Source organism: Mus caroli, unplaced genomic scaffold (genome assembly GCF_978045245.1).
Source record: "Mus caroli unplaced genomic scaffold, Mus_caroli_1 scaffold_5, whole genome shotgun sequence".
Lineage (NCBI taxonomy): Eukaryota > Metazoa > Chordata > Mammalia > Rodentia > Muridae > Mus > Mus caroli.
The window spans coordinates 141839691-142085779 of NW_028227260.1; the positions used below are offsets into that span (position 1 = coordinate 141839691).

General features: G+C 37.9%; 1 protein-coding gene, 1 non-coding gene and 1 pseudogene across 2 annotated transcripts; 1 reads left to right on the top strand and 2 right to left on the bottom strand.

The window, feature by feature from the left end:
- Positions 1 to 29124: 29124 nt before the first annotated feature.
- Positions 29125 to 29228, bottom strand: LOC115030120 (U6 spliceosomal RNA). Its single transcript, XR_003835748.1, has one exon. It is a non-coding gene; the product is annotated as a U6 spliceosomal RNA (small nuclear RNA).
- Positions 29229 to 35214: 5986 nt separating this feature from the next.
- On the top strand, positions 35215 to 224963 carry Efhc2 (EF-hand domain containing 2). The gene is made up of 15 exons (XM_085837785.1): positions 35215 to 35354; positions 72381 to 72569; positions 109977 to 110127; positions 125041 to 125264; positions 129900 to 130151; positions 132428 to 132541; positions 133259 to 133397; positions 140593 to 140758; positions 148545 to 148687; positions 151424 to 151620; positions 155205 to 155335; positions 191937 to 192134; positions 193460 to 193552; positions 206464 to 206569; positions 224677 to 224963. The coding sequence occupies exons 1-15, from the start codon at positions 35313 to 35315 to the stop codon at positions 224782 to 224784; spliced, it is 2253 nt and encodes a 750-aa protein (XP_085693911.1). The 5' UTR covers positions 35215 to 35312; the 3' UTR covers positions 224785 to 224963.
- Positions 99023 to 101461, bottom strand: LOC147004840 (3'-5' RNA nuclease TATDN2 pseudogene; annotated as a pseudogene).
- Positions 224964 to 246089: the final 21126 nt, after the last annotated feature.

The following is a 246089-nucleotide window of genomic DNA, read 5'->3' on the forward strand; positions in this document are numbered from 1 at the left end:
TTAGGTTTTGAAAGATGATCTGTAACTAAGGATTCATTTATTTTAGTGACCCTGGAAAATTCATATTTCCAACTTAGGTCATGTTGTCCATACTCTCTTTAATTTCTATTTCTAGAATGTTACCAAGTGTACCATTTCATGCTTTTTAATGTATCTCTTTAATTTTTTTTAGCATTTTCACATCTTTGTCTCTTTCTGCTGCATACTAGAAAATTCCCCATGACATGTATTTCAAGTCACCAAGTTTTCCTTTAAATGTATCTGACTCTTTAAATCTTCATTTGCTATTTCTGGAAGCCATTCAGTTATTCATTCATCAATCATTTCCCATTTTCCTTGGTGGTAGTATATTGTCTTTTATTCAAATTCTCATTATTTTCTACTTAAACAGTGTTGTTAACACTTATCTGCAGTCTTTATTTCTGTGTCAATCACAGATTTGCTTGTTTTCTCATATCTGTTGTACTTTTGCCTAGAAAAATGAAATAAAAGATATCTTTATTTAAAAGAGGAATGCATGAAAATACTAAGTACAGTGAAAGGTAATTTGGTAACAGGGAGGCATTGAAGAGATGAGTTTGTCGGCCTGTGCCCTACAATTTCTCTAATGGAGCCTGCCAGGAGGTACAATCTCTTTGTAATTATATATCCTAAACCATGTTATTTCTGTTTTGTTTTTGTCTTTGAGATTATGCCAGAGCTAGCAGAGCACAGGAAATGGAGAACTTACATATGTTAATTTTCTGTATAAATATTCTTTAAATACTTTCTGCAGGGGAGAGCTATGCTGCTACGGACTGATCCCAGGGCTTTGACCATGCTGTGCTATACCACTATATATCCAACTCAATTTACTTAGCTTTATTTTAAGATATTTTATAAAGGTGTGTGTGTGTGTGTGTGTGTGTGTGTGTGTGTGTATTCCTGGGTTAGGTGCATGTAAGTGTGGGTGCTTCCAGAGGCCAGAAGAGGGTAGTTATTGTGTCCATTGGTCCTATAGTTATATGGGGTTGTGAGTCACCCAGCATGGGTCCTCTGCAAGTGCAACAGATGCTCTTAACCACTGAGACATCTTTCCAGCTCCCCGTCTCTTTAGTTTTAACATGTTTGCAATATTTAAAAATAAATTGGCATTTATTGTCTATTGTGTGCCTGCTTCAGTGCTAGGTCATTTACATGTAATTTCCATGTAATCTTCATGACTACTTTTTAGATTAAAATCCTTAAATTGCGGGTTACAAGATGGATCGGCAAGGAAAGGCACTTTCTGACCTATATTCAATCCCCAGGACCTAAATGGTAGAAGCTAAGAATGAACTACCACAAGCTGTCCTCTGATGTCTACACGTGTCTACACAGAAAATAAACAAGTAAATGTAACCTTTTGTTTGAACCTTAGAACACATAGCACTGCTTTCCAAAGATCACTGATACTAAGCAACAGAGCTGGTATTTGAAAACTAGGCCTTTTTCTAAACTTTGTTATGTTTTATTTTGGTTTGTTTTGTTTGTCAACTCAAAACATATTCAGTTGTCTAGAAGTTTCTGGAACCCTGTCCTTTGGAGTTTATGGAGGCTTCACTACTTAGGCATGAGTGGTACTGGGGACTGAGCCCTGGGTCCCTAGTGGAACTAGATCAATGCTATACCACTGAGTTATATCTCCAGCTTCATTTATTTAAACAAATTCAAATGACTAGTTTTATTATGGGTGATTGGTGATCAACTCAAACCTTAGCTCTGCTATCCAAATCAGAGGCTACAGGGTGAGGCTGAAAGTCCCAATCCTCTGATCGTGCCATGATCTTTCTGGTTACCAGTGCCCATGCTGAAGCTACTTAGGAACTGGCAGCCAGGAAACAACATGAGCCTGCAAAAGATATTGCCTGAGAGATGGCCAGGAGTTTAGGAGTTTTATGCCTGGAAATATATTATAATGGCACACTTTTAAGTCCCCTTGAATATTAATATGAAGGACATGGAACTGGCTGTTAAAAAGCAAAGAAAACAAAAGGCCCCATAGTTCCTAGTATATGGCTTCTCAGTACATTTATGCACATTTTATTTAGTATTACCACATAGCCATTAACATTTACCACTGAACATTCACAATCATTGTTTAACATTATTGTAGCAATAATAATTCTGTGTACTATTTTTATATTATATGGTGTAGAGACACACATGCAAGATAAACCTCATACACATGAAATATAAATAAATAAATCTTAGTGAAGTTCAAGGTCATCCTTGACTACATAGCAAGTTTAAGGCCACCTTGGGCTAAATAACTATCTTGGAAAGCAGAAGAACACTCATACAGCAAACAGTGAGTACTCATATTTGTAACAACCTAGTTTAGAAATAGGCCATTATCATTACCACTGAATTTCTATTGCCTTTCTTCCAACTATGTCCTTTATAATTTATTTCTAATTAACATGTCTTTCTTTTCTTAGTAATTTATATACCTAAACAACATATTGCTTCTTTTGCATGTTTTTGAAATTTATTATAAATGTGTCTTCTGCAACTTGCCTTTTGATTCTCTGCTTTAGAATTGTCACAGGAATGACACTGAGAATTGATATCTTAATGATTTTTTCATGTTCCATTATTTAGGTGTTACTTAATACATTTTGATACAGTTTATTATTTTCCTCCTAAGTATCCTGCCCATCTTTTTGCTAGATTTAGTCTGAGATATAAATTATTTCGATGTTATTCTAAATGGGTTTTTGAAAAATTAGTTTTTTAGCAGTTTATTGTTACTAGACAGAAATGCAATTGATTTTCCCCCCTCTGATTAAACAAAACCATTTCTCTAAAAGGTCAAGAAAAAAAAGAAAATAAAACACTGGTTTTCAGATATGTACAAATTGCAGTGATCTTGTTTAGGAAAGAGGAATTCAGATTTCAGAACAGTGGTGTTGGGAAAGGTAGAAGTGAGATCAAGGAGACACACAGAGCGTGTGTTAATAATGTGTGTAGTATTTTATCTCATTTTGAAGCAAATCTGATAACATTAACATAGCAAGTGTATGAGTGATTGTGTTATTATTCTTTGTGGGTTTGGGAAACAGGCAATAATTTTGAAAGTAAAATATACAGTATTTACTGTGTGCTCGAGATAAATCACTTTTACAGTGAATGTCCTCAGAATCCATTATTGCTAAATTGGATGCTGTAAAGCAGTGGCTGCTTGCCAGATCCAAACTTCAGAAAGAATTATTTCTTGTGCTCTAAAGTTTTAAAAATGGATCAGCGAATGCCAATGATTTTGCTTTCGAATCTAGATTGTTAATTCTTGTAATAGATTAGAAAGTCTGGGCTTGGACGGTTGCTCAGAGGTAGAATGATTGTTTAACTTAAGTGACCTCCTAGGTTTGGTTGTCAACACTGCAATTAAAAACAAAAAGAAAATCTAACAGTGGCAGACTTCTGTGGGTAGATTTCTAGGTGATAATAGTTCATTAGATAGACATATGCAATAGTCACCTGCTTGCTTTTCCACCATTTATTGTAATAACAACTTTCAAAGATTTTCAAAGATAGAGGAAAATAAGCCCGTAGATACCAATCAAGGAAACTCAGCAATTATAGATTCATGATCAGGGTCTTTCTTATATTTGTAAGATTTTTATGAAATTATTTTTACCTATCCATTTACTTATTACACGCTAGAGAAGGGCCCCAGGACCATGCTGATGCTAAGCATCTATTGCAGCCCTAAGCTAGAGCCACTATAGACATTTATTTTTGTGAAGCTGGTGCTAGAACTCAAGGCTTCATGTATGCTAGAAAGTGCTCTAACATTAAGTTCCATCCCAGCCCCAAGGTTTATTTTGTACTTGGCAAACAATTGTTGTATATATTTGTAGACCACATGTTGCTTTGAAATGTGTCAACATTATAGAATGGCTAGATGGAGTGGATAAACATATTCATTACTTCACATACTACTTTTTGTGGTGAGAACACTTAATATTTATCCTGTCTCCAGTTGTCAAGAATACATTGTTAATAATAATAGTCATTATATTGTATAACAGAGCTTTGAACCTTGTTCTTCCAAATTAATATTTTATATGTTGATCAAAACATCTTTTCCTTTCCTTCTCAGCCCTGAGGATGACGAATCTGTTTTTTTGCTACTAATCATTCAACTATTTTAGATGTTCCATGTAAGTGAGAACATGTGTATTATTCTGTGCTGCTCTATTACACTGAGTATCCTCTGGACAGGGTTTCATTGTTTCAAACACTGAATAATATTCGATTACGTGTATATGTTTTTCTTCTCTACTCTGCCCTCCCCCCAACAGATGTCCCAGCAATATGACTCCTGTGTTTATCTCAAAACAACAACAACAACAACAACAACAACAACAAAGCTGAAATTAGTGTGTTGAAAAGACAACTGTATTCCAATGTTCACTGAAAAATTGTTTACACTGGATAAGACTCAGAATAAAGATAAATATCTGTTGATGATAAATGAGTTTTAAAATGTGATATATTGTCTAGGTTGGTAAATGCCATTAATCCCAGCATATGGGAGGCAGAGGCAGACAGATCTCTATGAGGTCAAGGTTAACCTGGTCTACATACTGAATTCTAGGACAGCCAAGGGTACATAGTAAAACCCTGTCTCAAAATGCCAAACATCAACAAATGTGACATATTGGCTCAGCCCTGGACATGGGACCCAGGGCCTTGCACATATGGTACATTGGTTTTAGTTTTCCATAATGGCTGTAGGAATTTATACTTTCATAATAGTATACCCAATTCCTTTTTCTCAATATGCTTAATAGCACTTGTTATCATTTTCTCAATTATGTTCTTCTTAATAGACTTTATGACACATCCAACTGTTATGCCATTAAGGTGATTAGTAATGTTGAGAACGTTTTCATGTTTCTTGGAAATATATATATATATGTGTGTGTGTGTGTGTGTGTGTATACATATACATATATTTTAACATATATATATATATTAAGAACTGTCTATTCAAGACTTTTATCATTGTTTCAGTTAGTATTTTTAAATTTATTTTATGCATGGGGGTGTTTTGGCTGAATAGATGTCTATGCACTACATGCATGCACGGTGCCTGCAAAGGCCAGAAGAAAGCATTAGATTCCCTGGGAGTAGAGTTATAGATGGCTATAAGCTGGCATGTGGATGCTGGGAATCAATCCTTTCTCTAGAAGAGCAGTCAATGATCTTGACCACTGAGCCATCTCATCAGCTCTGGATTGTTTTTCTGCTGATGAGGTGAGTTCCTTTTCCTTATATATTTTAGACATTAAATCTTTTATCAAATATATAATTTGCAAGTATTTTCTCCTCTTTCTTTTTTCAATTTTTTATTAGATATGTTTTTCATTTACACTTCAAATGCTATCCCGAAAATCCCCTATACCCTCCCCCAACACTGCTCCCCTAACCACCCACTCCCACTTGTTGGCCCTGGCATTCCCCTGTACTGGGGCATTTAAAGTTTGTAAGAACAAGGGGCCCTCTCTTCCCAATGATGGCCGACTAGGCCATCTTCTGCTACATATGCAGGTAGAGACATGAGCTCTGGGGGCTACTGGTTAGTTCATATTGTTGTTCTACCTATAGGGTTGCAGACCCCTTCAGCTCTTTGTGTACTTTCTCTAGCTCCTCCATTGGGGGCCCTGTGTTCCATTCTATAGATGACTGTGAGCATCCACTTCTGTATTTGCCAGGCACTGGCATAGCCTCACAAGAGACAGCTATATCAGGGTCCTTTCAGCAAAATCTTGCTGGCATATGCAATAGTGTCTGTGTTTGGTGGCTGATTATAGAATAGACCCCCAGGTGTGGTAGTCTCTCGATGGTCCATCCTTTCATCTTAGCTCCAAACTTTGTCTCTGTAACTCCTTCTAAGGAGGAATGAAGTATCCACACTTTGGTCTTCCTTCTTCTTGATTTCCTTGTGTTTTGCAAATTGTATCTTGGGTATTCTAAGTTTCTGGGATAATATACGCTTATCAGTGAGTGTATATCAATGACTTCTTTTGTGATTGGGTTACCTCACTTAGGATGATATCCTCCAGATCCATCCATTTGCCCAAGAATTTCATAAATCCACTGTTTTTAATAGCTGAGTAGTATTCCATTGTGTAAATGTACCACATTTTCTGTATCCATTCCTCTGTTGAAAGACATCTGGGTTCTTTCCAGCTTCTGGCTATTATAAATAAGGCTACTATGAACATAGTGGAGCATATGTCCTTATTACCAGTTGGAACATCTTCTGGGTATATGCCCAGGAGAGAAATTGCTGGATATTCCAGCAGTACTATGTCCAAATTTCTGAGGAACCACCAGACTGATTTCCAGAGTGGTTGTACAAGCTTGCAATCCCACCAGTAATGAAGGAATATTCCTCTTTCTCCACATCCTCGCCACTCTCTTCTTTCATATGTTGCCTTTTTCTTATTGGTTGTTTTGTCTGTAAAAGACTCATTGTCACTTTTGCTGTGTTTAGTGTTTCTACTTTCTGGGACTTCTGGATTAGTTTTGAAGCAAATCCTAAGCCCCATATCACGTCATCCACAATATTTTAGACTTTATTTCTAAATCACATGTGCTTTTTTGGAAGCTTAATCATGAGGTTGGAGAGATAGCACAATAGTTAAGAGTGTGTACTGCTCTTGCAGAAGATGCAAATTCAGTTCCCAGCATCCATGTTGGGAGGTTCACAATCACCTGTGAGTCCTGCTCCAGAGGATCCAGTACCTTCTTCTGGTTTCTGCGGGAACTTGCACGTGTATACACATACCCACACCTACATACACATTATATATAAAAGCTGAGAACACATTATCTTTGTCACACTTAAAGATTTTAACAATAATTACTAAAATAATTAAATACTGTCCTTTCGGCATTCAAATTACCCAAGATTTATCATTTTTATTTTATAGATTTTTTTAAATAGAAATACAAATATGGCAGACATATAATAATAACAGGATATGGGAGGTTGAGGCAATCTTATGATAGCAGTGGATTACAAAATGAGAACTTGTCTCACCAAAAATATAAAAAAATATAAAAAAATATAAAATAAAAAAAATTAAAATTAAATAAGACCTTTACATCAGACATGGATTATATATTCCTTAAACTTTTGTGGTCAACTAATTAGGGTTAAATGCACAACAAAAGTTTCTGTGATAATCAACCTATTAATCATCTATACTGTTTTATTTCATAGCAGTTAGTAGCCAATATGTGGTGTTGAGTACTTGCAATGAGACAGATACAATTGAAAATCTGGAATTTATTTTTAAGACAAGTTCTCAGGATATATAGAGCTTTGGTTGGTCTGGAATTCAACATAGATTAGCCTGACCTCTTGGAGATCTGCTTGACTCTGCCACCCAAGTGCTGGGATTAAAGGTGTGCTCCACCTTGCCCAGAAGTAAAAAATAGAATTTTAAATTGTTTCATTTTAATTACTTAAAAATGTTTTCTCATATGTTTGTTAAAGGATTTGTTTTTTGTTTTTTGTCAGTCTGATGCAGGCTAAGAGTCATCTGAAAAAAGGGAATCACAAGTGAGAAAATATCACCTTCAGGTTGGAGAGTAGGCAAACATGTGTAGCTTTTTTTTTTTTTTTTTTTGATTGCTGATTGATGTGAAAGGGTCTAGCCAATTGTGGGTAGTGCCATCTCTGAGCAGTTGGGACTGAGTGATATAAAAAAGCAAGATGAAAAATACATGGGAAGAAAGACAGTAAGCAGTGTTCCTACATGGCTTCAGCATCACATCCTGCCTCAAGTTCCTTCCCCAACTTCCCTTCATGATGGAATATCAGCTGTAAAGTGAAATAAACCATTTATCCCCAAGTTGATTTTGATCATAGTATTTATCACACCAACAGAAATCAAAGACAGTCTACATTTAGTAAGACAGTTCTCATACTGTGAAGTTCAACTTTTAAAGTAAATAGTTCAATGATACTTTAGCCAGAAAACAGGGCAGACTAACTGCAGATCTTCACTTCTTCCTCAGCTACTCCAAATCCAATTCCACAATCTCACCCCCAGCTCTGCAGCACAGCACCTGCTGCATCCTCACCACTGCTTCACCCAGTGGATCCCACAGCTCTTACCTTTCTGACCTCTCTTCTCCCACTCTAATACATCCCAACCCCCAGCTCCAGCAGACACTTCCCAGGAACCCACAACCCACTGGATCCAGGGAAGTAGGTAGACTAGCTGAAACTCTTCACCATCCTTCCAAGTCCAATCCCACATTGTATTCCACAGGTCTATAGCAGACCTTCTTCTGTGGCCTTTCCATACTCTCAGGACTCATTGCCAGAGGACTAAGCAGGTCCTGGTGGAACACCCTGCTTTCCTGACTTCTGTAGAGCCTCTCAGATCCCTCTCCTAATTCATTCCCATCCCAAAGTGTCAGCTCCCAATACTCAGAAATACATTTTATCTGGAATACCTAGTGTTCACTTGTATCAGGATAACAGAAGAATTGTTCACTAGACAACACACAGTCACCATACTCTTCTAAGAACCAGATAGGAATCAGAAGCCAAGGAACAGAATATTTACCCAGCAAGATAAGACTAGATATCAGCACCGAAAATTACAATTTTCCTGATTCCAGATGCCTAGATACCAGTGCAAAAACACAATCAACACCAAGGACAATGTCTTCATTTGAACCCAGCAATGCTACCAAAGCAGGCACTGAGTATTCCAACATAGCTGAAGCACAAGAAAGAGACCTTAAAATATCCTTGATGCATACAATAGAGGTCCATAAAAAGAAACAAATAAATTACTTTTTAAAATTATATGAAAACACAAACAGTAGAAGGAAATGGACAAAACAAAAGATCCAAAAGTAGAAACAGAATCTAGAAAGTAAACCCAAACTGAGGGAAATCTACGAATGAAAATTTTAGGATCTTGAACAGGAATCACACAGGCAAGTTTTACCAGCAGAATACAGGAGATGGAAGAGAGAATCAGAGGCACTGAAAACATGATAGAAGAAAGAGAAACACTGGTCAAAGAAAATGTTAAATGTAAAAAGCTCCTGGCAGAAATTATCCAGAAAATGTGGAACACCACAAAAAGACCAAATCTAAGAATAATAGAAATAGAGCAGCAGTTCTCAACCAGTGGGTTGTGACACCTTTGAGGGATCAAATATCATCTATCCTACATATCAGACATTTATATTATGATTCATAACAGTAGCAAAATCACAGTTATGATATAGCAATGAAAATAATTTTATGGTCGAGGATCATCACAACATGAGGAATTTTATTAAAGGGTTATAGCACTAGACAAGTTTGAGAACCACTGCCATAGATGGAGAAAAAACATAAGACCAAATTAAACAATACCTATCTATAAATTCAGCCCTACAAAGGGTGTATGAAGATAAACTCCAACCTAAAGAGCCAACCACACCCTTGCCTCCCCCCAAACACACACACACACACACACACACACACACACACACACACACACGGAATAAATAATCCCAGACCAGGAAATCAAAAAAGGGGAAACATATACACATCCCACCACCACCACCACCACCACCACCACCACCACAACGACAAAACCAACTTAACAGCAATAAAAAAAAAAAAACTGTTCATGGATAACGCTAAACATTAATTGTAGAGGAATTTTAATCCAACAACATGGATGCTCTGGTGAGGGATCACATCCAAAGGCAATCTAGGTCTGTGTGACCCAGCTGGAATACAAACACCCCTTTAATCTCTCTGGTTGGAATACAGGGACATACAACCTTAATACACACCTTTAATGCAAAACAATGTACATAAGGTTAGTTTGTACAAGGAAGCAGCCATGTTTGAAAGTGAAGTCTAATTAAGGGATAGACAAAGTGACAAATCAGAGAAATATTTGACAGACTGAGTCAGAGATAGGATATATCCAACTCATGAGAACAGACAGGAAAGAGATGCAATCTACAAGAGCAGCACAGAGGAAAAAGGCAGGAAATGCCTGGACAGTTTTACAGAGACAGGTTGCAGGGAAAGATAAAGAGCTAGAGAATGAGAAGGAGCCAGGAAATTCGAATAAGAAATTTAAACAGATGTATAACCCCTAGTGAAAAAGAAGTAGACATTAAGTCTCCCAACCCAATACACCCCAGAGCCAGATGGGTTTAGTACAGAAGTCTATGAGACTTTCTAAGAGGAGTTACTGTCAATACTCATCAAATTCTTCCACAAAATAAAAACAGAAGGGGCATTTTATGAGGCCACGGTCACCACATAAACACTCAACAAAGAAAGAAAATTACAGACAAATTTCTCTTATGAACACAGATGCAAAAGTATTACGAAAATATTTATAAGCTGAATCCAATTGAAAGAGTTGTATGACAAAAATTCAAGGTGGAAGAATTGAAGAAGATATCAGAAGATGTAAAGATCTCCTAAGATCATGGATTAGTAGGAATAACATTGTAAAAATGGCCATCCTAACAAAAGCAATCTACAGATTCAATGCAATCCCCATCAAAATTCCAAAACGATTCCTTACAGGCCTTGAAAGAACTATACTCAGCTTTATATCAACAGAATAGCAGGATAGCTAGAACAATACTGACTAATAAAAGAACTGCTGGAGGTATTACTATTCCTGATTTCATGCTGTACTACAGAGCTATACTGTAATATGGTAATACAGCAATATAGTGCTAGCAGCATGGTATTGGCACAAAACAGACACATTGATGGTATCAAATTGAACTGGAATCAAATTGAAGTCACTGACATACACCCATGTCCACATACCCATGGACATCTGTTTATTAAAAACGAAACCAGAAATACAGATTTGAAAAAAAATACAGCATAAAATAGGGCTGGTCAAACTGGATGTCTACATATAGAAGAATGCAGATAGATCAACACTTATCACCCTGCACAAAACTCATGTCTAAATGGATCAAAGACCACAACATAAAACCAGATACACTGAATCTGACAGAGGAGAAATTGAGTAGTAACCTTAAACATATTGGTACAGGAAAAAGACTTTCTGAATGGAACACCATTAATGCAAGCCAAGATCAGCAACTAATAACTTCACGAAACTGAATATATAAGAAACTATACATCAGCCTTTAATCCCAGCACTCGGGAGGCAGAGGCAGGCGGATTTCTGAGTTCGAGGCCAGCCTGGTCTACAAAGTGAGTTCCAGGACAGCCAAGGCTACACAGAGAAACCCTGTCTCGAAAAACCAAAAAAAAAAAAAAAAAAAAAAAAAAAAAGAAACTATACATCAAAAATACAACTCAATTAAAAAAAATGGGACAGACCTAAACAGAGAATTCTCCATAGAGAAAACTCAACTGTCTGAGAAATACTTAAAGAAATGTTCAACATCCCTAGCCATCAGGTAAATACAAATCTAAACTACTTTGAGACTTCATCCTACATTTGTCAGAAGGATAAGATCAATAAAATAAGTCACTGTTCATGTTAGCAAGAATGTGGAGTAAAGGGACCACTCATATATAGCTGGTAGAAGTGCAAATTTGTACAGGCACTGCAGAAATTGCCATCGTGGTTCCTCAAGAAAATGGGAATTGATATACCTGAAGCTCTAGCCATACCACTAGGGACACTTCATCCTACCATACAGACACTTGCTTAACCCTGTTCACTGCTGCTCTATTCATAATAGCCAGAAATTGAAAACAAGCTAGATGTTCCTCATCCAAAGAATGAATAAAGAAAAATGTGGAACATTTAAACAGTGGAGTATTACTCAGCTGTTAAAAAAAATAAAATTTGCCAGTAACTGGCTTGAACTAGAAAAAAATCATCCCTAGTGAGGCATCCAAGACTCAGATAAGCCGATATGATCAGTGCCTTGTTTATTTATCATCAGAGAAGGGTCCTTCTACAACATATGGCAACAAATAGAGACCCATACCTAGGCATTATGCAGAGAATGAGAGACCTTGGAACACTCAGCCCTAAATGGGATGTTTTCATCAAGCCCCTCCCCTCAAGGCCCAGAAAATCTTTTTTTTAATTAGATATATTCTTTATATACATTTCAAATGCTATCCCCAAAGTTCCCTATACCCTCCCCCTGCCCTGCTCCCCTACCCACCCACTCCCGCTTCTTGGCCCTGGCATTCCCCTTTACTGGGGCATATAAAATTTGAAATACCAAGAGGCCTCTCTTCCCAGTGATGGCTGACTAGGCCATCTTCTGCTACATATGCAGCTAGAGATACGAGCTCTGGGGGTACCATATTGTTGTTCCACCTATAGGGTTGCAGACCCCTTCAGCACCTTGGGTGCTTTCTCTAAATTCTCCATTGGGGGCCCTGTGTTCCATCTTATAGATGACTGTGAACATCCACTTTTGTATTTGCCAGGCACTGGCATAGCCTCATACGAGAAAGCTATATCAGGGTCCCTTCAGCAAAATCTTTCTGGCATATGCAATAGTGTCTGGGTTTGGTGGCTGATTATGGGATGGATCACCGGGTGGGATAGTCTCTGGATAGTCCATCCTTTTGTCTTAGCTCCAAACTTTGTCTCTGTAACTCCTTTCATGGGTATTTTGTTCTCTATTCCAAGGAGGAATGAAGTACTACCCATTGGTCTTCCCTCTTCTTGATTTTTTTTTAGTGTTTTGCAAATTGTATCTTGGGTGTTCTATGTTTCTGGGATAATATTCACTTATCAGTGAGTGCATATCTATTGACTTCTTTTATGATTGGGTTGCCTCACTAAGGATGATATCCTCCAGATACATCCATTTGTCCAAGAATTTCATAAATCCATTGTTTTTAATAGCTGAGTAGTACTCCATTGTGTAAATGTACCACATTTTCTGTACCCATTCTTCTGTTGAGGGACATCTGGGTTCTTTCCAGCTTCTGGCTATTATAAATAAGGCTGCTATGAACATAGTAGAGCATGTGTCTTTCTTACCAGTTGGAACATCTTCTGGATATATGCCCAGGAGAGGTATTGCGGGATCCTCCAGTAGTACTATGCCCAAATTTCTGAGGAACCGCCAGACTGATTTCCAGAGTGGTTGTACAAGCTTGCAATCCCACCAACAATGTAGGAGTGTTCCTCTTTCTCCACATCCTCGCCAGCATCTGCTGTCACCTGAATTTTTGATCTTAGGCATTCTGACTGGTGTGGGGTGGACTCTCAAGTTTGTTTTGATTTACATTTCCCTGATGATTAAGGATGTTGAATATTTTTTCAGGTGCTTCTCAGCCATTCGGTATTCCTCAGGTGAGAATTCTTTGTTCAGTTCTGAACCCCACTTTTAATGGGCTTATTTGAATTTCTGGAGTCCAGCTTCTTGAGCTCTTTGTATATATTGGATATTAGTCCCCTATCAGGTTTAGGATTGGTAAAAATCCTTTCCCAATCTGTTGGTGTCCTTTTTCTCTTATTGACAGTGTCTTTTGCCTTACAGAAGCTTTGCAATTTTATGAGGTTCCATTTGTCCATGCTCAATCTTACAGCACAAGTCATTGCTGTTCTGTTCAGGATTTTTCCCCTATGCCCATATCTTTGAGACTTTTCCCCACTTTTTCCTCTATTAATTTCAGTGTCTCTGGTCTTATGTGGAGGTCTTTGATCCACTTAGACTTGAGCTTTGTACAAGGATATAAGAATGGATCAATTTGCATTGTTCTACATGATAACCGCCAGTTGTGCCAGCACCATTTGTTGAAAATGCTGTCTTTTTTCCACTGGATGGTTTTAGCTCCCTTGTCGAAGATCAAGTGACCATAGGTATGTGGATTCATTTCTGGGTCTTCAATTCTATTCCATTGATCTACCTGTCTGTCACTGTACCAGTACAATGCTTTTGGCAGGATAGCCATGTTTACTATATTAATCTTGCCAATCCATGAACATGGGAGAGCTTTCTGTCTTCTGAGATCTTCAATTTCTTTGTTCAGAGACTTGAAGTTCTTATCATACAGATCTTTCACTTCCTTAGTTAGAGTCACACCAAGGTATTTTATATTATTTGTGACTATTGAGAAGGGTATTGTTTCCTTAATTTCTTTCTCAGTCCATATATTATTTGTGTAGAGAAAGGCCATTGATTTATTTGAGTTAATTTTATATCCAGCTACTGCACTGAAGCTGTTTATCCGGTTTAGGAGTTCTCTGGTGGAATTTTTCGGGTCCCTTATATATACTATCATATCATCTGCAAATAGTGATATTTTGACTTCTTCTTTTCCAAGTTGTAGCCCCTTGATCTCCTTTTGTTGTCGAATTGCTCTGGCTAGAACTTCAAGTACTATTTTGAATAGGTAGGGAGAAAGTGGGCAAGGCTCAGAAAATCTTGTGGAAGAGGAGGAGGGAAGCTTTCAAGAGGCAGAGGAGATGGAGGACACCAGAACAAGGACCTTTAAATCAACATGATCAATGCTCATATGAACCCAAAGAGACTGAAGCAGCATGCATGGTTCTGTACAAGTCTATATCAGGTCCTTTGCATATATACTATTAACTTCCATTTCAGTGATTTTATGAGATTCCTGACTGTGCAAACAAATGGATCTCTGACTCTTGTGCTTTCATTTGAGCTCTTTTTCTTTTTGGTTTGTTCTGTTCAATTCTGATGTGTTAGGCTTTTTTTGTTTTATCTTATATTTTATATTATTATTATGTATCTTAGAAACCTGTCTGTTTTCTGATGAGAGTCAGAAGGGAATGGATCCAGATGGAAGTGGAGGTGTCAGGGGAAGTGGGAGTTGGAGAGGGAGGGGAAACTGCAACCAGGATATATCATATAAGAGAAAAAATATATTTTTAATAAAGGAAAAAGTTTTCATGATAAAAAATAATTCAGTGGCTATTATTATGTTATAAAATTATACATTGCTCTCCTAGTTCAGAATTATTGAAATAAAAACTAAAAGAAATGTATTAGCTGCCACTTATTTTTTAAAACTGCATTAAATTACATTATTTACTTAGTGTGTTCATGGGGGCTCATGCTCTGGCACACAGGTGGATGTCAAAGGACAGTTTGTGGGAGTTCATTCTCTCTTTCTACTATGTAGTTCCTGGATATCAACTCAGGACCTCAGACTCGGTGAACAGATGCTGTACCTACTGAGCCAACTTGCTGGCCTATCATTCCTTTTCTGAGTATGTATTTTTTTAATTTTTTGAGATTATAATATAATTACATCATTTCACCCTTCTCTTTCTTCCCTTAAAACCCTTCAATATACCCCCTTGATTTTACTCAAATTTATGACCTCTTTTTCTTTGTTGATACATACACAAACACACACGTACGCACATGTCCTGCTTAGTCTATATAATGTTACTGATATGTGTATTTTCAGAGCTGAACATTTTACATTGGATAACCAATTGTGGGTTTTCCCTATGAAAAACTATTTCTCCTGCTCTCTGTATTCCTTAGTTTCCTGTAGTTCTTTGGTTTGGTTTGAGGCCTGCTTGGTAGGCCTTCCCCTATCTCTAGCAGTCTCTATCTTTTGCAAAGTGAAGTTCCCTTGATGTGGAGTGAGGACTACACCTATCTGTGGGCATAAGGACAAATATTTAGATTGAAGGTACAGAATTATGCTGGTTTAATAAAGTGGCAGAAGGCACTTCCTATATTCCATTAATCCCTGTGTTCATCATTAGTCTTTTTGTTTCTGTTAATGTGCCTATTTTAGATATTTCAACTAATAGTTGTACATTTGTGTCTGACTTTTTTCGTTTGGCATAAGGTTTCAATATTCATCTACATTGCAGTATGTGGCAGTTCATTCATTTCATTCCATGACAGCATAACGTTCTGCTGTGCACATATTACACAATTTGTTTATTTAGTTATCAAGTGGTAGACATTTCAGTTATTTAAACTTTTAGCTGTTATGACTAATTATGCTGAAAGCATTCCTGTACATTTTTTTTTGTGTGCAGCTGTATGTTTTTAGTTTTTTGATTGTATATCTAGAATTGGGGTATGTTAAGTCAGTGTTTTTAGGGGGACAACTTAATGGTACTTCTATCAGTGATATATGTGGCCTCCTATTTCTCTATATCCTTACCAATACTTGTAATTTTTATTTTCATTTTATAATCATCTAAATGGTTCTAAAGCAATATTGTAGTTTGGATTTGCATTTCAGTAATTACTTCCTTTGTCACTATTGGGCATTTGTTTTTCTTCTTTTAAAGAAAAAAGTCTACTCTGATTCTTTGTATCATTTACACTGTTTTACATTTATTTATTTATCTATTTATTATTTTGTGTGTGTGTGCATACACACACACACTGTACCACTCTCCACTATCACAAATGGAAGTCAGAGGACAACTCCAGGGAATAAGTTCTTTTCTCTCCCCATGTAGATCTAGGGAGCTGAACTCAAGTGATCAAGCTGGGAAGTAAGGGCTCTTCCTTATATGCTGAGTCATCTCATTAACCCAGTAACAATGTTTAAAATTAGCCAATTGTTGTGCAGTATATAGCTCCATGGGAAATTACTTGTTTAGCACGCATGAGGTTTTGGATTCAATCCACAGTGCTACAAAATAAATGAATTCCCCCCAATGCTACAATAAACTGGGTTATTTGTAGGTTTTTTCTCCATTTTTTTGTTTTTGTTTTGAAACAGAGTCATACCAAAGCTTTATATATAGATTAGGCCGACCTCAAACTTGTGGAGAATCTGCTTGGCTCTGCAACTCACCCTCTGCATCCAGCTTTGAGATTCCTGGTAGCTAGCATCACATAAATTACATGGTATACCACTGAGGTCTACATCCATCTCCATGAAGTAACTTCTATTCCTAGTTTGTTGAGTGTTTATGTAGAAAAACAGTGTTGTGGGGTTTTGTCAGGTTTTTTTTTCCTTTGTGTGATCATGTAGGTTTTATCCTTTATCTCAGGGCTTCTTCAATTTCTTTCTACTTGTGAGCCCTGTTTGAGCAAGAAATTTCTGTGTGTCCCTAGGTATATTAGTATATAAAATAGCTATGTATAAAGCAAGCATTTATTTGTTTATCATAAATCACAAGAAAGTTAAAAAAATTCTTTGGCTTATATATAATTTTACCCATCATTGAAAAATAAATCGAAGCTGGGCGTGGTGGTGCACGCCTTTAATCCCAGCACTCGGGAGGCAGAGGCAGGCAGATTTCTGAGTTCGAAGCCAGCCTGGTCTACAAAGTGAGGTCCAGGACAGCCAGGGCTACACAGAGAAACCCTGTCTTGAAAAACCAAAAAAAAAAAAAAAAAAAAAAAAGAAAAAAAAAAAAGAAAAAAAAGAAAAAAAGAAAAATAAATCAACTTTGCTTCCTAAGGAGATACATGTGACCATTTTTACATAAAGAATTAAATCTTGGCTGAGGATTTGACACACAAACATGTAGTATATATGTGTATATACTACACATAAAATATAAAAATAAACAAAGTGGTAAAGTCTTTTATTATAATTGAAAATTAACCAATGACAGGAATATTATACTAATCTCGAATCAGAATGCACATGTTAAAAAAAATTTCGGTGCATAAATATTTAGTATGAATAATAATGGGTTAGAATTGCCCAATAGGCTTTATTTTGTCCACCTAAACATGATTTTTTGTGATGTTAGAGATCAAAGTCAAGGTCCTAAACATAGTAGGACCTACATATACTCAGTGGTATACTACCATTGAGCTATATCCCTAGCCTGAAAATGTGACATATACTAGAAATTAGACAAATAGGGAAAAATAATTTCTGTGACTAAAGTTTCCCTAGCAAGTTTGTTTCAATTTTTATTCTCTCCAATTTTGCTTTTGAGGAATAAATATGAAAAAGCACATTTTTTTAAAAACAGCAGAGAACTTAAAAAAAAAACACAACTCATAACCTAGAGGAATATCACATCTGAGCTGAGCTCTGGTTAGTGTTCTGTGGCATGAAAATGTACAGAGTGCTATATGTTCATAAATAAGGCAATAGTGAAGACATAACATAATATTGGATTCACTATCTCTTTGATATCTATTTGATTTTGTGTTAATTTTTGGTCATTTCATACTGAGAATGTCTTCAGCTGCCACCAGTATTTTTGGGACCCTCCCCACATTCAGTTAATATGGGACATTACATCATTTTCTTTTAAGATGCTAAGCAAACTTTGCATTCTTGAATCAAATCCCACTTGGTTTTAGCTCTATAATTCTTTATGTTACTGGATTTGCTTTGCTAGTATTTTTATTGAAGATTTCTGTTTCTCTTTCAATGTAGCTAAGGGTGTAATCTGGGACTTTTGCATGCCAGACATGTGCTCTACCACTGAAATACACTCCAGTTTTTCATTTCTTTCTGAGTCTTTATTGGTAAGAAATGATACAGTTTCCTTTTCTGGTGATAGCTTTGTCTGATTTTGGTGTCAGAGAAATACTGCTCTAACAGAATGAATTACTATGTTCCCATTTTTTCTGTTTTTTCTGTTTTTGTGAATAAGTGGTATAAATTCTTTCGACGTTCAGGATGAGAGGTTGAAATGTGGATAAAACCATTTCAAGGAAACTGATAGAGAAGAGCATTTGGTTTTCAGGAGTGGAGGAGAACAGGGAAGATTATTGAGGAGAACATTCAAGTAGAGAGGAACTGACAGGCAAGTTTGCCCCAGAGGAGAAAAAAAAAGTTTGCACAGAATATTCTTCTGCATCTTGTAGATAGGATCCAGCATGTAAAATAACCTCATTCCTCAAAAGAAATTCTCTACCTCAGCAAAGTATTTAGTTGCTTCTAGGCCAGTTAGAGCTTGCTTAAAAGTGTTAGAGTTGTTGGCCTTGTTGAACTTTTTTTTTCTTATGTGGATGTTCAACAAACTCTTTGAACATCAATAACTCTGTTGCCTAGCACCGGTCTTGGCATGCCCCAAGATTGTTTGGTTATTTCTGGGGGTGTCTTATAAATCACTTTTAGATGATGCTTAGTGCTGGATACATCTGTGAGACAGAACAGGAAGATGTATGCTCTTGAGTGAAAATGAACATAAGAAGCTATAATTTCTAAACTACAAACACCCAAGAATCTTGGATCTGAGGTATCTTGAAATGTCACTCTACCTAACAGAGTGCTTGACTGGCAATGGTCCCTGAACTGGGGTAAAGCTAAGCAAGAATCCAAGTCATTTCTTTATTGCAGTGACTGGGAAATGTCCTGATCCATCAGGACACTTGTTAAATAACTATTGATTTAAATACAACTATTGGATCAATAAATCGTTGTGCCCTTCTGGTCACCACTATCACCAGGCCACCTTGGGCCTATACTTGGTGGTCAGTCCCACGGTCTTCAGAGGACTCTCCACCCCACAGGCGCCCTAGCACATCCAGGATCTTAGTATCACTGGTGAGTGGAACACAACATCTATTCCAATAGAAACAGGGTGCCTGGGGACAGCTGGAGCACAAACACAGGAACCCCACCTGATCAGTGGCTCAGGTTCCTTCCAGTTGGCACTGGTCTACCTTGGTTTAGAACTCAGTGGACAGCCCCACAGTCCCCAGAGGAGGTACCACTTCCAGGTGCTCTAAAATGCCCAGGATCTTAGGATCCCAGGATCCCAGAATCCAGGGATCTCAGGAGCTTGGTCACACCAAGATCTCAGGGTCTCAGAGGAAGCTTGACTGCAAAGAACTCTGAAACACCCAGAATCTCAGCATCACAGGATCCCACAATCACAGGATCACCAAGAAAGCTGGACTCTGAGAAAATCTGCCTCAACTGGTATTACAGGAAGGACAGGCTCCAATCAGATATATTGAGGGCAGGGAGCACATGAGATAATCAGATGGCGGGAAGCAAGCATAAGAACAGAGGCAACAGAAACCAAGGTTATATGGCATCATTAGAACCCAACTTTCCCACCATAGCAAGTCTTGGATACACCATCACACCAGAGAAGCGAGATATGGATCTAAAGTCACTTCTCATGATGATGATCAAGGACTGTAAGACAGACATAAATAATTCCCTTAAAGAAATACAGGAGAACACATCCAAACAAGTGAAAGAATTGAGCAAAACCACCTAAGATCTAAAATGGAAGTAGAAAAAATAAAGAAATCACAAAGGGAGACAACTCTGGAAATAGATAACCTAGGAAAGAACTCAGGCGCCATAGATGCAAGCATAACAAACAGAATACAAGAGATAGAAGAGAGAATTTCAGGTGCAGAAAATACCATAGAAAACGTTGACACAACAGTCAAAAAAATGCAAAATGCAAAAAGATACTAACCCAAAATATCCAGGAAATTCAGGACACAATGAGAAGACTAAACCTAAGGATAATAGGTATAGACGAGAAGGAAGATTTCCGAATCAAAGGGCCAGTAAATATCTTCAACAAAATTATAGAAGAAAACTTCCCCAACCTATAGAAAGAAATGACCCTGAACATATAAGAAGCCTACAGAACTTCAAACAGTTTGGACCAGAAAAGAAATTCCTCCTGTCACATAATAATTAAAACACCAAATGCACAAAACAAAGGAAGAATATTAAAATCAGTAAAGGAAAAAGGTCAAGTAACATATAAAGGCAGACTTATCAGAATTATACCTGACTTCTTCCCAGAGACTATGAAAGCCAGAAGATCCTGGGCATATGTCATACCAACCCTAAGAGAGCACAAATGCAAGGCCCAACAAAACTCTTAATTACCATATATGGAGAAACAAAGGTATTCCATGACAAAACCAAATTTACAAAATATCTTTCCACAAATCCAGTCCTTCAAAGGAAAATAAATGGAAATCACCAACACAAGGAAGGAAACTACACTTTAGAAAAAGCAAGAAAGTAACTTTTCAACAAACCTAAAAGAAGATAGCCACATGAAGAAAATTCCAACTCTAACAACAAAAATAACAAGAAGCAAAAAAGCCTTTTCCTTAATATCTCTTAATATCAATGGACTCAATTCCCCAATAAAAAGGCATAGACTAACAGATGATACATAAACAGGACACAACATTTTGCTGCATACAGGAAACCCACCTCAGGGACACAGACAGACATTACCTCAGAGTAAAAGGCAGGAAAACAATTTTCCAAGCAAATGGTCCCAAGAACACAGGGACAGTATCCTAATCAATAAAACCAGAAATGAAAAGGGGAAACAGTCATTAATAGTCTCCCAAACAAACAAACAAACAAACAAAAAACCCAGGACCTGATGGGTTTAGTACAGAGTTCTATCAGACCTTCAAAGAGGACCTAATTCTAATACTCTTGAAACTATTCCACAAATAGAAACAGAAGGTACTCTGCCCATTTCGTTCTATGAAGCCACTATTGCTCTGATACATAAACCACACAAAGACACAACAAAAAAAGAGAACTTTAGACCCATTTCCCTTGTGAATATCAATGCAAAAATACTCAATAAAATACTCAAAAACAGAATCCAAGAACACATCAAAACGATCATTCATCATTATCAAGTAGGCTTCATCCAAGGGATGCAGGGATGGTTCAATATATGGAAATCCATGAACATATATAACACTATATAAACACACTCAAAGACAAAAGCCACATGATCATCTCATTAGATGCTGAGAAAACATTTGAAAAAATCCAATACTCATTCATGATAAAAGTCTTGGAAAGATCAGGAATTCAAAGCCCATACCTAAACACAATAAAAGCAATATATACAGCAAAACAGTAGCCAACATCAAACTAAATGGAGAGAAATTTGAAGCAATCCCACTAAAATCAAGGACTAGAAAAGGATGCTCACTTCCTCCCTACCTATTCAATTAGTACGTGAAGTCCTAGCCAGAGCAAATAGACAACAAAAGGAGAACAAAGAATACAAATTGGAAAAGAAGAAGTCAAAATATCACTATTTGCAGATGATATGACAGTATATTGAACTGACTCCAAAAATTCCACCAGGGAACTCCTAAGCCTGATAAACAACGTCAGTAAAGTAGCTAAATATAAAATTAACTAAAACAAATCCATGGCCTTTTTCTACAAAAAGGATAAACAGGCTGAGAAAGAAATTAGGGAAACAACACCCTTCAAATTAGTCACAAATATTATAAAATACTTTGGTGTGATTCTAACTAATGAAGTGAAAGATCTGTATGATAAGAACTTCAAGTCTCTGAACAAAGAAATCGAAGTTCTCAGATGATGGAAAGATCTCCCATGCTCATGGATTGGCAGGATTAATATAGTGAAAATGGCTATCTTGCCAAAAGCAATCTACAAATTCAATGCAATCCTCATCAAAATTCCAACTCAATTCTTCACAGAGTTAGAAAGGGAAATTTGCAAATTCATCTGTAATAACAAAAATCCTAAGATAGCAAAAACCATTTTCAACAATAAAAGAACCTCTAGTGGAATCACCATGTCTGACCTCAAGCTGTACTACAGAGCAATTGAGATTAAAAAACACAAAAATAAACAAAAAACCCAAAACCAAAGAAACAACAACAACAACAAATACCCTGCATGGTACTGGTATAATGACAGACAGGTATATCAATGGAATAGAATTGAAGACCCAGAAAAGAACCCACACACCTATGGTCACTTGATCTTTGACAAAGGAGCTAAAACCATTCAGTGGAAAAAAGACAGCATTTTCAACAAATGGTGCTGGCTCAACTGGCAGTAATCATGTAGAAGATTGGGGATTAATCCATTATTATCTCCTTGTCCAAAGTTCAAGTCCAAGTGGATCAAGGAACTCCACATAAAACCAGAGACATTGAAACTTATAGAGGAGAAAGTGATGAAGAGCCTCAAAGATATGAGCACAGGGGGAAAATTCCTGAACAGAAGAGCACCATCCTGTCCTGTAAGATCAAGAATTGGTAAATGGAACCTCATAAAATTACAAAGCTTCTATAAGGCAAAGGACACTTTCAATAAGACCAAAAGCTATCTAAAAGATTGGGGAAAGATCTTTACCAATCCTAAATCCTATAGGGGGCTAATATCCAATATCTATATCTATATCTATATCTATATCTATATCTATATCTATATCTATATATCTCAAGAAATTGGACTCCAGAAAACTAAACAACCCTATTAACAAATGGGGTACAGAGCTAAACAACAAATTCTCAACTGAGGAATACTGAATGGCTGAGAAGCACCTGAAAAAAATGTTCAACATCCTTAATAATCAGGGAAATGCAAATCAAAACAACCCTGAGATTCTACCTCACACAAGTAAGAATGGCTAAGATCAAAAACTCCGATGACAGTAGATGCTCACAAGGATGTAGAGAAAGTGAAATACTCCTCCATTGCTGGTGGTACTGCAAGCTGGTACAACCACTCTGGAAATCAGTTTGGTGGTTCCTCAGAAAATTGGACATAGTATTACCCAAGGACCCAGCAATACCACTCCTGGGCATATACCCAGAACATGCTCCAACTTATAATAAGGACACATGCTCCACTATGTTCATAGCAGCCTTATTTATAATATCCAGAAGCTGGAAAGAACCCAGATGTCCCTCAACAGAGCAATGGAAACAGAAAATGTGGTACATTTACACAATGGAGTACTACTCAGCTATTAAAAACAACGAATTTATGAAATTCGTTAGACAAATGTATGGATCTGGAGGATATCATCTTGAGTGAGGTAACCCAATCCCAAAAGAACACACATGATATACACTCAGTGGTGAGTGGATATTAGCCCAGAAGCTCAGAATCCTTTCAGAAGCGGGAACAAAATACCCATGGAAGAAGTTACAGAAACAACATTCGGAGCAGGGACTTAAGGAAAGACCATCCAGAGACTGCCCAACTTGGGGATCCATCCTATAAACAACCACCAAATCCAGACACTAGGCAGATGCCAAAAAGAGCCTGCCAACAGGAGCCTGATATAGCTGTCTCCTGTGAGGCTCTGTCAGTGTCTGGCAAATACAGAAGTGGATGCTCACATTCATCCATTGGATGGAGCACAAGGTCCCCAATGAAGGAGCTAGAGAAAGTACCCAGGGAGCTGAAGGGGTCTGAAGCTGCATATGAGGAACATCAATATGAACTAACCAGTATCCCCAGAGCTCCTTGGACCTATACCAGCAATCAAAGAAAACACATGGTTGAACGTGTGGCTCTAGCTGTATATGTAGCAGAGGATGGCCTAGTCGGACATCAATGGGAGGATAGGCCCTTAGACTTGTGAAGGCTCTGTGCCCCATTATAGGGGAATGCCAGGACTAGGAATGGTAGGGGGTGGGTTGCGGAGCAGGGTTAGGGGGTAGGGGATAAGGGATTTTTGGAAGGGAAAATAGGAAAGGGTATAACATTTGAAATGTAAATAAAGAAAATATCTAAGAAAAAAAAAAGTACTCAAGAGGTTGGACTCCAGAAATTCAAATAACCCCATTAAAAAATAGGGTACAGAACTAAACAAAGTACTCTCAACTGAGGAATACTGAATGGCTGAGAAGCACCTGAAAAAATGTTCAACATCCTTAATCATCAGGGAAATACAAATCAAAACAACCCTGAGATTCTACCTCACACCAGTCAGAAAGGCTAAGATCAAAAACTCAGATGACACCAGATGCTGGGAAGGATGTGGAGAAAGAGGAATTGCTGGTGGGATTGCAAGCTGGTACAACCACTGTGAAAATCAGTTTTTCCTCAGAAAATTGGATATAGTTCTACCAGAAGATCCAGCAATACTACTCCTGGGCATATACCCAGAAGATGCTGTAACATATTAGAAGGACACATGCTCCACTATTTTCATAGGAGCCTTATTTTTTTTTTTGATTTTTAATATTTTTATCACATATTTTCCTCAATTACATTTCCAATGCTATCCCAAAAGTCCCCCATAGCGCCCCCCACTTCCCTACCCACCCATTCCCATTCTTTTGGCCCTGGCATTCCCCTATATTGGGGCATATAAAGTTTGCAAGTCCAATGGGCCTCTCTTTCCATTGATGGCCGACTAGGCCATCTTTCGATACATATGCAGCTAGAGACAAGAGCTCCGGGGTTCTGGTTAGTACATCATGTTGTTCCAACAATAGGGTTGCAGATCCCTTTAGCTCCTTGGGTACTTTCTCTAGCTTCTCCATTGGGAGCCCTGTGATACATCCAATAGCTGACTGTGAACATCCACTCCTGTGTTTGCTAGGCCCCGGCATCGTCTCACAAGAGACAGCTATATTTGGGTCCTTTCAGCAAAATCTTGCTAGTGTATGCAATGGTGTCAGCCTTATTTATAATAGCAAGAAGGTGGAAAGAACCCATATTTCCTTCAACAGAGGAATGGATACAGAAAATGTGGTACTTTACACAATGGAGTACTACTCAGCTATTAAAAACAATGAATTTATGAAGTTCTTAGACAAATGGATGGATCTGGTAGATATCATCCTAAGTGAGGTAACCCAATCACAAAAGAATAGACATGATATACACTCACTGATAAGTGGATATTAGCACAGAATCTTGGAATACTCAAGATACAATTTGAAAAACACATGAATCTCTAGAAGAAGAAAAACCAAAGTGTGGGCACTTCGATCTTTCTTAGAAGGGGGAACAAAATATCCATTGAAGGAGTTGCAGAGACAAAGTTCAGGGCACATATTGAAGTCATGACCATTTAGAAACTGCCCCACTTGGGGATCCATCCTATAAACAACCACCAAACCCAGACACTATTGCAGATGCCAACAAGAGCTTGGTGACAGGAGCCTTATATAGCTGTCTCCTGAGAGGCTCTGACAGTGCCTGGAAAATACAGAAGTGGATGCTCACAGTCATCCATTGGATGGAGCACAAGGTCCCCAATGAAGGAGCTAGAGAAAGTACCCAGAGAGTTGAAGGGGTCTGAAGCTACATAGGAGGAGCATCAATATGAACTAACCAGAAACCCCAGAGCTCCCTGGGACTAAACTACCAATCAAAGAAAACACATGGAGAGACTCATGGCTCTAGCTGCATATGTAGCTGAGGATGGCCTAGTGAGGAGAGGCCCTTGGTTCTGTGAAGGTTCTATGCCCTAGTATAGTTGAATGCCTGGGTCAGGAAGCAGGAATGGGTGGGTTGGGGAGCAGGCAGAAAATGGAGAGGAGAGGGAATTTTTGGAGGGGAGACTAGGAAAGGGCATAACATTTGAAATATAAATAAAGAAAATATCTAATAAAAAATAAATAAACCTTTGTGCATATGAAACAGACAATATGCATAGGATATACACAAAGTGTATATAACAATAGGCACCAAAGAGATGGCAGGTATGAGCATGAGGTTGAGGGGTGATGCATGGTAGTTTTAGTCCCTAGATTTTTCTTAGGCAATCACTACTCTTATGACTATGTCTCTTATTTGAACTCATTCTTTAAAGAAAAAGTATGCTCCACCTAGAACAAAAAACCTGTGTTTATAGAATATGTTTTTTACAAAACAGTGTGCAGTTTATATGGCCTATGACATAGTAAGAAAACACTCCATTTAGCACTGCTTTGTTGAGTTGCCCTAAGCAGGATAACCATAAGCATTAATTGACACATGGGAAAATAATCTACCATGAAGGAAAGTAATCCAGCACAAGAAAGAAGAGAAGCAGACCCTGTGAACACAATGTTTAGAACTGTTGACTAAATGACCTATACAATCTGCCCTCTGTACCCTAGATTCAACCAAAAGGAGTTTTTGAAAATAGCATTTAACAATAAACATGGACAGACTCTACTCAGTACCATTATCATATACATATTACCATATCTCCTAAATGCCTCCGTATAACTGCTTTAAATGTATTTTTTAATTGTCAGATTATAATTAGATATGTTCAAGACAAATTACATGGTATTCTAATACATACACCTAATACATAATAATCATATCATGCAATTGGCATATCCACCACTTCAGACATTTCTTCATGTTGTGAACATTCAGAATTCTTTGCCAGCTTGTGTAAAACATGTAATTTCCATTACCCATGGGTATTCTACTGTATTACTGAACATTAGGAAGGTGTAACAGTTATTTATGTAGCCTTTATACTCTATCAGCTATCATAGATGCTCTCATTTTCTTTCCATTGCTATGATAAAACACTGACCAAAAACAATTTGGGAAAGAAAGAACTTATGTGTCTTATATGTTCAAATAACAGTCCATCAGGAAAGGAATTCAGGGTAAAAACTCAAGGCAGGAACCTGGGGGCAGGAGCTGAAATAGAGATCATGGAAGGATGATGCTTACTGAACCCCTCTCCATGGATTACTCAGCTTACTTTCTTATATAATCTGACGCCACCTGCCCAGGGTTAGTACCACCCTGGGTTGTGCTACCCCACATCAGTCATTAATCAAGAAAATATGCCAAAAGCTTTTCTGCAGACTACTCTGATGTAGGTATTTTCTCAGTTGGGATTTCCCTCTTCCACACGGACAAACAGACAAACAGAAACAAAACAAACAAACAAACAAACAAAAACCCCTAACCAGCACAATAGATAAACTAGAGGTATAACATTCTATGCAAATTTTATAGAAGAGATTTGAGTTGAGTTGACTGATGTTTTAGTTTTATTTTTAAGGGAAACATTCTAATATTTTCTCTTAAGGGAGACCCATGTTGACTAGTATAAGAAAATAAGACTTAGTGTTTAAAAAGTAAGTCTTATGAGATTATACCATAGTTTGACTTTAGAATAGTATCCAAAGTTTCATAAGTTTAAAGGCTTTGTTCTTTGTCTCTAGCTTGATGTTTTTGGAAGATAGTAGTTGCCCTTAGAAGTTAAGGTATGGTGGGAAGTAAGATGTCATTGGAGGCATGTATATGAAAGGAATAAAAGGACCCCACTCCCTATCAGTGGCAAATAGCTCCTCACTAAGGGGTGAGGTTTGAGAGCACCTCCCCCATCTGTTCTGGATGGATGTCTTGTACTTGTGTAGGTCTGGTGCAGTAACCATAGCTGTTGAGTTCATGAATGTGATAGCTAAGACATGTCCAGATGACAGCATTTTAGAGTGTTCCTCCCCACCCTTGGGCTCTTATATTCTTTCCATTTCTTCTTCCATAGTAGTCTCTGAGCCTTGAGGTTGATATAGATGACCCACTTAGAGCTGATTATACAGTCTCTTGTTCTCAGCACTTAATGAATGCCTCTCTGCATTAACTAGTGCATACTGAAAAAAAGCTTCTTTATGGTATAAACATAAATATTTAGAAGACAATTTAACAACATGGCCATTGAGATAGTTTGAATGAGAATGGCCCCCATAGGCTCATGTATTTGAATGGTTGGTTCTAATTTGTAGACCTGTTTGAGAAGGATTAATAGGTATTGTCTTGTTGAAGGAGATTTGTCACTGGGAGTAGGCTTGGAAGTTTCAAAAGCTAATGCCTTTCCCACTTAGCTTGTTCTGTCTCCTACTTATAGATTAGGATGTAAGTTTTCATCCTGCTCTAGCACCTCCCTGATTGCCTGCTGCCATGTTCCCTGCTGTGATGGTCATGGAATCTAATACTTGAAACTATATGCAAGCCCCTAATAAAGTCTTTTTTCTATAAGCTTCCTAGGTCATGGTGTCTTGTCATTGGAATAGAAAAGTAAGACAATGATTGAACAAAATAACAACAGTAACTTCTATCTAAGGTCTATGACTTCCCAAGTCATGTGATTTTTACCAGAATTATGGTATCAGAAGTAAAATCCCCTACTGTGCAGCTACCTCAAATACTACCAGAAAGAGCTAACTAGCCTAAGAATAGTCATATATATATATATATATATATATATATATATATATATATATATATATACATACATATATATAAACATTATCTTTCCAGTTTCCCCTCTGTGAACCCCCTATCCCATCTCCTTTCCCTTTGACTCTAAGAGGGTGCTCCCCCACCAATCCACCCACTCCTGCCTTCCTGCCCTGACATTCCCCTACACTGGGGCATCGAGCCTTCACAGGACCAAGGGCCTCTGCTCCCATTGATGCCAGATAAGGCCATCCTCTGCTACATATGCAGCTGGAGCCAAAAATATGGAACACTTCATGAATTTGTGTGTCATCCTTGCACAGGAGCCATGCTCATCTTCTAATCCTTCCAATTTTAGTATATGTGCTGCCAAAGTGAGTACCTTTTATCTTAATTTTTAAAAAGACCATACACATCTAAAAAGGATAAATGCATCTTTCATAAGTAAAACTATGCATATTAGTATAAAATTTTCTATGTGTCATATATAATCTCTTTAAGAAAGAATTTTAAGTACTGAAGCTTCATCTCAGTGGTAGAATGTTTGCCGAGGATGGACAAGGTCTTAGATCCATCCCTTATAATGTAAAAACAAGGAAATTTCATATTATTATATTATTAGGAAAGTAGAGAATAGTTATATACCTTATGTTTTAAGAGAGTAAATAATTTCCATGGAGCTGGAGTTAGAGGCAGTTAGAGTTAGCCACTGAAATGGACTTGGGTGTAGGGAACTAAGGTCTCAGTCTTCAGTAAGAGCACTATGTATTCTTCACCGGTGAACTATGAAAACCATTTTACAATGTAATATAGTAGTTATAAAAATCTAAGCCACCAAATAGCCATCATTGACTTATTTTGCTAGGATGAAACTCACAGCCTCACGCATTCCAAGCAAGAGCTACATACATCTCTCTCCCTAATCATCTTCTAAAAGCAATAGCTAAGGGTTCAAGGAGATATGGTTGGAAACTCTGGCTAGTAGAAGCCTTTCAGTACAAAGCGGATCAGGTGTCAGTCACAGTAATGACACAGAAACATCAAGTAACATAATAACTACATACACCAGTGGCCCTCATTGAACATTAGAGCACAATTGAGGCCTTTCTTTTCTATTGTATAAATATTAGGTCACAAAGAAAACATCAGTAAGTTCTATACAATTTGAAGGATTCCAAACCTCCCTCTTAACACAGGGATAGCACAGCTGTTAAGCTAGAATAAAAATAAAATTTAAAGTCCATATATGCCTTATAACTAGAAATTGAAAATCTATTAAACAACCATTGGGTTGAAAAAAAAAACCAAAAAAGCAAAAAAGTAATGAAAGCAGTAAATATCTGAGACTATTGGATATTTTTAGAGATCACTAGAAAATCTGTAGTTTTATACACTTACATCAGTAAATATAAATGAAATGTATGAATTGTGTTAACTTTGAAAGTCATAAAAGAAAACGTGCCCAAAGAAACTATCTAGAAGAAAATAATAAGTATGAAAGCAGAAAAGTAATGACATTTTAGAACAGATAGTAGGCCAGATTGATGAAAGTAAGAAAAAACAAAAATCACTTGACAAGTTACCCAGATTAAAATAGGACAGATACAGCTTATATATAATATGACAAAGAATAAATACTGTGGAGTATCTATAGACGAATAAACCAAACTGGCTTACAAATGAATAATATAGGCATCCCACAAAGAGAGAGGCATACACACCCAAAAAATATATGAGATTGGTATTTTGACTAAAAGCATTAAGTCTAAAGGAAAATTGCTGAGAACGAATACTGAACACTATAGTAGGTTTGGATTTCACATAAACCTAGATTAGATGCTTTTTACCTTCATGGGACTGGGAAGAAACTAAGGGCCATCTGTATACTAAGCAGAGTCATTCATCTGCCACAAAGCCACCTATCAGTTAGATGCTCTAAAACTATTTGGAAGAATTTTTATCCAGCAATTCGGGCCACGTTGGCAGAGAGAGGATCACATCCAAAGACCTTCTAGGGTCCTCTAAGTTATGAGGTTGGGATGCAGACAAGCCCTCAATTAAAGTATGATCTGGCTGGAATACAGACATGTCCCTAGTACATACCTTTAATCTCAAACAATGTAGGTAAAGTTAGTTGGTAGAAAGAAGCAGCCATATTTGAAAATGACTTCTAGTTGAGAGGACAACAAAGTGACAAATCAAAGAAAGATTTGACAGAATGAGTCAGAGATGAGGTCTGCCCAACTCTCATGAGAACAGACAGGAAAGAGAGACTACTTAAGAACAGGCGAGAGAGAGAGAGGAGAGAGAGAGAGAGAGAGAGAGAGAGAGAGAGAGAGAGAGAGAGAGAGAGAGAGAGAGAGAGAGAGAGAGAGAGAGAGAGAGATTTACTGGGACAGTTTTACAGAGACACATTGCAGAGAGAACAAGCTATCCACAGGTGAAGACAGGATGGTTTGGAGAATGAGGAGCCAGAGACTAGAACAGATTGCTAGAGTTAGCTTGAGGCCAAGCAGAGCAATTCAATGAGAAACTGAGAGAAACCAAATTGAACCAGTTGGCTTAGAGAGGAGTTTGAGCTGGAACAGCATAATTGAACCAGCTAGTCAAGAGTTCAGAAGGAACTAGAAAGGATGAGCTTATTCAGAAGTAAGTCTTAGAGGCTGAAAATATTCTATGCCTTGATTAGATTCTCAAGAGGCTAGAACCTTTCAGGAATAGGCCTAGGGTAGCAGATGGAGGCAGTAAGCCTACTAAAGGACAATTATATCTGAGGAAATCAACGTTACTTTTACACAACTTCTTGTGTGGCCTTTATTTGACAAATAAGTAAATGAGCATTCACTTCTTTGTCAGTGCTTGTTCACCTCTAAGGCTTTAGATGCAGAAAGGGTAACACCAGAGCTGGGGACATGGGTCATTAGATAAAGTCTTTGCTACACAAGCTTAAGGACTAGAGTTTGGATCCCAATATCCACATAAAAAGCTGGGTAGAACTTGTGAAACCTGTATTCATAATCCTATAACCATAAAGGAAGTAGAGATTGGATCCCCAGGGCAAGGTGACTAGTTATACTAGCCCCAACAGTGAGATTTTGCTTTATTGAAGAACTCTGGCTCAGAATATTAAGTGAAGAATGATCCAGGAAGACACCAAACATCATCCTCACATTTCTGCATACATGTGCACATGCATCCATACATATATGTGAACATGTATACATATAACCACACACATACATGTGCTAAGGGGGAAACAAGAGCAAGCATTCTACTGTACTGATTCAAAGTAGACATATCAGTGGAAACTCCTGACTTGTGACATATTTCTTTCTGTGTACATCAATATCTGTTTTTCTTTCTATTGACAAAAACTTGGTATAGTGCATCCTATCTTAAGTGAACATCATCAGTTATGGTAAGATTACAATGTCATGTGTTTGATTCTTTGCTGAACTAAGGAAATATATCCTTCCTTTTATGGCATACCTCAAAAGAAATGGTAGTTATCATAAACTGGAAGACTTTTTCCTCCAGTATCTGACTGATTGTCTTGAAAGATGTCAAGGTCAGGGGAAAAAAAAGATGTCAAGGTCAGGGGAAAAAAAAGCAAAAAACTATAAGAGCTACCCCAGATTAAAGGAGACTAACAATCCATGAGAACTAAGAGACAAACACAATGTTAGAATGGACTCTGGACAAAAGGGCATTGTTTGGAGAGCTGACATGATTTACATTTTAGGTGAGATAATGATGTCTTCAGGTTTACTGTAAGAAAGTTCAAATATAGAGAAAATGATAAAAAACCAATGTACTAAGAGACAAAAGAGTTGAATCTTGATGAAGTGTAAATGGGAATTAGTTGTACTATATTCTAATAGTGGTCTTGTGATTTCTAGGCAAACATTTTACACTGAACCATATCCTACACTGAACCACATCCATAGCCTGTTTTGTTTGTTTGTTTTTGTTAACATTTTTATTTTGAGATAAGGTCTCTCTATATAGCCTAGGCTGGCCTTAAACTCACTAGAACTAGTGATCCCCTTGCCCCAGCCTCCCAAATATCACCGTTCTGTTGCTATAGCTCTCATAGTGTCTTAGTTAGGGTTTCCATCACTGCAAAGAGACACCATGACAAAGGCAAGTCTTATAAAGGACAACATTTAATTTGGGCTGGTTTACAGGTTCAGACATTCAGTCCATTATCTGAATGTCTGATAAGGCAGATGCATGGCAGCATCCAGACAGTCATGGTGCAGGAGAAGGAACTGAGAGTTTGACATCTTCATCTGAAGGCCTCTAGCAGAAGACTGATTTCCAGGCAGCTAGGATGAAAGTCTCTCAAAACCCAGCCCCATGGTGACATACCTACTCCAACAAGGCCAAACCCACTCCAATAAGGCCATACCTCCTAATAGTACCACTCCCTGGGCTAAGCATATTCAAACCATCACACCTAATATTTTTAAATTAGTTCACTTTAGAAAGTAACAAAGAAAAGGATTTTCAAACTCATTTAGGAGAACCTGGGCTTGGTGACATACATCTATAATCCCAACACTGAGAAGGTAGGGGCAGGAGGAATAACAGTTTCCTAGTTTGAGCTCAACTTGAGCTGTGTGGTGAGACTGTCTCAAAACAGCCCCAAAGCAAACAAAAGAAGAGGTTTATGTCACTCACTGCATTAGTGTTAATAATTAGTGAAATAAATGAAAACAGTAATTGTCAACAATAGATGACAGCAGATTTGTGTTCTAATCACAGCATGCACATTAGATGGATGAACTGTTATTCACATGTGTCATCATGTAAAGATCTCAAAAATAAAAACCATAGGTTAAAAGAGGAGGCAGGAGGGGCTTGAGTTATTCTGATTGGAGGGCATGCCTATACCAGAAGGAGTCTGTGGGAGGCAAATCAAAATATACACTCTATAAACACAGAAAATAAAGTTGAAGATTGTTGAAGAACAATCTCTGTCTTTGAAGAGTTTTCAGGCATTTAACAGAAATCCAAGTAAATATATGATTACCATGTAGGAGGAGGAAGGTACAAGCAGAGTGTATTATGTTTAATGAAGATGGAGGAGGGGTACAGACAGAGCTGAGGGAACATTCATTTCCCAGCAATGGCAAAACTTTCTGTACCTCCTTTTCACACTAAACCAAATCCGAACAAGAAAGGGTTACCTTGATGAAGCATGGGAAGACAGGTGTGTTTCTGGAACACAGAGTGATTTGCAAATTCCCAGAAGATCCTGGTGGAAACAGCTAGAGGTTTCTTGAAGCTGGAAAAGAGGAGAGGAGGGTCAAAGCAGTACACTACAGATGAAAAGTGTTCCTTTGGCTCTAGGCCTGGCTAAGGAGTTTGATGGCCTGCAGGGGAAGGGAAGGCAGCTTTTCTTAAAGCAGAGAGTAACAATTGCAGTTGGAATTTGACAAAGGGAGGCTCTATACGCATGATCAGTTGTCCTTACCTCCACTTCTAAGGAATAGAGTAAAGCAAGCTGTAATTAGACGTAGGGGTCTCAACAGAAATAGCAGAGGGAGTGATAAATATACTAAGGTGTCCAGCAAGCAGGACTGTGGGGCAGTTAACTGTAGGTTTTCATTTTCGGCATCTGGGTGCCTGGTGGAGCAGTCTTGATTTTTTTGGTTTTGTTTTTTGACATATTTCACAGTAACCCTTAGTTTGGCTTGGAACGCAGGCCTCCTGGGTGCCAGGATTATAGGCACGAGGCATCCTGTTTTATGCTGCTTGACCCTGCTCCTGGCCACTGCTGATTGGACTTTAGATTTTCCACACTTAGGTCATACAAGAAAGGATCAGAGGAAGAACTGAAGGCCATGCTTACCTTTGGAATGATTTTCCCAGTAGGGGGTGAGTGGTTTTAGATTCATCTCAAACGCTTTAATTAAAAAATAGAGGCTGGTGTAAATGCAACACAGCTCTGTAAGCTCATAAGCGTCAGATTTCTGTACCTTTCTGGGCATTTTAACTACATTTGATAACAAAATAGCAAAACAATGCTATGTCAAGATTTCGTGAGCTGAAGGTCACAGGAGGATATGAGCTCTAGAAAAAAAAAAAAGAGTGAAAGCAGAAAACAGCATAAATGAAAACCGAGCACTAGCTGTAAGCGCAGAAGACCAGTGGGGTCAGAAACAGGCAGCTTCCGCTGGTGGGCGGTCAGGGAAAGAAGATTAGCAGGGGGGCGGAGGGGGAGGGAGGGGCCCTGCAGACTCGACCCCGCCCCGTCCCCACCTCCACTCTGTCTCGCCTCACCCCCTCCCAGGCCATGGTTCCGCCCTAAGACCCCTACCCTACCCCGCCTATCTTAGCCCCTCCTCCCTCCATGACGCTATCTCCGGTCTCCAGGTAACGCAGGGGTCAAACAAGCTGCGGTTGAGGGCATTCATCTCTTTCTGGTTGGGCCCTACATCCTCATCGGACATTGACAGCCATGGCTCTACCGTTTCTGCCTGGCAACAGCTTTAACCGCAATGTGAGTAGGCAGGAAGCCTGAGGTCCTGGCCAGATCCTGGGGTTTAGAACAGGATCTGCGAGTGTTCATCTTCCTAGATCCTACCTGTGAGCTAGCTCCTGCCTTTTACTCCTGTGTGCTGAGTACACCTAAAACTTCTTGTTCCCTCTTCCTTTTTTCTCAAAGTGCATCTGAATGCTTTTCCTACATGACATCGAAGTACAGGTAGCAGGGGCATCCAAAGTAGTTGGTGACAGTGATGATAAAAAGAATCACTGAGTGTTTAATGTATGTGGGGTGCTATGCTTTAATTGCCTTGGATATTCTCAACAGCTGTTTGAATTAGATCTTTTTGTTCCCATTTACAGCTGAGGAAACTGAGGTCTTTGTGGTGGTAGTAGTTTTCTTTCAGGCAGCTGGTCTTTATAACCCATGAGTCTAATTATTATCTTTAGTACACTGTGTGCAAAAACAAATGTTGGTACTAGATAGAAGAAACTCAGAAGGAAGCATGGCAGATAGGGAAGCCTTCTATTAGCCTATAAAGTTTAGTGCCACACTAGGAAGACAGGCACTTAAACCTGGAGGACAAGATGAAAGCACAAAATCAAAACATTACAATCTCCTAGAACATCAAAGAACTCAGTATTACATAGCCACATACCTAACAGGAGGAAAACCAGTCAGGCTTTTGTTTGATAGGGGTTACTGCCTTTTGCTTGGGTTTGCTAGTGTCTTTAGGAGAAGGTAATATACACTGATGAGAAAGATTCACATGGAGCCACTCAAGAGGTTTGTAAACCTCAGCTCAAAGTTTGCAAAACACTTAGTACACTGAATTGACAGATTTTGAAGTGTCTGTATCTGAGTTGCTGCCCCTAAAGAGCCAGTATTGTTGTAGATGTCCTGTTTAAGGTTGATTTTTAACCCCTCACATAAGCTAGTCCGTTCAACTTTGAACAATTGCTTGTGCATTTTGTTTCTTGACTGCTATAAGTTAGAGGCTGTCCTCTGAAGCGAAGTGATGCTCTTTGGAAAGATTAAGTCAGCGAAATAAGAAAGGCTCCAAGAAGGAGGGCATGAAAAAAGATTCCAGAAATAAAGAAGCATGCTGTGCAAAAGTAATTTTAATAAAATATGTAAGCAGAGCCTACAGCTTTTGGCTCAGCTATGCTTCTGATTACTGATGCCCACTGCCTGCAGAAGTATCTCAGCTCTCACATGAAGTGATTAAGGGTGGGAAGGGAAAAAGACTGTTTGGATGAGATATTTTAAAATCAGCAACATAGTACTAAGTGTACTTTGCTTTTTATAAAACTTTTTTATTGGGAAGAATAACACATGTACAGAAAAAATGTGCAGTGGATGATCACAAAATGAACATCAAGAAGTAGAATACTACCACTACTCTAAAAGCAGCCCCCTTGACTATGCATGCCATTTGTAGCAGTTAAAAATAAATGTTCTGAATATTACCTGGACCTATTATTACTAAAATATTACTTGTTGTTTCAGATTCAAATTTAACTGAGTAGCTTGCATTTTATGTGGAACTCTATGACCCTTTCCACACCCCTTTAACCTGTACATCATTCTCCAACTGGAACCACTATTTTAACTTTTGTTGCTATTGTTAGATTGCGCTTCTTTGGAACTTTTTATAGGTGAAAATATCTGTATTTTTTGTTCTGTGACTTCTTTGGTTCAGCATTATATTTGTGAGATTTATCCATGTGGATAATGTTTCATTGTAAGAATATGTCATGTATATAGATCCCTATGTTTAGTTTATTCTTGATAGCTTCTTTGGGGTGTTTACAAATACTCTTGCTATGGTTCTCTTGTTCATTTCTTTCACTGTGATTGCTCAATTGTATGACACTGATACAGAAAGCGTTAGTGAGCCCTGCAAAGTCGTTATTCTCATTGCCACCAGCACTTTTTTTAATTATGTGTTTTTGTTTCTAAATGCTTATATTGTTTAGTCTTTTCAATTTTACATATTTTGGTCAGTGGCTGAACTACAATTCTTTGCAGTCTCAAAGATTTATTTTAATTTTTAAAACTTATTTGTATGTGTGTTTGCTGCATGTGTTCATGTGCTTTTGGAAGGCAGAAGAGAGCATTAGACACTCTGGAGCTGGAGTTACAAGGGAATTGTGAGTCCTTGAGGGTTCTGACTACCAAACTCCAGTCCTCTGGAGAGCAGCAAGCATTCTTAACCACTGAGCCAGCTCTCCAGTCCACCCAGCCCCACTTTTGTTGTTTTTAATATGCATTTACCTAACTTCCTAGTAATCTTGAACATTCATACCTACCTTTAATCCCTGCACTCAGGCAGAGAGACAGAGAGGCAGAGGGGCAGAGGGGCAGAGGAGGCAGAGAGGCAGAGGCAGAAGCAAAGGCAGATGCAGGTGGATCTCTGTGAGTTTGAAGCCAGTCTGGCTACATAATGAGTTTGAGGACAGCCAGGGCTACAGAGAGACCTTTCTTGGGCACACTTGACTTTCACACAAATCTACAAACTGGCCATATGGTTTATGTATGTTTAACTTGATAAGAAACTAATACCCTACCATGAGACAGGGTCTCATATATCCCAGTCTGGCCTCAGTTGGAATTCATATTTAGTCTTGAACTCATGATCCTCCTGCCTCCATTCTCTTAGTACTTAGAGAAGCCTGTGTTTGGTGGCCTGTTTTGCATTGGCAGCAGCAATGAATCTGTGTTATGCAAAGCATTTGGTGTTGTCAATATTTTGGATTTTAACCATTTTAATAGACATGTAGTATATCTCATTTTAATCTTAATTTCCCTAATGGCTGGGGTGTTGATAGATTGTTAATCATTTGTACTCTCCTTTGAAAAAATGTCCATTAGTGTCTCTTATTTGTTTTAATTTGATTGTTACCTTACTTTTGAGATGTTGTTGGTGTTATTTTGTTGTTGTTGTTTTTAATGAACAACCATTGTTGCTATGTGGGCTGCTAATATTTTCTCCCAGTTTGTAGCCCGAATTTATTGCTCTTAAAACAAAGTTAGGAAATACACATATATTTTAAAGAAAAGGATTCAACATGCATTCAAACTGATATTTCCAATGAAAGTTAAGCATCCTAGAATTTTTTAAAACTTCTTTGATTTTATATTGAGTATACTTCCATGGTCAACAATTACTTGCTATGTCTCACCATAAATACATATCCATAGAATTTCTGAACAATAACAATGACATTATTAAAATGATTTCTTTATTTATTTTTATTTTATGTGCTTTGGTGTTTTGCCTGCCTGTATGTCTAAGTGAGCGTGTAATATTCCCTAGAACTGGAGGTATAAGTAGGTGTGAGATGCCATGGGGGTGTGGGGAACTGAACTGCATCCTCTGGAAGAGCAGCTACTGCTCTTAACTGCAAAGCCATCTCTCCAGCCCCAACAGTGACATTATTGATGATTAACTATTTAAGTTTTAAAAGAGTTCTTTGTAGCTATCTCTCTTATAAAGATATCCTTCACTAGAAATGTATTTCCAAATTACTAGGGCAAATGTTGAAGCATGCATTATTTGGCAATGTTATGGCTTATACCCAGTATATCACTTCTACAAAGAAAATGCTCTCAGTCACTCATTTTCAATTTTACTTATATAATTGATGTGAGTAGAGTTTCATCACCTGCTCCATACCCAATTAGCTTCATTATTTTTATTGTGATTTTGGTTCTTATTTTTGTTGTTGTTGTTTCATTACATTTTATGTCTTTAAAGTCAAATTTACAACATGAAACCGGACTAGCTTTTAGCCATGACCTTACAGCTCTGCTCCTCCCTTCTCTCTAGAAATAACTCTAAAAGTGATTTCTCTCTCTTTCCCCACCTCTTATCTCTGTTCCTCAATTCTCTCTCTTCTTCTTTTTTTTTAATTTTTAATATTTTTATTACATATTTTCCTCAATTACATTTCCAATACTATCCCAAAAGTCCCCCATAGCGCCCCCCACTTCCCTACCCACCCATTCCCATTCTTTTGGCCCTGGCATTCCCCTATATTGGGGCATATAAAGTTTGCAAGTCCAATGGGCCTCTCTTTCCATTGATGGCCGACTAGGCCATCTTTCGATACATATGCAGCGAGAGACAAGAGCTCAGGGGTTCTGGTTAGTACATCATGTTGTTCCAACAATAGGGTTGCAGATCCCTTTAGCTCCTTGGGTACTTTCTCTAGCTTCTCCATTGGGAGCCCTGTGATACATCCAATAGCTGACTGTGAACATCCACTCCTGTGTTTGCTAGGCCCCGGCATCGTCTCACAAGAGACAGCTATATTTGGGTCCTTTCAGCAAAGTCTTGCTAGTGTATGCAATGGTGTCAGCATTTAGAAGCTGATTATGGGATGGATCCCTGGATACGGCAGTCTCTAAATGGTCCATCCTTTCATCACAGCTATGAACTTTGTCTCTGTAACTCCTTCCCTGGGTGTTTTGTTCCCAATTCTAAGAAGGTGCACAGTGTCCACACTTTGGTCTTCATTCTTCTTGAGTTTCATGCGTTTAGCAAATTGTATCTTTTATCTTGGGTATCCTAAGTTTTGGGCTAATATTCACTTATCAGTGAATACATATTGTGTGAGTTCTTTTGTGATTGTGTTACTTCACTCAAGATGATGCCCTCCAGGTCCATCCATTTGGCTAGGAATTTCATAAATTCATTCTTTTTAATAGCTGAGTAGTACTCCATTGTGTAAATGTACCATAATTTCTGTATCCATTCTTCTGTTGAGGGACATCTGGGTTCTTTCCAGCTTCTGGCTATTATAAATAGGGCTGCTATGAACATAGTGGAGCATGTGTCCTTTTTACCGGTTGGGACATCTTGTGGATATATGCCCAGGAGAGGTATTGCTGGATCCTCCGGTAGTACTATGTCCAATTTTCTGAGGAACCGCCAGACTGATTTCCAGAGTGGTTGTACAAGCTTGCAATCCCACCAACAATGTAGGAGTGTTCCTCTTTCTCCACATCCTCGCCGGCATCTGCTGTCACCTGAATTTTTGATCTTAGCCATTCTGACTGGTGTGAGGTGGAATCTCAGGGTTGTTTTGATTTGCATTTCCCTGATGATTAAGGATGTTGAACATTTTTTCAGGTGCTTCTCTGCCATTCGGTATTCCTCAGGTGAGAATTCTTTGTTCAGTTCTGAGCCCCATTTTTTAATGGGGTTATTTGACTTTCTGGAGTCCACCTTCTTGAGTTCTTTATATATATTGGATATTAGTCCCTTATCTGATTTAGGATAGGTGAAGATCCTTTCCCAATCTGTTGGTGGTTTTTTTGTCTTATTGATGGTGTCTTTAGCCTTGCAGAAGCTTTGTAGTTTCATGAGGTCCCACTTGTCAATTCTTGATCTTACAGCACAAGCCATTACTGTTCTATTGAAGAATTTTTCCCCTGTGCCCATATCTTCAAGGCTTTTCCCCACGTTCTCCTCTATAAGTTTCAGTGTCTCTGGTTTTATGTGAAGTTCCTTGATCCACTTAGACTTGACCTTAGTACAAGGAGATAGGAATGGATCGATTCGCATTCTTCTACATGTTAACAACCAATTGTGCCAGCACCATTTGTTGAAAATGCTGTCTTTCTTCCACTGGATGTTTTTAGCTCCCTTGTCGAAGATCAAGTGACCGTAGGTGTGTGGGTTCATTTCTGGGTCTTCAATTCTAATCCATTGGTCTATTTGTCTGTCACTATACCAGTACCATGCAGTTTTTATCACAATTGCTCTGTAGTAGAGCTTTAGGTCCGGCATGGTGATTCCACCAGAGGTTCTTTTATCCTTGAGAAGAGTTTTTGCTATCCTAGGTTTTTTGTTATTCCAGATGAATTTGCAGATTGCACTTTCTAATTCGTTGAAGAATTGATTTGGAATTTTGATGGGGATTGCATTGAATCTGTAGATTGCTTTTGGCAAGATAGCCATTTTTACAATGTTGATCCTGCCAATCCATGAGCATGGGAGATCTTTCCATCTTCTGAGATCTTCTATAATTTCTTTCTTCAGAGACTTGAAGTTTTTATTATACAGATCTTTCACTTACTTAGTTAGAGTCATGCCAAGATATTTTATATTTTTTGTGACTATTGAGAAGGGTGTTTCCCTAATTACTTTCTCGGCCTGTTTATTCTTTGTGTAGAGAAAGGCCATTGATTTGTTTGAGTTAATTTTATATCCAGCTACTTCACTGAAGCTGTTTATCAGGCTTAGGAGTTCTCTGGTGGAATTTTTAGGGTCACTTATATATACTATCATATCATCTGCAAAGAGTGATATTTTGACTTCATCTTTTCCAATTTGTATCCCTTTGATCTCCTTTTGTTGTCGAATTGCTCTGGCTAGGACTTCAAGTACAATGTTGAATAGGTATGGAGAAAGTGGACAGCCTTGTCTAGTCCCTGATTTTAGAGGGATTGCTTCAAGCTTCTCACCATTTACTTTGATGTTGGCTACTGGTTTGCTGTAGATTGCTTTTATCATGTTTAGGTATGGGCCTTGAATTCCTGATCTTTCCAAGACTTTTATCATGACTGGGTGTTGGATCTTGTCAAATGCTTTTTCCGCATCTAACGAGATGACCATGTGGTTTTTGTCTTTGAGTTTGTTTATATACTGGATTACGTTGATGGATTTCCGTATATTGAACCATCCCTGCATCCCTGGGATGAAACCTACTTGGTCAGGATGGATGATTGTTTTGATGTGTTCTTGGATTTGGTTAGCAAGAACTTTATTGAGGATTTTTGCATCAATATTCATAAGGGATATTGGTCTGAAGTTTTCTATCTTTGTTGGGTCTTTTTGTGGTTTAGGTATCAGAGTAATTGTGGCTTCATAGAACGAGTTGGGTAGAGTACCTTCTGTTTCTATTTTGTGGAGTAGTTTGTGAAGAACTGGGATTAGATATTCTTTGAAGGTCTGATAGAACTCTGCACTAAACCCATCTGGTCCTGGGCTTTTATTAGTTGGGAGACTATTAATGACTGCTTCTATTTCTTTGGGGGATATAGGGCTGTTTAGATCATTAACCTGATCTTGATTCAACTTTGGTACCTGGTATCTGTCTAGGAACTTCTCCATTTCATCCAGGTTCTCCAGTTTTGTTGAGTATAGCCTTTGGTAGAAGGATCTGATGATGTTTTGGATGTCTTCAGGATCTGTTGTTATGTCTCCTTTTTCATTTCTGATTTTGTTAATTAGATTGATTTCCCTGTGCCCTCTAGTGAGTCTGGCTAAGGGTTTATCTATCTTCTTGATTTTCTCAAAGAACCAGCTCCTTGATTGGTTGATTCTTTGAATAGTTTTTCTTGTTTCCACTTGGTTGATTTCGCCCCTGAGTTTGATTATTTCCTGCAGTCTACTCCTCTTGGGTGAATTTGCTTCCTTTTGTTCTAGTGCTTTTAGGTATGTTGTCAAGCTGCTAATGTGTGCTCTCTCTAGTTTCCTTTTGGAGGCACTCAGAGCTATGAGTTTTCCTCTTAGAAATGCTTTCATTGCGTCCCATAAGTTTGGGTATGTTGTGGCTTCATTTTCATTGAACTCTAAAAAGTCCTTAATTTCTTTCTTTATTCCTTCCTTGACCAAGGTATCATTGAGAAGAGTGTTGTTCAGTTTCCACGTGAAGGTTGGCTTTCTATTATTTATTTTGTTATTGAAGATCAGCCTTAGTCCATGGTGATCTGATAGGATGCATGGGACAATTTCAATATTTTTGTATCTGTTGAGGCCTGTTTTGTGACCAATTATGTGGTCAATTTTAGAGAAGGTACCATGAGGTGCTGAGAAGAAGGTATATCCTTTTGTTTTAGGATAGAATGTTCTGTAGATATCTGCCAGATCCATTTGATTCATAATTTCTCTTAGTTTCTCTGTGTCCCTGTTTAGTTTCTGTATCCATGATCTGTCCATTGGTGAAAGTGGTGTGTTGAAGTCTCCCACTATTATTGTATGAGGTGCAATGTGTGCTTTGAGATTTACTAAAGTTTCTTTAATGAATGTGGCTGCCTTTGTATTTGGAGCATAGATATTCAGGATTGATAGTTCCTCTTGGAGGATTTTACCTTTGATGAGTATGAAGTGTCCCTCCCTGTCTTTTTTAATGACTTTGGGTTGGAAGTCAATCTTATCAGATATTAGAATGGCTACTCCAGCTTGTTTTTTCATACCATTTGCTTGGAAAATTGTTTTCCAGCCTTTCATTCTGAGGTAGTGTCTATCTTTTTCTCTGAGATGAGTTTCCTGTAAGCAGCAAAATGTTGGGTCTTGTTTGTGTAGCCAGTTTGTTAGTGTATGTCTTTTTATCGGGGAGTTGAGTCCATTGATATTAAGAGATATTAAGGAAAAGTAATTGTTGTTTCCTGTTATTTTTGTTGTTAAAGTTGGCATTTTGTTCTTGTGGCTGTCTTCTTTTAGGTTTGTTGAGGGATTACCTTCTTGTTGTTTCTAGGGCGTGTTTCCTGTCCTTGTATTGGTTTTTTTCTGTTATTATCCTTTGAAGGGCTGGATTCGTGGAGAGATAATGTGTGAATTTGGTTTTGTCATGGAATACTTTCGTTTCTCCATCTATATTAATTGAGAGTTTGGCTGGGTATAGTAGCCTGGGCTGGAATTTGTGTTCTTTTAGTGTCTGTATAACATCCATCCAGGATCTTCTGGCTTTCATAGACTCTGGTGAAAAATCTGGTGTAATTCTGATAGGCTTTCCTTTATATGTTACTTGGCCTTTTTCTCTTACTGCTTTTAGTATTCTATCTTTATTTAGAGCATTTGTTGTTCTGATTATTATGTGTCGGGAGGTATTTCTTTTCTGGTCCAGTCTATTTGGAGTTCTGTAGGCTTCTTGTATGTTCATGGGCATTTCTTTCTTTAGATTTGGGAAGTTTTCTTCTATAATTTTGTTGAAGATGTTTGCTGGTCCTTTGAGTTGAAAATCTTCATTCTCATCCACTCCTATTATCCGTAGGTTTGGTCTTCTCATTGTGTCCTGTATTTCTTGGATGTTTTGAGTTAGGATCTTTTTGCATTGTACATTTTCCTTGATTGTTGTGCCGATGTTCTCTATGGAATCTTCTGCACCTGAGATTCTCTCTTCCATCTCTTGTATTCTGTTGCTGATGCTCGTATCTATGGTTCCAGATTTCTTTCCTAGGGTTTCTATCTCCAGTGTTGCCTCATTTTGGGTTTTCTTTATTGTGTCTACTTCCCTTTTTAGGTCTAGTATGGTTTTGTTCATTTCCATCATCTGTTTGGATGTGTTTTCCTGTTTTTCTGTAAGGACTTCTACCTGTTTGATTATGTTATCGTGTTTTTCTTTAAGGATTTGTAACTCTTTAGCAGTGTTCTCCTGCAATTCTTTAAGGGATTTTTGTGCTTCCTCTTTATTGTCTTCTACCTGTTTACCAGTGTTCCTTTGTATTTCTTTAAGTGTGTTATTAAAGTCCTTCTTGAAGTCCTCTACCATCATCATGAGATATGCTTTTAGATCCGTGTCTAGCTTTTCCGGTGTGTTGGGGTGCCCTGGACTGGGCGAAGTGGGAGTGCTGGGTTCTGATGATGGTGAGTGGTCTTGGTTTCTGTTAGTAAGATTATTACGTTTACCTTTCGCCATCTGGTAATCTCTGGGGTTAGTTGTTGTCGTTGTCACTGTTTAAATATTGGAGCAGAAGCTGTGTTCCACTCACCAGCAGTCTCAAAATCCTGTGGCAGGGGTCGTGGGTAGCTGGCAGTACCCCGGTGCTGGTCCAGCCGGAAGAGGCCTGTGGTCCTACTCAGGCCGGTTTTCTGTTTCCCTAACTAATGCAGTCTCAGGTCCCGCGCGCAATTGGATTGGAGCAGAAGCTGTGTTCCACTCTCCAGAAGTCTTAAGATCCTGTGGCGGGTGTTGTGGGTAGCTGGCGCGTGTCAGCCGACCCTGCGCCCTAGCTACCCTGGTGCTTTTCTGACCAGAAGAGGCTTGTGGCCCTATGTAGGCAGGATTTCTCCCTCCCCAACCAAAGCAGTCTCAGGTCCCGCGTGATTGGACTGGAGCAGAAGCTGTGTTCCACTCACCATCAGTCTCAAAATCCTGTGGCGGGAGTCGTGGGTAGCTGGCGGGTGTCAGCCGACCCTGCGCTCTAGCTACCTCGGTGCTGATCCGGCCGGATGAGGCCTGTGGCCCTACTCAGGCCGGTTTCTGCTTCCCTAACTAATGCAGTCTCAGGTCCCACATGCAATTGGATTGGAGCAGAAGCTGTGTTCCACTCACCAGAAGTCTTAAGATCCTGTGGCGGGTGTTGTGGGTAGCTGGCGAGTGTCAGCCGACCCTGCGCCCTTGCTACCCTGGTCCTTTTCTGACCGGAAGAGGCTTGTGGCCCTATGTAGGCCGGATTTCTCTCTCCCCAACTAGAGCAGTCTCAGGTCCCGCGTGATTGGACTGGAGCAGAAGCTGTGTTCCACTCACCTGCAGTCTCAAAATCCTGTGGCGGGGGTCGTGGGTAGCTGGCGGGTGTCAGCCGACCCTGCGCTCTAGCTGCCCTGGTGCTGATCCAGCCGGATGAGGCCTGTGGCCCTACTCAGGCCGGTTTCTGCTTCCCTAACTAATGCAGTCTCAGGTCCCGCGCGCAATTGGATTGGACCTCTCTCTTCTTCTTTTGGGGTCTGTCTGTCTCCCTCCAGTCTGTTTTTTAAACAGTTTCTTAAAAGTACTTGCCATCTTTCTCTTTGTTAAATAGATAGTAACCTACTTTTCTTATTCTCTTTAATCTTTGTAATTTCATTTTAATGGCATATCTTGAAAGTCACTTAATAGGATATAGAGCTAGGCCTCATCGCTCTTCACAGTGATAGAGTTACCCTATTGTGTGGACTTAACAATAGTTTATTCAGTCTATCCACTTACTGTTTCCAATCTTTTGCTATAAATAATGCTATAATACATTACCAAAGTTATACTTCAAAAAGAAGCTAGCACATAGTGTGGGGAAAATATTTGCAAGCTATATATATGATGAGGGATTTTGAATTGGAATATATAAAGAATCTCCATAACAACAACTACAACGATAATCTAATAAATATGGGGAAGTAGTTAGAATAAACATTCCTCCAATGATAATATAAAAATGGCAAATATGCATGTGAAAAGACACTCAATAGATTTGCTTATTAAAGGCATGAAAATCATTAAAACTACAATTAGATAACACTTTAGACCTATAAGGTGACTGCAGAAAAAAAAAGAAATAAAGGTTGGCAAACACATAGAGAAATCACTGGTAGGATTGTGAAATGTAGCTGCTAGTGCTGTAGAGAGCAGTCTGATAGCTTCTGAAATGGTTATATAAAGTTACTGTATGACACAGCACTCCTAAACATCTACCCAAGGAAAAACATGCTATGCATAAAAATGTGTATGAGAGAACTGTTTATACTTTTATAAATTTTATCATCATCATCATCATTATTGCCTAGGATTGGCCTTCAGCTATTGTACATGCTAAACAAAGCACACAGAAGCAATATCCCCACCTTTGTAGTGACTCAAAATAGAAATAACCTATGACTATCAACTGACTGGTGGAAAATGAATATGTGGTTTCTACACAAAACCAAATGGTTTTAATTTTTCTCTTGGATTTTAGATATAGGGTCTCAGTGTAGCTGAAGTTGTCTTCATTCTTAATTTGTAGGCCAGGCTGACCTCAAACTTGTCATCTTTTTGTTAGGATTAGAGGCATGTGCTATCATGCTTGGTGCTAGAATACTATTCAGCCAAAAAAGAAATGTGATACTCATATATGTTACAGCATAGCTGAACCATTAAATAACAATATGTAAAAGTCCCTGTATTATATATATATATATATATATATATATATATATATATATATATGTGTGTGTGTGTGTGTGTGTGTGTGTGTGTGTATACATATATATATGACCCTGTTTGTGTAAGATATGAGTGGCCTGATATGTAGGAGGAATGAGTACATGGGTGTTTACCTTAGGCTGTGTAGGGCAAGAGGTATAATGAGGACTTGCTGCTATTGAGATTTCCTGTGAGGATGATGAAAGTGTTCTAAAATTAGATTCTCATGATGATGCACAGCTCTTATTTTATCAAACAACACTGAATTGCTCATTTTGAGTTGGTTAATTGATGATACTTTATGATACAAAATAAAACCATTATAATGGTTTAGATAAATATCCTCCAAAGGCACATATGTTATAAAAGCTTCAAACCCAGACCATAGTGCTACCCAGAGGTGGTAGGATATTAAAGGGATCAGGCCTAGTGGACAGGAGTTAAGTCATTGGGGGCATATTACCTAAAGGGATATTGGAACCCCTGCCTCTTTTTCTTCATTTCCTTGCTTCTTGAGTGCCATAAGATGAGCAATTTGTCTCCACATGCCCCATGCCATGATATTTGGCATTCTCAGAGTCTCTAACATAATGGAGCCAACCACCCACAGACTGAAAACTCTAAAACTGTAAGCTTTTGGTTCTTATAAGTTGATTATCTCAATACTTGATCTTATAACAGAAGGCTAATAAGTAGGGTTATAAATAGTTATTCGATGGCATTGGTAACAGGACATTGCTGGAAAAACAAAACAATTGGTGTCTATCATGCCATAGCACTGAATGTATTTTTTAATTTCTAAGAGTTATTTTGTCACTATATGTGTACATGTTTTGTGTGTGTGTGTTTGTTTGTCTGTGTATACATGTGAGTGTGCATGCACATGTTGTATGAAGGTCAGAAGTCAACACTGGATATCTTCCTCAAAAACTCTCCATCTTTTTTTTTTTTAGGGTCTCTCATTGAACCTGAAGTACATTCCTTGGGCTAGAGTGACTGGCCAGCAAGGCCCAGGGATTCTCTTGTCTTTTGCCTTCCCAGCAGTGGAATTACAGGCATACACTACTGCATCCAGCTTTGTACATGGGTGCAGTAGATTTGAACTTAGGTCCTGTTACTTGGACAGGATGATTTTAATGTAAAGAATTATGTCATTTTGTTCCCAGTAGCTACTGAAAGGTTATCATTTTGGACTGAGCCACCTCTCTTTTTCTTCTTGTTATTGTTTGTTTTGAGACAGGATCTACGTGCCCCATCCAGGCTTACCTTAAGCTTAATATGTTGCCCAAGGTGGCCTGTGTGCTACTATACCTGGTTTGGGCCACCCTTTGAAGCTCCTCTCTATACTTTGAAAAATCACATAATATTCTGATGATATTCCAAAATGTTAATTTGGACTCTAGAAATGAGAGCCCCTTTGCCTACATTTTAATTTACACATCAAACATGCAACATCATATTGCATTTTGTACTATACTACAAAACCCTGCCATCTAGGATATATTGGCATAGGTATATTCATGTCTGTGCCCTTGGCCATGGATTTAATGTGGCCAGCTGATGGTGTCCCTGCAAGTATACAAGAAGGGAAGCAAACCCCTCAAAGAGATAAGAATGAAAACCCAGTGTATATTGACTTTGTCAACCTGGATCAGAATTGTGGGAGTGTAGTGGCAGGTGGTTCATTGTCAGTATATTTAAAACATGGTGCCATTTGGGAAAATGTTTCCAGGCAACAATCAGTCCAATCAGTCTGCACAATAAAGCTTAAGATGGGGCTACATAGAAACTATTTTACAAAGTACATGTGACTATGAGGGTGGGTTCTATAGCTTAAAGGCCTAGAATCTAGTGTGGATTCTGACCAAAAGCATAGACATCAGCAGGCCATAAAATTCTTGTGACATCTCCCCTAAGGATGGGTAATGGTCTAAAGAGGGAAGAGTCTTGGATAATCATTTTCAGGAATATGCATGAGGTCTGCCTGTATAACAAAGGTCACCAGGTCCTTAACAACCTCCACTCTCAGCCTTCTGGATAGAATGCAGGTATTTGCTTTTATCTCTGCCATTAGGAGATACCCCTGTAATTAACATTCCTGGTTCCCTTAGTGCTTCTCTGTGAGTGCAAGGACCTCCATGTCCCCAGTAACCAGCTGTCCCAAGTTTTTACCTCTGACTTTTGTGCAGTGATGAATTGTAACTTACAATTATAAGTCAAATAACCTCCTTTCCTCCACTAAGTTACTTCCCTGCCCCTCCCCCAAGTTGTTTTATGATAGCAACAGAAAGCAAACTAAAACATTCTTCAAATAGCCATTTTGATTTAAATCCTTGCTTGCTTTTCTTATCATTACCTTCTTTTGCTTCTTGGGAGCAAGAGTTTGGAGCTGGTATGCTGGCACCCTCAGGTTTTAGCTTCTGGTCTAGGATTCTGCTTAAATTGGGTTTGTTCACCTGTGATGAGGTGGTAGATCTCAGCTAATGTAGAAACTGTGATCAGTTGTTCTTTGGGTTGTCTCTTGGTACGTTTCTTATCCAAGGCCCATCCTGAATAATTGATTGTCCATTGACCCTCGACCTTCAGTGACCATGGTTAAGAACTAGACAGGGGCAAACAGAGCTTGAGAAGATTATGTCCAAAGAGAACATCTCATTGTTGTCTTCCACTGTTGCTAGGGAACAAAATAAACCTTATTTGGGCAGTAGTAAATAGAAAGGGAAAAGGAAAGCCATTTGCCTGTGTTGCCTAAATAAGCTACATGGCTGCTTAGTTGCTTTTGTTTTTTTGTTTTGGGGTTTTATTTTTTAGATTTTTTTAATTAGATATTTCCTTCATTTACATTTCAAATGCTATCTCTAAAGTCCCCTATGCCCTCCCGCCCCCACCACCCTGCTCCCCAACCCACCCACTCTCTTTTCTGGGCCCTGGCATTCTCCTGTAATGGGGCATATGATTTATGCAAGACCAAAGACCTTTACTCACATTGATGGACAACTAGGCCATCTTCTGCTACATATGCAACTACAGACACAGTTCTGGGGGGTACTGGTTAGTTCATATTGTTGATCCTCCTATAGGGTTGCAGACCCCTTCAGCTCCTTGGCTACATTCTCTAGCTCCTTCATTAGTTCCTGTGTTCTATCCAATAGATGACTGTGAGCATCTACTTCTGTATTTGCCAGGCACTGGCATAGCCTCACAAGAGATAGCTATATCAGGGTCCTTTCAGCAAAATCTTGCCGGCATATGCAGTAGTGTCTGGGTTTGGTCATTGTATATGGGATGTATCCCCAGGTGTGGCAGTCTCTGGATGGTCCTTTCTTCTCTCTCAGCTCCGAACTTTGTAACTCTGTCCAAGGGTATTTTGTTCCCCATTCTAAGAAGGAACAAAGCATCCACACTTTGGTCTTCCTTCTTCTTGAGTTTCATGTGTTTTGCAAATTGTATCTTGTGTAATCTAAGTTTCTGGGCTAATATCCGCTTATCAGTGAGTGCAAATCATGTGTGTAGTTTTGTGATTGGGTTACCTCACTCAGGATGGTATCCTCCAGATACATCCATTTGCCTAAGAATTTCATAAATTCATTGTTGTTAATAGCTGAGTAGTACTCCATTGTGTAAATGTACCACATTTTCTATATCATTGCTCTGTTGATCTGGGTTCTTTCAAACTTCTGGCTATTATAAATAAGTCTGCTATGAACATAGTGGAACATGTGTCCTTATTACCAGTTGAAACATCATCTGGGTAAATGCCCAGGAGAGGTATTGTGGGATACTCCAGTAGTACTATGTCCAATTTTCTGAGGAACCCCCAGACTTATTACCAGAGCAGTAGTACAAGCTTTCAATTCCACCAGAAATGGAGGAGTATTTCTCCTTTTCCACATCCTCACCAGCATCTGCTGTCACCTGAATTTTTGATCTTAGCCATTCTAAAGGGTATGAGGTGGAATCTCAGGGTTGTTTTGATTTGCATTTCCCTGATGATTAAGGATGTTGAATATTTTTTCAGGTGCTTCTCATTTTCAGGTGCTCCCATTTTCTCAGCCATTTTGGTATTCCTCAGTTGAGAATTCTTTGTTTAGCTCTGTACTCCATTTTTAAATAGGGTTATTTGATATTCTGGAGTCCATCTTCTTAACTTCTTTATATATATTGATTATTAGTCCCCTATCTGATTTAGGATTGGTAAAGATGCTTTCCCAATCTGTTGGTGGCCTTTTTGTGTTATTGACAGTGTCTTTTGCCTTACAGAAGCTTTGCAATTTTATGAGGTCCTATTTGTCGATGCTCAATCTTACAGCACAAGCCATTGCTGTTCTATTCAGGAATTTTTCCCCTGTGTCCACATCTTTGAGGTTTTCCCCATTTTCTCCTCTATAAGTTTCAGTGTCTCTGGTTTTATGTAGAGTTCCTTGATCCACTTAGACTTCAGCTTTATACAAGGAGATAAGAATGGATCAATTAGTATTCTTCTACATGATAACCCCCAGTTCTGCCAGCACCATTTGTTGAAAATTCTGTCTTTTTTCCACTGGATGGTTTTAGCTCCCTTGTCAAAGATCAAGTAACCATAGGTGTGTGGGTTCATTTCTGGGTCTTCAATTTTATTCCATTGGTTTACCTGTCTGTCACTGTACTAGTCCCATGCAGTTCTTATCACAATTGCTTTGTAGTACAGCTTGTGGTCAGGGATGGTGATTCCACTAAAGGTTCTTTTATTGTTGAAAATGCTTTTTGCTATCTTAGGACTTTTGTTATTACAGATGAATTTGCAAATTGCTCTTTTTAATTCGGTGAAGAATTGAGTTGGAATTTTGATGGGGGTTGCATTGAATCTGTAGATTGCTTTCGGCAGGATAGCCATTTTTACTATATTAATCCAGCCAATCCATGAGCATGGGAGATCTTTCCATCTTCTGATATCTTCAATTTCTTTGTTCAGAGACTTGAAGTTCTTATCATACAGCTCTTTCACTTAGAATCACACCAAGGTATTTTATATTATTTGTGACTATTGTGAAGGGTGTTGTTTCCCTAATTTCTTTGTCAGCCTATTTATCCTTTATGTAGAGAAAGGCCACTGATTTGTTTGAGTTAATTTTATATCCAGCTACTTCACTGAAGCTGTTTATCAGGTTTATGAGTTCCCTGGTGGAATTTTTAGGGTCACTTATATATACTATCATATCATCTGCAAATAGTGATATTTTGACTTCTTCCTTTCCAATTGTTATCCTCTTGATCTCCTTTTGTTATCCAATTTCTCTGGCTAGGACTTCAAGTACTATATTGAATAGATAGGGAGAAAGTGGGCAGCCTTGTCTAGTCCCTGAATTTAGTGGGATTGCTTCAAGTTTCTCTCCATTTACTTTGATGTTGGCTACCTTATTGCTGTAAATTGCTTTTATTATGTTTAGGTATGTGCCTTGAATTCCTGATCTTTCCATGACTTTTATCATGAATGGGTGTTGGATTTTGTCAAATGCTTGCTCAGCATCTAAGGAGATGATCATGTGGTTTTTGTCTTTGAGTTTGTTTATATAGTGGATTACTTTGATGGATTTCCGTATATTAAACCAGCCCCGCATCCCTGGAATGAAGCCTACTTGATCATGATGGATGATCTTTTTGATGTGTTCTTGGATTCTGTTAGCGAGAATTTTATTGAGTATTTTTGCATCGATATTCATAAGGGAAATTGGTCTGAAGTTCTCTATCTTTGTTGGGTCTTTATGTGGTTTAGGTATCTCTGTAATTGTGGCTTCATAGAATCAATTGGGTAGAGTGCCTTGTGTTTCTATTTTTTGGAATAGTTTGAGGAGAATTGGAATTAGGTCTTCTTAGAAGGTCTGATAGAACTCTGCACTCAACCCATCTGGTCCTGGGTTTTTTGGTTGGGAGACTATTGATGACAGCTTCTATTTCTTTATAGGCTTGTTTAGGTCATTAATCTGATCCTGATTTAACTTTGGTATCTGGTATCTGTCTAAAAAATTGTCCATTTCATCCAGGTTTTCCAGTTTTGTTGAGTATATATAGCCTTTTGTAGTAGGATCTGATGATGTTTTGGATTTCCTCATGTTCTGTTGTTATCTCTCCATTTTCATTTCTGATGTTGTTAATTAGGACACTGTCCCTTTGCCCTCTAGTTAGTCTGGCTAAGGGTTTATCTATCTTGTTGATTTTCTCAAAGAACCAGCTCCTGGTTTGGTTGATTCTTTGAATAGTTCTTTTTGTTTCCAATTGATTGATTTCAGCTCTTAGTTTGATTATTTTATGCTGTTCACTCCTCTTAGGTGAATTTGCTTCTGTTTGTTCTAGAGCTTTTAGGTGTGCTGTCAAGCTGCTAGTGTATGCTCTCTCTAGTTTGTTTTTGCAGGCACTCAGAGGTATGAGTTTTCCTCTTAGGACTGCTTTCATTGTGTCTCTAAGTTTGGGTATGCTGTGGCTTCATTTTCATTAAACTCTAAAAAGTCTTTAATTTCTTTATTTCTTCCTTGACCAAGGTATCATTGAGTAGAGTGTTGTTCAGTTTCCATGTGAATGTTGGCTATTATTTATGTTGTTACTGAAGATCAGCCTTAGTCCGTGGCGACCTGATAGGATGCATGAGATAATTTCAATATCTTTGTATATGTTGAGGCCTGTTTTGTGACCAATTATATGTTCAATTGTGGTGAAGTACCATGAGGTGCTGAGAAGAAGGCATACCCTTTTGTTTTAGGATATAATTTTCTGTAGATATCTGTTAAATCCATTTTTTTCATAACTTCTGTTAGTTTCCCTGTGTCTCTGTTTAGCTTCTGTTTCCAGGATCTGTCCATTGATGAGAGTGGGGTGTTGAAATCCCCACTATTATTGAGTGAGGTGCAATGTGTGCTTTGAGGTTTACCAAAGTTTTTTTAATGAATGTGCCTGCTCTTGCATTTGGAGCATAGATATTCAGAATTGAGAGTTCATCTTGGAAGATTTTTACCTTTGATGTGTATGAAATGCCCCTCCTTGTCTTTTTTGATAACTTTTGGTTGGAAGTCGATTTTATTCGATATTAGAGTGGCTACTCCAGCTAGTTTCTTCAGACCATTTGCTTGGAAAATTGTTTTCCAGCCTTTCACTCTGAGGTAGTATCTGTCTTTTTCTCTGAGATGGGTTTCCTATGAACAGGAAAATGTTGGGTCCTGTTTGTGTAGCCAGTCTGTTAGTGCATGTCTTTTTATTGGGGCATTGAGTCCACTGATATCAAGAGATATTAAGGAAAAGTAATTGTTGTTTCCTGTTATTTTTGTTGTTATAGTTGGGATTCTGTTCTTGTGGTTGTCTTCTTTTAGGTTTGCTAAAGGATTACTTTCTTGGTTTTTCTAGGGCATACTTTCCATCCTTGTGTTGGTGTTTTCCCTTTATTATCCTTTGAAGGGCTAGATTCATGGCAAGATACTGTGGGAATTTTGTTTTGTCATGGAATACTTTGTTTTCTCCATCTATGGTAATTGACAATTTTGCTGGGTATAGTAGCCTGGGCTGGCATCTGTGTTCTCTTAGTGTCTGTATAACATCTGTCCAGAATCTTCTGGCTTTCATAGGCTCTGGTGAGAAGTCTGGTGTAATTCTAGTAGGCCTGCCTTTATATGTTACTTCACCTTTTTCCCTTACTTCTTTTAATATTGTAACCTTATTTTGTGCATTTGTTGTTCTGATTATAATGTGTCAGGAGGAATTTTTTTTCTGGTCCAGTCTATTTGGAGTTCTGTAGGCTTCTTGTATGTTCATGGGCATCTCTTTCTTTAGGTTTGGGTAGTTTTCTTCTATAATTTTGTTGAAGATATTTATTGGCCCTTTAAGTTGAAAGTCTTCATTCTCATCTACTCCTAGTAAGTTTGGTCTTCTCATTGTGTACTTGGTTTCCTGAATGTTTTGAGTTAGGATCTTTTTGCCTTTTGCTTTTCTTTGATTGTTGTGTCCATGTTCCCTATGGAATCTTCTGCCCCTGAATTTCTCTCTTCCATCTCTTGTATTCTGTTGCTGATGCTTGCATCTATGGTTCCTGATTTCTTTCCTAGGGTTTCTATCTCCAGACTTGCTACCTTTTGGGTTTTCTTTATTGTTTTTCCTTCCATTTTTAGATCTTGGATGGTTTTGTTCAATTCCTTCACCTGTTTTGTTTGATTGTGTTTTCCTGTAATTCTTTAAGGGTTTTTTGTGCTTCCTCGTTAAGGCCTTCTACCTTCAGGCGTGTTCTCTTGTATTTCTTTAAGTGAGTTATTAATGTCCTTCTTAAAATCCTCTACCAGAATAATGAGATAGGATTTTAAGTCTGAATCTTGCTTTTTGTGTGTGTTGGGGTATCCAGGACTCACTGTGGAGGGAGGGCTGGGTTCTGATGATGCTGAGTGGTCTTGGTTTCTGTTAGTAAGATTCTTATGTTTGCCTTTTGCAGTTCTGTAATCTCTGGTGTTTTTTGTTCTAGCTGTCACTGGCTGGAGCTTGTTCCTCCTGTGATTCTGTTAGCCTCTGCAGGCAAGCTCTCCTTTTGCAGGGAAGGTGTATAGAGGTCTGGAGCTCAGCTCTTCCTCCTGGCTGAAGATTGAGGCTGGTAAAGGGACCTTGCTCCATAAGCTAAGTTCTGCAGCCCAGCACGCTCTCCTGTGGAAACTGGTCTCTTTGGGACCTGGGATACCCATAGTTGCTTTTTTCTTTTTGCAATAATCATCATGATCACAAGCAACTTGGGGTGGAAACAATTTATTTTATCTTGCAGCTTACAGTACTTCCTGAAGGGAAGTTGGTGCAGGAACCTGACACCATGGCTTGCTCAGCTTGCTTTTTTATACCATGCAGGTGGTGCCACCCCCTGGTGGGCTGGGATCTTTCCCATCAATCATTAATTAACAAAATGGCCCACAGGCAATTTGATAAGAGTCATTTTCTTAATTGAGCTTCCTCTTTTCAGATGACCCTAGCTTGTATCAGGTTGACAAAAACCAAGCAGAACACTGTCTATTGGTAAGCTTGGCTTAGCCAAGGTAGGCAGCAAAGCATCCAGATGTCCCTATGCAAATTGTAACTCAAAGCAATGTGTCTGTGGTATGATGAGGGTATTTGTGGGGCAAGGACAAATGGGCAAGGAATAGAGGAATCAGTCTAGAGCAAGAGTTGGGACAAGGCCTGTCCAGTCCCCAGAAATGTCATCCTGAGAATGGCTGCAGAATCACTCCTCCTTGCTCTGACCTTCATATTTCAGTGCACATAGCCCCGTGCCCCTAACTTTTCCTCCTCCTAGGAAGGAGGTCATGTAGCTTAGTAGACAGGATAGACTTCCCCTCCCCTTATAAATCCAGTAGCAGCTAGATTTCCTCTTTATGCAAATGAGGCATCCCCAGCACCCTGATCATGGTCTATGATGGTTTGTATATGCTTGGCCCAGGGAGTAGCACTATTAGGAATTGTACCTTTGTTGGAGTAGGTGTCTCACTGTGAGCATGAGCTTTAATAACCTCATCCTAGCTGTCTGGAAGTCATTCTTCTGCTAGATGTCTTCAGAATAAGAGGTAGAACTCTCAGCTACTCTAGCCCCATGTCTGCCTGGACACTGCCATGCTCCCGTCTTGATAATAACAGGCTGAACCTCTGAACCTGTGCGCCAGCCCCAATTAAATGCCATCCTTATAAGAATTTCCTTGGTTGTGGTTTCTGTTCACAGCATTAAAACCCTAAGACAATGGCATATACTGAAAGCCTCTATCCACTCCCAAAGTTTTAAGTAGCCTTTGCTTCCCCCATTAAATGAGCTGTCTTACTGAAGCTGTCTCCAGAGTTTCATATTTGTTTCATATTTGTTGGGAGCAGCGGATAGTTTTTATGCATACTCCTCAGGGGAGAATCTTGGGGAGAGGTGTTCCCTACAGTGGGACTCCAGAGCTCTGTAGCACAAATTCAAAAGCTCCCCTTTGCCATCTCCTCAGCTGTATTCTGTGCACTACAGCTGCTAAAAGAGCAGATGCAGATTTTTAAGGTTGGGAAGATTGCCCAAAGCAGGGACAAGTGAGAAGTAGACATTTTTACTCCTTCCTTACCTAGGCTACAGCATGTTCAATTTTGATCTGGCAGCACCATTATCAAAAGTGGCTGACTTGACCACTTGAAGGCCAGATTCTTTGCTGTTTTTCTAGTGCTATAACTGGTATCTTAAAGGAAGGGATATCTAGAACTCAACATGGTCCTCTGCAAGAGCAGCAGGTGCTTTTAACCTCTGAGCCATCTCTCCAGCCCCTTCCTTTCCTTTTTGCATGTGATTGAAAATTTTATTGTAGGTTTCTAGGTAGAGACATTAGAAATAACACATAAAGGTTATAGATGCCTTTTGATCAGTTTCTGCCAGTGGAAACATCCTGCAAAATGATGGTATTATATCTCAGCCAGTATGCTGACATTGATCCCATCTGCGATTCTGACTCTAGGGTTTTGTTTTGTTTTTTCAGCTTGGCATAAGTCTCTGGAGGTTTATCCAAGTTTAATTATTATTAATTTTTTGCAACCCAGCAGTAAACTCAAATATTTTATGTATGCACCATAATTTCTATAATCATTTGTCTGTTGAAGGATACATGGGGTAGTTTTAGCTTCTGGCTATTGGGGATGAAGCTTCTATTAATGTTTGTATACAGGAGTTTGTGTAAACAAGTTTTTAAAATATATTTATTTATTGTGTGTATGCATATGTGGTTGGATGTATGCCACAGCACACGTGTTAAAGGACAACTTTCAGGGCCTGATTTTCTCCTCCTATCTGTGAGTCCTGGGGATCCAACTCAAGTTCTTTACCCACTGAGCCATCTTACCAGCCTGTAAATGTAAGTTTTAATTTCCCTGAGATAAAGAACCAAGAGTCCAATTCTTGGATCATATAATAATGATTAATTTTATAACGATACTATCAAACCACTTCTGAGATCAGATACCATATTACACGGTCAGTGGTAATGTATATGTGATCTACTTCATCCTTAACCAGGTTAAAATTTAGTTTTGTCATTTACTTTAGCTAGTCTGTAGGAGTAGTGTTACTGTTGATGTTATTTATTTTTCTTGGTTTTTAGTTTTTGTCAACTTTACAATCTCCTGGGCCATCTAGGATGCAGGAACTTCAATTAATAGCATGAAATCATCAGATTGAAACTTAGGCAAGTTTTTGGGAATATTTCCTTGATTAGTGATTGATGTGGGAAGGATCCAGCCATCCCTGGGTAGGTAGTCATGGGTTGTATTAAAAATAAAATAAGATCCTGTCAAGACTAGTCTGCACAGGTGAGAGTGTGGACTACAGAAGCTAACAGCTTCTGGGTCAGGCAGGAGTCGCAGAGCTTCTAAGGCAGGCCCTGTTTCAGGCTCCAGAAATCCGGGCACCTTCCCTGCCAGAGGAGAGGTGTCCGCCCAGCCCTGGAGGCCATTGGCTGAGCATCTGCCAGAGACATCTTGGTTCCCGGATCCTGCCAAGACTAGTCTGCACAGGTTCCAGACATCCGGGTACCTTCCCTGACAGAGGAGAGGTGTCCAACCCCCTACCCCCAGGAGGGCTTTACCAGATCATCCGCAGGAGCCATCTTTCTTCCCAGATCCCACCAATACTAGTCTGCACAGGTGAGAGTGTGGACTACAGAAGCTAACAGCTTCTGGGACAGGCCATGTTTCAGGCCTTCATCTCATGCCAGGAGGCAAATCCAAACAACAGAAATCTTACTAACAGAAATCAAGAACACTCATCATCATCATAACCCAGCACTCCCACCTCAGCCAGTCCTGCGTACCCCAACACACCTGAAAAGCTAGACCCAGATTTAAAGGCATATCTCATGATGACGGTAGAGGACATCAAGAAGGACTTTAATAACTCACTTAAAGAAATACAGGAGAACACTGCTAAATAGTTACAAGTCCTTAAAGAAAAAGAGGAAAACACATCCAAACAGGTGATGGAAATGAACAAAACCATACTAGACCTAAAAAGGGAAGTGGACACAATAAAGAAAACCCAAAGTGAAGCAAAGCTGGAGATAGAAAACCTAGGAAAGAAATCTGGAAACATAGATGCAAGCATCAGCAACAGAATACAAGAGATGGAAGAGAATCTCAGGTGCAGAAGATTCCATAGAGAACATCAGCACAACAATCAAAGACAATGCAAAATGCAAAAAGATCCTAACTCAAAATATCCAGGAAATCCAGGACACAATGAGAAGACCAAACCTATAGATAATAGGAGTAGATGAGAATGAAGATTTTCAACTTAAAGGGCCAATAAATATCTTCAACAAAATTATAGAAGAAAACTGCAATATGGCAAGAGAAGGAGATCAAGGGGATACAAATTGGAAAGGAAGAAGTCAAAATATCACTTTTTGCCGATGCTGATAGTATATATAAGTGACCTTGAAAATTCCACCAGAGAACTCCTAAACCTGATAAACAGCTTCAGTGAAGTAGCTGGATATAAAATTAACTCAAATAAGTCAATGGCCTTTCTCTACACAAAGGATAAACAGGCTGAGAAAGAAATTAGGGAAACAACACCCTTCTCAATAGTCACAATTAATATGAAATACCTTGGTGTGACTCTAACTAAGGAAGTGAAAGATCTGTATGATAAGAACTTCATTTCTCTGAAGAAAGAAATTAAATAAGATCTCAGAAGATGGAAAGATCTCCCATGCTCATGGGTGGGCAGGATCAATATAGTAAAAATGGCTATCTTGCCAAAAGCAATCTACAGATTCAATGCAACCCCTATCAAAATTCCAACTCAATTCTTCAACGAATTAGAAAGGGCAATCTCCAAATTCATCTGGAATAACAAAACACCTAGGATAGCAAAAACTCTTTTCAAGGATAAAAGAAACTCTGGTGGAATCACCATGCCTGACCTAAAGCTTTACTACAGAGCAATTGTGATAAAAACTGCATGGTACTGGTATAGTGACAGACAAGTAGACCAATGGAATATAATTGAAGACCCAGAAATGAACCCACACACCTATGGTCACTTGATCTTTGACAAGGGAGCTAAAACGATCCAGTGGAAAAAAAGACAGCATTTTCAACAAATGGTGCTGGCACAACTGGCGGTTATCATGCAGAAGAATGAGAATTGATCCATTCCTATCTCCTTGTACTTAGGTCAAATCTAAGTGGATCAAGGAACTCCACATAAAACCAGAGACACTGAAACTTATAGAGGAGAAAGTTGGGAAAAGACTCGAAGATATGGGCACAGGGGAAAAATTCCTGAATAGAAGAGCAATGGCTTGTGGTATAAGATGGATAATCGAAAACTGGGACCTCATAGAATTGCAAATCTTCCGTAAGGGAAAAGACACTGTCAATAAGACAAAAAGGCCACCAACAGATTGGGAAAGGATCTTTACCTATCCTAAATCAGATAGGGGACTAATATTCAATATATATAAAGAACTCAAGAAGGTAGACTACAGAAAATCAAAGAACCCCATTAAAATATGGGGCTCAGAGCTAAATAAAGAATTCTCACCTGAGGAATACTGAATGGCTGAGAAGCACCTGAAAAAAATATTTAGCATCCTTAATCATCAGGGAAATGCAAATCAAAACAACCCTGAGATTCCACCTCACACCAGTCAGAATGGCTAAGATCAAAAATTCAGGTGACAGCAGATGCTAGTGAGGATGTGGACAAAGAGGAACACTCCTCCATTGTTGGTGGGATTGCAAGCTTGTACAACCACTCTGGAAATCAGTCTCTCGGTTCCTCAAAAAAATTGGACATAGTACTACCGGAGGATCCCGCAATACCTCTCCTGGGCATATATCCAGAAGATGTTCCAACCAGTAAGAAAGACACCTGCTCCACTATGTTCATAGCAGCCTTATTTATAATAGCCAGAACCTGGAGAGAACCCAGATGCCCCTCAACAGAGGAATGGATACAGAAAATGTGGTACATTTATACAATGGAGTACTACTCAGCAATTATAAAGAATGAATGTATGAAATTCCTAGGCAAATGGATCACCTGGAGGGCATCATCCTGAGGGAGGCAACTCAATCACAAAGAACTCAAATGATATGTACTCACTGATAAGTGGATATTAGCCCAGAAACTTAGAATACCCAAGATATAAGATACAATTTGTAAAACACATGAAACTCAAGAAGAACGAAGACCAAAGTGTGGACACTTTGCCCCCTCTTAGAATTGGGAACAAAACACCCATGGAAGCAGTTACAGAGAGAAAGTTTGGAGCTGAGACGAAAGGATGGACCATCTAGAGACTGCCATATCTGGGGATCCATCCCATAATCAGCCTGCAAACGCTGACACCATTGCATACACTAGCAAGATTTTACTTAAAGGACCTTGATATAGCTGTCTCTTGTGAGACTATGCCAGGGCCTAGCAAACACAGAAGTGGATGCTCACAGTCAGCTATTGGATGGATCACAGGGCCCCTAATGGAGGAGCTGGAGGAAGTACCCAGGGAGCTGGGGGGATCTGCATCCCTATAGGTGGAACAAAAATATGAACTAACCAGTCCCCCCTCAGAGCTCGTGTCTCTAGCTGCATATGTATCAGAAGATGGCCTGGTCGGTCATCAGTGGAAAGAGAGTCCCATTAGTCGTGCAGACTTTATATGTCTCAATACAGGGGAACACCAGGGCCAAGAGGTGGGAATGGGTGTGTGTAGGAGTAGAATAAAATTAAATTAAATTAAATTAAATTAAATAAAAAGGCTGAGTAAGCCATAGGGAGCAAGTCAATAAGCAGTATTCCTCCATGCTCTCTGCTTTTATTTCTGACTCCAGGTTCCTGTCTTGACTTCCTACCCTATGTCCCTTTTGTGATAGACTGTGATTGGGACATATAAGCCAGATAAGCATTTTCCCATCCTCGTTGCTTTTGGTTATAATGTGTTATCATAGCAATATGAAGCAAACTAGGACACACAGAAGGATAGGTCAGTCTGTGGTGGTTAATGAATTTACTGTGTTTTCATGTACTTATTGGCCAGCTATAGGTCTACCTTGGTGAAATGTCGTCTTGTGTTTTGCTCATTTCTAAATTTTTAACTGTTGACTTTTGACAATTCTTTGGGTGGGATGTAGTTTGCACATATCATTTCTCAGTCTACAACTTGTCTTTTTCAATCTTTAACACTGTTTCGAAGGGCAAAAGTCCCAAAATTTACTTCAATTATGTTTACATGTGCATATGTGCACATGCATTTATTTATGTAGAAATGCATGGACATCAAAAGACAACTTGTGGGAATCATTCCTCTCCTTTTACCACATAGGTCCTGGAGATTGAATTTAGGTCATCAAGCTTGATAGCAAGCTCCTAACCCATCTAACTGGCCTGGCCTAGGCTAAGAACTCTCTGCTCAGCACTACAGCCTAAGAATGTCTCTCTCTCTCTTTTTTTTTTAATAGTTTTACAGTTTTAATTAATGTTTATGACTCAGTCGATTTTTATATATAAGGTATGAGATTTGGATTATCAGTTTCCAAGAACCATTGATAAAAAGGCCTGAATTGCTTTTGTACCTTTGTAAAAAATTCGGTAGAGCATATGTATGTTCTGGGTACTTCTTTCTGTTCTATCCAACTGTGTCCTTCCATCTCCCATTGCCACACTATTTTTACTGCTGTTGCTACTTAGCAACATTTTATGTTATGGTCAGTGATTGCTTCTACTTTGCTTTTGTTAGGATTTTTTCTTTCTGTTTTTCTTATTTTTTTCCAAAGAATAAAGAAAATCATCATTCAGATCACAAAATGATCTTACTCTGTTAAAATAATGCCTGGGTATGTGGTGGTGGAGCATTTGCCTAGTATACATTAGGTCCTTGGCTCAAGAGAACAAAAACCCATTCTAGAACCTCAAAACAAACCTCTGAAAGCAAGGCTAAGAAAACAAGTGCATTGTTCACATTTGGGAGGGGGTGGATTTTTAAGTGCACATTGTCATGGGAGAAGGAATTTAGAGGTTGAGACACTAACTAATCAACTCAGTGAGCTTTTGATTTTAACTGACTTTAGGAGAAAGCCCTGAAATCATTCTCTTTATTAACTAGAACTTTGAGTTGAATTATTTAGAGAGAAAAAAATCAGGACATTGGGGAAGATGTTATACATCTCTCTAGACCTTGACTTAATTTTTTTTTTTACTTTCCAATTGAAATACATTATTAACTATATAAAACAGTTTTATTGCTATATTGAGTTGATAGCTAATACTCACATGCACATTTTTCTTAGTTAGATTTGCAAAGAGAAAAATTTGCTTAAGAGTGTTGGAGGATTTTTTCACATGCTTTTTTTTTATTTTCACGTTTGGGCTTCCTTCGGTGATTTTGAGTTTATTAATAAGTAATGGTAGCTTTTATACTCTCATGGTTCTGAACCCTAACATTTGACAGTTTGTTGTTGTTTTCTCTGGGCAATTTGAAATAGTTTCTGAATGACTTCTCTATAAAAGTATAAGAGAAAAAAGAAAATGAATTTCTAAATCAAATATGATATTAAGGCAGGAGAAAAAACCCACAGTCCTCTTGGAATAGAAGGAAACTAGTCCATAATATAATCAGATAGGTATACCTAAGACAAATGATTTTTAGAATATTCTATGCCAGAAATTAATTAGATGCTGTCATTCAGTGTCTCAGACCTATAATCCCAGTATTATTAGGCCAAGACCAGAAGGATCCCAGATTCCAGACCAGCCTAGAGACACAGGAAGACTCCATCTTCAAAGTATAAAAAGTAGTTTTTTTTTTTTTAAATAAAAAGTATTGTTAGGACAGTAAGATGGCTTAATGGGTAGAGGTGCTTGCCACCATGCTTGTTGTTTTTGCAGTGGTAAATCTTGGGCATTGAATAAGGGCCTAGTGATTTTCAGTAAAGTGCTATATCACTGAGCTACATCTAGCCCCTGGAATGCTAAGTATTATCTGGTTTTTCTTCAGTTCTTACATTTCTATAACTGGATGGCATAGAAGGGATTCTCTAGAACTGTCTTCTCATATATGCTGAACTTTTAAGGAATCCAGTCTGTTACTTGACCCATCTTTTCCATTCAAGATCATAGCAATCATTTTGCCAAAATGTCAATAGCACTTTTCAAAAGCAAAATTGACTATTCAACTACAATGAGTTAAACAAGGGAAGAGTATTTCCTTTTCTGCAGCAAGGTACCAAAGAATATGAGAACTGGTGCTGGGGAGACAGCATAGTTGATAAAGTGATTATGACATGAAAATGAGGATGTTGTGCAAACCCTCAGAAGCCTACATGCCTATAATCCTGGTGCTGAGGAGGATCTCTGGGGTTTTCTGACCAGCCATTCTTGTTAATTGGTGAGTGCTAGGTTCAGTGAGAGACCATATTGTAAAAACTGGACACATAAACTGGAGACATAAAAGAGAGAAGGGCTCCCCACCCCTGTTTGAGAGGTATTGACAATTACTGGCTGCTAGGGAAAAGTTAATCCACTTTCTTCAGGGATGTGGTCTCTCCTTGGAGGTGGATGGATGTGATCAAAATGCATTGTATACATGTATGAAATTCTCTTTTCTTAAAAGATATATTTATTGATTGTGAATACAATGCTCTGCCTGAGTGTATGCCTGCAGGCCAGAAGAGGTCACAAGATTTTGTTATATATGGTTATGAGCCATCATGTGGTTGCTGGGAACTGAACTCAGAACCTCTGGAAGAGCAGACAGTGTTCCTAACTGCTGAGCCATCTCTCCAGTTGAAATTCTCAAAGAATACATAGATAAATCAAAATTTTAAAATAAGTTGGAAAAGCCATTGAAGACATCTTATACTAACCTCTAATTGATACATACACACATATATCACATATACATTACATGTACATTACATATACACTATGTGTGCATGTGCATATGCATATACCTAGGCCTATACATATATATCATATCTACATATATATATACATATATATCACACATACATATACATTGCATACATATACTCTCCCATGCACAGCAAAAGAAGATAATGAAGAAGAGAAGGAAATACAGACAGGAATGAAGGAAGGAAGGAAGGAAGAAAGGAAGGAAGGAAGGAAGGAAGGAAGGAAAGAAGGAAGGAAGGAAAGAAGGAAGAAAAGGATGTAAAGCCTGATGCTGAGGCCCAGACATTGGGTTTGCATCCTAGATTAATCATTGTAACATCAGAAAATTATTCTGACTCTCCTTTGGAATTCTAATGTATAAAATGATGCTATACATGCAATTTTTCTCTGAGATTAAGAAAGCTGGGTGGTTCTTGAATGCCTGGAACAGGACTTGAAGTTTTATTAGCCATTATAGCAAAAGAAATACTTGTACCTGCAGAGATGAGGTTCTAGCTCACTGTGACCTACCTAATCAGCAGTCAAGTTCACACCACAAGCTATGTATGAGAGTATTAACTCTTATAGTATCTTCTCAAACATAATTTTCTATGCATGTAGAAAATGCTCCTCAATCTAGTTGGGTCTGCCTCTTGTCTCTAACATACCCAGAATCACATTTCTCATTCTACAAGATAATGTATTATAGAAGATTCTAAGTGGAGATCTTTGAGTTCCTATGTCCTTTAGTCATATGCTATTTGTTACACTTAGTTGCCAAAAAAGGAAATCTTTAAAAAGAAGGTATATTTCATTTCACAAGTGATTGACTGGTCGAGAATAAGACCACTACCACAATATAAAGCCACATTTGCAAGCCTTAATTACATATTGGCCAGGTGAATGGGCTCTGGCCAGGTCCATCTCTGGGTTTTCAGAAAATGGCCCTGAGGCATGTTTTACAGGGACTTTAAAAAGCAAAATCGAATTTCCTATCGGGTCCAATCAGTGGCAAGCATACACCCTAAGGTAATTTTTACCTTATGCCTACATCCAGTGAAGGACAGTTATACATCCTGACATGTTTCCTGCTTGTTGTGCCCAGATTTCAGGGTCCCCAAAGACCACCAGGTGCCTGAATCTGTATACAAAAGCAGAGTCTTTATTCAAGCTTAAGCTCTGCCCCTAAGTCTCCTCCAATGTAGCAGATTCATGCTGAGAGCTTCAACCTCAAGCAGACAGGGCTTTTATACTAATTTGAGAGGGGAATGGGGGTCTCCAGCCTGGCAGTCACCTTATTTGGCAAGCAGTATCCTGATGCACAGGGATTGGATTCAGATAGTTTGAGCAATTTATCAATAATCTCTGGAATTTTAGGCACTTTTCCTCTATTCCCTGATTGGCTCCAGCCCAGGGCAGTTTTCCCCTGGTATTTCTATTAACTAGAGTTGAAAGTGGGAACAAGCAGGCTCAAGCTGAAGTCAGCTTACAATTCAGTTTTTCCTGCAGCCCGTGTTCCTCACTGTCCACATTCCTCCTGCTTATAAGTGATCAAGCACATCCAAACTTGTTTAGGGGAGTGGAAAACACAAATAGCCTCCAGCATTTAACTTTGGTTCTCAAACCCTTGCTACACACTATATGTGAAATAAGATGATAAATCCCACATTCATGTAGCTCAGGGGAACACTGTTAAAAGTGATTTTCAGTCAAGGAAGGAAAATTAGAAAGTTCATACATGTTGAAGAACTATTCTAACCAATAATGTACTAAGAGTAGAGATAAATCTATTAAAGTATTTAATCAAATGTAGGAAACTAAGATGATATAAAATATTCATTGTATTACTTTTAATATTTTTAATAGAAAAGGATACCATTGGATATACCTGTAATACTAGCAGTTGATCGCCTCAGGCAGCATCTCGTTTGGTTCAGCCTAGGTTACATACTCTGTGCCAGAAAACCAAATCAGAAAAGTTTCAAAAAATATATTTGGGAAAAGAGAGAAAAAAATAACACAAGTAATTGAGGGTATAGGATCTGCTTCTTTTTTATTATAATAATTATTAATTTTAATTAAAAATCATTTCTTCATGTGTGTGGGTATTTTGCCTACATTTGTATTTGTGCACCATATGCCCAAGGAGGTCAGAAGAGGGCTTCAAATCTGAACTGGGGTTACAGATGGTTGTGAGTTGGCATGTGTGTGCTGGGAATCAAAATCTGATTCTCTGTAAGAACAACCAGTGCTCTGAACCCATAGAGTTATCTCTTTAGCTCTTATTATCATTTTTAATTGGAAGCCTAGTTCAGTTCTTTTTAAGAACAAAATCAGTGCTAATAGACAGCCACAATCCCAGATACTCTCTCAGTTCTAAACAAGGTTCTACAAAGAAGCTTTTCCTATTCTCAACTTAGAAATGCTAAAGGGAAGGGCCTCTAGAGAAGAGGAAGTGCTTCTGTGTGAAATGGTACAAATATGACCAAACCTGAATGGAAATGGCATCAAATGCTTGTTTTCTGTTCTATTCTTTATATTGCTAAGTTTATGCCTTTAGACCCTGGTTCTTCTCTGTTTCCAATAATTCCAAATGTTTATATTCTATGTAAAGTGGTCTATGCCACTCTAAAGTATGTACACACTCTTGAATGTGTACAAGGAGAGAATAGGTGACAATATCCAATCATCTTCACTTAAAAATAAACCACCTTTATGTTTGACTCAATAGGTTTTTTTTTGTTGACTCTGTGCCAAGTCCTGTCATCCTTATTTTTAGTAATTAAGAAGTCTAACATCAAACATAAAGATATCAATAGATGACTTATATAACATGTTAACTACACAGATGGATATCTAGAAATTATGGACATGAAGCCATGGCTCATTTGTTGAGTAAATCGATCCAATAGAAACCTTGTGCAATTTTTTTTGTTTCTCTTTGTACTTTTTAGGGTAGCCCACCAGAGATGACATATCTGACACAGTTTATAGTCATCTGCAAGTCTTTATTTCACTCAGCTGGGACCATACTCAAATGTTCCAGAATGTAGGCATGATTCCAAGTATCCAGAACATCAGAACATGGGTTTTTAAAAGGCAGCCTCAGGGGCCTTCATAGAAGTAAACAGTTTGAAGCAAGCAGTTTCACATAAGCTGAGACAAGAAGTTAGCTGGAGGGGTTCCACATAAGCAGACAGTTTAACAGAAGCTAAAATAAGCTAGTCAGGACATCCTGACCTTCCTAGAATAGAGATGGGATTCTCCATCAAGGAGATCAAATTCTAGTTAAACTTAAAATGGCCTCAGCAAGAATACAAGTTAGAGGAACCACTTCACTGCCTTGTCCTGTCACAATACTACTGCTGATTTCAAGGGCAAAGATCTTCATGATTGTGTTCTAGGTACTATATCTAACCTTGGAAATACTAGTAGGAATCAATGGGTAAGTATGTAAAATGATTTAAAGATAGGGTGAACTTCATGACGTCTGCAGATAATCTATGCAGGAACAGAACATTCTGCTTCTAGCAGCCAGGAGAAACTTCAAGAAGAGATGGCGTTTTGACAATCTTTTATTTATTTCTTATATTCTTCTGGGCTCAAGTTATTTTAAAGAAATTATAAATACTAGAAACTCAAGAGCTTTGATTTTGCAATATCTTACTTAGAAGAATTTTAAAAAGACAAAACAAAAACACATGGCTCACGGGATATTTTGTTCTTGTGACTGTGCAGAAAGCATGCTCATCAAGTTTATGTCTTTCTTTGTTGACAAATCTAAGGTGAAGTCTCAAGGCTCATTTTCACTTGGGTTATCATTGGCATTTAAATTAGTTAATCATGCCCTCATTCAAATGCTTTCTTTCCAGTTTCCATGACACTAAATCTTCCTGTTTTCTTCCTGTCTTGCAGACAGTCCTTTTTGGTCTTCTTTGCTAATTCTATACCATCTCCCTGAATTGTAACATGGGGATATTTTAAACTTTACATTTCTGTCTTGGATTTCTTTACTGTACCATCATTCAATCCAGTATTAGATTGCCTAAACACTAGACCTCAGCTGTTATATGTCATATTTTGATATCTAGCTTTAAACTCTTCTTTAGACTTCAGACTCACACCATCATCTACTAATCATCATTTCTCTGTGCTTTTTTCAAACTTAACATGGCAAAATAGAGCTCTGGATTCATGTGTGACTTTTGGGCTCTGTTTCATATCCTAGTACATAAAACTCCTCATGTCCATTTTCCCAGGCCAAAATACTTGTAGTTATTGGCCATGTGCCCCATTTTTCTGTACCCCTTATCTAATCTAGCCACAATCACTTTATAATCTACATTTTCATCGTCATTACTTCCAGCCATCTGCTTTGGTCGACCATCACCTTTTGCTTGGACTGCCACAATATAACCAGTGTAGTACTTTTGTAGTTCTCTGCCTATACCTAATATAGGGAGTAGGGGTGGGGGTAGGGGTGGGGGGAACATATGTTTATTTTGGCTCACAGCTTCTGAAGTCTATCTAGTAGAGCTCATAGCTTTGTATTTATTTATGGAGAGGTGGGATATATTATATATGCCGTGACACATGTCTGGAGGTCAGAGAACAGGAGTCTTATGGATTGCACTCAAGTTCCCAGGTTTGATGGCAAGCACCTTTACCCCCACACCCCCAAGTCATTTCAGCAGCCTGTATTTATGACCTCCACCTCATGTGTTCAGTTAATGCTCCATTGGCCCATAAGCTAGATTTATGTGGTGTCTGGCAAGGTAAGTACAAAAAAGAAGGTGAGGTAACATGGAAATCTAAAGTACAGGAGCAAATGGTGGGAGAGAACACTGTTGGTAAGGGCAGATTGCTATTTGGGATACTTGAAGGTGGCAGGTGGGAGGGTGTGAAGACTGTGACAGAAGGAAGATTCTTGGTCAGAGGAGGCTTTGCCTGTCTGTAATGTGTAACACTTGAGTATCTTTAGGTTTCTCTACACAGGAATCTACAGGGAAGTTAAAGCTGTTAGCTCCTACACCAGAGAGACAAATGAACCCATAATTTGAGGAGAGGTAGTTAGAATCTGAGTGTGGATACTGCTAACTGCTAATTGCAGTCACTCTTGGCTCCTTTGTGGTATGGGTTTTTACCATCTTCTGTGCAATGTCTTTTCAACATCCTCATTCTAAGTTTCCTAGCACCTTTGTTATGCCAACACATGCATGACATGACACAGCTTCTGAGGGTTACATTGCTGCTAAGATCACTGTTTTCTCTACCCAAGTTCTTGTCCTCCTTTTGAATTCTTTATTATGACATGGTCTCACTCTGCAGCCTAGGTTGATCTGGAATTTGCCATGTAGATCAGGCTGATCTCCAACTGTAGTCTCGCAAATGCTGGTATTACATATGTGACTTACCATGCCCAGCTTCTCTTAGTTTCTTCAACTTATTTCTGTGGCATTTGCCTCAGAGAGTCAGATATTGCCAAATTTTGCCATCATGCAAGTCACTTTCAGGATTAAAAATAAAGCATCTACAGTCCAACAAATCAATTATGTAATTAATAACTCTGTCAATTGAAATCCCAGTAAAACTAAACATTTAAAGTGGAAACTAGATCCACTTTACAAGAGTTGAAGATCATAGTAAGAAAAAGGGTAAAGCAAAATGGTGTCTTTACACTGGATGCTATGAGTCAAGACCTGCTTTTTGTTGTTCTGGTTAGAGAAATATATCAGAAGCCCAAAATTAAGTCAGCATTAAAATAATTTTTAAAATATATTTTTATTCTTTGAGAATTTCATACAAATGAACTTTTTAATTAATGGACTTATTTATTAATTCACTTTACATCCCAATTGCTGATCCCCCTTCTGGGTCTTCCTTACATTGTCCTCCCCTCATCCCCTCTCCCTGAATCGTTTTGGTGTCATATCTAAAAAGCTATTGCTAAATCTAAGGGTGTAACTGGCTTCTAGACTATGACAGATAGCTGAGATTTGCCCAAAGCCATATCCCTGGAGTCTATATAACTCAGCACCAAGTGAGTTCTCACATGATATTTATAGGAAAGATGACAATGTGGTAGGGCATTACTTGATTCTTGAGGAAAGTGAGCTTTATGTGGAACCTGTCCAGGGGTATTACTGAATGGGCCTCAAGGTCAAACTGAGAAAATGATCTGACCAAAGGGGAGGATACATCTGGACACTTTATGAAGTTATGTGGGTCAAGTCAACAACTGAAGCCTTCCAACAATGTCAAGGGCTTTTGGATTGTGGAAACCAGGATACATGCAGACTTGTATGAACCATTAGGAGAACTCTTTAGGAGATGGAGGCTGACTATGACTTAATTTTTATAGTATATTATCAAGAATATGGCCTGGTTCATTGACTATTCTGGAAGCTTGCTGAAAGAGACTGTCAAGGTATTTCAATATATGACTTTCCACATTATGGACCTTTTTAGATATTCTATCCCAGTGAACCTTCCTTTCAAGCTTGAACTTGACTTCTTTTTTGACTAGACTTTCCCATCTATTCCTGTCTATTTGTCCTCACACTCAGAACTGCTATCTATTGCTCTTCACACTCAGAAGTGTACTTCTCATGGTCTTGCTGGGAACATCTTCCTATCTCTTCTTTGCCTGATTTACCTCATCCTCCAATCCCTGATTCATCTTTTTCAACTCTTGGCATTATTTGTGCCTTCACTCTGTCCACATCATTAAAAGCTAGTAGAAGGCAAGGTTTCATAAATAGGAGAATGTCAGCTGTGAAGAATTTTCCTTTATATTAATGTTGATGAGGACAAGATTTTGTTTTCTGTTTTGGTAAATGTAATTTTTAGTTAGGCTTCTGTGAAAAGCAGTGGCTTTCTTCTCTGAAGTAATTAAGGTTTTTTTTTTCTTTTCTGTTTTGTATTCTTTGCAAATAAGTAAAGTAGTGCAATTAGCAAGCTGGTGTTCAAAATCTTCACTTGCAGTAATCATTCTGAAATATTGCAAATAGCATGGAATATTAGCTTTATTCTTTCTGCTTCTCAAAGTTTTAAATTAATTAAAATAAACTGAATATAAAATGTGGCACAACTTTATGGATAGAGATTGCCCACAGTTACTTGACTCGTCACATACATTTTATGATGGGAAAAACAAATGGGAAAATCTATTTATGTTGGAAAAGTCTTTATTGTAAGAAAAATAAAAAAGTAACTTTGGCCATTTTTATTTACTATTATTGTCTTTTGTACCCACAGATAGGAAAGGAGAGGTTCCATAAATCTCAACATTGGGGCTTTTGCAACAATGTCAGGATGTTGGTGAGTGAGGATAAGCCTGGAGTAGGTGGAGATCTGCTATATGGACAAAAGATAAAGCCTAAACACAGTGTATTTCCTAAAGGAGATGGAACCGATGCACCATCCTGGGTTGCTTTTGATAAGCAGGTAAGTCACATGATATTGGGGAGACATTAAAATGTCAAGTTTTACATGTAGATATGGGAAATAGCATCTTCAATATGTATATTAAGGTTGTTTTAATTTTTGGCTTTTATACATATTGACTTTGTGCATAAAATTTTTTCAATTTTTTTCTAAGTTGACAAAAATGTGAACAGTTGGCCCTCTGTGTCAGCAGGATCCATAGATATGGATTCAACCAACTTGCAGTCTAAAATATTTGGGATGGGGTATATCTATGTTGAGTGTATATGGACTTTTTTGTTTGGTGTTATTCTCCAAACAATCTCCTTTGGCAACTAATTACATAGGACTACATTGCACTAGGTATCATAGGTTGTTCAGAAATGAGTTAGAATATAAGAGGCTGTGTGGAGGTTTTTTGCATACATTATGCATATTCAAACATCCTTGTGTATCTCTGGAACAAATTTCCTGCAGATACCAAAGGATGACTGTACATTTAGGATGTACAACATGTGTTTTTGAAATATGTACCACCCAGGGATCCATCCCATATACAACCACCAAACCCAGACACTATTGCATATGCCAGCAAGGTTTGCTTACAGGACCTTGACAATGTTCTCTCTTGTGAATCTATGCCAATGACTGGAAAATACAGAAGTGGATACTCACAGTCATCTATTGGATGAAACACAGGGCCCCTAATGAAGGATCTAGAGAAAGTACCCAAGGAGCTAAAGGAATCTGCAACCCTATGGGAGGAACGACAATGTGAACTAACCACTACCCCCCTAGAGCTGTATCTCTAGTTGCATATGTAGCAGAGGATGGCCTAGTTGGCCATCAATGGGAGGAGAGGCCCTTGGTATTATGAAGATTATATGCCCCAGTACAGGGGAATGCCAGAGCCAGGAAGCAGGAATGGGTGGGTTGGGGAGCAGGGCTGGGGGGGGATATAGGGAGCTTTGGGGATAGCATTTGAAATTTTAATGAAGAAAATATCTAATAAAAAAGAAAAAAAGAAATATGTAACACATTGTGGATTGGCTAATTCAAGCAAACTAGCATGTGTATTACTTCAGGCTTTTCTTGGTAAGAAGTTGTTTTTGTTTGTTTGTTTTGTTTTTAAAGACAGGGTATCACTATGCAGCCCTGACTGGCCTAGAACTATCCATATAGACTAGGATGTTCTCAAACACCATATAGGCCAAGTTGGGCTGCCTTTGCTTCCAAAGTGCTGGTCAGAGGTGTGAGTCACCATGCCCAGTTCAGAATGCTTAAAATCTACTTTCTTGGTAAGTATATAATACATTACTATTATCTGTAGTTTCTGTGCTATGTGCTACATTTCCAGAACTTATTCTTTCTATTCAATTTTAATTTTGTATCCTTTACACAAGGTTACTTCCTGCCTAGCCTTAGACAAAAAAATTCAAGAGCAAAGGTACTTTAAACAAAGAAAAATGATCTTTGCTCTATTGTTTCTGATAAGGCACTTTTGTTGTAGGGTATCAAATACTTATCTTTCCCAAATAGTGCTTATCAATCTTCATCTTATGCCTTTCTCTAGACAGAAGTATCTAAGAGTCAGGTCACCATGTCACTTTTGCCATTAACTAATCTTGTATGTTCTAAATGAGGCATTAAATAGGAATTGAAAAAAATGTTTCCTATGTTGCATACTAAATTAAGTTCTCCATCCCTAACTACTGTAGCGTGTGGTGATAAGTGCTAAAGTAAAAGGAAGATATGCCATTATTAGACAAGGCCTCAAACTCATTTATATGGAAAGGCTGGTCTTAGAGTCCTGATTCTTCTGCTTCTGTCTTCTGAGGGATGGATTACATATATACACCATTATACCTTAATAATTTTTAAGGTACATGTTTGCAAAGAATACACACAGAGATACAGCCAATAGTTCAATAAAGGGGGAATGCAGTTTGTATCTTGTCATCTATTTTTCTCTCTCCCACTCTAATGATGGGGACTCTAATGATGTTCTTAAACTTGTTAGGCTAGCACTCTGTTGTTGACCATACCATCAGTATTTTAGTATCTATAGCAGGGAAAAAGAACAAAGGAAAGAAATCCAAGACAAGCAGTTATTTTCTATAAGGCAGCATATGGATGTGCCATGTTTACAACAATCCTGAATCACAGCTTTATGCTTTGTTCTCTAAAATGAACTTGTTATATTGTTTTAGTCCCTCCCTGTAAATTGAAAAGAATTCAGGGCTAGATAAAGAATTCAAATCACAATATGCTCAGTTTATCAAGTGATTATTTTTTTAGTATGTTTTAACATGGATCAGTTGGCAATACTTTGATTCTAATCAAAATGTCCTGAAATATGGTAGAAGTGACACATTCCCATGTCATCTGTGATATTATACATCAGTTAAAGCTCATGCTATTTGAAGCCCAGTTTTGATACTTATAAGAGATGTAACAGACCACAGGGAGGCTTCTTTCCCTGGGAAAGCAGCTTGATTTTCAACATGGGCCAATATTTCTTTAAAATTTTTTCCACGTCTGGTTCTGTTGTAGACTTAAAGCTCAAAAACAATTTCTGGGCTGACTGACTTGGAACAATTATGCCTGGGTTCCTGCAATTCTGTATCTTTTAGAATATTTAATTTTTAAGGGCCAAAGAAAAGATTCTATTTTTACTTCTTAAGTAAAAAAAATTTGTTGATAATATTTTTAATCCAGCATGGAAATAATAATATACCCTGCACCATTCTCTTGCATGTAACTTTGAAAATTCTCTATTTCATTTTTTTCAATATTTAATATATGCATTTTAAGATACATTTTCACTTCTGTAAGTACTTATAAAATTATGTAGAATATTTCATGAAGGTGGAATTATAGTAGCCTGAGACTGCATGAGAAAATAAAGAGCTTGCTCCTTTCAAATATGACTAAATGCAACATAATTCTTTTGCTTATTTTGTTGGTCAACAACAATTAAATATTCATTGAGCTTTAAATAAGTCCCTAAGCCTCTGAGATATTAATGTGCCCTGACAAGATGGTGATCTAGCCAGCAGATCCTAGTTACTACCCATAGCAAATCATAAAGTGCTCAACAAAACAAGTCAACACCTGTTAATCATTTGTTTTCTTAAAATGAGACACTTTTAACATGTTGCCAGCTTTTCAAATAGCTATTAATCCCAGAGATATGTGTAAGGTTACACTCTCAAATAATACAAAGTAGAAGTGAAGGCAATTCTTTGGAGGCTATATTCAAACGAGTATCTGTATTAAATGTTATTGATGCCCAACCAGGTCCACATTAGGAGGTGTGTTCCCAGCCCCTAGTTGCTGTGACTGCTTTTCCACACTTATAAACCTCTCTGGAGCCTTGCCCATGCTGATGGAAGTTGAAGCACCCAGACATATCCCAGCCCTTCCCTAGAAGCTGATAAGATTAATCAAAGCCAAGGGGTTCTGCTTCATTCCCTCAAGGTGAACCAGTTATATGCAATGATCCAGGCTCCCTTGGTTTGTAAGGCCAGAGTTCAACTTGCTCTGTGAACGCATGATTGCTTTGCTTATTTCCCCTTCCTTTGGTGCTTCTATCCCATCCTTAAAAATTCCTCTCAAGGGGGCTGGTGAGATGGCTCGGTCGGTAAGAGCACCAACTGTTCTTCCGAAGGTCCTGAGTTCAAATCCTAGCAACTATATGATAAGCTCACAACCATCTGTAAGGAGATCTGACTCCCTCTTCTGGAGTGTCTGAAGACAGCTACAGTGTACTTACATATAATAAATAATTAAATCTTAAAAAAAAAAATCCTCTCAAGATGTGATACCAGTTCTGCCTCTCCTCTTGCAGTATCCAGTTGCTGCTGGTATATGAGCTCAGAGAGCACAGGGCATAGTGGTTCCAGATTCCACTTCTGTTGATGAGGTGTCTGGATACCACTGCTACACTTGTTCAGAGAGGACAGGACAAGTCCAAATTGGATGGGGTCCATAGTATGTCTTTTCCTTTCAGGAGTCATATGCTGCTGCCTGCCAGACCAGGAATGGGTAAAGTGGAGACTTCTCTGATAATGGTGTAAAAAATAAAATGTAATCCCAAACCAGGGTTTCTACCCAGCCTTTGACCATTTAGTTCCCCAACACACAATCTTTATATATACAATAAGCCTTAAACAGCACAACAGCTGGGCAAATATCTACACTCTATGCTATTAAATTTCTATTTTCCTATTGATAACCCTGAATTATTACTTACTATTCATCTGGGCTGCTCTTAACTCCAAATGGCCAGCCCTCACAGCCACATTTTTATGGCTCACCTAACTGATCGTAGCTTTTCCTTCTTCTTCTAACTTCTTGTTCTCCTTGTTCTATGATCCCAAGCCCAGGAAACCTAAACCCCACCTGTGGCTTTTTCTTCCCAACTATTGGCTATTGACATCTTTATTTAGCAATCAGAAATAACTTGTGGGGGGCAGGGTCACAGGTTTACAGGCAGACTCCAGGTCTTGGGGGCCCATACTTGGCATTACAGAAGAGAGCAAGACCAACCTCAACAATTCCCCTTTTAGTCCAATAAAAGGCTCATATTCTCTCAGATATGAATTGAATAAAATTAAAATAATTATGAAAAATATAAGGTATAATATATATTTATAATGTATAGTCCATTATATTTGCCATTTTAAATAAAGTATTTTATCATTTTAACTTATTGAGTTTATAATTCTGTACCTCAGTCTTCTTGGAGATTAATATCTCTAGATAAATATACTTATATCTATTTCCTCTTTATATAAATTTAATTAATATCCTTTCCTATATTTAACTTCATTTAAATTTCCTTCTATTTACTGTATAAGGCTAATTTCAGGCCAACATATACGTGTCATGTGCTTAAGGTAGTGTTGAAATGTTAATTCATTTTATTTTCCATAATTTTTTTGATTGCAGGAGGCATGCAGCCTTGCATTCTGCTCTATGAACAGCAGGACTTTGTCTGCTTCATTGCACAGCAGGGGCTTTTTAGCATGTACGTGCTTAAGCTGCATCTCTAAGGCAGCATAGAGCAGCATTTGAGAAGACCTTAGGCTGAAGTCCGAGCCTGCTGCTTGGGGTGTTGTTTGGTTTGGGGGGCACAGCTGTGTCTTAGCTTATCCTATGAACCCCAGAATCATGTGCGCCAAATCTGTATATTTCCTAGTCCTAAACCCCGAGGATCTTGGAGAAAAACTGTGTGGCTCAGAAACTAATTCTCTCTGTTTTCTATCTTAAATGGACAGCATGTGTTTTCCATTAGGCGATGTGAAATTGAATTATTTTTTTAAAAAGTTTTTGCCAGACTTTGAGGTGCCAATATGTTGTAAAATATTTTAATCCCAAACTGGGATTTCTATCCAAACTTTGACCATTTAATTCCCTGGTAAAACACACACACACACACACACACACACACACACACACACAAACACACACACACACACAACCTTTATATATACAGTAAGCTTCAAACAGCACAAAAGCTAGGCAGATATCTACCCTCTGGTATTAGAATCTACTTTCCTATAGATAACCCTGTGTTATTACTTACTATGCTTCATTTGGCCAATTGGCCAGCCCTCATGGCCATGTTTTCATGACTCACCTAACCCATGGTGGCTTCTCTCTCTTCCTTCACCTTCTTCTCCTCCTCAAGGTTCTCCTCAGACTCCAAGCCTGGGAAACCTAAACCTTACTTATGTCTCTTTTGCCCAGTTATTGGCTGTTAGCATCTTTATTTACCAATTAGTTAGAAATAATGTGGGGGCATGGTCATGGGTTTACCTGCAGACTCCAGATCTTCGGCGCCCACACTTAGCATTATAATAGACAGCAAAACCAAACCTCAACAGTAGAATCTAGTGTTTCATCCTCTTTAAATAAACAAAGGCCTTCTCTGACTATCTTTAATGAAACAGCTCTCTGAGATCTTACCTTGTTTGTCTTTCTTTACTGGTGATGGGTTTGAAGACATGCACTTTATTTGGGGCAAACAAAGGGTTTTATATTTTGGAGGGGAGGGTGTGAGAATATCTAGGTAGGGAAAGGTCATTGGCTGAAGGCTAAGGCTACCAAGGTGCCTCATTAGCATGTAGAGGCATTTCAGGTGCTGGGTAAGTGAATGACTACCTGTGTCAACCTGCTCTGAAGCAGGCATGAAAACAGGAAGAGAGTTAGCTCTACTCCTGCTGGTCTCAAGTTTGAGATTTATGGGATTTAAGCATGCTTCACCTCACCAGTTCTGTGCTATTTCCTCTGGTGCAATGGTCCACATGCCCCACAAGATAAATCCCTGTTTCAGGCTCCACTTTTGTATGTCCCAGCCTAGGATAATTACAGTTTTATTTGTGATTGTAAAGGTGACTATCAAAATACTCTGGTTAGACAGACCATCACCTGACCAGTAGAGAAAGTTCTATTTGCAGTCACCAAAAAGAGACAGTATGTGTTATCATGGTCCCTGCTGTGAATACATATTGCCAGTCACCCTTCATTCATATGCACTTGATTATTTTATAGGTGGACTATCAGTTTTATTCAGGCTGGAAATGTGACTATTTAAAATTGTTTACCTTGTAGCTGTATTCCTTGTTTCTTATAACCACTCATTTCATCCAATCAGTGGTGCATATTACTTTCTGCTAATGACATATATGTTAATGTTTATTCTAGGACAGTTCTTGTTTTTTTAGTGAAAGGAATCAGGCTCAGGTGGTATGATTTTTCCTATTCTTCACCATTTTCTTGTTTGTAATTACTGAAAATTTTGTCAGCTCTAGTAGCCACTCTTTGAGTATGGTAGAGATAAATGGACCCTACATGTACCCTTTTTGAGCTACCATGTCAAGCCTGGACTGACTTTTTCTAGACTTCTTAAGTGAGAAAAATCAGACCCTAGTTCAGAAGTTCTCCACTTATAAAAGCATTTGGAAATGTGGTGGAGGTATTCTGATTCACCACAAAGTGTAAAGAGTAAGGTTATACTAGGATAAGTTGAGAGAGGTACTTGTTTTGGGTTATCCATTTAAGTTGATCCCTAAGTTTAGCAATTATTCTGGATAATATTTGCTATAATGTATTTAAGGGTAAATGTAAAAATGTCACAATTAGCAAAATAACATACTAAACAATGGTAGGATCAATAACTGTCATGCGATCCACACTGAGCCTGAAGTGAAAAGCTTAGTAGTATTGATTTTTTTTTTTATTTTTAGCATTTCTATATTTTGTTCATCGGGATTTTTTTACATTAATTTTGAAGTTTTAAACTGCCTCATACGTGGGGTAGTAGTTACTAAGAGGTCTGCTACCAATGACTGCCTGGGTGCCAAAATGCATATGAAGCAGGCAACCCTGTACTGCACAGAATCATTTTACCTAAAATGGCAGCCATGCTTCTGTTGAGAAAGCCTAATTTGTTTTAAAACCCTTAGCACTGGGATGATTGATGCAAATAGCTAAAACAAGTTTTCTTGATACTCTCCACTTCTGAAAAGCTATTGATGTCATTGATTAGCTAAGGAAAAGAAGGCCATCATATGCCAAGCTAAAAGTCTGACTACTCCACAGTCATACTGGAGCACATAACATGAACACAGCTAAGCTTGGTGGCTAGGACATGCAATGTCAACCACTCAGGCGTCTAAGGCAGGAAGACATTAAGTTCAAGAACTGCCTGGAAAATAGAGTAAGTTCAAGGCCAGTTTGGGCAAGTTCCTGAGACCCTGTCTCAAAATGAAAAAAAAAAAAAAATAGAAAGCAAGAAACAACAACAACCAAACAAAAAACAATCAATCAAAAAACAAGGTTAGGTATATAGCTCAGTAGAACACTTTTCTAGTGTGAGACCCTAGGTTTAATTCCCAGTACTAGAAACAAAAACAAACAAAAAGAATGTTGTTCAAACCACAAAATGCGTCATTCACTCTTAATGGTTCCCAGCTACCATCCTAGTACCTTCATTAAGAAGCAGCAGAAATAATTGTAGTGGATATGTAAATAAGGAATCATACATTCACAAGAAGTGCTAGGATCTGAGATTGAGTGTTGGAGGCACTCGTTCTAGTGTTATGGACCATTAACTATCTGTGTGCCCATAGCTTAGTCACTCTACCTCTCTAAGCATCAGCTGCCTTCACTTCATGTGACTTGACTAGATGATTTCTAAGAGGTTTTTGCCTCTGGCCATCTAGACATATATTCATGCTAGAATTGGGCCTAGGGTTTTAATTACATCAGTATTTAGCAGTATGTGTAGGTCTTAGCCGTTTGTGATGTGTTGCAGTTGGTTACTATTATACATAATCCTATGGTTAGCTGCTTTTATAAAAAGTCAAAATATTTAGAAATGTGTAGATAACTAAATGCTTTTCTATGACTTTTATCTGGATGTTAAGTACCATTTACATTAACTATATAATTATGCTCTCATTTCTTTTCATTTTTCAGTGGCAGCTAGTTAGCGTAATTTATTTGCTATTTCATAAATGATTCTATTATAGAAAATGCCAGGATAAAGGTTGATCTTATGGAGTATACATTCATTTAAAAGTACTATTTTATTTTTTCCATTTATTAAAACATAATTATAATTAAAACTACTGACCACTGAATTAGAATTTTAATTACTTCCCATTAATTGACTTTGGGTTTATAGTGAGCTAATTATATAGTATTTTATGAATCTTTCTACTTTAAACAATATAAAAATAGTTCAGTCTTTTGGGTCACCTTGATTTTCTTTGTGTTCATGTGCTTGAATAGGTTGTGTGTGTGTGTGTGTGTGTGTGCATGCACACGCACATGAGAGCACATGTGTGAAAGTCAGGGGGTTAACCCTGGGGTATGGTTCCTCAGGAGCGTTTTTGAAACAGTTTCTCACTGGGATCTGGAGTTCAACAAGTAGGTTTGGCTGGCTGGCCATCAAAACGTCAATGATTCCTGTTTCTGTCTCCAGTGTGTGTCACCATGCCTGGGTTTTTACGTTAGAGATAGAACTCAGGGTGTCATATATGATAGTCATTTTTCAGTCATTCACTGAGCCCGACTTAAAAAGTGAGCAAGCTAGTTTCTTATTGCTTTCTTAGCAGGTATTAGAAAAGACATTAAGTAAGATTAGAATTTGTGTAAGGGATATTGGGGGAGGGCTTACAGAAAAGAAGAGTTGTTCTGGATTAGATTTTTTTTTTTTTTTTTTTTTTTTGATTTTCCGAGACAGGGTTTCTCTGTATCTGTGCAGCCATGGCTGTCCTGGAACTCACTTTGTAGACCAGGCTGGCCTCGAACTTAGAAATCCACCTGCCTCTGCCTCCTGAGTGCTGGGACTGCACGCCTGGCTCTGGATTAGATATTATCAAGAAGCCAGAGTACTTTTATGAGTTGGGAAATGTTAACACATCTCTTTGACAGAGAGATCAGACTAGAGAGTAGCTATTGCTGTAATTGGGAGAAAACCTACCTATGAACCAGAAAAGGGGGAGTTTGACATTTTTTGTGAGGGGGGGGAATGCTGGATATCATTTATTTTCTGTCACACATGATTATGGAGTTGTCTTGGTATTTCTTTATCCATCATAGTTACAGGGTGGCCCTGTCTGGTGTTGTTGATTGAAATTATTCTTATTCCCCAGTGAAACACCAGGTCTGCTGACAGTATTAGGTGGGCAGGCCTCAGGGGCTGATTTTCTTTTCTAGTCCACTACCAGTAAATCTTCCAAATTTTTCTGTAGGGTGATTTAGGACTAGTTAACTACATAAAAGTTTCACATGATTAACAAAGAACAGTGCATAAAAACAGATTGTAGGAATCTTGCCTAAAGTCAATTAGGTATATTATAAAATATAATCTGTGTATTAAATTAAAAGACAGTTACACTTTGAAAATTGTCAGGTACTATACCTTTAAGCTGTACCTCAAATTGCAAATGGAAACTTTTCTATAGGTTTATGTAATTTTTAAATGATCTGATTCCTGATAGAAACATTTTATAAGAGACCAATATGTATAGTTATAACAGTGTAATTGCAGTATGTTGCCATCTAATTCCTATGTTTTACTCACAATTATATAAATCTTTAGCTATTTAGCTTTACAGAAGAAATCAAAAGGCCTCTCTGAAATCAAATTTGATACCCCAAATTCTCAACTATGTATCCTACATTTATCATTAAGAGTAAAGTACACAATTACAGTGTTTAAATTTATGTTAAAATGAGAGTTTCCAATTTCATTATATAATGTGGGTTTCTCTAATCTTCTTTCGAAATTCAGAAAGCATTTAATTAAAAAGTATCCTGAAAACTGGTATAATTTTTTTTGGAATTAAAAGAATGAGATTCATAAATGAGTATTTTACTAAAGAAGAGTTTCTCTCTTTTCTATATAATCTATAAATTGACTCCTTGACAAAATTTTAAGGCCTTTTCCATGGGTCTATGCTCAAAAAAGAAAAAAAAGGAAAAATATTTATTTTTATTACGATATGTATATGCTTTTTAAAAAGGTTTATTTTTATTTTTAATTGTTTGTGGGGTTGCTGTGTGTGTGGCTTCAGTTCCCCATACAAGGGCCAGAAGAGTATGTCAGATCTCCCTAGACCTTACAGATGGCTTATAGCCTGAAGTGGATGTTCTACAAACCAAATTTGAATCTTCTGGAAGAGTAGTACAAGTAAGCTCTTAATCACTGAGCTATCTCTTCAGTCCCAGTTTGTTTTTGTTTTTAAGCAACAGGCCATAGCTTATTCTCATTAGCCTAAAGTCCTTTTAAGTGTTTTTAAGCTGAAACTTTAGTACCTATCCTATTAGAATGGCTATAATTTAAGAGGAATAGCAATACATTCCCAGTGTGATACCACCATCCCACCACTTTAAAAGACAGTTTGGTAGCGTTTAAAGTAGACATACATTTACCACGTGACCAAATGATTTCACTCCTACATACCTATCAAACTAAAATTGAAGCACATATACCAAAATACACATATACATTTTATTTTTATTTTAAATAGATTTATTTCATGTATATGAGGGTTTTCTTGCTAATATATATGTACACCATGTACATTCCATGTACTCTCAAAGGTCAGAAGAGGGACTTAGACCTTCTAGAATTAGTTACAGATGGTCATGAGCCTCATGTTGGTACTGAAAACTAAAACTAGATCCTCTGCAGGAGCAGCAAGTACTTTTCACTGCAGAGCCATTTCTCCAACGCCCCTCTCTATTTTTTTTTGTATGTGAATTTTTAAAAACTTTTGTGTATGTATGCAAGAGTACATATGTTTGTGTAAGTGAAAGTGTGTATGTGTGCATGTGCATGTGGAGGCCTCTGGCATATTTCCTCAGAAGCCGGCCACATTTTTTTTTTTTTTTTGAGACAGGGTCTCTCATTGGAACCTGGAGTTCACCTATTTATCTAGATTGGCTAGCCAGTGAGATCAAGGGATTTTCTTGGCACCAGTTGTCCAGCCTTGGAATTACAAATGCTCTCCACGACTAGCTATTTTATGTGAGTTCTGGGGGCTGCACTCAGGACCTCATGATTGCACAAGTACTTCAAAGACTTAATCATTTCTTCAGCCTTCACTTATTTATTTATTTATATAGCTGCATTATTTACAGTAGCTCAACCAGGGAATAACATAAACATCTATTCACTTAAAATGGATAAACAAAATTATTCAGCAATATAAACTCTTAAAGAATGCTGACATAAGTGAACCACAAAAGCATACTAAATGAAATATAGAAGCCTTCATAGTATATGGTTTCACCTACATGAAATTCTAGAAAAGAAAATATATAGGAAAAAGCAAATCAATCCCTGCTTGGGGCATGCAGAGGGAAACATTTCAAGGGTTATAGGAATGTTCTAAACTAGATTATCCTAAACTAGATTGTACAAATCATTATACAGCACTATAAATTTATAAAAGTCCACTGACTGACCAGTGTAATTATAGGAGATAAATTTTATGGAATACAAATTACAGCATAATGGCAGAAGGACTGGAAGAGGTGAAGGGGATTGCAACCCCACAGGAAGAACAACATCAACTGGCCAGACCACCCAGTGCTCCCAGGGACTAGACCACCAACCAAGGAGTGTACAGGGCTCCAGATACATAGGTAGCAGAGGATGGCCTTGTCTGACATCAACAAGGGGGAGGCCCTACGTCCTGTGGAGGTTTGATGCCCCAGTGTAAAGAGATGCTGGAGGGGTGGGGTGAGAGAGGGTGGGTGGGTGGGGAGCACCCTCATAGAGGCAAAAGGGAGGGAGGAGAGGGAGTTTGTGGGATGGGGTCTTGTGCAGGGGTAACCATGAAGTGGGATATCATTTGAGATGTAAACAAATAGAATGATTAATAAAAAAACTGAAAAAAATGACAGCTTAATATATGGCTTTGAATTATTGTCCCACAAAAATACTATGTACTAGGTGACTTAAAAACAAAATGTATATTCTTAGGGGTTGAAGAGATAGCTCAGAGGCTGATATTCCAGAGGTCTTGAGTTCAATTCCTAACAACCACATTGTGGCTTGCAATCATCTCTAATGAGTTCTGATGCCCTCTTCTAGCATGCAGATGCACATGCAGACAGAATACTCAAATACATAATATAAATAAATCTTTTTTAAAACCAACAAAAACAGGTTGTATTTTCCTCACAGTTCTGGAGGTAGGGTTGGATCCTCTTGAGACTTGCCTCCTTGACTGGCAGATCACTACCCCCCCACACACACACACACCCCCCTCCCCGCTACTTCGCAAATGGTTATTCACTGTGTGCATGGACTTTTTAAAAATATAAAACCCTGTCATTTCTTGAGATAAACTTTAGGTATAGAAGTTATGATTACTTATATATTTTCCACTTGTGATTTTAAACCAGCCAGAGGTTTATTTTAAACATTTAAAATTATTGAAGATTTTAACTTTCCATTTGAATACTAATAGTGGGAAATAATACAAATACTAACTGTGAATTGTATGTGAACCATATTCCTGATTTTAAAAATAATTTTGAAGTAATATTGGACTCATGGAAATAACAAAATGGTACAGTGAGTGTGCCCTTTCTTCAGATTTCCCTAACAGTGACATTTTATTTAACCATAACAAGTAATCAAGACACCTCAATTCCCTTCAATAGTTCTCTTATGTCTTCTTCACTTAGTCCTCCTCCCATTTAACAGAATGTATTTATTTTATAACTTTTCAGTTTTCCTCTTTTACATTTTTATATTTATATGTTTGTATTCCCTGCATTTACTTATAAACAGCATGTTCATACCTGGTGTCTACAGAGGTCAGAAGGCATCCATTCCCTTGGAACTGGAGTTACCCATGGTTGTGAGCAACTATATGGGTGCTAGAAAACAAACACGGATCCTCTGCAAGAGCTACAAATGCTCTTAACTACAAACTCACATCTTTAGTCCATGATTTTGATTTTTATGTATATGGTTGTTCTGCTTGTATTATGTGTGTCTTTATACTACTTATATGCCTAGTAGCTACAGAGGCTCAGGTATCAGAATCCACAGAAGTGAAGTTTTAGAAGATTATGAATTACCAGATAGATGCTGGGAATTGCACTTTATCCCTCTGAAACAGCAGCCAGTAATCTTAACTGCTGAATTATTTCTCTAGCCCCAAGATTTATTTTTATTATTTTTAATTATGTATCTATGTGTGGGTATATGCATATGTGTGCAGGTGCCTGTGGAGGGCAGAAGCAGACACTGGATGCCCTGGAGTTGGAGTTAGAAGTTGTGAGCCATCTAATGTATGTGCTATAATCTAACATCTGCACAAGCAGTGCTCTTAGCTATTGAGCCATATCATCACTTCCCTCCTCCAAGTTTTTCTGAGTTCCTTCACTATAACTTAGTTTTATCTGTTCTTGCATTTCATGTAAATAGAATCTGGAATCAGACTTACATAAGATGTGAAATATAAATTTGATAATATAATATATATATAGAAATCAAAAATAACAATTTCACATGAAAGATTTCTGGGTGTCTTTACTGTGGGTTTTAGTCTTCAGGGTTGATAGCCCCATTTTTAAACATGTAATTATGTTTTCCCCAAAACACATTGCTGCTCTTATCTCCTTCAGAGGTTCTTTGGGAACATTTGAAGAAGTTAAAATTGTCCATACCTTTCAATTTATTTTAATAATACTCTTCTATTTACCTTGTTTGAGCATTGTCTTTAGTTGTTGTTTTAATATTTGTTCCTTTGGGGTTTTCATTTTGAGAGAGAGAGGGAGAAAACATAAACAAGAGGAGTCGAGGAAGGGGAAAACAATATTTAAATATATTGTATGAAAACACTTTTAAATAAAAACAAAAAATACATGTTTTGAGTAGGACGTTCATTGTGTTATTCTGTGTGACAAAAAGTCTTTTGATAATGAATATTCTATATACCCCCATTCTCTTCTCCAATTCTGTTTTCTGCTGTATATTCTCTCACCCCTACCTTTCCTCCTTCTACTTGCATACCATCTATTACCTTCCTTGCCCCATGCTGTAAGCCTTCATTTCCATTCTTCATGGCCCCCCTTCCTAGTTTCCTTTAAGTGTGGATAAATCCATATATCGCTTTTGTAAACCTTTTATCAAAATTAAAAAGAAACGAAGGAATAAGGCTGTCCATTCTAGAAAATGACTGCACGTTACTTAAAGATACCCAGAAATATTAATCTTTGTTTTTTCTTCCGTGTGGCTCCATCTCCTTGGTTTTTTTTTTGTTGTTGTTGTTGTTGTTGTTATTTTTGTTTTTTGTTGTTTTATCTTTCTTTTTGTTCTGTGGTTTTCATTTCTTTGTTGCTTCTACTTCTGGCCATGCTTCTATTTTCTTTTCTCATTTAATGGACTCTTTTTATTCATTCTATTAACATTTATTTCCATCCCTTTCCATCTCCTAACTATGAAAATCCTAAATCCTATTTACCTTTCTTCTTTTTCCCTACTTTCCTGTTTGCAGCTTTGGAGTTGCTGGCTGCTCTTTTTTTTTTTTTTTTTTTAACATTAGCCATTATCACTATCAATAATATTATCAGAGTTATCTTCCTTTGTTTTACCCTCAGATTTGGAGCTTGGGTGCATCTGACTCCTGTAGTGGATCATTATCAGAAATTAACTCTACATCTAGTGCTTGGGGTGAGGGAGTGGTCCTTTGGAAACTTGGCCCTTCTTGACTCTAAGACAGCTTGGAACCTATATTTACCATCTTGGCCACATTTTTAATCTCCGTTTACCTGTTTCCTCATCTATTCATTGCAAATGACAGAATGTACCTTAGAGTTTCCCTTGACATCAAATGGATAATGGATATCAAACATCCAAACCCATGCTAGTAGTCATGCAGAATTAATTTCCATCCTTTGCCTCAGGCTTGCTTTGTTTCCTTACAGTGTCAGAAGGTCAGTGTTCCTAGGGAGCATAAAATAGACACTAAGACTATCACAGGCTATCACCCATGTTGCAGGATTCTTATATTTTCCTTTGAAATCAATTACAACATATAGCAGAACAAGTCTGCAGATTTTGCCACTGATATCATTGTGTTCTATCAAGAAGCCATTAAGTCATCCGTGTGGTACCATTCCCAATTATTCTTCTATGTACTATTTTGACTTGGGCCACTACAGATAGTTTTTAAAATCTAGTATTTAAGCACAAGGGTTTATGATGTCTTGTTTTGTTTTAGCAAAATTACTTAATGTCTTTTACGAAGAATGTCAATACCTACATACCTGTTTTCATTGTTTCATTGTTCTGAATTAAGAGCAATCAGTAATAAACTGACAACCAAGCTAACACTCTGAGTGTGTAGAACTTGTACATATTTCATAGCATTGCCATTTGTCTAGGTTAAGGGAAATTAACATAGCTATTTTGTTTATTGTAATGCTATTTATTTTGCAACCCATCCTGGTTTCTCCTTTCTGCTCTTGCCATGAAATCTTTTCTAAGGGGATTTGTCTACAGTTGCTTCTACTTGGTGATTTTCTTCCACCTGACTTTACAGGTCAGTTACTTTGGCATTTATGTTTCAAAAATAGATTAAAAAAAAAAACCCTGTATGTTCCATTCTAGTCGAATTGACCTTTATTAAAGCTTTGCTTTTCATGGATATGTAATGGGGACCCTACTGTGTGCTCTCAGCTTTCTATTTACTATATATTACTTGTGTAGCAAACTTGCCCTTCTTATTCCACTTTGTCCCCTTCTCCATTTCTTAGGGGTTCCTTTGAGTTTTTCAGTTGGGATTTTAAAAACATATCTATTGATTCTCTGGGACTTTCATATCATGTACCTTGATTATACTCACTTCCATAGTCCTTTCCTGTCCAGCTCTCCTTATAACCACCCCCCAAGTAAAAATAAAAACGAGGGTAAAAAGCCCAATTTCTGTTGTCTATATTCACTGGAGCATGGTCAAACTCTTAGTGCCCCTTAAATAGAATTGACTCTATCTCCTCCTGGACCTCTGTCAGAAGCCATCAATGTGGAGGGCTACCCTTCAGTACTTCTATCACACTTTTTCAGAGTTCTCTTTGGTGGATTCCTGTCTATGCTGTTGCTTTGGGGGGAAGGTTGAGGGGCCTTCTATGCTCTTCCCTGTCAGCTGAGCATCTGCAGTCATTGATATCACAGTAATAGTAGCCCCCAAGCTCTTCACAGAAGGAGAATGGAGTTTCTGGCAACAGCACAAACAATGAACATGTTCATTCAGAATTTTAGGATTAGCAGATATAGTAAAGAAAGATGGTGATGAGATTTGAGAGAATAATAATAATAATAATAATAATAATAATAATAAGGTAAAATGCTGGAGAGATGTCCTGATAGTGGCAGGTAAGGTGTTCTTATTGAAGGCTGGGATTTAGTTCTCGGCACCAACATCAGACACTTACAACTGCTTCCAACTCCACTTCCAAGGGACCCGGAGCCTCTTTCTGCATACCAGGCATCAACATGGTGCACATACATGCATGTAGGCAAAGCATTTATACACATAAGAGAAGACAGGAAAGATCTTTTGGGGGGGTATATGGATGTGAACATCAATTGGATTACTTTTTAGGTTTTGTTTTTCAGCAATCTAAAGAAAGGTAAGATATCTTTTTCCACTGCAGTTAGTTGTCAAGCTATTTTGCTAAGACACTAATACAATAGTGAGACTCAGCTACATTGGCTTGACTTTGTATCAAAGTGCTAAGTCAGTGCATAAGGCTCATGTTTAAGCATAGTATAAACACCATTACCTGTTAGCTAACAGTTGACCTTTTTCCTCTCTTGACTTCCTATTAAAGTTCCTGTTTATTAGAAAACATTCATGCTGGAACACTGCATATTGTTTCCTTCATTACCTGTGTCTTTCTTGATCTTCTGTCCCTTTTGCAGACTCACTTTAATTGTGGTGTTTGTTCTTTTTTTCTTTTTTGAAATTTTATTAGATATTTTCTTTATTTACATTTCAAATGCTATCCCAAAAGTTCCCTGTACTTCCCCCGTCCCTGCTCCCCTACCCACCCACTCCCACTTGTTTGCCCTGGCGTTCCCCTGTACTGGGGCATATAAAGTTTGCAAGACCTAGGGGCCTCTCTTCCCAATGATGGCCGACTAGGCCATCTTCTGCTTCATATGCAGCTGGAGACAGGAGTTCTGGGGGTACTGGTTAGTTCATATTGTTGTTCCTCCTATAGGGTTGCAGACCCCTTTAGCTCCTTGGGTACTTTCTCTAGCTCCTCGATTAGGGGCCCTGTGTTCCATCCAATAGCTGACTATGAGCATCTACTTCTGTATTTGTCAGGCACTGGCATAGCCTCATACCAGATAGCACTTCTCCATACTACCTTTTAAAATTGCATTTGTTTGTTTAAATAAAATTTATTATTCTAAAACATATTTGTGAGTGTGTGTACACATCTGGAAGTCAGGGGACAACTTGTGGGAGTGAGTTCTCTCCTTTACCATGTGGGTCTCAGGATTCCAACTTAGGTCATCAGGCTTGGCAACAAGCATCTTTTCCCACTTGGCTATTTCACTGGCTTCCTTATATGATCAGTGCATTTTCTCAAACCCCAATAATAATTTTTGCACCATCCTTTGAGCAAGTGTAAGTAGAGCTTCTGTGATAGCCCAAAGGGTTTGGCCAAGTTTTCCTCTCAACTGTCTCAGTCTTTTTTAAAATTTTAATTAATTTATTTTTACTTATTCCCTTTATATCCCACTCATTGTTCCCTTTCCAGGCCACCCTTTCCCACAATCCTTCTCCTATTACACCCCTCCCCTTCTCTGCTATGTTAGTCTTTTACCTTGAAACCTTGGGTAACTATTTCACTTCACTTCCCAAATCTTGACTTCTATAAGAAAAGGATCACAGTCTGACCTACTTTACAGAAAGAAAAGAGATAAGCAGTATAAAAATAAACAAAACATTGCAGGGACCATTAGCATTTGGGAACCTGAGGCAGGGGGATTATGAGTTCAGGCAGGCTACACTTTATAGTGAGACCTGATCTCAAGCCCCTATTTTCAAATTAGAAAAAAATCAATGTTGGTTATTTTTATTTAGATTTCAATACTTAGTGCCTAGCATAATATCTGATGAAGGACAGATATTCAGTAAAATATGCTGAGAAGCATATTGCTTTTAAAAAGTTGTGTATTTGTGCATGGTCAGAGGACTTTACTTTTGAGATGTGTTGATTAGCAACTTGATTTTCTCCGAATACATAGTGACTGTTACTGAGTTTGTTTGTTTGTTTTATCTACCTCAAAAGTTTAAATTTAGCAGTTTTCCTATACCTTGGCTGGTTTATGTTGTTTTAGCAAAGGAGACTGTTGGCTGCAAATACCTACTCTGTGATTTAGTTGTTGATACATTTCTGGGTATTGGAATACTTAGCGACCACTAGGTTATGCCAAAGTACTGGGGGACAAAGAAGTTTGGTTTATTGGGTAACTGCTAGAATTATAACCATATTGATTGACTATGGCAGTTTTTAAGCTTGTTGGTTAGTAACATAATTTCTCTTCGATAGCTTGGCTTCCTTGTTTTAATTCTAATATAAATGTAGAATATTAGGGAATAATTTTATTCATGTGTGTGAATTTATGCACACACATGTGAAAAAGCTTGCTTGTGAAAGCCAGAAGACACATCAGATTCCTTGAAATTGTGAGTTATGTTTGTAAGAAGCCTAACATGGGCTAAGATCCAAACATCAGATCCTAAACTTGCCTGCTCTCCAGCCCCAGGAAATCTTCCCACAGTGGTTCTGGATCTCTTTTCTTACTAATAGCAGGTGTATTTTAATTGCTTTGCTCCGCAGACTCTACAAGAATATGAAGACAGTATTTTAAGCTGCCAGCTTTGTATCCTATACTGACTTATATATTATTCAGTATTTTTATAAATTTCATATTCTCCCCACAGCTATAGTATATATACTTTTCTTAATCCTTTAAATAGTGCTGCAATATCTTGTGATCAACTAGTGCCAATTTTCTAATTTTTGCTAAAAGGTGAACAACAAAAAAGTGATTTATACCAGTTATATAGTTAATTGGTGATTGAGATACAAGAATATTCCCACATTTGAGATATTTCCATTTCTTCTTTTATGTACTGTAAAGCCCCATCTTGAAGCATAATAAATGTAAGTTAATGAATGCTTACGATATTTGTGCAGGTACATTTCTTCTTAAACCACAGATTTAGTCATAAAAATTGGTAGGTTAATTATAGATTTATGTTAGTTTTTATTAAGTAAAAAAATCCTGTGGAAGTCATCTTCCTATAATTTATCCCTCTGGTTATTCACTTATTTAACTTATTGATACTCTCTTAGTTCAACGATCTAAATGAGACTCAGAATTTGTTTCCCTAAGATATGTAATGTATAAGCATAGTATCCATAGAAACACACAATTTTTTCAAAAATGGGAAAGAACTAGAATTTAGAAATTGTGACTTGAGTATTGATTTTAATATGTACTCTCACTTCCACAATCCCAATTGAAATGACTGCAAAGTTTAAAAAGAAGAAATTACTTTAGTGTTGGAAGCTGGAGTGGAGGTAGGGATGGGGAGGTGGGGAGATATAGAGGGTTCATGTACATGGGACACATTTTTGAGGAATTGCTACTTAACAACTGAGTGTAGATGGGGGTGCATTCTAAATATACACCAAAACTAACATGTCATTCCACTTGACTAAAAAGAACTGAAATGGGGGGGGGTCAGAATAATATGCATGAGACTTTTAATCTGGTTTATGTTTGCAAATGTTGATGGCTTAAGATAGCCATCAAAAGTCCAGGAATATACTGAGCTCAAAGCAGAGCTTGCAATTACAGCCTTTCTGTGACACAAAGCCGTAGTACACAAAAGACTAGCCACTTTGTTCCTGGACTAAAGGTCAGGCCAATCTATGAAATGTTTATATGAAAAAAATTAAAAGGAAGATTTTCCTGCTAGGTACTATCCATGGCCCCCTCCCCAATTCTTTTTCCATGTCACACCTTAATTTGTATCAGTTCCACTCTAAGAAAAGGGGATTTAGGAGCATCAGGATGGATGGGGAAAACTGCAATATTTAGGAGGAAATCAAACCTGATACCCTGTTCAACAATGAACGACGAAACCCAATATGAGACTTCTGAAAAGATACAACGTAGATGGGGGAAAAAGTTCAAAACAACAAAACAAAACAAAACAAAACAAAATAAAAGGAATCTCATTTCAAAAGTATGTTTTGGGGGCTGGAGTCAATAATGGCTCAGCAGTTAAGAGGGCAGTCTGCTTTTGCAGGAGACCCCACTCAGTACCTAGTACCCACTTCAAAGCACCTCCAGGGTATCTGATACTCTCTTGTGGATTTCTAGGGTACTTGTACTCAATTGCAAACACTCACCCCTTGCATACATATTTAATTGAAACACAATAAGGCTAGATGTATGCCCTTAATCCTACTACTTGCGGTGGGAGCAGAAGTATGTTGATTCGCAGTTTGAGGCTAGCCAAGGCTGCTTAATGAGAGCCTGCCACAAACAAACAGACAGTATGTTTTCTTTAAGAAATGACTGTTTTGGGTTCTGATACAAGTTGTGTTTTCTCTTGAACAAGTGGAAGGGATACAAAGAAAGCAGTGAAAACCCTGAGAAGCGAGAGCTGCAAGAGGAAACAGCAGAAAGAACAGAAAGTTAAAAATGCTGCTGAATGAGAAGTGCAGGTTGCTACAGAATGAAAATAATGTAAGCAAACTACAGGCTGCATCATGTGAAGAAAAAAATGGCAGAATGGAATATTAGGAAGAAAAGTGATAGTATCTCTTAAAAGTCAAATCTAAGAAAACAAGATGACAGTTTAGAAAGATGGAGATTCAAAGCCAAGCAGATTAAGCATACTTTAAGAAAATAAAAATGACATTTTTTTGAACTACAGAAAGAACTAGGCCTGCAAAGTGAGTATGTATACTGTACCAAGTTTCTGAGGGAAAAAAAAAACAGTAAATTATACATATTCTGATAGTTTTATACTACAGTAATACAAAGACTGATAAATGATAAATGGGAAATGATAAAACACTGCTAGAAAGGGTATTTCCAGCTTAAAGCAGTGTGTTTCAACTGTCCTAATGCTGCGACCCTTTACTACAGGTCCTCATGTTGTGGTGACCCCAAATCATAAATTTATTTTGATTCTTTGTAAGTGTAATCTTGCTATTATGTTTCATAATGTAAATATGTGACATGCAGGATATCTGATATACGACCTCCAAAGGGCATCAAGTGACACTGAGAGATGCTGCTCTAAAGGGAGGAGCTGCATTATTAAATGCTGTGAGCCAACAGAGTAATGTATGTATCTCTTAAGAGGAACAAGTTTGTGACCAGAAATTTTATAACCATTCAGCATACCACTTGAAGATATACTGCAGCCAATTAAGAAATTAAGCAAATCAAGCCAGGCATGGCAGTTCACACCTTCAATCCTAATATTTAGGAGAAAGAAGCAGGTGAATTTTTGAGTTCGAGGCCAGCCTAGTCTATAAAACAAGTACTAGGACAGCCAAGACTATACAGAGAGACCCTATCTCAAATAAATAAACAAACAAACAAACAAACTACTCAGTCAATAGGTAGTTAGGAAATAGAAATAAATTAAAAGCACAATTAAACATTTTAAGCATTTATTGAAAAACAGAAGGATAACAAATGGACTCCATATGCAATATAGAAACAGGAAATAACATACTAGTTTTGTTCAGATGAATTTCAACCATTATTAATATATGGGATGCTTGAAATTATTTCTTAAAAATTATAGTAATAGTTAAAATCTGTTGACCAGGAGGAGAAAGAAATTGTCTCTATATCATCTTTATCACCTTTATGACCTCGAAATGTTTTTCATGTAACTCTGTTTTAAAAATATATGCTCTTTGTAGTTCTTGGGAAACTTAAAATGATCTAGATAGAGTTCAAGGTCAGCTTGGGTTATATAGAAAGCCTTGTTTCAAATTAAAAGGGGAAAATGATGTTAAGTAGTTTTGACTTAAATTACCAGAATATTAAAAATCTCCTATTTAGCCGGGCGTGGTGGTGGTGCATGCCTTTAATCTCAGCACTCGGGAGGCAGAGGCAGGCAGATTTCTCAGTTTGAGACCAGCCTGGTGAGTTCCAGAGGAGCCAGGGCTATAGAGAGAAACCCTGTCTCGAAAAACCAAAAAAAAAAAAAAAAAAAAACACACAAACAAACAAAAACCCCCCAAAAACCAAAAACCAAAAACTCCAAATCTCCTATTTATTACTGACGACATTTTGGTGGTATATAGTCGTTAAGTATGAGAATTCTTCTTATAATCAGAAAACAAGTTACTTAAAATAATATGCAAGTTAGTATAGCTATATGAGAACACTTATATAAAAGATACCATCAGTAGTGAGTTTTAGGAAATAAAAATGGGACCTTTTCCCATTCCTTGTCATATTATTTGTAATGCATTATGTATCTTTATAAAGGGGACTTTCTGAAAAGAAAAAAAATTCAAATGTAGCAGAATTATAATTACAGGCAAAACTTAATGAACCATATAGCTTAAGACATCAAAGAAAGCACAAAGAAACATCAGAGTGCAAAGCAAAACGTTAAGTTTAAAAGCCCAGTTGCATAAAACAGCAAACAAAAGAAATTTGAATAAGCCCAGGCAGCCCAAGAATTATCTAAATCAAACACATTTCACACTTGTTTGCTTTGAAATAAATACAGAAAAAATGGATTTAAGTCACAAATTCAGGGGAGTAAGGTAGTTTATATGCTAGTAAAGCAACTACTGTAGCAAATATTAGCAAAATTGGTTCAGGAATGGATTAGCCAATAACTATGGAAATATTAGACAACTGGCAGAAAGTCACTCCAAAACTTAGCTACTGTGGTTGGATTATGCCCTTACACTTTACTGTTTCTACCTCGTTTCTTGTTTTTTGTTTTTGTTTTCAATTAGGAATCCTGAAAACTCAACAGTAAGCAGGTATGAATCTCGAAGTTCGATTTAGATATGAATAAAAGCCTCAAGAACAAAATCCTTTGTCTTTAAAGACAAAGTGCCCTATTTTCTGCCTTCAATTTTTAATTATAGACATAGCTGACATTTATTATTTTTGCTTGGTATTTTTGTTAAGTGCTGCTGACTGAAACCAGGAACTTCTGCATGTTAAACATACACTGTTACAGAGAGCTATATCCCTACCATTGCCTTTTAAATGTTTAAGTGCTCTAAAAGAAATACCAGGGTTCAGAGAGGTGGTGGCTGTTAATAAGTTTGAGGAGCCCTATGATTCTGGACTAACTTCACCAATGGCTTAGGGATCACTAACAGTAAGTTAAATTTCTATACCACTGGCTGCCCTAATGGGCCTGATACATCTAAAACAGGACAATGGACACACTAAGTACCATACCAAAAAGGGCAGGGGTAAATAATTATTTGAAGCTCAAAAAAAAATGCCTGTTGCTTAAGTACAAAAACTATTTACAGGGAACTGGAGATGGCTTAGCTGATAAGATTGCATACTAACTTTGCAGAGGACAGAGTTCTCTTCCCAGAAGCCATATTGGTTGGCTCATAGTTGCTTGTAATTTCACTTCCAGCAGATCTGACACCTTCCTCCTGGTCTTTAAAGGCACCTACACTCACATGCACATACTTTCACATGTTTTTTAAAAGCTGGACATGGTAGTGCTAACTTTCAATACCTAAACTTTCAAGGAAAAAGAGGCAAGTGGATCTCTTGAGTTTGAGACCAATCAGGTCTACATAGTGAGATCCTGTATCAAAAAGAACAAACAAAAACAAAAAGAAAAACCCCATAGAAAACAACAAAAAATATTCACAAAGTGGCCCAAATCTCATACATTTACAGAATATCTATTTTTAAGGATTCCTTACCCCTAATCATAGACTCTGTAAGTGAAAATTGCTGTTTTTGATTTAGGTCATTCAGATAGGACTATAGTGCTCACTCCCATTCTTGAAAAAATATGGTGAAGTCTTCTGCATGTTAAGAAATACACTACAGCCATTTACCATAAAAAGGTAGCAAATAAGTAAGTTAGAAAGATAGCTTTCCTGTAGAAGTAACATTATTTTGGAAAGGAAAAATACTTTCCTTATTTGTACAGCCTATTTATCTGGCTGAATGTGTATTTACAGATGCAGGTAGTAATATGCTTGCTTATGGGTGCTGCAAACAGAACCCAGGACTTTTCAAGTATTAGGCAAGTGCTCTCTACTACTGAGCCACACCCTCAGTTCAAGATACAATTTTTCATTCACACCTATCTTTGAAATGTTCAACTGACAGTGTCACTTGGCAACGGCATCACTGATTTCCCTCTTTCACAAAGCTAAGGTAATAAGAAAGGTAAATGAAAGAGGATACTGAAATACACTGAATAGAGTTTTGAAAAATGCAATTAAGGGCATACCTACCCACACAGTATGGCTAAGGTAGAATTTCCCAAACTGGTATTTCTGGAGAATTTGTGGTTGAGTTTTATAGCATTAATCTCTAAGAAAAGAAAGAAGTGTCTGTTTTTGGTTATTTATGGTACATGCTAATACATCAAAGAACACATCAAACCTTAAAATTTAAAACAGATAAAAGACTACATATGATTTTATACAACTATTTTCCTAAAATGTGTATTTATAAAACCTTGTTTTGTACAGTATTCTAAAAGATCAGGCCCCTGTAGGTTGAAGGATACTTTAAAGCAATATCAAATTAATTAACTGGGAAAAAGATACATGGTTCAAAGAATTTTTCAAGTTTGTGTCTTGAAAACTACAATAAAACCAAGCTTGTTACATTCTACTAACTTTTCTGGTTCTGTTAAAACACAGCTTATTTGCATTTAAAACTTTTTCTTCAAAAGACTGGATTCTCAAACAAAGGGGGAAATCTATGATATATTCTGTTATTTATATAAAGTACTGTATGCCAGTTTTCTGGTAAGGCTTGCTATACTTTATATTTGGCACCTAAAAGCAGAGTACATATCCCATTATTTTTTTGCCTTAGTTTTTACATCAGAGAGGGGCATAATGGCTTATTCTCTATTATTCTCCTTATATCATCTTCCATCCCACATATTATAATTAAACTTCCCCCAAATGCTAATGAAGTTAGGTACTAATTTATATGTCAAAAAAGTCTTTGCTTACTTCCTAAGTAGTATTCTAAGATTGAGTAAGGTTACGTATAACAACACTGAAGTTTGAAAGCTTACAACATAGTAAACTATAACTGATGAATGCACAAATATATTTAAAACATGCTAAATAAGTGCTGTGATTCCAATAAACAAAAGGATTATTTGTCCCTTTAGATTGGTAGTCAGAGATAACATTTCTGTGAATGTGACTTTTGAGCTCAAAGACAGATGGAGGTAAGCCATCTTTTCTGGATGCAGTTTTACAGGGTAAAAGACCTTTCATTTCTCACCCAAAAATGTGGTATGTATGTTGCCACACCACAGTGAGCTTCATTAACACAAGTATTTTTTCTAAAGTCTGAATCAATTTTCCAATGTTATGATGATATACTGAGATCTGAAGAGCTTCACAATTACATTTTAAGTTCAGATTCAAGACTCTCAGTGGTTCACACTCAACCTTACTTGGTTCTTAACACTTGCAGCACCTCCAGAGTCTCTGTTCCCATCTTACTGCAATCCAATCAGAAGTAGATGTATTAAGGAGCGATTTTGAGGAAGGCATCTTGTCCAGATACTCTCTACTTTTATGAACTCAGAATAGATTATTAAGATAAAGGTGTTCAAAATCCTTTGATTTTGTCAGGCCAACACTTTTTCAAGACTCTTGACTGTGTCCTTTCTTTTTTAAATGTTGTAGAGGTAAGAGGTATTCTCCCTCAAGGTGGCCAAGACATGAGACAGTGGCTTATTTTTGATTCTGGCAATTTCTTGCACAGTATGCAGGCCCATGCCTGGATGTGCATATTGGCAAAGGCTTTTGGGAACATGACGAGGCAGAAAGTAAGGAGCATCAGTTTCAATAAGAATTCTCTCCAGTGGGATTTTTTTTAGAGCCTCACGTGCCTGCCACGCATTAGAGTAAGTCAGAACTGCCGTGAAGCCTACAGACATGTTAGGAAAGTACTCTAGCAGTGGCTCAATGAGTGGGTAACTGCCAGTGAAGCAATGCCTGTGAATCTTATAGTCATAAGGCACACATTTTTTCATGATGCCCATTAGATCTTCATCAGCCTCTCGGCAGTGAATTACCAAGGGCATCTTCATAGATACAGCTAAGCGCAATTGTCGCTCAAAAATCCTAAACTGCTCTGGGACAGGTGTGGTGCACTTGTAAGAGTAGTCCAAGCCCATTTCTCCAAAGGCGACAGCCTTGGGGTGGCGCAAGGCAAACAAGAGGTTTCTTTCATGATGCTCATTGTAGTAACGTGCAAAATGAGGATGACATCCAAAGGCACCCCAAACCAGATCTTCACTCAATAGCGCTTTCCATAGACCATTTCTTAGGGTACGAGGATCACAGAAATCAGTGATGCAGCCCTGAAATTCCTTAGGAAAAGTATAGCTATAAATTTCCCTGAATTCAGCAAAGCTTCCTTGAAAGAACAACTTGGAAAACAGCATGTCCAAGTGACAATGAGTATCGATGAAACCTTCCATTTGGCTTTGATTTCCACTTGGCAGGAAATCAGATGCACATGCTCCAGCTCCCTGAATATATGGCAGCTCATTCTCTTGATATGTGTACTTTGCCTGTGCTTCTGTGCCTTTGGAAGATAAAATTGTGCGGGAATTACAGTATTCCTTATCATCTTTTCCCTGCATACGACCGCTCATCTCTTCAGAAGTATAGTAAGAATAGCCAACTGGGATGTCTTTCTTGACTCTCTCATTCCTGGATGTGGTAGGACTAGTCCAAGTGTTGGTATTCCAAGGGCTAAAGTATGAACTAGGCTGTAGGGAGTCATTCTTATTCTTACAGGATAAAGACTGTGAAATGGCTGGCAGTCTTGGGGAGAATGATGCATCCTGAATGAATCTGGCTGTGGAGGCCTTAACATTAGACCTGTAACTTCCTGAAGAGTTGGAGGCCTCAGTCATTCCTCTTTCTTTAGACTTTTGGAATAATGAAGAGGAATTATCCTCACTCTGATATTTTGGGAGTAGAAGGCTTTTTTCATAGCTGATTGCATTTTTATCACCAAATAACTCCTCACTAGGTGTTTTAAATCCACGGAGAAGCCATTTCCTCTCTCCAAAGTTGCCTATCTTAGGAAGCTGGGCCACAAAAGGAAGATTTTTGGATAGTCTTCTGCCCATCTTAGGATGCTCCATTCCAGCCCTAGAACATGCCCCTTGGGTCATAGTAAACTCTGCTGGTGCTTCAGCTCTGGGCTTAGAGGGCTCTTCTTGGGGAATAGTGGGCTCTGCTCTAGGCATTGAAGGCTCTGCTACTCTGGGTACTGGAGGCTTTCCTCCCAGCTTTAGAGGCTCCTCCCTGGGCTCTGCACTAGGCATTGGAGCCTCCACCACAGGCTTTGGAGGTGGTTCCACCATGGGCTCTGGAGGCTCCGCCCTGGGCTTTGGAGACTGCTCTCTGAGCTTTGGAGGCTCCACCACAGGCTTTGGAGGCTCTGCTCTCGGCTTTGCAGGCTCCACTTTGGGCTTTGGAGTCCTCCTTTCCCTTCTAGGCTTTGGAGACTGTATTGCCAGAGAGGCTGCAGGCTTAAACTCCACTCCAGCCTTGAGGCAGTCCACTCCAGTCTTTGCTCCAGCTTTAAAATGCTCTGCTTCCATCTTAGGAATCTCCAGCCCAGGCTTAGGGGGGGCTCCTGCACTGGATCTTGTATTAACACAAGGCCCCCCTTTCCCTATGGGGACACCAGCTTCCCCTTTTAGGGAATCAGTCTCTCTCTTTCCCTTTGGTACACCAGCCTCCCCTTTTCCGTTTGGGGCACCAGCTTCCTCCTTTCCATTTGGGGCACCAGCTTCCTCCTTTCCGTTTAAGGCTCCCGCTCCCTCCTTTCCATTTGGGGTACCACTTAGCCCTTTTGTCCTTGGAGCCATCCCCTTTCCTTCCAGAGAACCTCCCCTTTCTTTTTGTGTTGATTTCCCCAAGATAGCTTTCTGGTAAATCACAGAAGAATCCTGTTCTTGAACTTTGTCCCTCTTTCTCTGAGAGGTTTTTGGTGCCTCAGTCTTATTTTGACCTTCTGCTTCAGTTTTAAATTCAGAACTGTGGGAGCCATGCTTGTTACCACCGTAGGCATCCTCTAGAGAAGCCATCGTTAAGAAACTGGGTGGCAATTTGAAAAGTCAGTCCCCAAAACTGCAGAAAACTGCCCACTGTAGCAGCTACGGAGGCAGCTCTACCCTCACGCCTGAAATTAGCTCTACCCTCACGCCTGAAATTAAGGGGAGAAATTGAGCTGTAGAATGCGCCACAGGGGAAATTTCAGAGTTCGCAAAGTCTTGCTGGCCTTTTTGGCCCTTGAAGCCCCTAGGGCCTTTAGCCCTCACCAAGTCACTTAACCAAGTCCCCGGGGCAAAACTATTTGCTACGTGAGGGGTTTATAAGTGGGCACCACTCAAATGGTGCTGGAACTCACACGGCTCCTTCTGCGATGCCTCAGGAACCTTTCTTCTCGTTTCAACGTTGTTCAGGACCTTCCGCCGTACTTTCAAAGTGCTTCGGAAAAACTAGAGATCAGGATTCTGGAGAAGCTTCACACAGCGACCGAACGCCAGGACGAGCTTCTCAGAATGACGAGGATTTTCGACTTTTAGCCCCTGTTTCCTGTTTGATGACGTACTTCCTGTTCATCAAACAATGTAACCTTTGGCTTGGGGTTCAGGGCCCCTCCTCCTGACTTTACCTCTACTGGCTAGGAGGGAAATAGTTCAGCCTCTATTGTTCCTCTTATTCACAGTGGATAGGCCAGAAACGTGGAGCCCCTCCTCAACCCCACCTCTTTTCTCCACAAGCCTTTTTGTTTCTTCCGTTCCGCTTCTTTCTTGTGGCTAGTTATGTGGTCCTCGCTAGACCTCCGGTGGTGAGTTGCCACCATTTTGTATGTATTTGTGTTATGTCTTCACTTTGTTCGCTCTCTACTCGTGGCTTGTTGCCCTTGCCCCTATTATGAATAATACAGTTGTGTCTTTGAAAACATAATTTAAACCTATGTACTAGCATTTCTCCCTTACCCCTTAAGCCTATGTGCCCCCTTTCCCACCTCCTTTCTCCTTTTCCACCCCTTAGACCCCCTTTCTCCTTTCCCCAACTCTTTTTACAAATGTATTTATTCACTTTACATCAGAGTATCAGCTCCCTCTCCCAGTACCCCTTCACTCAGACCCCCCCCATTCTTCCCTCCTTTCTCTGAGAAGGGGGAAACCCCTAGGGTATCACCCCCGCCCCCCTCCACAAGTTTCTGCAGGACCAGGCACATCCTCTCCCACTGAGGCCAGTCACTGTGGTTCAGTTAGGGGAAGAGATGCACAGGCAGGAAACAGATTCAAGGACAGCTTCCACTCTAGTTGTTGGAGGACCCGCAGGAATACCAAGTTGCATGTCTGCTACATATATGCAGGAGTCAAGGTCCAGCCAGTGGGTACTCACTCTGGTTGGTGGTTCACTCTCTGAGAGACTGCAAGGGTCCGTGTTGTTTTTGTTGGTGTTCCTGTCCTCCTCAAGTCATAACACCTCCATCCTCACCTATATTTCTTATATTTATGAAATACTGGAATGCCCTTTGGTGTCCTGGCTTCCTATTTCTGTGACCCCTGGGGTATCTTTCCGAGTATACCATGGTCAATCTACCCCATTTTTGTAGGAGGAAAATGAAAGAGGTTGATTTGTTAACATAAAGCTGAGAATCTATCAAGTATTTAGTCCCCTTCCAACATTCTCCCTCTTTTCAAATAGCATAGGTGTAGTTTTTAAAAAGCATAACTTAAACTTACATACTTCCTATATTTTTGGTTGTGAGCTTATCCTTTAGCACACTTACATACTTCTTAAAACAATTATGAAATATAACCATTCTTTGTAATTTTTAACTTAACATTTCTGCATGTCTCAAGTAATTTTATTACTACTATATGGTTCTTAAAACTGTATTAGTGAGTTTATATATTCCAGGAACTACATACACTTAATTTACCAAACTATTTCGTTTCAAACCTTTTAGACCTCCCCATTCTACTCTTTTCCCCTTATAATTAAAAAAATGCAGTAAAATATCTTTGCAACATTTAAGATTTCTAGTTTGATTTTTCCCTCCCTTTGGGCTATGTGCCCATACTTCTTGAGTTACCTCTCAAGAAGGATAGGCATAGGATTTTTTCAAATTGCTCCACATTGTCTCAGAAGAACTGCAATATTTTAAAAGGTGATATGAACTGAGGCATGGTTGTTCTTTTCTAATACTGCAATACCAGGTGATCAGAAGTTCATGGCCAGCCTGGAACAGAAAAACAGTATGTTTCAGGATAAATCCAAACCCTCCATGATTAATTATATCCTTTTAACAGAAGACACATACAGTACCAAACTTGAGGCCTCTGGCAATTTTAATTGGATGTATCTGGTAATTTCTTAAAGTAAACATTTCATTTGTTTTTCTAATTTCTTTTATATAGTCTTTTAAATGTAAAAATTATTATAAAATGCCAAGTTTGTTTCTTTTCATATTTTCCATTTTATTTTCTTTAAATCCTAGAATTCCCTACAGTGTCCCATCATTCTGTCCTTCTTCCTATGTGCTGTCACCTTCACCTCCTTATTTGTGTGTGTGTGTGTCCTGAAAGAGGTTGATTTGTTGGGATAAAGCTGATACTTAATTAGGTGGAGATATACAGCCAGCTTGTTTAAGTTAGTAATTGTCATTTGTGATTATTTTATTATGTATTAAATTTGTGTACTCAATAGAATCTATTCTTTTTTGGTTTTTTTTTTTTTGGTTTTTTTTTTTTTGGTTTTTTTGTTTTTGAGACAGGGTTTGTAGCCCTGGCTGTCTTGGAACTCACTTTGTAGACCAGGCTGGCCCCAAACTCAGAAATCCGCCTGCTTCTGCCTCTGCATCCCAAGTGCTGGGATTAAAGGCGTGCACCACGACGCCTGGCTCTAGAATCTATTCTTTATCATCAAATAGTATGTGTCTCAATAATCTGGTTTTGTTCTGTTTTAGTAATTGAGCCATTTGAGTATAAAATCTGGGTGAGCCAGGTCTCTATTGCTCTTTAATTTTTTGCTGTTGTCATTAATATTACCTGGCTTATTTTTAATCAGATTTACTAAGAATTATCATGACAGTTCATAATTCCAATGAAATAATCGCCAAATGAAATATTGTAGTCTACATATCCAGAAATATAATTCATTTGTAGTCAAGTTCTGTATCTTATAGCAAATGTTTTGAGTTTTATATGGATCAAAGTTTTAATTAAAACTGCTTTGTTATATAATTTTAAATTTTATTACATTTATTAATTTATCTAATATGAACAAGTGTGTATGCAAACAGGTGTGCATATGTTCATGTGCCATTGTGTACATGAACAGAGGACAATTTGCAGAAATGTATATTCTCTTTCCAGCATGTAGGTTCCAGGTATTGAATTTCAACCATCAGGCTTCATAATCTCTATGTCCTGATCAATCTCACTGGTCCTGTGTAGGATTTTTCTTTTGTATTGAGAGCATATGTCTTCCTGTTATATTTTCTAACTATAATATTTTTATTAGGTCGTGTTTATAATTAAATTTTATACTTTTACCTATTTAGCTTTTACCTGTCTGCCCATAGTGATGTTGTATTTCTTCCCAGTATTTTTATATCATCTCTATTTATATTACCTAAAACTTCTTTCTCTTTCTTCCTTTCTTTCTTTCTTTCTTTCTTTCTTTCTGTCTGTCTGTCTGTCTGTCTGTCTGTCTTTCTTTCTTTCTTTCTTTCTTTCTTTCTTTCTTTCTTTTTCTTTCTTTCTTTCTTCATTCCTTCCTTTCTCTTTCTTTCTTTCTTTCTTTCTTTTTTTCTTTCTTTCTTTCTTTCTTTCTTTTTTTCTTTCTTTCTTTCTTTCTTTCTTTCTTTCTTTCTTTCTTTCTTTCTTTCTTTTATTTTGCCCAACAGGCAGACCAGTTCTTTGAAATCATTTTCACACACTGTGCTCAAAGACAAATGACAACATTCTTTTTTTTTTTTGCCTTTGTATATCTCTTTTTTTATTTTTAATATTTTTATTACGTATTTTCCTCATTTACATTTCCAATGCTATCCCAAAAGTCCCCCATAGCCTCCCCATCCACTTCCCTACCCACCCATTCCCACTTTTTTGGCCCTGGCATTCCCCTGTACTGGGGCATATAAAGTTTGCATGTCCAATGGGCCTCTCTTTCCAGTGATGGCCAACTAGGCCATCTTTTGATACATATGCAGCTAGAGTCAAGAGCTCCAGGGTACTGGTTAGTTCATAATGTTGTTCCACCTATAAGGTTGCAGATCCCTTTAGCTCCTTGGGTACTTTCTTTAGCTCCTCCATTGGGAGCCCTGTGATCCATCCACTAGCTGACTGTGAGTATCCACTTCTGTGTTTGCTAGGCCCCGGCATAGTCTCACAAGAGACAGCTATATCTGGGTCCTTTCAGCAAAATCTTGCTAGTGTATGCAATGGTGTCAGCGTTTGGAAGCTGATTATGGGATGGATCCCTGGATATGGCAGTCTCTAGATGGTTCATCCTTTCTTCACAGCTCCAAACTTTGTCTCTGTAACTCCTTCCATGGGTGTTTTGTTCCCAATTCTAAGAAGGGGCACAGTGTCCACACTTTGAAATGACAACATTCTTATACACATTTGAGGATACCTAGAGTAATTGCTTGGGCCAAAGTGACATGTATCCTGTCATGCTTGTTTGTTGAGGAGGTGACTCACGGACAACATATTGTGCCATGGAATGATTCACTGTGATCTGGGTAGCAGAAAGAGATGTGCCAGGAAGCAAGTGGGTGGAGATGGAATTAAGGCAGGAAGAGGTGAGAAAAGAGAGCCCTGATAAAAATCCAGTGGGAGGCCCAAGGTGAGCTCACAGGAGGTGATACTGCAGGAGGGGCTATATTAGAGATGAGCCTGAGGTGAATCCATAGGGCTGGAGCCTGTGAGATGTGGAAGGAAGACTCGGGAGGAGAAAACAGACACTGTGGATTAAAGCAGGGAGAACATGAGAGGGATGGCATGGAGAGGCAACCTCCAAAGTCTGACTTGGAGTTAGGCATAAAGTAATATTGTGGGGAAGCAGGTACGAAGGCACAGAGTGGGCCATTCTAGGCTGACCAGCAAAGGAACTGGGAAGAACAGTAGCCATGTGAGGACCTGAAGCTTGGATCTTCGTGCCTTGAGGATCTTGGGCTATCTGAGCCTGGAAAGACACCTGGCTTTACTTGCTCTGGTTCCAAGAAACAATGCAGATCATTAGTTTAGTATCTTCTCTCTGGGACCAGCCTGAGTGGGATACAGAGGGCAGTAGAAAGCTTCTAGAAGCTTCACCACCAATTGGTCTGAATCTGTGTTCATTAGGGATTTCCTCTGGGACCTCAAATGTAGAGGTGTTCCCAGATAACCCCACTCTGCCCTAAGACACTGGGTAGCACAATTATCAGATTTCTTAGATGTCAATCCTCTCAGGGAGGCTGTGCTGTACTCTAAGGGGTGCTTCGAGTCACGGTGATATGGATCTTTAGGTGCACCATGAGAGCTGAGCTGCGGCTAAAAGCTTTCCCACAGTCACTGCATTTATAAGGCTTTTCACCCGTGTGAGTGCGCTGGTGCTCAGTGAGGGAGGAGCTTTGTGCGAAGGCCTTCCGGCAGTCCTTACATTGATAAGGCTTCTCTCCAGAGTGGACTTGCAGGTGCCGGACCAGAGCTGAACAGTCACTGAAGGCTTTCCCACACATATCACACCTGTAGGGCTTCTCCTCAGTGTGGATGTGTTGGTGCTGTGTCGGGTGGGTGCTCTGGCTGAAGACTTTGCCGCACATATCACACTCGTAGGGCCGCTCGCCTGTGTGTACTCGCTGATGCTGTGTGAGGTGGGTGCTGTGGCTGAAGATTTTACCACATTCCTCACATTTATAAGGCTTCTCCCCAGTATGAATCTTACAAGTTTTAGATCACATAGTGTCTCATTTCTGATTTTACATATAGTCTCTCTTGGTGAGCTCTTTTGAATTTTTACTTATTTAAAGCATTTTTAGATTGATTTTTTTGTGATTTTTATTTTTCTTTGAATTTCATCTATCTGTGGTATTTGATTTTTTGCACTCTACTGATTTTCTTTATACTGTTATTCATACCTTCTTTAGTATTTCATAACTTACCTCAGAGTTCCTTTTTTATAAAATTGAGCCTAAATATTTTTATTAAAATTTTTTGTGGTTCTAGAATTAAACCCAGGTCTTTGTATATACTCAGTTGTGTTATATTCTCTATCTTATCTCATCTCTAACCCACTCATCTTCTCTTTTCCTCTTTATCTTATTGCCCCACCCCAGCCTTTTCTTGTGGGCAGGATCTTACCATGTTGTCTAGGTTGGCTTGGAAAATCTGTGTTTAAGTAGGGAGCCTTAGACTCTTGAGTGGCTGGGACTACAAGTGTGTGCCATCATGCCCAGCTTCCTAAACATTTTAAATTTCAGCAGACCTGTGACACTGATCTCCCTTTTTCAAAGTGTCAAGCCTTCTTGGACATTATTGGTATTTTATCTTTCCTAACAGCTTCTCTAGAAATTGATATGTAAGATTTTGACACTTGAAGTTTCTTTTCTTGAGACAGGGTCTCACTGTGTTGTTCGGATTCCCAACGTTCTGTACCCCAAGTCCTGTCCCCCTTAGCACTGGGAATGCAGGTCCCAGACATTAGACCTGTCTTACATTTAGATGTTAGTTCTGAGTAAATAATCCCTAAAACATATGCATCGATTACTCTAAGCCCTCATTTAAAAATATGTAATTTGTTCTGAGAGATTAGGCTGTTGCTTTAGCCTTATAATTGTAAGTCCTATCTTTTTATGGATGGTGGACAGACTTCTGCATGCAATACTATTTCATGTCAGTGCTTTTGAAGTGTGTGAGGAAATAAAGATTACATATGCCATTCACACTCTGTTTTTAAGAAAATAGCATTTCTTTTTAAGAAGGAGGGCTGGAAAATTCCTCAGTGGGTAGAGGTGTTTGCTGCCAAGGCTGCAGAGCTGAGTTTAATCCGTAGGACCAGCATCAAGTAAGGAGAGAACTAGTTTTCCAAGTCATATTTTGACCCCTATGATGTGTACATGTACACACATGTACACACACACACACACACACACACACACTTTAAAAAAAGAAAATTTCAAGCATTTGTGTCCTCTAGGTTTAACTCGGAAATTATAAAACCTTGTATCATTATCTCCACTATTTTTTGTTCTTTTTAGAGACAGACTTTTACTTTATAGTTTCAGTATATAGTTTCAGCATGGAACTCTTTGTTGCTATGAACTGGCAGCAATCCTTTTGCCTTAGTCTCCCAAGTGCTATAATTATAGACATTAGTTACTAGGCTAGACTCATATTTATGTTTCTATACATTTTTATTTGTAACAGATTTCAAATTCCCTCTTCTGAATTCTTTGATAGATGGAGTTCATTTACCTTGATGAAATCGCTTGCTTTTGTACTTGTTTGATGTGGGCACATATTTAGAGATCAGAGGACAACTTTTGGGAGTGTGATATCTGCTTCCACTTTGTTTTTGAGGCAAGGACTCTTGTTTTTGTCACTGTATTACATACCTGCATCTTTGGCTGATTTTCCTGTCTCAGTTTTCTATTTGGTCATGAGTACTGCAATTACAGATCTAAAATGGCAGGGTACATTAGAATCAGAAGCTGGGGAAAGAGAAGCTAAACTCAGGGCCTAGAGAGGTTAAGGGTGAGAAGAGCCTTAACCTCTCCAGGCAATGAGCTTAGCTTCCTTTGGCTACTTCTCTATCTTCTATTCCTCTCTAGCTTTCCTCCTCTCTCTCTTTTGTCCTATGGCTTGATTTAGTCGCCATGCTTAGTGTACTACTTTCTTTTCCTGCTCTGCATTCTCTGGATGCCTCTGGCTGTACTTGCTCACTTATATACAGTAAAAACTTTCTCCTGAACCATACCTTGGAGCGGTCATATCCTCATTTTTATTCAGTGTTTTAACTGTCTCTGATTTTTACCATAACCACTTTAGAATCAATTTCATTCCCCATTCACATGTCAGCGCTAGATTATTTAGCTTCCTGGAGAAATAGCAGGTGGAGTATCCATGCTCTTAGAAGGCTTTCAGATTGGTCTTTTTGAGCTAAGTCAAGGCAAGCAATCAGTAAGACTAAGTCTCAGAATAATTTTATTCTATAGGTAAGGTAGCTTTGTGCTGTTTTTAATGAGAAAAATAAAGTTTTGTTCATCATGAAAAAGTATTTTGTGCTTCTAACACACACTTTGAATCCTATTTTGAGATTCCAAAGATGCACAAAGTTTACTTTTTTGAAGAACTGAAAGAAGGAATTATTATTTTAATATAATTTTGTTGTTGATGTTGTAACCAGACTGTGGTGAAAGTCAAATAATTTTCACTTACTATTACTGAGATTGTATATTTGTTTTCTTTAGCGGATATATAGAATGTCTTGGAGAAAACCAAATTTCTTCTTTAACAAAGGTTGTATAGGACATAGTTTTATTAATTTTAAGTTTGCTGATTTTTTCACAGTTTATAATTATGGTTCCAACAGGTGTTATCTTTTGATGCCTATTTGGAAGATGAAGTACCTGATAAAAGGCAAGAAATCTTTAGAATAAGATTCTACAAAATCTATTTCTACCTTGAAGATGACACCATTCAAGTAAATGAACCAGAAGTGATAAATAGTGGACTGCCTCAAGGTATCTATTTAAAACTGCAACATGATATTTTTTGCTTCCAACTCCTGCCTTTATATATTGTCTGTCTTTAGCTTTGTGAAAGATCCCATGCTAATACTTAGGCATCTCAGTTATAGGCAGCAATGAATGTAAACATGAGGTTAGCCTGTAGTTCACAATAGTGACATATATTTCTGCCACTTATAACTCAACATAGGCCATTTTCTGCCCTCCCCCCAGTAATATGCTATATTACTGTATCTAGTATAGTAACCTTTCCTGTGTCTATGATCATTATTTAAAGCTTTTGGTTTCTTTAGTGTCGCTATATCACTCCAGTACCATCATCCAGGACGCTATTGCTTCTTTCTTGGGAGAAAAGAAAGCTCTTCTCACTTATATATACTATCATATCATCTGCAAATAGTGATATTTTGATTTCTTCCTTTCCTTGATTTGTATCCACTTGATCTACTTTTGTTGTCTAATTGCTCTGGCTAGGACTTCGAGTACTATATTGAATAGGTAGGGAGGAAGTGGGCAGCCTTGTCTAGTCCCTGATTTTAGTGGGTTTGCTTCAAGTTTCTCTCCATTTAGTTTGATGTTGGCTACTGTTTTGCTGTATATTACTTTTATTATGATCAGATATGGGCCTTGAATTCCTAATCTTTCCAAGACTTTTATCATGAATGGGTGTTGGATTTTGTCAAATGCTTTCTCAGCATCTAATGAGATGATCATGTGGTTTTTGTCTTTGAGTTTTTTTACATAGTGGATTATGTTGATGGATTTCCGTATATTAAATCATCCCTGCATGCCTGGGATGAAGCCTACTTGATCATGATGATCATTTTGGTGTGTTCTTGCATTCGGTTAGTGAGAATTTTATTATTTTTGCATCGATATTCATAAGGAAAATTGGTCTGAAGTTTTCTTTCTTTTGTTGGATCTTTAGTGGTTTAGGTATCAGAGTAATTGTGGCTTCATAGAAAGAATTGGGTAGAGTACCTTCTATTTCTATTTTGTGGAATAGTTTGAGGAGAATGGGAAGTAGATTTTCTTTTAAGGTCTGATAGATTTCTGCACTAAATCCATATGATAGTTGTCGCGTCCGCTCTCAACCAGCAAGAACGACACGACCACCAGTCCTTCTAACAGCAGTTTATTCACTCTTCATCTTTCTTCTTGTTTATATCTCCCCTGAACCCTGGGCCTCTCACTCTTATATACTCAGTTCCCATCCACTCACAGCAGGCTATGTCACCTCACCAGGCACGCAGCTTCAGCTAATCAGGGCAGCAGGGGCATATCTCCACCAAAATGGATTCGCCAGTATCCCGGTACACCTGCACAGCTCTCATGATGGTTGTGGCTTATATTCAGGTGAGGAAGTCAGGTGCAAGTCATAAGACTTAGCTGCAGTCCCTGGCGCCTTCTTGGGACTGCTGCCACACCTGCTCCTCACAGATAGTATATATAAGTGACCCTAAAAATTCCACCAGAGAACTCCTAAACCTGGTAAACAGCTTCAGTGCAGTAGCTGGATATAAAATTAACTCAAACAAATCAGTGTCCTTTCTCTACAGAAAGGATAAACAGGCTGAGAAAAAATTAGGGAAACAACACCGTTCATAATAGGCACAAATAATATAAAATCCCTGGGTGTGACTCTAACTAAAGAAGTGAAAGATCTGTATGATAAGAACTTCAAGTCTCTGAAGAAAGAGATTGAAGAAGATCACAGAAGATGGAAAGATCTCCCATGCTCATGGATTGGCAGGATTAATGTAGTAAAAATGGCTATCTTGCCAAAAGCAATATACAGATTCAATGCAATCCCCACCAAAATTCCAACTCAATTCTTCACTGAGTTAGAAAAGGCAATTTGCAAATTCATCTGGAATAACAGAAAACTAGAATATCAAGAACTGTTCTCAACAATAAAAGAACCTTGGTGGAATCACCATTCCTGACCCCAAGCTCTACATACAGAGCAATTGTGATAAAAAAAAAAAAAAAAACTGCATGGTATTGGTACAGCAACAGACAGGTAGATCAATGGAATAGAATTGAAGACCCAGAAATGAATCCACACACCTATGGTCACTTGATCTTTGACAAAGGTACTAAAAGCATTCAGTGGATAAAAGCTACAGCATTTTCAACAAATGATACTGGCACAACTGGCGGTAATCATGTAGAAGAATGTGAATTGATCCATTCTTATTTCCTTGTACATCGCTCAAGTCTAAGTGGATCAAGGAACTCCACATAAAACCAGAGACTCTGAAACTTATAAAGGAGAAAGTGGAGGAAAGCCTCGAAGATATGGGCACAGGGGAAAAGTTCCTGAACAGAACAGCAAGGGCTTGTGCTGTAAGATTGAGAATCAACAAATGGGACCTCATAAAATTGCAAAGCTTCTGTAAGGCAAAAGAAACTGTCAATAAGAGAGAAAGGCCACCAACAGATTGGGAAACAATCTTTACCAATCCTAAATCAGATAGGGGACTAATATCCAATATATAAAAGAACTCAAAAAACTAGACTCCAGAAAATCAAATGACCCCATTAAAAATGGGGTACAGAGATAAACAGAATTCTCAACTGAGGAATACCGAATGGCTGAGAAACACCTGAAAAAGATGTTCAACATCCTTAATCATCAGGGAAACGCAAATCAAAACAACCCTGAGATTTTCTCATACACCAGTTAAAATGGCTAAGATCAAAAATTCAGGTGACAGCAGATGCAGGCGAGGATGTGGAGAAAGAGGAACAGTCCTCCATTGCTGGTGGGATTGCAAGTTGCTACAACCACTCTGGAAATCAGTCTGGTGGTTCCTCAGAAAATTGGACATAGTACTACGGGAAGATCCATCAAGACCTCTCCTGGGCATATACCCAGAAGATGTTCCAACTGGTAATAAGGACATATGCTCCACTATGTTCATAGTAGCCTTATTTATAAAAGCCAGAAGCTGGAAAGAACCCAGATGTCCCTCAACAGAGGAATGTATACAGAAAATGTGGTACATTTACACAATGGAGTACTACTCAGCTATTAAAAGGAATGAATTTATGAAATGCTTAGGCAAATGGACGGATCTGGAGGATACCATCCCAAGTGAGGTAACCCAATCACAAAGGAACTCAAATGATATGCACTCACTGATAAGTGGATATTAGCTCAGAAACTTAGAATACCCAAGATACAATTTGCAAAACACATGAAACTCAAGAAGGAAGAAAGACCAAAGTGTGGATACTTTGATTTTTCTTAGTAGAATGGGGAACAAAATAACCATGGAAGGAGTTACAGAGACAGAAAGTTTGGATCTGAGATGGACGAAGGACCACCCAGAGCCTGTCCCACCCGGGGATATATCCTATAAACAGCCACCCAACCCAGACAGTGTTGCATATGCCAACAAGATTTTGCTGACAGGATCCTGATATAGCTGTCTCTTGTGAGGCTATGCCAGTGCCTGGCAAATACAGAAGTGGATGTCCACAGTCATCTATTGGATGGAGCACAGGGCCCCCAATGGAGAAGCTAGAGAAAATACTCAAGGGGCTCAAGGGTTCTGCAACCCTATAGGAGGAACAACAATGCCTACTAACTAGTACCCCCCAGAGCTTATGTCTCTAGCTGCATATGTAGCAGAGGATGGCCTAGTCAGTCATCAATGGGAGGAGAGGCCCTTGGTCTTGTGAAGATCATATGCCCGAGTACAGAGGAATGCCAGTGCCAGGAAACAGGAGTGGGTGGGATGGGGAGCAGAGCAGGGTGGGGGTTAGGGGACTTCCGGGATAGCACTTGAAATGTAAATGAAGAAAGTATCTAATAAAAATTAATAAAAAATGAAAGTTCTCCCCCTGTAAATTTCAGGGTGACAGTGTTTCTTCTTTCATGATTTTGCGGCTGCCACATGTGTCATCCTGTTTCTCCTCACCTACTGCTAACACTGTGGAAATTATCATGACCTTGATGGTTGTTTAACTGTTGACAGTTAGCTTTAGCATTGCTATGACTAATTTCTTATGGAAACAACTTAACGGAGGCACTACCTGTTTGGTCATTCTTTCCGCTCAGTGCTTGTATGTGTATGTTTATGTGGGTGGGCAAGGAGCTTAGTAGGGTAGCTGACATTGTGATGATCAGCAAGCTGACTAGAACAGAAGCAGGAACCAGTGCAAGATACAACCACCAATGATATGCTAATGGCCTAATCCCTCCACTCGGAGCCTACTGGCTAAAGTTCTACTTGTTCCAAAGAGATCCCTTCGTGTTTTGAATCCATTAATGGATTAATTCCTTTGTTAAAGTCTAAGTTATACTGTTTATTAGGTCAAGACCATCACAGATGTAACCATGATATGTATTTCTAGTTTCCTGGTGTTTCTGAGTCCAATGAAATCATCAAGATTAACTGCCATAGTATCTCAACAGAGCCCTGTTCTTTCACTGTAAATGCCTGTAGTCTTTATCAGTGTTCCACTTCTGCTATAAAGGAGAGTTTACCTTGTGGCCACAGGGAAGCTGATCCTAGAGATAAAAGGAAATGACATTTCGTTTTGTGCTGTGGTTCTTCCTCTGAAATGAGACTGGATTCTAGATGCTGTCAAGGGATATCAATCCTGATGATGGCAGGACTGACAATTTGTCATGTGTTAGAGAGCAGTACAAAAGATGTTTGAAATAGGGAGACTCAAATATCTTTGATGGGTAAGTGAGTGCCTTATTTAGATACTCTTTGCACTAACAGCACAGTAGGAATATAGGAGTGTTGAGTGTTTGTTTGGTCTTAGTGCTGTTTCTTATTCTTCGAGGAGCCATGATGTTTTACTGTGTGTGTGTGTGTGTGTGCGCGCACAAGTGTGTTCTCTTTTGAAGTATTGGTACCTGTAATATTTTAGACTTTGAAACTTCTCTGTCTGACTACAATATGTACCACTTTTTACTTTCCCCATTTCCTCATATTTAACCTACTGTCCTGTTTTTTTGATTCTCAGCAAAACATATGTCTATGTCTTTTTGTTCTCTTTGTTGTTATTCAAACCTATGCTACTTTTGTTGCTTGATTATAGGAATGGGACAGCTGCCTACTATGAACACTCTGTCTGCAATTTCCTTTCCACTCATTATCTGTTCTTTATTTGGCACTTATATAAGTACCTCAAAGTAGTGTTAGCCTCCAAGAAGCATGTAGATAGACTCTCCCATAGACCACCAAAGAAAAGGCTCATGGGACAAATTAAAATTAATGAATCACATAATACAATAAAATAATTTAAAATGCTTGGCAAGGACTAGCTGGGTATATAGTTTAGTTTTAAAGCCCTTCCCCAGCACATTAAAGGTGCTGAGTTCCATTTCCCATACTACAAAATGAAGCCAACTAACTAAACAGTCAGACAATTCAAAAATACAGTGAGGAGCAGGAAGAAAAAAACTTTGGACCAAGTTTAAATGGAAGAAAAGTACATGGTACCTGATTCCTAAGGTAGATATTAGTGCGCACACACACACACACACACCTCTATAAACCTTGATAGCAAGTAGTGTGGTTTAGAGACCAATATTGAAGGTTAAACAAGAAGAATCAAGGCAGAAGAAACTTTGGGCCAAAGGTACACACTTACTCAAATGGATCAGTATGGGGATGAGTATGCTTGGCCACAGCTGTAGCTCACCAGTAGCACTGCTGAATAGGTTTTTGTTTGTGTTTCTTGGGCAGAGTGCAGTTGAGGCCAGAATGGATGTCACCAATGAATGAGTGGCTGAATTAAGATCTCATGAATATTGAGGACTTATGAATATTTAGTGACTTGTATATTTAGTGTACATGAATATTTAGAGCCCAGGTGCCTCATATATATTTAATATTGCCTGAAAGTTAGTTACCTTTTAGTCCTTCCATCCTTCTTTTTTATATTTAACACATATATTCTGTATTTCCTACTTTCTTATTGTTATGTTTCATACTTTCTGTGCATGTTGAATAAATTTTTAATTAATTAGGTCTAACACCTCCATAATGATTTATCATGATGAATTTAAAGAGGAAATTGAGGTGTGTTCAGGATCTTCTGATAGCTTCCTAATAGTGTAGTTATATTCTATTTGGTATGTGGAATGATGAATTTAGAGCCAGGTAGAACTGCCAAGATTTGTTGAATACCTATCTTCATAAAGCCCAAGAATGGATGATAGAATAAGATGAGGTTTGTTGCTGTAGTTTATTGAGGGGCATGACATCTTTAAAGCAGTATTGAGACATCTGGATAACGATACTTACCAGGCAGTTATAACCTTGTAGGGAAAAGTAAAATCAAGACCTGGAGTGGGAATCTGGCACCAGATTATAATCAGAACCAGCCCATTTCCTTTTTCTGAGTGTAAGTGGCTCTATTATGATGCAGCTCAGATCTTATGCTATCTTTTTCTCTGGCCAGTATCAACAATTATGTGCTAAATCCTTTAAGAAATATAAATATACCTTCACATTACAAATAAAAAGTTTTAGTGGACATTAAGTCTAAAAATGTGACATTATTTCATGAAGATGACAAGAAGTTTTAGACTCTTAGGGATTTTTTTTCCAAATGTAAGAAAGTTTTTAAAAATCAGTAAGGCCAGGCATAATGGCTCACACCTTTAATCCTAGCACTTAGGAGACAGATGCAGGAAGATCTCTGTGAGTTTCAGGCCACCATGGTATACATAGTCAGCTTCAGGGTAACCAGTACTCTGTAGAGATACCTTGTCTCAAATAAACAAACATATTGGCTGGTCTTGTATATCAACTTGAGACAAACTAGAGTTATTAAAGAGGAAGCAAGCCAGAAAGCAGCACCCCTTTGTGACCTTTGCATCAGATCCTGCCTTCAGTTTCCTCCCCTTGTGAGTTCCTATCCTGACTCCCTTTGGTGATGAACAGCAACTTGGACGTGTAAGCTGAATAAACCCTTTCCTCCCCAACTTTCTTTTTAGTCATGTTTTTTTTTTTTTTTATTGCAGCAAGACAATCCCTAAGACAAAAAACACAAAATCAACAATAACAACAACAAAATCAACAAGTACATATTAGAAATGTTTAAAGTATTGAACTTATGGAGAAAATTACAACTTTTCATTTTGTGACCATGTGTTACTTTAGTATTTTCAGTTAAGCATGTGGACAGTATTGCTTTACAAAAAACTATATTCTAAAGATCTACTTTTATCATATATGTGAGTGTTTGCCTGCATAGATATTTGTGTACTAAATGCATGTCTGATGCCTGTGTAGGCCTAAAGAATGTGTTGGATCCCATGGAACTGGAATTTCAGGCAGTTTTTGAGCTTCCATGTGGGATCTGGGAAGTGAATTTATGTCCTCTGAAACAACATGGAGCTATTAACCACTGAGCTGTCTCTGTGGTTCCTAAAATATTCTTTCTTCTAGGCTTTTCCTTACATATTTTGCTCTCATGTTCCCCAACCAAACTTTGTTTACCTTTCAATTAGCTTTCCTACTATGACACCCAGATCACCCAAATGGGGAGCTAGAAGTCACAAGATACCCCAAATCTGTATTATTTGATTGAATTGTTTATATTTTTATCATTACTTGAGCATGTGTGTAGGCATGTTTAGATTTGGATGGAGGTCACAGATCAACATCAGGTATCTTCTTTCAGTGCTCTCCTTGTTGTTGTTGCTGTTGTTGTTGTTGTTTAATCTTATTTGAATCAGTTTATTAATGATGTATCTGTGAGTGGCCTGGAAGTTGATGTATAGACGGCTGGTCTTGAACTCATGGAGATACCCCTGCCTCTGCCTCCTGAGTCCTTGGATAACAGATGTATGATACCATATCTGGATATCTTACTTTTTGACCCAGAGTCACTCATTGAATTGGGATCTCCCTGATTCATCTAGGTTAGCTGGCCAGCAACCCCCAGAGATTTTTCTGTCATTGCTATACTGCTCTGGGATCTAGACATGTGCTACCATGACCAGTTTTCTTTATTTTGTTTTTAATGTTGTTGCTAGGGATTGAAACTTGGATCCTCATGCCTGCGTGACAAGACTTTTACCATCTGAACCATCTCCCCACCCTATTCTTATTAGTTTTAGATAAAAACTTATTTCTATTCTTGAAGTGTAGTCGTCCTTGTCTGTATGTTTTCAGTTCATGAAACTATCTAAGAACTGTCAAATCCAACCTCTACAAAGATTTTAGACAGGTACATTTTTCTTAATTTCTTAATTTCAAAGCTCACAAAACAGATTCTCATGGCAAGTCATAATGATTCACTTTAAAGTTATTTTTATGTGAGAAGGAAGGAATCTTGTTCACAAAGATTTGAGGGAAAGAACTCTGCGAAAGAGACTATTTTAATGTCTCTGAAAAAAATCAGATTTTCTGATTGACTTATTGTGATTTTTTTTTTATGAAACTGCATCTCAGAGGTTGTAGACAGAGCACACAGTAATCACACTGTGTAAGACACTGAGTTAGTCAACAGAGTAGAGAAACCTGGAGGGCTGTAACGAATCCTGTCCAAAGCAAGCATGAATAAACACTCTGTCATCAGGTTCTGTTTGCAGACACTCATGTCTCTTGAAGTATTTAATATGATTGTCATTCAGGAAGGTCTACTTAGGCAGTGAATTATTTGAAAATTTATTTAAATGTTTTCTTCGGGCTTTCTTAAGCAATAACAGAAAAGAAAGTGGATTTAATGAACTAATGATTTAGACCCGGGTAGAATGGAGCAGGTAGTCTTTGTGTCTTGAGTTGCCTGCTCCTGCCTCTCATGCACCTGTGGGTCCTGGGGAAGAGGTGTGGGGTCAAGTTTAGGTGTTGTGCACTGATTGTGTTCTTGTTGCTCTATATGGTTTTGACATTTTCCCAGTTTACTGAGAAGCCAGATACAATTATTCCATGTGGACCTTACAGGTCAGTAACCAGTACAACAGGATAAATTACAATTCCACAAAACAGACCATTTTAGTTATCTTTACTATGTATTTTTTTTTCTTTCACGGAGTACAGGGAGGTTGGGATAAGATAGAAATGAAAACATGTATCCATTAGGATTGTATAAAAATAGGTATTCAGCTTGTGTCAGCTTCTATTCAGAACAGTGTATTTTAATATCTACTAGTTCTTATTGGCAAAGATGTGTGTGTGTGTGTGTGTGTGTGTGTGTGTGTGTGTGTGTGTGTGTGTGATATAAGTCAAATAGGCCATTGTCACAGTTTAAGGCTTGCTTGAATTTCTTGTCGAGGCATACACACACACACACACACAAACAAACACACACACACACACACATACGCACACATATACACACACAAACAATTTTATATCAGGAGGCCAGGAATGTCAGGTAAACCCAGAAACTTAACCACCCTACTCATCTAACAGCCTAATTATCAGTCTAGCCACTATCCTATCCTGTCCAAACTAATTGGTGTTAAAGAAAGAGATATGATTAGAAGTATGACATAGTTTCTGGTATGGTCTAGACCAATCAGTCTTAGGTAAGAAGTCATTAGTTTTCATACTGCTGACCTGAAGAACTGGCCTTTACGTGGTTGTTAGTAGATACTTTGTTAAGAACCTATAATATTAGTTTCTTTTGGTTCCTCAACTGGGTACTATTTCTTATACTTCTTAAAAATGGTAATTTACATGAACAAAACAAATGTATTTTCTAACTAAAATTCCTCATTTGTATGCCATGCATTTGTGTCAGGCATATTCTATGTCTATGTATTTTATTACATAAAGCAGAGAGGGCCAGCAGTAGGGTTGCCAGATAAAAGGTGAGCTGAGCAGTTAAGTTTGAATTTCAGGTTAGGAATGAAGTTTTTTGTATACCCATTATCCTAAGTACTGTATGTGATACACTTGCAGTAAAATGTTCTTTGTTATTTTTCTGTAATTTAGATTTAATTGGTTATTCTTTATTTCATTATGCTAAATCTGATACTTAGGAGATAAACATTGGGCAGGAGTTATAAATGAATGGAACAAAATAGAATTTAAAAGCCACAAGGGCTGAGGGGGTGGCACAGTCAGTAAAGTTCTTGCCATACAAGCACAAAGACCTAAGTAAGGATTCCTCATCCGTCATGTAATAACGCAGACATGGAGGTACACATCTGTTATCCCAGCACTGGGAAGGCAGAGATAAGATCACAGGACCTTTCTTCCAGCTATTCTTGCCTACTGAATGAGTCTCAGGTTGAATAAGAGATACTATCTTTTTAAAAAGGCAGACAGCAATAGATGTTGACCTCTGGCCTACACATACAGACACAGACACACAGAGAGACAAACAGAGACACACATATATTAGCATGTACACATAGACATATCTGTATGTATACAGCACACAAAAATTTTTTAAAAAGAATTTAAGAGCAGAGGTGAATAAAGATGTATTTATACTATTCAATAAAATAGAGTGGAAACAATGAGAGATGAAGGAAAGAAAGAAAGGAGAAAGGGAAATGGGAAGTGGGGTATAATGCTTGTTATATAATGCAGATATCGTCAGTGGTACCAGATACTTGAGGGATTAGAAGTAGGAAAGCCACTTAGGAATTTAGAATCTGAGAGGTGCCTAAAAAGTTTTCCCAGTTAAAGGCAGAAGAGAAACAAAGGACAGCCTAAAGGGATAACATGAAAGAAAATTGTGGGGAAGTCGTGGGCCAAGAGGTTGGCAGGTATTCATAGAATGTGTAATGAAACTAGGCACAGTGATAGTAATGCAAGAGGATGTTACATAATATACCAGGATATATTTTTGTACTGATAGAATTGTTAATGGGGTCTTGTAGTATGCTTATTATTTTTCATTCTGTTCAAAGATGGAGGATGTTTAATATTTTATTTATTTTTTGCTAGGTATGTGTCAGATTAATGGTATATGAAAAAGTTATTTTTGTAAAACTCATACTGCAAAGATGATGTTTTAGAAAAATAATGGTAAAACTGGGGTAGTCATATTAGTGGATGAACAAAGTGAGTACAAGAGAAGAAAATGGTGCTCTGCCATAACTGATCACTCATTATAAATTCAGTAGATACAGTGACAAGGGCTATTCTGTTTTCATATTCATTCACATAAATATTATCTTGTCCACCTTAGGTATGCAATGCCACTGAAATAAAGTAGATATCCTTACAATAGTGGTTGAGCTAAATGTTGGAATTTTAATTCTGAAAGGTGAATTCTATAAAGCTGAACTTAGATGTGAGCAAAATCTAAGGCAAGACTGAATGAATGACATGGAAACATATTAAGCATAGAGAGTTAAAGCAGGACTGTGTCGGGGGGTGGTAGAGAGATGAGGACAAACTAGAGGGCAAACACTGGATGCTTGGATGTGTGTTCCAGTTAGCTTTATGAGACAGCTGAGAAGATAAACATCTGAAAAGTTAAAGAACTGCCATGGTGTGGTGCTTTCCTTTGTATTTGTCTACCTTAATGACTACAACTGCTTTTCAGTGTGTGCCAAAGATATGGCACCCTGCCAATTTCTTTGGTATTCTATAGACAACACTTGATAGAGTCCTTGCCATTTATCATGGAACACTATAAACACACAAATTCCATAAATATATGGTATAATCCCTAGAGTACACAATTGAGAGGTCACAGAAATATATAACTTTCATGTGAAACCATACAGAAACCATACATATTTCAAATGCTCCACTCTGGGTTTCTGATTCACCTTGTGATGTTAGTGTTTGTGTTTGTTTGTTTGTTTGTTTTGGTTTTTGGTTTTGTTTTAGTTTTGGTTGTTCGTAATTTTTGTTGTTGTTGTTGTTGGTTAATAGACCCATTTTCTATTTCTGGCTCATAGATAGTCAAGATTGTTTTCTGTTACTACTTTCCTGGTATTTTAAAAAGCATATAATGGGCGCTGACATAAGGAAGCTATAAGGAGGTATGAGATGTAGACTATGGAAGGTGAAAATGCTGGGTGATACACAGAACAGGTGGCTGTCTCTGGAAATTAGTCCTTAGAAGGGGGACAGGATGTTTTGAGAGAGCAGCATGACCATCATTTTCTCTTTTCCTTGTAGCTGTCATCTCATTAGCCAATTTCTATTCAATTTTGCCCATAGATATTCTTTTCCTTCACTTAGGTACTTTCTGGATGATATACAGTGAGATATAACTCATTAAAAACTGTGGAAAATGATGTTTTGTTAGTCTGAAATCTAAAGTTCAAAATGTTTTTCTTTCATTTCTTAGATTATAATATTGGTCTAGAGTCTTAAGCATTCTTAACTTTAGTTTCTCATCTATGAAGTAAACATTGATCTTTCATATGCTCTCTGTATCTAGTATTATTGAAGACTAGATGTATCAACAAAAGTCTATTCCAGGTCTACAGTGGCAATGGTGGTTACTACTATTTAAATGCAGTCGTCTACTCCTACATAGTCTTGAAAGTGATAGTATTCCTACTTAGAGCCCTACTTAACAAAGCTATAGCTTATTTGCATTCTTAAAATTAAGTACAGATGTTAAGTATGTGTATTACTTTTTTATTGCTGAGATAAAACACCATGCCCAAAGCAGCTTACAGAATAAAGGTTTATTTGAACTTATGGGTCCAGAGGGTGAGAGTCCATGATGGTGGACTTAAGGTATGAGAGCAAAAATGAAGGTAAGGGCTTATTTATTGAACAGCAAGCACAAAGCAGAACTAACTAAAGGCCTGCCACCAGTGACATACTTCTCCCAACAAGGTTACACTTCCTATAGCTCCCAAATAGTGTAATCAATTGGGGACCAGGTATTCAATTGCCCAAGATTATTGGGGATCAAATCATCACACTATGGTTGCACTTTTTTGGCACTTGTATATATAGTGTGCATGTATATGTACGTGCATGTAAAGGGTCAAAGTCAATGCCAGAGTATCTTCCTTGTTCTCTCTCTATTTATTGAAGCAGGTTCTCTCATTGAACCTGCAGCTCACAGATTCATTCTAATATGGACAGCTGGAAGCTTGCCCTGGTTATCTCTGTCTCTGTTTCCTGAGTAGTAGGGCTACAGGCAGCTGCCACTCCAGCCAGGCATTTCTGAGGGTTCTGGGGATCCAGACAAGTGCTTTATCCATGGAGCTACTTCCCTAGTTCCATAGATGAAAGTTTTGAAGAAGCTCCAGATTGTTGAGTATTTAATAACCTGCCACAATCCAACTATTTTTAAAGAGATGTATAATAGTTCCTGGAAATATCTGAAATGCCCATCCTTTTATAGATTTTTAAGTATGCAATTTGCTCTAAATGTCTAATTTTGAATGATTAAATAATTTGCATTTTGTTTTCAATGACATGAATTAAAAACTAGTTGAAATGTAATTCTTTACAGTAAAATTATATCATCTTTTATGTAGTATGTTTAAAAATAGTCTATGCCAGTTCTAATTTTATAGTTGTATCATTTTAATCTAATGTACCAAGTAATTAAAATTCTCTATAAAGAAAAGAAGATGAAAATGATTTTGCTTAAGTTTCCTCAACAAACTGAAAAGATAAGTAGAATAATGGAACAGTGCCCAACACAGTTCCTGGCACATTAATATTATTCATTAACTGTTGTTATAATGAACAATAATGAATAAGCCTTAAGTATTTTTACACTTTGCAAAAAGGCACTATTCTCAATACTATATACAACACTAAGAGCATAAGTTAACATCTTTATATTAAAATGTTTCCATACTGAAGTCACACAATCCACATGTTACTGGATTATTAGCAATGTGAGGTCCTTTGGTTCTTTTCCCCTTTACTCTGAGGGTAGGTTGCAGGCCCAAGTCAGTAATACATATTGAGAGATAACTCTGCATGTTTAGCTTCCATTTCTGTATATCTTGATATATAGACAGCACTTTTCTCAAAGCTCACTCCTCAAAGCTCTTTATATACACAGACAGCTTTAGAAAGACAAAAATGCCCTTGTTTTCTAGTGCAGGTTGGCTTATAGCCTTGGAAGATAGAGGAAGTCCTTTCCTGAATCAGAAAGGGCAGACATGTTTATTGTTCAGTCTAGTAAGACTCCTAGCTGCCCGCAGAAGGTCAAGATTCCCTAAAATCAGGGTTCTTCTCTTGTTGTACCACTTACATTTGTAGGTGTTGTCTTATCCCTTTTGCTGCTGTTTACTACTATTAAATAGTGAATTATCCTTTTTTTTCTCTATTAAGACAGTTAGCACCATAGGATTGTATATGGAAGATGTGATGAAATCAAGAACCTATGAAGTCTCTATAAATCTGCATTTGGTGGTGGTTGGGTGGATATAAGCAGAGCTACTGGACAAAGAAGGAAGACTACATTTCTAGATGAACAAGGATTCTTATAAAGTTTCCAAGCATCCTAAAATCATTCATGCTTATTGAAGCTGTAAATCATAGTGCTGCTACATAGAAACTAAATCTTTTTAGTTTATTTATTTAATTTTTAGCCTCTTGTACCTTTTATGAGCACTTTACTTTGGGGCCTTAATGCCTTGTTTATTGAATGTATTAAGTTCCCTATAGTAACTGAAAGCAAGCCTATTTTTTCTGTAGGACAGATAAGTACATGACAGAGTGGCATTTTTGCTTACCATGCTAATACTACCCCTCTTTTATATCCATCACTGTCCTCTAGTCTTTATGGCTTATAAAAATACTTCCCTATCAACACTTAGGAAATTCAAATTTCTTATCAGTCTGGTCAGAGAACTCTGGACCTAAAAAGTCTTTTTCACTTTTACTTGAGTTTGAATGTATAATGTTGCTTCTTAGAAACAGCCCCTTGCTTTCTATCCTGCTACAGGGAAGCATTCAGCATTGTTACTTAGATATACCATAACTTCCTGCTAGCCAAATAACTGAAAACTGCATTTTATTTATTCCCCAGGCACTTCTATCAGGCGTCAACGTATTCCTTTCCCCCCTCCCAATGATGATCAGTTCTATACTGTGTATGACTTCAATATCAACGTAAGTGTTGTCTTCTATGGGCGCACGTTCAAGATTTATGATTGCGATCCATTTACAAAAAACTTTTTGAAGAAAATAGGAATCAAATTGAATCCTCCAGAACAACGTCCAATCGATCCCTACATGAAGATGCGGAGAGAGGTAAGAACAGACACATATGTGACTTCTTATCTCCAGAGAAAACTATGGTTATGAGAGCTGTCTTCTTGTTCTTTGGATAGAAAGGAAACCCAAATGGTGGCCACAGAACAGGAACAATCTTCTCATTCCCTTTCTTGCTGCCTCCCTTCACCCTTAATCTCCAGTACTTTTTGGGATCCTCCCTTCCAGCTGTAGCATATTTAGTGAACTGTGTAGGAAGGATAATGTCTAGGAGCCCATAATTAGTTTTGTGGTTACCAATAGAATGTGAGTTGAGCCCACATTTCCTCTGCCTGTATTTTCTGGGTTTAGTTGCCTATTTCTGGTTGGGAAAAAATGTCTTCTGTACAACTGATTCGATAAACCAAACTTTGAACATGCCCTTTCTTCATTCTTGGAACTTTGTGAACATGTATGCTGGAATATTCTAGAAGAGTGAATTAACTATGGTTTGTATTTATTCCAGTTATGAGATATGATTGAGTTTAAAATCTTATTTTACTGTAAGGAATAAAGACTCACTGTTATTGTTCTGCAGTTCTTTAAACTGATCACTTGACCCTAGTTTTCTGTTTTCTAGAAGGCTCTAAATACCTAAAGAAGAATCATTGGTTAGGTTACAAACCTAGCAGGGCTCATTATTGGGAGTAGACTGGAAATCTCTGGATTCTTACCTTAATTTCCATTATTGTCATTTATTTCTCTTTGTATTTTTATTTTGTATTTAATCATTTGCAGATTCTTGAGACAGGTTCTCACTAAATGACACAGAAGAGTTTTGAATTCACTGTGTAACTCAGGCTGAACTTGAATTCACTGTTTTCCTGATTCTTAAATGTTGGGATTACAGATTTGTGCTACCACTCCTATTTTTTGTTGTTGATATATGTCTTAGTTAGGGTTTTACTGCTGTGAACAGACACCATGACCAAGGCAAGTCTTATACAAAAACATTTAATTGGGGCTGGCTTACAGGTTCAGAGGTTCAGTCCATTATCATCAAGGTGGGAGCATGGCAGTATCCAGGCAGGCATGGCACAGGAGGAGCTGAGAGTTCTATGTCTTCATCCAAAGGCTGCTAGTGGAAGACTGACTTCCAGGCAACTAGGGTGAGGATCTTATACCCACACCCACAGTGACACACCCATTCCAACCAAGTCACACCTATTCCAACAAGGCCACACCTTCAGATTGTGCCACTCCCTGGTCCAAGGATATACAAACCATCACAATATATGACTACACATATCCAAACATATAAGCCCTAAATGTACTTTGGAATGAGTCTTAACCTGCATACAAACTAAAATATTGAACAGTTCCTTCTTCCTTCCTCCTAGATTTTTCTCCTCCATGATAACCACTCCTTTTTTTTAATTAGATAATTTCTTTATTTACATTTCAAATGTTATCCCCTTTCCTTGTCTCCCCTCCAAAAATACTTATCCCACTCCCCTCCCCCGCTCACAAACCCACTCACTCCTGCTTTTCCAGGATAGCTACTATTATAATTATTCTCTCCATAGGTTGATTTTTAACTGATTTTTACTGTTTTCAAAACTTATAATTCATTTTCTTTCAAATTAACAAAATTTAAAATGAAATTCCCTTTGATTCTGTTTCTTAACCTCTCATTAAAAGTTATGTGTGAGATCATTCCCCTGTACCTGGCTCTTAGCCTCAGCAAATTATTCTTTGATGTTGTAGGTATACAATCCTCCTGTGAAGTATATGTATTATTAGTCATGGAATATCTAAGGTAGAATAACTTTATATCACGGTAAAAGATTTTCCAGGTTTGGACTCATTTTTTTATGTCCTTCATGTGCCCTGAATGATAAATACAAAGTCTTTTGAAGCCTCAGAGAGAATCTGAAGGAAAAAGGACCATAGAAGTTATTGCTCCTTGCATATATCTACATGTATCCACCAACAGTTATTACTGTATGATAGTGATTGTGGATGATGGTAAATTATATTAATTTCATAAAATTCAACATACTGTCAAATCTTATAGTCTTCTAGGGAAGAAAAAGTTTGTGGCAATAATTGGAGGTAAATACCAAGGAAAATCAAATGTTCTAAATAATTTTCCTTCAGACTTTGGGAACCATTTTGGTATTCTATTAGGGCAAAGAAAACTCATGAATAAAGATAGAAATCTTGAGAAAATTGAGAGTTTAATAAGAGGCTTTTATATTAGGTTTTATGGATTTAGTTAAGTGTTTGCTGCTGCATTGATATGTAAAGTTAAACTATTTTGCTTAAACTGAACAAGATCTTAATGGTATATGACCAATAATGCATTTCTTGGCACTTATACATTAAAAGCATTTTAATTCATAAAAGCAGAGGTCCCATAATTTCACTTAAATATCAAGGATAAGGATAGTAGAACCTCTAGAAGGCTTTCTTGTTTTCCTCTTGAAATAAGAGTAAGGCTAGACTGCCCTGAATAAACCCAAAATTTCAGGAATTTATAGAATGATTATATAATTCAATTTGGGATAACATTTCCCAACTGAGTCTTTTCTTACATAACAACATAATTTGCTTATACAAGATAGAATGGAGCAGCTATACTTTAAGGCAGAGCTAAAAGGTTGCAAATTGAAGGAAAGATGCTCCAAGAAGACCATGGATCTCAATGTTTCTAGAGTAGTCTAGCCAGATAGGGTTTCTGTGTGGAGTGGAAGATCTCCATTGGCTCTGTTCCTATGTCCATTTCTTGGATATCTGAAATTTTTTTGAGCAAAATTAAACCACAAATACATTTCTTTCTCTTATCTTTGCATATACACACATGTATGTACACGTGTACATGCATGCATACACACAGACATGAGTGATTTCTGGTAGAAAGACAGATTTTTAAAGTGAAAATATAGTCAGATTAAGATTGGGTTTATAAATCTTAAATCAATGCAGGTCAAATCTTAAGTCAATGCAGGTCAGTGTTTGGAAAATGTGTACACCAAAGTAACCAGTATGAAAAGATGTAAAATATTTGGGGCTGGGGATATAGCTCACCCATAGAACATCTCCACAGCATGTGTAAGATGCTCAGTTCAATCAACAGCATGGCAGAAAACAAAAAATAAAAGATACAGACTATTGCCCATAACATCAAAATATTCCTTTGTTTCCCTTTTTAGTCCAGTCTCCTCAAGTCACTCCTTCTTGATATATCCCCTCTACAGAAACAATTACTTGTAGCTGCCAGTGGCCACAGATTACTGGTTTCCTAAAAGGAAAGCTGGGGTTGGATGGGAAAGACAGTGAGAGAAATAATGAGCCAAGACAAATTTCTCTGATCAAGGCCCAATGATTACTTATGAATCTGAGCTTATAAAGAGAGGAACCCATCTCCCACTTTGCCAGGATCTCTTTGCTATGTCAGGATCTTGTCAGGAAAACAGGTTCAGCCTCTCAGCAGGTAGTGGCATCTTGGAGGAAGCAGCAGATGTTAATAGACTTTACTTAGGTCAGAGGATTCCACCCTAGGTGAGCTAGCAACTGTGGCAAACAAGGTCTGAGCCAGCCTGCTCAAGGCTGGGGGGAGGGCACAATTACTGTTCTGGTTTCTCACTATAAATTAGGTTTATTCATTCTTAATAAAATTTAAGGCTTTAAGAAAAGTCCACTTCAAACATAACCCAGAAATATAGTTTAGTATGTTAAAATGTTATTTAACAATTATGAAAAGCTTCCTAATATTTGCCTGTATTCTTTTTTCTTAAATTTTTATTGTATAAATGCATTTTATACATCAAACAATACCATTGAGCATTTTGAAAATCATAAAATACATAAAATTTTGTTCAACTTTTATATTCATATCCTTTCATACCCTAAAAATATCATTAATGAATATTTAATACTATCCATAACTGAGGCTCCTGTATATAATGTTAAATGTTATATTGTTTCAAAACAGAGAGAGTATTCTTTGGGAATTACGCATAGTAAAGTAGATTAAAATATTAAAATGAATCAGTAAGAAATATATATAGCCCTTATATGAATACCACCTGACATAATGAGAGAGTATTTAAAACGCATTACATATCTCTGTACATTGTCTAACAATCAGTTTACTTAAAAAAGATTATCAGTTAAGTAAATGCTAATTTCAAGCACAGTGAGAACAATTATCAATAATATTTCCATGATGTTTGTAGAATATGATTTTAATATTTTCTTTTTTTTCCTTTTTATTAGGTATTTTCCTCATTTACATTTCCCATGCTATCCCAAAAGTCCCCCATACCCTCCCCCCCACTCCCCTACCCACCTATTCCCACTTTTTGGCCCTGGCGTTCCCCTGTACTGGGGCATATAAAGTTTGTAAGTCCAATGGGCCTCTCTTTCCAGTGATGGCCGACTCGGCCATCTTTTGATACATATGCAGCTAGAGTCAAGAGCTCCGGGGTACTAGTTAGTTCATAATGTTGTTAAAGTTAAAACTGATTGTGAATTTGTATACCTGTATGGCATAATATTTAATTTAAAGTTTTTAAAAAAGGATGACAGAATTGTCTACAGAAAAAAAACCAAAACTTTATATTACCTGTCTGCCTCCCAGACATGACTACATAAAGCTTGCTACATTTCTTCCTCTTTCTCCATTTGCAGACATTAGAGTTTGTGGATCCCTTTCGTCCCTATCAATCTTTTGACACCCTGAAACGATTCATCCAGTATGATGGGAAGGTTTTGCGTTTCTTCTGCTTGTGGGATGATTCAACCTCACTGTTTGGGGACCGTAGAGAACTTGTCCTGCACTACTTCCTGTGTGATGGTACTGTTGAAATCAGGGAAGTACTGCCATCTAATTCAGGCCGGGATGCTATGTCGTCATTCCTTCGGAGGGGTAAGCTTCCCAAGGTAAGCAGTTTTGAGTATGTTTGTGGGCCAAGAGGTTTGAGTCATTATTTGGAATGGTGTGGATGGCTCTGTGATGACAGTTTTCCTCTTCCCAAAGGACCCTTGCTTATGTCAAGTTGACAAACAACAGGACAACCCCCCTCATTCCCCCCCAAAAAAAAACCCAAACTAGCTAGCACACTTATGGCAAGTAAATGAAAGGAAGATGTGTAAGGGAAGGAACCTAGTTTTTGTTTATCACAGTATTATGAAATTTTAGACACTCTTGAAGTTAATTGAGGAGCTTTGAGTGGAATACTCAAAAGCTCCTATAGCCTACCAAAGAGATCCCATGGTATTGATCTGGCTACTAACACACACACACACACACACACACACACACCTACTCACACATGTGAATATACTCATATGCCCAAGTATATGGGAAAGAGATAATCACAATTTTGAGTATAGTGACTAGTCACCAAATAGCCAGTAACCAATGACAGTATGCCATTGGCATTTTCATTAGTATGGAGATTTGTAAGATTTGTTTCTGCAAATTATGTCAGAATTTGAGAGGGAATATAACTGGCACAGCAGGAATGACACATAGATTAGAATTGTGGATTTGTCTCTGATAGCCATATGAGCATGGACAAGTCACTCATGCTCTTTGAACACACATTTCCACATCTTTAAAATGAAGTTAACAGCTTCCATAACTAGACAGGTTAAATGAAATGTTATAGCAAGAGCCACTATCTGAAGATCCATTTATTAATTCCTATCAGGTTACAGAGAAACACTATTCCTTTTCACAGGTCTATTTTGAGTTTTATTTCTAATTTGGATAAAATATTTAAACCGCATTCTTACTGTTTTTGAGAAGGTTATCAAGAGCACTCATTTCTTATGCAAACAACCACTGGCCATTCAATCCTCACAGGATTCTCTCCCAGATTCTCTGTACCTTCTGCCAGAAGTCCTGCTGTGTTGCTTCAAGGCTGTGTAGGGGGAGGTAGAATTTGTTCTTGAGGGAGCTCTAGAATATTCACAGCAGGCCACCAAGAGGTACCTGGTAAATCTGTTTTTAGAATGTCTTTGAAAAATAGGTTAAAAATGATAAAATGATGCACTTGACATTCGCAGTATATCTTAACCAGTAGCTTCATTTTAATTATTTATTCAACAGAATTTATTGAGTTGTGTGTACCAACTCTTGGGCTATAATGAAAGAGAAAATGGCTTGTGTCCTGCTTTGTGGAGTATAGATTCTCATGGGGTTGAGATCCAGAAGGGATGGGTATACACTGGATACTCAAAGCAAGGAGTATGTTGTTAAGGTGAGAGGGTTGCAGAAGCTGAAGTTCTGAGAGAAATGCCAGGCTGCCTGACCTTAGGACTCGATAGCCTGCTAGACAGAACAAGAGGAGCCAGTCATTCTTCCTTAGGGATGTGTGCAGTTTAGGAAATAGATGCCTGCTTGCACAACACTTGGAGAAATATTGAAAGTGTCTTGAGCCTATGGTACATTATAGCTGTTGGCTTTGCCACCCATGCCAAGTTCCTCAAAACAGTGACTCTGAGACTTCTTATGTATGAATAAATGCCTAGGACAAAAGCCTTGAATTGTTCCCTGACTAGCTTATAACTTAATCATCCTGTTATCCTATTCTAAGTTCTGCCATGTGGCTGCCATGTGGTCCTCAGTATTTTGCTGCTGTCTCCATCAGTGTACCAGGGTGAACCCTTCTCAGTGCCTGTCTCCATCCCAGAAATCCAGTCTCTTGCCCTACCAGATGTCCTACCTTCTAATCCTGCCTCACCTCATCGGCCAAAGGCTTTTGTATTGACAGATGAAGCATCTGTACATTGCACAAAAGATTCCCTCTACAGTGTATGGAGAACTAAGCAGATGGCTACTTGTAGTCTTGAAGCCTGGGTGTGGTGACATATGCTTTAATCTCAGCTGGTGGGAGTTAGCAGAGGAAGATCAGAAGGAAGATCCAGAACTACATACGTTTGAGGTCATTTTCTTGTGTATGAAACCTTGTCACAGAAACAAAAGTAAAAGAGCAAAAAAGCTGAAAACCTATAGCATGGAAGTATTAGAGGAAAAATGTGTATTTATCAGGGCTGTGAAGATGTGTGGCAGTAGAACAGAGGTAGATAGACTCTGTGGCTTCTTGCAGATGTTAGGAAAGAACTGTGCAATGCACACTTCTGGAATTTATTCTGAGACTGCACCATCTCTTTCATGGAGACAGATATCATGGTTTGGTTTTATTTTACAGTTTGGCCCACCTGGAATCTACCAACCAGGACAGATAACAGATCGAGCAGTTCTCAATGTGTATGGAGGCTTGTCAGAATGGCGAGCAGATGGCTATCTGCTGGATAAATACCAGGTGAGGATCCTGAAGTTTTATTACTGATTTTCAATGAGACATTGAGAAACCTGGATATTGGGGTGAATTGTATATTCTTGCCTGTGAGCTAGTGAATGAAATCAAGAGATATAGAATATATACATTTTATTGCCCTTTGTCAATATTAGACATACTTAAATGCATATAGAAATATATGCCCTGTATTGCTTGTACAAGTACTACAATGATCAAATAATGCTTAGATAGGCTGAGAAACAGCTGAGTGGGGAAAGTGCTTGCTGTACAAATGTGAAGACCTAAGACCTAAATATAAAACCATCCCACCCAAAACATATACAAATTCAGACACAGTAATGTTCATCTGTAATACCGGTGCTCTTATGGGTGATATAGGAAGGGCAAGGAGGGGAATCTCCAGCCACTCAAAGGCTAACTCGTCTAGCGACCACAGTACCTAACAGCAAAAAGACCCTGTCTCAAATGAGATGGAAGGTAAGTATCAACACATCCACGGTGTGTGGCACTTGTACATCTATACTCAGCATGAAGTGTACACATATGTATACAAGACATACCATACACACATGTACACAAACGGATACAAATTAATTCATTTGATTTTAAAATTTAGTTATAAATAATATAATTAAGCTTTAAAAATTATTTTCTTAGGAAAAGGCATGTAGTTCTTGGGCAGATCCATAGGGCCAATGCTATCTTCCTCTGTTTTATCAGCTAGGAAAAGTAGAGCAAGACTTTTACACAGACCAGGACCTGTCTATAGGTGCCACCATCAATGTATGGGGAAGAAAAGTCCTCCTCTGTGACTGTGATGAGTTTACCAAGACCTATTATAGGACAAAGTATGGAGTTGGTAAGTGATAAGTTGGTTAGAAAATATTTTTAACACTTTGACTGCTTTATGCCCTGGTTAAGATTTTACTTTTGTTCTCTTCATATTCCTAAAAATAAGCTTCTATAAGCAGACTCATTGTCTCCATGTTAGTGGAAAGGAAACTGAGGCCCACTAAGCTCAGTTGTCCAAGGTTATGCAACAGAGAGAAAGAGCCAAGAATTCAATTACCTCATGCCAGAGGCTTCCGTTTCCCCCTATAAGTGTCTTTCTTGCTATAGTCCTCAGTATTTTGGTAGGACACTTGAACTAGAAATGTTAAATCTTTTCATTTAATTTTTGCCTACAATGGATGATACTCACTCAAGTTCTCTACAGTAATCTCTTGTGTACCAGTTAGCTTTGCATTTTCTGGTGAGGCCCAGCTAGGTCTCCTGTTTGTCTTTTCTTTTTCTTTTTTTTTTTTTTTTTTTTTTTGGTTTTTCGAGACAGGGTTTCTCTGTGTAGCCCTGGCTGTCCTGGCACTCACTTTGTAGACCAGCTGGCCTCGAACTTCTTCTTTTTTTTTTCTGTGTTTTTTTTTCTTCAAAATTTTAATTAGATATTTTCTTTATTTACATTTCAAATGCTATCTTGAAAGTCCCCTATACCCTTCCCCCTACTCCAGCCCTCCTCCCCTATGCACCCACTCCCACTTCTTGGCCCTGGCGTTCCCCTGTACTGGGGCATATAAAGTTTGCAAGACCAAGGGTCCTCTCTTCCCAATGATGGCCGACTTAATTCCATTCTAGGCAAGTAAATGTAGTTTAGTAAGAACTAGTGATTTATTAAATGCCTACTTTGTACTTAGGTCAGCACAGTAGGCTAGGTTTATAGACTAGAAAAGGGGATCTGGGACCTGTAGCATACTGCACACTATTATGAGAGTCTAGAAGCAGGCAGAGGATGTGCTTTAAAATCTAATATCCAAGCCTTCAATTGTTAAACTCTCATTCTCAGTCTTTTGAAGTTCTGCCAGTCAGCTCTACCTACTTCCTAAGATTTGTCTCTACCCATGGTCCACATATCTGCTGCTGTGGAAATGGATAGGATTTGCTAACCTACCAGGGTGAGGTTTGGAATTAGTGTGATGGTACCTAGTTCTCTATATAATCCTTCTTCAGTATTTGCAGCAAATTATTACTGGCCCTTCCTCTATACCTACCTCTGAGGGATGCCTAATGTTCTTACATGAAATGGTTTGTATTTGCAAAAAACCTATACACATCATTATGCATTCACACACCCATTCATTTAAATTGAGACAGGGTCTAATCATATTGCTTAGTCTGGTCTTGAACTTGCAATCCTTTCACCTTAGCCTTCTATGTAACTTAGGTAACAAGCAAGTTATGGTGCCTTGCTACTTTAAATCAGTTTTTATATTACTTCTGATACCTAATTCAATTTAAGTGCTATGCTAATAGTTGTTATTGTTTAGGGGAAATGACAGAAAAAGCATGCATACATGATACAGTGCTTTTAAAAATCCATAGTGGGCTGAATTTGAGCATGTGTATTTTTCACTGACCTGGAGGATTGATGTGTACTTCTGCGAAATGTACTTCCTGAAAAATAAGAGTCTTAGATATTTTGTTTCATTTTGACATGTTTTTGTTTCATTTATCTTTTGCCTTTTTGTTTTGATTTTCATTTTGTGTTTGTGGAAGGGGTTGTTTTGTTTTTAAAGAGAAGGACTAAAATATAAAGTTAGGTGGGTGGGGAGGTGAGAAGGATCTGGGAGGAGTTAGACGAGGAGAAAACATGGTCAAAATATTATATGAAAAAGTTATAAAAATATACAAGATGTTTCTAGAATAAGAGAAGGCCTGCCTGCCTACCTTGCATGTATGTGCACTGAGTATTATACATTTCCTGGGAAGCTATATACTGAGGGAAGGTGTATAAAGAACACTAATGGATTAGAATAAAAAGGACTTTGTGTTATACAAAGGGAATTTGTTTTAACACATCTGTATTCTAGATTCATGAACATGTCTAGATCAAACAAGAGTCAGGTTTGGTGGCTAATATTTAAAATTGCTTCTTTGAGTGGACACAGTTGAACATATTTACTTTAAGGATTATAAACAAAAATCATCCAGAAATGTGCAGATGAGAGCTGCTCTAGAGAAGTGTCTAGTGGACCATAATTCATTGGGGAGAATTTGCCCTTAATAAATATAGGTATCTGTTTAGAACCAGTACACCTTCAATGAAGATTGGAAATTGGATGTTAGCTCACTGAAAGCCATTAAAAACACCTGAAGATTACTTTCATTTAAGGTTGTTGGTAGAAGACTGAGTACCATAACAATTCTAAAACAGCATATGATTTTCTAAACAGAGAGTTCAACATTTGGCTGATGTTTGCTTGATTTGAGACCATAATATTTGCTTCAGGCAAAAATGAATGGTGTAGTGATATATCTTAGTAGCTTCTCTAGGGAATTTTCTGATGTAATGTGACTTCTCTGGTGTGCCCCAAGCCTAGCTGTCCTGGGTATATGTATCTTCTTCAAATGTCCTGAAGTCCATTCATTCCAGTTATATTGTCCTAGTGTTCAATATCTTTTCATCCATTTCCTTTGCTCCCTCTATAGATTTTATTATATTATATAAAAATGTATTTTGTGCCTTTAAAGTTAATACAACCGCATATTTTTAAGAAAATTATGCAAATACAAAATTAGGATGTATTTTTGTAGTCACAGTGACTTTTTAATATTTCTCACAGCATGTTAAAATGTCCTATTTAACAAATACCATTACATAACATTTTTTAAAGTTTTAATACCACACTTAATGTTACAAATGACTGTAGATTATATCTATGGCAGAATCTAGAGAAGTGGATTGATACATTTGCTTTCTCTGGTTTTTTTCAAGTTAAATGAATATATTTCATGTTACTTAAATGTAGTTATTTCTAACATTTAAAAAAATTAAAGAAGTGATCTTTATTTTTCTTCATTAGTGGCTATGACGTGTTGATAAAAATATTTATAAGGATGAGAAACTTTTCTATGTACTTTATCAGTTGACATAACCATTAAAAAGCAATTTTAATGAATAATCTGTTCAGCATTAATATGATGGTAAGGATGATAATTTTGCTTATAATTCATGTGGCCTTAAAATTGATGAGAAGAAATTTTATACATTATATTTTAGTGTTATTGAAACCCAAAGCAGAAATAGTGCTACTATTAATTGTGATCTTTGAAGAAAGCAGGGTGAGGGAGTTTCTGTGTCCCTGTTGGTAGGTGCATGTGTATGTGGAGGCAAGAGATCAATGTTGGGTGTCTTCCTCCCTGGCTTTCTACCTTATTTTTGAGATGCAGACTCTCACTGAACATAGCCTTTATCAGCTCTGCTAGACTGGCTAGCCAGTAATCCCCATCTCCCCAAGCTGATATTATAAACATATGCCTGGTTTTTATGTGGATGGTTGGTATAGGGCTCAGATATTCATGCTTGTGCAGCAACTTTTCCAACTGAGCTGTCTCCCCAGCCCCCAGAGAAATCTCTAATGCATTATTGTCTTACAAAGTAATCTTACTTTAGGGCAGAAAAAAATGGCAGACAAAGAAAAGAAGTTGGTTACAATTCAAAGACACTGAATGGTTACCTCTTGTATTTGTGTAGAAGTACAAGGCTTGATAGAATTCTGAAAGACATTTGGACCTCTGTATGAGATGCAGTCTCATAGAAAGATGGGAGTCTTTCATTTATTTTAGTATTCCAAGGAGATGATAATTTTATAGCTGTCTCACACAGTCTTGTCCAGTGTAACTCCTATATCAACCACCGTGGCTATCTTGCTGCTGGTGGCTTGCCTGCCAGGTAGAAGTCAGTTGTTCTTTCTTATATATGAAGATTTTAAATAGATTCAAAGACTTCTAGATTGTATTTCTTGTACTAAGAAGACCAAGATTTGAATTTTAACTGTTCTTATCTAGGAATTTATGCCTTAGGTTATTTATTAATAAGATTTTTCTACTCTCTTCTCTCTACCCTGTTTACCCTCTCTCTTTTGTCTCCATTCCTCTCTCTAACACTGTCTTGCTATGTAGTCCTGGTTGAATTGTTAATCCCTATGTAACACAAATGGGCCATAAATTTAGGCTAACTTCCTGACTCAGCCTCTCAATACTGGGATTTATAGGCAATTACCACCATACCCAGTTTATAGTAATAATATCTAGTCATTATTTTTTGTGACATGCAAAACTAAAACAATAACATAATCATTCATTCTCAATGGTTTTGAGTACTTATATTGAAATTATGGTTGGAAAATAATTTTAAAGTGCCTTTCGAGTTGGGCGTGGTGGCGCACACCTTTAATCCTAGCACTTGGGAAGCAGAGGCAGGCAGATTTCTGAGTTCGAAGCCAGCCCTGTCTACAAAGTGAGTTTCAGGACAGCCAGGGCTATACAGAAAAACCCTGTCTCGAAAAACCAAAAAAAAAAAAAAAAAATGCCTTTCATTTTCTGTATTCAGTGCTGGCTATCTCTGAATTTTTAGGACTTGAAAGAAGGAGGAGACATGGCAGAAGAAAAGTCAGTGATCACTTGAGATTGTAACAAAAAATATAGAACTGGTTTATGATTTTATCACATGGCCTTGATGGACTTCACAATTTTACGTCCTCCCAACCACCCTTAGAGTTAGTGAGGATGATTTTAGACTAGAACTTTGAGTTTTGAGATTGCTTACTTCACTAATTGTTTAATCTAAGTATTGGCTACAAGCAGCTTTGAAGCTTAGGATGGTTGTACTGTTTTCAAGGTTCTTCCTTTCTAGGGGTCCTAGTCCAAAGTCCTGGCCTAAAGTCAACTTAATAATCTGGCATTCTTTCGGCTTGAAACATTTCTTCAAAATTATGTAAGCTTCAGATTTCCTAAAGCCTGGGTTGCTAGATCACGCAAGGCAACTTTGAGGTAATTATTTGGTGACTTTCCTGAATAGTGCTTCCATTTGAGATGGCAAATAGAATCATTAGACTCCATTTCTATACACAATCTCTCTGCATTTTTTTTAGAATCTAGTCAGTTATGGTTAGCCATTGAATTCATATATGTGTACAAGTCATTTGGAATTAGAGAAATCAGTATATTTGGAAGACATGACTGTCTCAGTGTCTACCTAAATATCAGCCATAGAATACATTTGGGGAGATGCTTTGTACAAAAGTATGCACCTTTTCATTTGCTCGATGTTTCTGAGTACCTGAATAGGCAGGGTAGATGGGGTGGTCATTACAGCCAACTTCTTATTCACATATGATTCTGTGGCTTTGTAAACCTATGTGAGCTATTCAGGGAGATGTGACTTAAAGTTGAATCTTGAGCTAAGATTTCCAAAACAGGTCTGTATGTTATAAAAGTCAAGGGTGAGGCAGTGGAAGAGTTCTCAGTTTTTATACACTAGATGGCACTGTGGGTGCAGAGGAAAGCTCTAAATTGTTTCTTTTCTTACTTAAATGTGTTTCAAAAATTAGGTAGTTAAGAAAGCAACACCATCTTTATGACTAGTAATGAAGACTGGAGAATATATTTTTAATGACTTTGTGATTAAAAATCACAATTTTTGTCTAGTGCACTCAGATTAGGATGTAGCAGACAGTAGTGATTTTGATGTAATGGTGAGCAAGGATAGAGTCTACTGCAATTCAACTTTGAAAATTTGAGCTTTTCTCTTATTACCAAGATGTCTCTTCAGTTGCAAAAAGAACATTACAAGAGGATCAGGAGACTGTAAGGACACACTACTTTTCCCCTTTCACCCAGCCAGTGAGAAATATTTGTCAACATGTCTGCTGTGAGCAATTTCTGTTAAGATGGAACAATTCTCTTCTGGGGATTGTGCATCAAGAAATCTCACACAAAGGCATCTAGGAAATCTAAGGAAAGTTGAAAGCTGAAAATGTTTTCAAATTGGAATTAGAAATTACTTCACACTCTTAGCATTTTGATGATTTAAAAGATGCACTTCAGTTGTAGAATTAGAGTGTTTTACATGACAAATTGATGGGTATTTTTTTTCTAATAGTATACCAAAAATGTAGATTCTTTCTTCTATTAGAAGTTTGACTATGGAAAATAAAAGGAAATATTTACATTTGTAGAACTCCTGTTGTTCAAAACTGAAACGCCTATCAAGCTGGAGGAAGACATAAAAAGTGGTCCATGTGTCTTAGTTTTGTTTTAGATGTTCTAGAATCTCCTTTGCCATTTGTGGTGGGTCAAACACAGTGACTTAGATAGATTGAGTCAGTATGTTATTTGTTCTAAGAAGCACAGTTGCTTCTAGAGATTACATAGCTCCATAAATGATTACCTAAGAGCTTCTACGGGTATTGAAAGTTTGTCCCCACTTCTCCTTTCTTACACCTGATAAGTAAAAAATAAGATGAACAGTATTGATCACATCACACTTCTTTGAGAGTGGAGACAATCATGCAGCCTTAGCTGTTTGTGTTTTTTGCTTCATTATAGCTACAGTTGCAGTTTTATCTTGAGTAATAAAATAAGTGACCTGGAGCAGTGGCTGGTGACAAGAAGGGATTTTACTTTTCTGTTTGATTTGTAGTAAATACTGAAGTGTACAGTGTTTTGGGGTTCTGAAGTGTACAGTGTTTTGGGGTTGAATTAGAGGTAAGGAAGAGAGCTTAAAAATGAATCCAAGGAGCAGCTGCTGGCTAATAGAACAAGTTAAAAGGGAAGCAGTCAGAAGTCAGTCCTATTTGGAAAATAATTTTTATTAGTGAGTGTTGACTGAAGATAGGAGAAGGCCAAATTACAGGTTAAAATACAGAATTGATGGCATAAGTTCCAAGTTTGAGTTTTCATATCATTGGAAAAAGTCAAGGGAAGAGAAAAATAATATTCACAGATTGGAATGTGAGGACAAAAAATTAAATATTTACTTATTTGACAAAGATTTCTCCTTTTTTTCCTCTTTTGAGCCAATGACTATTAAGTGAGCTCTGTGGTTTTTATAAATATGATTAAAACCGACTCTCATAGGATTTTGCCATGTTTTGTTTGAAAGAGTTTAAAATAGTCTACAAAATCTCCATGTTCATCTTGAAATAATAACAGACCTTTCCAAACAGCTATAATCAGGGCAAAAAAATATTAATGTTTTGTTTGCCTGTGTTTTGTTGTAGATAACTTTACGCCCATTTCATGTAAGCCTCCTCATCTTCCAAAGATAGAAAGGAAATACCCACCTTATACTGGCTTTGGGTCTGAAGAGGATTCTTTCCGCTCCTGTGTAGCCCTGAAGCCCACACCTCATCGGAGGAACTTCAGAAAAATCATGGAACTAGACAGGTGCCTAAGGAGACCATGGTTATAGTCCTTTCTCTTTGGAATTTATGATATAGCCTTCCTGTTGCAAAAGGTGTTACACAACTCATCTGATTTTGAGTCCAGGGACAAGTTACTGTAGCTTTCTAATGAGGTTGATGAATGCACAGATATTGCCAGCTTCTTCCTTGAGTGCTTATTTTGATGTGTTATTTGGAGAACTATAAGACCATATCAACCCCTACCTCTTGACTTTCCATTTCTATTTGTCTGTCTGTCTTTCTCTCACTTGAGGGAATAATGCAGAGGAGGAATCAACAGATTTCAAGGATTTGTGGGCCACACAGCCTCCATCACAGCCACTCGGATATGATATTATAGTGTGCAAGCTACATGGACAGAATGTAAGCACATGTGTAACTGTGCTCCAATAAAACATTTTATGGACACTGACATTTGAATACCATAAAACTTTTACAGATTGTAATATAGTATTCCTTTGATATTTTTCTCTTCAATCATGTAAAAGTATACAAACCACACTTAGCTCAAAGGCATACAAACAGGTGGCCAGCCAGATCTGTCTCACAGATTTGGGTTTGCCAACCACTGCTAGAGTGAGTTCAATGGTTTATAAGTGTTTTTCAACTTATAATTTTAGAAAACTCATGTTACTTTGACTTTAGACCTTTGGTTTGAGTTCAGTAGGAGGAAACTGCTTATATTGCCGAATGTACTTATAAAAGATAGATTTTCCAAAGTATTCCTAATGTACATGAGACACAATCTGCTTCCAAATTGTACATAGAAAATGTGAGCACTGGCTATGACTACTTTTTGATTCTTCAGGTCTTGGATAAAAAAAAGTCAGGGAAAAATTGTGGGGAAATGTTGCAGATGCCTGAATAGGATGTAAATTAAAAATTATAGCTCCAAGTGACAGAGATTATAGGCCAGGAGATGCTGGGAGAAAATGGTAAAGGGAACATGTGTTAAGACTTGAAGAACAAAAAGCATCCTGAATTTGGTCAAACTGAGTGTGGTCCCATGCTGTTGAAAATTTGAAGGAAAGGGAACAAAATGTTTTGCTCTGTCTATAAAAATGGTTTAACTGCCTGGCTATGAATTGTATGGAATGTGAGAAGGTATGCCTTTGCTGTGACATGATGTCATTTGTCTTTCAAGAAATCACTTTATTTTTAAATACTTCATTTTTTTTAAAGTTTTAAACTCTCTACTTCTTAAAGCATGGTCCTCATACTTGATAGAATGTTAATTACTGTGCTTTCTTCTGAATAGACTTAGAATGAAATGTTGGGGTGAGACCCAGCAATCTCTTTTTATAGGCATCATGGACAGTTGTGAGGCACACTGGTGTTTGAGAATCAATTGATTTTTACATGTGAGAGGGCCATCAACCTGTTCATGTTCTCTTGTTGATGATAGTATTCTGGTTAGGTTCTGGGGTAGACTTTGATGGACTCTTTTTTAGTAACTACTATTTTTAAGGGCCACCTGGAAGATATAGGCAAGAAGAATGTCCCTATTGTAAAGGGGCATGGAAATTTTCTTATAACTAAATAATGTGAAATATTATCCAGGGTGTTACTTCTGGGACTCAGGGAAAAACAGTTCTTTGTGGGTAGTTGACTTAATTTCTCTGTCTGCCCTTTAAAGTTGTCCTCAGAACCCTGACTACAGATAGAATTGTACATGTAAGTAATACTGTTTTGTTTGGAGGATGGTGATATAGGCACAAATGTCTTGAATTTCATTTATTTTTGTCTACCACTTGTTTTGCGTCAGGGATATACTTCCTTCAAGCTCCCCCTACACAGTGATCTTGTTTCCATGGTAATTGGCACAGACTGGCTTCACAGTACTTAAATACTTTGTTCTCTGTGTGCCCACAACACTCTGTTGAATATCCTCATAATAATAATAGTACTAGCGATAACAAGTAATTAGTAGTTTGCTGTGCATTAACTACTTTTATAAAATCTGATTTCATATAATTCCTAAACCCACCTTAGAAGAAAGCACGTGATATTCTTGCACTCATTCTTCAAAAGAGGAAAACAGGATGGTAATATTCCCTACAACTAGCAAAACCTCAGAGTTAGTTTTTAGTTTAACTAGGAATCAAATCCTGGGAAATGGTACTTCTGGAGTTCACCTTCCTTACCATAAAATTTTTACTTATTATATGACCTGGGGATTACTCATGTATGTAAAATATGGGCTCCCAGACTAAGATCTCCTTGAAGTAAGAGACTGGCAAATATTTCATCCAATAAGAAAAGGTGCAGATGAATAAGTATAGTGGTAGGAAAAATGTTTGCTAATCATATTCTTCAAAAAAGATTGTGTCTATTGTATCAGTGATTTGTCTGCATGTAATGAATGTTTACTATATTCACTATTCAATATTACCATATTGGTGCTTTTGTACTTCAGAGGGATGGCATCAGATCTTCTGAAAGTGATGTTGTAGGTGGTTGTGAGTTGCTATGTGGGTGCTAGGAACTGGACCTAGGTCCTATTCAACAGCAACAAGTTCTTAGCCATCTCTCTAGCCCCAATAATCCAGTTTATAGTGATAGACCAATGTAAAAGGAGGAGAACGGCTTCTTAACAGGAAAATTTGCATCTCATACTTCATCTATTCTGGTCATATAGTTTCCAAAAAGTCATTGTTTTTTAATATTAATATTCATATTTCACTGCTTTCAGATCTTGTCCATCGATTGTTTCCACAAACTACTCCCTTACTTTTACTAATTATTACTAAAATAAGCGTCTTTATCGACTCTTATTGACTGTGTATCTCTAGATCAGTGGTTCTCAACCAAAGGGGTCACAGGGATCAAAAATATTTATATTGTAATTCATAACAGCAGCAAGATTACAGTTATAAAGTATCAATGAAAATAATTTCATAGTTGGGTATCACTACCTCATGAGGAGTGCTATTAAAAGGTTCCAGTTTTAGAAACTATGATATTAAAGGTTTTTATTCCTGTTTGTCGATTTTTAGAAAGTTTATAGGTATAGGTTGTGGTCGGGAAGTTGGTTCACAAATATGTTCCAAAGACCTTCTGTATGATAGGCATTTATTTACTTAGGTGCTTGTGATAAATTCATCAGTGATCAAAGCAGTCATAAAAGCCCACTTTCTCTCATAAAGTTTATTCTAGTTGAGGGAAATGTGCAAGAAAATAAAAATACTTGAGTACATTAAATAGTATATGGAATTTTTAAAGTACCACATTAAAAAAGGAAAACTTTAATTTTCCTTGCAAAGGATCTAGGAGTATATAAATGATGGATATTTCTAGTTGCAACTTTCGTCAGTGCTCTGGTTGACCTTTCTGAAGAAAGAAGCATTGAGAGATTTGACAAGAGAAATGACTTGATCAAGCTGTCCTATTGGAAGAATCTCACCAATGAAGTGTTAAGAATGGACTGTACAAAGACAGTAGTCTATTTATGACAACCTATGAGATTGCTTCATTAGTCTAAGAGAAAAGTTATTATAGCTAGATGATACTGTGGCAGGGATGAAATGAAATGGCAGATTCTGCAAGTATTTTAAATATAGAGCTAATAGGATTTCCTTACAGATTAGATATGAAGTGTGAGAGAAGTGAAGAGCTACAGGTATCTCAAGGTTTGGACCTGAATAATTGGAAAGGTGGAGAAGAGATGCAGCCATTGGACAGGCAGGACTATAGTTATAATAGGTTTGGGAGCAAGAACACAAGTTCATCATTAGAACAACTTGAGATGCCAATTAGATATGAAATGAAAATGGGTATGTATTGAGGGTGTTCAGTAGACAGGTCTGAGCTGGAGATGTAAATTTGGTTTGGAAGTCATCAGTAGGTAATTAGCATTTCAATTCATGATGCCAAATTGGATTAAAGCTTTTATACTGTGCTGGATCACCAAGGATGAATAGGTGTCAAGAACTACATGAATAAACCTGCGGCCATCCCAAATCAAGTGTTTGGAGAAAAGAGAAGGAATCATGGAAGGATGATGACATGAGGCAAACAAGGAGAGAGGAATCACCTAAACCTAAGAAAATGCATAATGCAGTGAGCCAAGTGATCAAGAGTATCATGGAAGAAGTTGCTAATTAGTAAAATTAGATACGGGGAAAAGGCTAAGGATTGGATTTGGCATTGTGGAGTTGATTGTTAGAGAGATTTAGGTGAAGTAGAAATAGACATAAGTGTAACGGGAGTGAGCTAGGGATATGATTTACTGGCATATTTCAGAGCTTTGGTGCTATCTCCCACATGGGGAAGACAATGGAAAGGGACAGTGGGGAGAGTTCAGTGCAGTAAAGATAGGTAACATTGGGCTATATGTAGAAAACATTAAGCCCAATGTATCCTAGATCTAAGAATTCACAATTTGGTATGGGACAGTGAGAATAAACACATTTTAAGATATCCAGCCAAGAGTATAAGACTGTATAGTTGCTAACTGTATAGTTGCTAAATTGGGTGTGGCATTATGGTTGATGCAAGGGATATGTGGGTGGAGACTGATCAGAAGGGTTTAGGCACTTGATAATTGGTTTATATGAAGGAAATATTTGAACACACACATGGAGGTTCTTAGAATTTCCTTGAGGACCATCTTGTCAGGCTCCCTTCCTTGGTAGCATATTAATAATGCAGTCTTCTGTAAATATAAGCTCACTTGTGAGCCTATATCTCTGGTAGCGAGATTATGGATTCTGAATATGTAAAAAGTTTCTCCAGATGACTTTTATGTATGCTAAACTTCATGAATGGCTCAATTTTATTAAGTAGGTTTATATTGCCAATTGATGAGATCTCTAGAATACAAACATTAAGGGGAAAAATGAATGGCATATTCAAATATTCCAAGTAAATATATGCACTTATAAACTTAAGTTCTAAGATGTTAAATTTAGAATAGTATTGATTTAGATTTAGATTAGACCTCATTCAATTTTATGTTGATATTTTAGGCATCTGTAACATGAGTATTTCATAAGAGGAGACTCTTGAATTTTTTGTACTTGTTTTTTAGGGAAGGTGATTGATACAGTATAACTGGCCCAAATTGTTATGTAAGGTTGATCCGAAGCTTTGGATATGGACACTAGTGGTCTGCCCAGGCTGCTCTGAGATGAGCTGTATAAACTATCGTGTTCAGTTTCGCCCAAGGCCTCAAGCTGCCCTGTGCTTTGCCACTGTGCTTTTCCAGCCTTTCTTCCTGTACCGTCTTAGAAAGGGATTAAGAGGCACGTTAGGCCTATTAGAAATTAGAAATCCTTTGTTGTAGTTCATATCAGTGTGGACACCAAGACTGGCTTTCAGAATAGGAGAATCTACAAGTGATGACTACTCTTAGAGTATAGCAGGGAAGTGAAAAAGGACATGGTTGATTTTAGTGAACACTTAAGGGTAGCGGGTTTTGATTATATTACTATTTTTTGGAGGGCTGACTTTTACTGACTGATAACAGCAGTTGTGCTTCTACTGAGAGACCATGAGTTAGTTCACTGTTCATGCAACCAACTTTGGAAACTATTTCTTTTATTTTTAAGATAGGGTCTCACTGTGTAGCCCAGGCTAGCTTCAGACTTATGAACTCAGTCTCTCAGTGCTGGGACTAAAGGTGTGTGATATCATTGCTACCTGAGAAATTTTTAAATTTTATTTGATTCAATCTTTTTGTTTGTTTGTTTTTTTCGAGACAGGGTTTCTCTGTGTAGCTCTGGCTGTCCTGGAACTCACTTTGTAGACCAGGCTGGCCTCGAACTCAGAAATCCACCTGCCTCTGCCTCCCAAGTGCTGGGATTAAAGGCATGCGCCACCACACCCGGCTTTGATTCTATCTTTAACCACTTAATCATGCATAGAGTTCTAAGTATATCTCTAATCTTTAGGAGTATAACTTTCTGCAACCATTTAATGTAATACATTATAATATGAAAAAAAGTGTTATAAGACAGCATTTTCCCATGGAAAACATTAGATATGTAATGGCTACATAGAATACAAATAATACCTGCATTAAAATGGAGGTGTATTCATAATATTTATGAAGGGGAAATGTTAATGTTTTCCTTGAAAGGAGTTAAGGATGATCCTGGAGAGATGGAATGATAGAGAGGAGTATATATGAGCTACAAGGCAGAACAGGTCTAAACTTGACACAGGTATCCTAAAACCCAGCAGAGCATGTCATCTAGATTGGCTCAGGTCATTATCCTAAATGTTTATATGTTTGCCTGACTGAATTACTGTGATTGTTGACCAGCTTCTTGATCAGAGAATATCTGATTAATTAATTCACTTGCTTTGAGCAGATATTTATGACACTTTTGTGTGTTGTGTGATATTTTGGTTGGCTACATATTTATGAGGGTGCATGTATGTGCATGTGAACATGGAGGCTAGAGATCAACCTTGGGTATTCTCCAAGAGTCACATAGTTTGTGTTTGTTTGTTTGTTTGTTTGTTTTTTGTTTGTTTGCTTGCTTGCTTGCTTGTTTTTTGGTATTTTGTTTTGTTTTTATGGATAGGGCCTCTCATTGGATTAGACTTGATTGACTAGCCAATATGTCTCAGAGAGTTGCCTGTCTCTCCATTCCAATGCTGGGATATTAAGCCATGTCCACCAGGCCTGGTTTTCAATGTATTTCCTGGACTTATAAAGAGGAGGAAAGATTTTAATCTACTAAAAAATATTTCAATGTTTATATTTAGAACCTTTTAAATAAGATATTTAAACTGTTTAGAAAAGCATAAACTTTATTCTCTTTCCTCTTCCCCCCCAAAAAAACCCCCACCTTCCTCTTCCCCCTGCTCACCAAGCCACCCACTCCCACTTCCCTGTCCTGGCATTCTCCTACACTAGGGCATCGAACCTTCTCAGGACCCAGTGTCTCTCCTCTCATTGATATCCAACAAGGCTATCCTCTGCTCCATATGAGGCTGGAGCCATGGGTACCCCCTTGTGTACTCTTTGGTTGGTGGTTTGGTCCCTGGGAGCTCTGGGGGTACTGGTTGGTTCATATTGTTGTCCCTCCTATGGGGCTGCAAACCCCTTCAGCTCCTTGGGTCCTTTCTCAAGCTCCTCCATTGGGGACCCTGTGCTCAGTTCAATGGTTGCCTGAGAACATCCACCTCTATATTCGTCAGGCACTGGCAGAAGCTCTCTGGAGACAGCTATATCAGGCTTCTGTCAGTAAACACTTGTTGGCATCCACAATAGTGTCTGGGTTTAGTTCTTATATATGGGATGGAACCCCAGTTGGGGCAGTCTTTGGATGGCCTTTCCTTCAGTCTCTGCTCCACACTTTGTCTCTGTATGTATCTCTTCCCATGGGTATTTTGTTCCCCTCTCTAAGAAGGATCGAAGTATTCACACTTTGGTCTTCCTTCTTCTTGAGCTTCATGTGGTCTGTGAATTGTATCTTGGGTATTCTGAGCTTCTGGGCTAATAGCTACTTATCAGTAAGTGCATACCATGTGTGTTGTTTTGTGATTGGGTTGCCTCACTCAGGATGATATTTTCTAGTTCCATCCATTTGCCTCAGAATTTCATGAATTCATTGTTTTTAATAGCTGAGTAGTATTCCATTGTGTAAATGTACCACATTTTCTGTATCCATTCCTCTGTTGAGGGGCATCTGGGTTCTTTCCAGCTTCTGGCTATTGTAAATAAGGCTGCTATGAACATAGTGGAGTACACCATAATAATATATATTAATAGAGGCTTACTTGTATAACACTCTAACTCTCATATCTCTTCACTTTAGCTTTGGAAACATAAGCAATATACTCCGATATTTTGGAAAACTAATTACACACAAATGCGCTGATGTGGACAGGATCTTTGTCATTGCATTTTATCTCAGTGATGACACAATTTCAGTGTTTGAGCCTGTAGAGAGTAATTCAGGTAAGACACTTATGTTATACAGCATTTCCTCAGAAGACTTAGGTGCCTTTTTCTTTTGAAAATTAGGGAGTACAATCTTATTTGATAGCCTAGAAGATCTATGATGATAATTTTCTAACCAGTAACTTTCATCTTAAAAAATGTCTTAAGGGTGAACTGAAACATGTAAAATGATAAAAAACAAAAAAACAAAAAAAACAAAAAAACCCCAAATCTCTGTGGATGGCTACCCAGAAGAAATCCCCTTTGCCACTATCATTTCTTTTTCTGAGGCACTTCTGTAGAACCTCCAGGCTTCAGAGTCATGGTTTGCCTGCCACTAGTCATTCTCACAGCCAGAGACCAAGAGCATGTTCCATTGTCCAGCTTATAAAATCTTTGCCTGAAAACACAGAAGTGGATGCTCACAGTCAGCTATTGGATGGATCACAGGGCCCCCAATGGAGGAGCTAGAGAAAGTACCCAAGGAGCTAAAGGGATCTGCAACCCTATAGGTGGAACAACAATATGAACTAACCAGTACCCCCAGAGCTTGTGTCTCTAGCTGCATATGTATCAGAAGATGGCCTAGTCGGCCATCACTGGAAAGAGAGGCCCCTTGGTCTTGCAAACTTTATATTCCTCAGTACTGGGGAACACCAGGGCCAACAAGTGGGAGTGGGTGGGTAGGGAAGTGGGGGTGGGGGTATAGGGGACTTTTGGGATAACATTTGAAATGTAAATGAAGAAAATACCTAATAAAAAAATCTTTGCCTGAGCCGGGCATGGTGGTGTGCCTTTAATCCCAGCACTTGGGAGGCAGAGGCAGGCGGATTTCTGAGTTCGAGGCCAGCCTAGTCTACAAAAGTGCGTTCCAGGACAGCCAGGGCTATACAGAGAAACCCTGTCTCGACAACCCTCCCCCCCCCAAAAAAAAACCCAAAAAACAAAACATTAAGAAAGGAATACAAGATATACAGATTTAATCTTCAGAACCCATCTTCTGTGGTACTTGTGTTTGTTATGGCTATTGCCAAATGTCTTGACCCCAGTCCTGTGGAATGTTCTCCAGTGTGTTGATCGCATGGCTCTTGCTGAGGACAGCCATTGACTTACAAATTATGGAAATGTAAGGCTCTGTTCTTTATTTCAACATGTTTACAACTTTTATCTGTTCTGAAGACACACAAGAAAAACCAGCTCAACTGGCTCTTTAGGGGGAAAAAATGAAAAACGTTGGTTTGTACTCTTTGCCAGTTTACATGTTGTGAATGTCCTGATCAAGGCAAGTTTAAGAAACCAAGAAGTTAAAAAAATAGCATGCAAAAGTCTGAAAATGTAGCAATCAGGTCGTATACTCAAGCTGCCATTACCCAGTTAACATGCCAACAAGTAATACATAATTTGTACAACTAAGTCAGGCCCCAATGGGATTTGACTAATAGAAAAATCTTAAAACTGAATGAGGATGAACATAGGCCAAGCCCTGAATGGTCAACAAATATCAATTCTGTACATTTAGAAAGTATCGATGGGGCCAAGCAAATTGCAGCATGTGTAAAATAGACTTACAAAATAATGACAACCACTGAGGACTTAATATTATCCTGAAGTTTCATGGTAGTAAGGTCATCCCAAAAGAGGAACATTTGGAGACAGGGTTTATGTAGAAAAGGTTTATTTACACAATAAATGAAACAAAACAAGCATGTGGAGGGAACCAGAACCAGTGAACCATCAGACTGCAGTCTCCGTCTCTAACTCTCTCCCACATTACTATGTGTGTCTGTTTCTCTCTGTGTGTGTCTGTCTCTGTCTCTCCCTCCCTTCCTCTCCCTCTCTCTTTTTTTCCATTCTGCCCACCAACTTCCTCTCCCTTTGTCCCTTTCTTCTAGTCTTACTGCATAGCTCAGGCAGGGACTAAAACTCATCTTTCTGCTTCAGCCTCTCATGTTTTAGAATTGTACATGTGTCCTACCACATCTGGCTGCTAAATATTTTCTGGATTAAGGAGAGAGAAAAAAAGCCTGGAGTAGCATATTAGTTTATTCTTTAGCACACTCACCCAGGAAATCCTTGTCATACAAAGCATACAAAGTAATGGGTTAATTTTTACATATGTACATAATATGTTTAGATAATACTCATTTTCTCTGTTATCTTCTCTTATGACTTCTCTCCTTAATTTCATGTCCTTTCCTCCTAAATTAAACTTAGAGTGTAGTTTATTTGGCTTCACATAATGATCCCCAGTTCCTGCAAATGACAGGATTTCATTCTTCATGGCAGAGTAAAACTCCAATGTATTTATGTGCCATATTTTTCATAATCCATTCATTCATTGGTGAATACTTGCAGCTGATTCCATAACTTGGTCATTGTGACACACAGAGGTGTATAGCTATATTTGTAGTAAGCTGACTTTGAACCTTTTAGAACTGTACCCAGGCATGTTATATGATGCAGATATGAGGCTAGATGATATATACAAGTTCTATTTTTTTTATTTTTGAGGAAGTATGCTATGATTTCTATTGCAACTTCACTAATCTACATTTTCTCCAGTGGTGTTTAAGAGTTACCCAAGAAAAAAAAATGCTGTCTCTTTGCCCACTGCCCCATTCTTCCTTCTCACAATGCACAACATGGCTTTACAGATAATTTGTACAGTCTGTGTTGGAAGAGAATGTAACTAAAGGCAAGTTGTGCTTCTTTTAAGAATAAAGCAATCCATGGGCTTTTATTCTGTTTCTTTAGGGAATGCTGGTGGAATGTTCTTGAAAAGAAGTCGTGTGAAAAAGCCTGGACAAGAAGTTTTTAAAAGTGAATTTTCAGAATACATCAAGGCTGAAGAGCTCTATGTTGGAGCCACAGTGAATATTAATGGCTACCTGTTTATTCTGCTTAATGCTGATGAGTACACCTTAAACTACATGGAGAATAACACAGACAAGGTTAGACTTTGTAATTCTTGCCTCTCTGCCCTTTGCAGTGTTTGTTTTCCTTTCTCTAGAGCATCTTCTGTATCTTGCCACTGGCTTACATTGCATATTCACATATGTGGGCATGAATAATGGATCTTTGCGGCTTGGCCACAGGTCCCATCACATAGTCCCAGTTTTTGTCTACTCTGTTTACCTGCTTAGCTCTCCACTGCCTAGCATCATAGATTCCAGACACCAGTGGGAGGCAGGCCCAGGGCTGAATCAAGTTTCCTGGATTGTTTGCTGACATCAACAATGTTTTTAGAAGGCAATGCAGTAACTATAAGAAAGGAAGAAAATCTGGTGGCATGCACGGTGACATCCCAGTTAATTGGCATAGGGCAGCAAAGGAGTCTTTGACTCAAAGAGACTAAACCCCAAGGGAACCGAGTACTTGCTGAGGTTGCTGGTCCCTCTAACAGTGACACCTGAGACTTAAATTAGAATCTTAGGACAAATTTGCCACAGTGAGCTCAAAGAAGTGTCTTCTTGTTGTTGTGCTGTATTTTTAATTTTTTGAGACATATATATCAAGATAGACCAGAGTGGCTTTGAATTCATTGTCCTTTGGCCCCTCTCTTTTGGGTACTGAAGTTACTGGCCAGGTTTTTGCTTTTGTTTGTTTTGTTTTCTTTTTGTTTTTATAACTTAAAGCACTATAATGGAAAAAGTTATATATATGTTGTTCAACAAAAAGACCATGTGTAAAAAAACTCAGTTTTTAAATGTACACTTGTTCAGTACATAAATTCTATGCACTTGGAAACCATTGCTTTGTAATTTAGGATTTTTTTATTATTTAGATAATTATGTACTATTTATACACACATAGTACACATTTATCTCATTTATAAAGAAAATTTTCAAGGTTGATTTGCTAGGTGTCAAAACAGAGTTAACACCACAATTAGGGGAAAGAGCTCTGTGGGATGAAAGGAGAAGGATCATGAAAACACCAGGAATGGCTGATACCTACTGAGTGCAGTGCAGGTCAGGTCTGATCCATGTGAAATGAGAAGGCAAGGAAGGAGGGGAAGCTAGGGAAAACTTTAAGTAGATAGTACAGTATAGAGAAAGTCTAAGCTAGACAGATATGGTCCCCAGAACAGCCTACTTCTCAGAGAAGTTCAGAGTCATGCAGAAGTGACAGTTGAAGGCTGGTGGTTCAGTGCTCTTCTCCATGTCACTGTTGGATTCAGCATCTTCCAGAGTATCTATCCTACCTATTTGTTTATAGTTTTAGAAATCTGGGTTATTTTAATACTGTAAACCTATAATATATGATGGCTCTGGACTCAAACAAGAAATACAGTGATTAAGCAGTTAGATTTCCAGAGACCACCAGGCCTGGGTTGGAAACTGAGCTCCACCCTAATACATGACAGGCTTTAGTTATATATCATCTCTGAACTTTAGTCTGCTTGCCTTTAAAATAAGAGTAACAACAGTGATCCTTTGATAATGTTACTGTGGAGGTTATATGTGATAATTTGTGTGAGGGGCTGAGTTCTATAGGGCCCATGATAGGTTAGTCATTATAGCTGTTATAAATCAAGGTTCTGATTCTGAACAGAACCTTAACATAAAACATACAATTCTTAGAATTGCTTAGCCTAGAATTTTTGACTTCACTGTGATGCAAAAGTGATATGCTTTCTGACAGAAACTGTTTGAAGTCCTGAGTTTTGATCCCCTTCCAGTTAGTAAGTACTATATAGTCCAATCTTCTTACATGATACTGAGCATGGGCAGTGAGCTGCAGCTCTCATTCAGGTTTGTGATTATGAAGAGAAATAACCCATGCTTTATAGTGTGCAGTATTGCTAAGCTTGGGATATTCTGTAAATTAGTTGCAATTTGTACATTTTCACCTTCAGAGATTTTCAACTTATTAGCACATAACACATAACTTTATTAACACATAACTCACTGTAAATTGAGGATTCTCTGTGTATATTAAACCATGCATGTATCTTTTGCTTTGTTTTGTTTTTATCACGAGGAATTGACCTTAACCATGTTAGACAAGTACTATTCCTTTCAGTTATATATCTAGCCAAAACACAATATATACTTTAAAGGTATAAAGTGCTTTTATTCTTTCAGTATGATAAAGTGGGTGAGACATTACCTAGTATCACCATCTCAAGCAAAAATTGCATCATTAAAAAATACTTTTATCAAGGTCTTTGTTAGAAGATAAAAATTAATGCACTCTTTATTACCAGTCTGAGTAGTCTTTTCAAAAGAGCTAATAGATCCCATCATGGAAATAGATGAAAAGAAATGCAAAAAAGGAGAAGTGGGGGCCTCAATAGGTGCCAAACCAACTGGATCATTTGATGGTAGAAGAGAGGGAACTTTATACCAAAGTCTCATCAGTGTTTTTAATCTAAACTTTCATCTTCTAGCTTTTGATCTCTTGGCTGTAATTACTTACAACATTATGCTTTACTGGATTGAGTAAGAAATATTCTTTCTAAGTTAAAAAGGTAATCATAAAGGTGACAGAAACAGTGGGTGCCCAGACAACAAATAAATGTAGATTACACTGTCTGTGTGGAATGTTGACACCCAGCTTTGCTATGAACAGTACTTTGCCTGGTGGCCAGCAATTCGAAGCAGGTATATCCTAATGATCTAGAGAAAATAAGTGTACATTTAGCTAACTTTATATCTGTATTATTTATATCAGGGTGTGTGAAAATATCCGGGCTATATCTGAAAGTTATACGAAGTGTATTTATAAAAGTTATAAGAAGATTGGTTAGTAAGATTGGTTACCTGCTCTCCCTTAAAATACATTGTTTGAGATCTAGAACCTGGATTAATGTCAGTCCTTGTCCTGAAGCTTCAGTTTCTAGGTAAAGGCATGTACAGCTTCCTTTGGGTTCATCATGTTGTCTTGCTGGTCTCCATTAACCAACTGAGGTACAAGGAATAACAATCTGCAAAATGTTCAACCCTGAATGGAACATTATACCATATTCCTTCCTCAAGGCTCAGGGATCATTGTGGAATTAGGGTACAGAAACATTGTATGAGCCAGAGGCAGTGGATGATGGGGAGCCAGTGTCTACTGGGCACAACTGGGCAGCTGCACACATGAGCTCACAATGGTTGTGACAGCATGCATACAATCTGTGACCTGGGAAAGCCCAAGGCAGGCCAAATCTCAGCATGGAAAGTGGAGGTGTATATGAAATGTCTCCACTAGTCCTGGAGCTATTGACAGTTGCTAGCTGCTGGGGGAAGAAGTGTCAATTTGCTTTCAGAGCAACCACACTCCAGTGGAAGGCCACACATCCAAAAATACTTGAGTAACACCAATTGGTCTTGGGTTAACAGCAAGAAAATGAACACAGTTGGGTGAGTAGAGAAGGTGGGGGGACCTGTGAAGAGTTGAAGAAGAGGTGAATGTGATCAAACTACTAGTTCCCAAAGAACTAATAGTAAGGATGATGACTATGGTGGTGGTGGTGGTGGTGGTGGTGGTGGTAGTGGTGGCAACTTCTTGAAGTTTCATGCATAGGTCTTGTTTTTACTCCTTCAAGTTTCCATATAGCAACTTTGAACTTGCCATACAAAAGCTGAAGCAGGAAAAATCAAAATCAAGAGAGATCACACAAGTATTTGCGGCTGCTGACTATAATCACACGAAGGTGGTACCTTACAATACATTCAGGTAAGCGGTGTTCTGCTAGCTGTACTCTGTCCAAAGAGTGCTAGTGCTTCCTAGTCAGTTGGCTAAATACTTTTCTGTTAGGAATTGGAATTTCTTTGCCTTTGCATGGCTTTGTACCCAGGGTTTGGCTGTAATATCCTCGTAAGTTTTTTTTTTAATTAGATATTTTCTTTATTTACATTTCAAATGTTATCCCTTTTCCTAGATTCCCCTCCAAAAAAATCCCCTATCCCTCCCTCCTCCCCCTGTTTCCCAACCAACCCACTCCCAATCCTGGTCCTTGCATTCCCCTATACTGGGGCATAGAGCTTTCACAGGACTAAGGGCCTTTTCTCCCATTGATGACTGACTAGGCCATCCTCTGGTACATATATAGCTAGAGCCTCATGTTTCACCATGTGTTTTCTTTGATTGGTGGTATAGTTCCAAGGTTTTATGGAATTGCATATAAGTTGTTTTTGGGTGGGAATAGAGACAAAAGTCAGTTCCTAATCATCAGAGAAAAGGTCATATGCATACTTCAGTGTCTCTGTATGTTCACATGCATCTGCATTCTGAAAGACAAAAGATAGGCAGGAGGCATCAATGGATTTGTCTGAATGTCTCTAGTTTCTGGTCATGTTATATACAATAGTAGTAAGAACTAGCAGATGAAATCATGAGCAATGTTTTCTCAAAGGTAAAATCAAATTTTGGGACTTCCCAGTAGCTGACCTTGGCAAATTCCCAAATAGCAGAAATACAGGGAAGAAATTCATTTTCAGGGTCTAGTACAATTGATGTCTGCTTGAAAGCTAAGTGAATGGAGCATTTAGGAGAATGTAAATTAAAACATATAGAGAGGACTTTCTTTTTATACGGAGAGTTCTGGCTACTGTAAAGAATACTAGCTAAAAGGTATGTAGTATATTGGGCTTGATGCAGTCAAGATGTAGACTAGAAAATGAGGAGAGAAGCCCAGACGGTTGTGGCAATGAGGACTTTCCAAATGTGTGTTTAAAGTCGCCTGATGCATCATTACATGGTAGCCTGGAGCCTTGCGTTTTCCAGGAGTTCATTTGTCATTGTAATAGAGCTCTTTGGGGGCTTCAACATGTTCTTTGGAGAGGAGCTGGCAGAGGACATATTTTTATTGTTTAGAATTACCCAAGTTCTGGGATCAATAAGAATTTATAGTTCTTTGTTATTATGCATAATTATATACACATGTTCGTGGTGTTCTAGAATAGATAGAAATGGAAACAGAATAAATAACAAAGGTAATTACTCAGAATGTGAACTAATGGGAAGCACTGGAGGAGAAAACAAGAAATTTCCATCAGAAGTGAGGGAGTGGTTTTGCTTTATTACTTTGTGTCCTTTTCAAAAAGCATCAGTTCTCCCAGTACTTTCACAGAGACTATTGGAAATATTTTTGTGAGTTCATGGGGCCTTTAGGGAAGTACGTGGCCAGGAAGGATCTCCAAGGAAAAGGATTTGGTCTGCAAAAGGAAACCTCACTTTTATTGTGTATATGATGAAGGCATACCACACTGTATGATTGGAAGAATAGACATTGGGCACTGTGGGCTTACAGAAAAAACAAACAGGTAAACAAACAAACAAAAACAACCTCATCATCCCACGAGTTTCATAGCATGAAAACCAGCTCAGGTTACCACTGGCCTAAAAACCTCCTCCAGTGACTTGCCCTGACTGGGCCTTGAGTGATGAGTCTGTTTATATTTCCATGCTATCAACTTTTTCTTTAGCCCTGTCTTTTGTCCCCATTGGTTGACTTTCAGTTTTTCAAACACATAAAGCTCTTCTCTGTTACCAAGCCTTTACACACAGTTCTCTCTGCCTGGAAGGTCCTTACCACTATCTTTTCTAGGGAAAATTTTAGGACTCTTTGTTACCAGAGTATTTGTTTCTGCCTGACAATCCTAAGAAAATTCCCACTGTTATTCTTAGACCTTTGTTTTTATTTCTTCACAGCATATAACAGGATTTGTAATTGTTTTACTAAGAGACTTGTTTACATGGAGGAGGGATGATGATGATGATATGTGTATGTGTGTGTACACTTGGGTATATTTTTTTCTAATAGAAATGTGAACTTTTTGAGGGAAAGTACCTTGATGATCTTATACACTACAGTATCTCTGTGCTTCTAGTGCGAAGCTGGATACAGACACAGATACTCACTGAAATGGGCCACTTGGGTTGTTCCTAGATGCTCTAATTTGGAGGTTTTACTGCATGATTTATATTAGAAATTTTTCTATTGCTACAACCCGATGCCCAATGCTGAACAATATATGCAGATAAGAGATTTATTTAGCTCCCAGTTTCAAAGGTTCAAGGTATCAAAGACCTTGATATGGTAGAGGGCATTGTGGTATGAATGCATGTAAGACAGTGGGGAAGCTAGACTTCCTTTAAGAAACAACCCCCTTAAAAGAGATCATGAGAAATCCTTGAGAACCCTATTTATCTCCTCCTCAAGTAGTGCCCTTAGTGATTTAACCACCTGCTTTCAAGCCTTATCTTTTAAAGATTCTTATTATCTCTTATGTCACTACACTTGGAAAATAATCAAACTTTCAACATGGAAAAAATGGCATCCAAACCAAAGCAGATTCCAAATTAGAGTATAGAATAGTAGTCAAGATGTTCTAGTCCATGTTACATCTTCAGGTTTGACACTGAGTTCCTGGGATCCCAACTTTCCTTCTGTACTTGGTTTGCAAGTATATGTCTCCGCACTTCTTCAGTCTCTTCTTTTGCTTCTCACATCCTAGGCTGGGCAAAGACAAAGGAATGCCATTTGCTCTATGATTTTCCTAGCTAATATTTTTCTTGTATGTATATATTTGTGTGTATATATTCTGGATCTTCTCTCTTTTAGTTAATCTCATGGAGAAAGTGACATTTGCTTTCTTGCCTTTATCTTTAGCCATAATATTTGTCATAGTGCTGAGCAAATAGAAGGAGTTCATAAATGTTAGTTAAGTGACTGCCTTTGACCTAGCCGTGACTACTCTGTTTCTGACAAAGAGATGTTTCAGTTGAAATCTCTGTATTCATTCCTCAAGTTTATTGCTCTCTTAAAATATAGAGACCTAGAAATAAGAGTGTCTTTGAACTCTTTCCCTATTGGATGTTCCTAAGGCACCCCAAATAACCTTTCTTAAAATGACATCATTTTATATTTCAAGATTCATTCATTCATTCATTCATTCATTCATGTGGGTGTGTCTGTGTGTCTGAGTTTATGTGTACCACATACATGCAGGAGCCTATAAAAGCCAGAAGAGGGCATAAGGTCCTCTAAAACTATAGTTAAATGTCATTGTAAGCTAGTCTGTGGGTACTGGGAACTGAACTCAGGTCTTCTACAAGAGCAGTGTGCAATCTTGACCATTCAGCCATCTCTCCAACTCTTTGATCTTGTTTTCTTCTCCCATTAAATTGCACTTGAGGACTATATTCTGGTAAAGGTCATATGTGTTGTAGGACCAGGCGACAGATCTGCCTTGTGTCTTTCCCTCATCTTTGGAATTGTACTCTTCACTCCTCTAGAAAAGATTCCTTCTTTCCATCTGAAATCTCATTTTTGCTGTTAAGCTTTCAGTCATTGTCATGAATTTTAGAGAACAGGGTAAGTGGTCTTCATTTAAAATTTTCATCCTCCAAAGTTTTCCCCAAGTGATCCTCTTAAAATCTGACTATTTTTTTTTCCTTTTTCTAAAGCCTACATTAACTTCCTATTGTCTCTAAGACAAATCTTATGCAGTTGTATTATTTGAGTTTGGTCACAGTCTGTTCCTTGCTTACCTTTTTTTTAAATTAAGGCATTTTTATTAGATATATTCTTCATTTACATTTCAAATGCTATCCCCAAAGCCCCCTATACCCCCCCACCCTGCTCCCCAACCCACCCACTCTCACATCCTGGCCCTGGCATTCCCCTGTACTGGGGCATATGATCTTTGCAAGACCAAGGGCCTTTCCTCCATTGATGGCCGACTAGGCCATCTTCTGTTACATATCCAACTAGAGACACAGCTCTGGGGAGTACTGGTTAGTTCATATTGTTCCTCATATAGGGTTGCAGACCCCTTTAGCTCCTTGGGTACTTTTTCTAGCTCCTTCATTAAGGACCCTGTGTTCCATCCAATAGATGACTGTGAGCATCCACTTCTGTATTTGCTAGGCATTGGCATAGCCTCACAAGAGAGAGCTATGTCAGGGTCCTTTCAGCAAAATCTTTCTGGCATATGCAATAGTGTCTCCTTGCCTACCTCTTTATTTCCAACTTGTTAGCATAATTTTCTAGAAGACTCAATTTATTGAGCAGTTACTGTGGGCTAATAGGTATGCTGAAACGTTATAAATTGACTTTGCATTGGGAGGCTCCTGTTGTTTACTTTTCTTCCTCCACAGTCCTGTCAAGTACAATAGATGTTTACTGAATAATTTAATGAATGATTCAATTTCTCTAGCAATGTTAAGTCTAAAGCTTGCAGAAGACAAATGAATAACTGATTCCTTTGCATCATGGAAGGGCAATCTGTCTCTAGCTTATTGAAGTCAGGAAAAGCAGGGCCTGGTCTTCACCAGAAAAGCAACCTCCTTGTACCTCCTCTTACATCCATACTTTGGTCTCTTAGGTGCTTTCTGTACTCTGACATTCTTAAACTCTTACATTGTAGGTTTACAATGAACTTGTCAAACATTCCCATCTCTGGTTAATGCATGGAAATGATAGAACACAATAGAGGCTTCTAGGCTTTGCTTCTGTGGCCCCAGTACTCTAGAATAGAGGTCTACTTGCTACCTGCTATGTACCTGAGACCTTAGGGCTCATACCTCTTGTATTGTCCAAGCTCCCTATCTTCTTCCCAAGAAAACCTTGGGATCAGGAGATAAGAAACTACACCCTGCTCCCTGGATGATTGTAGACTCAGTTGGAGGCCTTCGTCAATATAGATGTGATGGAATATGAGAACAGGTCAGAAAGTCATAGTCAATAGCGATGCTTTTAAGCTTTTTTCTTTTTTTTTAGATTTAGTTTACTTCATGTGTATGCCTGAATATAACTGTGTGCATGTATTTAATGCGAATTTGGTGCCCCAGGAGGTCAGAAAAAGGTATATAACCCCTTGGAACCATAGTTACAGGTAATGTTTAGGTGCCATGTAGGTTCTGAGAACTGAACCTGGGACCTGTGCAAGAAGTCTCAGTGCTTGTTCGTAGCTGAGCACTCTCTCCAGCCTTATGGTTCCTTCTTTTCTTTTCTTTTTTCTTCAAGCAGTGGACATTTCTGTTTTACCCTGTGGAAATTATTTATTCTGTTTCTATCCTGGACCTGTTTCTCTGTGACCTTTTATTCTCTGAGGGATTCACCTCTAAGAGCTACTGATTGTTATCAGAGAGAGTGCAGAGGGCCTTTCTCAGACAGAGAGCTGATATCAGCAGGAAGCAGGACCAGGTGTAGGTTTCACAGGCATAGGATTTCACGTAATTGGGAACACAGGTACAGTGAACCTTTCTATAGTGGCATCAAGACTCCCAGCACAGATGGTAGTAATATTGAGAACTCTACCAGGGAAGATACATATGGCTCATGTCTCCTGACCACCTCTCTGAGTCTTAGGCTAGCCACCAGGGATGGCACCTGAAACTTTGTAGCTGTATGTATTTTTGATACTGTGCATGCTACTGTTATCTCACTACTCAGGTATAAAGATCTCAGAGTACAGGATCCATGCTGGTTCCCACCTATATCTTTCCAAGATCCCTTTAGGGAGCATAGTAAATTATTACACAGCTCTTCTTGGGACTCCTATTATTAATTGAAAGGCCGATATTTCTTTTGCAAACATTGTATAATAAATCCCTTCTAAGATTTAGAGCCTTGAGTAAATGTTCTCACTTATAAAAGTGAAATTTATCTTAAGAGAGGTTGTATGCTATAAATAGACCAGACTGCTGATTTGGGAGTTGGCAGACCCAGATCTAAATCTTTTATTTACAAGCCTGATGACCTTGGGTACATTACTGAACAATTTTTCATCTATGGAATATGTATAACAATACCTACTACATCGAACTGTTGTGATTAGTGGCAGATTTGTTATTGTTTGCAAAGTTCTTATTGTAGCACAGACTATTGCATGGTGGGTACTCAGCACAGTAAATAGCTGGTCTCATGGTAATGGCTGTAATCTACAAACTGTATAATGTATTCAGTATTTCAGTAAACCATTCTTTTCCTCATGGTGGTTTCATTTAAAACATTCTTATGTGAGGTTGAAATGGAAGCCTTAAAAAGTCTTGAGCCCATGAAGATAGAGGATATGCCAGTACCTGGCAAATATAGAAGTGGATGCTCACAGTCATCTATTGGATGGAACACAGGGTCCCTAATGAAGGAGCTAGAGAAAGTACCCAAAGAGCTGAAGGGGTCTGCAACCCTATAGGAGGAACAACAATATGAATTAACCAGTACACCCAGAGCTCGTGTCTCTAGTTGCATATGTAGCAGAAGATGGCCTAGTCGGCCATCATTGGGAGGAGAGGCCTTTGGTCTTGCAAAGATTATATGCCCCAGTACAGGAGAATGCCAGGGCCAGGAAGCAGGGGTGGGTAGGTTGGGGAGCAGGGCGGGGGGAGTGTATAGGGGACTTTTGGAATAGCATTTGAAATGTAAATGTAGAAAATATCAAAATATCTAATAAAATTGTTTAAAAATACTAAAAAAAGAGAAAATAATGAACATCATCATTTGTGGATATAGGCTGGGAACATTATTATCACCTACTCTTTAGTGTTTTTTTCTACTTCAAGGAAATAGAATGTGAATGTACTTTGAACATTGTAATGATTTCATCTTGCTTTTCTGAGACAGTTGTCTCTCTCTTTCTGTGCTTTTGCTCTATCTTTATTTGAACTAGTTTAATTACATGAGTTTTGGTTTGTTTCATTGCTTTTGGGGGTTCCTATATGTGTGTGTTATAATTAAATAGTGTGTGTGTGGTACATGTGTACGTGTGTACGTATGTGTGTGTGTATGCATGTACATGTTTGTGGAAAGACCAGAAGAGGACATTGGATGCCATCCTCTATCACTTTACTTTTCTTTTTTGAGAGAGAATGTCTTTCAGTGAAGCTGTAGCTACTAGGGTGTAGGACAGTAAGTCCCAGGATTCCCAGAGGAATCCTCCACAGCACTGGAATTATAGGCATGGGAGCAACAATATCTGGATTTTTATGGGCACTGGGAATTTAACCTCAGATCCTCATGAATGTACAGCAAGCATTCAGATCCTCTGAGCTATTTCTTTTCCCTCTTTTGAGATATGGCCTTTCAATGGAGCTCAGCTTAGCCTGGGCTTCATGATCTTTCTGCCTCATGCCCCTCACCCACCAAGTTTAAAGATTACAGGCATGTACCCCTGTGGACATCTACTTACTATTGGTTTTTGGTTTTGGTTTTTGTTTTGTTTTGTTTTGTTTTGTTTTGTTTTACGACACAGGGTTTCTCTGTGTAGCCCTGGCTGTCCTGGAACTCACTCTGTAGACCAGGCTGGCCTCGAACTCAGAAATCTGCCTGCCCCTGCCTGCCACATGCTGGGATTAAAGGCATGTGCCACCACTGCCTGACTACTACTGGTGTTTATTGTGAACTGATACCTTTTAAGTAAGCCACTAGTCTGTGCATGTAAACATGAGCTAGTTTGGATCAGGTAGTTTGTCCATATTTATAGCATATTTTTTGAGATAGGAACCTGCAAATGAATTTTTGAAACTGACATTTCAAATCTTCCTTAAAACATTAACTATAAAGTGTGTTAAGGTTTTTTAAAATTGAATTCTGTTTTATGGTATTGATTGTATTGGGAAGGGCTTAGTTTTATAAACTACTTCTCTTTGGTCAGTTAAGCAGAAAAAGAATTTATTAAAAATATCCTGGATAGTTCACAATATCTTTGGAAGGACTGGACATATAAGCTTGCAACTAAATTTTAGGAACAGTGCCCAGTACCAAGCTGTAGAACTTGTCTGATGAGAAAATGATCTCTGTTACTAATGACAACAACCACAAGTCATTGCTACACTTTGTATTCTGCCAAGAGTGGAGTTTTACCACGCTATTTTCACTACCTTGAGTCCTTTTGTCAGTCTGGCCAATCGGCCCCTTCTGATACTAAGTGTGGCTTGCCTGAACTGGTTTCTTGTGTTACTCTCGTCAGAGACAAATATTTTGTAAGCTTCTTGATTGGTAGAATATGGGTCACCTGCATATTTCTAACTGCTCATGAGGCCGGAAAACTGAGCTCTGATTCCCATGTTGCCTGTAACAGAAAATTTAATGTGGGAATTTCCTTAAATGAAGAAAGATTACTTAAAAGTTTGTCTAAAGTTTTAGTTGGATAAATAAGTTTTAGAGATCTATTGTATAGCATGGTAATTATAATGAATCATAATGTATTAATTACTTGGAAACTGTTGAGATTTTATATATTCTCAACCCCCACATACATGTATGCACACATGTACACAGGTAACTGTAAATTAGTTGATGATTAATTACTACATTTAAATCATTTCACAGTATACATTATATAACTATATACTTTTTTATTTTCAATTATATATAGGTAAACAAATGAAAAACTATATAGAAGGCATTTTACTCATTGCCACACATTCTGTAAGGATTGAAAATCTGAGCTAACATGAGCCAAACAGGCCATGCAAATATATGTTAATATTAGGGACTAAACTACATTTAGTGAACCAACCAAACCACCTTGTTTTATTGCTTGAGAATTTTGTTTTGACACACTAAAAAGGATACGAAGCCTTCACCTATGCTTGACTATTTTTTTCAGTGTTTGAGAACCTAAATTTAAATTATCTTAAATGATGGTATTAGCTTAGATCCAAGCTCAAAAATTGAAAACTAGCAATTATTTTGGTTGGTGTTGATTTTCTTTGGTTGCTTTGTTTAATGCTTTAAAAGGAGGCAATCAGACATCAAAACCCATGTTATCTCTCTACCCGATGGGAAATAGACATTATATAGTAATCAGCAGTGGCCTACTGCTACCTGTTCACCTTAGACTTGGTTCATTTTTAATTTTGTGATGTCACACATGAACACAGTGTATTTTTATTTTGTCCATCTAATTACACACTTAAGGGTTGTTTTTCTTTTGAAAAACAAGGTCATACTATGCAGCCCTGGCTGGCAAAGGACTAGCTATGTAGGTCAGGGTGACCTTCAATTTAGAGATTTCCTTGCTTCTGCCTTCCAGTGCTGGGATTAAAGGTGTATATCACCATACCCAGCAAAGACAAAGTTTTTAATTGGAAACCAAATATTATAAATACTTAAGAATCTCAGTAATTAATATAAAATGTAATGTTTAAGAACAATCAGGCAAGTAGCTAAATATAGGATTATGCACAAAACAGTAGCTTTATTTTTTATTGACTATAATAAGCTAGGGAATGGTCTCAGAAGGATGCTATTTGTTATAGCAACAAAAGTTATCAGCTCTTAGGAATGCATTGGATCCAAAATAAGCAAAACCAAGAGGAATACAATTTTTTAAACTGTATGCCATCTCAATGATAATGTAAAAATTCTAGTATATTTCCATTAATCTGTAAATTTAAAGCAGTTCTAATCAGAATTACACAATAGGTCTATATTGTTGCTGTTATTAAGTTTGATTTCATTTCTAAGGATTAGGGAGAACAAGTTGGCGCATTGGTTAGGAATGATAAAGTATTGAGAACAGCAAAACAAATGTTGATAAGAATATTAAAGTAAAAAAAAAGAATATTAAAGTATAGATATTCAGGGATTATGTAATTTACAGGTATTTTAAAACATAGTTTCCTAGCAGAAGAATAAACTGAGTACCAATAAAATAAAGTACCAAGACAATAAAATTTTCACATTTAAGGTCTTAAACATAGGATAGGAAGGATATTTCAAATCGGTGGGGAAAAGGGTTAGTAGTAGAAATTTTGGAGACAATTTATTAGAAAGCATAATTTTTATTTTGTAGTTGGGGAAAACTTCTAAAAATCAAAAGAGAAAAGATTAACTGCTAGACATGTATGTATGTATGTATGTATGTATGTATGTATGTATGTATAATGTGTGTTTGTATCTAAAAGATATGAGATGGACAGAGAAAATATTTATAAATTGTATAAGAACCATAAGATTTAATATCTGGGACTTATTAAAAAAGAAAAGTCTCTCTAAAACCAAGAGATAGGAACAGATCAAAGACAAGAAAAGGCAATTCACAGAACAAATACTTTGCCTTTAAACTTAGGCAAAGGTGGCCAATGCTGATATAAGGTAAAAAAATAATCAGATATACCACTGAAGTTGGCATTGTTGTAGTTTTAATATTTTTAAGACAAGGTCTTGCTATGTAGCCCAGACTGGCTTTGTCTCTTGGGCTCCCATGAACCTCCTGCCTCAACATTTCAAGTGGCTGGAACTCAGGTGCATACCACTGTATCCAGATTATTCCTACCATTTAAAAAGAAATTATTTTGCTAACTCCAGATAGGTATGCTGGGGAACAAATGTTCTAACACTTGTAGTATAAGTTAGTTCATCATTCTAGAGGATAATTAGCAGTATCTGTGTGATATTTGGAATCTTTACCTAGTTCTTAGACTTTTGGAGATGTTTTTTATTTAAAGCTTTTTTGACAGGTGGGTTGATAAAGTATTGACAGGATTGTGTATACACATGTGCTTGTATTCATGTAGATAAACATGAACTTACTTGCAACAAACTATAATAACTTTAAATCAGAAATGCCAACTGAAAAATCAGAATGCCAATTGTAGACAGTTAGGTACAGTCTATGGCATTTGTATTCCTTAGTCATTTAATGACTACACTAATTAAGAATGCTACAGAGTAGATATGTACATCTGAAGAAATGATCAGTATTCCAGGGTTAGTTAAGTAAAGCTACCGTAGTAAAAAATTCCATAATGTCAGGGAATAAAAGCAACAGAAAGTTACTTCTTGTTTACAGTTTTCAGAAAGAACTAGTGGTAGATACTACTAACAGAATGCTCTGGGCAAAAGTCAAAGGTATCAGAATCACAGCCAGGTACAAGATTTTTCTGGTCAATATTCTCTTCTGATTATTGATTAGAGTCAGATAATCTTAAAGTACTTAAAGTTCTTATACTACAGGACATAGGGGACTCTTTTTGCTTTTAAATGATCAGCTATTTATTCTTACATCTAGTCTCTATATCAATATCACCATGACTTTGAACTGTCTTGAAATTATATTTCTTCTTATATGGATCAAAATTCAATATGAACAAGTTCTATGTAATACAGTTTTTCACCTATCTTTTATATCTTATATATTAGTTCAATAAAGCATATACAAATGTTATCAAGATAGATTAATTTTATATATAAGCATGATTATACAATTCTAGATATTTAAAATTAAATTTTCAGATAGGATGCTTTTTTTCTTGGTTTTCAAATTCTTATCAGATTAACCCCCAAATCTGACCTATTACCCTTTTAATGTAATATTTTATGAAGATTTTCAAACATCTCTGCATTTAAACATTTTCCTATATATCATTTTCTTTTCTTTTACTTTCTGTAGACAGGGTTTCTCTGTGTAGCCTTGACTGTCCTGGGACTCATTTTGTAGATCAGCCTGGCCTCAAACTCGGGTCCTCCTGCGACTGCCTTCTGAGTGCTGGGATTAAAGGCACATGCCCCCTAGTTTTTCCCATGAACCTTAATTCATTTTATTATTTACTCCTATTAGTTATTTTATTTTAAAATGTGTTATTTAATATTTATACATTTATATAATGATGAAATTCCTCCCCATTCCCCTCTTTCCAGTTTCTAAGCTACTTCTCCCTTATATCTCCCAACTTCATGTGTGTCCTTCCTTCCCCTTTCTATTTCTCTACTCTTTCTTTCCCCAAGCCCTCTTTCATACTCACTGAGTCCATTTAGCATTACCTATTTATTCATGACTGTGTTACCATCTACTATAGCATCGGCAGTAGCCTCTCAGGACCTACATCTGTGAAGAAAAGTCAATCTTACTCACCCAGCAACTATCAATTGCCAATAGCTCTTTATCTAGAGTGAGACTGTATGAGCTCCTCCCTGATCCATACTGGGAGGTTGGCTGTCTTGACCTTGTGCAAGCAGTTCCAGCTTTTGTGAGCTCATGTGTGCAATCTGTGCTATTGTGTTTAGCAAGTACTATTTTGTTGGAGATGTCTACTCCTCCTGGCTCTTTATATTTTTATCCCCTTGTCTGCAATGATCCCTAACTCTTGAGGGAGGAGAATATTACATTAGATGTCCCATTTAGACACCAGTACTCCATAGTCTTTTATTCTCTGCATGTTGGTTGACCAGTTGTGGGTCTTTGTATTAATCCCCATTTACTATAAAAAGAAAGTTCTTTAATAATGGGTGATGGATTCCCTAATCTGTGGGTATAAAGATAAGAATGTAGGAGGCAGCTTATCACTGTATCCATTTATCTTAATTCCTTTTATTTTTTGTATAAAGATTTCTTTTCTTTAAATATTTCTGTATGCTTATCATTTATTTACATCGTTTTCTTTTGATGTAAAATTTATGGTTGGTGAAATGTACAAAATTAAGTGTATATTTACTGAGTTTTGACATGTGTATATATCTGTAACTGCCTAACATCCTCTTAAGAAATAGAGAATTGTCACTATCCCAGAAATTCTTCATGTCTCATCCCAGTCCATCTCAATTCACATATCCCATTCAGGAAATATCCACTGTTTTGATATTTTCTTTTTAGATTTTTCCTGTTCCAGAATTTTATATAAATGGAAATATACAATATGTACTTTTATGGCTTATTTCATTCAGCATGATATTTTGCATTCATTTTATACTATTCAGTATATCAACTTTTAAAAATCATTACCTTTTTGTGTGTTCACAAGTGCACACACATGCATATATGCACATGTCACAGTATGTGTGTGGCAGTCAGAGGAAACTTGTAGGAGTTGCTTCTTTTCTTTCATCATGTGGGTTTCAAGGATTGAACTTTGTTTCTCAGGCTTAGTGGCAAGTGTCTGTTAGTGATGGTTTTACTTTGATTTTTTTTTCTTTTACAAAAACAAACCTTCCAGACAGTCAGGCATAATGATGTATGCTTGTAATAGCAACTCTTAGGAATGGAGACGGAGGATCAAAATTTCAAGGCCACCTATAGGCTACATGCTGAGTTTTAGGCCAGCCTTGAATATATGAGACCTTTCTCAAAAGTTTAATAATTACAGCAGCAGCAACAAACAATTAACCCTTTCAGAAAAAATGATTGATCTCTTATTTTTTGTTGCCAAGTCTAAATTGTTGACTTTTTTACATTGTTGCTAAAAATCCTCTGCTACATTGAAATGTCCAAGATATTTTCATATGAAAATATCTGAATATTAATAATTAGATAATTCAGATTATTATTAATATCTGAATATGAATCAAATATCCTTGATTTCAGCTTTCACTTCAAAAGGGCTCTAAGATTTATTTACTTTATTATTTTACGTGTATGAGTGTTTTGCCTGCATGTATGTATGTATACCATGTGTATGCCTGGTGCTTGTTAATGGCAAAAAAGGGCATTCAATTCCCTGGGATTGGAGTTATAGGTGGTTATGAGAAGCCCGAGGGGGTATGAATTGAACCCAGTCCTCTGCAAGAGCAACAAATGCTCTTAACTAATCACTGAACCAACTTATCTGCTCCTCAGCTTTGACTTATTTTCATAATAATTTTATTGATTATTTGGGAATTTTACAATATGATCCCTGCTCATACTTACTTTCTTGTTCTCCCATATCCATTGCCTTTTGAAATCCAACCCAAAAAGGAATAAGAAAAAAAATCCAATGTGTATTGTCTATATACTCACTGGAGCATGGTCAAATTCCCAGCGCCCAGCCCAGTGTCTTTCCCTACCCACAGCTCTGTCTGAAACTATCCATTGTGGAGAGCTACACTTCAGCATCTTTATCATGATTCTTAAGAGTTCTCTTCTACGGCTTTCTATCTAGGCTGTTAGTGGGGAGATTCCCGATCCTTTGATCTTGTTGTGCTATAGATATTTCTCTTAGGACTGAACTTCACAACTCTTCATTTTGATTGGTTGTGGTTTTCTGAAATGGTTTCCATCTGTTGTAAGGAGAAATTCCTTGAGGAGGGATGAAGACTATACCTATCTTTAAGTAAAATGAAAACTATGACAAATATTTTGTGTGTGGTCAGGGATTATGCTGGTTTAGTAAAGTGGTAGTTGTAGGTTCTCCTCCAAGATCCATGGCTTTAATTCACCAGCTAAAGTTTCAGTACAAGGAATGATTTCTCTCTTGTTGAGGTAGCCTGAAGTCCAATTAGGGAGCTGCTGGTTACTACTGAGATATCTATGCCGCTACTGTACTGTTAAAGTTATCATGCCATGCTGGTTATTGTTGTGGTTCATAGGCATCATAGGGCTGTTGAGTGTTTCCCTCTTTAGGAAACTAAACCTCAGAGAGGGCAGTTATTCAGACCACTGCTCAGAAACTACTAGGCTCTTCTGAAGTGCATGGTATCTTTAGCCATAGGAACTTACCTCCACCTATGTGAACCAAGGATAATTGGTGTAGTCTATATTAATGAGACATGATGATATATATAGCAAAGGAATTTTTCTTCAAGGCATTTGACTGTCCATTTCATAAACACCGTTTCTGTTTTTTAAAGGTTGATTGAATTTTGATGACTTGGGTTGAATTTGTATATTTGAGGACAGAATTTGAGTCACTATGAAATAGAAACATTTTGTTTATGAATATAGTATATATGTTTTATAATATTTTAGTTTTGCTGCTATTATAATTTTATTTTAAAGTTGGATTTTCTAGTTGGTTTTTGTTGGTGTTTTCAAAGGCTATTGATTTTTAAATATAGATCTTTATTTTCTTTTTCTGAGCTCATGGATTCTGTAGTTTATCTTAGGTGTTAATTTGAGACAGTGTAAAATATAGGGACAAGTTTGCTTCTTTCTAGTCCTTGTGCATTATTTCTTACTATATTGCCTGCAATGTAACACATAAGAAAAATTTCCTGATTTTATAGGAACATGAACAGTATTTCATTACTGAGTGAATGCAGATTTTATATAGGATTTTCACATCTTTGCATATAAAAGACAAGCCTGTATTTTTGTTTTCTTGTACAGTTTTTGCTTCCTTCTGATGACAATGCTTTGTAGTAGCTTGGTAAAGTTAATTTCAAAATATCTCTTCTAGGTTTCTTAGAGCAGTTTGTAAAAGTTAGACATTTGTCAGTTCTTTGAAGGTTTGTCTAAAGCCTGTCAAATCATATGATGTTCCCTTTTATCAGAGAGTAGATTACCTAATGATTCACTCTGTGAGTGTGTTACATCTTACTTCAGCTTTCTATTTCCTCTTGAGATTATTTGTGAAATTATATAGCTTTCTGAAACTTCCATTTGCTCGAATCTTATAGTTGTCATCTCTTAAGCCATTTACTGTTGATTTATACATCTTGTTTTTTAAAATCAATTTGCAACTTATTTTATAATTCCTACTGTTTAATAATAATAATAATAATAGTTATTATTATTATTGCCTAAGTCCTTATATCCTTTTTTCTTTTCTTTCCTTAATTACATATTTTTATTTTAGAATAGTGAGTATATTTTTTTCAGGGATTTGCTGTTATTACTTTTTTAAAGACAAGGTCTCACTCTTAGTCCAGGCTTGTTTGGAATTCACTGTGTAAACTCATTATGGATTCCCTGACTCAGTCTTCAGAATGTTGAGATCATAGATATATGCCACCATACCCAGTTTTGGGTACTTGTTTTTACTGATTTTTTTAATGCTTTCTAAGAATTCACTTAAGATTTTAATTTCCCTTTTAAATACTATATTAGCATCCATTCGCTAAACATTTGTCATAAATATTCTCTAGTACCTTGGTCAATTAATGAAAGAGAATTTTGTATTTTCTAAATGTATATGAGATTTACTTTTAGTTCTTGATTTCCTTTTTATGGTATTTAGTTGGAAAACATGTTTTTAATGATATTAATTCATCACATTTATTAAAAGCCCTTATTTTCTGAAATGCATTTCTTTTTCTCTTTTTAATTTTAAGCAAGGAATTCTAGATATACAGTATTTTTCCTTTGAGTGTCTGAAGATTCTGCTTTACCATTTTCCTGCATGCACCATGGAGTTTGTCTATGACTGGTTCACATGAGTGCTCTGTTGTTGCCATTTGACCTCTTTTGTTTGGTTGCTGTTTTCTGCCTTTAGCTTTCTGTAGTTTAATTAGAATATATCTTGGGCCTATTTTACATTTAATTTTTATATTTTGAGACACAGTCTTACTGTGTAGCCCGTTCAGTCCTAGAACTCTACTTCTGGAATGCTGGGAATAAAGGTACATACCACCATGCCTGGCTTGGAACTATTTTTAATCCTTGGGTTTGAAAATTATTTTAATCCATGCCATAAATCCCTTCAAAGATCTTTTGTTTTTTATTTTCTGTCTTGCTTCTCAAGCTGTCAGTCTTTCTTCATTGCCCTAGTGTCTCTCTGTTCACACATTTATTCATGTAGTTTTCCCTTCTGTGCTGCATTTCTGGTGATTTCTTGAAATCTCTTATGGAGTTCTGTTTTTCCATGGCTGTGCTTTCTCGGTCTTTAAGTGCAGTTCACTCTGTCTGTTGTTCATCTGCCACCATCATCTGTCTGTGGATGTTTCTGTTCTGTTGCATGATACTTTACACATTTATTTTTGAGTTTTTATTTTACAAGTGGGTGAGTGTTTTGCCTGCATGTATGTCTGTGCACAACATGTATGCAGTGCCCAAGGATGCCAGAAGAGATCAGATCCACTGGAACTGGAGTACTGGGAACCAAATAAGGATCATCTGAAAACGCATGTACTTGCAAGCACTGAGCCATCCCTCTGCTTCTTCATTCTTTCCTTATGGTTTCTCTGTCCTATATTTTAGATAAGTTTAAAACCATAATATTGGGGGTTATTGCTAATTTCCTTCTTTTGACCCCCACTTAGGGGATCCTAACTATATTCTCTTACATCTGCTGACTCTTACTAATGGAGGTTTGTTGCCTTTTATATTTTATGGTTTTTTTTGATTTATTTATTTATTATATGTAAGTACACTGTAGCTGTCCTCACACACTCCAGAAAAGGGAGTCAGATCTCATTACGGATGGTTGTGAGCCACCATGTGGTTGCTGGGATTTGAACTCTGGACCTTCGGAAGAGCAGTCGGGTGCTCTTACCCACTGAGCCATCTCACCAGCCCGCCTTTTATATTTTATAAGCTCATCTGAAACTACTTTCTTCTTCCACTGGGGTGGTCTTGTTACTTAGGTTGGCTCTACAAGAGAAGTTCTTAAAAGCCTTTTATTTTGAACTATGTAGATTCACAGAAAAGATTTCAAATTATTGTAGAGAACTTCCATATACCCTTCCCCAGGCTTTCCCTAATATTAACATCCTAAATGGCATAATTATCAAAACAAGGAAATTAATTTTGGGATAGTACTATAAACCAAAATCCTTATTTAAAGATTGCTGCACCCTGTAACCCTGACTAAATTCATTTTTTTCTTTCTGTTCCAAGATCCTTTCCAGGGTCCCACTCTGTATTTAGTCATTGTTTATTCTTAGGATTCTGCAGGCTGTAACAACTATTCAGCCTTTCCTTTTCCTTGTTTTATTTTTATGACACTATGCTGCATGACACCAATCCTGGGGAGATGTGAGAATTACTGTCTACTCAACCCCAGCAGCAAACCAATGACAGACCAAAGTGCAAATAGACCACTGACGCCCAAAGCTTAATTGGGTTACTTATAGAAATATATGGGTAGGAGACTAGTTATAGGAACAGAAATGACTCACAGAAAGCTGTACTATCGTAGGAAACCCAGCACAGCTCAAGAAAGTTGGAAGCCTCGTGTAAGTTACAAACCGGTTGATAGTTCACTTAAGTTGAGCCTCTTCCAGTCAACTTGGCTCTTCTTGGCTCCTTCCAGGAAGCTCAGGTTACTGACTGCTTTTCAGCAGTCTTTACTTAATAGGGACTCTGGTCAGTGTCAGGGCCTTCCGGAAGCAATTTTGGTTGTTTACTTCCTGGGCATAAGGGGTTTTCCTGCAGCATGGAATGTTTTGCCTCCTTAGGACAGGGTTTGCCTTCTTGTAAACATTCTGTGTCAATGAGCTTCCCTCTAAGATGGAAGGTTTTACATTTGGAAGAGGTTTTAAGTTTGGACGAAATTCCTACATAGCACCTTGACACTAATGTTCTTCAATTTAAAGTAGAGTGTTTTCTTATGTTTAGACTGAGATTATACTATAGAAATGAAGTTTTCTCATTTTCAGTATGTCAGAGTTCCTGGTGTCAAACAATAAATGTCTTACCTACTGGTGATATTGAACTTGATCACTTGATTAAGGTAGTTTCTGCCAGATTTCTTCATTGTAAAATGACCATCTTTCTTATCATTCTTTTTGTGGCTAATAAATACCTGAAAACACCTACTTGGAAACTATGCAAATATCATATTTTCTCAAACACACCGAATTTTAGTGTCCAGAAGGAGAATTTTTCAAAGTGGTTTTGCTTTTGCCTCTCTAAGCCAGCATATACAGTCAGTCTCTTTCCCTGGCCATCCCTGTCATTGCTCAATGGGCACATGAACAAAGTGGTTGAGATGGAGGTTATGCTTGGGCTCAGCAACACAGACTTCTACTCACCAAGGCTAACGTGGCTACAACTGCTGCTGAATGCCAGATCTGCCAGCAGCAGAAACCAACACTGAGCACCATTCCTCGAGGTGACCAGCCAGCAGTCTAGTGGCAGGTTGACTACATTGGACCACTTACTCTGTGGAAAGGACAGCGTTTTGTTCTTACTGGAGTAGATACTTATTCTGGTTATGGATTTGCCTTTCCTGCATGTAATGCCTCTGCTAAAACCACCATCCATGGACTCACAGAATGCCTTATCTATCGTCACAGTATTCCACCCAGTATTGCTTCTGACCAAGGAACTCATTTCACAGCCAGAGAAGTGCTACAGTGGGCTCAAGATCATGGAATTCACTAGTCTTACCATGTTCACCATCACCCTGAAGCAGCTGGTCTGATAGAAAGTTGGAATGGCCTTTTGAAGACACAGTTACAGTGCCAATTAGGTGGTTAGATTTCACCTTAATTTTGTTAGTACTTTATTGCAGTGGAGCTTTAAGAACAAATTAGTACTCCAAATTCTGAATACCCAAAATAATGGCTTTAAGTTCTAGCAGATTATGTATTTTTATGCACATAAATATATTTATGTATTATATAAAATCTCATGTGTGTGTGTGTGTGTGTGTGTGTGTATGTGTATTTTACATGCACAGACTTAGCAAAAAATACTTCACTTTTACACTTCTAGACCAGTGAGTATAGCTTACTAATAGTTCAAAGCCATCTTTGATTTCAAATGTTACTCTTTGTAGTACTAGCTTTCTGCACAGATTCCATAAGTAGAGGTTACAAATTTTATTCTCCATGCCCAAAGGCCTTCTCTTACATGCCTGAGTGACCATTGAGATAGAAGCTCATACATTTAGGGGTTTGGCTCCACATATAGCCCTAGCTGTTAAGTTGCTGGTCTTCTTCTCTGGCCATCAGATCCCTTTTTGCTCTAATCCCTAGTGTGATTCACATTTTCTTTCAAACTCAACTATGAGTTTGAATTGCTGCCTATTCTATAATTTTTCACACACAATCTCTAATACTCTCTAAAATTACATCTGAGAATATACTTACTAGACACATTATTCTTAGATTTTAGAATCTTATTATTAACATGGATGCTGAAGTGGAATTGGTAGTGATCATAGGCCTGGTTAAAATGAGCGCCCCTATTTAAAAGTCATAATCACTCTTAGACATTTTTTCTTTCTTTTTTAAAAAGACTGTTCATTTTTATCAACTCGAGTTTTATGGGATAGTAGGAAAAAACACTTGGCATGTTAGAATAAACCATATAATATTGTACCAAAACAGATAGGGTTTTTCTTGTTTCTAAAGAGTGGAAAAAAAGGCCAGCTCTTGTGCTATGTTGTACATGGACATATACATTTATATTGTGTTTATTTCTTTTTTCCATGATTATGTCCTTGTGGGAGTGGGTAAATCATTAACAGTGCATAACAACTATTTTATCCAGAATTACTATGTGGTAATGGCCAGTTTTCTAAATGAAGTGCCTGTGATTTAAAAGCAAGGGAGCTATGTGACCACATAGTTGCTAGCAAATGACCCTGTTAGTGCCACCCATGGTCCTTCTTTAATTGGATTCCAACTTATGTTTTAAATGATTGAAACAGTAAGCAAAGGCTAATTGTAACTCCCCAGACAAATAGTCATGATGTAAAATAGAGGGTATAAAGTAAGAGGCTACTTAGAGCAGGAGGGCCACCTTAGAGCAGGAGCTGCTTGGCTGCCTTATATGCAAGTTAAGTTTTGCAGTCATGAGGTACTGGGTGTGATGGCATGCTTTTCAGTGTTATGTTGAACCATGGGTGTTTATGAGTTATGCATAGCAGACCTCCTGTTGGGTGAGAGGTTCAGAGTTGGGTATAGTGTCCTTGAGAGGATTCAGCTTATCTGTGGTCTTAGACTGCTTATTTGGGGGCTTCAAATTTGTATTTTTGTTTTTTCCACAGTGTTTTGGAGTGAGTATCCCTCTGGTGGTACAATATGAATTGTTTTCACTCACATAATGTTTGTAAATCTATTTGTATATATGTGTATGCATTTGTATGCCCGTATGTGTATATGTGTGTGTGTGTGTGTGTATGTGTGGTATAAGTGTATCAGTATGCTGATGTGCATGTCTATGTGTGTCCATGTGGAAAGCTCAGTAAGGTATTGTGTCTTCCTCTCTTTCTATCTTACTGCCTTGAGACAGTCTCTTACTGAACCTGAAGGTTATTATTTTGTCAGTTCATTCTATTAATTCTACTACTGATGGTAGCTGACTAATTCTTTACTATATAACAAACACTGTGGAAAATGCTTATACATATTAGTGTATATTCATTTTATAGAGCACTCTAACAAAAATGGTATATGATGACCTATTTTGAAGGTAAGAAAACTATGAAGATAGGGGGGTTAGGGTGCTAGCTATGATCACATTAAGTTATAAATCTTGGATTTATAAGATGCAGTTTAGCAATTGCATCATATGCTGAACTTTAGATCATTCTAATGAAGGTTCTTATTTGTAGTGCCTTAGATTCTTCATTTGTGAAATGAGAGGTTACTGAACTCATTACATGAAATAAGGTATGTGAAACACCAAGCCAGGAACTAGCCATGCTGTTAGTTTCGTTCACTTCCCCTTTCCATTAGTCACATGGAAGTTAGACTGTAGATATAGGAAGCATGAAATCTCTGTTTTTCCTGTTGTCAATTTGCTTGAGTCTGTGTTTTCTAGAAGACTGCTATTTAAAATAGGGCTAGGGATGTTAAAACTGCTTGGGCATATACCCCTTCTATTTTTCTTGTTATTGTATTGATTCTTAGATTTGTTTCTATTTTGCCTTGTTTTGAGATATTTATTTTTATTTTATGTGTATATTATGAGTAGTTTCCTGAAGCTATGTAAGAATATACTATGTGCATGCCTGGTACACATGGAGGCCAAAAGAAGGCATCAGATCTCTTTGGAACTAGAGTTATTAGGTAGTTTCAAACTACCATGTGAGAGCTAGGAACTGAATGCAACTCCTCTACAACAAAAACTAGTGCTTTTAGCTATTGTGCCATTTCTCCAGTACTTATTTAGTTTTAAAATTAAAATGTGTTACAAATATGTAGGCAGTTTTATACCATAAAAAAGGATACACAAGTAATAAAAACAAAATGGGATGAAGAGAATACTCAGAGGTTAATAATACTTGATGCAAGAGGACTCAGGTTCCATTCCCAGTACCCACATGACAGCTTAATAGCAGTCAGTAACTTCAGTTACAGACTAATGTCTGTAACTAATGTAACTAATGTCCCCAGCTAATGTCACTTTGCTTCATATGGGGATCTGACACTCTTCTGGCCTTCACAGGCACAAGGCGTACACATGCTGTACCTACAAACATGCATATAAAATACTCATATACATAAAATGAAGTAAAATAAAATAGGAAGATTCTTATAAAACATTTAAAGAAATATAAATGAAACTAGGAAACAGCAGTGGATCCAGAAATGGGCTGGTGCACAGAGCATATAGACTCTAAAAATCACTGTTGTTAGCTGTCAGAGCCATAGCTTGGGCTCTGAGCATCTTAGGTAGTAGTGTGAAATAGGAGACTGAGAATATTTACATGATGCCTGAGGTTTCTGAAGCAACAGTAAGTCAGTGGCTGAGGATAAAGAATCCTAGTGCAGAATTAAAGCAAAACATTTTCCTTGGAGCACTCACAGAGAGGTAGATGGTAGATGAGTGGTTATTTTGTTATTTTAGTAGCTTGCCTGCTAGATATGTAAAGATGTGCACCTATTGGCTAATTCTTATTACTCTGAAGAAAACAAAAGCTTCTTACAGGATTGCTCCTTGGTCAAAGCTATCATCATCATGTTTCATAACCCAGCCTTCCAACTTCCCGAGGTTGAAGAATGCAGAGTGTGGGGCATGGTAGAATGAATCAAGCAGTCATAAATCAGTCATAGCCACAATTCCAATATATAACAAATGATCTCAAAGCATCAGTGTTGTGCCAGATATGCATTCTCTTAGCTCACAGATCTGCTGGGTGTCCATTGGTTTGAATTGGGACCAGCTAATATCACTTTGTTTCATATGGTCCTAATGTATGAGAACCAACTGCAAGATTCCATGAGACCAAAGAAAAAGGAAGACTTATCCAGGATTGCCAAGTGCAATTTATTGGGGGACTTGGATACAGGAAGATTTCTCAGGCAGTAGCATAGAAGGTAGATCCCTGCATTATGACTTAGTAGGAGGGGGCTTAAATAATGGCCAGGACAAAAGTGACTTCATCCAAACTGGAATGTACCTGGTTTATCTCAAGCTCGTGTCTTAGATGTCATACATATTTGTGGTACTATAGTCTGGGTCGTAAAGCTCCTCATACCACTCTAATGATTGTGTCTATTTATAGTGTGCTGGGAAACTCTGTGGGTGAAAACAGAATAGGGCTGCTCAGAGACAGGCATGGGAGTTATGCTCAAGATGGCTGCAGCCAGGTCCTGCTGAACCCTCAACTGCCACTGTCCTCTAAGGAATGGCAGGTTCATGGACAGGCATTTTGGTGAGCCAAAAGTGCCATCAAAGAATGAGAAACATGGATGCCTTCTTGAAGACTCAGGCACACTTTGAGTTCTTTGTTCTTTTGTTGGCAAAAAAATGTGTCCTGTGATCAACTCCATTGTCAAGATGAAGGAACAAAATTGGGCCCTTTTATAGATTGGGACATCAAATATAGAAAAGATCACAGATACATGGAGAGTAAAGTATTGAGTGGAGTAATGAAATATATCACAAAAACCTGGAAGAAAAGGTTCACATCATCATCTCCCATATACATACACAGATTCCTGATGCTGCTCTGCAGGTTCAATTTGCCTCTGCAGTAGTTTTTGTATCAAGCAGCTATGGTCATAGCTAGGCATTGTTGCAGCAAATATGCTTTATGTAAATTGGAGAGTCTGAATGACAGTTCAATGGTCTGGGAAGAATTATGAAAGTATACTTGCCAAAGATGATCACTCCTGCTAATATATCTGGTCCCTGAAATGGGAAAGAAAGCATGACTGACAACCAGATTCCCCATTTTGTTTTATTTTAATCCACTCATACTCTTATTGTTCTTTATTTTTTAGTTAGAAAAATTATCATTGTGGCTGGATACAGTGGCAGTTGCCTTTAATCCTAGTACTCAGGATGCAGAGGCAACTCAGCCAGAGATTTATGGTGTGGCCCCGTACAAAAGCACATTGTGTGTGTGTGTTTACATGTGTTTTGAGTGTGGGTGCATAAGTGCCTTGACTTGAATGCAGAGTTTAGAGGACAAGTTTTAGGAGTTGGTTTTCTTCCTCTACTGTGGGTTCTGAAGAGTAAACCCAGGTTTTCAAGCTTATGCAGTAAGTGCTTTTGCCAGCTGAGCCATCTTACATGCACTTTTTGTTCTTTTTATAAGCAAAACTGTAAAATACTAATAAGTAAAATTTGTTTTATGTTTATTAGAGAGTCTTGTATGCATTAGAGAAAGGCTTCTTTTACTTTTAGAACTATTGCACTTCGGGCTGACATGTTTTGTGGTTACATGCTAAGGTTTGTTACATAGTCTGTAAGCACAGTGTGTTGAAAATAAGTTCTCATTAAGTTATCAGTACTAAAAGTTATTTCTTTTAATGTTGAAAAGTTTAAAAGTTCCAGCTACTGTCAAAATGTAGGTGGTTGGCTTCTAATGTATCTGTAACTTCTGATTCAAATAATTGAGTCTGAAGCCCAGTGCTGCATTTTCCAAAGCTCAGAGTCTTCATAGAAAACTCAAATTCGAAAATTGTCTATGAAGAAAATTTTCTACAGATAGGACAGAATGTAGATTTTAAAGTTATTAATTTTTAAAAAACTTAAGTGTACATGTGTGTATTTGTGTAGATATGTGTACATATATGGTGGTGTCCACAAGGGCCAGAAGATATCAGATCCCTTGGAGCTGGAGTTACAGGTAGTTGTGAGCTGCCTAATGTAGCTACTAGGATTTTAACTCATTTCCTCTGCAAGAAGAGCAAGCACACTTAACCAGTGAGCCACCATTCTAGCCTTTTGATATATTTGGTTCCTAGTACTTTTTGGAGTTGTATGTTGGTATAGGAGACCTAATTACTTTGATGACTAGTTATCAGTGGAGCACATTTCCAAATCGGCTATAGGATCCTAGCACTATGTCACTACTTAAGAAATATAATAGAGTTCAAAGGAGTTAAAGTATTTGAACAAGGCTCTTTAGATTTATTCTGCTACTTACCCTCTTTATTTTCCTTTCTGAACATTCAGCCCAAATGTGGCTTCACAATCTCGAAGTTAAAAGCATTCCTTCCCATAAGCATATGTGATTTCTTTTCCTGCTGATTTGGCACATTTATTTAGGCCAGGATTGATTGAATCCTTCTTTCTTTAACCACTCCAAGTATGTATTCACATATAGACTTATACACATATTCAGAGACAGGCACACACACACACACACACACACATACACACACATACACACACACACACACACACACATATACACACACACACACACACACACACACATTTATATATAGATACCATCTAAGATCGAGTCTATGGGATTTTGTGACCCATGAGCACCCAAGACTCTTTTATACACATCTTTGTAAAGTTATATATACAACAACAACAAAATAACACCTGGATTCTCATGCAGACTCTGAAAATAATTTGTTGGATGAAAATTTGGTGTGTTTGTTTGTGTTACAGTCTCATCAAGAATATACCATTTTGAGAAGCAAACAAACCAAATAAGGAAAAGTCCTATTTAAAGCCTACAAAGTACATTTTTTAAAAAATTAAAAACTAGCCCTGAGATGCTAATAGGGAATTGGACAATAAAGGAAATGTGAAAGTAAACCAGGGAATTAGTGTCAGAAACATACCAAATACACATATTGAAACAATGAAGAAAGCAGACATGTAGGTAAAGACAGAGGCAACCAATGGAAAAAATGAAATAGCAAATCATCCTTCATATCCTTCCTTCCTTCCTTCCTTCCTTCCTTCCTTCCTTCCTTCCTTCCTTCCTTCCTTCCTTCCTTTCTGTTTTGTGGGGAGTGTTGGGGATAGAATCTAGGATTTAGACCATGGTAAGCATATGCTGCATCATAGACCAATTGTTCCTCCAGTTTCTAGGACTTCCTTTTCTAAACTGAAAGGGAGGGTGTATCTGGAAATCAGGAGAATTTGCTGTCCAAGTAAAATATAAGAAAAGAGATCACTATACCTTGGTAGGGACTTAAAAGGACATAGAAAAGACTCTTAAAAACATCAAAGAAAGATGGGCATAGAACCAGCAGCCCAGCAGCACAACCATTGACCTAGAAAACCAGAAAACTGTGGCTGTAGGTAACAAAAGGATGTGCAGGATCAAATCTTCAGTGCTCTGAGGGTAAACAAAGTGGGGACAAGTTGCTGTTTTTGTGCTTGGGTCATAAGAAATGATTTCAGAACTTCAAGAAAATGAAAAACAACTTTTCAAACAATTGTTCCAAGCAAAAATTTACTTTAATAAATAGAGAGCATGAAGAGAAAAATTAAAAGAACTCAAGGGGAAAGGGCCTCTTTAATAAATGGAGCAACATTGACCATTCAGACAGGTTTCATAGACACATGTATACCTGTACATGGAAATAGAAAGTTAAAACATTTCATATAGGTGAATGATGTCATTAAAACAGTTTAAAAGTAGATACTATTTTTTATGCTACTAATAAAATTACCAAGACAGGAAGACAGCTGAACTGCTCCCGTGTCATCTGGGAATATAATTATTTCTCACCTTTATCTTTGATAATCAGGTAAATAATGATTTGAGATATTTTAAGGCAATTTCAAGTTACTGCACAGTAAAATTGAAAGTCACAGATTTTATGAGCAAACCACTAAGATGATTAGTGTTAGCAGATAACAACAGCCAATTCATGAAAAACTGAACAACACAAGGTGACAGCAAGAAGAAATCCTTTATTCAACCACCATCATCTCCCCTGAGCCCCTAGTGGCCCTGAAGTATTTGGGACCAGAAAGCATTTTAGATGTTACAGCTATTTTTATCAGGGAATATTTATGTAGAGTTTACCAGTTGGCTATCTTTAATCCCCAACCCTCAAATCTGAAATGTACCAAAATCCATAGCATGTTGAGCACTGAATAGATGCTTTTACATTTTTGGATTTTTCCAGGAAGTAGTGGTACATGCCTTTAATCCTGGAACTCAGGTGGCAGAGGCAGACAGATCTCTGTGAGTTAAGGCCACCCTGGTTAAACCTGAGTGAGTTCCATGACACCCTGGGCTATACACAAAGAAAAACGCTGTTTCACAAAAAAAAAAAAAAAAAAAAAAAAGAAAAGAAAAGTAAATAAAGTTTTGGAGTACTTCAGGTTTGACCATTTCCAATTATAGATATTCAACATGTATCAGGAATTCTATCAGAGTTACCGTGTATAATTTTTCTCTACCTCTTCTCCCACTTCCCCTAACTTTCCAAGGAAAAACACATGCAGCCCTAGTTGATGTCTCAAGTCTTCTCTCTCACCTTCTTCTCTCTTTCTATGCAGTGTTCAGTGGTGTTCTATGCAGTGTTCAGTGGTGGGCTTTCCTTCCTATGGCTTCTTGGGTGTGTGGTCTGATGTCTCATTCTGTTGTTATTGTCTTGTTCAGCACTTTTCAAGATAGTTCTTTGATCAGCAGAAGAAAACTGGGTTGTCATAGCATGGTCAACATGAATGCCTTTACTGATTGGGCCTTACTGGTCAGATCTCTAAATTGATCTCTTGCTTTATTTCCACTGTAGCCTAGTTATCTGAAGAACTCTGACAATATTGGTTCAAACCTTGGTTCTACAGACTACTGTGTGTGTACCCTTGACCAACTTACTGAAGCTTCCTGGGCTTTAGTGTTTCATTGATAAGATGGGGCTATTCAAAGTCTACTGAGAGAGGGGATTGCTGCGGGCAGTAAATTATTCCAAGCAGATGAAGCACTTGAAAAGAGTACCTTTGGGTAGGGGGGAAAAAAAGAAAAAAGTACCTTCAAGGATTCTTAACACAGCACTTCTAGTGTGTCATATTCTTGCTTTCTTTCAGAAATTTTCATTTGGAGTAAATGTTTCTTTGGCCTTTTCCTCCCAACATCATTCCTGTCTCCCCTTACACTTCCCTAGTTAGCAAATTGCCATTCACCCTCAAGGTCTGCTCCTCTCGGACTTCTTCTGTGATGTCTTTCTGAATTTCCCTGTGCGTATACATGTGCCAAACCAGATGCTGGACACCCTCTCTGAGGTTCCGGTCATGCTTTTATTGCAAACAGTTTGTTTTTCTTTCTTTTACTTGGCATTGTTTCTAGGCTGTGACTAAGTCTAGGATTCAGGTAGTGAGAGCTAGAAGTTAAGTGTGTTCCATTCCTTTCTTTTTCTCTGTCAGTTGCTAAGAAATTTGGTGTTCAAAGTTTGTTAATGAAATATGCTCATATCAAATACATGTATCTAGAACACACCAGAATAAAAATAATTTTCTAACAAATAGGAGAAGACATATTTAAGCTTATTTATCAATTAGTCATTAAAATGACATTATTTTTCATATTGAGTTCATATTTAGGGGGTTGCTATAGCAGAAGCATAGTACCATTCAACTGATCTTCCACTTAGCCCTTATGTAACAACAATGAAAGAAAATTTGACCATGAATTTGAGAGTGAGGAATTAGCATGGAAAGAAAAGGGGGAAATTATATTATAATTTCAAACAATAAAATTATTATAAAATGAGTAGTATCCATTGCTATGAGCTCATAGGAGAGTGGATGTAACTTAGTAACAGATGAAAACCCTTTAAAATGTTCCATTTTTTGCCCTTAAAATTGTGTTTCTGAAACATGATCTAAAAGGGAGAACTTATAAGCATAGACAAATATTTATATGTACAGGTACTCATTAAGACATTATGTTTGTAAAATTTGAAATATAGCCATGAGATATAAAATAATTATATTTTATAATTATTAAAATGTTATAATGATATAATATTTGGATGTGGGAAGACTGATAACATTGAAATGTTATAGTAGTTGTGAGGAAAAAACAGGTTATAAAATATATCCATCTCAATTTAGAGAATAATGAGCAAAACCCTATATAGAAAACAGGTTGGAAAGTAGTGTACCGTGCATTTGTTTGTTTGTGTTGAAGTGCCAGGAGTATACATCCTCCTTCCTTTATTCCTTCTCTTCCATCTCCCTTTCTCCAGCCCTTCTTCTCTCTGTTCTTCCTACAATGAGAACATCAAGTTGACTAAGCATTTGTTCCTTCACTGCTATAACCCCAGCCCCCCCATTTTCCCTTTTAAAATCTTTTTATATATTATTCAAATTCTTTACAATTGCAAATATATCATTTTATACTAAAGTTTTTTGAAAAAGACTCTGATTATTTTATTTGCAATTGTTCGATAGCAGGGAGTTAAACTTCTGAGTTGTTTATAAGCACACAGAGGGTATTAGCCCCCATGTTGTATTGAGCTTATGTATCAGTAGTATAGGGTTTATGTGGGGGTCATCATCCCTCAAGTCACCTCATCACTTTGGAATGTAGAAGCAGGAACATTGGGAAGTAGAGGCCAGGCTGGGCTATACAGCAAGACTCTTCCTTCCCTAAAGCCAAGTAAGTAGGGTTTACCTGGAGACAAACGATCCCTGAGCACTGGATAGTCTCAGTGAAACTAGGTAGCAGAAAATGAGGCCTTTACTAGAAAATGAAATGCTTATTTATCCATTTCTACCCACACTGCAAGTTAATCATCATCTCCCAGCTTTCCATTTGCTTTTCCAAAAAAGAAATATTCACACAATTTAAGAAACAGTAACAACAAAAATCACTGTCAACTCAATTCATTTAAATGCATTGTCCCAAATGGTGGAATTATACCTGAATGTTTTAAAGGCTGTCTAAAATTATGCCTCTGTGAAGAATATGGTGTTAATAATGTACAGCAGTTGCTCTTAACTGCATGAAAAGATCTTTTTGTTTGGCTACACTCAAACAGCCCTTGAGTTGAATGCACCAAGACATAGTGAATTTCAAACTAAATAAATTAAAATTATCATGTACATTCATTCCACTGCATGTCAAAACAGGGAAAGCCATGGCATTTGATGTGTAATGAGATGAGACTGGTAATAAAGAGAAAATAAGAGGCTGCTTACAGTTATTTGGATTAAGAAATCAGGGTCAATGATTTTCAATACAGATGCACCTCTCTTAGAAAATATATCCAAAAAAACAGATTTACAAAGCAGATGTATTTGGCAGTAATTATACTGTCATAAGATTCTTTCATTTCAAAAGGATATATTTCAAGGTTCAGTGTGCTTATTACTGTTAAGATCTTGACAGAAATGGGTGGAATTTGCAGCTACAATGTTGGGTGCAACTGCCAAATACAGATAGCCAAAATGAAGATAGCCTGCCCTTATGTGTAACAAGAAATGAAAGAGTGCTTCTAATTTGATTTCTAAAAATTTCTTATTGGTGTGGTTTTGAGATCTAGCCAGTAGATAAAGGAAGGCCTGCCTGGAGCTTGTTAGTTTATCCCTTTATACTTATTCTCTGAATATGACTATTTAAAACAAGCAGACCATTTTCCCTAGCCATTCTGCAGACAAGTTCTGAGATTTCAAAGTCATTAAAAATAGTTCCCTGTCCTCCGAGATAAATTTACTTAAGAGAAGTCACTTGTCCCATTTAATGCAGCTTGAAACAATCCCCATTATAAGATGTGAATACTAAAATTTGCTCTCATTTATCGTTTGGCATTCCAGTCACTATGCTAACTGCTTTTCATAGCTTTCTAACTTAATCCTAGGTTTTCATGTCTTTAACAAACAATTTATTGTGCAGGGATTAGAATATTCTAGGGACTATGTAAAGTGGTGCAGATTTAGCACACTGAATAGACAAGTAGTCATGGTCTTTATATGCAACTCATTCTAGATGGTGTGCAAAGACATTAAGAAAATGAGACATAGACTGAAGTGTGATGGATAGAAGTAGCAGAAAATAGCTGGGAAGAGGTTGGAGTTCTAGAGGAAGCATAAAACTTTTAACAGGGTTGATCAGAGAAAGCCTTATAGACAAGGTGACATCTGACCAGATGAGAAGATGTCCAAGGTCTAAGCTGTTAGAAATTTCTTAGAGAAGAGTATCATGGCTGGAAGGAATGGCAACGGCAGAGGTCCTTGCCTAGCTTCTTTGAGGCAGAGCAGGAAGCACAGTTTGGAAGGTTAAGGGCAAGGGGAAGAATTAGAGGGTCATAGGGATGAGTTATAAGAGGAAGCATATTAAAAGGACCAGATCAGCTTGTTTGGCCCTGGAGGCATCAGGAAGATTTTGGCTTCTTAGATGGAGAGGTGATAAGCACTAGGAAGGTCTAACAGAATAGTAGCATAGTCATACTAAGATCTTGAAAGGATCCTGAAGCAAACGAATCTTCTCTGACACAGATGCTTGTGCCCAGTTTCACCGATAGAGACAGGGGCTCAGAAGGTAGAATTGGTTTACCACTCACTAGGGATCATTGGAACTGAAATTTTAATGCAGTTCTGAGTAATTTTACAGTTTAGGGCTCCCCCAATCCCATTAAACTACACCATTTCCCAGTTCAAGACAGGTTCCTGGCCTTGTAAGGCAAAGATCACTTTCTTATAGTCCTAAGTGATCCTCTTCTCTTTGCCTCTCTTCTGGAGTTCTTTGGCTTCGGTGGCATGGGTACCATGTTACATAGCGTTTGAGGAAACCACTTAACAGCATATGGTATAGCCTAGCTGTGAAGATGGTAATGGCCTAGCTCTCTAGTGAGGCTGATGAGTTTGTAAATGGATTTAAACTACTGTTAGGCCTTAGCAGAATCTCTGGTCATTTGTTTTCATCTCTCTTTCACCTGACATATATTCTGCCACCTACCTCTGCCACCCTCTGCTGTCTGGCAGTGTCTTAGTCCAACAGTATGCCATGCAGGGAATGTTAATAACAATAAAGTGGGGATTTATTTGGCCTTTAGGTAGAAGGAAAGCCTGAGGGATCACAGGATGTGAGCAGCCATGTGTAACTTATGATTAGAGGAAACAAAAACACATTTTATTTGATGAGTATCAAATTGAAAGAAATTAGAAATGATGCTAACAGTCATCAAAACTTTTGCTTGCTTTAATTTAGACCCAACCAGATTTTTTGTTACCAGGCCTTAGAGCCTAAGTCTTAGGCTCTTGAGGCCTTGTTTATGCTAAAACTCTTTTTTTTTTTAGTTTTTTTTTGTTTTTTTTTTTTAATATTTTATTAGGTATTTTCCTCATTTACATTTCCAATGCTATCCCAAAAGTCCCCCATACCCCCCCACTCCCCTACCCACCCACTCCCACGTTTTGGCCCTGGCATTCCTCTGTACTGGGGCATAAAAGGTTTGCAAGTCCAATGGGCCTCTCTTTCCAGTGATGGCCGACTAGGCCATCTTTTGATACATATGCAGCTAGAGTCAAGAGCTCCGGGGTACTGGTTAGTTCATAATGTTGTTCCACCTATAGGGTTGCAGATCCCTTTAGCTCCTTGGGTACTTTCTCTAGCTCCTCCATTGGGGGCCCTGTGATCCATCCAATAGCTGACTGTGAGCATCCACTTCTGTGTTTGCTAGGCCCCAGCATAATCTCACAAGAGAGAGCTATATCTGGGTCCTTTCAGCAAAATCTTGCTAGTGTGTGCAATGGTGTCAGCATTTGGAAGCTGATTATGGGATGGATCCCTGGGTATGACAGTCTCTAGATGGTCCGTACTTTCGTCACAGCTCCAAACTTTGTCTCTGTAACTCCTTCCATGGGTGTTTTGTTCCCAATTCTAAGAAGGGGCATAGTGTCCACACTTTGGTCTTCGTTCTTCTTGAGTTTCATGCGTTTAGCAAATTGTATCTTATATCTTGGGTATCCTAAGTTTCTGGGCTAATATCCACTTATCAGTGAGTGCATATTGTGTGAGTTCCTTTGTGATTGGATTACCTCACTCAGGTTGATACCCTCCAGGTCCACCCATTTGCCTAGGAATTTCATAAATTCATTCTTTTTGATAGCTGAGTAGATTAGTACATTGTGTAGATGTACCACATTTTCTGTATCCATTCCTCTGTTGAGGGGCATCTGGGTTCTTTTTAAAAAGGCATTGCTTAAATTTTAGCGATTTAATATGTAAGAAAATATTCCAAGGTCCAAACCTTTAAAATGAAGTTTTGATTCCCAGTTGCTTGAGTAAATGAGTCTAATGGAATTAAAGCATCTCAAGCTGGTTAACATTGCATGTTTCAGGATTCTGCAGTTAACTCACCACCCTCCAACAGCTTGCCATTCTTTTTTCAGTTTTATGATTTTAGTTACAAAACCGGAATCATGTCAGTAAACACTCTAATATTAACTAAATAGTACTGTTATCAACATGGTATTAAACTATAGAAAATGTGAGTACTGGGAATGTAATGCAGTGTTGGTAAAGACAAAAGTAATTTGATATTGGAATATTTAATATACTTGGTATTAATTATCAAGATAGAGTTAGTAGGTGAGATTTTTTAAAAAATAATTTGTTTTAGTTGTACACACACACACACACACACACACACACACACACACACACACACACATGAGTGCAATGCCCATGGAGACCAGCAGAGGACATCAGATTGCCTAGGGCTGGAGTTACAGGCAGTTTGTGGGTGCTAGGAAATATACTTGGTTCCTCTGCAAGAGCTAGCTGTACATGCTATTAACTGCTGAACTACCTACTAGGTAGTTTTTAAAGTGTATTTTTATTTCTCTTCAGTGACTGGATAGGAATTGGTGAGGTAGAATGTCGGTATTAGTTTTCATTTGAGGGTGTCTAGATGTTTAGATGAGGGCTATCTGTGATTGGTGGAAGCTAGACATTAGTTTTTATGGCTTTGCAAAGCCAAAGTGGAGTGTGAAGAAAACAAGTTGACAGTTCCTTAATAGCTTAAACACTGATTACTATATAGTCCAGACATTGTATTCCTGAGTATACATGTATTCCCCCTAAGTTGGAACCAGGTGCCCAGTTAAGCATGACAGCATATATCTGTAATCCCAGCATTTGGAAGGCTGAAGCAGGAGAATTATTGCGAGTTAGAGACCAGTCTGGACTACAAAATGAATTCAAGACTAACCTGGGTTATGTAATAATCTCAAAGTAAGAATAAACAAATTAAGTATTCAAACAAAGCCTTGTTCACAAATATTCATGGTAGCACTGTTTACATTAGCAAAGGATGGCAACAATTTAGATATTTGTGAATATGCCAATAAGAGAAATATAGTATATTCATACAATGAGATATTATTCTAATGTAAGAAGGAATCAAGTACTTAGACATTCTACCATGTAGACGAACCTTGAAAACATTGTTACCTGAGAGAACTCAATAACAAAAGCATACATATCATTCCATTTAATATGAAATACCAAAAATTGGCAAATCTGCAAAGACAGGAAGCTGATTAGGGGCTGCCAGGTAGGGGAGAAGGCTGGTAGGAGGAAGGAAAGAATAGCTGCTTAATGGGCATAGTGCTTTTGGGGGTGATCTAATGCACAGCATTACTCATATCTTAAATGTCAGGCATGGTACATTTTATGCTGTTTATACTGTACCACAATAAAAAAATAGAATATACTATTTTGCTAATATTTTCTAAATTTTCTTGTTAAGTTTGTTGAAGTTTGGCAATATGTTTTGAATCCTGAAGAACATGGCAAATGCAGGGTAAAACAGTAGCAGCCACCATTTGGAGATCTGTGCTATGAGGCATGGACATCCAGGTAGAGATCCTGGGGTGGAGTCCCAACTCTCACTCTATAGCAGCCATACAAGCAGCACTTCAGAGCTGGACTGGGCCTCTGTTTCTACTTCGGGGTGGCTTAGTTGTGTAGCTCTCACATTACTGAACTATTTAAAACAAGCATACAGGGAGCCCAACAGATATAAATTTGAGCTTCAGTGAAGCCAGGATAATTTCAGTTTATACAATGAAAAAGAAAATAAACTTTTATGATCTGGAGGTGCTATAATAAGTTTAGTTAGAAGTGTATTGAAAGTTTCTAGCTACTGTTGTGCATGCCTTTTCTCTTTTTCTCCCCTTCCTTCCTTCCTTCCTTGTTCTTTTCCCTTCCTGCCTTCCCTCTCTCCCATTCTTTCCTCCATCCCTCCTCCCTTCCTTTATTCTTTACTTTCTGTTGTGGGGGTACAAACTTAGCTCAAGGCTAGAAATCATTAATCGAGTTCTTGTCTAACATGTACAAGGAACTAGCTCTGATTCCTAGCTCTGCAACAGAAATGTGAACAACTGCTTTTCCCATCTTCAAAATATCCTTCTAGTTTATTGACCTACAAATCCTGTGCCCTGGGAAAACAGAAACCCAAGTCAGTTACTATTTCTTGTAAGGAAGATGACAAGACATTGAACCAAGTTATAAACTTAGTGACAGGTATTTAAACAACTAACTTCGTTATTGCAGATTTTTCTCTTTTTTTTGATTTTATTAGATATTTTCTTTATTTACATTTCAAATGTTATCCCCTTTCCTGGTTTATCCTCCAAAAACCCCCTATCCCATCCCCCCTCCTCCTGCTCACCAACCCACCTACTCCAGCTTCCTGGCCCTGGCATTCCCCCCACACTGGGGCATAGAGCCTTCACAGGACCAAGGGCCTCTCCTCCCATTGATGACCAACTAGGCCATCCTCTGCTACATATGCAGCTAGAGCCATGAGTCCCACCACGTGTTTTCATTGATTGGTAGTTTATTCCCAGGGAGCTCTGGGGGTATTGGTTCTTTCATATTGTTCCTCCTATAGGGCTTTAAACCCCTTCAGCTCCTTGGGCACTTTCTCTAGCTCCTTCATTGGGGACCCTGTGCTCCGTCCAATGGATGACTGTGAGCATCCATGTCTGTATTTGTCAGGCACTGGCAGAGCCTCTCAGGAGACAGCTATATCAGACTCCTGTCAGCAAGCTCTTGTTAGCATCTGCAAGTGTCTGAGTTTGGTGATTGATTATGGGATGGATCCCCAGGTAGAACAGATTATTCTCAAAGTGAACAAAATATTTATCTATATAGTATGATGCTTATTATTTCCCATGATAGCATTGATGTTTTTTTGATGTTCCTATAAGAATCTGAATTAAGTCAAAGAAAACAATTGCTGGGCCTGATAGCACAGGTCTGTAATCTGACCTAATTGGGAGCTGAGGAAGAAGGATCTCAAGTTCAAGGCCTGCCTTGAATGTAGGTGAATTCAAAGCCAGCCTAAGTAAATTACTGAGACCCCCCCATCTCAAAGGAAAAAAATAATAATAACAATAATAAGAAGACTAAGGTTATAGCTCAATGTTAAAAGGTTTGTTTCCCATGTTAGAGGCCTAGATTAAATTCTTAGTGCTGACAAAGGAAGGAAAATAGTATCAAAATAACTAACAAAAATAGTTGTCCCCTGAGACATAGTGAAAGTTTTATAAAATGGAATTTGAACCTGATTAACAGACAGAAAATATTCTTCTATGTCATTTTGTGACTGTTGTTCCTTCCACTTTATTTGCAGAGATATCCTGATGAGTATCACTATGGGGAAGCTCATAGACCAGGAGTTTATAACCATTGCACGCCACTACCGTGTGCCTGAGATTGTGGATCCAGACTTAGCATACTTAATTGCCCGGGCCCATGAAAAGTTCAAGAAAAATATATTTGAGAATTTTGACATGTTCATTTATAACTGTGTGTATGAAGACAGAGAAAAGTAAGTTTTGTTTTATTGATTCAAATAAATCACTTAAGTTTATGTGAACTTAAGTAGTAAAGAAATTTATGTATTTTTACGAAAATGGGCAAAGAGCATTTTTAGCAAAACTATCTTAAATCATAGGAGAGGGGACAGATAGAGGAGATCTTCTATCTTTAAAATGAGTAGGCTGCCCTCTTTCATTTTCTTTTGTTTCTAGGTGCTTTTGACTAAAATAGAGTAAGATGTTATAGGGATTAATGATGAGCTGTCATCTTTATATTATTTTGGTACTAACTAGGATTTATAAACTATGGCTTTTATAATATACAGGGCAGAGACCTTGCAAATAAACCTTCTATGGATTTGGGGGGGAGGGGGAGGGACTATTTTTTTCTAAAATAATGAAACTGTGGGATCTATTTCTAATGCAGTATTAATATGTGTTTAGTTTTACTAAGTCATTAAAATTATTTTAAAAAGAGTTTTTGTTTTCATTTATGTGTTTTGGTATGTTGTTACTCTGCATGTATGTGTACCTGTGAATGTCAGAAAGGGTGCTGGGTCCTCTGGAGCTGGAGTGACAGGTGGTGGTGAGTCACCATCATGGGTGCTGGGAGCCTCTGAGAGAACAACAAGTATTTTTAAACATTGAGACATCTCTCGAGCTCCAGATTATTTTTTATACATAGCTTGATATGTGTTTGAATTCTAGATCTCAGCATCTTTATTGCAAAAAAGGACCAATTTTCATTATTATTATTATTATTTGGATTCTAATTTTGTGTGTTCATGAAAGAACACTGGATGACTGAGAACACTGGGGAAATTATTTTGTGTGAAGTAACCTTTGGGTCTCCTGTAGAGAACATGACTTGATTCTGAGAAAATCAAAGTGAAGGCCCGAGTTGGGTTTGGGTCCAAGGAAAAGTCAAAAAAAAAAAAATACGCCCAAGTCATATTATAATTGTGGTGGAGGCTCTAAATGTCTGTCTAATTAGGAGATGTTTCAAATATCAAAATCAATTTGACTAATGGTCAAAAAATGTTCAGTTACTTAGAGTAGCACTTATGGCTTCAGCTTTAATATGCTGTACTACTACCTACCAAGAATTGGAATCTGAATTTTGGAAGGCTTTTCTGAGAATAGTCTGGTCACCCCCGAAGTGGAAACCATTGATGAAAAGCAATATAACTGTTTTTTCCTTACTTTCCATTCCAATGCCAGCTTTGATACTTTCATTTTAGGATATATCTCATTTATTTTTCCCTTCCTATAGCATATAATTCTTCCTAACATGACATACAATTCATAAAAGCACATTTACTTTCTTTGAATACAGAAAAGGTGTATTACCCACCAAAGACATCAGAAGGATGTGCAAGTCTTTCAGGCTACCTCTGGATGATGAATTTCTAGATTGCTTACTGTCCAGGTAAGTAAAGATCCTCTTTTCAAGGAGACTGAACTTTATGGTTTTTTTTGGGGGGAGGGCTTTATTTAATTATCTTTGATTTGCTCTTGACTGTTTTGATCATATCATTGATAGCCTACTTCTGTGTAAGTATTATAAAAGAAAACTTAGTCATGATTTTAATTCTTAAAATGCCTGTTAGGAATTATTATTTCATCTTTTGGACATTAATGTGTACATAAACATGGGTTCCTAAGGCAAAATTAATTATATGCCTTTATTGATTATGATTTTGCCATAAAATTTAGGTCAGGCCTTTGAAAGCAGTAGTGACCAGTATCTAGGGACATGTAGTAAGAAGACCTATGATTAGGGACACTTGCTTGTCTCCTTGCCTCCTTTTCTAGAGCCAGGCATAGAACAGATGATGGTGCCATGAAAGGCACTGTCACCATACTGTCCTATTTTCATCACTTATGCTTCCTATGCTGTTAGTCCAAGCTCTCTTGCTCTCTGGCTCACATATCTTGATCATTCTGAAATTTTTCCCTTTGGCCATATATGATCATTGCTTTAGATGCAATATTTCATGTACTTTTTGAGAACAACTTATAGTGGACAGAACTATCACCACTCTTACTTGTACATGAGATGTTGAAGTTTAGAAAAAGATGGTATTTTGCCCAAGGTCACAATATTCTAGAAGAAGATCTGGAACCTGATCATTGAACCTTCCAGTTCTCACCCCTTCTTTCTGATAGTTTTGGATCATTGTCTACAAATAACAAGCATATTAGGATACCTTGACAATTCCACCTCCATTCCCTGCCTTCATAGACTCATCCTTTTCCATTACCACCACTCTTATTCTGACCTGCATATCTTCCTGCCCAGTGCAGGGGTTCATTATTGATCATCTACCAATCTCTGCAGTTCTAGGGCTGTTTTTACACATAGCAGCTAAGTACATTCTAGAAGCAAAAATGTCCTTGTGTTGCCCTTTTTACCTGACTTACTATTTCTTTGTTGTGTATAGACAGATCTGTCCTTAGCTCAGAACTTTTTGTTGGAGTATGTTCTCAAACAGGTGTACTGGAGAGTCTTCATCTGAAATAAAACGTAAAAATAATGGGAAGAAAAAAAATAATTCCTATGCTGGGGAACTGGGATCTACGGGTATAAGAAGAGGAAGCCAATTCAGATAGATGTATGTGTTCAGTGAACTGACCTAGAGGAATTCTCTAGAGAATCACCACCATGTATTCTTCTCTTCTTTTTTTTCTTTTCTTTTTTGATTGCTTACTTGTTTAGGTCTATTCTCTTTCATTTGCTAATAGCAGTGTTGAGGGAAAGTAGACCATCCTGATGTAAAGTAGTCGAAATAAAGTAGACAACCTAGGAGTCTAAATTCTCTATAGTCATCATGTTCCCAAGTCCTCCAGTTTCTTCCCCATAATCCAGAGAAATGAGTTATCTGATGTTTGCACATATATGCTCTATCTTCTGACTTTTTTTTAAAAATCTGGCTGTTTCTTCAGTAGAAAATAGCAACACAGACATGGAGCTATGTTTTGTGGTGATTCTTTCCCTAAGAATTCTTAGAATTCTGTGTTTTTTCTTTTGTTCCTTACATAGTAATAAAGAGTTGTGACTTGACCCTTGGTCCATTCACGTGTGGAAACCTACTTCTTTCTTTTTTAAGGTTTATTTACTTATTATATGTAAGTACACTGTAGCTCTCTTCAGATATTCCAGAACAGGGCATCAGATCTTGTTAGGGATGGTTGTGAGCCACCATGTGGTTGCTGGGATTTGAACTCCAGACCTTCAGAGGAGCAGTTGGTGCTCTTAACCACTGAGCCATCTCTACAGCCCAGGACACCTATTTCTAATGTTTTTGATTTACCACCTGGGAACAAGTAGCAAGCTTCCCCCCCAAAAGTTGCCAGTTTGGGCATCTCATATTGTCTCTTAAGTTCTTTGAACCACTTATAGCTGTGCAAACTTATACAAGAGTTTTGACCTGTCCAAATCTCAAATCCCTTCCCTAAAATAGATCATCAATTTACATCCTAATATTTCCATCCTCCTCGTTCTGAAGAGTCACTGAGGTACATGGCACAGTACCTGGTACTCTCTCTTGCCTGGAAACTAGGAGCCAAAGGAAACTAAGCCTGAGGTGACAGTTTATATAGTGAACTTCAAAACTAAACTGGAAGGAGCCTGTGTCTATTATGCTGGGAGCCCTGTTTTGTGATAGTTGGATCTGGATGCTTTTCATACATTAAGCTGTCTCCTAGTCAGGAAGCTGCAGATCTTTATTAGATTATCTCTTGATGAGCTTGAGGATTTGTTCTGCTAGAAAGTCCAGTGATGTGGGAGCCTGGCCCTGCAGGACCCCAGAGTTCTTACACAATGCTAAAGCCAGCAACCAATCATCTTCCCATTCTCTCAGCAGACTATTTTGTCTTTGTCTTTATGATTTGACATTAAATTAAAAAAGACTATTCTGCAACTTGTTTTGAAATCTGTCTCAAGCTCTGTATGACTGCCTCCATAGCTGAGGAGGTCATTCCTCTCCACTGCTGAGTGGACCATGTTCAGTCTAACTTTGCTTCTAATTGTGCAGTGACCCTTCTCCATACTCAGGGGAAACTTCAGACTAATCAGATTAGAAAATGGCTCATTCCCATTCCCTTCTCCATCCAATGTGCCCTGCCATGATTTGGGTCACATGCTTGGTGTTTTGCGTCATCTCCGCAGATTCCTTTCAAACACTGCCCTAATTCCTAATGGGCCCATCAGCCTGCAGCTTACATTTATATTCTGCATTCTTATTGTTCCCCACAGACTGCACAAGGCTTTACAGAGCTTGACTAGAGTCTCTTGTCTGCATAGCCCTCTTCATGGCATGCTAACCAGAACCCCCTTTGACGTCTGCAGTCCCCCATGGGAGGCAGGCATGGAGCTTGTTTTTACTCCATGCAAACTGTGCCCAGGGTTGGGGACTATTACCTGCCTTATGGTGAGGCTGAGTAGCTCCTGAGTTTTGTGAATTTAGATCACAAAATTAAAAGCACAGTGGCTACAGAATAGGACTCTTCTTACATTTTCCCTACCCCTGTGTTTGGTGGCAAGATTTCTCTTCTGTTTCATTCCCTTTGTCTTTAGGACTCAGCTAGGTTTTTTCCTTATTAGTACAACCAAAGATGCAGTATGGACTTCAAAGTCTCCTCATTGGCAGTTGATTCAGGTCCCAGCAGTTTGTGTTTAAGAGCTGGTATGAATTCATCTTTATCAGCACCCAAGTTCATTTCACTAATTTAGCATATTAGACTTCAGCTCTATTTAGTGGTGGCTAGTACCTATCAATAACAAACAATAGTGAAATTGCATTAACATAGTGTTACAAACCTGAGATCACTTGGTGAAGAGCCTGTCAAAAGCTGTATTTTAATTGGTGATGGGCATTATTCACCATTTCATAAGTGCAAACTTTGAGATATGAGGAGAGTCACTGAAAAGGGGTGTTCAATGCCAAGTTGTAACTCAGTATGATACTAAACCCTTGCTTCTATTCACGCTCCTGGAGATAGGACTCTGACCCCTTCATCTTTGAAGCCTTGGAGACTTGTTCTTTGCTGGAGCACTGTATGTGTCTTGAATACACTATACCTAACTCTAAAATCCAACTCATCAGCACTCTAGTTTTGTGGTCTTTATTTATTTAACCTCCTTGAATTTATGTTTAGATGTGAATGTCCTTACATATTTCTGAGCAAGACAATTTGCTTCTTAAACCTCAAAATATGAAGGGAAATCTTAGGTCATTCCATCATGTGATCCTTGTAGAACTAAAGAGTAAAAAAGGTGGCAGACTCTAATTTTGACATTTTGAAACTAGATGAGGAATTCAAATGCAGTCTTCTCCCAGCAGCTCTGCCACAAGCTAGTCTTTTATGGCTGGCTTTGGGTCCCATAGAATGCCTTAGAACTGGCCTCCCAAGAGAGCTGGTGCCTGATCCAGAAAGATCAGTTAAAATGGAAAAAGTTAACAGGGCTTTAAAATCATCTCATTATGATTTGCTCAGCCCTGCCCCCTCTTAGAGGCAGAGCTCAGTCTCAGGCAGTTTTCTCCAGTAATACCTGGCAGTGAGGCTGAAAGGCAAGCACTGAGCCATGTGGCTATTGTTTCACTATGTTTGGGGTACTCTTGAGGTCTTCATAAAGGAGTGCATGTTTCCCTTACTGTTTGTTCTAACAGTCCCTTCCTTCTGTCCCTTTCACTCCTGTCCTCCATCTTCACTGTGTTAAATATGCATACCCACCCAGGGCCTTTCTGTAGGTTCAAATGCAGGGTGACTTGAGGTTGAAAAAAATCTGATAGAATGCCACACGATGTAGAGTCATTCAACAGAGAATTGACTATCTGTATAGTCCATATTTGGCAGCCATTACCCACCTCACAAGGCACCTCTAAATTTTCCATTTAGAGATAGAGCTACTTAGAAATAGCCACTTACTGTCAGCCCAAGTGACACTGTCTTGTCAACTGCACCCACCACAGTGGCCCAGAGCTTCTCCTTTCTTATGCATCTGATATTACAGACTTCTACCAGGTGTTTCAGAGCACACTTCCTGGATTCTGAAGTAATGGCCACAAGCTAAGTGCGATCATGAGTCAAAGTAAGGCTTCACTGCCTTTCCCTCTCTTCTGGACCATTTCCTAAGCAGTGAGGTAGCCAGTATAGCAGAAGAGCGGGCAGGTTCGTCTTCGATGAAATATAGCGCCCACTAATCCTTCCACCTCTGTGGAGGGTGAAAATAAAGCAGCACAGCATTATTCCCTGTGGCAAGGGGTGACTGGCTTCTGCAGTTCTGGAACTATTCATCATTCTTGGGAAGGGGAGCATGAACATCAAACATCCCATTAGACTTGCTTCTAAGAACTCCCACCTAGCAAGGCCTCAGAAGGCATGTTTGGGGGGCTGTTATTATGTAGAAAGGAACTAGAGAGATTGCTTTCCCTCCCCCTTCCTCCACAAACATGTCTCTTAGTTTGTGTAGGGAAGGAAATGGTAGATTGCTAGAGCATCAGAGGGAAAGAAGAATTTATGGAGGCTTTAGGAAAACACTTTAGCAGTGGGAGCTGGCACTTGAATATAAGGAGGCTGACTTTTTAACAAGCATAAAAACACTTAAAAGCCAGAATTAGCCTTGCCCTTTAGGGCAGTCACCCTGAAAGGCTATGCACTGATTTCAACAATGTTGCCATAGAAAGTTCTTCTTTGGAATTGGCTTCAAAGCCCTTTCAAATGAGTTTCTTCCTGAGTGGCAAATCTCCATCCTTTGACTATAGATCACAGTTTTAGCAAAACCAAATGTCCTTTGGTGAGGATTAAAGTAGAAACTCAGGTGGAGAATCTGGTCCATGGTTTGGATTGAAAGCCTAGTGCAATTATAAAATGAAATCTATTTTCTGTAAGGTTCATAGGCTTTTCCGAAATCCTTTGAAAGGATGTTTGAGACTTCCAAGTAGTTCCATTAGTCATCAGACAAAGATCTTTCCATGATGAGTGACAGAATCAATAACCTTCAGGGGCAGCTCTTTGGTTCTGAGTGACCTGCTTGGCCTCACTCCCCTGACATTCAAACTTTTCTCTATTTCTGAGCTGTTTCCTTTCTCCTTCTCCAACCTGTCCTGGTTTTAATGCCAAAAGGGTCTCGTCTATAGATTTTCCCTTACATTCTTATATGAAAACATGATAAATATTGAATGTAAATATATACTGTAATAACAAATGATGGCATGAAAAAATTTGACCACATCAGTAGTCCAAGGAAAAAGCAGTGCTCAGAATTTAAGAGGAAGAAAACACACAGAGAGACTAATTCCAAGAGAACAGGATCCCAACTAGGAACGTCCCTGACTTTCCAAGACTGTTACTCCTACCTTTACTATTGGTAGAAGCATGCTTGGGGGTCACTTCAACTGTTTTAATGCCCTTTAAATTTTTATTTGTATAAAATTGATACATGCTTAGAGTCAGTGTAACATAACCATCAGAAGCCATGTTAACCCTTCTAACTACTTCTGTAATTAATAGAGTAGCATGTACATACCGCTGTATTTTGATTTATCAAATTTGTCAATAATACTTACTAACCTACTATTTTGATGATTACTGAGAAGTTAGCATAATTATGATTCTATTTTTATTTTTATTTCTGTATGCTCTGAAGATATTTTCTTTATTCCTGGTATTCTGGAAGTTTATGGTGGAACTTAGTATATATATATATATATATATATAGTATGTTTACTACCTTTTGGGGTCTTCTAGCTTGGAGACACTTCCCTTTGTTGCTGATGAATTTTCTAGGAATAATTTTCTCTGTTTCGGCTCTGATGAATAGCAGATTGCTTTCCCTCCCCCTTCCTCCACAAACATGTCTCTTAGTTTGTATAGGGAAGGAAATGGTGGATTGCTAGAGCATCAGAGGAATTGTAGAATTTATGGAGGCTTTAGGAAAACACTTTAGCAGTGGGAGCGCTCAAGTGTCAGTATTTCAAGTTTGGATATTTTGTCCCCTAAGATTTTCCATTTTAATTGAGATTTTTTTTAATTAAGGGATTTCTTTCATTTTATTTTCCAACCTTTCCATGGAGTTGTCTTTCCTACCATATTTTTAAAGCTGAGAACATGTGTTTAGGTCATATGTTCTTTTCTTGTAGTCTTCTGTTTTCTTTTCATAAACGCAATGTATTTCTTCATTTTACATCTTGCTATCTGCTTCCTGATCAGTTTTTATTTCTCTAGTTCCTTTATTTTCCCTTGTTGTCCATTTGATTTCTGTCCTTGATGTTGGATACTTAGTGAGGACAGAAAATGTCTTGTTGACAATGAGCTTCGTTGCACAAATTCTATCCTGTCACTCCATCTTCAATAGGGAGTACCCAGAAATTGGAATCTGAAAATTTCTCCAGAATCATTCATAGTATTGCAAGAAAAAAATCGTGTGTGTGTGTGTGTCTGTCTGTCTGTCTGTCTGTCTGTCTCTGTGTGTATGCTTTCTGCTGCAGTAAGAGATAGGATGGATTGAGAGAGGGAAGGAGAATCTAAACATAGCAATTGATGTTCTAGAAGTGGGAAAGGGGTAGGAAGGGAGCAGATAATTCTTTTTTGTTATTTCATCTAAGTTATATTTTTAATATTGTGCTTACATTTTCTAATATTTTTTTATTCACTTTACATCCCAATCACAGTACCCTCCTAGTCCTATCCTTATAAATCCTTCTCCTCATTACTTCTACCCCATCTTTAAGAGGGAGACCCTCCCCCCCTTGGATACTGCCCCATACTGGAACATCTAGTCCCCAGTAGGACTTGGCACATCCTCTCCCACTGAGGCCCAACCATGCAGTCCAAGTAGGGGGAAGGGGATCCAATCACAGGAAACAGATTGAGACATCCTCTACTTCACTTGTTAGGGGACATACATGAAGACCAAGCTTCACATTTGCTACAAACATATAGGTTACCTAGGTTTACCCCTTCATTGGGAGGTAGTCATTCCTTTTTGCATTTTCTTTGACTGTTGTGTCAATGTTTTCTATGGAATCTTCTGCACCTAAGATTCTGTCTTCTATCTCTTGTATTCTGTTGGCGGTGCTTGCATCTAGGTGATCATTTTTAAATTCAGAACATAATGTTCTCCTCTACCTCCATATGCATCACCTGCCTAGGACTGGCACTTCTTTAGCGTCTTTATTTCTCTAAAGCTAAAACCTTTCCCAACTACTACACAGGGAAAAGATACTTACAGTTTTAACCACTTGTACCTTGAACCAATTCTTGGCTTCATTGACAGGCTTTATTTCTGCTTGATTGATGCATAGTTTATTCCCTGAATCTCTTGGGACTTCTGTGGGTTACTGAGTATCTGGGCTCCCCTCCTTGGTCACATAATGCTTCAGCTTCCAGTCTTTTGCTCTGCCAAGTCTGATGTTAATCCTAGATCTGCTTTTCATCTTGCAACACATTTGAAACCCCTTTTCCATTGTTGTCCTCCCTGCTTCCCAGCTGTCTTTGCCATTGTGTATATTTCTTTTGTATTCCTTTTTTTTTTTAATTTCTTTATAGGTAAAAGGAGAGAGTTGGTATAAAAGAAAGGGAGAAAATTTTGTGTTCATTCATTCTGATTGACTGACTAATTCCCAAGAATAAAATATTCTTCCCAGAAGCCTCAGCCTATCTTCCTTCCTTCCTTCCTTCCTTCCTTCCTTCCTTCCTTCCTTCCTTCCTTTCTTGTTTGTTTGTTTTTGTTTTTCGAGACAGGGTTTATCTGTGTAGCCCTGGAGCTCACTTTGTAGACCAGGTTGGCCTCAAACTCAGAAATCCACCTGCCTCTGCCTCCCGAGTGCTAGGATTAAAGGCGTACACCACCATGCCCGGCCACTTCAGCCCATCTTATCTCTTTAAATCAAAAGATTATTTGTTCTTCCCATCCCCCAACCATTTGGGGGTATTCCCACATACACAGAGGTTTTCTGAGAAGAACTAGAAACCTTACCACATTAACTAATAGTGTTTAAGCCTGGCTGTGGGACTTGGGAAAAATAAAGCTTTTCATTTCATTACAATTTTTATACATATCTAAGACGTATACACTTGTATCATCAGTTTCGTTCATTCTTATCATTTGATTCAGAAGTATGTCTCATAAATATCCTTCTAAGTAGATAAATAATTAGATATATTGAATCTTACATATCATGAGGTGGGGAAGAAAGTGGGGTGCAGTTGGGAGATAACTAGGAAACATGAACAGATATCAAAGTTAGTTACAACAAAATCTAATAGGTCTTCCCTTAGTAACTTGTAAACATTTTTCTGAGTTCCAATGCAAATTGAATTCAGGCAAAGGGCTCCAGCTAAGATGCACTTTGGGAAAAGACCTTCCTAAGGGAAGCAGTTATTTGAACTGAGTTTGCATGGACAAAAGGACCAGAAGGTACAGAAGACCAGCAGACCTGAAAGAGCAGACAGGGTGAGAGTTTTCAGGTGATGTTTGTGATCAGAGATGTCAGCAGAGACCAATTTAACTCAGCTCTTGTACACCCTGCAAAGGATCTCATGTTGTATTCTAAATGCAGTGGGAATCCACTGGAGGATTTCAAGCAAGGAAGTAATTGAATGACTCTATAATTTAGAATGAGTTCTCTGATGGAGGACAGACTGCTATAGCATAAGAGTAGTCAGAAGGAATAAGCCCAAGGTGGGAAAATTACTCTAATATTAGTGAGTAGTGAAAGTGGTTTGAGATTAGAGGTTAGTAAAAGAGATGGGGAAGTTAGGTACATTTGTAATATGTAAAGACTGCTCAGTAGATTGTGTGTGTGTGAGGAGTGGTGTTGGATGTGACCCTAGATCTTGTTGGGAAGTATATTGACTGGTTACCAAATTAGTGAAATATAAAAATTCTCAATTCTAGAATTGAATGAGTGTTCTCTGGAATTCATGGTATGGGAATTTCCTGACAATTACATTGTCTTCTGTGAAAACCAACAGAAACAGTTATTTCATTGGTAATTGCATCTAGTTTCCCAGTCTTTTAAAATAGCATGCACTTTTAAAATATCATCTATATAGCAAATGACTGCCATATCTTAAATCTTCAAAGGGACTCCCCCCTTGAACTTTAGACTCATTGTCTCTATTTTTTACTTCTCATTAGAAAATAATATATATATAGCCCAAGAAATGGCTTAGTAGTTAAGAGTACTTGTAACAATTCCAGAGGACCGGATATTGTTTTCCAACACTCATGTTGGGGAGCTCACACCTCCTTGTCACTCCAGTTTCAGAGCATCTGATGTCTTCTTTGGGCCTCCATTAGCACACATTCACAGGCAGACATACACGCCCATGCACATACATTTAAAGTTTTTTGGTTTTTGTTTTACAAAAACGTTTCTAACAGTACCATATCTGAAACTAAATGGTGGGTCTTGCCCCACTCTTGTAGCCCTGTCTGGCTGGTTGCTCAATCAGAAGCTGTCATGTCTTTTGCAAACATATATTGTTCACCACTATTGTGTGGGGTGTGTATGTGTGTATACATGTATATATGTGTTTCTGAGTGAGTGTGTGTGTGTGTGTGTGTGTGTGTGTGTGTGTGTGTGTTTGTGCATGTGTATAGTCTTTTGGGAAACCTATATTCAAAGTGGCATCCAGAATGAACAATTCTTCACTATTAGCAATTTTGTCTAAACCACCACCATTTCTATGTGGAGTACTTGAGAGAGATTACTAACCACTTCTGTGTTGACTAGAGTATTCTACTCATAGCAGTGAGATTGTTTGAATAATATAAATATATTAGGGTCTATTTTAGTCTTGTTAGGCTGCTACAAGGATATCCCATAGATTAGAACTGCTTTTTAAGATTCTGGCAGGTGAGAAACTAAAAAACAAAGTGCCAACCTATTTGAGAATCATCACCTGCTTCTTGAATGGCTTCTTTATAATGTGTCCACACATGGCAGAAAGAACAAGGAAGTTATCTGCAGTCTCTTTGCTTCTATTCTATATTCTTATTTATTTCTGGTAGTTTGTGACAGAGTGTATGGAGCTCAGGCTTGCCTTAAACTTATAGCTCACTCTATCACCTTTATTTCCATTCTGGGTGGTGAAGTTACAAACATGTGCTATTGTGACATACTCCTGTAAACTGATTTCAGGAAGGCTTTCCCCTACATCTAACTTCCTGTCATCACATTGGTACTTAAGTTTCACTGTAAGTATTTGAAAGGGAACTGATCATCTAAAATGTTACAGGTCTTAGAAGAAAATAGTCCAGTAGCTCCTAGAGTTTCTTAGAAGAACAGTCAAAAGATGCTATATGATCTTCTTCTCTGACCTCAGGTCTCACTCAGACTATTAAGAAATGTTTTCTTCAAGATTCTCTGTAATGGAACAGTTCTCACCAAACATCTTTAGTTGAGTTTTAGTAGTTCCCCAGAAACATACACAATTAAAAGATGTTCTGCTTCCACATTTTGACTATAAGTATGCTCACAAACAGAGATGTCCTTTAAAAGAGTCGAAATGATGAGTGAGCTAAATCTCAAAGAATAAACAGTGGTAGGGGCCAGCATGTTGGAATTATATTCCAGAATTCTTGGCCAAAGAAAATGTACACAAAGAATTACAGAATTCCCTTTCCTGTATTCTAGGTACTCTGTTTATTCTACTCTGTTTAGATGGATGAATCTATATTTCTTCAGCTTGTAACATTTTGTGTGCTGTGATTTTTTTATGAATTTGTAAATATGAGCTACTTTCTTAACACTTTGAAAAGAAAAGAGATCCTATTTTGATTAGTTGTGCACATGTTTTTTTTTTTTTTTTGAGTAGAATCCTGGAGCAGTGTGCTTGGAGTGATATCTTTTTCATAACTTTATCATTTCCTTAAATATTAGTATAATGAGATCAATAAATAATTTGCCTTAAAATTTGGCAGGATGTTGCCAAATTTAGGGAAAGTGGCTTAAGGTACATTGAGAAGCAGTTAGGCACTATTTGGGTCATTACAATTATTATCTTAGTGATCAAAACTCTGTTATGTAAAGTTGAAGATGAATTTAAACAAGTACCCATAATTTAAGACTGTTTAGTTTTGATCTAACTTTTATGGTGCATGATAATAATTTGTTATCCTTTGTTCCAAGCAAAAATTGGCTTGTTTTTCTGATTATAAATTGAAATCAATTCAGGTGATATGGATTAGTTGTAATAAGATAAAATCATCATTTGACTTTCTAGAAATGATTTTCATACATGTATATGTATATATGTATATGTATATATGTATATATATATATAGTATATTGTTACCATTGTCTTTATTGCTTTTTATATAAATATAAATCTAAAGCAGAATAAGAACTGTTCATATGGGGCTAGAGTGATGGCTGAGTGATTAAAAGTGTGTATGTAATACTCTTGCAACTACATTTGCTTCCTAGCACACATATCAGGCAGGCCACAGCTGCTAGCAACTTTGGCTCTAGGGCATCTAATGCCCTCTTCCGGGATCCATGGACACTGTACTCACATGCATATATCCATACATAGACTTATGCCATACACACACACACACACACACACACACACACACACACACACACGTATAAATAAAAATAATAGAAACAAAATAAATAATTTTAAAACTGTGTGCATACTACTTTATAACCTTCTTTACACTCTGTCAAGAACATATTTCTATTATCTCTAACATGGGTCTAAATAGCCCCTTTTAATGGCTACATAATAAGTGACAAAGATACCTTTTTTATGGTTTTAGAGCTTTATTGTAGAAAGGCAGGGGGAAGGAGAAAAGGTAGAAAGAGAGAGGCTGGCCATGGCCACATGGAGAAGGTGGGGGGGGAGGGAGAAAGAGAAAGAGGGCTAGAGAAGAGAGTAAGAAAGGTGAAATCTTATAGAGGACAAAGATACCTTTTACTTTTTGAAAAAATCTAGTAGTAGAAAAACTAGTCTTAAACATTTAAACAATATGTAATTTCAAACTACAAGAGAGCTTCATTTTATTGACATCTATCATCCACTAAAATAAAGAGCCCTTCAAATATTCTTAACAAAATGTAGTGGTGGTCTTGGCTACCAAAATTTGGAAACTACATCAAATGTTTATTGAACTTCTACCAACTACTACCACTGAAAAATTAGGTGAGATCCCTGTTATCAAAGAATATATATTCTGGGTAGATTAGAAGCAGATAATCAGCTAATAAGAAATGATGATAACATTAGCTACTGAAGCATTCCTGATAATACTTTTTAAGGTAAAAGTTAAGCTATCATTGTAGTCCTATATTCTATACACTGAATCAAATTATATGCTTTCAGGTTTGAAGACAAAGACCATCAAATAAATTATGAGATATTTTTCTCCCTCCTGAACTGGAGAATGAATCCAACACCGGATTTGCAAGCCCCGCCATACCTTAAGGAGGTAAATTTTATGCTTATTTTAGAAATAAGCTATGGCTACCTCTATTTTTAAGATCATGTATCTTTAAATTATTTTCCATGGATTGTAGTAGCAACACCATTGCTCTTGGAAAGAGCATTTTCTGGGTATTTCTGTTGAAGGCTAATTCACTTTCCATGCTGAGCAAATATATGCCCCAGTTACATCCAACTATATAGTAGATGAGATAATAGGTTATACATATAAAAGATATAAACATCTTGTCAATGGATTTTGGTAATATAATTATAATCTATAACAGCAAATCTCAAGTGATGTCTATGTCATCTTAGTATATCTGTGGCTTTGTGTGCAGGTTTACCCTGTGTGAAACAGTAGAGTATGGGGATTCACATTTTATGCTGGAGTCAATCTGAAGAGAAAATTTCAATAGAAAAAAATGTTTGGTTAGGAAAAACAAAGTTCATGTGATCAGATGGAGGCCATTAGCATTGTGGATTTATCTTCATTCTCTAAGATATCTTTAATTGTCTTTAAGGAGAGGGTGGGCAGGTAGTAGTTTGTTTGTATTTTAGCATACTCCAGAAATTTATTTTTTGGGGGAATATCCCTTGATAAAGCAATTGTCATTTAGTTGATAATCTCAGAAAGCATTTATTCTGTCTTTGCTGTCCAGATCATTCTGGCCTGAGCTTGCCTAGTGCTTCTGGCAATAGGCCTCTTAAGCATATAGCTTCTCAGGAGTATTAGGCAAAATCTTTGAACTTCCAGTTGGTTGAGGGACAGTATTGGCCAATAGAGGTGGGGTTGAAATCTGGCTGTTAAATACACTTGCTTATCTAAACAATGTCAAGTGAATTAAATTTCAAACTTCATCCACTTGTAGATATAATACTCTGATAAGTGAAGGATGCACTCAGCACATTCTTTGCTTTGGTCTGGCATTCAAGGACAATATCATCACTCCCTTTGAAGGAGCCTGTTCCTGAAGTAAAATTAGTACACTCATGTTTGGGGTTTGAACTGATACAGCCTACATAGGATGCTGGGGAATGAAAGTATCTACTTCTAAGTCAGAACGAGGAATAACACATCATCTTGAGGAGGTCTCATTTGACATTTCAGAGATGAATAGTGAGTTAGTAAGGTAGGATTGTAACATGATGTGGTGGTATGCAAAGGCATTTCTAAAGGAGTGCTCTGGGACATGTCCCAGCATGGCCCTGGAGAAATTCCTATGGCTAGAGTGAAGGCTTATGGGGAAGACTAGGTAGGGAAGGATGAGGTTAGAGATGCCTTTAGGGGTAAGTGAGCTTTGAATATTATTCTGGAAGGACTGAAGGCCACTAACAAATATCTATTTATATTTCTTGTTTAAAAATTATTTTAATTATACACATTTATGCAATATAGTGTGGGAATTTGATATATATGTACAATAATCAAATAATGGCAATTATCATTACTTAAAAAATAGAACAGGTTGCTATGCAACCTAGGTTCAATAAGTAGCTGAAAAATAGCCTTGAACTCCTGATCTTCATGCTTTGTGCTAGCATTATAGTCACACATCACCACTTATATCTGAATGCTTAATTCTTTTTCAATTATTTGCTACATTTTGCAGTACTTGAGATCAAATTCAGGGCTGAGCAAGCTAGGTCTTTCTTAGACAAGCATTCTGACTACATTTAAAATTGTTATAAGATGTACTATTGACAAATTATAAGTATTATCAAGTGTGAAGTGGAAACTTTAGGGTTTTGGAAAGTCAGTTATGTTGGCTGGTATTTTGCTGCAGCAAACACATGAAGGAGTACTTTCCTGAAGTGGACACGGGTGAAAAAATAAGGCAGACTTGTGAAGGAACATTTCCCCGAAGCATACAAAGGAGAGAGGATGTTCTGCTAAAGCAAGCACGTTTGAAAGGGCATGTGATGAGTAATTCTTTACTAACAACATTAGGTCCACCTTATATTGCACAGTTAAGCTCCATTTGTCAGGACTCCATAGGGAGTCCAAAAACTTCTGGTGGTATGCTACAGTTTCTTGCTGCTTCTGCAGACTTGGGCTGATTGGGAGAGTGATGTCAGTTGAGATAAATGCACATGTAGAGTCAAGACATGTGCTAAGGCAAGACCCATAGAGGACACATGATGTTTTGAGAAACTATAAAAAGGATTCAATAGACAGTGACTGGAGGCTGAGCTTGACTTGCTTATAGAGCTAGCTATGCAATGCTTGTTGGCCTCGAGTTTTCACTGATCTTCGCTTTGTTGAGAGAGGCACAGCTAAGAACTTTCCCCAGCCTTCCTGTTGGCATTAGTCCCTCCTGGTCACTCATGCCAAGGCTGAGACCTGGCTGTCTCTGCTGGGTCATGCCACCACTGCTGATTCGTGTTTGCTATCCTGATTCTACCAAACTGAACTGCTGGTGTATCTGTGAAGTATTTGTGATTTCCAGATAACACAGATGGCTTCCTTTCAAAGAATTATTTCTAAACAGGGCCACTTCCCCTGTATCCTTTCTTTACCAATACCTCTGGTGGGTAATGGGCTAGAAGGGAGGTTAAAGTGTCTAAGAACCATAATTAAAAATAGTTTTTGAAAAAATTAAAGTTATAGGCCATTTTAGGGGCAGGGCTATTGATATGTCAACAGTGGCCCCTTTTATAAATTTGGAAACTTAATCTCTGTGATATCCTGCTTCTTGGGCACAACTTACAATTGTTTTCATTTTTATTAGATATTTTCTTTATGTAATTTCAAATGTTATCCCCTTTCCTGGTTTTCCATAAACTGCTGATCTAGGTTCCAGTAACTGCTCTCACATGCTTCTTCAGACCCAGGGGGTTGTACTGATTATTTGCTATTAACAGTCCCTGGAAACTGGAAGATTTCCTGTTTTGTCCCTCATCCCAGCCCCAAATCCATCCTACAACATTGTAAAGACTGTCCATCTTCTATACCTGCAGATTCTCTCTCTGTGACCTCAACCAATAACACCTGGAAAATAATCAAGAAAAAAATGTGTCTACCCTAAATATTTGCAGATAATTTTTCCTTGCCATTGTTTCCTTAATGTAATATGACTGTTTTTTCATAATATAGACATTTGGTTAGGTATAAGGTATCTAGAAGTGATTTAAAATGTATGGGAAGGGTGGGAGAGATGTCTCAACAGTTAGGAGCACTTATGGCTCTTGTAGAAGACCCACTGGTCCATAACCATCTTTAACTCCAGTTCTCTGATGACCACTCTGGGTACTAGGTCTGTATGTGGTACACTTATATGCATTCATGCAGGCAAAGCACTCATACACATAACATAAAGTAAATTTTTTTAAGTATTAAAAGTCTGTGGAAGGATGTATGTAGGTTCTATATAAGTACAGTGCCATTCTATGTAATGACTTGAGCATGCATGGATTTCTGTATTATGGGTAGGTTATCCTGTAACCTGTCTACTTTAGATACCAAAGGGTGAGGTAGTCAGTGTATTAAATTATTTGCCACTTACTCTGGTTGTGGAAATACTCTTTTCTTAAGGAACTCTGAATGATGTATGTCCTTATTTTTACTGATTGACAACTTTTCTTGTTCTTTTCCTTGCTTTCTGTTTATCTTTTTCCCTTTCTCCTTCTAGTCTACCACCTAATTAACTGTTAGACATTTCAGGATTGATGATTCAGAAATGTGGTCATAACACATGTATTTATTTATCTGTTGTTTCTACTTCATTATGGAGAATTCCTCCAGTTCAGTATGCATAGACCTAAGTCATTCTTGATTAGGTATAGTGTGGTTTTGTAACAAACAATTTAGCCAGTAATTTCCCTGTTGATAGTCATTCAAATTGTTTCTACAATTTCTTGCTTCTGAAAATGTGATATCTTGTTCCTTTAATTTTTATTTTTCTAATGACTATTGAGCTTAAATAAAATTTAATCACCCTTTGTGCTACCATACACAGTAAGAAAAATATTTTACACAACAACTCAGTATGTAGATTATAATGGAATAAATGTTTCATGGAAAATTACTATTTTCACTACATATGGAACAACATCTTTTCCTTTCTTATTTTCTTCCCCATCCCTTTGCTTTTCTCTTTTCCCTACCCCATCTCTTGTTTTCTCCTATTTGAATGTTGTTCCCAAGTCATTACGTTGATTTCATCACCCACAGAAAAATCACCACCTGGTATGGGAAGGCCAAAAATGTACATTAGTTATACATCCATGTTATCATCTACCATCTCTGTTGCCTGGCATCATTTCTGAGCCCTAGACCTAAAGGACTTCAGATAGTAAAGAAAGTACAGTGTCATAGACTTGAGTTCAAATCATGTTTTCCACTGTCAACTGAATGACTGTGTACAAGTTTCTCAACCCTTTTCCATCTCAAAAAAACTTGCTAAAACTATTTCTTGCATTAAGGGTGTCATGGGGATTAAGTTGATATACATGGGCACTTGTAGCAGCAGTGAGAGCTTAAATGTTAGGTCTTCCTTTTGATCATAAAATGGGGTTGTATTCTAGCACTGAGTTTGGAATAACAAGGTTAAAGTTAAGGAATGTCAGGCTGAGCACCTGTGTGGGAGTAGGGTCAGGTTGGATTCCCAGGGTCAGAAAACTGCTCATTTCCTCTAGTACAGGAGATGGCCCATTAGTTGGCCTTTACTAACTTGTAGAGGTGGTATGAGTGGCTCTCAGTAGGTTATCAGTATTCCCACCATTCAGAATTGTCTTAGTCAGGGATTCTATTCCTTCACAAAACATCATGACCAAGAAGCAAGTTGGGGAGGAAAGGGTTTGTTCAGCTTACACTTCCATACTGCTGTTCATCACCAAAGAAGTCAGGACTGGAACTCATGCAGGTAAGAAAGCAGGAACTGATGCAGAGGCCATGGAGGGATGTTCTTTACTGGCTTGCTTCCCCTGGCTTGCTCAGGCTGCTCTCTTATAGAACCAAGACTACTAGCCCAGAGATGGCACCACCCACAAGGGGACCTCCCCCTTGATCACTAATTGAGAAAATGCCTTGCAGCTGCATCTCGTGGAGGCATTTCCCCAACTGAAGCTCCTTTCTCTGTGATAACTCCAGCCTGTGTCAAGTTGACACAAAACTAGCCAGTACAATTGACCCCTTGTCAACTTGACCCACAAACACTAGTAAACCTCAACCCTTAGCTCTTATTCATCCCCAAGATCTTAAATAACTTAAAAGTCCCACAGTCTTTACATATTAAAAGCTCAATCCTTTCAAAATATCCAATATCTTTTAAAATCCCAAGTCTTTTTACAATTAAAAGTCTCTTAACTGTGGGATCCACTAAAATATTTTCTTCCTTCAAGAGGGAAAAATATCAGGGCACAGTCACAATCCAAAGCAAAATTTAAACTCCAACTGTCCAATGTCTGGGATCCAACTCACGATCTTCTGGGCTCCTCCAAGGGCTTGGGTCACTTCTCCAGCCAGGCCCTTTGTAGCACACACCTTATCTTCTAGTCTCCAGCTGCCTGTACTCCACTGCTGCTGCTGTTCTTGGTGGTCATCTCATGGTACTGGCATCTCCAAAATGCTGCTGTCTTCCACTGTAACTAGGCTTCACCAATAGCCTCTCATAGGCTCTCTTCATGGTGCCAAGCCTCAACTCCTTTGCATGACCCCTTCAGTCCTGGGTCATCAATTGCAACTGAGGCTGCACCTTCACCAATGGCCTCCTGTGGCCTCTCACAGTGCCGAGACTCAGCTGCTCTGTGTGACCCCTTCATGCCTTCCAAACCAGTACCACCTGGGTAACTCTTACACATTACCAAGTCCTGCTGCAGCACGATGTACAATTTTGGCTATCTCTGGAACACAGCCTCTGTGCTCTCAGAAAACACTTCCCAGAAGATGTCACCTCAATGATGCTTGTCTCTTCTTCTTTTTTTCAAAACCTAGTTTTTTATTTATTAATCATTTTATTTGTTTACATTTGAAATGGTATCCCCATTCACGGTGTCCCCTCCTCTTCCCCTTTACCTCTAAGAGGAGATTCCCCCATCCACTCCTACATCACCCATCTAGAATTCCCCTTCTCTGAGGCATTCTATTATTCCTAAAACTGTCAAAAGTTTATTGTACAGGGTCATAACACATGTATTTATTTATCTGTTGTTTCTACTTCATTATGGAGAATTCCTCCAGTTCAGTTGGTTCTATAAGAGAGCAGCCTGAGCAAGCCAGGGGAAGCAAGCCAGTAAAGAACATCCCTCCATGGCCTCTGCATCAGCTCCTGCTTTCTTACCTGCTTGAGTTCCAGTCCTGACTTCCTTGGTGAAGTGTAAGCCGAATAAACCCTTTCCTCCCCAGCTTGCTTCTTGGTCATGATGCTCACTATTGATGAATTTGGATAATCAAATGCATTTAGCTCCTAAAATTTGTAACATAGTCCAAACCATGAACTTTCACTATTCTCAAATCTTCCAGGTGGGGCATCAATACTTTTTTTCTATGTCTTTATCTTCTTTTTTTAATTGGGTATTTATTTCATTTACATTTCCAATGCTGTCCCAAAAGTCCCTCACACACTCTTGCACCCACTCCCCCCCCCCACTCCCACTTCTTGACCCTGTCATCTGAATTTTTGATCTTAGCCATTCTGACTGGTGTGAGGTGGAATCTCAGGGTTATTTTGATTTGCATTTCCCTGATGATTAAGGATGTTGAACATTTTTTCAGGTGCTTCTCAGCCATTCGGTATTCCTCAGGTGAGAATTCTTTGTTTAGCTCTGAGCCCCATTTTTAATGGGGTTATTTGATTTTCTGGAGTCCACCTTCTTAAGTTCTTTATATATATATTGGATATTAGTCCCCTGATTTAGGATAGGTAAAGATCATTTCCCAATCTGTTGGTGGTCTCTTTGTCTTATTGATGGTGTCTCTTCTTAATCACTGCTAATTTCTTAGCTCCAGCTAACCAGCATCAATAGTTCCAGTAATGCAAAGGTTTTGCTTTAGTAGTTCTGGTATCTTGTTAATCACAGCTGATTCTAGCCCCAGCTAACTAGAACCACAGAATCTTCACAAACTAGCAATGGCCCTGAAAAAAATCTTTAATCTTACCTCTGAAATATCACAAGCCAGGCCTCCATCTTCTGCACTATTCTCAACATTATCTTCCAAGCTCCTACACAACATTTGGCAGAGCTCTTAACACTGAATGGATCTTCTGGCCCAAAGTTCCAAAGTCCTCCCACAGTCCTCCCCCAAAACATGGTCAGGTTGTCACAGGAATACCCCACTATGCTGGTACCAATTTGTCTTAGTCAGGGTTTCTATTCCTGCACAAACATCATGACCAAGAAGCAAGCTGGGGAGGAAAGGGTTTATTCGGCTTACACTTCACCAAGGAAGTCAGGACTGGAACTCAAGCAGGTAAGAAAGCAGGAGCTGATGCAGAGGCCATGGAGGGATGTTCTTTACTGGCTTGCTTCCCCTGGCTTGCTCAGGCTGCTCTCTTATAGAACCAAGACTACCAGCCCAGAGATGGCACCACCCACAAGGGGACCTCCCCCTTGATCACTAATTGAGAAAATGCCTTGCAGCTGCATCTCGTGGAGGCATTTCCCCAACTGAAGCTCCTTTCTCTGTGATAACTCCAGCCTGTGTCAAGTTGACACAAATCTAGCCAGTACAAAAATCTTTTTGTTTTTATCCTGTTTTGTAGGTTTTCCTCAGCATGATTTCTTTCCTGCAAGAGCATCACATTTTTAAAAAGGTCATCATGGCTAATGGAAGCTGAATAGGCTTAAATGTCTGTATCATTGTTATCTAATATGATGTCTTACACTCTCCTATTATTGTGACAAAATACTCTGTTAAAAGCAGGTTCAGTTAGAATGGGGTTGTTCTGGATTATAGAGGAAATCAAGGAAGAAGATGCTTGAAACACCTAGTCATATCACATCTATAGTCAAAAGCAGAGTGATGACCACAGATTGCTGTCTAACCCCACACTCCCATCTCTATCCACGTATACAGAACCAAGACCCCAGCAAGGGCAGCACACTTCCCACCTTAGTTAACATAATCAAATTTCCACCATAGCCATGCCCACGGGCTGTTTGCCTAGGTGACTCTAGTCAAAGTTGTTGACTAACACTATCCATCACATTTTGGATAGGAATTTGGAAAACATCTTTATTCTAGCCTGATTAACTTTAGTACATGGGGTAGACAGAGAGAGGACAAAGGTCAATGATTTGAGTAGTAGCTGTAGTTAACTAGAGACTGAATAGCTATCTGGGTACATGTGATATAGGATTTGACAGATATGTCATCTAGGAATTCCAACAAGGAATTTAGGTGTTAGCACAGGTCAGCAATCAGAAGGGACCATTGAGCCAGCTCTCAAGCTTTTGTGGTCATGATTTAACATTAGGGACTATTGAAGAAGTGCAGATAGTGTTAAGGGAATCAAATAGGCAAATCAAACAGTTGTGTACTAGTAAGAGTGCAAAAGCCTTATTTACCATGCCTAGGGCCTAGAAAAGCATGGAGGAACCAGTGTAACAGAAGGATAGCTAGAACTAGAGCTATAGGCAGAAGGGTCTAAATACTGTCCCAGGATGGATACTATCAAACCATGGCCCAGCAGAGAGAACGAGGGGAAAGAGAGAAAATCAACACTTTAATCTCTGAGTTAACTTACTTTCCCAGACTCTTACAACATTTCTCTCTGGCAGACTACACCTTGAAACCACAGAACCCAGAACCTTAGTGATATGGTCTACATGGGACTGTCTTCCAGGACAGAGAGTAAGATGAATGAAAGGTCTTAAGAGCAGATAGACAATGACCCAGCACACTCTGTTAACATAATAAAGGAATTTGCTTAGGGGAGCAAGCCCATTAGCCAGATCTAAAGTTTTACCTAGACCCACACTTCTGTGGCATGGTTTTGTGGAATGTCAAGACCAGTCCTCCAGAGTCAGATGTGCCCTTTCTACACATGGTGGTTAAGTGGCTTCAGTTAATACAAGTAAAGTCCAGCAACAAACAAGCAAACCTTGTTATAGCTAGTTGAGCTATGATTAGCTCTGCTATCTTATGGTGTGAAGCTGTCCCTGCATGTATAGATGCAAATTGGGTATCACCAACTATCTTGACTGCTGGCTATGACCCACAGCCACTTGCCTGTCTCCTGGTTGGGGAAGGAGAGTGCTGTTCCCTATATTGTTCATTTACCCAGCCACTCTGCACTGAGAATGTTGCACAAAATACTATCATAGCCTACACACCTCAATTTCCATTCTATTGTGCTTGCTTTCATATGGTAGTTAGAATCTAGCAGACTGGCTTTCACAATTTAGAGCCTGTCTGATTAATCTCCTAAGTCATATTTTGTACAATAACACTCTTATCAGTTCTTGTATAAACTTTGTGTACTGTGAGACATATCTTTAGACATTGCTGTGAAAAGTTGGACATAGATTCACTTTAGGAGGATTATTACTGTAGAAATATCAGTTTACTCAAGGGCTCCCTCTCTCTCATGACAGGATGGTATATGGCAGTAGGAAGTAAGAGGTCGGGTATATCTTGGAATATGTCTTTGGATACCCTACTTGTTAAGGATCACCTTTTATGATATTTTATTGTCCCACAAACCTTGCCAAATAAATATCATTCTCATTTTGTAGATAACAAAGACTCAGGCATTCCTAAAAGGAACGTATTGTCATGGGTAGTGCCAACTGTTTTTTGTTTGGTTGGTTTTGTTTTGTTTCTTTTTTTGGTCAGAGTGTTATTATCCTGGAAATCACTATTCACATTAGGCTGACCTCGAACTCATAGCCAGCTTCTGCCTCCTGAGTGCTGGTATTCAAGGTTTACACCACAATGCCTGGAAAATCAATGTTTTTTCACTCTCTTTTTGGCAACATTTTCAAAGTTGTTTCTAATGCTTATAAATTTTAACAGTTGAAATACAGGGTTAATATATGTGCTCATTATGTTTAAAATAACTAGCAAATTCATACTGATTGTCTAACACCAAACAGTAGCCTAGTAGAAAATGATATTTGGAGGATCTGTTATGATATAAAGCATTGACTAACATGTACTTGAGTAATCTGCAAACCTATCACTAATATTCACAAAGCACTCAAGTCTCTTTAAAAACCTACATTTGCCCAAAATGCATTTTTAAGAAAGGAATCCCTGCTCGGAAGCTACACCTATGTTCAGCTCAGATGCAGATGATAGCTCAGCCAAAGAGAAACAGCTATGAAACACTTGATGTAAGGAGACACGTGGATAGGAGCATCAGTGAATCCAACTCCACATATGAACTCTTTCTCTTATTTTCAGGATGTTCTTGATTAGCTCAAGAAGTATTAGAAAATTCTCTTTTCAAAATGAACTTCCATTTGGTTTGCTAAAATTTAAATGCTTTTATGGTTTTATACCTAATGTGATTATTTCTAAGGCCGCAGAAGTCTGAGAGAGAGAGAGAAAGAGAGAGAGAGAGAGAGAGAGAGAGAGAGAGAGAGAGAGAGAGAGAGAGAGAGAGAGAGAGAGAGGAAGGAAGGAAGGAAGAAAGAAAGAAAGAAAGAAAGAAAGAAAGAAAGAAAGAAAGAAAGAAAGAAAGGAAGGAAGGAATAGGAGGAAGGAGAGAGAGAAAGAAGAGAACAAAAAAGGGAAGGAAAGAAAGATATAGATAGGAAGGAAGAAAAGAAGGAAGGAAGAAGGAAAAGAAAAGAAAGAAAAGGAAAGAAAGAAAAGAAAAAGGAAAGGGAAAAATTCAATATATTTGTAGATATGTCTCATAGAAATACTCTTTTCTGAAAAGGAAAGGAAAAAAGATCCTTTTCCAAGAGAGTAGAGGGAGTAACATGGTAAAATCACTAATATGACTCTATCAGCCTTCCATTTGGGAAGAATAAAAATAACCCTGTTGCAGTGAAGCATGGACTTTAATTGGCTCCCAATCTTTACCACTCATGAACCTGGTGACCAGTACTACAGTAGAAATTTTTAAGCTAGAAGAAGACATAATCCAATTAAATTTCCTTTTAAAAATGTCAAAGCAAATAAATCCAGGGCCTATTAGCTCACATGCAGCTTTGCTACTCCCCTGGGTTTTCATTTGGGTTTTGCTATTCACTGGGTTTTCATCTGTTGTCCTCTTCTCATTTCAGGGTGCTGGTGCTGGGTTATGTGTGTGTGTGTGTGTGTGTACATAGATTGGCAGCTACAATTTCCCCTGTTGATGAGTAAGTAATTTACCACTAACTTTTTGACATTCTAAGTGGCTCTAGTGACAGCCAGCTTGGAATGTTATAGGGCACTCTTAGAGGCATTGATTCTGAGCCATTTTAGATTTGTTTTTTTCTGTTGCCGACTTTTACTCTGTATTCCTTAGCTCTTCCTTCTAGCAGAAAATTCTGTGTGGCACATACTATTTAATGTTACAGGTTACATTACATTTCATTGTGAGATTTGAATGTCCTTTCATTTTATCGGTAAGTCACCTTGGAGACTGGATTTACCTACAATTTGCCTAGAAGTTGCTTTGTTCCAAGATCTGTTGGTGACTTTTATATACATGTTCTTAACTTTGATAAATGTAAAGCTGCTTTTTGCCTTTAGAAGCAGAGGTGGAAACAAGGATTTTGATGTTAAAATATTTGAAGGGAAGAAATTTAAACACCCAGAAGAGGTTGGAAAGAGTGGCAGAGGAAGAGAAGGAATTACTAAAGGATATATAGTATGAAACTAGTTACATAGGGAGATAGACGTTGCTCAATGTTTCTGGGAAATGCTAGGATCTAACAGAAACATGTATCTCAGAATTATTCTGGACAAAATATAAGGAAATTATAGTATTAACCTGTCAGTCACCTTTAGGCATTCATTGATCGAGGGCTGCTCTTCAACATAGAAGAAATGAAATAATCCCCTGGCACTTGCTGCTTGCAATAGGGGCAGCCAAAGTAAGCCTCAGAGGCTAACCAGAAGCTTGGGGCAAAGGAATAGAGATGCTGCTAGTTGGAAGTCAGGCTGGTATGAGCTAGATTTGAAAGAGTATGAGGCTAGGAAGGGGCACTAGCAGAGCCTGTGACAAAAAAGGATTTCAAACATGTGCTGTCAGGAGCATGTCTTACAGAGACACAGGCAGACATAATTTGGACTAGAAAATGTCATTATCTGGGGATGAGCCTTCTTTTTGTTGGATTACCATGTGCATACAGTTATTCCCCTGTTCAATTCACATCCATGGGCTGGGAGTATAGCTCCACAGTAGAACACTTGCCTAGTATCTGCAAGGCCAGACTTCCATCGTCTGCAGGAAACAACCCACATTAAAAACTTATGGCTGTAAACACTGTGTGATCTGTAGTTTGCATTTACTCACTAATTTAAAAAGGAATGAAAATTCAATATTTTAACTCAATACCCAGATTTTCATAAAACTTCTATAACATTTGGAATGCTTGCAGATTTATTCAAAAGAAAAATGAATAGGTTATTACTAGTTTGGGGATTTTGTAAATACTCCAAAACCTGTTTCTTTATAAAACAACAAACAACAACAAAAAAGGGACCACCCATATGCCAAAGTGTAGGCAAAATTATAAACGTGATACCTATCCTTCAGCTTCATTGATATCCATAATCCCATTGCATTGCCTGGATGTTTGAAAACCTCCCTGCCTCCAGTCCTCTTTCCATCCTATATTTAATTCCTGAGTCTGTTTATAGATAATACCTAAGACAACCTCCCTAAAATCGGTTGATAGCAGTGGATCAGTCCTACTTCATAGGGTACTTCACATGTCTCTGTGGCATTTATCAGAAGTCACTCCAAGTAGGAACCTAGGGATTGGTAACAAAGGCAAGAGAAAGAAATGATGGTGGGAAATGGTGTTGAATTGAAACAAAGCACAGCATGAGAGAAGTCTGAAAAGCTCTGCAGGGGCCTTAGGGTTCAAAGTAGTCAGGATGTAAAGACTGCTGTTATCTTCTTCCCTCAAATTACTCCTCATTTGAAACCTAGTTTGTTTGAGTTTCATTTTTTTGCTTATTAGCCTGTTGCTAATAAATTTGGTTCTCATATCCAAATTCTTGAATTATTATTTCAGTATAAATTCCTACCATTTTTCTCTTTGATCTGTAGCATTTACATCATTTACATCATGATAAAAAGCAACCTTAACCACAGCCATTTTTATGCCTAGTAAGATGAGGGAAAATTATTAATACTGACCTATTTCATGAGTAATAAGCCCATCATAACTATATGAGTTACATAATATGTTTTATTTTTATATTAAATTTTTATTTTAAAAAAATCCATGAGGGAATAATGCTTTTAAATACACACACACACACACACACACACACACACACATATAACCATTCCTCTATGCTGAAATTAAATCCTAACATGCCACCTAAGAACAGACATTGGTTTAAATTTTAGAAAACTTTTGAGGATGGGTTGAATATTGGAGTTGAATGATTTATTGAGCTCATTTTTCATTGATTAAAATCCTGTGTTTAGTATATCCAGGGTCAGTCCCTAATAGCAGGTATAAGGAAGGGCATGTCACTAAGGTCCACATGGTATGGACTGTACAGAAGACCCTTTCAAATCTATATTGCCATCATCTCTCTGAAGCATCACTTCCTTCATACTTCCAGTTGGTGGTTTCAGCTCTACAACTCCAAGAGACCCAATGCTCTCTGGCCTCCTAAGGCACCTGTACTCACATAGCTTCCCTTTCCCAATGTTTAATTAAAATAGTTTTTTAAAGAACTACATTGTTTTCTACTTAACTTTCCTTAGTGAAAATAGTGACCAAATGTCACTATGTGGGATATAAAGCAGATGCTTGTGGATAGGCCCACTCCATTTCATGGAAGATAGCATAATACATAAACACAGCTCTGGAGCTTCCTTGCTAGGGATACCATTGTGTTTCCTCCCCTGCTGATTGTGATTTAGTTGCAGAGGAATTAATTATTCATGCTATGCCTCAGTTTCCTTTTTTGTGGACAGGTATTGCAATAACAGCTACCTGCTAGGAATTTTCTGTGACAAATAATGTAATGCATGTAAAACAATAGTTGTTATCATATAGTAAATGTCTAATATATTTCTTGTAACTGCTCTACAAGGTATTTGTAAGACACAACCCTGCAAAAATCTGTGATTAGTTCACAATCATAACACATCTCTTAGATTCAGATTTTGTATCCCAGTTAAAGATGTGAGTATTTGGTGTTCTCCTGATTCTATATTAGTATTATTGGTTGCTATAGTTTGACAGATCACCCACATTCCAATGACACTGGAATTTTGTACAGTGCTGAACTCTAGCTCTATGCTACATGGAACTGTATTTCCAGGATTTACCAGAACCTCTGTCTTTTTGGTGTCCATTTTTTATCAGGTCTTTGAGAATTTTCACAATATATTTTAATCATATTCATCCCTTCCCCAAATATCCCACATCCCTATCCACCCAACAGTGGTGGACAGTCTTTTTCTTTTACAAACATCCAATTTGTATTGCTCATGTATTCTTTGATGTGTGTGGCCTTCTACTGGAACAATCCATCTACTGAGAGCCATATCCTTAAAAAAAACTGACTGCCTTGCTACCAGTAGCTGTCAATAGCTAATAGTTCCTCAGCTAGGAGTATGACCTTGTGCCCACCTCTCTTCCACATGCTAGGATTTTGTCTAGTTTGAGCTTGCACAGGTTTTGTGCCTGCTGTCAAAACTACTATGCTTTGACACATACCTGCTATGTCTGAAAACTACCATTATCCTTGTAGTCATCCACTGCTTCTGATTCTTAGAGTCTTTCCACACCCTCTTCTTCAATGATCTCTGCACCATAAAAGCGGAATATGATATCGTTATCCCATTGAGAGTTGAGTACAGACTCTATCTTGATATAAGCACACGAAATAAAGTCCAATTTTGTATTTAGTTTCTCCCTCTGATCCTCATTTCTTCACTTAAAATAACTAAAAACTCCTATCCTGCTTTCCTATATTTAGGACTTACCCTATACCAACCAATATGACTTCATCTTCTTCAGCTTACCTATTTACATTTATACTTACCTTCTGAGGTGTAGAGGGTTAGGTTGTTAGCATATCTTTCTGTAGGGGCATATAGTTCAAGCCTGACATGTCCCCTTTTCTTTTCCTACTGTTTCAAGTCTTGGACTTTGAGGTGTTCTGTTCAGAATCTTTCTGAGGGAGCTCCTGATTTGGAGCCCCACTTCATCCTGCCTAGTTCATCCCTCCTGGTTTGGGCAAAGTCTGGTAATCACTACAAATTGATCTGTATATATTCTCCCAACATACAGCATTATCTGGTCAGTTTCTTTTTTTTTAATTTTTAATACTTTTTTGTTATGAATTTTCCTCAATTACAATTTCCTCTGGTCAATTTCTAATCATGTACTGTTGTTATTCTGGCTATGACTGGTTAGCAGCTTCCTCTAGTTGTATATGAACTAGTATATAAGGCTTAGACTTTGACCCCAGATTCTCCTTTCAACTACCTGTTGCCACTTTGCATTATATGCCCTAGACCAAACGGAAGTACTTACCCTTTTTTTTTTTTTTTTTTTTTTTTTTTTTTTTTTTTTTTGGTTTTTCGAGACAGGGTTTCTCTTTATAGCTCTGGCTGTCCTGGAGCTCACTTTGTAGACCAGGCTGGCCTCGAACTCAGAAATCCGCCTGCCTCTGCCTCCCGAGTGCTGGGATTAAAGGCGTGCGCCACCACGCCCGGCAGTACTTACCCTTTTAATGCAAGGAGTTATTGAAGTCTCTGGACCTTTGATTATACTTCTGACTATAAATAGAACACCCTTTGGTGCTTCAACACTGTGCTGTCCTGATGCCATAATCCCTAGCAGAAGCAGCACTGAGTCGGGATACTTCTAGAACACCATCACAAAAAATCATCTAGTCTTTGCCTGTACTTCTATGACACTTTGTGATTCTGGATATTAATGGAATACTAATGAAGGGTTAGAACCTCTTATATAGCCATGAGTGTAAGTTAGTTCTTGTCTAGCATGTTCAAGATTCAAAGGCAAAACTCAGCACTGAAAAAAGGAAAAGTAAAATGAAGAAGAAATAGAGAAGAATTGCACATAAAACAACCTTGACAGTAGCACTAGTTGTAGACTTTCTCCCTGGTTTGTCTTAATACTGATTGTCCATTACATTTATGGACAAACTCATTATGCAAAGAGTTTGTGTGTATATGTATGTGTACACATACAGACACGCTTAGCATCATTTAATGATGAGTGATGCTCTGAGAAGTATGCCATTAAATGATTTCATTGTTGTAAATACCCAGAGTAGGCTTTACATGAACTGAGATGTTGCAGCACAGCAGATACTGGACTATATGGTATATTTATATTTGAGTACATAATAAGGTACATATAGCCTGTTGTTCTAGGACCAAAATGAATAAAACAACACAAGATCAAACATGAGGAAAACAAACATGTAGTCAAGACATGTAAATATAAGATTATAGGGTTGATGCTGGCCTGACAACCTGAGTTCAGTACTCAGAAACTACAGGATGGAAGGAGGGAACTGATTTTTACAAGTTGTCCTCTACAAGCATTCCGTGTCATAGATTCATGTGGGCAACTATGTGCATATACACATAAATGCAATAACTTTTGTAAAAAGTGAGTGATAATTGTGTTGTACTTTTATTGACTGGCAGAGGGGTTGTGGTTTGCTTTTATCACTATACACATGTGAATTACATGTTGAGCTACTGCATGTCACATGATAGCCACAGTAGCACTGGGCTACTATAAGAATATATCCGCTCTATTGTGATTCTTCAGGTTTACTTGTTTGTTTGTTTTGTTTTCTTGGAGTTTCTTGAGGAGGGTGTAGGATTAGAAAGCTGTTTTGTTTTGTTTTTGTTTAGATATCACAATATATAGCTCAGGCAAGCTTAAGACTTATTCTGGAACACTACATGACTTCTGACTCACAATCTACCTGCTTAAGCCTCCCGGGCCCTAAGATTAGAAGTGTATAGTACCAATTTTGGCTACTATCAAAATGTTATGGAACCACTGTCATTTGCATAGTACATTATTGATACAAAATATTATTTTGTAGTACCCCACTGTATATAAGATATACCTAAGCATAGCATGAGCAACCTACTACTTTTAGTAGTTTTTTGAAGAAACAGTAACCAAGCAGCTGGTAGAAATACCATCTTGAATATATAAATTTGAGTTCTCAATATTGTGTGAGACAGTCAGTGCATTATTGCTGCCTAGCTTCGAGAATTTCAGTGTTTCTCAAGACAAATTGATGTTTTTCTTGTCCATGTGTCTGTAAGTCACCCAGCGGTGTCTGGCTCATGATTTTAAGTTGGGCCTTGTCTTCTCCATCTCTGTCATTCTAAAACCAAGACATCTACCTTCCATTCAAAAATCATAGCCATTTGTGTGGTCATGTTTCTCTCAGAGGGACTGGAAATTTTTTCCTTTCCCCTTCCCTTTTTTTCTTCCTCCTCCCCCTTTCTTTCTTTCCTTATTCCTACTCCTTCATTAAAATTCATCATTTCTTCCTCTTTCTTCTCCATGGAAAGGGCTGCAGTTACATGGTAAAGATTGGGGACCTGTAATTCTAATACAGGGAAGAAGCAAAGAAAAGCAAGACTACGTTCTTCCTCAAAGCCCTTCTGATACCCAAGTAGAATGTAGAAAGCTCTACTCTTTTCTTTTAAATGAATACTTTGTGTGTGTGTGTGTGTGTGTGTGTGTGTGTGTGTGTGTGTGTGTGTCCTAGGAGCCTATGAAGGTCTGAAGACAATGTTGGGTTCCCTGCAGCTAGAGTAATAGGCAATTGTATGCTACCATGTGTGTGTGCTGGGAATCAAACTCAGCTCCTCTGCAAGAATACTAAATGTTCTTTCTCACTGAACCACCCATCTCTCAAGTCCAGCAACAAGTTCAACAAAAGTTTATTTAAAGATTAAAAAATGTACCACTGAATTTTCAAAACTGAACTTTGAAATGTGGCTATAATTGTGTCCATGTTTGTTTTCTTTCCAGAAATGTGAAGACGTTTGGGTGGGAATGCCATCACCTATTCCTGTGAAATACGTTAGGTACTTAGACTTTTTGATTGATGTGTATGGCTTAGAGGACAACTTGCTATGAAGGTTTTGATCAACTCTCTTTGATTTACTGTTCTCATTATGCCATGTTTATTTTAATAAATATAATTTCATTTAAAACAAACAAAAATTAAGAAACAAGGTTTGTATTAAATGGAAATTCCTAAACTACAATTAATTTTCTTTGTCACTGTAGTTCCTCAGAACAGCTTGTTATATTGTTGATGTACCAGCACTATTAAAAATACCATTTAAAACATTGTTGACCATTTTATTGTATGTATTATTTATGAATGCCAAAGAATCTTACAATAATTTCCATCTAATATAATTTGATTCATTGCAATGTGAAAAGAAAATGACTTTTGACAGCTATGCATGACAATATAAAATCAAATTATATCAGAGCAATAAGTTGAGATTCTGGTAAGTATTTTTGAAATCTTTTTGACACATGTTTATTACTTACATAATTAAGTTTTGTAGCAATTCACCTCATCAAAATAATTCTCAAACCTCTCTAGAGTGAGTGTATATTTTCTAAAGTTAGTGAAGTTATGGGGAAAAAAGAACCTTCTCTCTGCCAACACACACACACACACACACACATATATATTTAAGAGAGAAATTAAAACATAGGCTGTGTTTATAATTTTAGTGTCTTTTAATATCTAAACTCAGCTTCTTAACTTAGTAATATATGCATGTGTATATAATTAGAGCATGACCAAAAATGTATTATCCTAAAATATTTAGAGATATGATTATGGAAAGTTTCAAAGCTTTGTTTTGCTTCATTCTACATACTTACTACCAGCCTCTGAAACTCTAGCCCAAAGGTTTAAGTAGTTTAAAATTACAATAGATCTCTCCTGCATTTCCCTGGTTTGAACTTTTCCTGTACACAGTTGTCATGACACACTCTTGTCATACAGTGTATATCTGATTACAACCTATCACAGCGGAGCTTCAGTGTCTAGAACTCTTCCCTATGCCATGCCAGGCCGTAGTGCTGGGTGCTAAAAATATCATAAATGTATTTGTCTCAAAGGCAGTGGGAGTCTATCAGGAAAGGACTGTGCTTGTTAGGGGTCATCCTGAGGAGAATAAAAGGAGCCAAGGCCATTTCAGGGTCCCCTTCCAAGAAGAAAGGGAACTCCCTTCTCCTCTCATTCTTCACTTGGAGCATTCCCTTGTCCACAGATGAGTTGGCTCCTACTTTCATGATCCAGTTTGCTTCACAACAATGGCTCTTTCATTTTCTTTTAATCAAAACTAGCCAGTAAATTACTTCTCTTCATAAACCTAGGACAATTTCATGTGCACCATTAGAATTGGTCCCATAGAGCCACGTATTAAACTAGAATTCACAAGTTACAGTGGGCCCATAAAATTCTAATTTTGATGGCTTGGTTTTGTCCCAGTTTTATTTTTTTAAGGTAACTAACAATGCCAAGCTATTTTGTCATTTTAAGGTTATTCTACTTCCCAGAGAACAAGCTTTTAGAAGGGATAACATGTGCCTAGAAGTGTTCAGATTGACACATCTTATTCAACCCCTCACTCAGTTATATTTCCGCCATTTGACTGTTCAGATAATTTAGCCCATGTGTAGACTTTGTAATTCACTTGAGAAGCTGGGGCAAAGGAAGTAAACCAATGATAGTGTGCCTGAGTTCACAGGGTGACGACTATTTATCCTAAGTCATGGATCTGTGTTCCTGACCTGGTGGTTCCTGGTTTAAGCTCACAATTAACAATAAAATGGCCATTATAGGAATCATGCCGATAAACATGATACATTACAGCCATACAGACACTTTAAATAATTATTCATTTTATAACTAAGCCATATACTGAAGGAGATTTATAATTCAGAGATAATATCCCCATTAGTAAAGTTTATGACCCAATAAACAGCTCCCACTAGTTAATAAATGCCAAAGCCATAAAAACAAAGACTATTAATGTAATAGAATTTCTGTGCCTCCCTCTCTTGCTGGTGGTCTGAAGATACTGAAGGAAAATGCTATCTTAGGAAAAACATTTATTCTCATTATGTAAATATCAATGAATGGTCTTACACTTGAGTTGGAAATTTCCCAGCTCCCCTTGGTCACAGGTGGTCCCAAAATGCTAATGCATTCTGCTTAGGTTTCAAGCATCTGATAACCATTTTTAACAAATAAACTCTATGTCTCAGATTTTTAGGGCAGATGGAGAGGGGGACCAGGATTTCTGCTTCTTTTTATTTCTGGGAAAGAGAAACTCTAGGTTTCTTTACCTTTCTATAAACCAATTATTATTAACTCTTAACATTTTCTTCCTGTGGTGGAAAGCAAGAGTTACATGTGGGTGTCTGGGTGAGTTGAAGGTTAATATAGGCAAACCTTTTGTCCTCTGAACTAATTGATTTTTAGTATTCTTGGAGTCCTGCAAATGATTGCTAAAGTGATTTGGAAGCACAAATCAAGTCATGACTTTTAGTGCAAAACTAATTAAAAGATGTTGAAGTTCAGAGTAGTGAGATGCTGAGTCACTGTGTGAAGAAGCATGCTACTGTCAGAAGATGACTAATTGGCAGCATTAATTGGTCTTTTCCTTGTCACCTTTTTTACCTATTACCTAACCATCTGAAACAGAATGCAGATAAGCCTATTGCTTGGCTTAGCAGTTACTAAATGGTTAAGATTTTAGACAGTAGAGAGGAAGTGAAGAGCATTATAGTTTTGAACATATAATAGTTGAAACTGCTTTTTTTCTATATATTGCCTTTGATTCAACTAATGTCATATATAACATTATTGGTATTTTTATACTGTGTTACTGAATTTGTTTCCTTGGGGTTATAGAGCTTCTAGGCTTTCTGGATCCCTCAATCACAGTTTTAGAATATTTAAATTGTCCTTCATTCATCCTTCCTTCCTTCAAATATCAGGTAATTATTGATGAGTAAAACAAGACCTCATGTTGTTCAAAAACAGAGCAAACAACATTTTAAAAAAAAATTGGGAAAAAAAACCTTGTCTTTCCAACTTGGATTTATCTCAGTTTGATTGACACCCATTTTCCTGGCCTTTCAGCTGCTTTTATTCCAGCTGCTTTCGTCCTTCACCTTGCTCTTCTTCCATGCATTATAAATTTTCTAGTTACGACTTCAGTGCCTGGAATCTAAATGAACAAGTCATGTTCCTCACAAAATATTTATGCTATTGAATAATGTAGAATCCATCCAATAATAAAATGCCAGGGTCTTAATGGTTTGTGCACTCCCTTTAGATATTAGTCTGGATCCTTGAATTTTGAATGTCCTTCAACACTGTTCTATAAATGGCCTTTCAAACTAAAAGCTTCCAAGTGATGGCAAAACCCACTGATCCTAGTGATGCATCCATCTCTGTCCTCAAGTTTACTTGACCAAAGACTGAATTGCTTTAAACTGAAAGCAGGTTAAGACCTCTTCAAAAATGAGTCTTTTCAAGTTGACTGAGCATCTTCAGACACACAGTGCTTTTCAATTCCCAAGAGAATGTAATGTGTAAAAACTGGAAAGCCTACTGAGGCAAGATCAATAAGTCTATTGAGCAAATAATCAACCTGGGGCAATAATGGAACAAACATAATTATTACAAAGGGTAGCACTGATGGTAACTAGTTTAAGAGAATCTCCCAGCTTGCTTTTGCCTGCCTTCTACCAGGTTAGATGTTGGTTTAAATATACATTTGTACTTTGTGACAATTAATTCTCCCAAAGTTACAGTTCACAGACAACTTTGTTAAAGCATGGCCAGCATGGGTACCTTTTTTTTGCATCTGTTTTCTGGTCCCCAGTTAAATTCTTTCCAAGGACACTTTAAAACCTATTGTGTGTCTTGTGTGTGACTCACATAGGAACCCAGGGGTCAGCTCTGCTGCTCAGAAATGACTGATAATGGCTAAGAAATGTGCCCTATGAAAAACTCCATAGTGGCTCTGCAAGCAGAGAATTAATGGCTCCCCAGAATCAGTGGGAGCTTTGACTTCTAAACACTCATTAGTTAAAGCAGTGAGGCCTGATGTTATGCAAGTTAGAGATGGAAAGAGGGACCACTCCTCCCTATTGTCTATTCTGAACAGAATGTGCACATTTAACTCAAAGTGCTGAATAGATCAAATACATCAAACCAACTATTCATCAATCTCCCAGCTTCCTGAGCACTGTTTTCCATCTGTGTAAAGTCAACATTATGACCCCACTATAATATTGAAATTCAGAGGAGTACATGGGTTGGTAAAAACACACAGAAAAAAATGCATTCTCCCTTACCAGAGTCATCTTTCTGTTTCCTTTTTCCTATAGTGCCTATGCAAAGCACCTTTGACTACCGTAGGGACTTGGCAGAATTACTTTTGCCTGCTTTTTCTTTTTCTCCCATACCACTCTGGCTTGTCATTATTACTGTGAGGCTACCCATGGAATAGAGAACAGGAGCTGAAAATATTGCCAGTTTTAACTATGATCAGACCCTACAGGGAGAGGAGAAAGACAGCAAGAAACAATTGCAGGGAGTGGGGCAGGAGTTCCAGAGGAGAATGGAGATCATCACCTGTGTGTGTGACTCAACCTTAAAGAATTTGACCTTCATCTAGAGGGATGAAATATTACTGGAAAATTTGAATCTCTAGCCTGAAAAGATCATGCCTGGATTTGAATATTGTTGGCTGTATTTGTGTGTGTGTGTGTGTGTGTGTGTGTGTGTGTACTTGTAGAGCTGAGCTTGGGAGGTGAGAAGGTTTGATTAGATGACTGTTGCTAGAGACTTGACTGATGGCTTGGATTAATTTTGGTAAGATTGTTGAGAACGGGAGAAATTCGTGACACATTTGGGATGGTGGAGATGAGAGAGTGAAATCACAATTATGATTGAGTCCTTTTGACAGCTGGGTAGAAGATGTTGGTGTTCACTGAACTGGGATGCATCAGAGAAAACTTGGATTGAACGAAGTCAAGATTTTTGCCTGGGGCTGGCAAGATTTTTCTGTACATAAAGTCACTTGCCACCAAGCTTCCTCCACACACTGCCCATTCCCCTGCTCCATGCCCCAAGTTAAATCCCTGTAGGCTACATAGTGGAAGGAGAGAAACAACTCCGAAAAGTTGTTCTCTGACTTCCAGATATGCCCATGCATGCAGAAACAGGTTTACACAAAATACATGATTTTAAAAAATAAAGGATTTTACTTAAAGTCAGAAGTGGTGACACACACAATAATTTCCACCCTGGTGAGTTGAAGGACAGTCTGGGATATGAAATAAAATTCTTTCTTACTTGGAAAGCTAACAACACAACAGAAACAGATTTTTTTTTAACCTTAAAATGTGGGTAACTTGGGGAACTGAAAAAATAAATGACAAGTTTTGATAAGGCAACCTGATAAAACAGGTCTGAATTTTCTTTTTCTTTTTTTTTTTTTTTTACAGAACGGTATGGGCTAGGGCTACATTATTTGAGTCATTAGAGTGCTGATATAAGAAACACGGTGTTCATTTTAAAGAGGTTTTTAAAGAAAAATCTCAGTGCCAGGTATTGTTAGACAGGCTGCAGAGGTCCCCAAAACAATAAAAGTTTTTGCCACTGCCCTTGGTTACCTACCATAGCTATGTGGTAAGACTCTGTTGCTGAAGACACCACACACTTTGGTTGCTAGACATAAAAAGGTCAATCTTGAATTGGCCAGAGAACTCTCTAAACAGAGCAGCTTTTATAATGTTGAAAGGTGTTATGGAGGTTGCTGGGGAGAATGACATCAATGTTGTTATCCAGCACTGGACCCTGTGTGCAATACTGGTCTATGAGGCAAAATGTGCCCACTGATGCAAGACTGTACATGGTAAAATATTCCTTGATTGTACTTAAGGCCACACTACGGGAGGGATTTCATGCCTGGCACTATAAACATGGCCAAAAACCAGGACCAGGGAAATAAAAGACCTTTGGGGAAACACCTATGGTGTTGTTTTTCTGAATGGCCATGTTGACAAACTGCCTTATATTATTTGTTTATTAAAGTTTGTGCTGCCCCCAGCCTTGGTCAGTGAGTAGTGTTTAACATAGAGATGCATTACTATTCAGAGTGCTGACAATAAGTGATTGTGAGAGCTTAGCCATAGATGGTATCTATTTCAACACTTTCTCAAGGCTCAGGAAACATCATACAAGAGGGAACAGAAAGAACATAATCACCAGAGAATGGAGAGAGTTGCTGTGAAATCCTGTCCTGTAGCCGGCAGTGGCCACAGAGAACTGGGAATTATGGTGGCTGGCAGCCACACCTGGCTTAGGTCTGTGTGTTTGTCTCTTATCTATCCTGGAGGACACAAACAGCTTGCTTGTGTTTATTTGCACAAACATGTACTTTTAGTGTTTCTTATGAACAAACATGGCCATTTAACACATGCCCTTTCTTAGGTTGATAAGAGTCATAGAATATCAGTGTCCCATCTTTGACTGCCAGCCCTCATAGCACACTTTTTCCCCATTCAGACCAAAGCCACAATATGCACTGAAAGCATTTCTTCATAGCGAAGAATAACTGCCAAGGTGAATGACTGAGCTTGCCAAAGATGATCCTATGTGAAAGCGACCAATCTGCTTAAAAAACAAAATGGAAAGTTAAGAGCAAACAGGATTAAGGTTGTCTGTGGGGAATGTACCAAGCACTCAATTCAGTTGTACATTAGCACCGATCAGACACAAGACCTGTCCTCCCAGTATGGGGAGGTAGTTTTGAGAATCAACAGGAAAAACTGTTACTTCTCAGGTAATAGTGGAGACTAGGCTCCAAATTAACTCAGCTAGCTGATAAAGATATTTAGTCATCTTCATAATTGGAATCATACTTACTAGAAGACTCAGTATCTGTGTCCACTTGATGAACCAATCTTTCAGGCAGCCATCGGGCTCCATCTTCTTTTTGTGAGAAAGCAAAAACAGAACTTTTCCCCCATATTAAAATGGGATCTGTACTATTCCACGTATTAGTTAGGAGGTCTCGCCATATAACCATGGCATAGAAGCTGGAAGTGACTGGGTGCCAATGACGATCCGCTGCAGACTGACCTTTAGCATCAGTTTGCAAAAAAGTTAAAACAAATAAGACAAAAGCAAGATGTGCTTTTGGTGACGTTGCAGGATATAATTCGCCCTTTTTTGTTTTTAAAGAAGATACTGTTTTAAAGTTCCCCAATAACTTGTCCTTGTGAATTATAAGGAATCCCAGTAATATGGGTAACATTAAATTGTTGACAAAACATCTCAAATGCTTGACTATAATAGGCAGTTCCATTATCTGTTTTAATCTGATTTGGAACACCAAGCATAGAAAAATAATCCAGGCAATGACCAAATACATTTTTATTTGTATTCTCCTGTTAAAGCAGTTGCAACTGGAAAGCATGAAAAGGCATCAATAGTCACATGTGCATATTTTTTTTCTAAAATCAGAAATATGAGTATCTATTTGCAATAATTGATTAAGTATAAGTCCTCGAGAATTAACACCATTATGTGGAACAGGTAGAAACTGAGGACACTGAGAACAAGTCTTTACAATTTGACATGCACATTCTCTAAAAATACCAAATTATTATCTCAAACCATTGCTATTTTGATGATGTAAAGAATGTTATATGGCCAATTGTTCCTGTGTAAGGCCTATAATCTGCCAGGGACACAAATCTGCTGTGGCATTGCCTTAAGAGGTCTTATCCAGTCAGTCCAGGATGAGTTCCTAAATGTCCAAAGACAGTCCGTTAAAGGGATAGTACTTTCTCTTAACTTGAGTTGTATATGCATAAACAATTGCAAAATTTTGAGAATTAGCAGTATCTAAAAAGGAACAATTTCAAGAAATTCTAATCCCTGAGCAATATATATATAATATATATAATATATTTATATGTATATATGTGTGCATATATATATAATATATGTTATATATATATGTATATATCAGGATACAAATTAAAAGCTTGATTTTTCATCACTTTATAAAAGCAGTGGTACAGCATGTAGTCTGATTATTTGTGCTGAAGTAGAGGGAAACTCAAAAGAATAAACATGTGATCCAATCACATGTACTTCTCTCCCTTAGAAGGGCTGTTTGTAAATACAGTACATATATTCTTTATGGGATTGCATGCATAAATTTACAGGAAATACAAAAGCATACATACAGGCACATTTTAACATATTGTCTTTTGGATAATGATTATCAATTTTGCCTAAAATGTTAGCTATGCAATAGGACAAATATCAGCATTCTTTAATAACCAATTTAACTGCTGTTTGAAATAAGGAATAGATGTCTCATCAGGTTTTTAAGACATTCTTTCCAAAATATTTTCATGATTCTATCCTACAATTCTTTATTAACACCACAACAGCTTCATAATAGGATGTTAAAACTTTAGTTGGATTGCAAAACACATGAAACTCAAGAAGAACGAAGACCAAAGTGTGGACACTTTGCCCCTTCTTAGAATTGGGAACAAAACACCCATGGAAGGAGTTAGAGAGACAAAGTTTGGAGCTGAGACGAAAGGATGGACCATCTAGAGACTGCCATACCCGGGGATCCATCCCATAATCAGCCTCCAAACGCTGACACCATTGCAAGATTTTGCTGAAAGGACCCTGATATAGCTGCCTCAGTAAAAAAAAAAAAAGTCCCCCATACCCTCCCCCTGCCCTGCTCCCCTACACACCCATACCAACTTCTTGGCCCTGGCATTCTCCTGTACTGGGGCATATAAAGCTTGCAAGACCTAGGGGCTTCTCTTCCCAGTGATGGCGAACTAGATCATCTTCTGCTACATATGCAGCTAGAGACACGAGCTTTGGGGATACTGGTTAGTTCATATTATTGTTCCACCTAAAGGGTTGCAGACCCCTTCAGCTCTTTGGGTACTTTCTGTAGCTACATATGATGTAGACATATGCTATAGTGTCTGCGTTTGGTGGCTGATTATGGGATGGATCCCCGCGCGGGGCAGTCTCTACATGGTCCATCCTTTCATATCAGCTCCCAACTTTGTCTCTGTAACTCCTTCCACCAGTATTTTGTTCCCTATTCTAAGGAGGAATGAAGTATCCATGCCTTAGTCTTCCTTCTTCTTGATTTTCTTGTGTTTTGCAAATTGTATCTTGGGTATTCTAAGTTTCTGGGCTAAAATCCACTTATCAGTGAGTGCATTGTTTTTAACAGCTGAGTAGTACTCCATTGTGTAAATGTACCACGTTTTCTGTATCCATTCTTCTGTTGAGGGACATCTGGGTTCTTTCCAGCTTCTGGCTATTATAACTAAGGCTGCTATGAACATAGTGGAGCATGTGTCCTTCTTACCAGTTGGAACATCTTCTGGGTATATGCCCAGGAGAGCAAAACCCAATTTTAAACAACCTATTCTCTTTAAAATCAATCACCAAAGCATTACTTTCATGTTATGAAGTTTGGATGCCAATTCTTATATATAAATGCATGACAGTACAACTTTTTTTTCATGATATTGCAAATGAATCTTTTTTCTGTTATATTTCTTTTTTATTAGACATTTTCTTTGTTTACATTTCGAATGTTATCCCCTTTCTTAGATTCCCCTCTGAAAATCCCCTATCCCCTCTCCCCTTCCCCTGCTGCCCAACCCACCCACTCCCATTCCTGGTCCTGGCATTCCCCTATACTGGGGCATAGAGCCTTCACAGGACCAACGGCCTCTGCTCCCATTGATAACCAACTAGACCATCCTCTGCTACAAATATAGCTAGAGCCACAAGTTCCACCATGTGTTTTCTTTGATTGGTGGTATAGTTCCAAGAAGCTCCGAGGGTACCGGTTAGTTCATATTGATGTTCCTTCCATTGGGGCTTCAGTCCCCTTCAGCTCCCTGGGTATTTCTCTGGCTCCTTCATTGGGGACCTTGTGCTGTGTCCAATGGATGACTATGAGCATCCACTTCTGTATATGCCAGGCACTGGCAGAGCCCTGCAGGAGACAGCTATATCAGGCTCCTGTCAGCAGGCTCTTCTTGGCATCTGCCTAGTTGTCTGGGTTTGGTGGTTGTTTATGGGGTGGATCCCCAAGTAGGGCAGTCTCTGGATGGTCATTCCTGCAGGCTCGACTCCGAACTTTGTCTATATAACTCCTTCCATGTGTATTTTGTTCCCCATTCTAAGAAAGAACAAAAGTGGATGCTCACTGTCAGCTATTGGATGGATCACAGGGCTCCCAATGGAGAAGCTAGAGAAAGTACCCAAGGAGCTAAAGGGATCTGCAACCCTATAGTTGGAACAACATGATGAACTAACCAGTACCCCGGAGCTCTTGTCTCTAGCTGCATATGTATCGAAAGATGGCCTAGTCGGCCATCACTGGAAAGAGGGCCCATTGGACTTGCAAACTTTATATGCCCCAATACAGGGGAATGCCAGGGCCAAAAGAATGGGAATGGGTGGGTAGGGAAGTGGGGGGGGGGTATGGGGGACTTTTGGGATAGCATTGGAAATGTAAATGAGGAAAATACGTAATAAAGAGAGAGAGAGAGAGAGAGAGAGAGAGAGAGAGAGAGAGAGAGAGAGAGAGTTAAAAATGTGAGCACTGAAAGGACTACCAAGGCCTTATCCCTAGCTAAGGAGATCTTGGCAGTTGATGACTGCTGGGGTCAGGAGGAGTAATTTTTTTTTCTGTAGAAATGAAGCCACCAATATGTTTCTGGTATTCCAATAAATGACCCCATGCCAATATGCATATGGCCAACTATAATTGGACTTGGTGAGTCAAAATTAATAACTAAAAGAGTGTATATATGAAATTGGGAGGAAAATTTAATGGGGGACCTGGGGACTTTATTTTTAAGATAAGAGCTCACTATTTAGCCCTTGCTGTATTCACATGGAGATATTGGCAGTTGATGGCTGCTGGGGCAGGAAAGTCATTTTCCTTTTTCTTTTTGTTCACTTTATATCCTGAGTGTTGCCTCTCCCAGTCCCACTCACCTATCCCCACTCACCTTCTCCTCTGAGAGTGTGAAGATCTCTACTGAGTAGCCCCCTACCATGGCATATCAATTCTCTGTAGGGCTAGGTGCTTCTTCAACTGAGGCCAGTCCTCTACAGTCCTTTCCTCAACTCTTCCATGAGACTCCCAGAGCTCCATTAAATGTTTATCTATGGGTATCTGCATCTGTTTCAGGCAGGTGCTGAGTAGAGCCTCTCAGAGGACAGTTATGCTAAGCTCCTGTCTGCAAACATAACAGAGTATCATTAATAGTGCCAGGGATTGGTGCTTGCCATGGAATGGATCTCAAGTTGGGCTGGTTATTGGTTGGCTAGTCCTCAGTCTATGTTCCATCTTTGTCCCTGCATTTCTTTTAGACAGGACAAATTTTGAGTCAAAAGTTTTGTGAGTGGTTTTGTGTCCTTATCCCTCTACTGGGGGTCCTGCCTGGCTACAGAAGGTGGCCACTTTAGGTTCCATATCCCCACTGCTGTTTGTCTTTCTCAGCTAAGGCCATTTCCATTGACTCCTGGAGCCTACCCTATCCCAGATCTCTAGCACTTCCTAGAGATTGCCACAACCTCTTCCCCTCAGCAGCTGCAGATTCACATTCATTCTCCTGGCCCTCTGGCCCTCTCTCCTGGTCTCTGCCCATATCTGATCTTGGCTCTCCCATTACCCTATCCACCCCCTCCCACCTAGGTTCCTCCCTCCCTTTGACTCCTATGTCTATTTTATTCCCCCTTCTATGTGAGATTCAAACATCCTTGCTTGGACCTTCCTTCTTGTTAAACTTCTTACCATCTGTGGGTTTTATCTTGGGTATTCTGTACTTTTTGGCTAATATAAGTACATACCATGCATGTCCTTTGAGGTCTGGGTCAAGTCACTCCAGATGATATTTTCTAGTTCCATCCCTCTGCCTGCAAATTTATTAGAGTGAAGCCACTGGGATGTTCCCTGTGTTCCAGTCTACCTTTGCCTCCTAAGTGCTTGGGTTAAAGGCATGTTCCACCACACACCTGGACTTTCAGGAGCTTTCATTCACAAGACTGTGGGTAACAATTGTAAACTTTGATAAGGTTGCTTGGAAACAAAAGTGCAAGAATAATGGGGTGTCTTTCAGAATGATAGAGCCTTTAAAAAATAAAAGCTGTGGTTCCAGAAATTCAACTGCCACCAAAGCCCTCCCAAAGCCAGTGGCTTTCTGTTTCTTGTGTTGTAAATTCAAAAAATGAAATTCACAGACCACAGAGGATTAGTTTTAGAGAGAGCTTTATTATAGATTCATAGGCATAATCTTAAGGGGGATAGGGAGGGAGGGAGGGAGAAGAGAAGAAAAAAAGAGAAATGAAGGGCAGACTGCTCTTCCAGAGGGTGTGAGTTCAATTCCTAGAAACCACATGTAATGGCATCTGATGCCCTCTTCTGGTGTGTCTGAAGAAAACAACACTGTATGACATAAAAATATATAAATGGGGAGGGGAGAGAGAGAGAGAGAGAGAGAGAGAGAGAGAGAGAGAGAGAGAGAGAGAGAGAGAGAGAGAGAGAGGTGGGGGGAGAGAGAGATGATGCTGTATAGCAGAAGGGGTCCCAAGAAATAGAATATCATTGAGCTGCTAGTCTGGGATTTTGTAAAGGACTAGAGTGAGAGGCATAGGGAAGAGAATAAACAGGTCTGTTCAGTTTGGTCCAAGCACAGGGTCTCCAGGTCCTTCATCTCAGTTTCTGTCAGGTAGTCTCATATAGCCTTTTGGACTTGCCACATTTCTGAGTTCTCCACATCTTCTAGAGATGACAAAGGGAACTAAATCTCTATGTTGGTACTTCTGGCCTCCAATAAGCACATTCACAGAATTGATGCTTTTGGTCCCTGTTCTGCCTGACCAATTTCTCTCTTCTGTTTCTGTTGTCACCAGTACTTGATATTGTCAGTCCTTTTAACTGTTGTTCTAAGTGTATAACACTATCTCATTGTGATTATTTTTCTGCCATTGAGATTTTGAGTTCTTTGTTGTTCCAGATTAGGTCCTCTTTGATAGATTTCCAAATATCTCCTCTCATAATATTGTTGTCATTTATTCTCTTAAAAAGAAGGCAAAAATCTTTTACATTTTCTTTGACTTATTTTTTGTTTTGTATTATGCCTGCATGTGTGTATGTATGTGTGTGTATGTATATATATATATATATATATATATATATATATATATATATAATACATACATACTTTGTGTGTGCCTGGTGCCCACAGAGTTCAGAAGAGAGAAGAGAGTACTATATTCCCTGGAAGTACTTACAGATGGTTGCAAACCACCATATGTGTGCTGGGTATTGTATTTGCATCCTCTGAAAAGCAGCCCATATTCTTAACTTCTGAGCCATCTTTCCTGCCTAGCACGGAAAAATGGTTCTGTTGTAATAGAGACTATTGTTTCAGTATGTCACTTTACAGACTGCAGCTTTTGTTAGTAAACCTTTGCCCAAACCACTGACATTAACATTTTCTCCTGTATTTTAGTCTAAATGTTTTTATAGTTTTCATTTATTCTTTTCAAGACTTTTTTATATAATTCAAGGTATGACTTCAACTTTACTATTTTGTTCTTGTTTTTAAAGATTTAATATTTTAATTATGTGTGTATCTATGTGTATGTGCAAATGAATATAAGAACCAGAAAGAAGAGAAATGTACTTGAGGGCCAGTTTACAGTTTCAGAGCTTTAGTCCATTATCATTATGGTAGGGACCATGGTGTCAAGTGGACAGACCTTGGAGCAGTAACTGAGAGTTACATCCTGATCTATTGAAAGAAAGAGGGGGGGCAGGGAAGAGAAGAAAGAGAGAGGGAGATGGGAGAGAGGAGAAAGGAGAGAGAGGAGAGACTTGAGAGACTAGGCTTGGCAGGGCTTTTAAAATCCTTAAAGCCCACCTCCAGTGACACAACAAAGCCATACCTAGTACACAAGATCACAGCCTCCTAAACTTCTCAATTTATGTCACTCCTTGATGACTAAGCTCTCATATATATGAGCTTATATGGAAGCCATTCTTGTTCAAACCACTGTAACCCCCAACGAAACTCAATGGTTACTTTTGTGTATATTCAAATTTAATTGTCATGGCACCAACCATTAAAAAGAAAATTTTCTTCTTCAGTGAAGCATTTTTACTGAAATCAGTTGTCAGTATATGTATGGGTCTGTTCTGGACTTTCGTTTTTTTTTTTAAGATTTATTTATTTATTTATTTATTTATTTGTTATAGGTAAGTACACTGTAGGTGTCTTCAGACACTCCAGAAGAGGGAGTCAGATCTCATTACGGGTGGTTGTGAGCCACCATGTGGTTGCTGGGATTTGAACTTAAGACCTTCAGAAGAGCAGTCAGGTGCTCTTACCCACTGAGCCATCTCACCAGCCCTGTTCTGGACTTTCTATTCTGTTTCACTGACTAATATATCTATCTTTACAGTAGGACCAGCCTGTCTTATTTAATGTAGTTTTGCATGAATCTGGAACACACTATTGTTAATTCTTTGACTTTGTTCTTTTTTGAATTATTAGTTTTGGCTCTTGTAGGTCATTTGTGTTTCAAATTAGTGTTGGTATCAGTTTGCCAATTTAAAATCTTTGGTAGGATTTAGGTTAGAACTGCAGTGGTGTCAAGGGATCAACTTGAAGATGATCAGTATCTTCAAAGTTCCAAGTCTTTTGACCCATTAACACAGAATAGCATTTCAGTTACCTGAGGCTTCTTTATCTTGGTAGGGTTTTATAGATGCATGTTGCATGTCTGAGATACATGCCTTTGTGGCATTTGTTATTACTGTACTTTTTAAAAATTTTTATTAAACTAATGTAGTAAATGCCAGTGATTTTAAAAGTATATTATTAAGATGATATTAATAACATGTAAAAATAATCATTTTAGATTGTATAAGTTAATGGAACGTATATACTCACAAAACCACTGCCTCTAGTTCCAAAATATCTTATTGCCTCAAAAAGAAAAACCTACCAGGCATTGTTGATCAATTCTTTAATCCCAGTACTGGAAGATAGTGGTAGGCAGATATCTGTGAGTATGAGGCTAGCCTGGAATATATATTGAGGTGCAGACCCTGTCTCAAACAAAACACAGAACCATATATCTCATATCCATTAAGCAGAGAGATACCCTATTCCCTCAGCCTTTGCTATCACCAATCTGATTTTTGTATCCTACTTATTTATTTTAAATAATTGATAGAAATTGAATATATGACCTTTATTTCTGGCTTCATTCAGTTAACATAACTTGGGTTTATTGTTTTAAATAGTGAAAGAGACAGAAACCAAAACCCCTACTCTTTAGCTACACTCTCTCCCAATGGCTTTCATTCTATCCATGTTGCAGCATATATTGACACTTTATTCTTATTTTATCCTAAGAATTATTTCGCTTTATGACTATTATTATGACCTGGCTATTGTTTTCATTTGGAAATTAAGAACAACATAAGGAGATATGATCGTTCATATACAATTTGTATTATAACTTTCTAATCATTGATAAAATTAACCAGTGACCATCTTGGCCTAGAGTTTCCTTTCTTTGTAGGATAATTTTGGAGATTTTAAAGCTCAATTTAATGATGCTTTTGGGTTCATATGGTTCTTATGCAGTGAGCTTCGTAGGTTAAATCTTAAATGGAATTTCTATTCCATGTTAGTTATTAATTTGTAATTATTCCAAAGAGGCAATTCTTAAATGTTCATATCTGAAGACCTTTAGCAATATTATTTCTATTAATTTTTAAAAAACTGTCTGGCAGGCATTTATCAGTTTTATTGATCACAGCAAAAACAGTTTGGTATTATATTACATTTCTCTAGTGTCTTTCTTCCCCTTCTCTGTTCTCTGATTCTTTTACTTTCTTCCCATTCTTTTCTATTTGGGAGAGGAACTGAGGCAAGGTCTCACTCTTAACCCAGCCTGGTGTGGATCTTGTAGTGACCCTCATGTCCTTACGTCTCCCTGGGGTTAAGACTCTAGGTGTGTGCCACCACATCCAGCTTAGTTTCATGTTTCTATTTATTTGGTTTCTGTTATTATTTTCTCTATTCTACATATTTGAGCTCAATTGGCTTCTCCCTTTCTAGTTTCTTAGAACAGAAACAGAAGTAATTGACTTGAATCTTATATGTCAGGTTTCAGTTCTAGAAAATTCTCCAAATTCTGCTTTGATGGCAATCTAAATGCTCTTTAAGCTGTGTTTTCATTTTCAACCATTTATTAATTTACTAACTGCCTTTTGACTTTTCCTTTGATACATAAATTACTCACAAGTATTTTATTTAGTCTGAAACATTTGGACCTTTGCAAAGATTTTTCTGATGATTTTTAATTTAATTTCTTCTGGGTCAGAAAATGTACTTATGTGACTTCTGTATTTTGAATAATTCATTCACACTAGTTTTATGACCCAGAATGTAGCCTATCTTGGTAAAGGTACCATGGATACTTGAAAAGACTGTGTGTCCTAAACTTCTCTCATGGTACATTAGGTAAATGTTAATTGGGCCAAGGTATTCAGATTTTCTGTGGCCTTATTGATTTTTCTGTCTTTTCACTTGAATAATTATTAATAGGAAGGCACTGATATTTCTGACTATAATTTCAGCTCTTGTTTTTGTTTTGTTCATGTATTTTAAAACTGTTAAAAATTTACAAATACTCTTCTGAAGGTCCTGAGTTCAAATCCCAGCAACCACATGGTGGCTACAGTGTACTCATATACATAAAATAAATAAATAAATCTTTAAAAAATTTACAAATATTTAGGACTAGTATATCATCTCATTCAATTAACCCTTTTATCACTATGAAGAATTTGCTTATTCCTGGAAATTCTTTACCTTAAAATTTGCATTATCTAATAATAAAGTCACACCTAGCTTTCTGCTTTTGCTAGTGTTATCCTGTCTGATAATAAAGTCATTTCCATCTTTTTTTTTTGTTAGTGTTACCATAGTATTATTTTTTCTGTTTTGTGGAACTTCTTACATGCTAAGCAAGTACTCTGCCAACTGAACTAAACCCCAAACACTAGTTCTGTCCTTTTCTTTCCCAATTTATTTCCAACTTTATTTTGTTGTTGTTGTTACTGTTGTTGTTGAAAATAGATTTTTTTATATAATATATCCTGATTCTTCTTACCCCCCAACTTCTCCCTGATCTTCCTCATTTCCTCATTCACCCAAATGCACAGTCTTTCTTTCTCTTTCTCAGGAGGATACAAAAGATATTTAATAATAATATAATGTAAAAGCCATCTAATAACAATAATAATAGATAAAATAAAAACACACAGACCAGAATAGGACAAAATAAACAAACAAAGAAAAAGGGCCAAAGACAAACCTCAAGAAATACATTAAGTGCAGAGATACTACCATGTGTATACACAAAATTCCAATGGAAACACAAATCTGGAAAGCATTATGTATATGTGAATGACCAGGAAGATGGTTTTGATTATTTGTTGTTGGAGGTTTTGTTTGGTTTGGTTTCTGTTGATAAAGCATTATGATATGAAGAACTTCCAAAAATGTCATAGAGCTCCTTTTGTGTTGGCCATCTACTGCTGGGCATGGGGCTTGGCCATCACTTGTCAATTGTAAATATCTTCTGGGTTAGGGATATGGACTTGTGTCTACTTCCCCTCTCAGCTCTAGGATTCCATATGGCCTACACCTATGCAGGGTCTATGCATTCTGCTATAGTCTCTGTAAATTCTTTTGTGCATCGGTCCTGATGTATTTATAAAACCTTCTTTCTTTGTGTTCTCTATCCCTCTGGTTCTTATAATCTTTCTGTTTCCTCTTCAGCAGAGTTCTCTGAACCCTGAGGGCAGAGAGGAATTTGATGGAAACATTCCATTTAGAAACAAGTATTCCAAGGTGTCTCAATCTCTGTACATTTTCCAACTGTTCGTCTTCTCTACTGCAGGAGGAAGCGTCTGTGATGATGGCTGACACCTATCTATGAATATAGCAGAATGTTACATATTTGAAGTGCTTTCCTTATAGGGAACATGTAGCTTAGTCTTATTTTTTAATCCATCTGATGATTGCTGTTTTTAAAATATTTTTACTTTTAAAATTTATTATTTTATGTGTATCATTGTTTTGCCTGCACATATTCCTGTAGGCCACGTGCAGTCTAGTGTCTGCAGAGATCAAAATAAGGCATTCAATTCCCTGGAACTGGAGTTTCAGATGGTTGGTTGTATGCTGCCATGTGGGTATAGGGAATTGAACCAGGGTTCTCTAGAAGATTAGTCAGTGCTCTTAATTAATGAACTATCTCTCAAGCCCCTTGCTTGATACCTTTTTATTATTATATTTATACTACTATGGTTTAATGCAATTTTAATATGGTTAGTTGAAAACATATCATATTGATACTTTCTTTGTATTTATCCATGTTTTGTTCCTCTTTTTCTATCTTCCTTCCTTTTTTGCAGGATAGATCAAATTCCATTTTATCTTATTAGCAGTTGTTGGGGAGGAAAGGATTTCTTGTAGCTCTTCATTTTAGTCATTGGGGCTCTGAAAATTAAACCAAAAGAGACAAGTGAACAAGAAGAAAAATAGATCTAATTATGTATATATACAAGATTTCACAAGAAAATAAGGCTAAAGGAGACAATTAGAATTTGGAACGAGATCCCATCTTTATAAAGAATAGGAAGGAACAGAACAAGTCTGTGAAAAAAAAGTATTTATTAAAAGGGAGGAATGAATCTATCTACTGAGATAAAAATAATGTTTCAGAAAGATAAATGGGCCCTACAGAGAATAGCCGAAAGATAGTTTCACTGTATACCATTTCCATCCAGGGCATGAAAGCCATATAAAAATGTTTCTAGCTGCCTTATTTAGAATAGCCCAAACAACCCTACTGTCCTGAAGTGGGTTAATTATGAAGATGTGGCACCTAATATTACTCCCCAATAAAAGGATATGACTCATGGATAATGTATGACAACCTGGATGAGCTTCAGAAAGCTAAGGTGTAGGAAAAAGACACCCCCACAAGGTTACCTAATGTATTATTCTACTTATATAACATTCTTAAAGGATACAATAATAGACATCAGCAGATCAGTGGTTGTCAGAGGTTACAGGTTCAATCTTGTGAATCAGAAGAAAGCAAATGGGAATAGCTGCAAAAGCATCAGGAGCAGTCCCTGTGTTGATGAAAATGTCTGGTGTTTTCACTGCAAACGTAAGTGTTCTTTTTGTGATAGAGTGTTGCAATTTTTCATGATGTTACCATTGGGAGGATTGTATAAAGGTTACAAAAGATTTCTTTTTTTTCCCTTTATTCTTCTCTCATATAATGGATCCCAACCACAGCCTCTCCTCCCTCTTCTCCTGCCAGTCCCCATACCATCTCCTCTCTCCTCCAGATCCACTGCTTCTCTTTACAATAGTTCTTATAATGGGATGTCAGTCAACCATTATATGAAAGTAAATGGCTTAAAAGACCAACAAGATGGTTCTGTGGGTAAAGATGCTTAACAGCCTAAAAACATGAGTTCAATTCCCAGGACCCACTTGGTAGAAGCAGAGAACTAATTTCTACAATTTGTATTCTGACTTCTTCATGCATGCCATGAAGCAAGTGTGTGTGTGTGTGTTCTCATGTGCACACACACACACGCACACACATACAACATACTAAATAAATGTAATTAAACTTTTAATATATTTTTAAAAATTTTAAAAGAAGGCAAAATAAATACTTTTGTTGCTGTAGGTGATTAAAACTACTCAAATCACCCTGGCAGAGGTGGTATTCTTTCCTCACTACCCGCTCCAATGTTCTGAGTTCATGAGTGAAAGACACACACACACACAGAGTCTTCTATTTTAATATGCCTTAGTTATCCCAGTGTCTGGGCCACTCCCAAATGTCCACATTGCTAACTCCTTCCCTCGTATTCTCCTGAATAATATCCTCCTTATTAAAATCTATATTCCATCTTTGCTACCCTAGACCCAGTGGGGGATCCTGTGGCAGCTTTTCCCCAGCGCTTACATGATTGGTATGCTCTCTTCTGCAACTCTCAAGCCTGTATCTTATTCCTTTCCCAGCATGGTAATTCCCTTTCTTTCTCTTGGTCCCCTTGCTTGCCTCTGTCTCCCTGCCCAGCCATTGGCTGCCAGCAACTTTATTTACCAATCAGAACCAAACAATATAATGCAAGCATTAGACCAAATCCACAACACACTTTAGATAGAGAAATAAATAAAAACATGTTTTAACAGCAATTCTCTCTAAATGTCTATATAATTCTAGTCACAGTGTAATTGTATTTGTGGAGAAGTTGATCCTGGGTTTCGTGTGAAATGCAAAGGTAGCCCTTCAAGCAAAAGGAAAATAGCTTCACTAGGGAATCATACCAAGAATTTAACAAAGCAACAGTGGTCCTTAGAAACTCTTCCAGAAAAGTAAAGTATGCTTGCTAATTGATTCTGGATTTGAGAGTCACTGATACAAAATGGCAGAAAAAAAATAACTAGAGGAAAAGAAACCACAAAATAATAGCCCTTATGAGCACAGGTAAAAATTTGCCTTATGAAATTTTGGGAAAGTCCAGTATCATTAAAAGTGATTGTTTAAAAGTTTCCAGTGCAAACTTGGTTTGGTATTCAAAAATCAGTCCTGGCCACTAATAGATTAAAAAAAAAAAAAAAAAAAAAAGATAGCTGCAAGATAATTTCAATGTATTTAATAAAAGAATTCAGAAAAAATCCAAAATTCTGGACTTCAAAAAGCCTTAGCAAAGTGGTGGAAGGGAACTTATTCATTTGGATAAAAAGGTACCTTATGGAAAGAAGAAAAAAGGTAAAAAAAAAAAAAAAAAAAAAAAAAAAAAAAACCCTACAGCTAATCTCATTGTGTGAACAGCATATTTTCTTTGTAAGATTATTAAAGGGCTGCATTGTACAGCATGGCACACAGATGTCAGATAAGTCCAGTAAAAGATATTTGCATGATAACTTTGGGAGAATTTAAAATCATAACAGCACTTATATATACTTAATTGAAACCTAAAATTCCATTTAATTCACATTCCGTTTTGGCAAGGATGTGGAACACTTGTCACATTGCTGGTGGGCATGTAAGTTAGAGTGACAAACTTGGAAAACAATGTAGTAGTTTCTTTAAAAGCTCAAAATTTTCCTTTGTTAAAATGTCATTTTATTTTTAATTATGTTGTATATATTTGAGTGCCCTTCCCCCAGCCTTGAGCAGGCTA

Excerpts from the sequence above, each read along its gene's own strand:
- Efhc2 (XM_085837785.1), top strand. The coding sequence starts at position 35,313 with ATGGCTCTACCGTTTCTGCCTGGCAACAGCTTTAACCGCAAT. Across the intron at positions 125,265-129,899 it reads ACATGAAGATGCGGAGAGAG|ACATTAGAGTTTGTGGATCC; the intron begins GTAAGAACAGAC and ends CTCCATTTGCAG. Across the intron at positions 206,570-224,676 it reads CCCCGCCATACCTTAAGGAG|AAATGTGAAGACGTTTGGGT; the intron begins GTAAATTTTATG and ends TTTTCTTTCCAG.